This window comes from Cibotium barometz, chromosome 26, assembly GCF_041138505.1.
Source record: "Cibotium barometz isolate CiBa-2024 chromosome 26, ASM4113850v1, whole genome shotgun sequence".
In the NCBI taxonomy this organism is placed as follows: Eukaryota; Viridiplantae; Streptophyta; class Polypodiopsida; order Cyatheales; family Cibotiaceae; genus Cibotium; species Cibotium barometz.
Genome location: NC_141071.1, coordinates 50,220,440 through 50,508,797, shown reverse-complemented (window position 1 = coordinate 50,508,797; position 288,358 = coordinate 50,220,440).

Here is a 288,358-nt window from a genome sequence, read left to right as displayed (position 1 = left end):
ATAATTTTTATAAAAATTTTGCCATAGCTCCGCTGCTATGACTGATAAATCTCAATTTTTCTAAGGGATAAAGCTTATCATTAAGGAAATAATTAAAATGATCTCTAATTGGATCATTAATCCATAATGGATTGAATCATCAATATACATAAACGAAAAGCTAGATAAAAAGCCATTAATTTGGCCTCAAGCATAGCTTAATCTTGGATTAAGGAAAAGCTTTATGAAAAGCTTCATTTGGATTGAGAATGGGTCATGAGTATGACCATTTCTTGAGTGAGAGAGAGAAATTACATAAAAACCATTAGAATTTAAACATAAATGGAAATTTATGTAATTCTTTACTATCATTAATCAATTAACTTCAATAGCATTCATCAAATTATGTAACTCTTCACTACTATTCACCAATTAACTTCAATAGCATTTAGAAACCATACCAATTAAGCTTCTCAAGCTTGAGAGGGGTTGAGAAGAGAGAAACATTGAGAAATTATAGAAAAGATCAATATTCACTAATTACCTTACAAATTGCTTGATTCTTTGTTTACGGTAGAGGCCCCCAACTAATCAATTGGTTAAGTATGTTGATGGAGCCACCAATGGGGATTGAAGAAAGAGGGAAGCTCCAAAAACTAGCGAATTATTAATGAATTCACAGTTCTTGGCTTAGGTGGAGTAGAGTAACGATGCATAAATACTATATATTTTTTTTCAACAAGGGAGGCTTCTATTTATAGAAAAAATTGAGCTCCTAACCAAACAAACTGATTCTAGAATTTTCCAACTCAGTTTGGTCAATTTTTGACCATTTTTAGGTCAGTTGAGCTAACTTTTTGTAACTAGACTTGAATTAGGAGAGAGGAGAGATGAAAAATCTCAATTTTTATGAGTTTAAAACTCATTCAAGCATGTGAAATATGCACCTCCTTTAAAGAACTCCCCTTCCTTACATATGTGTCAAAATGGAATCATTGTACCCAAAATATCTCATATTTTTAATATTGCTCATAGTTTTTTACTAATAAACCTTGTACATTTTCAACTCTTCATCTTACGTGAAATATGAACCTCCTTTAAAGAACTCCCCTTCCTTACATATGTGTCAAAATGGAATCATTATACCCAAAACTATCCAAAAATATTGAAAATCTGAATATTCTCTCTCTAGAGTATTTTCTCTCTCTAGGTTAAAATAGTTAGAAACAAGTCTTTTATATTTCTGAAGAGGGATTGATTACAGGGGAAGATGCTGGACATTTTGAGAGGCTGGGGAGGAATCTTACATTCTCCCCCACTTGAAAAATGCGAGATGCCCTCATCTCGCAAACAGGGGGTAATTTCGCAAGATGCACAAGTATGAGACTGAGAGAAAATTTTTAATTAAGATTAACCACCAAGAAAAGTCTCAAAGAGAGTAAGGGTCAAGACAAGAACAAGATTTAAACTTTGTTTATTCTTGAAGCATATACAGTAAAGATAGAAGAACTCTTTACACTTCCATAAGCCCGTCCATCATATGATCACAAAAGCAGCACTCACAAGCTGCGCACGTATAAGGTAACTCATCTATGGGAATAATTCTATTGGTTATTGCCGCACCTATCTCAGTGGTATGAGGTGATCTAACAAAAGGACCTCTGAGAGGCAAGCCAAAAACGGGGTAAAGGCATATCTTCTGATGAGGAAGAAAACATGCCAGTAAGAAGACCCGCTCAGAAAACCCAAGATGTCTTGATCTCATGACGCAGTAGTATTGGGGACCCAAACCCAAGGCTTCAATAACCATGGCCAAGCGGACATTGTTACGAAAGTGCTGCTGACCCCAAGGTGTTACCCTAGTTATGTCTTGATAGGTCCGCCATTTGGTCTGAGCTACAGACGTTCCCAAGTGAGGAAAAAGTGAGCGCTCATACTGTTCTATAAAATCCTTCTTCACAGACTCACTTACGTCTTGAAGGTGAGAAATCATCATAGATAAAACTAATTCCTATTGCCAAGCCATGAAGGAGATTAAGAAGAAGGGAGATCGATGGAAGTAAGATTACTATGAGCGATAAGTAAAAGTTACGACTTATATAAAGGAAGGAGTTAGCGTAACCTAGAAGCCAACGGTATCTTGCCACTGAAGTTTTACGGTCTTTCCATGATTTGGGTTTGGCACAAATTTCTATAGAAGGCATTAAGAACTTTGAAATGAGGAGATAAAAGAAGTTCATAGGCTAAGTCACTTACTTTCTTTGGTCCACAATATCTGGGGGATAACTACTTATACTCCCCTAGAGATAAATCAAATGAAGACTATAACTGCTTCTTTGAATTCTCTAACTGTCCTTTTTTTATCTGTATATTGTCTCTGTCGATCCTGGGCAACGTTTATATCTTTATGAATTGCCTGCATCTGTTGCTCTAAGTCGCCAAGCATTTGACTGGTCATCTCGACCCTAATCAATGGGTCGGCGGACCTAGTTAATGGAGTTAAGCAATCTTGTCCGAGACGGACCCTGATTAGATTGGTATGAAGGAATTGGTCTCTGAATTTGGGTTCTAGACTTCCCTGTGCCCTTTCCATGGTAGGAGTCGGGCAGTCTTTTAACTGATGGTCAAAACCTTGGCATCCAAAACACTGGTTCTCACTTCTGAACTCATCCTTCTGAATCTTTAAAACAGGTGGGCTCCTGAGAAGGTATTCTGGGGATAAAGTGTCTTCCCTTTTTAAACAGAATCTTTCCTTTATTTAGAGAGGGAATAATTATAAGATCAGAAAAGGAGATTCTTACTCCTGTATACCTCGAAGGCTGGGAGAGAATTTCTTACATTCTACCCCACTTAAAAAGTGCGAGATGTCCTTATCTCGCAAAGTAGAGGGCAACTCTTTTTCTTAAGATCCAATTTATTCTGGGGTTCCTTATATTCTGGTCAACCCAACAGAATACGGGGATAATAGAACTCATCATAACAATTCTTTCAATCATATCATTCATATCTTTAACACGATAATGGTCCATTAGACCGAAAAATTTTATTATGAACATTTTCCCACGGAAATTTCAGACAAGTAAGTTCTCAATTTATTATTTCTTAACTTGAGGGTGGTTGCAAGATCAGGGTGCCCAGTTTTGTCCACTCAGGCACCCTGTAAACAGTAAAAAAATAGGCATTTGTTTACCTTTAGTGGCTAATCTCTCCTAGTAAATGAAGGAATTTCGTTTAAGGTTCTTTTGTTGGAACATCATATTCAAAGTTGGAAATATAGTTGCATAATTTGATTAAGCATTAGATAGTCAAAAGTCCTCATTTTCTTAGGTACAAAGTCAATGTATACACCCTGTCCCAAATTTGAACTGATTCCATAAAATGCTAATATCTTTTACATATAAACTCATATGAGATTCCCACTTTGTACCTTAGACCTTCACATAATATGGAGCTTAACTTGATTTTTTGAGAAATTTTTAAGATATTTGTCTATTTTCTTTAAATATTTCAAGGTCTTTAAAGTGTTATAATATACGCCACTTTTTGTACCCACAATAGTTACCACTTAAAATCCTCAATCTTGTAGATCAAAAGAGTGGGTAGATACTAAGACATTAGTAGAATGTGGTGGTTAGTAAAAATTACAAATCTAATGGTTGGATTTTTAATGATCTCTTTTTTAAAATTCTTCCAGACTATCAGAAGGCCTGCAAATATTAATAATCTAATTAGTAAAATTACATTTTTGATGTGAATCATCTAAAACCTATAGGGACTAGTGTACTTGTAATGGTGCATCTATGGAAAAATAAATTGGATCACTCTAAGTATGGAAAGATCATTTGTTTATCATTTCATCATATTTTTGATTAATTTTGATTAATTAGACTAATTTATATTAATTTAAGTTATATTGGTTAATTTAAGGGCAAGCGTATTTTACATTATTTGCTTGATCTCATTTTAAGTACCTTGCCTCCCAAAATTTGCTCTCCAAGCATTGTCCCAATCCAGCATAAACTGGATAAAACTGGACACCCTGATCTTGCAACAACCCTTGATCTAACGAGTCAAGTGTTAACAGTAGTAATTTGATAGCACAATCCACTAATCTCATAGTGATTTGGTGAAATCATTTATCATCACAGGGACTCGTCCCAATCATCCATATTGTGGTTTCGCTCAGTTTATTACATTTCAATCCATTATCAGGGATCATCATTTTTCAATCAGAATCCAAATCAACTCATCAGTTCTCAAACAGAACTAAAAAATCATATCAACCACATTTGAAATCATCATCTGGATAGCATTAATGCTTATAATTTTAAGTCTTGGATTTACTCGTATATACTGCCGGTAAAGAGCTGCAGTTATACCCTCCGTATATACGGATAGTCATGATACTCGAAACTATAAGGTAAATACCATCATGTCTAGGCCTCAAGCAAGTCAGGGTTCCAAACAATTGCGGTACTTCCAATTGAAGACCCAATTACTAATTTACGAATTTCAATTTGAATTAACAATTTGTATGAATTATATCACACAATTACAACCTTTTTGTGCGTCTTGATAACTTTTGACATAATTGGCTCCTCAGTTGATCTTATGGAGATCTATGACATAAGTCTGATAAGCAGATTTTTCTTTATCCGATCGTCCGTAAACAATCACTTAAATAAAAAAAACATTTGTATATTTATATACAAGTTGCAATAAGTACATAGAGTGGCTCGGCTCCAAAATTCAAAATCTCCACGAGAGACGCATAAGACGACGGTACTGGGCCATAGTCATGCCCTGTTACATAATTTCTCTAATTGCGAAGGGAGCTATTATTTTCTCCTTAGGGATAAATCGACTAAAGAGTCTATAAACTCGGCAAGCAAGTCTGAAATTTTGAGGCGTTGAATGATATAGAATGACACCACGCGTCATTTTCAGCTTTATCAAAATCATGGCCAATGAGAGGTTCTGCCTCAGCATTGCATGCCGGTTGCAAGAGGCGTGGATATATAGCCCTGCAACCCACTTATGCTGTTGTCTCTCCACTAGGTTAGGAAAATATAATTCCTCGAAATGGCGTGCGAGTCTTGCTCCGCTTGTTCGTGTTGAAGCGGAAAAGATGAGATGCTCGAAGGCAAATGCAATCATATCTTGAGACTGGGTGAGGTCGGGAATACCAGATAAATGGGGAACTTCCATCTATAAAAAATAATTTCTTTGATTAAAATTTCTTCATTAAAGAAGCTTACGGAATGACAATACATTATGAAAATGCTGTTTCTGAATTCTTATTACTAATTTTAGATAAGAATTTAATTATCTTTATTAGCTTTCAATTTCGCTCTGATACCAACTGTGAGATCCCTGTTCCCACCACGCAACGGATTCGAGGTACTAGCAGTGAAAGTAGCACATCGGGCACGGGGCAAGGGTCTCACACTCGGGGCCTCGCCCACGGATATCCAGAAAAGAGACTAATCCGTCGGTTTATCCAAAACCGAAACCGGAAAAACTTCCTTTACCCGGAAAGCACGGGCGATTCCACCAGGATAACTCTTTACTCTAACGTAGTCAAGATCATTACTGATCAAACTGATCCGACTGCACCTCTAACGGTACTTGGTCAGATCAAGGAAGAAACTTGCACTTGGATCATTGGGATCAACGCTTTTTTTCCCATCAAGAGGCACAGCCGTTGATTCCTATCCATAGAACAATTACTATCCACGATTTATTTCATCTATCGTAATAACAGAAATTGAGTCTCGATTTACGGATCCATCAGTCCAGCCTAACCCCATCCAGTCCCATGGGTTAGCCAACCGCCCAACTGCCCAACCACTGTAGTGATGGGATCCAATTAAGAATTTGGTTAGGTTTTGTCCCGGGTACCAAGGAAAAGAGTTCCAAGGCCCCGTAGCCAGAAGTTCATGCAAACATAAAACTAGTCACACCACTTACACACCCAATATGAAATTGCCTTTTTCTTAGCATCAGCTAACTTTAAAAAAATCCTTTAATGAAACCATTATGTCACTGATGACAATCCTCAGTCTCTGGTTGAATCCTTATTTCTAGTCATTCATTCATCGGTATACTTATGGCCTCATTGGCAACCAGAACGCTCACCACCTGTTCACTCAGGGGCCTTTTCCATAGTTCCTAGCTCATAGTAACCGGCAATATATTCATATAATAGAATGGAATCTCCGTGGAAGATCAGCAAGATCAACCCACAGATCCATATAAAAGAGCCATGGGCTCATCCGTTGAGGACCAGCAAGGTCAATAAACCAGATCCATGCTCGGTTTCAGAAAACAACTCTTACTCCTTGTTCCAATATCTTCCACGACGCACGTGTGGGTATCTTCGGCGACCCAGAGCCCGAGCACCGTATGGTCAGCACCCTCTAGGATCCTTCGCAGGTGACCTAGCGCTTCACTCATAGGCCGCTTCCTTGGTCCCTAATCCATCGTACCGGAAGCTCACCATTTAAATCGAACCAAGGCTGGTCAAGACCTCGGCCGACCTTGCTACGCGAGACGTCCTCCATTGACTCTCCGTCAGGAGTTGCAACTTTATCAGTTAGGTCTCCTTGACCTTAATCCACAAGACGGTCAAAATGCTTCCCCAGCATTCTTGACATAAAACATTCATTTACAAACAGTTCACAAAATACAGTTTCTATATCGAACTCTCGTCTTTCCATTTTATCCTCCTTAGTCCACATTACTTATTCCACATCCCATTCATATGTATTCATCATCATCCATTCACTCATATCGACGACACATTATTTCTCATACACATTCACATTCATTATTCTACATACACATCCATGCATACACATCCATGCATACATCCATTTTCACATCCTCATTCATACATCCACTTCCACATACATACATCCACATCCGTATCTACATCCATACATCCACATCCACATCTACATTCATGTCCATACATCCACATCCACATCCACATCCACATTCACATTCATACATACACATCCACATCCACATTCACATTCATACATACATATTTGTATCTACATCCATACATCCATATTACATCCATTCTCGCCCTACACATTCCATATACATCTTATCATATCCTATCACATCTTATCACATCTCATACACCTCATATACATCTTATCATATCCTATCACGTCTCATACACATCTTATCACATTTCATATCGTTTTATAGAATACAAGAGAATTCTAATATTTGATATAAGATTTCTCTACATTTTTATTTATGCATAAATTCCATTTAAGGAGACTGACACTTTCGAATTAAAAATCAATCTTTTATGCATCTTCCTATGCATAATTTCATTTTAAATGAAAATAACACTTTTGAATTAAAATTCAATCTTTTATGCATCTTCCTATGCATAAATTTAATTTGGATGAGAATTGACATTTTTGAATTAAAAATCCATTTTTTATGCATCTATTTGAATTAAAAATCCATCTTTTATGCATCTTCCTATGCATAAATTCAATTTGGATGAGAATAACGCTTGTGAATTGAAATCTTATTCTTTTATGCATCTTCCTATGCATAAATTCAATTTAGATGAGAATGACACTTTGAATTAAAAATCAAACTTTTATGCATCTTCTTATGCATAAATTCAATTTGGTAGGAATTACACTTTCAGAATAAAAGAATTTCTCTTATGCATCTAAGTTATGCATAAAATACATTTATGATGAAAATCACACTTTTAGTATAAAAAGAATATCTTTTATGCATACCTCTATGCATGAAATCCAATATGATAAAAGTAACACTCTTACAATAAAATAATCAACTTTTATGCATACCTCTATGCATGAAATTAAATTATGATAAAAGTCACACTTTTATAATAAAATAATCAACTTTTATGCATACCTTTATGCATGAAATTCAAATATGATAAAAGTAACACTTTTGATATAAAAATTTATTCTTTATGCATACTTCTATGCTGGAAAATAAAAATGATAAAAATAACACTTTTGATATAAAAACTTATCCTTTATGCATACTTCTATGCATGAAAATAAAAATTGATAAAAGTAACACTTTTGATCTAAAAATTTATCCTTTATGCATACTTCTATGCATACTTCTATGCATGAAAATAAAATGATAAAAGTAACACTTTTGATATAAAAATTTATCCATTATGCATACTTCTATGCATGAAAATAAAAATGGTAAAAGTAATACTTTTGATATAAAAATTTATCCATTATGCATACTTCTATGCATGAAAGTAAAAACGATAAAAGTAACACTTTTGATATAAAAATTTATCCATTATGCATACTTCTATGCATGAAAATAAAAATGGTAAAAATAACACTTTTGATATAAAAACTTATCCTTTATGCATAATATAAAAAATCAATTTCTCCATGATTATAATGAAATTCTTTCAATTAATCTAGGATGATAATTCCTAGAATATGGTAGGAAGTCCTCTTTTTATACTTTGAATGAAATTATTTTATGTATAATTTTTATAAAAATTTTGCCATAGCTCTGCTGCTATGACTGATAAATCTCAATTTTTCTAAGGGATAAAGCTTATCATTAAGGAAATAATTAAAATGATCTCTAATTGGATCATTAATCCATAATGGATTGAATCATCAATATACATAAACGAAAAGCTAGATAAAAACCATTAATTTGGCCTCAAGCATAGCTTAATCTTGGATTAAGGAAAAGCTTTATGAAAAGCTTCATTTGGATTGAGAATGGGTCATGAGTATGACCATTTCTTGAGTGAGAGAGAGAAATTACATAAAAACCATTAGAATTTAAACATAAATGGAAATTTATGTAATTCTTTACTATCATTAATCAATTAACTTCAATAGCATTCATCAAATTATGTAACTCTTCACTACTATTCACCAATTAACTTCAATAGCATTTAGAAACCATACCAATTAAGCTTCTCAAGCTTGAGAGGGGTTGAGAAGAGAGAAACATTGAGAAATTATAGAAAAGATCAATATTCACTAATTACCTTACAAATTGCTTGATTCTTTGTTCACGGTAGAGGCCCCCAACCAATCAATTGGTTAAGTATGTTGATGGAGCCACCAATGGGGATTGAAGAAAGAGGGAAGCTCCAAAAACTAGCGAATTATTAATGAATTCACAGTTCTTGGCTTAGGTGGAGTAGAGTAACGATGCATAAACACTATATATTTTTTTTCAACAAGGGAGGCTTCTATTTATAGAAAAAATTGAGCTCCTAACCAAACAAACTGATTCTAGAATTTTCCAACTCATTTTGGTCAATTTTTGACCATTTTTAGGTCAGTTGAGCTAACTTTTTGTAACTAGACTTGAATTAGGAGAGAGGAGAGATGAAATATCTCAATTTTTATGAGTTTAAAACTCATTCAAGCATGTGAAATATGCACCTCCTTTAAAGAACTCCCCTTCCTTACATATGTGTCAAAATGGAATCATTGTACCCAAAATATCTCATATTTTTAATATTGCTCATAGTTTTTTACTAATAAACCTTGTACATTTTCAACTCTTCATCTTATGTGAAATATGCACCTCCTTTAAAGAACTCCCCTTCCTTACATATGTGTCAAAATGGAATCATTATACCCAAAACTATCCAAAAATATTAAAATCTGAATATTCTCTCTCTAGAATATTTTCTCTCTCTAGGTTAAAACAGTTAGAAACAAGTCTTTTATATTTCTGAAGAGGGATTGATTACAGGGGAAGATGCTGGACATTTTGAGAGGCTGGGGAGGAATCTTACATTCTCCCCCACTTGAAAAATGCGAGATGCCCTCATCTCGCAAACAGGGGGTAATTTCACAAGATGCACAAGTATGAGACTGAGAGAAAATTTTTAATTAAGATTAACCACCAAGAAAAGTCTCAAAGAGAGTAAGGGTCAAGACAAGAACAAGATTTAAACTTTATTCATTCTTGAAGCATATACAGTAAAGATAGAAGAACTCTTTACACTTCCATAAGCCCGTCCATCATATGATCACAAAAGCAGCACTCACAATCTGCGCACGTATAAGGTAACTCATCTATGGGAATAATTCTGTTGGTTATTGCCGCACCTATCTCAGTGGTATGAGGTGACCTAACAAAAGGACCTCTGAGAGGCAAGCCAAAAATGGGGTAAAGGCATATCTTCTGATGAGGAAGAAAACACGCCAGTAAGAAGACCCACTCAGAAAACCCAAGATGTCTTGATCTCATGACGCAGTAGTATTGGGGACCCAAACCCAAGGCTTCAATAACCATGGCCAAGCGGACATTGTTACGAAAGTGCTGCTTAACCCAAAGTGTTACCCTAGTTATGTCTTGATAGGTCCGCCATTTGGTCTGAGCTACAGACGTTCCCAAGTGAGGAAAAAGTGAGCACTCATACTGTTCTATAAAATCCTTCTTCACAGACTCACTTGCATCTTGAAGGTGAGAAATCATCATGGACAAAACTAATTCCTATTGCCAAGCCATGAAGGAGATTAAGAAGAAGGGAGATCGATGGAAGTAAGATTACTGTGAGCGATAAGTAAAAGTTACGACTTATATAAAGGAAGGAGTTAGCGTAACCTAGAAGCCAACGGTATCTTGCCACTGAAGTTTTACGGTCTTTCCATGATTTGGGTTTGGCAAAAATTTCTATAGAAGGCATTAAGAACTTTGAGATGAGGAGATAAAAGAAGTTCATAGGCTAAGTCACTTACTTTCTTTGGTCCACAATATCTGGGGGATAACTACTTATACTCCCCTAGAGATAAAGAAATTCTTTTGGTCCGTATTCAAATGAAGACTATAACTGCTTCTTTGAATTCTCTAACTGTCCTTTTTTTATCTGTATATTGTCTCTGTCGATCCTGGGCAGCGTTTATATCTTTATGAATTGCCTGCATCTGTTGCTCTAAGTCGCCAAGCATTTGACTGGTCATCTCGACCCTAATCAATGGGTCGGCGGACCTAGTTAATGGAGTTAAGCAATCTTGTCCGAGACGGACCCTGATTAGATTTGTATGAAGGAATTGGTCTCTGAATTTGGGTTCTAGACTTCCCTGTGCCCTTTCCATGGTAGGAGTCGGGTAGTCTTTTAACTGATGGTCAAAACCTTGGCATCCAAAACACTGGTTCTCACTTCTGAACTCATCGTTCTGAATCTTTAAAACAGGTGGGCTCCTGAGAAGGTATTTTGGGGATAAAGTGTCTTCCCTTTTTAAACAGAATCTTTCTTTTATTTAGAGAGTGAATAATTATAAGATCAGAAAAGGAGATTCTTACTCCTGTATACCTCGAAGGCTGGGGGAAAATTTCTTACATTCTACCCCACTTCAAAAGTGCGAGATGTCCTTATCTCGCAAAGTAGAGGGCAACTCTTTTTCTTAAGATCCAATTTATTCTGGGGTTCCTTATATTCTGGTCAACCCAACAGAATACGGGGATAATAGAACTCATCATAACAATTCTTTCAATCATATCATTCATATCTTTAACACGATAATGGTCCATTAGACCAAAAATTTTCATTATGAACATTTCCCCACGGAAATTTCAGACAAGTAAGTTCTCAATTTATTATTTCTTAACTTGATCTAACGAGTCAAGTGTTAACAGTAGTAATTTGATAGCACAATCCACTAATCTCATAGTGATTTGCTGAAATCATTTATCATCATAGGGACTCGTCCCAATCATCCATATTGTGGTTTCGCTCAGTTTATTACATTTCAATCCATTATCAGGGATCATGATTTTTCAATCAGAATCCAAATCAACTCATCAGTTCTCAAACAGAATTAAAAAATCATATCAACCACATTTGAAATCATCATCTGGATAGCATTAATGCTTATAATTTTAAGTCTTGGATTTACTCGTATATACTGCCGGTAAAGAACTGCAGTTATACCCTCGGTATATACGGATAGTCATGATACTCGAAACTATAAGGTAAATACCATCATGTCTAGGCCTCAAGCAAGTCAGGGTTCCATACAATTGCGGTACTTCCAATTGAAGACCCAATTACTAATTTACGAATTTCAATTTGAATTAACAATTTGTATGAATTATATCACACAATTACAACCTTTTTGTGCGTCTTGATAACTTTTGACATAATTGGCTCCTCAGTTGATCTTATGGAGATCTATGACATAAGTCTGATAAACAGATTTTTCTTTATCCGATCGTCCGTAAACAATCACTTTAAAAAAAAAAACATTTGTATATTTATATACAAGTTGCAATAAGTACATAGAGTGGCTCGGCTCCAAAATTCAAAATCTCCACGAGAGACGCATAAGACGACGGTACTGGGCCATAGTCATGCCCTGTTACATAATTTCTCTAATTGCGAAGGGAGCTATTATTTTCTCCTTAGGGATAAATTGACTAAAGAGTCTATAAACTCGGCAAGCAAGTCTGAAATTTTGAGGCGTTGAATGATATAGAATGACACCACGCGTCATTTTCAGCTTTATCAAAATCATGGCCAATGAGAGGTTCTGCCTCAGCATTGCATGCCGGTTGCAAGAGGCGTGGATATATAGCCCTGCAACCCACTTATGCTGTTGTCTCTCCACTAGGTTAGGAAAATATAATTCCTCGAAATGGCGTGCAAGTCTTGCTCGGCTTGTTCGTGTTGAAGCGGAAAAGATGAGATGCTCGAAGGCAAATGCAATCATATCTTGAGACTGGGTGAGGTCGAGAATACCAGATAAATGGGGAACTTCCATCTATAAAAAATAATTTCTTTGATTAAAGTTTCTTCATTAAAGAAGCTTACGGAATGACAATACATTATGAAAATGCTGTTTTTGAATTCTTATTACTAATTTTAGATAAGAATTTAATTATCTTTATTAGCTTTCAATTTCGCTCTGATACCAACTGTGAGATCCGTGTTCCCACCACGCAACGGATTCGGGGTACTAGCAGCGGAAGTAGCACATTGGGCGCGGGGCAGGGGTCTCACACTCGGGGCCTCGCCCACAGATATCCAGACAAGAGACTAATCCGTCGGTTTATCCAAAACCAAAACCGGAAAAACTTCCTTTACCCGGAAAGCACGGGCGATTCCACCAGGATAACTCTTTACTCTAACGTAGTCAAGATCATTACTGATCAAACTGATCCGACTGCACCTCTAACGGTACTTGGTCAGATCAAGGAAGAAACTTGCACTTGGATCATTGTTGGGATCAACGCTTTTTTCCCCATCAAGAGGCACAGCCGTTGATTCCTATCCATAGAACAATTACTATCCGGGATTTTTGTTCACGGTAGAGGCCCCCAACCAATCAATTGGTTAAGTATGTTGATGGAGCCACCAATGGGGATTGAAGAAAGAGGGAAGCTCCAAAAACTAGCGAATTATTAATGAATTCACAGTTCTTGGCTTAGGTGGAGTAGAGTAACGATGCATAAACACTATATTTTTTTTTCAACAAGGGAGGCTTCTATTTATAGAAAAAATTGAGCTCCTAACCAAACAAACTGATTCTAGAATTTTCCAACTCATTTTGGTCAATTTTTGACCATTTTTAGGTCAGTTGAGCTAACTTTTTGTAACTAGACTTGAATTAGGAGAGAGGAGAGATGAAAAATCTCAATTTTTATGAGTTTAAAACTCATTCAAGCATGTGAAATATGCACCTCCTTTAAAGAACTCCCCTTCCTTACATATGTGTCAAAATGGAATCATTGTACCCAAAATATCTCATATTTTTAATATTGCTCATAGTTTTTTACTAATAAACCTTGTACATTTTCAACTCTTCATCTTATGTGAAATATGCACCTTCTTTAAAGAACTCCCCTTCCTTACATATGTGTCAAAATGGAATCATTATACCCAAAATATCTCATATTTTTAATATTGCTCATAGTTTTTTTACTAGTAAACCTTGTACATTTTCAACTCTTCATCTTATGTGAGCATTTACTCATTTTTGGGTATCTTCTTTTTCAAATTGGATTTATCTCCTCCCTACACATGGATTGATGCTATTGGCCCATAGGAACCTTAATTGGACCATAATCCAAAAATTTCTGAAAATCTAGACCCTTAGGCTAAGGTCCTTTATACCCATTTCCAATTAATTCCAATTGCACATTGGAAAGTTCTTTTTGAATTTCTGTTTCAGGGGAACTTATTTTAATAAGATGAGATAATTTTCTATCCAAAAATATTAAAAATCTGAATATTCTCTCTCTAGAATATTTTCTCTCTCTAGGTTAAAATAGTTAGAAACAAGTCTTTTATATTTCTGAAGAGGGATTGATTACAGGGGAAGATGCTGGACATTTTGAGAGGCTGGGGAGGAATCTTACAATGCACATGGCCCTCTCCCTCTCTCTATCATGTACAAACACTCTCAATGTTGAAACTATCTCTCTCTCTCACACACACATGCACACACAAATACACACCCTCTCTCTCTCTCTCTCTCTCTCTCTCTCTCTCACACACACACACACACACACACATGCACACACACCCTCTCTCTTCTTACACTCTCCCAAACATAGAAGAACTCTCTCTCTTTCTCTCTCTCTCTCACACACACACGCGCGTATGCACACATACACACTCTCTCTCTCTCTCTCTCTCTCTCTCTCTCTCTCTCTCACGCATACATACACATATGTAAATATATAGTATATACAATATTATGTTTTAGATACATATACCTATACAATAGACACATATACTTATACATATATACATGTATTTAAAAATATAAATATAAATATCGACATAATTTAATTAATTTTGATTAAATTTTAATGTGCGAAGATGGATGATAAGTTGTTGTCACTTTTAAATATATAGATAGATATATCATACACACATCGAAACACACACACACACACACACACACACACACATATATATATATATATATGTATATACATATACATACATACATACATACATGTCTGTATGGATAAATGTATAAATGTAAATAAAAACACACATACATGTATACACACATATAAATATATCTTTTCTATTTAATTTATATTTATATTTAAATTTTATTAAAAGCTACTTTTTATTCTCTATCTCTCGCTCTATTTCTCTCTCTCTTCACCCTCTCCCCCCTCGTTATCTCTCTCTCTCTCTCTCTCTCTCTCTCTCTCTCTCTCTCTCCAGGTCTGCCTCATCTCACTCTCTCTCAAGCACATTCAACACATAGATGTAGATGTACGCACATACTCTCTCTCTCTCTCTCTCTCTCTCTCTCTCACACACACACACACACACACACACACCGCATATACACTAATGCAAATGCACACTCTCTCCTCCCACACAAACTCTCTCCTACGTAGAAATTCTCTAGCTCTCTCTCTCTCTCTCTCTCTCTCACCAACACACACACACACATGTACACACTGCACATACACTAATGCAAATGCACACTCTCTCCTCCCACACAAACTATCTCGTACATAGAAATTCTCTCTCTCTCTCTCTCTCTCTCTCTCTCTCTCTCACACACACACACACACACACACGCTTAAATAGATTTACAAACATATATATAATTTTAATTAATTAAATTTTAATGGTAGGGATGAGTGGTGAGGTGTGCTTACTGTCAAATAAATGCATTTTACATGTAATGTCTCTCTCTCTCTCTCTCTCTCTCTCTCTCTCTTACACACAAACACACATACACATACACACACTCTCAAATGTCAAAACTCTCTCTCTCTCTCTATCTCTCTCTCTCTCTTACACACAAACACACACACACACACACACATACACACATGCACATGTACTAACGATGCAAACACACACACTTTACCCCCCACACTCTCACACATAGACTTCCATGTCTCTATCTCTCTGTGTGTTTCTCTCTCTCTCTCTCTCTCTCCCCTCCACACACACACACACACACACACACACACACACACGTTATCTCTCTTCTCACACACACTCTCCCACATATAGAAACTCTCTCTCTCTCTCTCTTACATACATTCATGCACACACACAAACACACTTCTTTCTCATGCACATGTGCACTCTCTCTCTCTCTCTCTCTCTCTCTCTCTCTTACATACATTCATGCACACACAAAAACACACTTCTTCCTCATGCACATGTGCACACACACACACACACTCTCTCTCTCTCTCTCACACACACACACACACACACACACCCACATGTAAATATATATTATCTATAATATTATGTTTTATTATATTTAGAGACGTATACCTATATATACATGTGTTTATTGTTTCGATCAATGATTTGAAGATATGGATCAACATTTTCAAAGAATTGGGAATAGATGGCATGATGGCATTAAAGACATGAGGAAAGGGTTGAGTGGTCTGAGGCAAGATATGGGCAAAGATAACAAAGTTCACAATGTACCAATGGTGTCTCAAGTTTTGGGACCATAACCTATTGAGCATTTCATTGGAACTTCCAATGCTAATGTAACACACTCACCTCAAGCTATTCCACATCAACATGAAAAAAGTCAAGGGCCTTTGCTTGGGAAGGACAATTTTCCTCCTTCTAGGATGTACCAAGGTAGAACAAGTATAACCGGGATATAGATGCAACAAGGTGGTTATGGGATGTCTATACAATCAAGTGTAACAAATGTGCCAAACATGCATATGCACCAATTGAGTGCCAATATGCCAAATACACCAATGCATGGTTTGTCTCCAATGCAAGGGAGAAGTTTGGAAAAGGGAAAAGGTATTACATTAGGTGAACCACCTCTACATTACAATTGGAATGCCTCTACAAGATTGTATGATCTTTATTCCAATGACTTGGGTGGCTACATTATCAATGATTCAGGTCATCATTTCAATGGTTTGGGACCCCATCATATTAGGCCACATCAATTTAATTAAATGGGTGCTCTTTATCCTAGGCCATATGACCGTCTCACCAAGGATAATAATGAGGAGTTCAAGGGTATAAAGGATAATATTACTTTCATTAAGTTCAAAGGGGAAGACTCATCAAATGATTAATTTGAAGAATGGATTGACAGGATGGAGCTTTACTTTGAGTTTAGCCCTTTTAGTGATAGGGCCAAGGTGTTTTTCGTTACCTTACATGTGGATTATGCTCATGCATGGTGGAGACACTTAAATGCACATGGTTATGAAATCACTACTTGGGGAGGATTTCAAACGTGAGATGAGAAGGACATTCATTGAAGCCCTCAATCAATCAAAGATGACAGAAAAATGGAATAACCTTACTTAAACAAGCGATGTCAAAGACTATATGCACAAGTTCATGCAGATTTCACTTCATTTGGAGGGTTTGAGTGCGGGTTACAAATTGAAGAAGTTCATCAAAAGGTTACAAAATAGCATAAGGGTTTATGTGTAATCTCAAAGACCCGACACCATCAAGGAGGCTATGCTTTTAGCCAAGATCTATGAAGAAAAGTATGCAAAGAAAGCAAATAGGACTTAATTTGGTACTTCAAATGTGGGAAAACCTTCAAGTGGTGTCACTCCTTATTCTGCGCCTCCACAATTCTGAATTGTTTATCGAAAAGGTGGTAGATAAAATTTCATATTTGGTACCTCTTTTTCTAAGTCTTCTAACATTGATGGAGGGAAGAAATTTAATGCAAAGGAGGTTAATAAGAGCAAGGTGATTGGTGAAGATTGTATCAATGACTTGAATAGCAAGGGTTTGTGCTTCAAGTGTGTAGAAAAATGGGGTAAAGATCATTGGAAAGTGTGCAAAGCTAAGAAAATGAATCTTAGCATGATCCTCACCAAGTCTTGCAAAGATGGGGCAAAAGAGAAAGCGGAAGACTATGAAGAGTTCTTTGAAGATGCCAATGATGCAAATGAAGTTGAAGATGAGGGAGAGTTCTCTTTCAATCTTGGTGGTTCAAAGAAGGGAAATCTGAATTATGATGATGAATGTTTCCTATTTATGTTTGCTCATGATGACAAAGACCTTGTGGCTACTTTGTGCAATTTGTTTAGCGATGCCTATGCCGGATGCAAGGGTGCACGTGCATTGAGACTCAAGGCATGCATTAATGGAAGAGTAGCACATGTTTTGGTTGATAGTGTGAGTACACATAGCTTTGTCAATAAGAGATCTGTGTGCAGTCTCAAATTGCATCCCATAGCTTTACCTTTGTGGCATGAAGGTCAAGTGGCTAATGAGACAAAAATGGATTACAAATTGGTTGCAAGAATGTGGACTTGCTTCTTTACAAGTGGTTATGCTGCAAAGCTGATTTACTTGTCTTGGATATGGTTCCCATTGACATCTTATTGGGTTGTGATTGGTTGGCAACTCTTGGGTTATTCCACATGAATTTACAGCAAGAGTATATGAGTTTCATACATGGAAATGATGAGGTTACATTGACCAGAGCTCAGTTACTCATGTGCAAATTATCAAGATGATCAATGCAACATAACTCAAGAGGAAGCTCAAGAATATGGGATGCATATATGTTTTACAACTTTGCAAGGAACAAAGCAATAAGGAAAAAGAGGAAGTTATGCATAAAGATATGAAGAAATTGTTAAGGAGGATGAATATGTGTTTCATATACCAAAGTTTTTTGTGCCAAAATGGGAGGTTGATCATGGGATGGAGCATGAGATGCACACTAAGCATGTTAATAAACCATCCTTTAGATTGTCAAAAGTGGAGAAGGATGAAGTGGCAAAGCAAGTGTAAGAGCTTATGGAGATGGGACGGGTTACTCATAGCCATTCACCTTCTACATCACCTGTACTCTTGGTCAAGAATAAGGACGGCACTTTTTGCATGTGTTTGGACTATAGGGACTTGAATAAGTTTACAATCAAGAATAAATTCCCTATTTCAAGGATTGATGACTTGCTTGATGAGTTGAAGTGTGCATGTTTCTTTTCCAAGATTGATTTGAGATCAATTGAGAATCAAAGAAGGTGATGAGTACAAGGTAGCATTTCAGACCGAGAGCGGTCTTTACCACTATTTGGTTATGCTATTTGGGTTATGCAATGCACAGGCCATATTTTAAGTCCTAATGAATAAAGTGCTTGGACCCTTTCTTTATAAATGGATGCTCGTATTCTTTGATGATATTTTGATATATAGCAAGGGGGAGAAGGAGCACTTGATGCATGTAAGGGATGTTTTGGATGCCTTAAGAGAGCTAACAACTTGTATGAAAAGGAGAGTAAGTGTACATTTATGGCACAAAATGTTGAGTACCTTGGACACATAATGAGCAAGGAAGGCATTATGGTGGATCCCAAGAAGGTGGAATGTGTTAAGAATTAGCCCACACCTACAAATTCCACTCAATTGAGGGGATTATTAGCCTTATCATCATTTTATAGGAGGTTCATTAAGCGGTATGCTCATATTAATGCTCCTCTTACCTACAAGCTTAAGAAAGAGGCTTTATTTTGGGATGCCATAGCTGATAGGAACTTTCAAGAGCTCAAGGGAATGCTCACATCAGCCCCTATACTTGTATGCCTGGACTTCACAAAGCCATTTATGGTTCAAGCCAATGCATGTGGAAGAGGCATTGGGGCTGTTTTGTTTCAATATCATGGAGTACTTGCAAGCCAAAAGCTTGATGAGAAAGAGATGTTTATTCATTTCTATGATCAAGGATGTTGGCAGTACTTCATGCAATAAAGAAGTGGCATCATTACTTGTATGTGAGTCCCTTCTTTGTGAAGAGTAATCATAGAGTACTTAAATATTTTCTATCTCTACCTACACTCTCTCAAGCAAAGAAGATTGGTGGCTACATTACAAAATTATGATTTCAAAATCTCTTACATAAAAGGAAAAGAGAATGTTGTGGTGGATGCATTGTCACATATGTGGGAATGTACATTCAGAGCAATTTCAAAGGTACATAAAGATTAGATTTTGGGTATCCAAGAGGAGTACCTATTGGATTAGGACCGCACCATTGTGGCCAAATTTACAGCAAGCGTCCCATGATTATTTGCTACATTTTAAGCTTTGTACTGGGGATGCAATACTAAGAAACCCTATGTATCACATGCGTTCAAGGGGTATTTAAAAAACCCCTTATATCTGTAAATTTTTCATGAATAAAATGACCCCTTTTTCTTGATGGATGTATAGGTTTTTTTTTCATTGATTAAAAAATCCCTTTTGTAAATGGATTTATGTAAATTTACCTTAAAGTTTTGAATTAAAAAATCCATTTGAACTCATGTGCTATACGCACCTATTTTTAGGTGAACCCCCCGAGGTATGTATACCACCATAGGCCATAATTGGGGCCTAACTTTGATGATCACTTGATAATGAGAAATTACTCTTTCTTTTCTTAAACCTTTGTTAATCCTTTGGCTAATATTTGTCAATCCTTGTTAATATATATTCTTAGGCTAATTTAGATTAATGACTAGTTACTTTCTTTCAAAATTCATATTATAATTTACTTTAGTTTTAATAAAATATTATATTTTTGAATATTTATGAAATAATATTATGCTAGAATATACTATACTAATGATAATTTATTATTTTATATATTTTAAGTGCTAGATGTATATTTCTAGGTTATACATATTTTAAGGTAATATTATATTATAAATAATCCCTCAAAAGATGAACCTAAGTAATAGTCAACAATAACGCATCACCTTAATTGTTGATCAAGTTTTGTTATGGTATAGTTTGTGTTTTAATTATGATATAGTTTTTGCTCAAAATGTAAGGCAAAGATCATTAAAAAGGGAGGGTGGTTTCCCTACATGTAATAGAATGTAGAGAATAATGGAAAAGAGGGAAGCTTTCCCTACACTCACACAACAAAAGAAATCAATGGAAAAGGGGGTGGATATCCTTGGTTATTTCCTAGCACACCCCTATAAACACTTCTTGTTGGATAGCCCATATCGCTTAGTGGGGTGATAAAACAAATTGTTTTCTGTTAAAAAATAAACTTAATTTTTTGATATACCATTTTATGGACTTATTGACATAAATTTAACATGTAAGGATGCTTGATTACATTTTCTATGGTTTATATATACAAGCTAAGTTTTTTTTAGACTTACTTGTCATGTGGATGAAAAATCTATACACCCAAACTTGACCCCACTGACCCATGGTTTTATTTCCAATGTTTTAAAAAGTAGCTTCTCGTGATTGACATTTATTTCTCCTAAATAATTAATGAAGTATATTTGTTTACTAGTTCTTTGGTATTAAAAGTTTTAATGAATCCTCAACCAACTTTCTTGATCAAAATAAAAACTTATCACTCTTTCTTGTTGTATAAGAGGTTAAGTGTACTTAGATTATATAAGTACTTCAAATTATCTTTCATTATTATGGATGATTTAGTGTTTTGCCAAAGGTGCTATTGCTCCATAGAAGCACCTTAAAAGTTGCAATAAAATGTTCTTGATGCACTTAGCTTGATATTTCTCAATATAAACAATGAAGTCATGTGTCTAAATTTGTTCAATTATGATTACTAATTGAGTTTTTAAGAAATATTCTCTCAAATGGTGCTACTTTAAAACTACTTCTCTAACCATTTACACTTCATGACTACATCTCTTACTATTTAAAACTACTCCTCTTACCATTTACACTTATAGCTAATATAATAATTTTAAAAAACGAAAAATGATATGCTAGCTCTCCTTCTTCTTTATACATTATATCACCTAGATATTTAAAAGTTTGAATAGAAAAAGCTTAGGTACAACCTTTGAATCCTAATAATCTCATTTAAATAAGACTAAGAAGAAGTTGACAATAGCATTCTTTGATGGAGAACTCTTAGAAGCTTAAAAGAAGAAGCTTGCCTTAAAAACCAAGTGCTCAATGCATTCCTTTTTTTTCCCCTAACTGACCTTAGGACCAAGATCCTTAAGTAGTTACTATGTTTTCACCGCCTCTAGGCACTTAATTATGGGCCCATAAGGGATGCCACTGAGGAAGCACCAGCAGGGGGTTTTGAACCTAGGACCACTTGGTAAACACCTTCACTTGAGATATCACCTCATTGGCATGCTCAATGTATTCTCAGCTATTCATCTTGAAGACTATGTCGAGTAACTATCTCCATAGGTTTACAATCTTCAAGATTAAACATTTTCAATAGCTTCTGTATATATTTAGACTGCATCATGTTGAGAAAACGTGGTGCTTAACATGGTGCTTATGCTAGATCAAGATGAGTGGAGGAGAGAGACCCAAAAATACAAGAACAAATCTTGTTTATTAAGTTGCTTATGCGTACAACTTGGCCTTTACACACTACATAATGCCTTCTAACTTTGCCTTTAAATAGGTGAGCTAGTGGACCATAAGTCCATTCACACACACACCCTTTTCCTACCCTTTAACATGACCTTAGTCTTTTAATACCCCCCTCAATACCAACTATGAAAGAATTGGAATAGGTGGTATTGGATATAGGTTGCCTTTATAACATTAGGCGTACAAGGTTAGGAATATAGGTGTTGCTACATTGAGATTTAAAACAAGTGCTCAGTGGAGTTAGAGGCTGATACAAAGTTAGCCTCTGACTCTTTGTTAGGACATTTAGAAGTGATATGTCCCGTTTGTTTACACTTGTTACATTTCATCTTATTGGGATATTTGATCCAACAATTATTTGCCAAATGACCCACCTTTTTGCAATGGACACACCTTACTTTGATCACTTGATGTGACAAAGCTTGTTGCGAAATACGATGAAGTTGTTGCACTTGAAGATTCAGCTCCTCCCTTTGGCCTCTTTTCTTCATCAAGACAAGATTGAATGACTCCTTCAAGGGTGGAATTAGGTATGTTCTTCAGGGTGGTGACTAAGGTGGGGTACATCTTCTTGACTGCTTTTAACAAAAGAGCCACTGCATCATCTTCATCCATTCTTGCATTCATTGATGGAAGTTGAGCCATAAGGCCCTTCAAATGAGAGGTAAAGGCTCCAATGCCGTCTCCCTCTTTGAGCTCCAAGCTGAAAAATTCAATTTTAAGTGAGATCTTGGAATTCTTACCAGAGCTCCATATAGAGCTTGTCAAGCTCATCCCATTTCTCCTTTGTAGTCGGAAGCTGGTCCACATGATGAATAAGAGTCTCATCAAGATGATGGAGCATGATGATGGCTTGTACCCTCTCATCATCTTCAATATCTGTAGCCTTAGTTCGATCAATAACCTTAGTGCTGGAAATGAATGGCCAAAAACCTTCGGACATCATCTTATACTTGACAAGAACTTGCCAAGTGTGGAAGCCCTCTCCTGAGAACTTCTTAATTTGGATGTTTTCCTTTGACATTGGGTATTGAAGGGAGACTACAAATGGGCTGATTTATGAAGAAAACCAAAAAAAATTGTGATGTTTTTGGCTTAAGTAGAAAGAGAATTTCTTATAAGAGTGCAACAACCCTTAATCAAGCCAAGGATGTTGTATAAAAGGAGATTAAGTTGATGAAGCTTATGGTTTAGCACTTAGGGTGTGTGCCCAGCCACAAATTTTGATGGAGATGAGGTTCATTAGTGTCAAAGAAACACTTTCTTTGGTGATTACGATCACCATTAGTGTTTAACAATACTATTAGTGCTTAAGAGCACATTTTTTAGTGTCAAATGACACTTGCATTGGTGATTAGATGCACCATTAGTGTTTAAGAACACTCTTAGTGCTTAGAAGCACTCAGTAATGTCAAGAGGCTCCCTTTTGCTGATGGCTACACCCACCAATGGTGTTTAGCAACACCTTTAGTGCTTATAAGCACACTTTGGAACCTGTACACTTTGATGAAGCTTGATGAGTGACAATGAGGCTTATGAACACCTCATGGTGTATGCCTACCACTTTAGAAGATCTAGAGCAAAAGCACTTTCAAGGAGCACTTAAGTGATTAAGATCAATTAAACAAGGATTAGTGTATAAAAAATACTATTTTGAAGCTTTTACCATGGCTTCCTCATAGAGTTGCCATGGCTTCCTCATAGGGCTGCCTTGGTTTTGTGGCTCTTGCGCACGCTTCAGGACACCATTAGGGCTGAAACTTAAGAGAGTAAGCCCTTGGGTCATGGGCTTTAAAAGCCCTAAGCTCACATTGCCCCCTAATCACCTATAGATGGCGAATGGGTTGTGTACGCCATCAGCGCTATAGAAAAACGTGCGCCAGCTTGGCTCCTTAGAGCTCAATGCCGCAGCCTCCTGAGGGTAAACCTAGAAATTGATGGTACGAATCTGAGCGCCCAGAGGTCCTCTTGAACTTCCTAGTTGAAAGCACGCCAAGATACGGCCTCCTGGAAGGCCTCCACTGGCTGGGGGTTCACCTCCACAAAAAGTGAGATGTAGGATAACCTAGTCTACCCCACAAAAAGTGTGACCTAATCTACCCAAGCTCTAGATACCATGTTGAGAAAACGTGGTGCTTATGCTAGATCAAGATGAGTGGACCCAAAAATACAAGAACAAATCTTGTTTATTACGTTGCTTATGCATACAACTTGGCCTTTACACACTACATAATGCCTTCTAGCTTTGCCTTTAAATAGGTGAGCTAGTGGACCATAAGTCCATTCACACACACACCCTTCTCCTACCCTTTTACATGACCTTAGTCTTTTAATACATCATAATAATGCCATCATTATAGTGCATAAATTGAGTCCTCAAATAGTAATGCAAGGGCCCCAAATCTGACATCTCAAATGATGACTGCAAATCAGCCTTAAAGGCTGAAATTTGATCTATATCGGGTCCTGTGAGCAGCATGTCATCAACGTATACAAGGATGACCAAAAATGTGTCCTTACTCCTCTTCATATAGAGGGTACTCTGTTGGAGTGTTGCAAAAATCATTTGCACAACCAAGTATGCATGAATCTTCTCATACCATGCTCTAGGAGCCTGCTTAAGGCCATAAAGAGCCTTTTTCAACCAACATACTTTAGAATCTTCTCCTTTCACAGCAAAACTAGGAGGCTGTGATACCTGCACCTCCTCATGTAAATCACCATTCAAGAATGCAGTCTTAATGTCCAATTGATGTAGATTCCACCCATGGTGTGTTGCTAAAGCAATGAGACAACTAATGGTAGTCATACGAGATGTGGGTGCAAAGGTCTCATCATTATCAATGCCCTTTTGCTGGGCATACCCCTTTGCAACAAGTTTGGCCTTGTAGCAATTAATGCTACCATTTGCTTTGCGTTTTAACTTATAAATCCACTTAGTACTAATGGCCTTCTTTCCATGAGGTAGATATGTCAAATACCAGGTGTCATTCTTGAGTATAGAGTTATTCTCATCTTGTATAGCATGCATCCAATGATCATCATAGAGTTATTCTCATCCAATGATCATTCTTGAGTATAGAGTTATTCTCATCTTGTATAGCATGCATCCAATGATCATCATCCTGTGCTTCCTCAAAGAAAACAGTTTCCTCCTCATTACATAAAGTAGAAATGATAACATGATCCACATGAGAATAATTTTCATGAAGAGAACCTGCATGTGTTTTACTAAGTAAAGGAGCTGCCAACTTGCTATCCCTCAATGTCTGCACAAGCCATTTTAGCATACACCTAGATTCTTCTATGGCTACTCTCTCATCCACTACATCCTCAATAATTCCCTCATCAAAAGGCTGATTTGCAGGTTGATTTTGCACCTACAAAGGCTGAATTTTAGCACTTAGTTGAGCATTCAATTGCTCTACATATGGCTCCCTCCATTAAACAAAGGTAGGAGCTAATCAAACATGTCCTGTGAGCATGTATTCTATTGTTTTTTTCATGAAAGCATGGGCTAACCTGAGTTTTCAACAAAAACATCTCTACTTACCAAAATCTACTTTGAGGCTGGATGGTAGAGTCTATATCCCTTCCTTTCTGAACTGTATCCCACAAATATGCATTTAACTGCCTTATCATCAAGTTTACTGCATTGTTGCTCAGGCATAAGAGCATAAGCAAGACACCCAAAAACACACAAATGAGCCACAAAAGGCTTCCTTCCATGCAAAGCTTCATAAGGAGTTTTAGACTGCAAGGACTTGGTAAGGCATTTTTTCAACACATAGTTTGCGCACATAGTTGCCTCCTCTAACCAAAAACCATGAGGTAAATCTGGGGCTTTCACCATACATCGTGCCATCTCCATGAGAGGTCTGTTCTTCCTCTCAGCCACACCATTTTGTTGAGGTGTGTATGGCACTGTACATTGATGCCATATACCATTTTCGGTCATATATGCATGAAATTCCTTGGACGTATACTCCCCTCCTTGATCTAAATGAAGGGTGCCAACTTTACATTCACATGCATTTTCAGCCATGGACAACACATAAAAACCTCTGGGTTCTTCTTTAATGGATAGACCCAGCTATATCTGGAGTAATCATCAATAAAAGTGATGAAGTAGATATATCCCCCAATAGATGGTGTCCTCATAGGACCACATACATCACTATTTATAAGCTATAACTTCTTAATAGCTCTCATAGATCCATCCTTTAGAAATGATTCTTGATGCATTTTACCAAGAATACACCCCTCACATACATGTCTAGCTCAAAACACCCAAATCGCATCGCGAATTCGAGAAATGTTGTATATTTTATATATAGCACACTAGAGTATATGCCTTCTTCTCCTAAGAGGGTATCTCAATCAGAGAGAAAAACAGGGTCGTGAGGAGGGAGGCAAACTACTAGATCAAGTGTCAAGGAAGCTAGCTCTAATACCAATTGTTGGAATTAGTGTTAGGGTTGAACCAATGCACACAGACAATATAGAGAAGCTTGAGACCACACAAACTCACTAGATTAGTATAAACAAATGTGTGCCAGATACAAAAGATAAGTACACACCCCAAAATAAGTAGATAAGAGAGTCTACATACACACGGAGGAAAAAACCTCCTAGTGAGGGAAAAAGTGCCTTGGCGGTCCTAAGTGTGTTCACACATATCACTACCATATAATGCTACATTCAGCTTGAACTTCCAAAAATAATAATTGGAATTGTTTATATTTTCATTAACACCAAATGGTGGTGAGCACACCCTTGAACAAGACGCTATTTATCTTGCTGTTATCTTAATTAGAAAAGAAACTTTGTATCATGTCAAATCCTAAAACCATGTACGAGGATATTAGTACACTATATGCAAGAAAAATTCAAAAGAATTAGAATCTTTTTACATCATAAGATGAAACTCAAATTGCATAATAATAGAGATGGATAATAACATTGATGTTATTTAATAGATATCTATTTTCCCCTCACCTATTTAGTCATTATGCGTGAGGTACAAGTTGATTTAGTATGCCATTTTCCACATCCATAGGCCAATAATGCTAGACTCGAACAATTACCATATCTTGAGGGCCTATCATAAGCCTAGTTGGAAAAGGCTGTAGTGTCTAAGGGAAAATTCTATCAACCTCATGAATGGGAAATTATCGGGATAATGTTCCACACAACCATACAACCTATTTGGCAATGTGACAAATCTAGGTAGTCTATGTCAAAGAGAAAATTCTATCAACCTCATGAATGGGAAATTATCGGGATAATGGTCCACACAAACATGCAACCTATTTGGCAATGTGACGAATCTAGGTAGTCTATCTCTACACTTTCTAGCATCTTTGATTACCATCTCAGTGAGATACAAGAATACAAGTGATTAAAACTAAGAGGAGGCATCTTTGATTACCATCTCAGTGGGATACAAGGATACAAGTGATTAAAACTAAGAGGAGGCATGCAACCTTAGGCTTAATGCAGCTTGTATGCATTAAGAGGAGGCATGCAACCTTAGGCTTAATGCAGCTTGTATGCATAAAAAGGAGTGTGGTGTGAATGAGAATCAACCCCAAACTAGTTCAAAAGTAGGAGGTGGATCTTGATTAAGCATAATTATGGATCCAAATTAGTATTCTCAGCCTATGTAAGAGGCACCCATCTAGTGCAATTCATGAGTGTTCACCTCATATCATTACCTTGTTGTTTTTTGCTAATCTTATGCTAATTATCATTAGTACTATGTTATGCTAAAACCATGAGTTTAATCCATTTCTACACTCCATAGCTTGCAACCCATGTTGGAGTTTTTTCACAAGAAATGAGAGCCTCAACCATTCCCTCATCAATCTAAAGCATCTAATCATCTCTATCAGTTATTTTCAACTACGTCCAAATTCCCTATAGTTCTCTCACTCCCTTACTCACCTAATCCTTCAAGAATGGCTCTTGTGTAGGTCCAAATATTTTGGGAATAAAGTGCCTAACCATAATACTATGGGTGCATTAGTAGATCTCCTACTTCATGGAGTAGGGGAAGGCCATGGGGAGGTCTTTCCTTGAGGAAAATGGAGAGCTAGTTCCAACTAGCAACCCGTTTGTCTCTAAGTAGCAGCTAACCATAGCCTTTTCCAACCATCATGGTCGTGGGGAGGATGTTGAGAAAACGTGGTTCTCATGCTAGATCAAGTGTGTGGAGGAGAGGGACTCACAAAATACAAGAAAACTATCTTGCTTATTAAGTTGTTTATGAATACAACTAGGCCTTGCTCAATACAAAATGCCTCCTAGCTCCACCTTTAAATAGGTGAGCTAGTGGACCTTAAGTCCATTCACACTCACACCCTTCTCTTCCCCTTCTACATAACCTTAGTCTCTTAATACCCCCCCTCAACACCAACTATGAAAGAATGGAATAGGTGGTATTGGACATAGGATGCCTTTATAACATTAGGCGTACAAGGTTTAAAATATAGGTAGAGTTATCTAGGATTTACAACCATGTTCCTAGAGCCTTAGAGGCTAATACAATGATGCCATCTAAGTCTTTATTTGTTGTCGATGAAGATGTACACCATGATGGTGCACCCCACTCTTTGTGCTTGCTTGACTTCTTGTAGTTGACATGCTTTAGACATACATGCCATTGCTTCCACATGCTTTCCACTTTGACCATTCTCACACAATGATCAAAAAAAGGCTGCCACCCTTGGTTAAGTGGTTTGCTTATAGATGTTCCTTCAACATGTTTGATGCGTCCTTTAATACCATACCTCCTCCATGGGCAATGAGGTAGATTTATATGGGAAAGGGAAAGGGAGGGTCTTACCACTTGCCTTATGGATTGGTCAAGGGTAGTGTCTACTCCATAATTACACCTTTTGGTTACATGATACCCATTAGGGTTTGAAGGTACAAGCTTAATGAAAGTGAGCAAGTGGTTGAGGTAAATGGTCAAACCAATAAGGTACATCATCCTTGGCTCAAGAAGGAGAGGGCATGGCTCATAATGTTGCTAATTCCTCTTACAAAGACAATGCCAAGAGATGTTTAAAATCATGACAAACAACAAGGTAGAGCACTTAGTGATGCTATGCGCAACCTTACAAGTCATCTTAGACGATGAAAATGTTGAATATACAGCAGAATAACATGCCTTGGGCTTGGAAAATGAGAGCATATGGCTTATGACATGCCTATGCCTCTTACAAACAAGAGCCTCAAGGGTGATACATATAAACATTGAAGATGAACACTTAGTGTACATGTGCCAAACTTAAAAACCACTCAAAATAAGGAGTTTTATGATGAAAAACCAAAAATCTTCAACCTCTTTGGCTAATGGGATGAAGACAACGGTTCATGGTTGCACCATTTCTCCTTGGAAGAAACGGGTTGACGACGATGAAGACTTGTAATGTGGCACTTATGGTGTGTGTCCGGCCTCCAATGTTGATGAAGAAGAGCCTCCTTAGTGTTAAAGACCTCCTCCTTTGATGGTTAAGACCACATTAGTGTTAAGCAACACTTTGTTTGGTGATTAAGATCACCATTAGTGTTCAGTACTTCCATATGAAGACCCAATTATCAATTTAAGAATTTCATTCTGAATATCAATTTGGATGAGTTTCATCACACAATTCCAGCCTTTTACTGCTACATAAATTTATGACATTTTTGGCTTCTCGGTTGATCCACTTTAGCCAAATTGCTCTGATACCAACTATGAGATCCCTGTCCCCACCGCGCAACGAATTCAGGGGTGCTATGTAAGAAAGCATTATGGGCCCAAGGCCATGGACAACTAGTAAGTAGGTGTGAACTCTTGGGTGGAGTATAAATACCAATGTAAATGGAATTATGGCTCATTCATGATAATGTTATCTGTTCCAAGAATCAATGGTGAGCTTCTCCCGTGAGATGCTAAGTGGTGACTCCTTCATGAGCCACTCCCTTGGTGAGGGACTAACCCACCCCTGTTACTTTCTTTCATTGGTATAAGAGCATGGCTTTTGATCCATGATTTTTAATTTTTCTTTTCTTCTTCTCATTTCGTGAAATTTCTGCTTCATTTGATTCATGGGGGAAGGGGATATGGCTAAGGTAGAGTTTGTGGTTCAAATCTGAGCACATGGACCTATTTTTTTTGAATGAGTGGACCAAATTGGGAAAAATTTCTAATCTTGATTAGCAGTTGTTAATCAAAAACGTTTTTTTGTTTGGGAGCTTTCTTGCAAACCCTAGCCATGGAATCTCAACATGAGCAAAGGGCATTGAGTCTCTCATGTATCTAGCAATGTTTTATGAAGTATTTCACCTATTTTCCATGAGCAATGGGGCTCCCAATGTGGCTGAAAATCACTACCAAAGCTGCCCACGTTTTTCACCAAAGTGACCCTAATCTTCATCTCCTTCAACAAATTCAAGCATTAAGGCTTCCCGGGTGACATTGGTGAGTTGCTTCATCTCACTTCCTTACAATTTTGAAGCATTCTTTCAAGCTATGGAGTGAATTAGGGTTTTATTACACATAAAACCCTAATTTTCAGAAATTGGACTTTAATCATGGCCATTCATGCAGCTCTTTATGCATTATGAATGCTTGAATGCTACACATAGCCATTCAATGCTATGCCTTGCATATTGGCATAAGTGAGCATAGCTTTTGGCACATTTGGGGGATTGAATAAAATGTTTTGGGTTGGAAGCCCACTTTTTGGTGACACCGTTTTCCATTGCCGGTTGCACGTTTTTTGTCATAACTCTCTCATACGAACTCCGTTTTTGGAGTTCTAGTACTCAAAACGACCGGCTCGTCGTCCTCTTCGAGACGAGCTATAGGTCTTGAGGTGCAGGATTCAGCAAGTGCTCTCTGTTTTCACTTTTGTACTGGATTTTCTAGTCCCGAGCAGGAACTCGCGCCCAGAACACGACCCGAGATCACCGCTCCGTGACACTTGGATGTTGTTGATGTATGTGGAAATGTATTGACATTGCCATGAGTGGATGTGATGAAGGAAGCACTATGAACCATGTATTATGATATGAATGAGCATGAGTCATGCTATAAATCAATTGTAAGTCAACTCTACTCATTCATTTGAGCTTGTAACTCACGATTTTATGCCTAGAATCTAGAATGAAGTAAGGGTACCTTGGCATTTGGAGGTGAGGCCAAGGGGAGAATGTCTTGAATCTTCCTTGCCGTTAGTGCCGGGTAACGCGGTAAGGAAGAGGATTAGGTACGTGGTGATAAAGAAATGGCCTCAACCTTGGGTGAGAAGTGCTTGGCCGGGAGATCGACAAGCATCGACGTGCTTCATCGACCACTTCATTCGACTTGAGCAAACAAGCAAATCCTCTACATCGACTTCTCATGCAAAAGGACAAAATTGATGCCATAAGGTCACATGCTCAGATGGAAAAATGATTGAGGATTGATTTGCTTACAGTGGTCAAATGCATAAGGATTTTAATACTTGAATGAGATGCTTTGATTTGATTGAGATTTGGTGCAAAAAGAGGGGAGACCATGGCAAAATTTTTGTAAAATTTGCCTACTTGCAGCCAGGACAAATCCTTGAATTTCTAGGGTTTTTGAAAATCTTTTCAAATCTGTCCTGAAAGCTCTTCAATCTACCCGAAAACCTCTTTCAAACAAGCTAAAGATCACTCAAATCGGAGTAGTATTGAACGGTCAAAGTTAAGAGTTGACTTTCAGCTAGAATAGTTGACTGGTCAAAGGCTGATGACTTTTTCAAATCTGTTTTTGGGGATCCTTACTCGTCTCGTCAAGAGCTTCGCATCGATATAAAGATCACCCAAATCGGATAAGAATTGAGCGGTTAACATCAAGAGTTGACTTTCAGTCGGTACAGTTGACTGGTCCAAGGCTGTTGACTTTTTCAGATCTGTTTTTGGCAATTCTTATTCGTCTCGTCAAGAGCTTCGCATCGATATAAAGATCACCCAAATCGGATACCGTTTGAATAGAGAAAAAAAAATCAAGTAAGTGGTCTTTGCAAGGAGGGATCAATTACGCACATGGAAATGACTAGAGGAGGTCAAAACAAGGGAGCCCGGAATGAAAATGATCAAAGACAACCGGAAGCAATGATGGCAACGAGTTCATCAATGAGGAATGAAGAAAGTTCAACCATAAAAGCACCATCTCCAAATGAATCTCAGCCAGTGGTGGAAATGCCTCAATCTTTGGGAACTACTCCGCTAATAGTGGACATGATGTTAATGGCTATGGAGAGTATGTTTCAAAGGATTGAAAATAACCAAACAAATTGGCAACAACAATTTGGTGAACACCTCATGGAACGGTTCGACAAGCGACACCACTACCTGGATGACGTGATGCAAAGAGGGTTAAAAGACTTGGAGAAAGCCATTAGTGCATTGGCTCCTCTCAAGCTCAACCAAGAAGCCGATATGAATGCAATGGATGGTGTACATTATGATGCCAAACATGATGGAAAGCCTTCTATGCCAGAAGAGAACAAAGTAAGACAAATGATGCCACCTCAAATGATGCCACATTCTTCTTACATGGACAAGGGCAAGAGACCTATGGGTGATGCTTCTTATGAGAGATCCAATGCCAGTATTCCAAGAACTTCATCCTTTATGCAAGATGCAAGAAGAGGGTATGAACAGAAGGGATTTAAAGATGCAGGTGATTGGCAATTGGAAGATGAGCAAATGCATAGACACTTGGGTGAAGGAAGAGGATTTGATGATCCAAGAGCACGGTAGAGGTGTTCAAGAATGCATGGTGATTTTGACAATGCTGTGAAGGACAAAATCATATTTAATAAGTTCAAAGGAGAATCAAATTCTATCGAAGACTTTGAAGAGTGGGCAAACAAGATGGATCTCTACTTCGAAATCAGCCCAAGGAGCGAGATTGCCAAAGTCTACTTCGCCTCACTTCATCTTGAAGGTTTTGCTCACACTTGGTGGAGGAGGAAGCAATCTCATGGTTATGTCATCACTACTTGGGAAGAATTCAAGAATGACATGGCAGAAGAGTTTACTTCTCGCATGCAAAGGGACAATCACATTGTGGAATGGGACAAGCTAGAGCAAATCACTACCGTGAAGGAATATTCTCATAAGTTTCTAAAGCTTCTATTATACTTGGACGACTTTGATGAGCATTATCTTGTTGTCAAGTATATAAGGGGCTTGAAAGCTCCTATTGGTGGTGATGTCAAGTCTCATGAACCCGCCACTTTGAAGAAGGCAATGATGCTTGCAGAAATTCATGAAGAGAAGTACTTGACAAAGTGGGCTAGCAAAGGGAATATCAAAGGGGAAGTGATCACAAGGACTGACATGGGTTCTCATGCAAACACAAGACCTAATCTTCCAAGATTTCCTACTGTGTATGGTAGAGGGTCTAATAGACTTCCATTTAAACCACCATTTATGTCCAACAAAGCTACATACAATGAGTCCAAGCCAGCAAATGGGGGTTCAAAAAGCAAGGTTATCAAGGAGGACCGTTTGCATGAAATGAGGCTCAAAGGTCTATGTTTCAAATGTGGAGAAAAATGGAACAAGGATCACTTCAAAGTATGCAAATCCAAGGATATGTCCATAAGCTACATTATCACTGAGGACAATGCTAATCATGAGGAGGAGGAATTCCTTGAATGCAATGATGCCTTAGGATGGGGAGATCCTCATGAGGGTGGAGGTTCTCATGATGATGGTTTTGATGAAGAAAATCCCGAGTTTCCTTTTGATCCGGGTGGGAAACTAAAGTTTGCTCATGACAAAATGGATGATGGGATGCCTCTATGCGTGTGGAATGAAAACAATAGTGCACATACTACCTTGTGTACAATCTCTCATGATGCTTATGCGGGAAGTAAGGGTGCCAACACATTGAGATTGAAGATCAAGGTGAATGGGAGAACAGCATATGCACTCATTGATACTGGAAGCACGCATAGTTTTGTCAATAAAAGGTCTTTGAACACTCTCAAAATGCAACCAACTTCTTTACCAAACAAGCACATGGTGCAAGTGGCCAATGGTGATTCAATGGGTTGCAATATGAAGTGTCAAAGTATAGAATTGGAGTTGTCCAAGAGCTACTCTTGCAAAGTTGATCTTTTGGTGATTGAGTTGGGACCAATTGACATAGTACTTGGATGTGATTGGCTGTCCACTTTGAACTCTTTTACCATGAGCTTATAGAAAAGTTTCATGAGTTTTGTGCATCATGGAGGGGTTATTACATTGAATGGAATGCAAGGGTCCAAGCTCTTCATGATCAATGCTACTCAAATGAAGAAAGAGTTCAAGAAAGAGGGCTATGTTTATGTACTACAGCTTTGCAAAGAGGAAGATAATAGCAAAAAGGATTGCATCGAAAATGTGGACATGGTTAAGCTACTCAAGGATTATGAAGATGTGTTTACCATGCCAAAATCAATGCCGCCAAAGAGGAGTGTTGATCACGCTATTGATTTGGAACCAAATGCCAAACCAATCAACAAGCCTCCCTATCGTTTGTCAAAGGTTGAAAAGGAAGAGGTGGCAAAGCAAGTCAAAGAACTCATTGACATGGGATGGGTTGAACCAAGTCAATCTCCTTTTGCTTCTCCGGTGCTACTTGTGAAGAAAAAGGATGGTACTTTCCGCATGTGCATTGATTACCGTGATTTGAATAAGATCACCATCAAAAATCGTTTTCCAATACCAAGGGTGGATGATCTTTTGGATGAGTTGAAGGGTGCCACATGCTTTTCAAAGATTGATTTGCGTTCCGGATACCATCAAATAAGGGTGAAAAGTGGTGATGAGTTCAAAACAGCATTTCGTACAGAAAGGGGTCTTTACCAATTCATGGTTATGCCGTTTGGATTATGCAATGCACCGGCAACTTTTCAAGCATTGATGAACAAAGTGCTTCAACCTTTCCTCTACAAGTTTGTATTGGTCTTTTTCGACGACATACTTATCTATAGCAAACATGAGGAAGTGCATTTGAAGCACGTGAAAGAGGTTTTGGAGGTCTTGAGGCAAAACAAGTTGTATGTTAAGGAGACAAAATGTACCTTCATGGCACATGAGGTGGAATATTTGGGTCACATTGTGAGCAAGGATGGCATTTGTGTGGATTCAAAGAAAGTGGAATGTATTAGGAATTGGCTGGTTCCTTCAAACACTACTCAATTGAGGGGATTTTTGGGGTTATCTTCATTCTATAGGCGCTTTATTGCCCACTATGCAGAAATTGCAGCCCCAATGACAAATTGAAGAAGAAAACCTTCTTTTGGGATGCCATTTCCAACAAAAGCTTTGAAGATATGAAGAAGATGCTCACATCAGCACCTATTTTGGTATGTCCAGACTTCACCAAACCTTTCACAATAAGGGCGGATGCAAGTGGAAGAGGGATTGGTGCGGTACTTTACCAAGACCATGGAGTCATTGCTTATGAAAGTAGAAAGCTGAATGACAAAGAAAGAGAACTCCATGTGTATGAGCAAGAGATGATTGCTATACTCCATGCTATCAAGAAATGGCACCATTACTTATATGGGAGTCATTTTTATGTGAGAAGTGATCATAGGGTGCTGAAGTATTTCCTCACACAACCCAATTTGTCTCCTAAGCAAAGAAGGTGGGTAGCAACACTACAAAACTATGATTTTGAAATCACATACACAAAGGGCAAAGAAAATGTGGTTGCCGATTCCTTGTCTTGTATGTGGGCTTGCTCATTGTATGCTATTTCCGAGGTGCATAAAGATTGGATCATGGAGATACAAGAAGAGTACTTGTTTGATGAAGAAACCTCACAAATAGTGCAGAAATTACAGCAAGGTGTATGTGAAGAGTTACCCCATTATGAGCTGAAAAATGGTCTCCTCTACTACAAAGGAAAAGTCTACTTGGTTCCTACTTCATCATTTATCAAGAAGATCATGGAAGAGATGCATTGTACTCCTATGGTGGCTGGTCATTTGGGTGTCTACAAAACCTTTGATGCAATAAGGAAAAGTTTCTTTTGGAAGGGGATGTGGAAGAGCATTCATGCTTATGTAAGTGGGTGCCGGTCATGTCAATTGAACAAGGATCCTACACATAAACCGGGAGGTTTGCTTCAGCCATTGCCCATTCCCGAAGGCAAATGGAGTCATATATCAATGGATTTCATTACTAACCTTCCGCGCACAAAGAAAGGGTGGGACAGCTTGTATGTTGTGGTGGATAGATTGACCAAAGTGGCCCATTTCATTCCTTCCAAGGTCACATATTCAGCCCAAAATGTTGCCAAGCAATTTGTTGATGGGGTTTTCAAGTTGCATGGTATGCCATCACAAATTGTGAGTGATCGCGATGTCAAATTCATGAGCACTTTTTGGAGAACATTGTTTGAATATATGGGAACCAAGCTTACTCCAAGCACCGCCTATCATCCCGAAACCGATGGTCAAACAGAAAGAGTAAACAAATGGGTGGAAACATATCTACGCCACTATTGTCATGATACTCAAAGCACATGGGATGATTGGTTACCTTTGGCTGAGTTTGCTTACAACTCAACATATCATGTGAGCATTGGCATGTCACCCTTTGAGGCTTTATATGGTTACAAGGTCAATTTGCCTATGTTGGTGGGTACATATGAGACTTCTATCCATAATGCCAAGGAGGAAGCTGAAAGGATGCAAGCTTTGTTGCAACAATGCAAAAGTAATTTGAAGGTTGCACAAGAGAAAATGAGACAATATGCCAATGTTCATCGAAGACCATTGGAATTCAAACTGGGAGATTGGGTTCTTTTGAGAATACCAAAGTCAAGATATGCGTCTTTGAAGGGAAGCACCAACACCAAACTAGCTCATCGCTATTATGGTCCTTATCAAGTGATACGAAGAGTTGGGGAGGTTGCATATCAACTCTTACTTCCATCTACAACAAAGATTCATGATGTGTTTCATGTCTCTCACTTGAAAGGATATGTGGGTATGATCGATCAAATGGTTGATTAGTTACCTCCAATGAATGAAGAGGGAATGATTGAATACATTCCAGAAGCTATCTTGGGTACAAGGAAAAAGTACTTTGCACTCGTACCTTGGTGGAGTATCTTGTTCAATGGAAAGGTTTACCTAAGGAAGAAGCTTCATGGCAACCTATTTCAGCATTGGAGGGATATGAAGCATTGATAGAGCAATATAGGTTGGTGTAAATTCAGCCACATGGAACATTCTTCTCCGAATTTGGGGTATTCATTTGAGGTTTCGAGGACGAAACCATTGGGGAAGGGATGGTTTGTAAGAAAGCATTATGGGCCCAAGGCCATGGACAACTAGTAAGTAGGTGTGAACTCTTGGGTGGAGTATAAATACCAATGTAAATGGGATTATGGCTCATTCATGATAATGTTATCTGTTCCAAGAATCAATGGTGAGCTTCTCCCGTGAGATGCTAAGTGGTGACTCCTTCATGAGCCACTCCCTTGGTGAGGGACTAACCCACCCCTGTTACTTTCTTTCATACTAGCAGCAGAAGTAGCACTTCTTGCACGGGGCAAGGTCCCACACTAGGGACCTTGTCCATGGATATCCGGACAAAAGACTAATGCATCGGTTCTTCCAAAACCGAACCCGGAAAAACTTCCCTTGCCCGAAATGCACAGGCGATTCCTCCAGGATAACTTTTCTCTAATGTAGTCAAAAGCCTTAACTAACTGAATTGATCTGACCGAACCCGTAAGTCTCATAGTCAGATCAGGGAAAAGATTGCACTTGGATCATAGAGACCAACGCTTTTTTCCTCTCATTTAGAGGCACAGCCGTTGATTCTTTTCCATAGAACAATTTTTGTCCGGGATTTACTTTATCTATCGTACCATAACAGAATTAAGTCTCAATTTAGGGATCCATCAGTCCAGCCTAACCCCATCCAGTCCCGTGGGTTAGTCAACCGCCCAACCATTGTAGTGATGGGATCCAATTAAGAATTTGGTTAGGTTTTGTCCCGGGTACCAGGGGGAAAAGAGTTCCCAGGCCCCCTAGCCGGATATTCATGCAAACTTAAAACTAGTCACACCACTTACACACCCAATATGAAATTACCTCAACATCATCTATCTTTAAAAACAATCATTTAATGAAACCATTGTCTCACTAATCATAATCCTCAAAATCTCCGGTTGAATCCTTATTTCCAATCATTCCTTCATCGGTGTATCTATGGCATCATTGGTAACCAGAACGCTCACCACCTGACCAGTTAGGGGCCTTTTCGATAGTTCCTAGCTCATAGTAACCCGCAATATATTCACATATCAAAATGGAATCTCCGTTGAAGATCAGCAAGATCAACCAACGGATCCATATAAAAGAGCCATGGACTCATCCGTTGAGGACCATCAAGGTCAATCAACCAGATCCTAGCCCGAATTCAGAAAACAACTCTTACTCCTTGTTCCAATATCTTCCACGACGCACGTTTGGGTATCGTCGGCAACCCAGAGCCCGAGCACCGTATGGTCAGCACCCTCTAGGATCCTTCGCAGGTGACCTAGCGCTTCACTCATAGGCCGCTTCCTTGGTCCCTCATCCACCGTACCGGAAGCTCACCATTTAAATCGAACCGAGGCTGGTCAAGACTTCGGCCGACCTTGCTACGCGAGACGTCCTCCGTTGACTCTCCGTTAGCTGTTGCAATTTTATCAGCTAGGTCTCCACGACCTTAATCACAAGACAGTCAAAATGCTTCCCAGCAGTCTTGACATAAAACAGTCATTTAAAAACAGGCCATAAATACAATTTCTATAAACGAACTCTCGTCTTTCCACATTAATCTAAATTACTTAATCCACATTAATTTCATATAAATTCTCATTCTCATTCAATCGCATTCAATCACATCATTTTTCATCTCATCACTTCTTTCCTCAAATATCCTCATCAGATCCACTCGCATTTACCCATATCCACATCTCATCACATCATCCATTCTCATGCCATAACATTCATTCACATCCCGATTCACATGACATCACACCCATTCACATCCCATATCATTCATTCACATCTCGATTCACATGATATCACATCCATTCACATCCCATATCATTCATTCACATCCTGATTCACATGACATCACATCCATTTACATCCCATATCATTCATTCACATCGTGATTCACATGACATCACTTCCATTCACATCCCATATCATTCATTCACATCTTGATTCACATGACATCACTTTCATTCACATCCCATATCATTCATTCACATCCCGATTCACATGACATCGCATCCATTCACATCCCATATTATTTATTCACATCTGGATTCACATGACATCACATCCATTCACATCCCATATCATTCATTCACATCCCGATTCACATGACATCACTTTCATTCACATCCCATATCATTCATTCACATCCTGATTCACATGACATCACTTCCATTCACATCCCATATCATTCAGTCGCATCCTGATTCACATGAAATGACATCCATTTACATCCCATATCATTTATTCGCATCCCGACTCACATGAAATCACATCCATTCACATCCCATATCATTCATTCACATCCTGATTCACATGACATCAATTCCATTCACATCCCATATCAGTTATTCACATCCCGATTTACATGACATCACATCCATCCACATCCCATATCATTCATTCACATCCCGATTCACATGACATCACTTTCATTCACATTCCATATCATTCATTCACATCATGATTCACATGACATCACATCCATTCACATCCCATATCATCCATTCACATCCCATATAATTCATTCACAGCCTGATTCACATGACATCAATTCCATTCACATCCCATATCATTTATTCACATCCCGATTCACATGACATGACATCCATCCACATCCCATATCATTCATTCACATCCCGATTCACATGACATCACTTCCATTCACATCCCATGTCATTAATTCACATCATGATTCACATGACATCACTTCCATTCACATCCCATATCGTTCATTCACATCTCGATTCACATGACATCACATCCATTCACATCTATCCATTTTACATCACATCACCTCCATCCATTCACATCCATCACATCACATTCAATTCATATCCATCACATTCACATCCACATATATTCTTTCACATACATCCACATATTATTTTGAAGGGTCTCAACTTAGTTTCAAATTTGGCAGGGGTTTTGAGACTATTTTTCTAAATTGGTCACACCTTCTTTCCTTAAAAGAGTTTGGTCTTGGTCATAGTCTGATTCAAGGTTCGAGTCTGATAAGATTTTTCCTAAACTAGCTTCCTCGAAAAAGTTGGATAATCCAGTTACTATTTTACCGAATTTCTTTCTTTGAAAACTCACTTAACTGATTTCTAAATTAATTACGAATTCCAATAAGGAATAAATTTATCATTTATCTGAATATTTCAATCTCAATAGATCTCCTGAATTTTCTTTTTTGAATCCAGGTGAATATAAAACGATAGAAATTTCTTTTTTTTAAATAATAAACCCTTTATGCATAAAATGAAAATTAATGAGAATAACACTTTTGAAATAAAAATAAATTCCTTTGTGCATCTTTCTATGCATAAAATCAAAATGAATGAGAATAACACTTTTGAAATAATAAAAAATTCCTTTAGTCATTTTCTATGCATAAAATCAAAATTAACGAGAATAACTCTTTTCAAATAAAATAAATTCTTTTATGCATCTTTCTATGCATAAAATCCAAATTAATGAGAATAACACTTTTAAAATAAAATAAATACCTTTATGCATCTTTCTATGCATAAAATAAAAATTAATGAGAATAACACTTTTTTTTTAAAAAATCCTTTATACATCTTTCTATGCTGCATAAAATCAAAATTAATGAGAATAACACCTTTGAAATAAAAATAAATTCCTTTATGCATCTTTCTATGCATAAAATCAAAATTAATAAGAATAACTCTTTTGAAATAAAATAAATTCCTTTATGCATCTTTCTATGCATACAATCAAAATTAATGAGAATTACACTTTTGAAATAAAAATAAATTCCTTTATGCTTCTTTCTATGCATAAAATCAAAATTAATGAGAATAACATTTTGAAATGAAAATAAATTCCTGTAATGAGAATAACACTTTTGAAATAAAAATAAATTTCTTTATGCATCTTTCTATGCATAAAATAAAAATTAATGAGAATATTTCTTTTGAAAAAAAATAAATTCCTTTATGCATCTTTCTATGCTTAAAAACAAAATTAATGAGAATAACACTTTTGAAATAAAAATAAATTCCTTTATGCATCTTACTATGCATAAAATCAAAATTAATGACGATAATAACTCTTTTGAAATAAAATAAATTCCTTTATGCATCTTTCTATGCACAGAATCAAAATTAATGAGAATAACACTTTTGAAATAAAAATAAATTCGTTTTTGCATCTCTCTATGCATAAAATCAAAATTTATGAGAATAACACTTTTGAAATAAAAATAAATTGCTTTATGCATGTTTCTATGCATAAAATCAAAATTAATGAGAATAACTCTTTTGAAATAAAATAAATTACTTTATGCATCTTTCTATGCATAAAATCAAAATTAATGAGAATAACACTTTGAAAGAAAAATAAATTCCTTTATGCATCTTTCTTTGCATAAAATCAAAATTAATGAGAATAAATCTTTTGAAATAAAAATAAATTCCTTTATGCATCTTTCTTTGCATAAAATTAAAATTAATGAGAATAAAAATTTTGAAATAAAAATAAATTCCTTTATGCATCTTTCTATGCATAAAATGAAAATTAATGAGAATAACACTTTTGAAATAAAAATAAATTCCTTTATGCATCTTTCTATGCATAAAATCAAAATTAATGAGAATAACTATTTTGAAATAAAAAAATTTCTTTATGCATAAAATCAAAATTAATGAGAATAACACATTTGAAATAAAAATAAATTCTTTTATGCATCTTTCTATGCATAAAATCAAAATTAATGAGAATAACTCTATTGAAATAAAAATGATTTTCTTTATACATCTTTCTATGCATAAAATCAAAATTAATGAGAATAAAACTTTTGAAATAAAAATAAATTCCTTTATGCATCTTTCTATGCATAAAATCAAAATTAATGAGAATAACTCTTTTGAATTATCATAAAAACAAACTTTATTTTCCACAAAATTCTAGAAAATTTTGCCATAACCTCCTTTGTATGGCTGACCATTTCTCAATTTTAACATTCAATTTATGACTTGAATTAATCCAATTTGAATTCTAAAATCTCTAATCTACTCCATTTTTTAAAAATCAAGAGAGTAAACAATGAAAAGAGTTTAATCAATCTTTTAATTAAACGTTCTAGGATTAAGAAGGACTAAACTGTAAAGAAGAGAAGGGGGTGGCCTTTCCATCAAGACATAGCATGAGATTTTAATTCAAACATTTACAAAGCATAAAATTTAAGGAAACCATAGATTTAAAATTCACAATAAGTAAGAATTAAGCTTACATGGAACTTGTAAGCTTTCCTTTGGCTTGAGGGATTGAGGGTTCTAATCTTGTTTGCAACAAGAGTGGCCACCAGTTCTTTTGGAGAGGATTTAGTTAAAAACAATTGAATTATCAAGTGAATTCAATGTATTTGAATTATCAAGTGAATTCAATGTATTTGACTCTTGGGAGGAGTAGAGTAACAGTGCATAAACACTATTAACCTTTTAAAAAGGGCGAGGCTTCTATTTATAGGAAAAAATGAGCCTCTAACCAAGAAAGCTGATTCTAGAATTTTCCAAATCAGTTTGGTCAATTTTTGACTATTTTTGGGTTAGTTTAGCTCACTTTTTGTTGAAACAGGAGAGAGGAGAGATGAAAATATCTCATTATTTGTGAGTTTAAAACTCATCCACACATGTGAAATAGGCGCCTCCTTCTTGAGGGGAGATCCCCACACGGAGATGTCAAAAATGCATCATTTCTTCTAAATATCTCTTCCTTTTTAACTAATAACCTTGTCCTTAGTCAACTCTTCATCTTATGTGAGTATTTAGTCATTTTTGGGGGATTTTCTTTTATTCTTCAATTTATATTCTCCCTACATTTGGATTGATCTTATTGGTCCATAGGAACCTCAATCCAAAAATTTTAGAAAATCTGGACCCTCAGGCTAAGGTCCTTTTAACCTATTTTCAATTTATTCCAATTGCACACTGGAAAGTTCTTTTCGAATTTCTGTTTCAAATTAAATCATTTTAATAAGAAGGGATATTTTTCCATCCAAAGATATCTTAGAAACTAACCTCTCTCTAGAGCATTTTATCTCTCTAGGCCAAAACAGATAGAAACAAGATTTGTTATTATTCTGAAAAGGGGATTGATTAGAGGGGGAGAAACTGGACATCTTGAGGGGCTGGGGGAGGAATCTTACAAACTGCTTTTCCAACCACCTTGGACTCTTTGGCTCCCCTTACCTCTAGACTGGACCCTTTCACCTATATATGATTGCTGCTCTGCGAATCATTGAACTCTTGTTGTCCAAAAGTTTGGTTTCCTTGTCGGCCCCACCACCTTGTCCTCGACCAAGACCTCTACCTCTACCTCTGCCTCTACTTGAATTAAAGTAGAAGTCCTATTTTAATGTGTCCTTGCTTTGTGAAGAAGAGTCATCACCTCTACAGACTTTTCTTCTATGATAATCATAGACACCAAGTCCCAAAAGTTGGGAATATTATGGAGGTCTTGAATGGCTTGTACTCTTTTGCTAAGCCCATTCATTGATAAACCCAATGAAAGATCCCTGTCCCCATCGCACAACGAATTCAGGGGTGCTAGCAGAGCGGAAGTAGCACTTCTTGCGTGGGGCAGGGTCCCTCACTTGGGGCCTCGCCCCCACGGATATCCGGACAAGACACTAATCCCTCGGTTCTTCCAAAACCAAACTCGGAAAAGCTTCCCTTGCCCAGAAAGCACGGGCAATTCCTCCAGGATAATTTTACTCTAACGTAGTCAAAAGCCTTAACTAACTGAACTAATCTGACCAAACCCGTAAGTCCCAGAGTGAGATCAAGGAAAAGATTGCACTTGGATCATAGAGACCAACACTTTTCTCCTCATTAAGAGGCACAACCATTGATTCTTTTCCATAGAACAATTTTTATCCGAGATTTACTTCATCTATCGTACCATAACAGAATTGAGTCTCATTTTAGGGACCCATCAGTCCAACCTAACCCCATCTAGTCCCGTGGGTTAGCCAACCTAACCCCATCTAGTCCCGTGGGTTAGCCAACCGCCCAACCACTATAGTGATGGGATTCATTTTAGGTTTTGTCCCGAGTACTAGGGAAAAGAGTTCCCAGGCCCCCTAGCAGGATATTCCTAGCCCCCTAGCTGGATATTCATGCAAACTTAAAACTAGTCACACCACTTACACATCCAATAGGAAATTGCCTTTTTCACAAAATCAGCTGTCTTTAAAACAATCATTTAATGAAACCATAGTGTCACTGATCATAATCCTCCAAAATATCCGGTTGAATCCTAATTTCTAATTCTTCCTTCATCATTACCAGAACGCTCACCACCTCTCCACTCTCAGGGGCATCATTGGCAACTAGAACGCTCACCACTTCTCCACCAGGGGCCTTTTTGATAGTTCCTAGCTCATAGTAACTGGCAATATTTTCACTTATAAAAATCAAAATGGAATCTCCGTTGAAGATCAGCAAGATCAACCAACAGATCCATATAAAAGAGCCATGGACTCATCCGTTGAGGACCAACAAGGTCAATCAACTAGATCCATGCTCGAATTCAAAAAACAACTCTTACTCCTTGTTCCAATATCTTCTGCGACGCACGTGTGGGTATCTTCGGTGACCCAAAGCTCGAGCACCGTATGGTCAGCACCCTCTAGGATCCTTTGCAGGTCACCTAGCGCTTCACTCATAGGCCGCTTCCTTGGTCCCTCATCCACTGTATCGGAAGCTCACCATTTAAATCAAACCGAGGCTGGTCAAGACCTCGGCGGACTTGCTACACGAGACGTCCTCCATTGACTCTCCATCAGCTATTGTAACTTTATCAGATTAGGTCTCCACGACCTCATTCACAAGATGGTCAAAATGCTTCCCCAACATTCTTGACATAAACCAGTCATTTAAAAACATGTCATAAATACAATTTCTATAACAAACTCTCGTATCTCCATATTGTTCCACATCAATCCTCATTTATTTCATATGTTTTCCCATTCTCATCACATCATTTTCCATCTCATCACATCTTTTCTCATTTATCCACATCAGTTCTCATCTACTCGCATCTACCCATATCCACATCTCATCACATCATATTCGTTCACATCACACATCACATCTATCTCCATTTACATCACATCACATTAATTCCTATCCATCACATTCTTTTGTTTATATCCACCACATACATTCTCATAACCATCCCATCACATACATTATATCCATATTATATCACATCACTTCTATCCACATCATATCTCATTCATCCACATCCATCCAATCGTTCACATATACAACTACTCACATCTATTCATACATTCATATCTATCACTTCACATCCACATATATTCATGTTACATCACATCTCTTCACACACATCACATTCTTTCACATACACATCTATATCGTTTCTTTCACATACATCCACATCCATTCTTTCACATACTCATTCACATCCATTATTCATATACACATTCACATCTATTCTTTACATACACATCCATATCCATTCTTCACATACACATTCACATCCATTCTTTCACATACTCATTCACATCCATTCTTCACATACACATTCACATCCATTCTTCACATACACATCCATATCCATTCTTCACATACACATTCATATCCATTATCATTACATACATTCACTCACATTCCATATCATTCATTTACATCTTGATTCACATGACATCACATCTCAACCATTCATTCACATTTATCTGATTCACATCACATCTCATCACATCTATTCACCTCACATCTCATTGTTGAAAGAACGATAGAGGGGGAGGAGACACACACATAGGAGCAAACCCTAATGTATATTGCAAACCCTAACCATAGAGAGAAGCCATCTCCACTCTCACACAAAGCATAATGCCATAATCCCTAATACACACAACACACTATAAGTTGTGTCCACACTCATCTAACCCTAGCTAATGTCCACACACTATGACCAGCTGGACACGCGGTCATTTATGTCTCACACATGTTCCTACCTAACATGCCAGCACATAGCATAGCTGGCTCACACTGACAACGAGCGTGAATCTCAACAGCCCCTCTAAAGCTCATGATGTACTACCGATGAAGATGTAGATGAGCTTGGGATATCAAGACTCTCAACACTCCCCCTCAAGCTCATCCCATGTACTCCCAACATAGTCCGGAAGTACTCAAACTTCTCCCTGCTAAGTGGCTTTGTAAAGATGTCTGCCACTTGCTCATCAGTCTTCACATACTGAAGATCAACTGTACCATCCAACACCTTCTCTTTGACAAAGTGATAATGGACCTCTATGTGTTTGGTCCTCGCATGAAATACTGGATTCTTGGCCAACTGTATACTGCTCATGTTGTCACAATGAATGACAACTTTGCCATCAATAGGCTCACCCAAATCTGCCAAGAGACCCTTTAACCGTACTGCCTCACAAGTAGCAATGGCTGCACCTCTGTACTAGATAAAGCAACTGTAGGTTACTTTTTGCTACTCCAACTCACCACGGCACTTCCAAGTGTAAAAGCATATCCACTAGTAGATCTCCTGTCATATGAGCTACCTGCCCAATCAGCATCTGTGTAGCCATGTATGTCCAAGCTTTTACCACTCTCATAAAGTAGACCATAATGTGCAGTGGTCTTCACATATCTCATGATGCGTCTCACTGCATCCAAATGAGGCTTTCTGGGGCTCTGCATAAACTGGCTGACTAGCCCCACAGCATAACTCAAATCCGGGCGTGTGATAGTCATGTATATTAGACTACCAACCATCTTCCTGTACATAGATGGATCATCAAGCTCCTCGCCATAATCAAACCGCAACTTCACATTTTGCTCCAAAGGTGTACTCATAGGCTTACACCCTGTCATGCCATATTTTGCCAACATATCCAATGCATATTGGCGCTGTACTAACCATATACCTGCATGATCTTTGATCACTTCTATGCCAAGAAAGTATCTCAACTCACCAAGGTCTTTCATGTCAAATTGCCCACTCAAATCTTTCTTGACATGCATCACATCTGCACCATGATCACCTGTGATAATCAAGTCATCCACATAGATGACTAGTAAAACAATCCCATGATGTGTCTTCTTCACATAGAGTGAAGAATCTGTTGTAGAAATCTGAAAACCAAGTGAGATAAGATATCTGCTCATCTTATCACTCCAAGCACGAGGTGCTTGCTTCAGACCATACAATGCCTTTTTCAATCTGCATACGTGAGTGGGATATCTAGGGTGTACATACCCTTCTGGCTGTGCCATATACACTTCCTCTTGTAGATCTCCATTTAAAAATGCATTTTTGACATCCATCTGATGCATTTCCCAGCCATTAGCTGCAGCCATAGCAATGACTGCTCTCACTGTGCCCATCTTAGCCACTGGACTAAAGGTTTCATCATAGTCCAAACCTTGGGTCTGTGCATAACCCTTTGCTACCAATCTTGCTTTATGTCTCTCAATAGAACCATCAGATTTGCACTTCACTTTGTAAACCCATTTACATCCAATAACATTCTTGTCCTTTGGTAATGTAACCAAGTCCCATGTATCATTATGGACCAATGCGTCCATCTCAACATCCATTGCTTTCTCCCATACATGCTCTCCAATAGCCTCTGTAGGTTCCACATGCTTCACCATAGATGTCATATATGCATAATGCATAGCAAAATCTCGATATGTCAATTTGTCAACTAGATATCTGACTCTCTGGGATCTCCGCAATGCATGCGGGTCACTCTGTACACCTGTAACTCTAGCATGTGGTGGCACATATCTTTCTTGCCTAGCACCAGGTGTGCGTAAAACAGGTATGCCAAGCTCCTCATCCAAACTCTCTGAACTCGATGACTCATAACCTGTGATTCCAATTCCTTCGACTTTCTTCTTTCCTTTATCCATAGCACTACTCCCAGTGCTCACACTCTCATGCCTCAAACGTCCTGACCATGGACGTACACTGCTACTCTCAGCTTCTGCTGGCCCAGACATAGAAGTAGAACTAGAACTTGCTTGTGGCAAGTTTACAGACACAGCTGCCTCAAGTGACTCAATGACACCCTCATCTTTTGCTTTGTACCAACTAGCAAGCTCATCAAGCACCACATCGCGTGAGATGACCACTTGTCTAGTTTGTGGATTATAACATTTGTATGCCTTTCGATCCTATGCATATCCAACAAATACACATTTCTCTGCCTTAGGATCCAACTTCCTTCTTCTTTCATCAGGCACATGTACATAAGCTATGCATCCAAAAACTTTGAGGTGTCCAATGTCTGGCCTATAACCTGTAAGCCGCATCTCTGGCGTGCTTCCATGAATGGCTGCTGCTGTAGGTGTTTTGTGTAGTATATACTGTAGTAGCACATGCTTCCGCCCAATAATAATCTGGCATTCCCTTTTCATTGAACATTGCCCTTGCCACTTCACATATGACTCTATTCTTTCTCTCAGCCACACCATTCTGCTGAGGTGTTTTGTTTAGTATATACTGTAGTAGCACATGCTTCCGCCCAATAATAATCTGGCATTCCCTTTTCATTGAGCATTGCCCTTGCCACTTCACATATGACTCTATTCTTTCTCTCAGCCACACCATTCTGCTGAGGTGTATACCTGCAAGTCAATTGTCTTCTTATTCCATGCTTCCTCAAGAAATGCTCAAAAGCCTTTGAGGTGTATTCACCACCTCCATCTGTCCTCAAACATTTAATCCAACAGCCATATTGCTTTTCTGCAAAAGCTTTGAAATCCATGAACTTTTTCAATACTTCACTCTTCTCTTTGAGAAAGTATATCCATGTCATCCTGCTGAAATCATCTATGAATGTCACATAGTATAGACTGCCTTTGATAGATGGGTTTTGTGCAGGACCCCATACATCACTATGTACGATCTCAAGTGGCCTGCTACTCATATTTCCTTCTCTAGGAAACCTTAACCTTGCCTGCTTTCCAAACTGACAGGCTTCACAAACATGCATATGTCCATCATATTTAAATCTAGGCAATCCACTGACAATGCCTCTTGTTTGCATGTTCTTTAATCTCTGTATATTGACATGTCCAATCCTCTTATGCCACATATCAATGTCCTGTACCACATTTTTACTTTTGGAGAACATGGCTGATTTTAGCTCAGGAATTCCAGCATCCAGCTTAAACAATCTGCCTTCTTTCTTGCCTTTAGCAATGACTCTACATCCATGTTTGAAATCTTCAACGAAGCATCCATGCTCGTTGAAACGAACCTGTAATCCCTGTTCCACCATTTGACCAACTGAGGCCAAGCTCTTTGTGATAGAAGGCACGTACAATACATCTGACATAGACTTTGTTTAACCATTGTGCATAACCAATGGTACACTTCCAACATGTGTAATGACATGCTGGGTATCATCACCTGTCTCCACATAGCCTTTTACATCCATATGCTTCATATGCTCAAACCATTCTCCATGACATGTCATATGGTTTGATGCCCCTGAGTCCATATACCATGTGTCATCATTCTGAGCATTTGTCATCATTGAACCCACAACATGTTTCATGGCAAACAAATGATTTGCAGTGCCATCATTACTGCTTGATGCATAGTTTCCACCATGTTGTGCATAATTTCCACCATAATGATCACCACGTTGTGCTCTACCCCCTCTCAAATCATTCTGTTTGCGGAAACAATCTCTCGCCATATGACCATATTTGCCACAATAATGGCATTCCACATCTTGCATAGAATTTTGTTGGCCTTGCCAACGTCCTCTACCACGGGGGTTACCTCTGTCTCGCTGAGGTGCATATCCACGACCACCTCTGGCACCATATGAAGGCTGAAAATTCTATTGTGGTGACTTGTCCTGCCATCCATGACCATTACCACCACGTCCTCGTGATGCAAATCTCCCCCTGCCTCTAAAGCCTCTCTGCGAGTAGAAAGCCTGATTTTTGCCATTATCATCATGGCTAGTAGATGCATCCAGAAATGAATCACTGAGTTTGATTTCCTCAACCAGGAAGAGTGAAACCAACTCATCAAAGTCTGGTAAACCTATACTCCTCACTGAGATAGATGTATCAAAAGATTTGTATTCATTGCCAAGACCACGTAAGGTAATATCCACCAAATCATCATCAGGCATGGGGGCATTTATTGTGGCCAATGCATCTGCAAACTTCTTGATTTCGTGCACATAATCATGTATGCTTCTTTTATTCCTTTTCACATTATGTATCTGCTGTCGCAATTGAGACTTGCGAGCACTCGTATCTGTATCAAACATCTTAACCAAAGTATCCCATGCATCTTTGGGATTCTCAGCATCCTGTATGTGTATGAGCATAGCATCAGAAATACATATAGACAGATAATGCAGCACTTTGAATGCTCTCTGTGACCATTGCTTATGAGCAATAAGCTGCTGCTGTGTAGGTTGTCGAGGTAGCTCAGGCTCTGGCTCAGCACCTGTAATGAGATTCCAAAATCCTTTTCCTTTCAAGAAACTTTTTATCCTGTACTTCCATGCCTAAAAGTTCTTCCTATCCAGCTTTTCACCAACAATCTGAACTGGGTTATCCGACATGTTTGCTCAATGCAAAACACCTTCCGCACAATTCCAAATCTATAAATGAGCCTTACTCAGCTCAACCACACTCCAATGAATGTTCCAGATACTCCAAGGTAGCCAACAATCTTCAAATTTGATGTAGAAAATCAACCTGTATGCATCCGAGATGAACTGACTCGCGCATTCCGAGATACCCTATTTTGATGCGCTTCCACGGCTCGAAATCACAATGTAGTGGTGCAATCAAGTATGGACAACTTGCATTGACACCTAAAAAACCTCAATGTAGAGTATCAACACCATCTGACATGTGTACATATCAATTTTTGAAAACCCCTTTCTCTGTTTTGGGAAAAACCAGAAAAACCAAAAAAAAAACCAGTAGTAAAATGGCTCTAATTTCTTCAATATTTGTCCAAATTGAGCAACCATGCATTCATTAGCTTAGCAATAGTGTCCATCAACTCCATGTAAGAGGAATTTGTCCAATTGTGTAAGACCAAAGATTAATTGCTCAATTAAAAATGCTCTGTTTCTCTGCAACCAGTGGGGACAGCCTGTTTAATCAGCTCATTCCCAGCTCAATTAGGCATAATTCATCAAACCAACCATGTAGCCCTCTTCTCAACTATGTGTAGCAACCAATTGCTAAAGCAATTGTGAAATATACCAAGCAACCAATGAGTAATTGATCTCCTCGCTTCAAAATTGTCAAAACTCTACCCTGTTTCTCTGTTCTGGCTATGCCGCCTGTTGTAGGGGCCTTTGGGAGTGGTTGTAATGCTAAATGATGAGGTAATCAAGTCCCCAACACTCCTAGGTATGTGTGCAATCCATCAATGCTTGGATTTTTGCCAAAAATATGCTCCAAATGCATCAAATCTTCACCTCCTTTTCTCTGTTTTGTGAGAGCTCAAAAAACCAGTAATTTCACTCATTCAAATGCATGTAACTTGCTCCAAAATTATCACCATACATCAGTGTTTCCAAGCTTTAATGGAAAGCTTCCAAAAACTAGAATTTCTCTTTGCTTTGATTTGCTTTGTTTTTGCCTGTATCACAGCAATCCGCTCAAGGATGTTTAGAAGACCTTACCCGGTAGGCCAAGCTCTCAGATCTGATAAGAATCGGTGTGCTCCAAGCTTCACAGCTTCAATGGCAAGCTTCACAGCTTCTCTTCACAGCTTCTTCTCCCTCTTCTCTCACTCACTCATAAACCCTAATAAACAGCACAAGGCTCTGATACCATGTTGAAAGAACGGTAGAGGGGGAGGAGACACACACACAAGAGCAAACCCTAATGTATATTGCAAACCCTAACCATAGAGGGAAGCCATCTCCACTCTCACACAAAGCATAATGCCATAATCCCTAATACACACAACACACTATAAGTTGTGTCCACACTCATCTAACCCTAGCTAATGTCCACTGTAAGAAAGCATTATGGGCCCAAGGCCATGGACAACTAGTAAGTAGGTGTGAACTCTTGGGTGGAGTATAAATACCAATGTAAATGGGATTATGGCTCATTCATGATAATGTTATTTGTTCCAAGAATCAATGGTGAGCTTCTCCCGTGAGATGCTAAGTGGTGACTCCTTCATGAGCCACTCCCTTGGTGAGGGACTAACCCACCCCTGTTACTTTCTTTCATTGGTATCAGAGCCTTGCTTAGATCCTTGATGTGAGTAAGTTTTTTTTCTTCTCTTCAATTTCTGAAAATTCATTTCTAAGGTTTCATGGAGAAAATGGAAGAAAATGGCCAAAAATGGGGGGAAATGGCCATGGAAATAGGTTTCTGGACCAAATTTTGGGCACGGGACCAAATTTTTTGAAAAGTTTGGACCAAATTTGGGAGAAATGGCTAATCGTGATTAGGAATCTTAAGCCAAAAACGTTTTTGCTACTGTGGAGATTTCCTGCAACCCTAGCCATGGAAACCTCAACCAAACCTCAAGCAAATGAGTCATAAGCAAGGTATGAGCACTTCATATGATTGTTTTGCTTCAAAACGTGGCGATTTTGGCAATTTTCAGGCGCAGCCTAACGGCGAAACTGCGCCGTTTTCATGCTGAAAATGGAGATGGCTTGCTTGCCTACCCTTCCATGGAGCATAAACTAAGCTTTCCTCATGTTTTGGCAACCTTTTCATGTCCCTTTCATGAGCAAATGTGAACTTCTTCATGGCTGCAAATCAGTGCTAAAGTGGCCACGTTTTTCATCAAAGTGAAGCATTCCTCAACAATTTTCAGCCATTGAAGCTCAAGGGATGCCATTGAAATGAAGCATTTGGCTTGATGGTTTACATGCCAATGATGCTTGTCTACATGCCAATGATGCTTGTTTATGCATTATTGCTTGCATTTGTGCAATGGATTGCTTCCACATGAGCTTTGGACAAACATTGGACCATATTTTTGGAGATTCTCTCTCACTTTGATGCATTTGGTATGCTATTCATGGATTATGAAGCTTACACAATGCTTTTGGGAGCCATTCATGCTTGCCTTTATGCTATATTGATGCCTTGAATCATTTACATAGCCATTCAATGCTATGACTTGCATTTTGGCATGAGGAAGCATTGCTCTTGGGTCAATTTTGGGGGATTGAACTCATATTTCACAAGTGGCAATGTGTTGTTGGATGTGTTGTTGGATGTTGTTGATGATGGGATTGTAATGGAGCTATAAAAGGGCATGGTCATGATGCCATTATGATTTGTAAAATGATAAAAGCATGAGTCATGCTTACACATGTAAGTGATCTTACCCTCATCCCATTTGTGAATTCCAATCACATACACTCACCATTGCATTCACTTTCATTTCCTAGTGAATCTAGCAATGTGTGAGGGTACCTTGGCATGGGTTGGAGAGGCCAAGGGGAGCATGTCATGAATCTACCATGCCGTGATTGCCTTGGAAAAGCGGTATGGTGGAGGATTAGGTACATTGGTGGTGAAGACATGGCCTCAACCTTCACCTTGGTGGAGGAAAACTTGGTGAAGGGGTGAGAAGTGCTTGGCCGGGAGATCGGCAAGCATCAACGCGCTTCATCGACATCAAAGCCATACTTGAGCCAAAGCAAAGCAAAGCAAAGCAACAAACCTCTACATCGACTCAAGTTGCATCATGACAAAGGGGTGATGCCATATGGATTTGCATGCAAAAATGCTTTGTGGTTGATGCCTTGCAATGGTCAAAATGCTTTGTGGATTGATACCTTGCAATGGTCAAGTGGTTAATGATGATACAAATGCATGGGTAGATTGAGATTTGCAAGCAAAAGCGGGGAAGTTATGGCAAAATTTTTGCAAAAACTTGCCTAGTTGTAGTCAGGGCAGAACCCTAAATTTTAGGGTTTACAAAGATTATTCCAAATCTGTCCTTGATGATTCTTAATCTACACATCAAGACCTTTCTAACAAGCCGAAGATCTCTGAAATCGGAGAAGTTTGGAGCGGTCAAAGTCAAAGTTTGACTTTCAGTCGGGACAGTTGACTGGTCAAAGGTAGTTGACTTTTTCAAATCTATTTTTGGGGATCCTTATTAGTCTCATCGAGAGCTTTCCAACGATATAAAGATCATCAAAATCCGATATCGTTTGGATAGTGAACTAAAAGTTGGGCCTCTATCGCAAACCCTAAAACAGAGAGTACTTGCACACCAGATTTTTCTTGCCCCAGGCATTCAGCTCCAAGATCTTATCATTACGGATCTATCGAGCTAAAGAGAAGCAAAATCGGACTTGTCTCCAAAGAGTTTTGGCATATTTGGTGATTTGGTCACATTTTGGAGCAAAACAGTGAGCTAGTTTGCAAGTGGGACCAAATTTCATGCATGGAAATGACTAGAGGGGGACAAAACAAAGGAGTTCGGAGTGAGCAAGATGCTAAGCAACCCGAACCATTAATGGCTAGTGGATCTTCTACAAGAGTTGGGGAGAATTCGACTACAAATGACACTAGTGATTCACAGCCATTGGAGACTTCTCAACCCATGGTGGGGACTACTCCGGTCACGATGGACATGATGCTTAAAGCCATGGAGAGTATGTTCCAACGGGTTGAAGGTAACCTAGCTAGTCGGCAACAACAGTTTGGTGAGCAACTCATGGAACGCTTTGACAAGCGCCAACACTATCTTGGTGATATGATGCAGACGGGATTTAGAGACTTGGGTAATGCTATCAGTGGGTTGGCTTCTTCCAAGTCTAATCAAGAAGTGGATGACAATGTAATGGATAGTGCACACCATGAGTTCCGACATGAAAGATTGCCGCCTATGCATGAGGTAAACCATGGGAGACAGATGATGTCACACTCTTCTCAAGTGGATAAAGGAAAAAGGCCTATGGGTGATGCTTATCATGAGAAGCCAAATGCCAATGTTCCAAAAGCTACGTCCTTTATGCAGGATGCCAGAAGAAGTTATGAGCACAGAGGGCTAAAGGATGCATGTGATTGGGATTGGGAAGATGAGCAAATGCAAAGACACTTGGGTGAAGGAAGAGGATTTGATGATCCTAGAACACGGCAAAGAGGGCCAAGAATGCAGAATGACATGGATAAGACCGTGAAGGACAAAATCACATTCACAAAGTTCAAGGGAGAGTCAAACTCTATCGAAGACTTTGAAGAATGGGCAAACAAAATGGACCTCTACTTCGAGATCAGCCCGAGAAGTGAAATGTCAAAGGTTTACTTTGCTTCATTGCATTTGGAAGGCTTTGCTCATACTTGGTGGAGAAGGAAGCAATCACATGGTTATGTTATTTCTACTTGGGAAGCATTCAAGAATGACATGGCAGAGGAGTTTACTTCTCGAATGCAAAGGGATAACCACATTGTAGAATGGGACAAGATTGAACAAGTCACAACGGTGAAGGCCTATTCTCAAAAGTTTCTAAAACTTCTATTATACTTGGATGATTTTGATGAGCATTATCTAGTCGTCAAGTATATAAGGGGTTTGAAGACTCCTATTGGTGGTGATGTCAAAGCTCAAGAGCCCGCAACTTTGAAGAAAGCAATGATGCTTGCAGAAATTCATGAGGAAAAATATATGTCAAAGTGGGCTAACAAAGGCAACACCAAGGGAGAAGTGGTTACAAGAACGGATTTGAGTTCTCATGCAAATGCAAATGCAAGGCCTAACCTTCCAAGGTTTCCTACCGTGTATGGTAGAGGGTCTAATAGACTTCCATTTAAACCACCATTTATGTCCAACAAAGCTACATACAATGAGTCCAAGCCAGCAAATGGGGGTTCAAAAAGCAAGGTTATCAAGGAGGACCGTTTGCATGAAATGAGGCTCAAAGGTCTATGTTTCAAATGTGGAGAAAAATGGAACAAGGATCACTTCAAAGTATGCAAATCCAAGGATATGTCCATAAGCTACATTATCACTGAGGACAATGCTAATCATGAGGAGGAGGAATTCCTTGAATGCAATGATGCCTTAGGATGGGGAGATCCTCATGAGGGTGGAGGTTTTCATGATGATGGTTTTGATGAAGAAAATCCCAAGTTTCCTTTTGATCCGGGTGGGAAACTAAAGTTTGCTCATGACAAAATGGATGATGGGATGCCTCTATGCGTGTGGGATGAAGACAATAGTGCACATACTACCTTGTGTACAATCTCTCATGATGCTTATGCGGGAAGTAAGGGTGCCAACACATTGAGATTGAAGATCAAGGTGAATGGGAGAACAACATATGCACTCATTGATACTGGAAGCACGCATAGTTTTGTCAATAAAAGGTCTTTGAACACTCTCAAAATGCAACCAACTTCTTTACCAAACAAGCACATGGTGCAAGTGGCCAATGGTGATTCAATGAGTTGCAATATGAAGTGTCAAAGTACAGAATTGGAGTTGTCTAAGAACTACTCTTGCAAAGTTGATCTTTTGGTGATTGAGTTGGGACCAATTGACATAGTACTTGGATGTGATTGGCTGTCTACTTTGAACTCTTTTACCATGAACTTACAGAAAAGTTTCATGAGTTTTGTGCATCATGGAAGGGTTATTACATTGAATGGAATGCAAGGGTCCAAGCTCTTCATGATCAATGCTACTCAAATGAAGAAAGAGTTCAAGAAAGAGGGCTATGTTTATGTACTACAGCTTTGCAAAGAGGAAGATAATAGCAAAAAGGATTGCATCGAAAATGTGGACATGGTTAAGCTACTCAAGGATTATGAAGATGTGTTTACCATGCCAAAATCAATGCCGCCAAAGAGGAGTGTTGATCATGCTATTGATTTGGAACCAAATGCCAAACCAATCAACAAACCTCCCTATCGTTTGTCAAAGGTTGAAAAGGAAGAGGTGGCAAAGCAAGTCAAAGAACTCATTGACATGGGATGGGTTGAACCAAGTCAATCTCCTTTTGCTTCTCCGGTGCTACTTGTGAAGAAAAAGGATGGTACTTTTCGCATGTGCATTGATTACCGTGATTTGAATAAGATCACCATCAAAAATCGATTTCCAATACCAAGGGTGGATGATCTTTTGGATGAGTTGAAGGGTGCCACATGCTTTTCAAAGATTGATTTGCGTTCCGGATACCATCAAATAAGGATGAAAAGTGGTGATGAGTTCAAAACAGCATTTCGTACAGAAAGGGGTCTTTACCAATTCATGGTTATGCCGTTTGGATTATGCAATGCACCGGCAACTTTTCAAGCATTGATGAACAAAGTGCTTCAACCTTTCCTCTACAAGTTTGTATTGGTCTTTTTCGACGACATACTTATCTATAGCAAAGATGAGGAAGTGCATTTGAAGCACGTGAAAGAGGTTTTGGAGGTCTTGAGGCAAAACAAGTTGTATGTTAAGGAGACAAAATGTACCTTCATGGCACATGAGGTGGAATATTTGGGTCACATTGTGAGCAAGGATGGCATTTGTGTGGATCCAAAGAAAGTGGAATGTATTAGGAATTGGCCGGTTCCTTCAAACACTACTCAATTGAGGGGATTTTTGGGGTTATCTTCATTCTATAGGCGCTTTATTGCCCACTATGCAGAAATTGCAGCCCCAATGACGGATAAATTGAAGAAGGAAACCTTCTTTTGGGATGCCATTGCCAACAAAAGCTTTGAAGATATGAAGAAGATGCTCACATCAGCACCTATTTTGGTATGTCCAGACTTCACCAAACCTTTTACAATAAGGGCGGATGCAAGTGGAAGAGGGATTGGTGCGGTACTTTACCAAGACCATGGAGTCATTGCTTATGAAAGTAGAAAGCTGAATGACAAAGAAAGAGAACTCCATGTGTATGAGCAAGAGATGATTGCTATACTCCATGCTATCAAGAAATGGCACCATTACTTATATGGGAGTCATTTTTATGTGAGAAGTGATCATAGGGTGCTGAAGTATTTCCTCACACAACCCAATTTGTCTCCTAAGCAAAGAAGGTGGGTAGCAACACTACAAAACTATGATTTTGAAATCACGTACACAAAGGGCAAAGAAAATGTGGTTGCCGATTCCTTGTCTCGTATGTGGGCCTGCTCATTGTATGCTATTTCTGAGGTGCATAAAGATTGGATCATGGAGATACAAGAAGAGTACTTGTTTGATGAAGAAACCTCACAAATAGTGCAGAAATTACAGCAAGGTGTATGTGAAGAGTTACCCCATTATGAGCTGAAAAATGGTCTCCTCTACTACAAAGGAAAAGTCTACTTGGTTCCTACTTCATCATTTATCAAGAAGATCATGGAAGAGATGCATTGTACTCCTATGGCTGGTCATTTGGGTGTCTACAAAACCTTTGATGCAATAAGGAAAAGTTTCTTTTGGAAGGGGATGTGGAAGAGCATTCATGCTTATGTAAGTGGGTGTCGGTCATGTCAATTGAACAAGGATCCTACACATAAACCGGGAGGTTTGCTTCAGCCATTGCCCATTCCCGAAGGCAAATGGAGTCATATATCAATGGATTTCATTACTAACCTTCTGCGCACAAAGAAAGGGTGGGACAGCTTGTATGTTGTGGTGGATAGATTGACCAAAGTGGCCCATTTCATTCCTTCCAAGGTCACATATTCAGCCCAAAATGTTGCCAAGCAATTTGTTGATGGGGTTTTCAAGTTGCATGGTATGCCGTCACAAATTGTGAGTGATCGCGATGTCAAATTCATGAGCACCTTTTGGAGAACATTGTTTGAATATATGGGAACCCAGCTTACTCCAAGCACCGCCTATCATCCCGAAACCGATGGTCAAACAGAAAGAGTAAACAAATGGGTGGAAACATATCTACGCCACTATTGTCATGATACTCAAAGCACATGGGATGATTGGTTACCTTTGGCTGAGTTTGCTTACAACTCAACATATCATGTGAGCATTGGCATGTCACCCTTTGAGGCTTTATATGGTTACAAGGTCAATTTGCCTATGTTGGTGGGTACATATGAGACTTCTAACCATAATGCCAAGGAGGAAGCTGAAAGGATGCAAGCTTTGTTGCAACAATGCAAAAGTAATTTGAAGGTTGCACAAGAGAAAATGAGACAATATGCCAATGTTCATCGAAGACCATTGGAATTCAAACTGGGAGATTGGGTTCTTTTGAGAATACCAAAGTCAAGATATGCGTCTTTGAAGGGAAGCACAAACACCAAACTAGCTCATCGCTATTATGGTCCTTATCAAGTGATACGAAGAGTTGGGGAGGTTGCATATCAACTCTTACTTCCATCTACAACAAAGATTCATGATGTGTTTCATGTCTCTCACTTGAAAGGATATGTGGGTATGATCGATCAAATGGTTGATGAGTTACCTCCAATGAATGAAGAGGGAATGATTGAATACATTCCAGAAGCTATCTTGGGTACAAGGAAAAAGGTACTTCGCACTCGTACCTTGGTGGAGTATCTTGTTCAATGGAAGGGTTTACCTAAGGAAGAAGCTTCATGGCAACCTATTTCAGCATTGGAGGGATATGAAGCATTGATAGAGCAATATGGGTTGGTGTAAATTCAGCCACATGGAACATTCTTCTCCGAATTTGGGGTATTCATTTGAGGTTTCGAGGACGAAACCATTGGGGAAGGGATGGTTTGTAAGAAAGCATTATGGGCCCAAGGCCATGGACAACTAGTAAGTAGGTGTGAACTCTTGGGTGGAGTATAAATACCAATGTAAATGGGATTATGGCTCATTCATGATAATGTTATTTGTTCCAAGAATCAATGGTGAGCTTCTCCCGTGAGATGCTAAGTGGTGACTCCTTCATGAGCCACTCCCTTGGTGAGGGACTAACCCACCCCTGTTACTTTCTTTCATCCACACACTATGACCAGCTGAACACGTGGTCATTTATGTCTCACACATGTTCCTACCTAACATGCCAGCACATAGCATAGCTGGCTCACACTGACATCGAGCTTGAATCTCAACACTCATCACATCTATTCACATCACATCCATCCATCCATCCATTCACATCTATTTGATTCACATGACATCTATTCACCTGACATCTCATCACCTCTATTCACATCACATCCTTCCATCCATTCATTCACATCTATCTGATCACCTCACATCTCATGACATCTATTCACCTCACATCTCATCACCACTATTCACATCACATCCATCCATCCATTCATTCACATCCATCTGATTCACATCACATCTTATCACATCTATTTACCTCACATCTCATCACCTCTATTCACATCAAAGCACCCATCCATCCATTCACATCTATCTGATTCGCATCACATCTATTCACCTCACATTCTCATCACCTCTATTCACATCACATCCATCCATCCATTCATTCACATCACATCTCATCACATCTATTCACCTCACATTCTCATCACCTTTATTCATATCGCATCCATCCATCCATTCATTCACATCCATCTGATTCACATCACATCTATTTACCTCACATCTCATCACCTCTATTCACATCACATCCATCCATCCATTCATTCACATCTATCTGATTCACATTACATCTCATCACATCTATTCATAGAATTTAAGAGAATTCTAATTTTGATTTAAAAATGCTTTATGCATCTATGTATGCATAAAAATCAATTTTAATGGGAATAATGCTTTTGAAATAAAAATAATTTCTTTATGCATCTTTCTATGCATAAAAATCAATTTTAATGAGAATAACACTTTTGAAATAAAAATATTTCCTTTATGCATCTTTCTATGCATAAAAATCAATTTTAATGAGAATAACACTTTTGAAATAGAAAAAAAGATATTTTGCATCTTTCCATGCATAAAAATCAATTTTAATGGGAATAACGCTTTTGAAATAAAAATAATTCCTTTATGCATCTTTCTATGCATAAAAATCAATTTTAATGAGAATAACACTTTTGAAATAAAAATATTTCCTTTATGCATCTTTCTATGCATAAAAATTAATTTTAATGAGAGTAACACCTTTGAAATAAAATAATTACTTTTTGCATCTTTCTATGCATAAAAATCAATTTTAATGAGAGTAACACCTTTGAAATAAAAATAATTCCTTTATGCATCTTTCTATGCATAAAAATAAATTTTAATGAGAATAACACTTTTGAAAAAAATTTAATTTCTTTATGCATCTTTCTATGCATAAAAATAAATTTTAATAATTAATATCAGTGATATCCATGCATATTCATAGGTGAATATGTACATGGAGTCTTTTAGATGCAAAAATGGTGGGAATTACTCTTTTTGAATAACATGAAAACAAACTTTATTTTCCACAAAATTGTGGAAAATTTTGCCATAACCTCCTTTGTATGGCTGACCATTTCTCATTTTTATCATTCTTTAATTTACTTAAATTAACCCAAATTAGATTCATAGATCTCTAATCTACATAATTTTCTAAATTCAAGAGAGTAAAAAAATAAGAAGAGTTTAATTAATCCTTTAGTTAATCTTTCTAGGATTAAGAAAGGCTGGAATGTAAAGAAGAGAAGGGGTGGCCTTTTCATCAAGGCATAGCATTTGAATTTAATTCAATTTACTGCAAAACATAAAAATCAAGAAAACCATAGATTTAAAATTAAACAAGTAAGAAAATTAACTTACATAGAGCTTGTAAGCTCTCCTTTGGCTTGAGGGATTGAGGGTTCTACTCTTGTTTGAAGCAAGAGTGGCCACCAATTTACTTTGGAGAGGATTAGGCCAAAAACAATTGAATTATAAAAAAATTCAATGTAAATGGCTCAGGACAGGAGGAGCAGAGTAACAGTGCATAAACACCATTAATCTTTTACAAAGGGGGAGGCTTCTATTTATAGGAAAAAGTGAGCCTCTAACCAAGAAAACTGATTCTAGAATTTTCCAGATCAGTTTGGTCAATTTTTGACCATTTTTGGGTCAGTTTAGCTTACTTTTTGGATCTAGTTGAAACACAAGAGAGGAGAGATGAAAATATCTCATTATTTTTGAGTTAAAACTCCTCAGCACATGTGAGATAGGCACCTCCTTCATGAGGGGTGATAGGCACCTCCTTCCTGAGGTGTCAAAAATGCATCATTTCCTCTAAATATCTCTTAATTTTTAACTAATAAACCTTGTACTCAGTCAACTCTTCATCTTATGTGAGCATTTACTCATTTTTGGGGGTTTTTCTTTTATTCTTCAATTTATCTCCTCCCTACATTTGGATTAATCTTATTGGTCCATATGAACCTTAATTGGACCATTATACAAAAATTTCTGAAAATCTGGACCCTTAGGCTAAGGTCCTTTTTACCTATTTTTAATTAATTCTAATTGCACATTGGAAAGTTCTTTTTGAATTTTTGTTTCAAGGGAAACCATTTTAGACACTAGGAGGATTTTTATATCCAAAAACATCTCAATTTTAAATTACCTCCCTCTAGACATTTTCTCTCTCCAGCCCAAAATAGGGTAAAAGAGGATCTTTCTTTTATTTCAGAGAGGGGAATAATTATAAGATCAGAAGGGGAGGTTCTTATACCTGCACACCTCAAAAGCTGGAGGGAGGAATCTTACATCCTACCCCACTTAAAAAACGCGAGATGTCCTCATCTCGCAAATTAGAGGATAACTCTCTCCCTTAAGATCCAACTAATTCTAGGGTTCCTTATAGTCTGGTGAACCCAACAGAATCCTGGGAAAAAGATCCCTTATATAGAACTCATCATTAGATAACAATTCTTTCAGATCATATCATTCATATCTTTAACACAATAATGGTCCATTAGAACAAAATTTCCATCTGAACAGTCCTCCATGGGAATTTTGAATTATACAGATTTTTATTTTGACATCCCTTAACTTGATCCAGTGGGTCAAGTGTTAATAGTAGCAATCTGTCAACACAATCCACTAATCTCATAGTGATTTGCTGAAGTTATTATCGTCATTCCACTTACGAACATCATCATAGGGACTCATCCCATTCATCCTCATTGTGGTTTTGCTCAGCTTATCGCTTTTTAACCAAAACTCAAGAATCATCATTTTTCAATCAGAATCCAAATCAACTCATCAGTTATATCAACCAGAGTTTTTAAAATCATATCAACCACATTCGAATTCATCATTTGGATAGCATTTTTTTAATAATTTCAAGTCTTAGATTTACTCGTATATACTGCCAGTAAAGAGCTGCAGTTATATACTGCCAGTAAAGAGCTGCAGTTATACCCTCGGTATATATGGGTAGTCACGGTCCTTGGAATTATAAGGTAAATACCATCATGTCTAGGCCTCAAGCAAGTCAGAGATTCCATGCAATTGTGGTACTTCCATCTGAAGACCCAATTACTAATTTATGAATTTCAGTTTGAATATCAATTTGTACGAATTTCATCACACAATTACAACCTTTTACTGCTACTTCATAAATTTTTGACATTTTTGGCTTCTCGATTGATCCACATTAGACAATTTACTCTGATACCAGTTGAAAGATCCCTGTCCCCACCGCGCAACAAATTCAGGGGTGCTAACAGCGGAAGAAGCACTTCTTGCGTGGGGCGAGGTCCCTCACTCGGGGCCTCGTCCACACGGATATCCAGACAAGAGACTAATCCCTCGATTCTTCCAAAACTGAACCTGGAAAAACTTCCCTCATCCAAAAAGCATGGGCGATTCCTCCAGAATAATTTTACTCTAATGTAGTCAAAAGCCTTAACTAACTGAACTGATCTAACCGAACCCATATGTCTCATAGTCAGATCAAGGAAAAGATTGCACTTGGATCATAGAGACCAACGCTTTTTTCCTCATTGAGAGGCACAACCATTGAATCTTTTCCATAGAACAATTTTTATCCCCGGGATTTACTTCATCTATTGTACCATAACGTAATTGACTCTCATTTTAGGGACCCATCAATCCAGCCTAACCCCATCAGAGTCCCATGGGGATTAGCCAACTGCCCAACCACTGTAGTGATGGGAGCCATTTAAGAATTTGGTTAGGTTTTGTCCCGAGTACCAGGGAAAAGAGTTCCCAGGCCTCCTAGCCCGATATTCATGCAAACTTAAACCTAGTCACACCACTTACACACCCAATATGAAATTGCCTTTTTCATAGAATGAACTGTCTTTAAAACAATCATTTAATGAAACAATAGTGTCACTGATCATAATCCTCCAAAATATCCAGTTGAATCCTAATTTCCAATTTTTCCTTCATCGGTGTACTTATGACATCATTGGCAACAACCAAAACGCTCACCACCTGTCTACTCAGGGGCCTTTTTGATAGTTCCTAGCTCATAGTAACCGGCAATATTTTCACTTCTAAAAATCAAAATGGAATCTTCGTTGAAGATCAGCAAGATCAACCAACAGATCCATATAAAAGAGCCATGGACTCCATTAAGGACTAACAAGGTCAATCAACTAGATCCATGCCCGAATTCAGAAAATAACTCTTACTCCTTGTTCCAATATCTTTCCCAATGCACGTGTGGGTATCTTCAGCGACCCAAAGCCCGAGCACCATATGGTCAGCACCGTCTAGGATCCTTCGCAGGAGGTCACCTAACACTTCACTCATAAGTCGCTTCCTTGGTCCCTCATCCACCATACCAGAAGCTCACCATTTAAATCGAACCGAGGTTGGTCAAGACCTCGGCGGACCTTGCTACGCGGGACATCCTCCATTGACTCTCCGTTAGCTGTTGCAACTTTATCAGATTAGGTCTCCACAACCTCATTCACAAGATGATCAAAATGCTTCCCCAGCATTCTTGACATAAAACAGTCATTTAAAAACATGTCATAAATACAATTTCTATAACAAACTCTCGTCTTTCCAGATAGTTCCACATCAATCCTCATTTATTTCATATGTATTCCCATTCTCATCACATCATTTTCCATCTCATCACATCTTTTCTCATTTATTTGCATCAGATCTCATCCACTCGCATCTACTCATATCCACATCTCATCACATCATATTCGTTCACATCACACATCACATCTATCTCCAATTACATCACATCACATTCATTCATATCCATCACATTCATTTATTCATATCCACCACATACATTCTCATAACCATCCCATCACATATATTCTATCCACATCATATCACATCACTTCTATCCACATCATATCTCATTCATACACATTATATCTCATTCATACACATCTCACTTCTATCCACATCATATCACATCACTTCTATCCACATCATATCTCATTCATACACATCATATCTCATTCATACACATCTCACTTCTATCCACATCATATCTCATTCATACACATCATATCTCATTTATACACATCTCACTTCTATCCACATCATATCTCATTCATACACATCTCATCTCATTCATCCTCATCTATCCAATCGTTCACATGTACGACTACTCACATCTATCCATACATTCATATCTGTCACTTCACATCCACATATATTCATGTCACATCACATCTCTTTACATCACATCACATTCTTTCACATACACATCTATATCCATTCTTTCACATACATCCACATCCATTCTTTCACATACTCATTCACATCCATTCTTCACATACACATTCACATCCATTCTTTCACATACTCATTTCACATCCATTCTTCACATACACATTCACAACCATTCTTCACATACACATCCATATTCATTCTTCACATACACATTCACATCCATTATCATCACGTACATTCTCTCACATCCCATATCATTTATTTACATCATCCTGATTCACATGACATCACATCTCATCCATTCATTCACATTTATCTGAATCACATCACAGCTCATCACATCTTTTCACCTCACATCTCATCACCTCTATTCACATCACATCCATCCATCCATTCATTCACATCTATTTGATTCACATCACATCTCATCACATCCATTCACCTCACATCTCATCACCTCTATTCACATCACATCCATCCATCCATTCATTCACATATATCTGATTCACATCACATCTCATCACATCTATTCACCTCACATCTCATCACCTCTATTCTTATAACATCCATCCATCCATTCATTCACATCTAACTGATTCACATCTATTCACCTCACATCTCATCACATCCATCCATCCATTCATTCACATCCATCTAATTCACATCACATCTCATCACGTCTATTTACCTCACATCTCATCACCTCTATTCACATCACATCCATCCATCCATTCATGCACATCTATCTGATTCACCTCACATCTCATCACATCTATTCACCTTACATTCTCATCACCGCTATTCATATCACATCCATTCATCCGTTCATTCACATCACATCTCATCGCATCTATTCACCTCACATTCTCATCACCTCTATTCACATCACATCCATCCATTTATTCATTCACATCCATCTGATTCACATCACATCTCATCACATCTATTTAGCTCACATCTCATCGCCTCCATTCACATCACATCCGTCCATCCATTCATTCACATCTATGTGATTCACATAACATCCCATCGCATCTATTCATAAAATTTAAATATAGAATTTAAGAGAATTCTAATTTTGATATAAAAATGCTTTATGCATCTATGTATGCATAAAAATCAATTTTAATGGGAATAACACTTTTGAAATAAAAACAATTCCTTTATGCATCTCTCTATGCATAAAAATCAATTTTAATGAGAATAACACTTTTGAAATAAAAATAGTTCCTTTATGCATCTTTCTATGCATAAAAATCTATTTTAATGAGAATAACACTTTTGAAATAAAAATAGTTCCTTTATGCATGTTTCTATGCATAAAAATTTAATTTTAATGAGAATAACACTTTTGAAATAAAAATAGTTCCTTTATGCATGTTTCTATGCATAAAAATCAATTTTAATGAGAATAACACTTTTGAAATAAAAATAGTTCCTTTATGCATCTTTCTATGCATAAAAATCAATTTTAATAATTAATATCAGTGATATCCATGCATATTCATAGGTGAATATGTACATGGAGTAATCAGAATATTTCTTTTAGATGCAAAAATGGTGGGAATTAGTCTTTTGGAATAACATAAAAATAAACTTTCTTTTCCACAAAATTTTAGAAAAATTTTCCATAACCTCCTTTTTATGGCTGACCATTTCTCATTTTTATCATTCTTTAATTGACTTAAACTAACCCAAATTAGATTCATACAACTCTAATCTACACAATTTTCTAAATTCAAGAGAGTAAAAAATACGAAGAGTTTAATTAATCCTTTAGTTAATCTTTCTAGGGCTGGAATGTAAAGAAGAGAAGGGGGTGGCCTTTTCATCAAGGCATAGCATTTGAATTTAATTTAATTTACTAAAAAACATAAAAATCAAGAAACCCATAGATTTAAAATTAAACAAGTAAGAAAAATAACTTACATAGAGCTTGTAAGCTCTCCTTTGGCTTGAGGGATTGAGGGTTCTACTCTTGTTTGAAGCAAGAGTGGCCACCAATTCACTTTGGAGAAGATTAGGCCAAAAACAATTGAATTATTAAAAATTCAATGTAAATGGCTTAGGACAGGAGTAGAGTAACAGTGCATAAACACCATTAAGCTTTTATAAAGGGGGAGGCTTCTATTTATAGGAAAAAGTGAGCCTCTAACCAAGCAAACTTATTCTAGAATTTTCTAGATCAGTTTGGTCAATTTCAACCATTTTTTGGTCAGTTTAGCTTACTTTTTGGATCTAGTTGAAACAGGAGAGAGGAGAGATGAAAATATCTCATTATTTTTTAGTTTAAAACTCCTCCACACATGTGAAATAGGTGCCTCCTTCACGAGGGGAGATCCCCACACTAAGGTGTCAAAAATGCATCATTTTCTCTAAATATCTCTTAATTTTTAACTAATAAACATGGTACTCAGTCAACTCTTCATCTTATGTGAGCATTTACTCATTTTTTGGGGTTTTTCTTTTATTCTTCAATTTATCTTCTCCCTACATTTGGATTAATCTTATTGGTCCATACGAACCTTAATTGGATCATAATCCAAATTTTTTTGAAAATTTGGACCCTTAGGCTAAGGTCCTTTTTACCTATTTTTAATTAATTCCAATTACACATTGGAAATTTCTTTTTGAATTTTTGTTTCAGGGGAAACCATTTTAGACACTAGGAGGATTTTTATATCCAAAAACATCTCAATTTTAAATTACCTCCCTCTAGACATTTTCTCTCTCCAGCCCAAAACAGGATAAAACAGGATCTTTCTTTTATTTCAGAGAGGGGAATAATTATAAGATCAGAAGGGGAGGTTCTTATACTTGCACACCTCAAAAGCTGGAGGGAGGAATCTTACATCCTACCCCACTAAAAATACGCAAGATGTCTCATCTCGCAAATTAGAGGACAACTCTTTCCCTTAAGATCTAACTGATTCTGGGGTTCCTTATAGTCTAGTGAACCCAACAGCATCCGGGGAAAAAGATCCCTTATATAGAACTCATCATTAGATAACAATTCTTTCAGATCATATCATTCATATCTTTAACACAATAATGGTCCATTAGACCGAAATTTCCATCTGAACAGTCCTCCATGGGAATTTTCAATTATATAGATTTTTATCTTGACATCCTTTAACTTGATCCACTAGGTCAAGTGTTAACAATAGCAATCTGTCGCACAATCCACTAATCTCATAGTGATTTGCTGAAGTTATTATCTTCATTCCAGTTACGAACATCATCACAGGGACTCGTCCCATTCATCATCATTGTGGTTTTGCTCAGGTTATCGCTTTTCAACCAAAACTCAGGAATCATTATTTTTCAATCAAAATCCAAATCAACTCATCAATTTTCAACCAGAGTTTTTAAAATCATATCAACCACATTCGAATTCATCATCTGGATAGCATTTTTTCTTATAATTTCAAGTCTTAGATTTACTCGTATATACTGCCAGTAAAGAGCTGCAGTTATAACCTCGGTATATACGGGTAGTCCACGGTCCTTGGAATTATAAGGTAAATACCATCATGTCTAGACCTCAAGCAAGTAAGGGATTCCATGCAATTGCGGTACTTCCATCTGAAGACCCAAATACTGATTTATGAATTTTAGTCTGAATATCAATTTGTATGAATTTCATCACATAATTACAACCTTTTACTTCTACTTCATAAATTTTTGACATTTTTGGCTTTCAATTGATCCACATTAGCCAATTTACTCTAATACTAGTCGAAAGATCCTTATCCCCATCACAAAACAAATTCAGGGGTGCTAGTAGCAAAAGTAGCACTTCTTGCGTGGGGCAAGGTCCCTCACTCGGGGCCTCGCCCAACGGATATCCGAACAAGAGACTAATCCCTGAGTTCTTCTAAAACAGAACCCGAAAAAACTTCCCTCGTCCGGAAAGCACGGGAGATTCCTCCAGGATAATTTTACTCCAACGTAGTCAAAAGCCTTAACTAACTGAACTGATCTGACTGAACCCATAAGTCTCATAGTTAGATCAAGAAAAAGATTGCACTTGGATTATAGAGACCAACGCTTTTTTCCTCATTGAGAGAGGCCCCCTAGCCAGATATTCATGCAAACTTAAAACTAGTCACACCACTTACACACCCAATATGAAATTGCCTTTTTCAGAGAATCAGCTGTCTTTAAAACAATCATTTAATGAAACCATAGTGTCACTGATCATAATCCTCCAAAATATCCGGTTGAATCCTAATTTCCAATTTTTCCTTCATTGGTGTACCTATGACATCATTGGCAAACCAGAACGCTCACCACCTGTCCACTCAGGGGCCTTTTCGATAGTTCCTAGCTCATAGTAACTGGCAATATTTTCACTTATAAAAATCAAAATGGAATCTCCATTGAAGATCAGCAAGATCAACAAACAGATCCATATAAAAGAGCCATGGACTCATCCATTGAGAACCAGCAAGGTCAATCAACCAGATCCGTGCCTGAATTCAGAAAACAACTCTTACTCCTTGTTCCAATATCTTCCTCGATGCACGTGTGGGTATCTTTGGTGACACAGAGCTCAAGCACCGTATGGTCAGCACCCTCTAGGATCCTTCATCACAGGTCACCTAGCGCTTCACTCATAGGCCGCTTCCTTGGTCCCTCATCCACTGTATCGAAAGCTCACAATTGGTCACAACATCGGCCGACCTTGCTATGCAAGACGTCCTCCATTGACTCTCCGTTAGCTGTTGCAACTTTATCAGATTAGGTCTCCAAGGGAGCAAGCCCAAACTTTTTGCGGAAAGCTTCGAACTTCTCACGAGGAAGCGCCTTTGTGAAAAGATTGTCCTGTGTTGGCACATAGGCCAAGCTGATCTCTCCTCCTGAGAGTCTCTCCCTGACATAGTGATAATGCACCTCAATGTGCTTTGTGCGAGCATGAAAAACTGGGTTTCTCGCAACTGCCAATGCGCTCTGACTGTCAGTGAAGATAGAGGTGGCAGACTCCTGTCCAACACCCAAGTCAGCCACCATAAGCCATCTGAGCCACACACACTCAACCGTAGCTGTGAAAGCTGCCCTGTACTCAGCTTCACAACTAGAAGTGGCCACAGTAGGTTGCTCAACCAAGATATGCATGAGCTACCGAGCATGAAACAAAAACCACTTGTGGACACTCTTGTGTCATAGCAACCAGCCCAATCTGAGTTTGAAAAAGCATGTTAATCTGGCGGCAATGATCCCCCCTTGGGATACATTAGGAAGTGAATGGGGTCTTCTTGGGCCCTTTAATTTGCCCCAACCTAATCAAGGTGATTAAGGAATAGCCAAATGGGGGGTTGCCATGTGGACTGAAATGTTGGGTTTTTAAGAGAGGTATAAGAGTGGTCAAAGGGTGCACTTTTTTTCCCAAAAAGGGGGGGAGGGGGAGGGGGAAATTTTACAATTTTCGGACCTCCATAACTTCTACATACAAGCTCCGATTTGAGCGGAGATTATAGATCCGTGATCTACGCGCTAGATTTTAAATTCCATTTTCTCCCCAAAATTCAAATTCGAATAAAGTAGCCGTTTTGAAGCTTCTAATTAGAAAACGTTTCTTCTTAAGAGAAAAGGTTTGACTCCCTTAAACTGCCAAATAAAAGGGCCCAAGAAGCCTTCCATTGAGGTCCTAATGAAACAACCCAAGATGTATGGTGCCACTCAAGTAGCGAAAGATGCGTTTAACTGCCTTCCAATGCTGAGACCCTGGGCTATGCATAAACCTGCTCACTTGTGAGACTGCAAACTGAATGTCCGGCCTCGTAATGCATACATAAATGAGGCAACCAACAGCTGTCTGATAGAGTGTGACATCAAAGTGATCTCCAGCATCATGAAGACTCAACTTCAAACCTGTCTCCATTGGAGTAGCAATAGGCTTGCAGTCTTCAAGGCCAAATCTCCACAGCAATGTCTCAATATACTTTGTCTGACACAAAGCAATACCTCCATCACACTGCTTAAATTGTATCCCCAAATAATGATGCAAATGCCCCAAATCTGACATCTCAAAAGAGGCATTCAAATCAGCCTTAAAATCAGCAATGTGACTCTCATTTGGTCTTGTGAGCAGCATGTCATCGACATAGAGAGCAATGATTAGATGTACACCATCCACACGTTCAACATACAAAGTGCCTTCTGTTGGACTATTCTGAAACCCATGTGCAGTCAAATATGCATGTATCTTTTCATACCAAGCTCGTGGAGCTTGCTTAAACCATATAAAGCCTTTTTCAACCTGCACACTTTGTTTTCCTGCCCTCTTTGAACAAAACCACGAGGCTGTAATACATACACCTCCTCATGCAAATCTCCATTCAAGAACGCAGTCTTTATGTCCACCTGATGTACATTCAAACCATTATGAGCTGCCAATGCACAAATGCTACGAATGGTAGTCATACGACAAGTGGGAGCAAAGGTCTCATCAAAATCAATGCCCTTTTCTTGAGCATAACCCTTTGCAACAAGTCTAGCCTTATAGCGATCAACACTGCCATCTCGCTTTCGTTTCAACTTAAAAACCCACTTACATCCAATGGCCATTTTACCAATAGGCAAATCACACAAAGACCATGTACCATTCTTCATTATAGCATCATATTCACTTTGCATTGCAGCCAACCAATTTTTTGAATTTTGTGCCTCATCAAATGAGAGAGGTTCTTCCTCTTCACACATACTAGACACAGCCAAAGCATAACAATCTGATGCATAAGAGGCATGCTGAAAACCTGAACGAGTACGACTAGATATAGGTGCATCAATTTTACTATCACGCAAGGTTTGCACCAGCCATTTAGGCATACCTCTAGCCTGCTCATTTTCAGCCCTATCCTCAAAAATTACATCCTGTAAATCTGCATCAAAAATAGGCTGATCTATGATGTCGTTTGAAATCTGCATAGGCTGAATATTTGCCTCATTAGGACTTACATTTGAATTCCCACCTGTAAATAGAGGCAACAATGTATCAAATACATCCCGTGAGCTCACACATGTCTCTTTGGTACATGATAACAAAGGCTGCACAGCATCTTCCACAAAAACAGCATCTCGACTAATCAAGATACGCTTTGATTGCGGATGATACAATCTGTAACCCTTGCTCTCAGCACTGTAACCAACAAAAATGTATTCGATAGCCTTATCATCCAATTTTCTGCGTTGTTGCACAGGCACTAAAGCATAGGCCAAGCAACCAAAGACACGCAAGTGACCAATAGAAGGCTTCCTTACTTGCCGAACTTTGTATGGAGTAATAGACTGCAAGGCCTTAGTGGGACACCTGTTGAGTACATATGCAGCACACATGACAGCCTCAAGCCAAAACGCATGTGGCAAAGCTTGGCTCTTGACCATACATCATGCCATCTCCATAAGTGACCTGTTTTTCCTCTCAGCAACACCATTTTGCTGAGGGGTATACGGCACTGTACCTTGGTGTTTTATCCCACGACTAGTCAGAAATGCATCAAACTCTTTAGACAAGTACTCCCCCCCTCGATCAGAACGGAGGGTGCCCACAGTACAATTGGATACATTTTCAACCATAAGAAAAAACTGTTTGAAGCACAAAAACACTTCGGACTTTGCCTTCAGTGGATATACCCATGCATGCCTTGAGTAATCATCAATGAAAGTCACGAAGTACAAGTGTTTACCAAATGACGGAGTTTGCATAGGCCCACATACATCACTATGTACAAGTTGCAATTTGCGAGTGGCCCGCACAGAACCATCCTTTGGAAACGCAGAACGCTGCATTTTGCCCAAAATACAGCCTTCACAAACATGTTTCAATGGTGCCTCAAGAGGGGGCAATGAAGCAACCATATCAAATTTTTGCAAAACGCAGCAAACTAGCAAAGTTTAGATGACCAAAACGAGCATGCCATAGTTTTGCATCTGAAACTGCCTTTTCATCAGAAACTGCATTTGCTGAATCTTCCACACACTTGTCATAAGAATTGAGCCTATAGAGCCCACGAAATAAGGTGCCAGATACAATAATCGTATCACCAGAAGTCAAATCATGAATAGTACATCTGTCATCCACAAATTTGACTACAAGTCCAAGTCTAGCAAGCGCAGAGACAGACAATAGTTCTTCTTTATCCCTGGCACATACAAAGCATCTGAAAGTGTGAAAGCGCTGCCATTTGCAGCAATAAGCATTATTTTACCAATGCCCTTCACACTGGGTAAGAAGCATTATTGGCACATGTGACAGTATTCCCATTAGGGGGACAGCCTCAAGACAAGTGAACATATCACGATGCGAGGTAATGTACTTTGTAGCACCACTGTCAAAATACCATACATTAGAGTCAACAAAAACTGCCAAACATGCAACATGTACAGATGGGTCATACTGGCAATACACACTAAACGCCCATTCTGTATCCTGCACAACATTTGCAGAATCTGCATTTGTAGAAGCATCCGCTATTGTGGCTGCATTTGACTCTTTCTTCTTTGCCTCTTTAGCCTTTAGCTTAGGGCAATTCTTAATGACATGATCATTTGCCTTACAATAGTTGCACCTGGTCTTTTTCTTACCTTTATCAAGAGCCTTCTCAGACTTATTATTGCTACCTGTGGAAGGAGAAGAAGTTGCAGACCTACTAATAGGAGAAGAAACAGTGGAAGGGGCTGCCTTACCACTTCTTCTCTACTGCTGGCTAGCAATAAATGCTTGATCAACTGCACGCTGCCTAACCCTGTTTTGCCTGGACTGCGCTTCTTGCAAGAGCTTGTTGACTAAAGTATCATACTTGACAGCATCAAGTCTGTCCTCATTAAGAAGTCTCCACGTGGAAGCAAAAGTCTGATATGTCTCAGGTAAAGCATCAAGAACAGTCTGCACAAGAGAATGATCAGGAATAATCTCACCTGCAGATATCAACTGTTCTTTGAGATCTTTAATCTCAGCAAGAAAAACATTCATGTCATCATCTTCTTGCATAATCTTCAATTCTAGCTCTTTACGCAGGTAAGCGATTTTTACCTCGTTACGACCTGCATACAAACCAGCTAGAATATCCCAAGCCTGTTTTGCTGTTTTAGCTGAACGAATATGTGGGGTGATGTTACGTTTGACAGAAAGTGCAATCAAGGCATGAGCCTGCGCATCTTTACCATCCCAACGAGCTTGTTCAGTTGTGGGTAAAACAGCAGCAGCAACAGTAGAGCTGCTGTAAGATCCCTGTTCCCACCGAGCAACAGATTCGGGATACTAGCAGCGAAAGTAGCACTTCTCGCGCGGGAAAGGGGTCCCACATTCGGGGCCTCACCCACGGATATATGGATAAGAGACTAATCCGTCGGTTGTTCCAAAACCGAACCCGAAAAAACTTCCTTTACCGAAAAGCACGGACGATTCCACCAGGATAACTTTTTACTCTAACGTAGTCAAGATCATTTCTGATCGAGTTGATCCAATTACATCTATAAGATACTTGGTCAGATCAAGGAAGAACTTGCACTTGGATCATTGGGATCAACGCTTTTTTCCCCATTCAAGAGGCACAGCCGTTGATTCCTATCCATAGAACAGTTACTGTCCGGGATTTATTTTATCTATCGTAAAAACAAAAGTTTGAGTCTCGATTTACGGATCCATCAGTCCAGCCTAACCCCATCCAGTCCCATGGGTTAGCCAACCGCCCAACCACTGTAGTGATGGGATCCAATTAAGAATTTGGTTAGGTTTTGTCCCGGGTACCAAGGAAAAGAGTTTCAAGGCCCCCTAGCCGGATGTTCATGCAAAATAAAACTAGTCACACCACTCACACACCCAATATGAAATTGCCTTTTCACAGATTCAACCAGTTTAAAACAATCCTTTAATAAAACCATAGTATCACTGATGACCATCTTCCAATTTATCCAGTTGATTCTTAATTTTCCCATCATTCCTTCATCAGAGTATCTATGGCATCATTGGCAACTAGGACGCTCACCACCTGTCCACTCAGGGGCCGTTTCCTAATCCCTAGCCCATAATACTCGGCAATATAATCACTTATCAAGATGGACTCTCGTTGAAGATCAGCAAGATCAACCAACAGATCCATATAAAGAGCCATGGACTCATCCATTGAAGACCAGCAAGGTCAATCAACCAGATCCATGCTCGATTTCAGAAAACAACTCCAACTCTGTTCCAATATCTTCCTCGACGCACGCGTGGGTATCCCAGGCGACCCAGAGCCCGAGCACCGTATGGTCAGCACCCTCCAAGATCCTTCGCAGGTGACCTAGCGCTTCACTCATAGGCCGCTTCCTTGGCCCCTCATCCACCGTACCGGAAGCTCACCATTTTAATCGCACCGAGGCTGGTCAAGACCTCGGCCGACCTTGCTACGCGAGACGTCCTTCATTGACTCTCCGTCAGCAGTTGCAACTTTATCAGTTAGGTCCACGACCTTAATCACAAGACGGTCAAAATGCTCCCCCAGCATTCTTGACATAAAACAGTCATTTACAAACAGCATTTACAAACAGTTTACAATACAATTTCTATTTTAACTTTCATTTTTCCACATTATCCCTCATCAATCTACATTACTTATTCCATATTCCATTTATATGTATACTCATCCCATCACATCATTTTCCATCTCATCACTTCAGATTCCTTCATATCACATATCATATATTCACATCCATACATCCACATCTACATCCATACATCTATTTTCACATCCACATCTACATGCACATTCATGCATCCACATCCATACATCCACATCTACATGCACATTCACATCCATACATCCACATCTATATGCGTACATTCACATCTACATGCATACATCCACATCTCTATGCATACATCCACATCCACATTCACATTCACCTCCATACATCTACATCTACATGCATACATCCACCTCCACATTCACATCCACATCTATACATCTACATCTACATGCATACATCCACCTCCACATCTACATCTACATGCATACATCCACCTCCACATCCACATCTACATCTATACATCTACATCTACATGCATACATCCACATCTCCATTCACATCTACATCTATACATCTACATCTACATGCATCCATCCACCTCCACATCCACATCTACATCTACATGCATACATCCACATCTCCATTCACATCTACATCTATACATCTACATCTACATGCATCCATCCACATCTCCATTTACATCCTCATCTATACATCTACTTCTACATGCATACATCCACATCTCCATGCATACATCCACCTCCACATTCACACTCACATCCATACATCTACATCTACATGCAAACATCCACATCTCCATGCCTAATAAAATTCTTTTAATTAATCTAGGATGATAGTTCCTAGAATATGGTAGGAAGTCCTCTTTTTATGCTTTGAATGAAATTATTTTATGCGTAATTTCTATAAAAATTTTGCCATAGCTCCGCTACTATGACTGATAAGTCTCAATTTTTTCTAAGGGATAAATAAGGCTTATCATTAAGGAAATAATTGGAATGGTCTCTAATTGGATCATCAATCCATAATGGATTGAATCATCGATATACATAAACTAAAAGTATAGAAAAAAGCCATTAATTTGATCTTAAGCATAGCTTAATCTTGGATTAAGAAAAAGCCTTATGAAAAGCTTCATTTGGATTGAAAAGGGTCATGAGTATGACCATTTCTTAAGTGAGAGAGAGACAAACCATTAGAATTAAATATAAATAGAATTTTATGTAATTCTTTACTATCATTAATTAATTAACTTCAATAGCATTTCAAAAACCATATCAATTAAGCTTCTCAAGCTTGAGAGGGGTTGAGAAGAGAGAATCATTGAGAAATTATAGAAAAGATCAAATTTCACTATACTTATCTTATAATTTGCTTGATTCTTTGATCACGGTAGAGACCCCTAACCAATCAATTAGTTTAGTATGTTGATGGAGCCACCAATGGGGATTTAATTGCACATTGGAAAATTCTTTCTGAATTTCTGTTTCAGGGGGATTCATTTTAATAAGGTAAGATATTTTTCTATCCAAAAATATTCAAAATCTGAATATTCTCTCTCTAGAATATTTTCTCTCTCTAGGTTAAAATAGCCATAAACAAGATCTCTTATATTTCAGAAAAGGAATTGATTACAGAGGAATATGATAGACATCAAAAAGGGGTTGGGGGAGGAATCTTACATTCTACCCCACTTAAAAAATGCGAGATGTCCTCATCTCGCAAACTGGGATAATTTCGCAAGATGCACGAATATGAGACTTAGAGAAAATTTTTAATCAAGATTAACCACCAAGAAAAGTCTTAAAGAAAGCAAGATAAGAACAAGATTTAAACTTTATTCATTATCGAAACTTATACAGTAAAGGTAGAAGAACTCTTTACACTTCCATAAGCCCGTCCATCATATGGTCACAAAAGCAGCACTCACAAGCTGCACAAGTATAGGGTAACTCATCTATGGGAATGATCCTGCTGGTTATTGCCGCACCTATCTCAGTGGTATGGGTGATCTAACAAAAGGACCTCTGAGAGGCAAGCCAAAAACGGGATAAAGGCATATCTTCTCATGAGGAAGAAAACACGCCAGTAAGAAGACCCGCTCAAAAAACCCAAGATGCCTTGATCTCATGACGCAGTAGTATCGGGGACCCAACCCAAAGCTTCAATATCCATGGCCAAGCGGACATTGTTACGAAAGTGCTGCTGACCCTAGGGTGTTACCCTAGTTATGTTTTGATAGGTCCGCCATTTGGTCTGCGCTACAGAAGTTCCTAGGTGAGGAAAAAGTGAGCGCTCATACTGTTCTATAAAGTATTTCTTCACAGACTCTCTTGTGTCTTGAAGGTGAGAAATCATCAGGGATAAAACTAATTCCTGTTGCCAAGCCATGAAGGAGATTAAGAAAGAAAGGAGATTGATGGGAGTAAGATTACTGTGAGCGACAAGTAAAAGTTACGACTTATATAAAGGAAGGAGCTAGCGTAACCTAGAAGCCAACGGTAACTTGCCACTGAAGTTTTACCGTCTTTCCATGATTTGCGTTTGACACATTTTTCTATAGAAGGCATTAAGAATTTTGAGATGAGGAGATAAAAGAAGCTTGTAGGCTAAGTCACCTACTTTCATTGAATTCAGATATAAGGGTCACAATATCTGGGGGATAACTTCTTATAGTCCCCAAGAGATAAAGAACTTCTTTTGGGCCGTACTCGAATGAAAACCAAAACCTTGGTATCCAAAACACCGATTCTCACTTCTGAACTCATTGTTCTAAATCCTTAAAACAGGTGGGACTCCTGAGAAGTATTCTAGGAAAAGGGTCTTCCTTTTTTAAACAGAACTTTCTTTTATTTTAGAGAGGGAAGAATTATAAGATCAGAAAGGGAGATTCTTACTCATGTATACCTCGAAGGCTGGGGAGGAATCTTACATTCTACCCCACTTAAAAAGTGGGAGATGTCCTTATCTCGCAAGGTAGAGGACAGCTCTTTTTCTTAAGATCCAATTTTATTCTGGGGTTCCTTATATTCTGGTCAACCCAACAGAACACTGGGATGAATATCCCTTATATAGAACTCATCATTAAATAACAATTCATTCAGATCATGTCATTCATATCTTTAACATGATAATGGTCCATTAGACCAAAAAGTTTCCTTCGGAACATTCCTCCACGGAAATTTCAGTCAAGCAAGTTCTCAATTTGACATCCCTTAACTTGATCTACCGGTCAAGTATTAACAGTAGCAATCTAACAGCACAACCCACTAATCTCATAGTGATTTGCTGACTTCATTATCATCATTCTAGTTATGAATATCATCACAAGGACTCGTCCCATTCCCCCTCATTGTGGTTTCATTATATTTCAACTAATTTTTAAAAATCATCATTTTTCAATCAGAATCCAAATCAATTCATCCATTCTCAAACAGAATTAAAAATCATATCAATCACATTCGAAATCATCATCTAGATAGCATTAACGCTTATAATTTCAAGTCTTAGATTTACTCGTATATACTGTCAGTAAAGAGCTGTAGTATACTCTCGGTATATACGGGTAGTCACGGCCCTTGGAATTATAAGGTAAATACTATCATGTCTAGGCCTCAAGCAAGTCAGGGATTCTATATAATTGCGGTACTTCCATCTGAAGAACCAATTACCAATTTATGAATTTCAGTTTGAATATCAAATTGTATGAATTATATCACACAATTATAACCTTTTTGTGTTTCTTGATAAATTTTGACATATTTGTCTTCTCAGTTGATCTTTATTAACCAAATGCTCTGATACCAACTGTAAGATCCCTGTTCCCACCGAGCAACAGATTCGGGATACTAGCAGCGGAAGTAGCACTTCTCGCGCGGGACAGGGGTCCCACATTCGGGGCCTCACCCACGGATATCCGGATAAGAGACTAATCCATCGGTTGTTCCAAAACCGAACCCGAAAAAACTTCCTTTACCGGAAAGCACAGGCGATTCCACCAGGATAACTTTTTACTCTAACGTAGTTAAGATCATTTCTGATCGAGTTGATCCAATTACATCTATAAGATACATGGTCAGATCAAGGAAGAACTTGCACTTGGATCATTGGGATCAACGCTTTTTTCCCCATTCAAGAGGCACAGCCGTTGATTCCTATCCATAGAACAGTTACTGTCCGGGATTTATTTTATCTATCATAAAAACAAAAGTTTGAGTCTCGATTTACGGATCCATCAGTCCAGCCTAACCCTATCCAGTCCCATGGGTTAGCCAACCGCCCAACCACTGTAGTGATGGGATCCAATTAAGAATTTGGTTAGGTTTTGTCCCGGGTAACAAGGAAAAGAGTTCCAAGGCCCCCTAGCCAGATGTTCATGCAAAATAAAACTAGTCACACCACTCACACACCCAATATGAAATTGCCTTTTCACAGATTCAACCAGTTTAAAACAATCCTTTAATAAAACCATAGTATCACTGATCACCATCTTCCAATTTATCCAGTTGATTCTTAATTTTCCCATCATTCCTTCATCAGAGTATCTATGGCATCATTGGCAACTAGGACGCTCACCACCTGTCCACTCAGGGGCCGTTTCCTAATCCCTAGCCCATAATACTCGGCAATATAATCACTTATCAAGATGGACTCTCGTTGAAGATCAGCAAGATCAACCAACAGATCCATATAAAGAGCCATGGACTCATCCATTGAAGACCAGCAAGGTCAATCAACCAGATCCATGCTCGATTTCAGAAAACAACTCCAACTCTGTTCCAATATCTTCCTCGACGCACACGTGGGTATCCTAGGCGACCCAGAGCCCGAGCACCGTATGGTCAGCACCCTCCAAGATCCTTCGCAGGTGACCTAGCGTTTCACTCATAGGCCGCTTCCTTGGCCCCTCATCCACCGTACCGGAAGCTCACCATTTTAATCGCACCGAGGCTGGTCAAGACCTCGGCCGACCTTGCTACGCGAGACGTCCTTCATTGACTCTCCGTCAGCAGTTGCAACTTTATCAGTTAGGTCCACGACCTTAATCACAAGACGGTCAAAATGCTCCCCCAGCATTCTTGACATAAAACAGTCATTTACAAACAGCATTTACAAACAGTTTACAATACAATTTCTATTTTAACTTTCATTTTTCCACATTATCCCTCATCAATCTACATTACTTATTCCATATTCCATTTATATGTATACTCATCCCATCACATCATTTTCCATCTCATCACTTCAGATTCCTTCATATCACATATCATATATTCACATCCATACATCCACATCTACATCCATACATCTATTTTCACATCCACATCTACATGCACATTCATGCATCCACATCCATACATCCACATCTATATGCGTACATTCACATCTACATGCATACATCCACATCTCTATGCATACATCCACATCCACATTCACATTCACCTCCATACATCTACATCTACATGCATACATCCACCTCCACATTCACATCCACATCTATACATCTACATCTACATGCATACATCCACCTCCACATCTACATCTACATGCATACATCCACCTCCACATCCACATCTACATCTACATGCATACATCCACATCTCCATTCACATCTACATCTATACATCTACATCTACATGCATCCATCCACCTCCACATCCACATCTACATCTACATGCATACATCCACATCTCCATTCACATCTACATCTATACATCTACATCTACATGCATCCATCCACATCTCCATTTACATCCTCATCTATACATCTACTTCTACATGCATACATCCACATCTCCATGCATACATCCACCTCCACATTCACACTCACATCCATACATCTACATCTACATGCAAACATCCACATCTCCATGCCTAATAAAATTCTTTTAATTAATCTAGGATGATAGTTCCTAGAATATGGTAGGAAGTCCTCTTTTTATGCTTTGAATGAAATTATTTTATGCGTAATTTCTATAAAAATTTTGCCATAGCTCCGCTACTATGACTGATAAGTCTCAATTTTTTCTAAGGGATAAGGCTTATCATTAAGGAAATAATTAGAATGGTCTCTAATTGGATCATCAATCCATAATGGATTGAATCATCGATATACATAAACTAAAAGTATAGAAAAAAGCCATTAATTTGACCTTAAGCATAGCTTAATCTTGGATTAAGGAAAAGCCTTATGAAAAGCTTCATTTGGATTGAAAAGTGTCATGAGTATGACCATTTCTTAAGTGAGAGAGAGACAAACCATTAGAATTAAATATAAATAGAATTTTATGTAATTCTTTACTATCATTAATTAATTAACTTCAATAGCATTTCAAAAACCATATCAATTAAGCTTCTCAAGCTTGAGAGGGGTTGAGAAGAGAGAATCATTGAGAAATTATAGAAAAGATCAAATTTCACTATACTTATCTTATAATTTGCTTGATTCTTTGATCACGGTAGAGGCCCCTAACCAATCAATTAGTTTAGTATGTTGATGGAGCCACCAATGGGGATTTAAGAAAGAGAGAAGTGTCAAAAACTAGTGAATTATTAAAGAATTCATAGTTCTTGGCTTAGGTGGAGTAGAGTAACAATGCATAAGACACTATATCTTTTTCAACAAGGGAAGGCTTCTATTTATAGAAAAATTTGAGCTCCTAACCAAACAAACTGATTCTAGAATTTTCCAAGTCAGTTTGGTTGAATTTGGACTAGATTTGGACCTAGTTTGGTTACTTTTTGATTCGATTTGGTTCCATTTTGATTTGGTTTGGTTTGGTTTGGTTTGGTTTGGTTCAAGAGATATGAGAGATAAAAATATCACATTATTTTTGAGTTTAAAACTCATTCAAGCATGTGAAATATGCACCTCCTTTAAAGAATTCCCCTTCCTTACATATGTGTCGAAATTTTATTGCTCATAATTTTTTACTAATAAACCTTGTACATTTTCAACTCTTCATCTTGTGTGAAATATGCACCTTCCTTAAAGAACTCCCCTTCCTTACATATGTGTCAAAATTTTACTGCTCATAGTTTTTTACTAATAAACCTTGTACATTTTCAACTCTTCATCTTATGTGAAATATGCACCTTCTTTAAAGAACTCCCCTTCCTTACATATGTGTCAAAATTTTATTGCTCATAGTTTTTTACTAATAAACCTTGTACATTTTCAACTCTTCATCTTATGTGAGCATTTACTCATTTTTGGGTAACTTCTTTTACAAATTGGATTTATCTCCTCCCTACACATGGATTGATGCTATTGGCCCATAGGAACCTTAATTGGACCATAATCCAAAAATTTCTGAAAATCTAGACCCTTAGACTAAGGTTCTTTATACCTATTTCCAATTAATTCCAATTGCACATTGGAAAATTCTTTCTGAATTTCTGTTTCAGGGGGATTCATTTTAATAAGGTAAGATATTTTTCTATCCAAAAATATTCAAAATCTGAATATTCTCTCTCTAGAATATTTTCTCTCTCTAGGTTAAAATAGCCATAAACAAGATCTCTTATATTTCAGAAAAGGAATTGATTACAGGGGAATATGCTAGACATCAAAAAGGGGTTGGGGGAGGAATCTTACATTCTACCCCACTTAAAAAATGCGAGATGTCCTCATCTCGCAAACTGGGATAATTTCGCAAGATGCACGAATATGAGACTTAGAGAAAATTTTTAATCAAGATTAACCACCAAGAAAAGTCTTAAAGAAAGCAAGATAAGAACAAGATTTAAACTTTATTCATTCTCGGAACTTATACAGTAAAGGTAGAAGAACTCTTTACACTTCCATAAGCTCGTTCATCATATGGTCACAAAAGCAGCACTCACAAGCTGCACAAGTATAGGGTAACTCATCTATGGGAATGATCATGCTGGTTATTGCCGCACCTATCTCAGTGGTATGGGTGATCTAACAAAAGGACCTCTGAGAGGCAAGCCAAAAACGGGATAAAGGCATATCTTCTCATGAGGAAGAAAACACGCCAGTAAGAAGACCCGCTCAAAAAACCCAAGATGCCTTGATCTCATGACGCAGTAGTATCGGGGACCCAACCCAAAGCTTCAATATCCATGGCCAAGCGGACATTGTTACGAAAGTGCTGCTGACCCCAGGGTGTTACCCTAGTTATGTTTTGATAGGTCCGCCATTTGGTCTGCGCTACAGAAGTTCCTAGGTGAGGAAAAAGTGAGCGCTCATACTGTTCTATAAAGTATTTCTTCACAGACTCTCTTGTGTCTTGAAGGTGAGAAATCATCAGGGATAAAACTAATTCCTGTTGCCAAGCCATGAAGGAGATTAAGAAAGAAAGGAGATTGATGGGAGTAAGATTACTGTGAGCGACAAGTAAAAGTTACGACTTATATAAAGGAAGGAGCTAGCATAACCTAGAAGCCAACGGTAACTTGCCACTGAAGTTTTACCGTCTTTCCATGATTTGCGTTTGACACATTTTTCTATAGAAGGCATTAAGAATTTTGAGATGAGGAGATAAAAGAAGCTTGTAGGCTAAGTCACCTACTTTCATTGAATTCAGATATAAGGGTCACAATATCTGGGGGATAACTTCTTATAGTCCCCAAGAGATAAAGAACTTCTTTTGGGCCGTACTCGAATGAAAACCAAAACCTTGGTATCCAAAACACCGATTCTCACTTCTGAACTCATTGTTCTAAATCCTTAAAACAGGTGGGAATCCTGAGAAGTATTCTAGGAAAAGGGTCTTCCTTTTTTAAACAGAACTTTCTTTTATTTTAGAGAGGGAAGAATTATAAGATCAGAAAGGGAGATTCTTACTCATGTATACCTCGAAGGCTGGGGAGGAATCTTACATTCTACCCCACTTAAAAAGTGCGAGATGTCCTTATCTCGCAAGGTAGAGGACAGCTCTTTTTCTTAAGATCCAATTTTATTCTGGGGTTCCTTATATTCTGGTCAACCCAACAGAACACTGGGATAAATATCCCTTATATAGAACTCATCATTAAATAACAATTCATTCAGATCATGTCATTCATATCTTTAACATGATAATGGTCCATTAGACCAAAAAGTTTCCTTCGGAACATTCCTCCACGGAAATTTCAGTCAAGCAAGTTCTCAATTTGACATCCCTTAACTTGATCTACCGGTCAAGTATTAACAGTAGCAATCTAACAGCACAACCCACTAATCTCATAGTGATTTGCTGACTTCATTATCATCATTCTAGTTATGAATATCATCACAGGGACTCGTCCCATTCCCCCTCATTGTGGTTTCATTATATTTCAACTAATTTTTAAAAATCATCATTTTTCAATCAGAATCCAAATCAATTCATCCATTCTCAAACAGAATTAAAAATCATATCAATCACATTCGAAATCATCATCTAGATAGCATTAACGCTTATAATTTCAAGTCTTAGATTTACTCGTATATACTATCAGTAAAGAGCTGTAGTATACTCTCGGTATATACGGGTAGTCACGGCCCTTGGAATTATAAGGTAAATACTATCATGTCTAGGCCTCAAGCAAGTCAGGGATTCTATATAATTGCGGTACTTCCATCTGAAGAACCAATTACCAATTTATGAATTTCAGTTTGAATATCAAATTGTATGAATTATATCACACAATTATAACCTTTTTGTGTTTCTTGATAAATTTTGACATATTTGTCTTCTCAGTTGATCTTTATTAACCAAATGCTCTGATACCAACTATAAGATCCCTGTTCCCACCGAGCAATAGATTCGGGATACTAGCAGTGGAAGTAGCACTTCTCGCGCGGGACAGGGGTCCCACATTCGGGGCCTCACCCACGGATATCCGGATAAGAGACTAATCCATCGGTTGTTCCAAAACCGAACCCGAAAAAACTTCCTTTACCGGAAAGCACAGGCGATTCCACCAGGATAACTTTTTACTCTAACGTAGTCAAGATCATTTCTGATCGAGTTGATCCAATTACATCTATAAGATACTTGGTCAGATCAAGGAAGAACTTGCACTTGGATCATTGGGATAAACGCTTTTTTTCCCATTCAAGAGGCACAGCCGTTGATTCCTATCCATAGAACAGTTACTGTCCGGGATTTATTTTATCTATCATAAAAACAAAAGTTTGAGTCTCGATTTACGGATCCATCAGTCCAGCCTAACCCCATCCAGTCCCATGGGTTAGCCAACCGCCCAACCACTGTAGTGATGGGATCCAATTAAGAATTTGGTTAGGTTTTGTCCCGGGTACCAAGGAAAAGAGTTCCAAGGCCCCCTAGCCAGATGTTCATGCAAAATAAAACTAGTCACACCACTCACACACCCAATATGAAATTGCCTTTTCACAAATTCAACCAGTTTAAAACAATCCTTTAATAAAACTATAGTATCACTGATCACCATCTTCCAATTTATCCAGTTGATTCTTAATTTTCCCATCATTCCTTCATCAGAGTATCTATGGCATCATTGGCAACTAGGACGCTCACCACCTGTCCACTCAGGGGCCGTTTCCTAATCCCTAGCCCATAATACTCAGCAATATAATCACTTATCAAGATGGTCTCTCGTTGAAGATCAGCAAGATCAACCAACAGATCCATATAAAGAGCCATGCACTCATCCATTGAAGACCAGCAAGGTCAATCAACCAGATCCATGCTCGATTTCAGAAAACAACTCCAACTCTGTTCCAATATCTTCCTCGACGCATGCGTGGGTATCCTAGGCGACCCAGAGCCCGAGCACCATATGGTCAGCACCCTCTAGGATCCTTCGCAGGTGACCTAGCGCTTCACTCATAGGCCGCTTCCTTGGCCCCTCATCCACCGTACCGGAAGCTCACCATTTTAATCGCACCGAGGCTGGTCAAGACCTCGGCCGACCTTGCTACGCGAGACGTCCTTCATTGACTCTCCGTCAGCAGTTGCAACTTTATCAGTTAGGTCCACGACCTTAATCACAAGACGGTCAAAATGCTCCCCCAGCATTCTTGACATAAAACAGTCATTTACAAACAGCATTTACAAACAGTTTACAATACAATTTCTATTTTAACTTTCATTTTTCCACATTATCCCTCATCAATCTACATTACTTATTCCATATTCCATTTATATGTATACTCATCCCATCACATCATTTTCCATCTCATCACTTCAGATTCCTTCACATCACATATCATATATTCACATCCATACATCCACATCTACATCCATACATCTATTTTCACATCCACATCTGCATGCACATTCATGCATCCACATCCATACATCCACATCTACATGCACATTCACATCCATACATTCACATCTACATGCATACATCCACATCTCTATGCATACATCCACATCCACATTCACATTCACCTCCATACATCTACATCTACATGCATACATCCACCTCCACATTCACATCCACATCTATACATCTACATCTACATGCATACATCCACCTCCACATCTACATCTACATGCATACATCCACCTCCACATCCACATCTACATCTATACATCTACATCTACATGCATACATCCACATCTCCATTCACATCTACATCTATACATCTACATCTACATGCATCCATCCACCTCCACATCCACATCTACATCTACATGCATACATCCACATCTCCATTCACATCTACATCTATACATCTACATCTACATGCATCCATCCACATCTCCATTTACATCCTCATCTATACATCTACTTCTACATGCATACATCCACATCTCCATGCATACATCCACCTCCACATTCACATCCACATCTATACATCTACATCTACATGCATACATCCACCTCCACATCTACATCTACATGCATACATCCACCTCCACATCCACATCTACATCTATACATCTACATCTACATGCATACATCCACCTCCACATCTACATCCACATCTACATCTACATGCATACATCCACCTCCACATCCACATCTACATCTACATGCATACATCCACATCTCCATTCAGATCTACATCTATACATCTACATCTACATGCATCCATCCACCTCCACATCCCCAACTACATCTATACATCTACATCTACATGCATACATCCACATCTCCATTCACATCTACATCTATACATCTACATCTACATGCATCCATCCACATCTCCATTTACATCCTCATCTATACATCTACTTCTACATGTATACATCCACATCTCCATGCATACATCCACCTCCACATTCACACTCACATCCATACATCTACATCTACATGCAAACATCCACATCTCCATGCGTAATAAAATTCTTTTAATTAATCTAGGATGATAGTTCCTAGAATATGGTAGGAAGTCCTCTTTTTATGCTTTGAATGAAATTATTTTATGCGTAATTTCTATAAAAATTTTGCCATAGCTCCGCTACTATGACTGATAAGTCTCAATTTTTTCTAAGGGATAAGGCTTATCATTAAGGAAATAATTAGAATGGTCTCTAATTGGATCATCAATCCATAATGGATTGAATCATCGATATACATAAACTAAAAGTATAGAAAAAAGGCATTAATTTGGCCTTAAGCATAGCTTAATCTTGGATTAAGGAAAAGCCTTATGAAAAGCTTCATTTGGATTGAAAAGGGTCATGAGTATGATCATTTCTTAAGTGAGAGAGAGACAAACCATTAGAATTAAATATAAATAGAATTTTATGTAATTCTTTACTATCATTAATTAATTAACTTCAATAGCATTTCAAAAACCATATCAATTAAGCTTCTCAAGCTTGAGAGGGGTTGAGAAGAGAGAATCATTGAGAAATTATAGAAAAGATCAAATTTCACTATACTTATCTTATAATTTGCTTGATTCTTTGATCACGGTAGAGGCCCCCAACCAATCAATTAGTTTAGTATGTTGATGGAGCCACCAATGGGGATTTAAGAAAGAGAGAAGTGTCAAAAACTAGTGAATTATTAAAGAATTCATAGTTCTTGGCTTAGGTGGAGTAGAGTAACAATGCATAAGACACTATATCTTTTTCAACAAGGGAAGGCTTCTATTTATAGAAAAATTTGAGCTCCTAACCAAACAAACTGACTCTAGAATTTTCCAAGTCAGTTTGGTTGAATTTGAACTAGATTTGGACCTAGTTTGGTTACTTTTTGATTCGATTTGGTTCCATTTTGATTTGGTTTGGTTCAAGAGATATGAGAGATAAAAATATCACATTATTTTTGAGTTTAAAACTCATTCAAGCATGTGAAATATGCACCTCCTTTAAAGAATTCCCCTTCCTTACATATGTGTCGAAATTTTATTGCTCATAGTTTTTTACTAATAAACCTTGTACATTTTCAACTCTTCATCTTATGTGAAATATACACCTTCTTTAAAGAACTCCCCTTTCTTACATATGTGTCAAAATTTTATTGCTCATAGTTTTTTACTAATAAACCTTGTACATTTTCAACTCTTCATCTTATGTGAAATATGCACCTTCTTTAAAGAACTCCCCTTCCTTACATATGTGTCAAAATTTTATTGCTTATAGTTTTTTACTAATAAACCTTGTACATTTTCAACTCTTCATCTTATGTGAGCATTTACTCATTTTTGGGTAACTTCTTTTACAAATTGGATTTATCTCCTCCCTACACATGGATTGATGCTATTGGCCCATAGGAACCTTAATTGGACCATAATCCAAAAATTTCTGAAAATCTAGACCCTTAGACTAAGATTCTTTATACCTATTTCCAATTAATTCCAATTGCACATTGGAAAATTCTTTCTGAATTTGTGTTTCAGGGGGATTCATTTTAATAAGGTAAGATATTTTTCTATCCAAAAATATTCAAAATCTGAATATTCTCTCTCTAGAATATTTTCTCTCTCTAGGTTAAAATAGCCATAAACAAGATCTCTTATATTTCAGAAAAGGAATTGATTACAGGGGAATATGCTAGACATCAAAAAGGGGTTGGGGGAGGAATCTTACAGCTGCTAGAACCTGCAACATCCTTAACAGATCCTACATCCACAGAACTTGGACGTACATCCATACCCTGCACAATGTTCCACACTCCTTTTGCAACCAAAACATGCTGCATTATGTATGCCCAAAGTGGGTAGTTACTGTCTCCATCCAATTTGTCATCAACATGTGAAATACATCATAACTGTTATCAGCCATGTCCACTGACTGAAACTGATGCAAAAGCTACCTGTAATGAAGCAAAGACTGAACAGAAAACAACTCGTGCTATGTAGCACGGTCCACAATAGAGTATGTATGCCTGTTTTGCAGAAAACTGCACTGTCAAAATTTCTGCAGAAAATGACGAAAACACCTGTGCAGAACTTGAAATGCAAAAACGGAGCCCAAAACGACCTCAGATATACGATTTCTGAGAACGCAAAGGCCTACGGGCTTATTTGCAGAGTATAGGGACCTAGAAGCACTCATGAAAGCTCACCTCAATCGAAGAACGTGAGTCGGAGGGTGCTGGCGGCGTAGCCCTGGGAGCCGATGCCTGCTCTGATACGAATTGTTGGAATTAGGGTTGGAGGAAAGCACACAAAGCTTGGAGAAGAAGGAGCAAGAATGCACACAACACAAAGTATTAGATTGTGTCAATGTACAAAAGATAAGTTAGCCCTAGTAGGATGGGCGTATATACAAGCCGGGGGAAAAAACCTCCTAAAGAGGGAAAAAGTGCCCCGACGGTCCTTACACACATCACTGCCTATATATATATGGCAACACAACCGAGGGACAGATGTTGAAGTGCAAATTGGAGCCAATTACAACAGAAGATTCGTAAGAAAAGAAGTAGAGGAAAATCTAGAAAACATTTGGAATGGAAACTAGTAAGGGAAAGTCAGGAAAAGGAGAGAAGCAAACCAGGAGGAAAGAATATGCAAAGGCCAAGATGGGCCCACTAGCAAGGAGAAAAGTAGCAATTCCATGAAGGAATATGACTTATGTGAGGATCTTGAAAGATGAAATTGAATATCACTCTAGATAAAATGCTAAACCTACACACAAAGGCTGTTGCAGTCCATAGTACCAACCATAGTACCAAATAAAAAACTGGCATAGGAACCAAAAAACCTAGTGGCGGTAGAATGAAGAAATGTGGAAACAGTTTAGGACTAGGACACGTATGTTCAAAAAGTGATCATGAAGATCAAAGGATAAATAGTGAAAAGGGTTATTCTGCATGGAGGATCAAGAGTGAACATCATATTAGATAGCCTGGCCAAAAAGCTGGGTATCACTAATTTGTAGCCAGACTCATTCTGGAACCAATAGGAAAACCACCTTATGGATGGAAATGGAGTCAAGGGGGAAGGAGAAAGTTAATAGAGCCGAAGTAAACTATTTTTAAGGATAAATCCATTGCCCCAAAGCAAACTGAGCTGCATGCCTTTGCAAACAAGAATAGCTATTCATATAATGGAGAGAGTGAGAAAGAAGTTACTAGATGCTAAGCCCATCAAAGTGTAGTTCCATTGGGTAGATGAGAAGACTGGGCTAGGGCATGCATGGGTGAGAAACAGGAAAAGGGCTTACGAGCCCATGTATTCTTTGGATAAGCATATACAATTCATCTCACGGGGCTTTGCCATGGATGGGGAACCTAAAAGAAGGGGGGTGGATAAGGCCCTAAATGTAAGAAGTGCAAAACTCACATGTAGAGGTGATCCAGATGCAAAATTTTGTTTACTCAAGAAGAAAGCAGTTCTAGTTACACAGGAATAAGGCCAATTGAACGATTGCAGTTTCCTTCAAGAAGGAAATGCCATCAAGACTTGGGATTCTTCAAGAGCAATGACCGTCAACTACTGTGGGCTTTGATGCGCTAGTGTAGCATCCACCATGATCACCAGGCATTGGCAGCCATCCAACCATGGGCCATCGCGCCCAAGCATATCCATTGGGCAACAACTCTGGAATGGAATCTTCTTTCTTGTATAATAACAACCTTGTGATTGTTCTTGCCAATAGGTAGTAACTGGGCAGATGTAAAGAAAGTAAGGGGAACTATTTAGATATATGGGAGAAAGAAGAGAGAAGAGAGTAGAGAGTGTCACCTGTGGGTGCGATTGCGTTGTACTTGGTACTAGGCCTTCACTCTGATGATACAGTGATTGTTGGTGTAATTCTCCATCCTTTATACTGTGCAATTATATTTGATTTCTAAGTTGTGTTAGTACTTGTTGGTGTAGTTCTCCATCCTCTATACTGTGCAGTTCTATTTGATTTCTAGGTTGTGTTAGTGCTTTCTATCTAGATATATCTTCTAACTAGAATCTAGGTCCAATATCATTCATGTTCGGATGTGACTCCTATCTGGAAACAGAATCAAGAGCCACGTCAAGAATCTATTCACATGCACGAGCTAGCCTCTGTGATATTGCAACTAACTCCCTTAGCTCTCGGGGGGCTCACTTAAAAATATGTAAGTGTATCACATGAGTTCATCAAGAGGGATTTATATTAATCCAAAGAAGTTACATAATTACAATTATAGGAGGGAGTTTTTAAACCAATTTTGGCAAGAAACCATAAATTTATGAAGAAAAAGGGGGTCACTTTATTCACAAAAGTATGTAAATGTAAGGGGTTTTCTAAATACTCCTTGAATACACCTGATATATAGGAGTTTTTGGTAGTGCACCCCCCGAGCCTTAGCTTAGGAAGATTAGTGGTGCAATGCACTAGTGTTGGCTTATCGTGTTGGGCACAGTTGAGTAGGTGGTTTGGAACCATGTAAGTGCCGGGTCTCGACCAAAAACCGACAACAATATCAACAATACATGTGCAAACATTGTCTACACTCCTAAAATGCAATGTTTCATTGCAATAACCACATTTTGACTAGAGACACTTCTCAACCCGAACTTCCCAAAACTGTCATGATGAAAATACCTTGCACAACGGATGAGATAGGGACTAAAACGATTTTGGCTCTAAATATGTAGTATAAAGTACTGTATACCACACATGCACCTCCAAGCCTACAAAGACCACTCCTTAGTCAGAGATGTGTTACTCTTGGAGCTATCGAGGGGGGAGTTATACCTAAACCAAGAAGGGGAAGAGACGATGATGCTCTTTGTTAACCCATGGCGGACATGGCGACGTACTATATTTTACGTCATTAATTTAAATATTCTGAGTCATGGGCCGGGCTTGTCGGCACCATATGTTAAGGATGAAGGGATTGGGTGATCGCCGATGAGAGGCGCACCTTGGATATCAGTAGGATAAGGGTTAGGGTCGGCCGGCCATGTATGGGCGCCCAAGTGTGAACGGCCAAGTCACCTATATGAGTCAAATGTAACCCTAAAATCCTCATTCTCATGTGTTGTGAATACAAGAGTGCTCTTGCCTTATCTCCTTGATTTCCTTCTCGTGCGTGTGTGAGAGAGAGAGAGAGAGTGAGAGAGCGATCGAGCGCACTGTGTAGCGGCACGGCGGCGGCGGCGAGGCGGTAGAGCGGCGACGGCGGCTCCTCCTTCACGGCTGCGACGCGGAAATCCTTCAAGGCGGCGGTTAAGCGGTGAGTGACACACCTTTTGCATTCTGTTTTGAGCTTCCTTCCCTGGTTGTATGCTTGCAGCCATTCGTGGCTCGCATACGGTGTCCGGCAAGTCCCCAGCTACGACCTGTGCGGCAAAAGCGCACATTTTTGGCGCCGCTGCCGGGGAGTTGCCCTGCACCAAGCTCCAGTTTGCAGCTCGGCTGCTGCGTGAAGTTTAATCTACACTGTAGGAAAGCGACTGTGTGTTTGTTGTTAAGGCGTTTCTGTGTTGCATTTCTGTTTCTTTTGTTATATTTTCGCTCCGCGTGTGGGCGTGCGTTCTGTTATCTGGTTTCTGCGTGTGAGAGGGATTTCTGAATCCCCAGATCTGTGCTGTGTGTGCGAACTGCGCCGCGGCCAAGGCTGAACCCTAAGGAAACCATAGAAAACTTATCTCACAAAAAAAACAGAAAATAGAAAATAAAAAAATTATAAAAAAGAAAAAAGAAAAAATTAAATTTTATTTTCAAAGAAAGAACCGAACGTGTGGAGAGGAAAGATTTTCTAATTGGAGAAAAAAATTTTGAAAAGAAAGAACCCCAATTGACCCACGACCCCGGCCTCGGTCTCGGTCTCGATCTTTTGATATATATATATAGGAGAGTGAGCCTCCATAGCTTTCTTTCAAGTGAGAGCTTATGGGAAGTTGTGCCCTATATGTAGCCCACTCCCCAAGGAGTAAAGTGAGTATGTGGGATAAAGTCCTCACCCTTTCCTCCACAAGCAAATAGGCTTTTGCCCCTTCCCCCCAAGGGAAACGGACTGTTTTGAGGACTACAGGAGCTCTAGATAGGCGAACACGGTGCTGTAAAGCACACTAGGATCCTTTGAACGATACGCTCGTTTCGAGCTATCATACGCCCTAGTCCAAGTTCGACTGTAAGTAAGGGGGTCAAAAACGGGTTAAAAACAATACAAAAACAAGTAAAAACGGGGTGCGAAACACCTAAGAAACCACTTGTGTGAGTTTCAAGGGTAGTTACAACGCACGTAGGGTACCCACGTCACATGCATCTACGTTCTGGTCGGGTGCTAGAGCCTGAACCACTAGAAAGTGTTTCAGTTTACGCAGGCTCACACCATCCCTCCACGTTGGCATCTTGGCCTTCGGCTGGAACCCAAGGGAGTGCAACAACCCAAGATCCACGAATAGTGGATAGTGACTCATCTTCTGACTCAGAAGCCATGGAAGGACACCCTACCAAGAACCCTGAGGAGACAAGCCAAAACATGCCAGTGTGGGCCCCACAACCTGGATCTAGCATGTTTAGTCGTCTAATAGAGACTTTTAGTAGAGCTACACGCTCTGAACATGCGACAAGCGAAGTAAATGAAGAAGGAGGGGTAGTGGATTCGCCATTCACATCTTATGTAGACCCTACCCTCCCAAAGAGTGTCCATGTGGATATTCTACCCACTTCGTTTAATGAGGGCCCTACTGAGCTACCACCTTCCGATACTCTTCCTAAAGTAGAGGTCCCTAGAAGCCAATCCATAAGAAGTGACATTGCGTCCACTTCAAGAGAACCGTTTGGCACACCAAGTCTAGATGGGATATTTCTCAATGAAAATTGGGAATATGATCTACACACAGAGACTCTAACGGACCTATACACGGGTTACACATACCATGTAGGTTGGTTAGAAGTCCTACGATCTACATCTAGCGCCACTAATCTAGAGGAGCAACAGCAAATGATATGTGATGTTATTCATAGAATTATCCAAATTGAGAGGCAAAATAGGGGAGTGGACCTAGTTTCCACTGGCCCTATGAGGTTTTTGGATACGGGCAAGGCCAAACAACCAACCCTATCACAATTGGAGACTCCCTCGGTGAGTCCCATAGACCCTTCATATGTTGTTTCGCCTGGAGTCTCAATGCAGGTTGAGCCCACGAGTAGTAACTTTAGCTTTCCAACCTTGGCTCAACTTTCCATTAGGGAATCCGCAATGCCTACCCCAATGATGAGCATAGCTGAAAGTGCACCTGTTACCGCTGTAGTTAGTACAACACCACTACCTAGTGGAACAGTACCTACAACAGTGCATGGTAGTGCCTATCGGCCTTATGTACCTATTGCTACTCATGCTCATGTAGCTCCTACGCCTCTTAGTAGGCCAATGGCGTATGCTCCACGACCGCCTTATCACCACCCTTATCCAAGAGGAGCTAGGCCTAGCCACATATCATATCCTACGTCATTTGCCAACCTACTCAGACCAATGCCAACTCCTATCAACCAGGCTATCCCGGAAGTGCCTCCACCAGCTATGCCTGCTCACCTAGGTGATCTCGCAGCATTTGCTCAGACGATCGGACGATCCATTGCAGAAAACATGCGGGGTATGCCTGAGAGAGAACCTAGAAGCAAGGCAGTACAAGTGGCTAAGCTCACTCAAAACTTCAGTGGTAACGAGGATGTTAGGAAGCACATTGAAGTCTTTGAACACGTGTGTGATTCCTTGGAAGAGCACAATGAGCTGCACAAGTGTAAAGCCTTAGGCTTAACCTTGAGTGGGAAGGCCGGAGATGTAAGATTCCTCCCCCAAACCCCCTTTTGATGTCTAGTATCTTCTTCTATAATCAATCCCTCTTCAGAAATATAAAAGACTTGTTTCTAACTGTTTTAACCTAGAGAGAGAAAATATTCTAGAGAGAGAATATTCAGATTTTTAATATTTTTGGTTAGAAAATTATCTCATCTTATTAAAATAAGTTCCCCTGAAACAGAAATTCAAAAAGAACTTTCCAATGTGTAATTGGAATTAATTGGAAATGTGTATAAAGGACCTTAGTCTAAGGGTCTAGATTTTCAGAAATTTTTGGATTATGGTCCAATTAAGGTTCCTATGGGCCAATAGCATCAATCCATGTGTAGGGAGGAGATAAATCCAATTTGTAAAAGAAGATACCCAAAAATGAGTAAATGCTCACATAAGATGAAGAGTTGAAAATGTAGAAGGTTTATTAGTAAAAAAATTATGAGCAATATTAAAAGTATGACATATGTAAGGAAGGGGAGTTCTTTAAAGGAGGTGCATATTTCACATAAGATGAAGAGTTGAAAATGTACAAGGTTTATTAGTAAAAAATTATGAGCAATATTAAAAGTATGACATATGTAAGGAAGGGGAGTTCTTTAAAGGAGGTGCATATTTCACATAAGATGAAGAGTTGAAAATGTACAAGGTTTATTAGTAAAAAACTATGAGCAATATTAAAAATATGACATATGTAAGGAAGGGGAGTTCTTTAAAGGAGGTGCATATTTCACATGCTTGAATGAGTTTTAAACTCATAAAAATTGAGATATTTCATCTCTCCTCTCTCCTCATTCAAGTCTAGTTCCAAAAAATTAGCTTAACTGACCTAAAAATGGTCAAAAATTGACCAAACTGATTTGGAAAATTCTAGAATCAGTTTGTTTGGTTAGGAGCTCAATTTTTTCTATAAATAGAAGCCTCCCCCTTGTTGAAAAATATATAGTGTTTATGCATCGTTACTCTACTCCACCTAAGCCAAGAACTGTGAATTCATTTAATAATTCACTAGTTTTTGTTGCTTCCCTCTTTCTTCAATCTCCATTAGTGGCTCCATCAACATACTTAACCAATTGATTGGTTGGGGGCCTCTACCGTGAACAAAGAATCAAGCAATTTGTAAGGTAATTAGTGAATATTGCTCTTTTCTATAATTTCTCAATGTTTCTCTCTTCTCAACCCCTCTCAAGCTTGAGAAGCTTAATTGGTATGGTTTTTTAAATGCTATTGAAGTTAATTGGTGAATAGTAGTGAAGAGTTACATAATTTAATAAATGCTATTGAAGTTAATTTCCATTTATGTTTAAATTCTAATGGTTTTTATGTAATTTCTCTCTCTCACTCAAGAAATGGTCATACTCATGACCCATTCTCAATCCAAAAGAAGCTTTTCATAAAGCTTTTCCTTAATCCAAGATTAAGCTATGCTTGAGGCCAAATTAATGGTTTTTTTTTTCTATGCTTTTAGTTTATGCATATTGATGATTCAATCCATTATGGATTAATGATCCAATTAGAGATCATTTTAATTATTTCCTTAATGATAAGCTTTATCCCGTAGAAAAATTGAGATTTATCAGTCATAGCAGCGGAGCTATGGCAAAATTTTTATAAAAATTATGCATAAAATAATTTCATTCAAAGCATAAAAAGAGGACTTCCTACCATATTCTAGGAATTATCATCCTAGACTAATTGAAAGAATTTCATTATAATCATGGAGAAATTGAATTTTTATATTATGCATAAAGAATAAGTTTTTATATCAAAAGTGTTACTTTTATCATTTTATTTACTTGCATAGAAGTATGCATAATGGATAAATTTTTATATCAAAAGTGTTACTTTTATCATTTTTATTTACATGCATAGAAGTATGCATAATGGATAAATTTTTATATCAAAAGTGTTACTTTTATCATTTTTATTTACATGCATAGAAGTATGCATAATGGATAAATTTTTATATCAAAAGTGTTACTTTTATCATTTTTATTTTCATGCATAGAAGTATGCATAATGGATAAATTTTTATATCAAAAGTGTTACTTTTATCATTTTTATTTTCATGCATAGAAGTATGCATAATGGATAAATTTTTATATCAAAAGTGTTACTTTTAGCATAATTGAATTTCATGCATAGAGGTATGCATAAGAGATGAATATTTTATTATAAAAGTGTTACTTTTACAATAATTAAAATTCATGCATAGAGGTATGCATAAGAGATGAATATTTTATTATAAAAGTGTTACTTTTAGCATAATTGAATTTCATGCATAGAGGTATGCATAAGAGATGATTATTTTATTATAAAAGTGTTACTTTTAGCATAATTAAATTTCATGCATAGAAGTATGCATAAAAGATATGGGAAGTGATAAGATATGATAAGATGCATATAAGATGAGTTAAGATGTGATAAGATGTGTATGGGATGAGATAAGAAGTGTATGAGATGAAATAAGATGTATATGGGTTGTGATAGGGTGAGAATGGATGTGATATAAAAGATTAGATATGAAGGCATATGGGGTTATATGAATGGGAATGTGAAAATGGATGTATGTGATGTATGCATGTGAAAATGGATGTATGCATGAAGATGTATATGCATAGATGTGAATGTGGATGTAGACGTGGTTGTATAGAAGTGAATGTGGAATGTGGATATGGATGTATGTATGTATGTGGATGTAGATGTGGATGTATAGATGTGAATGGGAATATAGATGTGGATATAGATGTGAATGTGAATGTAGATGTGGATGTATGTGAATGTGGATGTAGATGTGGTTGTATAGATGTGAACGTGGAACGTGGATGTGGATGTATGTATGTATGTGGATGTAGATGTGTATGTATAGATGTGAATGGGAATGTGGATGTGGATATATGTGAATGTGGATGTAGATGTGGATGTATAGATGTGAATGTGGAATGTGGATGTGGATGTATGTATGTACATGGATGTAGATGTGGATGTATAGATGTGAATGTGGAATGTGGATGTGGATGTATGTATGTATGTGGATGTAGATGTGGATGTATAGATGTGAATGGGAATGTGGATGTGGATGTATGTATGTATGTGGATATGGATGTATGAATGAGGACGTGATAGTGGATGTATGCATGAGGATGTGGATGTATGAATGAGGACGTGATAGTGGATGTATGCATGTGGATGTAGATGTGGATGTATAGATGTGAATGGGAATGTGGATGTGGATGTATGTATGTATGTGGATATGGATGTATGAATGAGGACGTGATAGTGGATGTATGCATGTGGATGTGGATGTATGAATGAGGACGTGATAGTGGATGTATGCATGTGGATGTGGATGTATGGATGTGGATATGGATGTGTATGTATGAATGTGGATATGGGATGTGGATGTATAAATGAGGATGTGAAAATGGAGGTAAGCATGTAGATGTGGATGTATGGATGTGAATGTGGATGTGGATGTGGATGTATGGATGTGAATATATGATATGTGATGTGAAGGAATATGAAGTGAAGAGATGGAAAATGATGTGATTGGATGAGTACACATATAAATGGAATGAGGAATAAGTAATGTGGATTATATGAGGGATAATGTGGAAAAATTAGAGTTAATATAGAAATTGTATTTGTAAACTGTTTGTAAATGCTGTTTGTAAATGGCTGTTTTATGTCAAGAATGCTGGGAAAGCATTTTGACCGTCTTGTGATTAAGGTCGTGGAGACCTAACTGATAAAGTTGCAACTGCTGACGGAGAGTCAATGGAGGACGTCTCGCGTAGCAAGGTCGACCGAGGTCTTGACCAGCCTCGGTTCGATTAAAATGGTGAGCTTCCGGTACGGTGGATGAGGGACCAAGGAAGCGGCCTATGAGTGAAGCACTAGGTCACCTGCGAAGGATCCTAGAGGGTGCTGACCATACGGTGCTCGGGCTCTGGGTCGCCTAGGATACCCACGCGTGCGTCGAGGAAGATATTGGAACAAGGAGTAAGAGTTGTTTTGTGAAACCGGGCATGGATCTGGTTGATTGACCTTGCTGGTCTTCAATGGATGAGTCCATGGCTCTTTATATGGATTTGTTGGTTGATCTTGCTGATCTTCAACGAGAGTCCATCTTGATTTTTATAAGTGATTATATTGCCGAGTATTATGGGCTAGGAACTATTGAAAAGGCCCCTGTGTGGACAGGTGGTGAGCGTTCTAGTTGCCAATGATGCCATAGATACTCTGATGAAGGAATGATGGAAAATTATGAATCAACTGGATAAATTAGAAGATTGTGATCAGTGGTACTATGGTTTCATTAAAGGATTGTTTTAAAGTTAGCTGATGCTAAGAAAAAGGCAATTTTCATATTGGGTGTGTAAGTGGTGTGGCTAGTTTTATGTTTGCATGAACTTCCGGCTAGGGGGCCTTGGAACTCTTTTCCTTGGTACCCGGGACAAAACCTAACCAAATTCCAAATTGGATCCCATCACTACAGTGGTTGGGCGGTTGGCTAACCCATGGGATCGGATGGGGTTAGGCTGGACTGATGGATCCGTAAATCTAGATTTAATTTCTATTATAACGATAGATGAAGTAAATCCCGGATAGAAATTGTTCTATGGATAGGAATCAACGGCTGTGCCTCTTGATGGGGAAAAAAGCGTTGATCCCAATGATCCAAGTGCAAGTTTCTTCCTTGATTTGACCAAGTACCGTTCAAGGTGCAGTCAGATCAGTTGATCTGTAATGATCTTGACTGCGTTAGAGTAAAGAGTTATCCTGGTGGAATCGCCCATGCTTTCCGGGTAAGGGAAGTTTTTTCGGGTTCGGTTTTGGAAAAACCGACGGATTAGTCTCTTGTCCGGATATCCGTGGACGAGGCCCCGAGTGTGGGTCCCTGCCCCGCGCATGAAGTGCTACTTCCGCTGCTAGTACCCCGAATCTGTTGCACGGTGGGAACAGGGATCTCACATGAGATTGGTATCGAACCTTAAGGGTTGAAGAGCGCACTCACTACCCCACTCTCAAGAGATTGTTCTTGAAAGAATACATACGCGAGGGTGTGCTTTGGGGGGGTAGCATCTCAACTCCAAAAAGCTGAACGCGAGGAAGGGGAGTCAGTGAGAGACTTTATAAGTCGATTGAAGCATCTAAATTCTCGCTGCACTCCCGATGAACGCTTCAATAACAACCAACTCCTCGATAGATTCATCCGAGGATTGCGCCACGAGGACATTTACAATGGCCTAGTCATTAGAGGTCTTACAACGTGGGAAGCAGTCACTGCCAATGCAATCCAATTAGAAGACAACTTGATGATTGCAGGTAAAAAGGTGTCTTCAGAAACAAAATCCGTTAGTTCGCAAGTATCTGGGCATGAGCCAATGACGGTAAAACCTATTGCCAAGGAGCCCAAGATATCTGAAATGTCTGTGACCGACCTTACTAAGGCTCTCCAAGAATACTTTAGGGGTAATCGAGCTCCTCAGAATAGCCATATGTACCCAAGGAGAGAGCAACAATGGTGTTCGGTGTGCTTAGGACCACATAGCACGAGTGAATGTCCCACATTCAGAGTCAAATTCAATGGGAATTGCAATGCATGTGGTAAGTATGGCCATCAATCTAAAGATTGCCTAACACTTAAGCGAATGTTGGCAAACCAGGCACCACTAGCTTGGTCAAACACACCTCAAGTACCCGCGCTAATGCCTGCACAACCTATCGAGCAACCGTCACAGCACATAGTTCCAAGGAATCCGAATGTAGTCCAGTCTGTGCCGTTACCACCGCCAGTGCTAGGACCACAACCTCCACATCCAAGGATTACCCCTGTAAACCAGATGGGTTGTGAGTCACATAGTGCATGTGGGGATTATGAAGAGGAGATAGACCCCACTGTTCCATACGGGATTGATACGTTTGAAATGATTCCCCAGTACTACATGGAGAATCATTTCGGGCAAGTTAAGCCTGTATATCAAGCGGCTGCTCTCACCACAAGGGGGCAAAACCTTAATGCCTTGGCGAGGAGACCACCTCTTCAATGCTACGATTGTGGTGGACCGCATCGTGTAGCAGAGTGCCCTAATAGGCTACAGAAGATCTCTACTCAGATGCAACCAAATCAAGCGAGCACATCGGGAATGCCGGTGCTTACATGTAATCGTTGTGGCATAGATCATTTGATCGCTCAATGTCCACATAATCCTAATGCACCCAAGATTACGCCATTGAATTTGGTTGAGGTCACCAACCAAGCACAAAGAACCACACCCGTTGTACCCGCGAATGTAGTTACACGGTCAATGCTTCAAAATCAAAACTACATTCTTGAAGAGAGGGATACTGCATCAATCGCTCAGGCAAAGAAAAAGAAAACACGGCGAAAGAGATCGCTTAATGCCACGAGCTCCAAGCCCAGTTCAAAGACTAACATAGGGACGGGAGACGACCCCGTGTATATGAATGATCCTGAAGATGATTCCGATTCAATAGAAACCATGGGGACCAAAGCCACTACCTTAAGGGAGGAACCCACTCGGGAGCTCAATGACGGAGAATCAAGCGAGTACATAAATAAGGGGAAACAGAAGGAAACTTCCTCGGCCCCACAACCAAGTCAGTTAATGCCCTCTCGACCACCCAAACTGACTGAGACTCCCCAAGACAAGCCACGTGGGCCAAAAACCCTTAAGAAAAAGCTTGGAACTTACCCAAACCCAGTTGAGGAGATTGAACAAGTGCAACACTTAAGGGGTTTGGTGGAAGAAACACAAAGAGAACTGGAGCCAAACCCGAGAAAAATCAAAATTCCAGACACAGTGTTTCCTACGCAAGTTCAACCTCACAGGAACCATAGACCGTTAGCGATACCTAGTATCATTCGGGAAGAAAGTGAGGATAGGACATCAGGAAGTGGGCAAACACCCTTTTTGCTTGAAAGAATGTTTCGTGAGGGAATGCCTGACCCCATCAAAGAGGAAGTGATTCCATCTTCACCAGTCCCTAGTCAAGGAGCGATATCTCGAAAAGTACCATTGAATGTGTCCAAGCTAATGGATTTCATGTCCTCCGAAATCAGAACCACGATTATATCCAAATTATACGGAGATCCTGAGCTATTCTTAGCTCTTCGGGCATTTCTCAATGGAGAACTAAAGGCGGGGTTACCACAATTTGCAAATATGGATAGACCCGACACGCTTCAAGATGAAGGGGAACATTGGGATCTACAACCCAACTTAGATGAAGATTCGGTCGTTGAAATACCTGTGAACAAGTTGGGTCAGTACTTTGAAGGGGACGAATCTAATGCCACCCTCCCCATTACTACCAAGGGATTAACTCTAAAGGGAATCCTTGATGGTGGTGCTGGAGTGAGCATTGTGACTAAAAACTGTTGGGAATCCATGGGAAGACCTCACCTCGAAGTCACAAACATAGTGGTTAAGATGGCAAACGGAACCATAGCTAAACCTATTGGAATGTTAAGGGACCTTAAGATCAAGGTCCTGGGATACAAGGTAAAACATACCTTCATTGTAATGGATTTCTCCAAGCATCCTATGTCATATCAAATGATCTTAGGACGTCCTTTCATGAGGGAAGCACAAATGGTGCATGACTGGTCGAAAAACCATGTTTATCTACAATTCCAGGACTCTGTCATTCGAGTTGATCTTGAAAATGGTCGTGCACATCCTTTAGGAAGCAAGGTTATCATCGATAATCGATCGGATACTACTATTCACTCTGCCCCATTAAGGTATTGCTATACATGCAAAAAAGAGACTGATGATGGAAAAGATTCTTCTTATATGGATGTCCTACCGGGTATGACTGAGTCGGATAACGTGGATTGGGTAAACCTAGCGGCAACCATAGACACATGGGGAAATAGAGGCACAAGTTGGGTAACACCTGAGGGGCAAGATATGCCACTGTTAGTGCCAATAAACATGATAGGTGTTATGCACTTGACTCCTGCTGATGGCGAGAAAGTGGCAAACTCCACTGACACTGAAAGTAGCGATGGCTCTGACCAATGCAACTCTGAGTATGAATCTCAAGAAGAAACTGACCCTGAGCCTGATGGGGAAAATGAATCAAATATTCACCCAAATGTGGAAGCAAGGTGCTCAAGGCCTAGGACAGCGGCCTCCTGCAGTTCATCCGAAAGTGAAGATCGACCAAGTGAGTCCGAATCTGATAGAAACAAAAATCAAAAACTTGGTAAGAAGAAAACGAGACATAAGCGCCAATGCTATCGAGCTAATGTACGAACTGCAATAAATAAGGAGAGATCCACTGCAGAATGGCTTAGTTATGTAGGAGCCATTGATGCTCATCGGAAGATAGCGGATAATTGGGGACAATACCTCCAAAGTGTCATGTGGTGTATTCCGCAACCTCATGACGTCGCCCAATTAGAAATCGAAGAGAAGCCAAAACTAAGTCGTACTGCAAGAAGGCGGCAAAACCAAGAGTTGGCTCAACAACAAAAGGAGGCAGAATTAAAAGAAAAAAACCGGGCACAACAAGAACCAGTGGACTTACACCCCACACCCGAGCATTTCAAATCATTCACCACAGGGGAACGTAAAGTAGTCTACACAAAAGCCCAACGAACGCCTACCAATGGGAGTAGCGGTGTCTACGATGGCCCTGCGGTAGTCAAGGAGATAGACTTAGCAGATCCGGGTGAGGAGTCTAAACCAGTTTTTATTGCTCAAGACCTCACCAAGGCGGAAGAAGCTGCACTTACGAAGCTTCTTAAAGAATTCAAGGACATATTTGCTTGGACATATCATGATATGAAGGGTGTTCCACCCTCGGTGGTGCAACACACGATTCCAATGATTAGCACTGCTAAACCAGTCCAGCAACGTCCCTACCCAATGAATCCTAAGTACGCAAAGATTGTACAAGAGGAAATTGAAAAGCTGGTAAAATGTGGATTCATATATCCTATTGAGCACTCAGAATGGGTTTCTCCGATAGTCATCGTGCCAAAGAAGAATGGGAAACTCAGAGTGTGCGTTGATCTCAAAAAGGTTAATGCAGCCACCAGAAGGGATCATTACCCCTTGCCATATTCTGAACATGTGCTTGAAAGAGTGGCAGGCAAGGAGGCATATAGCTTTTTAGATGGGTACTCGGGTTACAATCAGATCACAATTGCAGTCGAGGACCAAGCTAAAACAGCATTTATCACGGAGTTTGGAGTGTTTGCCTTTCGCGTCATGGCTTTTGGCTTGACCAATGCACCTGCAACATTCCAACGATTGATAAACACGGCCTTTAAGGAATATCTAAGGGACTTCTGTGAAGCTTTCTTAGATGATCTTTGTGTTCATTCCTCTTGGGACGAGCACTTGATGTGTTTACGAAAGATATTTGAAAGGTGTAGATTATATCGCATCTCCTTGAATCCTTTCAAATGCCAATTTTGGGTTAAACACGGAGTTATCTTAGGACATATAGTGTCCAAAAATGGGATTTCCACTGACGAGAGTAAAATCAAGGTCATTCTGGAATTACCCCCACCCACCAACTACAAGGGAGTCCAACGCTTTATGGGCCACTTTGGTTATTATCGAAGGTTTATTCTCTTCTTCGCCGAGATAGCTCGACCATTGTATAAGCTTCTCATCGAGTTTATTTGGACCGAAGAATGTGACCGTGCCTATGAGCTATTAAAGAAGGCCTTGGCGAGTGCTCCAATCTTGAGAATGCCTAACTGGGATTTACTCTTCCATGTGCATATTGATGCATCAAACTTTGCTATTGGGTGTGTGTTAACTCAACCTGGAGAACATAAGCTAGACTACCCCATTAGCTTTGCCAGTCGCCAGTTGAACGATGCTGAGATGAACTACACCACTACGGAGCGAGAAGGGTTGGCAATGATATATGCAGTAAGGAAATTTCGTTATTACCTCCTTGCCACCAAGTTTGTTTTCTATGTGGATCATCAAGCATTGTTGTATGTGGTAAACAAACCATGCTCCACAGGAAGAATCACACGATGGCTATTGATTCTTCTTGAGTTTGATTTCACTGTTGTTGTGAGACCTGGCAAAAAACATATTATGGCTGATCATTTGTCTCGCATATAATGGTGAAGCTCCTACGGGAGTTGATGACGACTTACCTGACACTTCCCTGTTCATGGTGGAGACAATGCCTGAATGGAGTGAGAAAATTGTTAACTTTTTGGTTAATGGCTTTCCACCCAAGGAGCTTCGTAAAGATCTAGCTCGGAAGCTGATCAAAGAATGCGAACCCTATTGCCTGATAGCCGGGACTCTTTATAAAAGAGGAAAGGATGACGTTCTTAGGCGTTGTGCCCGAGAGGATGAGTATCTATACATCTTGCAAGAGGCACATATGGGCGTAGCCGGTGGTCACTTCTCAGGAGACTTAACTGCGCGAAAGATCTTACAATCAGGGTATTGGTGGCCCACTATGTTCCAAGATGCATCACTCTTTGTGAAGGGTTGCGATGAATGCCAACGATACAAGAAACCCCAACGGAAAGATCAGATGCCCCTACATCCAATCAAAGTAAACCAACCATTTGAAAAGTGGGGTTTAGACTTTGTAGGTCCGATTAGCCCAGCGGCCCGAAACACACAATCTCGCTATATTATTGTGGCCACTGACTATATGACCAAATGGGCTGAAGCGAAAGCGACACGTAAGGCAGATGCGAGGACAACAGCCAAGTTCCTCTTTGAAAATATAATCACACGCTTTGGTTGTCCTTTTGAACTTGTGAGCGACAATGGTACGCATTTTATAAATGAAGTGATTAAGGAGCTCACAACAAATTTCATGATATCCCATCATAAATCTACTCCTTATTATCCGCAAGCGAATGGCCAAGCCGAGAGTACAAACAAGACATTAATCTCTGTTTTGACAAAGACAGTTGAAGCTCATCGCACGGATTGGGATCTAAAGCTCACGACAGCTTTATGGGCCTATCGTACTGCGTACAAAGTGGCTATTAATTGCACACCATTCAAAATGGTATATGGCCAAGAAGCAGTCATGCCGTGGGAATTTGTCATTCCTAGTCTTCGTGTTGCTACTCAAGAGGGTTGGGATGGTAATCCCTTAGCAGAGCGTCTGTATATCCTTGAGCGGCTAAACGAAGAAAGACAATTGGCTGTGTACAATGCCCTTGTGGAGAAGGATAGAAGGAAAAAATGGTTTGATCGCCACCTAAAGGACAAGGACATCAAGGTTGGGGATAAAGTCCTGATGTATGGAGTGCGAAACGAAAAGAAGAAGCACAAATATGCTGGTAAGGGACCGTATAGAGTATGTGAAATTACACCGCAGGGTACCATCAGAGTGGAGACTCTCGACGGAGTTGAAACCATTGGATTCCTTAATGGGAGTAAATTCAAAAGATACTATGACCCCCTGAGCCAAGAGGAGTTACATGCAATCCATCAAAAGAAGGCAGCTAAAGAACAGGTTGAGCTTAAAAAGATACAAGCAAGAGTCGAAGCCAAAGAACGTCAACAGCGTGCTAGGAGACAACGAGAAGCCAACTTGGGAATTACACAAGTATTTTTCGAGGAAGCAGAGGAGGATGCATTGGAATCTGACCCACCTCTAAGATACCCAATTGAGTTACAGAGTCCTTACGGGGAGGTGCTGTATAATGCATTATTGGATACAGGAGCTCAACACAATTTGCTATCATATGGCGTGTGGTGTCAACTGGGAAAACCACCTTTATCCAAGAGTTCTATCCAAGTTCAAGGAATCAACAAGAAAAAAACCCCTGTATCAGGAATTCTGCACACTTTGGTTGCTTATGACAAGGGAACCATAATTCAAAGCTTTTTGGTTATGCCTGCTGGAACCATGGAAGGGACTGTAATCTTAGGGCGCAAATGGATGATGGCCACCAAGTGCAATATTGATTGGGCAACTAGACAAGTCACAACGCAAGAACCAACACTAGGTCTGACCGCTCAAAATCCCACACCTAAGTCATTCACTCAAATATTAGATAACAAAAAATCACAAAGTCGAGTGGCAAAACCATCTTCGATTGTTGGCCACCCCTCTAACGCTTCAACGCCAAGAGTGGAAACAGGCAAGGTGGTCCCTAAAGCTTCGCTTACTATGCCAAAGAGTATATACAAATGGGTCCCCAAAGCTTCGTTAACAGCTACTTCCCCTGCTCAATCTCGTTCAGCCACCAAGAAGCCTCGTAAAAGGAAAGTAGCTACCCACCCGAGAAAGGGCAATGTAACATCGCGATGGATCCCTAAAAAATTATTAGTAGCCCAAGGGTACTACGAGGGGAATGACCAGATTTGGGTCCCTAAACATAAGGTGAATCCCTCTACATCATCTGTAAAACCTTGCAAACCAATTGTTGCCACCCCAATGACAATTCAAGACCGTGGTAAGGGAAAGGTAACAGAGTGCTCCGCACCACTTCCAGAGTTAGTTTGGATTCCCAAACGATATCGATCATTACCACCTAGCTCAGGAAGGGGGGAGCCACATGAAGCTTCTAGCTCCTCATGCTAGGCACACGCTGATATAGAAGTTTCTACATGCTCTACACCTACTCTTGCCAACACCCAACAAAAAACCGATGAGTCTACGTCTCCCCTTGTAATAGTATCGTCGGAAACCATTTCCTCCATTCGTCAATGGGAGCGTACACTACCATCTTTGCAATTGGATGTGGCCACAAGGGTCATAAAAAGCTATCTGCCCACATCACAACCTATGACCCGCTGGACAAATTGGTTCCAAGAGGCTGCAACATCATTGCAAATAATATGATCTACCCAAGGAAAGGGGGAGCATGTACTCACGCTCGACATTCTAATGCTTCCTCCTTAACCTTCTCCCCTGACCATGTAATTGCCAAATTCAAGGGGATGTATATATATAGCTTCATACATTTTAAAAAAAAAAAACAAAGAAAAGAAAAACAAAAAATAGTAAAAAGAGCAAGAGCACAAAAACAAGAGAAATATCCGTATACAATCAAGAACTAGATTGACCTATCTCACAAACCTATTGATGCTATATCTATGTTTGCAGATATGGCAGATGCACGATCATCATACACTTCATCCACTCCCGCCTTTGGTGAGAGGTATCATCTGTACCTTTCTCAGATATTCCACATGTGCTATCCTGTAATTGAAACTGAATGGGATCATATAGATGTACTAGCCAGAGAGGAAAATGTTGAGGAATTAGAATGGCTAATTTGCCTATTGACCATGACTGACCCCTACTCCGTAGAGGACATATCCCCGATAGCCCAATGCTTTCCTTTCCCACAAGATGACTATCCTCGCATGGTTACATTCTTGATGAGTCTATGTGGATGGGAAAATGAAAAGGAAATATCTGACAATAATGAATGGACGGATGAAACTCATGGCACTACTGAGGTTGATTTTATTTATTTGGATGATGCGGATAGAGGCTTAGCCTTAGGGCTAGAGCCCGGACTCTACAACATCCTCTTACCGTATCCTCAGTAGTAGTGTGGTGACTGGTAGGTAGGTTAGTGTTTTCAAGTTTTTTCTAGTTTAGATTCCTTAAACGAGTCTTGAAATTTTCACACTGATGTGCCTCTCGAGGTATAGTGCTTGTTAGTTGATTGTACAGGTTAAAAAGTTTGAGGTGGGTTCGCTTCCAAGTCCTGAGAGACTGCCGCAACGTTCATCAAAATATATCTACATCAAATTGCGAGCATTTCTCTTATCGAATCAAGGAGATCTCCAATATACAGGTGTAATTCTTCCATACCCACTCTCTTTCATTTTTTCTGTTCAATTAATTGCATGAACTATAATGCATGACCACATGAAAATTGTCAATGTACTACTTAGTTTTGAAGTTGCTTGACGTGCTAGTGTAAACCATTAATGAGCTTAACCTTATTGGATATATATTCCTGAGAGTGCATGACGTCTTTAGTTAACCTTGGAATACGATTGTCTTAGGTCTAGGATCAAACCATCTTAATGTTTGACACCTGGCTGTGTGTGTGTTGACCTCTAGGACATAGCTTTTACCCCTTGTCGAAAGGATGTAAGAACACATTTTAGATCAGGAGCGAAGATCAAAAGAAATTTAAAATTTAAAAAAAAAAAGCCTACAATAAATGGCAATGCAAGTATATGATGTGCTTTAATGTTGGCCTATCGCCTTATTGATACTTGGTAGGCGAGGAGTATTCTACTCCAGACCGATGCCTTGGTTGGTAGGGGGTAGCCTTGCCTAAAGTGAGCTAATAGATTCCTGGATAATGCCTTGTGTTAAACATGGTACCAGGATTGATGTTAGTTTTGCCTTAGGAAGGTCGCCATTGTGTATAAAAATTGTCATGTGCAAAAAAAATAAAGGCAAAAGGCTCCTGTAACTCTGATGTTTCTTGTGTCCCTAGGCTCGTGGTAACTACTTGTTCTTAGAGTAGACACAGTATGGTCATTTGTTTATTTATTAAGCTTGGTTATTTCCTTGACTTAAGCCAGTTATAAACCTTGATTAACCTTTGACACCTTGCTAACTCTTGATTTACTTTCAATAATTTTAAACTCTTGTTACTTTGCTACACTAGCTCATTCATGTGACCCTTAAACTAAGTTCTCATAGCAACATCCATTGTGGTCTAACATGCTTGAATTTATACACTTTATATCTTTTGAATTCCAGCATACTTTCACTCTTTTCCCTGTTTTGCAGACGGTCAACCACAACAACCCTATCGAGCTTACCATACCATAGCTTCCGAGGACGGAATCTACATCAGGAAGGGGGGCATGTTAACCCATGGCGGACATGGCGACGTACTATATTTTACGTCATTAATTTAAATATTCTGAGTCATGGGCTGGGCTTGTCGGCACCATATGTTAAGGATGAAGGGATTGGGTGATCGCCGATGAGAGGCGCACCTTGGATATCAGTAGGATAAGGGTTAGGGTCGGTCGGCCATGTATGGGCGCCCAAGTGTGAACGGCCAAGTCACCTATATGAGTCAAATGTAACCCTAAAATCCTCATTCTCATGTGTTGTGAATACAAGAGTGCTCTTGCCTTATCTCCTTGATTTCCTTCTCGTGCGTGTGTGAGAGAGAGAGAGAGAGAGTGAGAGAGCGATCGAGCGCACTGTGTAGCGCCACGGCGGCGAGGCGGTAGAGCGGCGACAGCGGCTCCTCCTTCACGGCTGCGACGCGGGAATCCTTCAAGGCGGCGGTTAAGCGGTGAGTGACACACCTTTTGCATTCTGTTTTGAGCTTCCTTCCCTGGTTGTATGCTTGCAGCCATTCGTGGCTCGCATACGGTGTCCGGCAAGTCCCCAGCTACGACCTGTGCGGCAAAAGCGCACACTCTTACCCATATACCACTTCCTTTCTTGCTTGTTCTTGTCTCCTTAGCTCTCACATGAACTAGAGATATAGCAACATAAAGAGAATGTGGGGGAGAGGGAGATCTTGAGTTCCTTGCAAGAAAACACACACAAGAGAGTGCAAGACACAAGAGAGAGATGGATGGCAAAACATTAGGACCTCAATGGAGTCTTCTTGGGCCCTTTTATTTGGTAGTTTAAGGGAGTCAAACCTTTTCTCTTAAGAAGAAACGTTTTCTAATTTGAAGCTTCAAAACGGCTACTTTATTCGAATTTGAATTTTGGGGGGAAAATGGAATTTAAAATCTAGCGAATAAAACCATATCATGTAACATATCTATGGAAAGCTCTTGATGCGTAGATCACGGATCTGTAATCTCCGCTCAAATCGGAGCTTGTATATAGAAGTTATAGAGGTCCGAAAATTGTAAAATTGCCCCCCCCCTTTTTGGGGAGAAAAGTGCACCCTTTGACCACTCTTACACCTCTCTTACAAACCCATGGTTTTTGCTTACATGGCGGGCTCCTATTTGTCAAAAAGTTAAACGTTTCCATAATCTCATGGCAAATTAAAGGGCCCAAAAAGACTCCATTGAGTTCCTTATGTTTTCTTCTATTTTATTCTCTTCTCTACAACCATATAACTAAAAGATTAGAGTGCATATATAAAGAGAAGGTACTCTCCTACAATAACATACCATGGTCAATCCATAGTGGGAACCCGATCATTTGCACCATTCTTGATGCAAAAACCTCCACTTGAAATTCAATGAGCTTCAAAATCTTCAAATGGTTGAAAATCTTCAACTCCAATCTCCATGAGCAACTTCATGAACTCTCTCTAATGTAATCTTAATGATAATAGTGTGTAATTTTCTCACAAGAAAATGTTCAAAATATAACATATGCTTAATCAAATGCACTCTCATAAAAGCTACTATACATAGATATCCACCACCATATAACATATGCTTAATCAAACGAACTCTCATAAAAACTACTATACATAGATATCCACCATAATCAACAGTCCATTCTAGCTCTGGTACACCATGTTGAAAATCCTAATATGGGATCAATCATGGTTTTGTGCAACATAGATTAAGCATAAACTATGGTGGGTTAAACCATACCAAGAACTCCATCACTAGAGAGAGAGAGAGAGAGAGAGAGAGAGTAGCACACTCAACACACAATCTCTATTGCATATGTTGTTTCATAAAATGAAAGGCTTCTAATATAGATAGCCATTGAACCAATCTCCTTTACACATCATTAAGGGGGAGAACAATTGTGTGGGTGCATGTGTCAAATGCATCATCAAATATTACAAGCTCCATCGAAACATTGAGTGCTTTCAAGATGCAAAAGGTAGAGTGGATTAGTTTAATAATGCATATTTGACCACTAGTGCTACCTCTTTCTTCCCTCAGCACAAGATGCTGGGATTGTCAGGAGTTTCTTTTAGTGTATTGACAATAGTGACATTGATGGTGCTTCTCTAGTCTGCTATCTGATAGTGGATGGCACACTTAAGCTACAACACATCCTATGATGCTCACACCATCTTCACACACGGTGCAATTCATGATTTTGTGGGCCTTACATACTAACATATATACATACATACATACTTTCTTACTTACTTAAATATAAAAAACAATCCTTTAAAGATAAAAAATGTATATATCGATCTGTAAAGTTCCAAACCATGAAAATCTCGATTACAAAGTCTTTTGATCCACATCATACTTATTGATATAATTATATATATACATATATCTACCAAAATTCATACACCTCATACATATACATATACATACATACATACAAGAGCTACCTATGCAGCACTAACATATATACATACATTACATACATACTTTCTTACTTACTTAAATATATAACACAATCTTTTAAAGATCAAAAATGTATATATTGATCTTTAAACTTCCAAACCATGACAATCTCGATTACAAAAGTCTTTTGATCCACAAATTATAGCATTCTTCTACATGTCATCCCGACCTTATGAGAAATCTCCCAGACATGCTTTGGCTATCTCCATGTCATTCTCTATCTCCATATAGTGCCTTTTTAACTCTTGGCATGCACGTCCCAAGCCTCCACATCCCGCAAAAATGTCCAAGACACCATCTCCTTCACTTGAGAAGGTCTCCACTAGCCACCTACAATGAAATACAATCATAAACGTGCATCTAAGTATTTTGAAAAAGTAGCTATGAAAATGAACATAATGAAAATTTTCTCACCTAAAGAACATAGGAGATCTTTTTGCACCACCTCGAATGTAGCGCTCCAAGACCATCATGCGTTGGAATGGATGCTTCTTATTCTTCTCAAAATTGAAATTTCGTTGAGCATTGAATAACTTCTTTAAAACATTTTGCCCAGCCTCACGATCAATAATAGGGACATGGCAATTTACTCGATAGAACATACTAAGCGCCAATATATCTACCTACCATAACGAGAAAACATTATGTTTGGATATCCATACCACATAACATGTATACACAAAGGGAAATATTTGAGAGATTATGACTTACCCGTTCTCTATTGTCATACAAATAACTTGATTCCACATGAACAGACATTGTTCGATGCATGACCAATCCAACTTTCTTTCCCATGGAATATATTTTAGGAAGTTGATCCATTAGACTCAAACACACAAACCAACCCTCATCAGCCATAAACAAACCAACAAAACTGAGTGTGGCACGTATCAATGATGAAGAAACTTGATTCCATGAGGGACACCCATCTGTACCTACATCAACAACCTGTAAACCTGTAGGAAAGTCAGCCCATACGAGGCGAGCCACTGTATCTGAGGGAGCACCTCTATGAGATAGAGCCTTGGGAATCTTCATCAAGAATTCTTCCACACTACATAAAAGATTTATGATGTTTGGTTTTGGTAAGTATAACTTGGAAAACTAATTATATGGTGAAATTATTATTTTTACTTATCTGAGCCCTCTGAAAGAGTGTGGATGTCTACCAGCAATATGTGTGAAAAACATCTCTCACCTGCAAACAAGACAAAAAATGAGATGCATTTCGAAAGCACACACTTCTCAAAATAAATTTGCGATGGAAAGTACTCTTACTAGTCATTTCCATGATGTCACGTTGTCCTGACACCTCCCCCTCTTGAAGATGCTCTGGAGGGTCTCTCTCTTGATCTTCATTTGTGGGGTCTCCCTCTTGAACATCATGCATAATATCAAGACATCTCTTTGTTCGCCTCTCACGTTGCACTTGAGATGATGTAGATGTATGCTCTTGGTGTAATTGTGGCACTCGTGACAGTGGTGTGGATGGTTTTGGGGCCACGCACGAGGATCCAACTACTGGAGACTGGGTCAAGATTGTTGGCTGCGGGGAAGGTATTCTAGAGTCTTCTTGAGTTGGGGGCTCTCTTTCAAGCTCAGATTGGCAATTCTTAAATTCTTCAAGAAACAGATCAAGATAATTTAGTAAAAAGGTAAAAATCCCCATACATTTTTGTACATATATATGTATGTAGATGTATATGTATCTATGTATATGTATATATACATGTATGTGTATGTGTATATGCATATGTATATGTATATGTATGTAGGTATGTATCTTTGTATATGTATGTGTATGTATATGTATGTAGGTATATGTATCTATTTATATGTATATGTATGTAGGTATGTATATATCAAAACTTAACAACGTTTCTTTAAAATTTGATATGCCAAACCTTAAATGTAACATGAACTATGTATGTACGTATGTATGTACAAATTTGTAAAAAAATTAGACAGCATCTCCTTTGCATTTGCTAAAATATCCCAAAATAAACTTCAAAACTTAACAATGTTTCTTTAAAATCTAACATGCCAAATCTTAAATGTAACATGAACTTTGTATGTATGTAGGAATTTAGTATATAATTTAGTGTATGTATGTGGGTATGTATTTATGTATGCATATGTATATATACATATGCATATACATATGTATTTGTATATGTATATATCTGTATGTATATGTATCTAATATGTATATGCATATGGATAGTTTACATATGTATAGGTAGGAAGGTTTACATAAACATATACATATACATTTACATGCATATAATTCAGTAGAAAGCAAAAAAGTACCTTTTTCTAGGATCTCCTCACTTGGAGGCACATGATTTAGAGGATAGTCCAACCACCAAGGACATCTCTTAAATTCCCAATCAGAAACCCCTCTCTCAACCCATTCCTTCAGGTACATTGTTTCTGAGGAATTTGGATCTACCCATTCTTTGATTGCTTCCGTCTCTTCGTCCATTAGACCTTGGCCAATGAGTAGCTGCACCCACCTACATATCCAAAATAAAACAAACAGCACTAAAATATTTTTTTAAATGCGTATATGTATTTTCTACAAAAATGTAATGGCATTAGAAGATATATACCTGTAGACAACCCTCTTTGCGACATTCTCCACCTCAGGTTGCTTCTGGCCTTCCTTCACTTTTCCAATCTTTGCCCACACCTCATGGAAGGCCCATGGTATGTGTTTTGATCGCTCCTCTTGCACCCCCATTGCATAAATGGTGGGACATAGATAACATCATCATATACCAATAAACCCTCCAAAATAGAGTCCGCCTCCTATTAGCTCTTCCCAATACAACTCTTTCTTCATATGCAGCAACGTCTTTTTGTTATCCCCAAACATCTCTCAAATTACCTTGTCCTTTTCCCTCCCGGTCATAAGCATTTGAAGCAATTCCGTCTTCCTATTTCAGCATCATACCAAAACCATAAGAGATTAGATGTTAAGGTTAGTTTATGTTAAGGGAGGTTTATTGACATGTCACATACCTTTGAGTTGAAATCCGAGATATGGCGACTGTGTAGAGCTCAGAGCAACCAATCCCTTCTTAGACCAATCATAGTTATATACGAGTTGAAAGAATGCATCACCATTGGATGGGTTTGCAATTATGAGCATCTTGTATGCTCTATCTCGAAATGTTTGCTCTACACCATGTCTGGCTTTCTCACATTTTGTCTCATATTCTTGCAACCCTCTATCAATGCATGATATAGCTTGCTTCACCGCATTTATGTATAACGAAAAGGACTCATTATCACTCACATGATTAAAAAAACATTGATAATCCGTTTATTAATAAAATATGGGAAATGCAAACACTACCTTCCACACAAGCTGTGCCAAGATTGTAGCGGGAGCATTGTACCATTGCTCTTCTCGTCGCTCCAAACTAAGCTCCATTAAAGCCCACCTCCTTACGTCTTCACCAAGGTATTCCAATATGGATGATTTGTCAGCCATTCCAAATCGTTGAAACATGAAGATCTCATGTGACAATGTGGGTGTAACACTAGTGCGCACCAATCTATTGTAAAGAGTCACAATGAGCCAAGAACTTAACAATGACTTCACAATGTCCGTAATTAAGTAGAGAGAGATCACTTTCTCATTTTGAGATCGTAAAGCCAATAGCAATTCTCCTTCTTGCTTCTTGTCCACAACCAAAAATTGACATTTGACCCGGACATGGAGTGAGGGGCTTTGAGACCAAGCTAGAGAAAACAAAATAAAGATATTACAATATATTACTTTTAATGTTGCACAAAACCACTCTATAGCATTCAAAAGAACATACCTGCATGCACTCGAGACATCCATGCCTTCACACGATGATTGCCATCCCAAACAACTTCTTACCACTTAGATCCTCCCACTCAGTTCCTCTGATTTCATCCTCAAATCTATCATGTTGTACCACCCAGTTTGGTCCCCATTCTTGCAAGTCTATTTGTGTGACCGCGAAATACATAGAGCTTCCAGGACGTGTAAGTGAAACTAAAAAAGGAGGAGATGCTTTGACATAACCATGGCAGTCAAAGGAATCACGAAACACCTCAAGTTAGCTAGAAACTGTACGGATGGCTTCATTTGGAATCAGCCTGCATAAAGGGACCAATGGGGTAGAGGAATTGCGTTGCACAAAAAACTTAGTGAATACATCACCAAGCAATCCCAATTCAATAGATTTTCCAAGAAGCCTTCTATGGGTCTCCCCTTGACCAGTACTACTAGATTCAGGAATCTCCGTGTGAGTTGGAGGAGGTGAGCTCATTTCATTCTCTAACACAAGCGCTTCTTCCTCATGAACAAGAGAATTATGCGCTTCTGTTTCCTCTCTAACAGGAGATACATGTGAGGACACAGGTGTCCGGGATTGAGCTTCCTCGCTACTAAGAGTCAAACAAACACGCCCAAATCTAAGTGAGTATCCCCTGTTGTCTGTAAGACACACACACCAAGCCCAAGTAAGCATATCTAAAACATTAAAACACAATCTCAGAAGAATCTTGGCTATTCACATCATATACCTTTCTTAGTCTTTGCCTGTTGTTTTCCTGCTTTTCTTGGAGCCATCTCTCTCTCTTTTGCCCTAAATATGAGTAGCAAAAAGTTTGAGCTGAATGACATATAGAGATGATCAACCTCACACATAAACCCTACTTCATGTCCATAGGAAAATATCAACCTCACACACAAACTGTCTAAGAAAACATTCAGGATGGTGAAAGCTCTAGAGGCTAGCACACAACTTCAAAGAGTAGATCAGTAAGCTCACAAGGCCGGATACCAAAACCAAGATCAGGCCGTAACTATAGGCCCTATTAAAAGAAAGGTACCTCTATGAAAGAAACATTCACCCATCATCAACTTGAGGATTATGATCACAATCATGCCCATTCGTAGCTTGTAAGGCGTCTCTCTTCATGTAATCTTCCCACGACTAGGTGTAGCATGCAATATCAAAAGAACGCAGCAAAATCTACAGCCTTTGAAGTCCCTTGTAGCTAATCTAGGGAAGACAATGACGAAAAACGGCAACTAAACAATGGGGCTCAACTTATTTACTAATAGTAAATAAGTAAAACTAGCTAATTATACTCTTATTTACTATTAGTAAATAAGTAAAAGTAGCTAACAAATAAACTATATGAAACAAATAAACTAACTATATGTGCAGGGTTAAATGACTTAATCAAATAAGGCCATGAGTAAGGGGTTTAGAGGTGCAGCTACGAACCCCGTGGATCATCCACAAGGGGGGGGAGAAGGTAGGACATCAATTTGGCAAGAAGAAGCCATTAACTCCTTGGGGATATGTTGCACTTGGGAAGAGAAGTCGGAAGAGTAAAAAATATACTTCGTCGACGGAAGAGTCATTGATAAATAAGGATATTAAGTAGGAGGGTAATTGGCCACGACATGTTCTTTTGTAGCCAATCATTTAATATGAGAAATTGAAAATCTTAATGTACGGAGAGAAAAGAAGTTAGTAATAACCCGGTCTCGTGCCTCTGCAATAGTCTCTAGCATGATTGGTCATACCATTGCTGTTCACAATGGACGGGAGCATCTACCAATTTATGTAACTGATCGTATGGTGGGTCACAAACTCGAAATTTATATCCACTCGAAATTTTTGGGAACACGCCAAAAGTGATAAAGGGTCTCGTCGATGATTAGGAAAACGAAAATAAATCAAAAGTAGGAGCGTATCACAATTAGTTCTTTTCGCGACTGCAAACGCTAGTACTAATCTTGGATTAAGTAAATCCCCTCCACCTCCTCCATCTTCTCCATTGGATGCCGCCAAATCTAACAAATCGGGCCTTCATCGCACCCCTTGCTCCCATTGGAGAGGCTGGAGCAAGGAGCGCAATGCATGCTCGCTTCGCCTCCACCTCCTCCATCTTCTCCACGGGCTCCGCCTCCACCTCCTCCATCTTCTCCACTGGATGCGCCTAACATCAATTACTCCATCGCCGAATTTAGACATATTGGGTGGAGACCATCGCACCCCTTGCTCCCATGCTCGAGCCTCTCCAGTCCCCCGGCAAAGCTGGGGGATGGTCTAGCGTAGACCATCCCTCGGCTCTACCGGGGGACTGGAGAGGCTCCACCTCCTCCATCTCCTTCACTGGCTGCGCCTCCATCTCCTCCATTGCATGTGCCTCCATCTCCTTCACTGGCTGCGCCTCCATCTCCTCCACTGCATGCGCCTCCATCTCCTCCATCTCCTTCACTGGCTGCGCCTCCATCTCCTCCACTGCATGTGCCTAAACTTCATCGCCTCCACCTCCTCCACCGGCTCCGCCTCCACCTCCTCCATCTCCTCCCATGCTCCAGCCTCTCCAATCCCCCGGTAGAGCCGGGGGATGGTCTGCGTTAGCGCAGACCATCCCCTGGCTCTGCCGGGGGACTGGAGAGGCTCCACCTCCTCCATCTCCTTCACTGGCTGTGCCTCCATCTCCTCCACTACATGCGCCTCCATCTCCTTCACTGGCTGCACCTCCACCGGCTCCATCTCCTCCATCTCCTCCATCTCCTCCACTGCATGTGCCTAAACTTCACCGCCTCCACCGACTCCGCCTCCACCTCCTCCATCTCATTAGGGGAAGGTTGAGGTCTATGGGGGCCCTTTAAGCTGCCATGAGATTAAGGAGATGATTAGTGTGAAGGCCAATAGGAAAAATACATGTGTACAAAAACGTTGGGTTGATTAAGACCCTAAATCTTGTGGTCAAAGGTGGAATCTTAACTTTTTCAGATCTGCCAGCAAAGAAAATCTTCAATATCTTTTTTTAAAATATTTTTTTAAAGGAAAAGTTTCAAAAAGTTACCCTCCCTCACTTCCCTCTTCCCTCCAAAAGTAGGGGCGTGTTTCTCTCTCCTCCCTTTTAGACTAACCCACTTTCCCCATCTACCACTCACTACACCCTCACTTGCAGCCCTATCTTCATCCCCAACTTGAGGAAAGCTCTTTGCTACCACCTACTCAGAGAAAGCTCTGTTATCAGCCTCTTTCTCTCTCTAGAGGAAGCTCTGTTATCAGACTCTATCTCTAGGTCTCTCTCTCTCTCTCTGTGCAAGCAGGCACCTAATGCAATCTCTCATTAGCTTTCTTTTGAGGAAAGCTCTTTGCTACCAGCTACTCAGAGGAAGCTTTGTTATCAGCCCTTCTCTCTCTCTCTAGAGGAAGCTCTGTTATCAGACTCTCTCTCTCTCTCTCTCTCTCTCTCTCTCTCTCTCTCTCTCTCTCTGCATGCAGGCACCTAATGCAATCTCTCATTGCTTTCTTTTGAAGGTTTAGCTTTCTGTGTGTGTGTGCATGTGTGTGTGTGTGTGTGTGTGTATTGTGTGTGTGTGTGTGTATGGATTTGCAGCAAACTTCTTTGAAGCTTTAGCTAGCTCTCTCTCTCTCTCTCTCTGAGCAGGTATTTGCTTTTTTGCCATATTCTTAACATTCACTTTCTTTTCATTTGGGCCATCTATGGCTCTTCAGTGTGTACGCAGGCCATCATCCACTATCGAGTCCATGGCTATTTCCACAGTACAGGATGATGAAGGTTATTGGATTCCTACCGTTTTTAAGCGGTTCATGTGGATAACAATGCAGCCCAGTTTGAGGGGTGCACACAAGGTTCCTCGAAGGCACATGGCTTCCACAAGCCATCACTGGAAAGGAAGGATCTTAGAATTCAAAGTTTGCAACAAGGATGGAAAGCGGCTTGCAAAGGTGCAACATGTTTACACCTCAAGCCAAATACATCTTGAAGATGAGAACTCACCACGGTTCCCAACTAACTGTAAGTTTCAGTACTTGTTTAATGTTTCTTTGCTTTGGAGAAATGCTTGCATGAAGACTATGTGAATATCAAGAACTCCAATGTATTCTATTGTATGCAAATGTTTTCCCTTCAACATGTGTGGAATGGCAGCCTCTAGAATGTGTTACAGGGACCTTCGAAGCATGTCATGTTGATCTAGGTAGGCTTATGTATGCTGGGGAAACAAGTTCCGAACTTGCAAATAGAGGAGTATTTTTCATTGCTGCAACATATGTTGTGCCACAGAGGGGAAGGTTTGGAGCACTTGAGCCAATTTCTCCTCCTGCACTAAATAGCCTGGAATGGCCCATTCCAGACCCCACTACAATGGAGAGCTTTCAGCGCAGGATTTTCCATGACATTCAGTCAAGCCTAAAGGCCGCATATGGATCCCACAGGATAAGTGTATCTCTTTTCATGCCTTTACATGTGTTTATTGCTATTTTCAAAGCAGGCAAGTTCCATCGCACCCCAACAATGTGGATAAGCAAAGATGGGGCCTTTGAAGCTCTAGATACATTTCTAAAAGGCGATTGGACCACCAAGGTGGCAGAACATAAGGGCGATGTAATAAAGTGCTCAGCGGTAATGTCAATGGTAAGATGCAGGTATCAGATAGGCAAGCAAAATCTAACTATGGTGTACCCTATTAGAAGGTGGAAATGCTCGCATAGTGAATGGGAGGCTTTGGACTCTGATCTCTATGCTAGGGAGGAGGTAGAACTTCATATTGAAGTTCACCCAGGAGAGGAGCATACAGTGGTAGTTAATGATGATTGGAATTTTGCTCAGTTGAGAGATCGTATTGTCATGTCCTTTAATGTAAGGAACCAATTCAAGTTTGTTGTTTCTAATCGACCCATGCGTCAAAGGTCAGAGAAACATACACTCTGTGTGTCATTGGAGCCCCCTAGGGTCCTTAGCTTGAAAGACTGTTAAGTTGCAGACTTAGGTAACATTTTGAGTGATTTTGGGCGATAATTTGTAGCGGTGTACTTTTGAATACAAAATTATTGATTGCACCATAGTCCCAATGTCCTCTGTATTTCACTGCAATTTGGATTTTAATTTTGTTAATTTTAAAATTTTTAAGTATGTTCTATAAATTTATTAAACTTTATAGTGGAATGCTTTATAAGAATAGGTTTTGCTCTATAAAGCTCATTTCATTCTTAAGATCTTGCAGTTTCTATTTCCCTTCAATATCCCGCCATGGCTTCAAGCTCTAACTCGCTACGCGCAAAACTTGAGAAAATTGGGCTCTCAGCAGGTGCAGGTGAGAACATCGCCATTTTTGAGGGGGTGATCGATATGCAAAAAACTATAGACCTTCATGCAGAGGCTTTTCAAGAGCAGGTCCAGTACATGAATGATGTAGTGGCACAATATGTCGTGCAATTGCCTGAATCCACCACTAAATGGGTTCTAGTGGACTTAATCAGGCATCTGTACCATGGTGACAAGTCGTTCCGATTCAGGCTCAACCGATTTTTGAAAGGGCTTACATCTAGCAATTATAGGGTCGAAGATGATGACACCGTTTATGAATTGTAGGTTGGTAATGTAGGCACCACCTTCCTTTCATGGGATATGACGTTAGCACTGTTTCTGCAAGAAGCCAGGGATACAAAAAAAAGAAGGGAAAGGCAGTGAAAAAGGAAGTAGCTCTTGTGAAGGAATCCAACGGCGAGGTGGAAGAGGTTTTCTCAGAAGAAGCTGAAGCGTCCATGGCCTTGGTGCTTCTCCAACAAGGATCAACTGAGGATGAAGAGCCTCATCGTGACCTCGAAGGGGATGAAATTGTGGAAGAGATCCCTGAGTTGGATGTAACCACTTTGAATCCCATCATCATGGATAACAAGGAATTTCTTTTCCTTGATGACATTTGTAAATCCTTGGGGTTAAGGGAGGATGAGGCCTTAAGCATATTAGCAATTGGGTCTGGTTTCTGCAAAGAAGACACACTTGAGCAACAGACTGCAGGTGTACAGATTGATTTTGATGACCATGATCTTACCAAAGCGCTAGCATTCCAAGGTTATGATACAGAACGTACAATTGAGGAAACTGTTTCCAATGCTCTTGTTGCTATAGAAAATGTAGCAGCAGAGTATGAAAGTGTCCCTCAAGAAGCATTTCAACCACATAAGCGCTTGCATGTAGATACATCAGTTGAGCAGCGTGGAAGCAGTATAGACATATGCAACCCACGCATTAGCCAATGTGATGATGACATTGAGGTGGGGTTAAATCAAAGTTGTGCCTTCATATTTATAAGTGAGTTATTACTAACACCTGATTTTTTTCTCTTGTAGAAAGCTTATATTTTTGACAAGTTTGCTGCACGTGGAGGTGGAGTTCGTGTGCAATCCGATGGACGAGACACCTCCCTGATTCATTACCTTCCTAGCCTCTCTCCATCATTTATTCGAGTAATCCATTTAGAGTACTCTGAGGAGGCACAAGCAGAGCTCATTAAGTGTAAAGCTCTAAGTGGGGTTCTCACCGAAGATGGGCTAGCAAATAATGCAAACAAATGTATACTTATTAGCAGGGAGGCAGCCATGTACACATTTGCAGGCAACTACACCGGCCACGTGCTAAGCCACTGCGCCACTTCAATCTCCAAAGGTGTAACCAATCCTGTTATTATAGCTAATAGCCTAGGTGAGAAAACCACACAGAGTGACGAAGCTAAAGAAGCTCTCAGAAATCTTCTCAGGAACTTGTAATTTTCTTTCTACGAAATCAATACAAAATGTATACTTTTTTAATTGTAATGTTTCTAAGAAGTCTGAACCATTTCTCTTGTTTATTTGTTGTGTCAGCACTGTGCCCTCTAAACTTTTGGCAGGCATGTGAATGTGTAGGAAATTTCATTGATAATGATCAAATATTTGTTCTTTGAATGTCACTTAACATCCAGCTGAAATCTGGCAGTACAAAATCTGAACAATTTTTAAAAAATCAGAATTTTTTATGTTTTTTGATATTTGTAAGCATGTTTTTCATCAAAAAAGTGCACATAATGCTGGATAGAGTCAAAAAATTAAAAAAAAAGGGCTGTGCGCTACGGCGCGAATTTCAGCCTTTCAAATTGCAGGCCAGGCTTAAATTCGCGCCGTAGCGCACAGCCCTTTTTTTGATCATTTTTTCACACAAAAATGCATTGTGTGCACTTTATTTTGATGATTACTCTGCCTAGAAACATAAAAAAAAAGAAAACTGTTGCTTTTTTAAAAAATGTTCTATCTAATGCTAGACTTCACCAGGTGATTTTGAGCCCCAAATAACTTTTTTTTTTGTCCCTGAGCTTTTCTAAGGCCTTATTGAGCTTTAAGCCTTTTTTTTCGGACCGAAAATAAATTCAATATAATTTTGTTTCTGCACTATGTAAGGATCCTCTGTTCAATGCCAACAACAATGCCATGTATAACAAGATAATGTTTCACAATCACCTTATCAATAATATAAATTTTGTTCCTGTTTAACTAAGGCTCTTAATACATGATCAACAGTTTCTCTCATTCAAACAACAGTACAAGAAATGAAATGTCTGCTTTTATAACAGTTGAAACAAATGAATACGTTGGTTAACGAGTCATTGACAATATCTTATAGATTCAAAAAAATGTATTACAATGTCGAGATTACAAAAGGCACAAAGCCTTGCCGCCTAAAAGCTTAATCCTATCCTATAAAGCCTTCCTTATGGAGCGCTTTATCCTGACGTAAACGTAGTGCAAGTGCCATGTCAACAGGCTTTAGGGTCACCCTTTTGGCGTGAGCATGGCACAGCACCGAATCTTGAAACAGAGAGACCAAAATTATTTCTGACGCCTCTTGGAGGGCCTCCCCCAGTGCCGTACTCTGTACCCGAGTGACCCTGTCACTGTACTTGTCGATGACTTCTTTTACAACTCTTGCAAAGGGGGCCTTCGCCATGATGGGGTCTGTGCTCTTTTGGTACTTTCTGATTTCTCGGAGAGCCACGGTCCCTGGTTTCCATCTTCTCTTCTTGTTGGCTACAGGGGGTGGTGGTGGATGCGACCTCTCTTCCCATGGTTGTCTATCATTTCTAAATTTTTTTCGCCTTTCTTGCTCGGCTGTTTAGTCTTCTCTTACTTGCTTCCGCCTTCTTCTTTTCTTGTTCTTGTTTTAATCTGCGTGCTTCTTGAATTCTTTGTTCCCATCTTTCCCTCTCCCTTTGCACCTCCTGCTCCAGTCTTTCCCTCTCCCTTTGCTCCTCCTGCTCCAGTCTTTCCCTCTCCCTTTGCTCCTCTACTTGTCGTCGATCCTCCTCTTCCATCTCCACCTCTTGCTGCCTGTTTGCACGTTCCTTCTTTCTCTTGACACGAATCTTTATTCTTTGTTTTTTAGGTGGAGACGGGGGCTGACGCCTCTCAAGTTCCTCATGTAGTGTTTGTGCTAAGAGCCTATCCTGCTCTTTACGATGGCTTATTTCCTCTGCTTCATAGAAGTCAGTAGCCTGTTGAAACTGCTCTTGCTCAATACACAGAAGTGCTTCCTGGTCTTCCTCAAATGCGACCCTTAGCTCCTCTTGTAGCTGCTCAGGGAATAGGGCTTGCTGTTGCTCTCTTCTTCTATGCTCCTCCTCATCAATCTGGCGTTTTTGCTCTTCCAGCACACGCTCCTGCTGCTCAGCCTCTGAGAGAGGTCGGGGGAATGGTGTACGCGTGGCTCTAAATGAGCCGGTGTCTCCAGGCTGCTTGGAGACATCCTCAATATTGTCCAGTCTTGAGAACACATCCGGCTGTACATCTTCCTGTCGGGTCTCTACCTCTCTGTCCATGCTTGTATGCTTCTTTTTGATACGCTTTTGCACTTGTTGAAATGCCTGTGCCGCGGCTACTGCGTGTATTAAGTTGTGTGCACCAGACGGTACGTTTGGGTTCTCAGTTTTGCGTGCAGTGTGCTTAGTTCTAGCCATCCATTGACTTACACGAGTGAATGAACGTGAAAATGTAATTTTAAAACTCACTTTCACAGGTTTATATAGTTTTTGAAAAAAAACTTATTAATAAAAAAAATCTCGACATTAATAAAAAAGCTCTAACTTAAAAAAGGCTATAATTTTCTAATATGGAACCCATTTTCGACCCATACGCCTCCGCGCAGCGAACCACTCACGCATCCCATGCACGGCACTTGATGCTCGCCATGCAATTGCTCGTTGCAGATTGACATTTTTTACAACCCTTCGTAGTAATGACACCTGCCCTTTTGGTTTTTGTCGGTGTCGACCTTCCAAACTGCGATAAAACCAATTAAACATCTCATGCAAGGCATTACTTTTTTCCTTACCACCTCCACCATGTCGCGTGTTCGTAAAGTATGCTGCCTTAGCTTGATAATGAGAGCGCTCCATTCCTTGGGTGCTCCAAATTGCCATTGGACCATATTCGTCGAGAAAAAACTGTGCGTGGGCAAATATAATGTGCTGCAACAAAGATCATATCAGAATTTTACTATTTGGCGATTAATATCAGTAAATAGATAGAAAGGTAAATACCATATAGTGGGTGATATGTGTTTCTCCCCATGCATCAACCATTTGCTGAGTAAATGTATGTATTGCAGTCTTCAAGTTTGCAATCTCCTCAGCAACAAGTGGAGCCTTTTCTAGCAATTGAATCATTTTGTCAAGTGACTCCCACAGCCTTTCCCGCTTGAGACCAAGCTCTGCATTATTCCCACGATAAGTGGTGCATTCACAAATGGCCTTCCATAATTCATATTTTGTGTGACTATTGTACCCCTCGTAATTTGAGAGAAGGTGTCTTGCTTTGGACCCACCCATGCATATTTTGTTTGGATTATCCTGACCCGGTCCTGACTTTTTAGTATCCTTAGTCAACTTTACAGCACCACCATGAAGCCCCACACTTGAAAGGACATCTTCCAGCTTACTGATGCATTCGTTGCGAAGATGTTCAAGCTCCATATTCCATGCATAATTGATATGTAACTTCAGTAATTTGTCCATTATGCGTAACCTAGCATGAAGCGTGCAAATATGAACACGGGAAAGTGGAATCTCTAATATAGGGCTCCATGAGATATCTTCTTGATCACGATTAGGCGGACAATTGGTATTACAATTCATGATGCCATTAACCCACTGCATAGGTTTCTTTGGATCTTTGTTTTGCGTTGCGCTCATTGAAGTTGGTTGTACATTTTTCTTGCCCTTTGCATGAGATTTGGTCGTCTTGGTGGCTGCAACCTTGCCTGAAGCTTTGCCGCGATCAATATACTCTGATTTTGAATGGCAGCAATAAATACATGGAAAAAAAGTATTTGCTCCTAGCTTGCATCCCAGCATACACTTCAATGTCTTTAAATCACCTGCCATGTGCCACTCAACTGTAAATGTTCCTACATCTTCCACATGCAAAGTTTCTCCTTTTGATTGCAATGATATGACATTTGGGATGCCAGTTCGGGTAAGGTACCATCGCAATGTATCATTCGTCTCCTGTGGAAGCTCAAATGCTGCCAACCACCATATATTCTTTTCTGATTGCACTCCATAGTAATCTTTTCCCTGAGATTGACTTCCCTTGTTGGAATTTGAGGCTTGTGCACTACAGTCAAGAAGATTATCATCCTGTTCCAGATTTCCTTTGATAGCCCTGTTCATAAGTGTTAGGCTGACTCTTTCTAATTTTCGTCCTTTTACAATTTGACACTCATCAAGCTTTAACACAAACACAGCCTGACCTTGGCACTCCTCAATGCTTAGACCATAATAAGAAATCATAGCTCTTTGAAGGGTCCTTAAATCAATAAAGACATTGTTGTACTTGTTGTATTCAAATACCTTTGTAGTACATACAGGCAGAGCATCCTCCACATGACGGTAGCCACCTAACATGGTCGAAATTTCTGAGTTTGCACTTTTTCTTGCCATGGTTACACTGTATGGAGTTGGTAGCATGGGTCGAAGAAAACCTTTAGCACGATGACCTAGTGTAAACACCCTGTAGATGGCTTCATATCCCTTCCTACTGACACCAGCACTATCACATGCATCTATAATCTGTATGGGGCTTACCATATTTTGCAGCTCTCTAGAAATTTTGTTTCGGATTTGCTTAGATATTTTGCATGTGGGATCTTCTAGCAGCTTATATATGTCTGATAACTTAACAACATGTTTCAATATGCCTGCTCTACATTCCTCAGCACCACCTTCATATCCCATCATATCCCCAGCAATATCTCTACATGGAACATAAATACAAAATAACATCAATATGTTTCACAAAACAGAAAGGCCTGCAAAACAATGGCAAGAATAGAAGTTACCTTGTTGCTCGTACACGTCATTTTCTTGCTCCACTTAGGATTGCCAAGGTTTCTAGGGACTGACGCTTTCTTTTCCGTTGTCGAAAGCCTACTGGAAGCTTCTTCAGGCTTGCAAGGTGTCGTTGCTTGTTTTGTGCATCCTGTTTGGCTGCATTCACCTTGTCCCGTTCAATATCAAAGGCCTGCTTAAGCAAAAAGTTGTTCTTCTGGAGCTCCTGATTCTGAGTTTTCAAGTTGTTCACCACTTCTTCAAGCCTATCAATGTCCTTCTTGTGTTGCTTCTGCAACTCAAGCCATAAGCCTCGAAAATGCAGTCTTGAATGCGATTCCTGAGCTGCAACAAAAGAAAGCCTCCTACAATAGCCAAATAGACCATTAGCTCCATCACCTACATAACTAAGAAATGTAGTGATATTAACAAAATGAGGTCGAGCATTGGTGAGCGGGTCAATAGGGTATATGAATCCATTCGTCCAGAGGTCAATACATTTTCGCCCTTGTGATCGAAGAGTACCCAATGGCACATCGGTCACACCACTTGATTTTGTGCTGCGGATTGTAGCATACTCAGCAGCCAAATCTACATGTAACCTGAACTTTGGTGCTCTGTTAGATATATCTTCAAGTGGCATTTTCTTTAGGGTTAGGCAATGCTGAAAAGAGCTTCTTGTAGAACACAATGCAAGAGTGAGGATAGGGTATTCTGAGGAGAGTGCAATGAAGTTTTGCTGTAAAAAATATTAGAAGGTCATAGATCTTCTGATTAGGTAATAGGAGAAAGGACAAGGAAGATGGCAAGAGGCATAGAAAATGGTAGATTGAGGTTTTGCAGCATAATGCAGTAGAGAGAGAGAGAGATGTAGATTGCAGACAGAAGTAGGGGATATGTATGGTAAACAATGCAAGAATGGAAAATGGTAAGCTTTGAAGCTATGGAGGTTGACAGAGGGATTTTCTGCACTTCAATGGGGGAAAGACATGAGAGAGAGAGAGAGAGAGAGAGAGAGAGAGAGAGAGAGAGAGAGAGCAGAAAATGATAAAAAGATGAGGCATGGAGGATGAGAGAGTGTGAGATATCTGCATTTGGAAGTGCAGAGGTTATGGAAGCTTACTAATCAGAGATGCAGAGCCATGGCACACCCAAATGTGAGAAAGGGGAAGAGAAAGAGAGTGGTAGAGAAACGAGGGCGTCTTAGAGAGATAATGTAGAGAGAGAAAGTGGGGGGACCTAAACGTGGAGGGAAGAGAGGAGGGAAGGCTTTTCAGCCATTTTGAATTTGGGGAAACCAAAAAGTTACCCCCATTTTAGCTCAAGCAAATATATATTTGAAAAAATAGAAATTCAAATAATGATTGCATAAAGATCCCCTTGTCAGGCCTAGTCAAAGTATGCTTCGAGTCCTTAAGAAAAAGTACTTAAAAACATAATATGGCAGCTTAAAGGGCCACCATAGACCTCAACCTTCCCCTAATGCCTCCACTGGCTGTGCCTCCACCATCTCCTCACCTCTGTCGACACCCAAACTAGGTTGCCGCCGGCGCTAACAAAAACAACTGCACAGAGTAAAGAAATGAAAAAGAAAAATACCTCTTTTCCTCCTACATGCGTTCGCCTGCTTGTTGCTGTGTTGAGAGTATCCACAACGTCTTTTCCTTCAAGTACCCTAAAATATGTGTCCCACATATGTGTGTGTGGCCTAAATTATATATAGCGTAAATATAGATATATACACACACATATATATGGCTAAAAATGAATTAAGCTATATGAACACACACACATATATATATATACACACACACACAATTTCAATAATATAAATAATAGACAAGTTTAAAAAAAGTATGCCACACATATTGAACCATTGAAAAACAATTTCAATAACTTAAATAATAGAAACGTTTTAAAAAAGTGTGCCACATATTGAACCATTGAAAAATGTGTGTGTGTGTGTGTGTGTGTGTGTGTGTGTGAGAGAGAGAGAGAGAGAGAGAGAGAGAGAGAGAGAGAGAATATGTGTGTGTGTGTGTGTGTGTGTGTGTGAGAGAGAGAGAGAGAGAGAGAGAGAGAATATGTGATTTACAAAAAAGATAAAACTCATGCTCTTTTAAAACTTTTTTAAACATTTAGGCTCAAAAGAGAGAGAGAATATAGTTTAGGCTATGTATATATGTACATATATATATATATTGATGTATATATATATATTTTAGTCTAGGTATTTATTAGGTTACACACCACACACACACATATTAAGGTATATGTATTTTAATAAATGTGTGTGGTGTGTGTGTGTGTAGCCTAATACATATATAGTCTATTAGATATATAGATCCTAAAATAGATAAAAGGCTAGTCTCTTTGTAAATACACACACACACACACACACTAAAATACATATATCCTAATAGATTCTTAGCCTAAAATATATACAATATAATATATAAATATAGACATGTGTGTGTGTGTGTATTTACAAAGAGACAAGCCTTTTATAAAAATAATACTTAGAACCAATAAATGTACATATTTGAGTATTTTTTTATATATTTGTAGATACATATATATTTGTATATTTTTTATAAATTTTTTTTGGTCGTGACCATTCTCAATAGTGATTTCTCCACCTTGTTTTATCATTTCAACTGCCTTCATTCTCAATAGTGATTGCTCCACCTATTCCTTCGTTTTTATATTTTCATTTCACATTTTTGTCTCTCCTGTCCTTTCTGCATCTTCGTATTGTCTTCCCTATGGAGCAAACTGTCACCTTTGAGTGGGAGCTTGATGGCTGCTCTGCAGCAAAAAATCTCAAACTTTAATACTTCAGACCACGCTTGTCAGTCATGGATATCTACAAGGGTTTCTGCCTTCATCACATGCCCTTTCTGGAGTGAAATCTACTAGGACCGATGGAAGCCTACAGGAAATCATCGCTCATTATGATATGGAGGGCAATAAAAACTACCTCGTAGATATTACTCGAAGTAAAACATATATGCTACAATGTAGTCCTCTCTGTGCTGCTGATAGTCTTGATTCTAGTGCTAATGACATTGCCCAAGATGTCCGACATTTGGAGACTTCAGTGGATAAAGAATTAGGGACACAAAACACCCATGTTCATATCTCGAGCTCCTCCTTTGAGAGTGACTTGAATGGCTCAACAACTGTTTTGCAACCAGGTGAAGGCACAAGCAATCCAAAAGGTTCAAAGCACAAGATCTCTGAAGATGAATGTATTGCTTCGGAGAGTATACTTTCAGTTCTTCGTAAGAAGGAGCAACCTTCTCTCCTACGTTCATTGTTGGAAAAAGTTACTCGAGTCATCCAAGTCCAGGAGGTGCCAGGACATTCTGATGGTGATTCCATCCTAGAGTTTCCACCAACATATGGCAAAATAGGAAATATGGATGGAATGGAGCAAAAATATGATGGTCACCTATGGACATGTCCAGTAACATCAAACATGTCTGTAAGCTGTACCGTGCGTATTAGCTATTGTGTTGGTACTTTGGAGTGCCATAGGCTCAGCTGTCCTTTTTACTTGAACAATAAAAGGTATAACAACACCTTCTTTCATGGACATCTCACAAAAAAGATTGCAGTTGGACTTCTGACAGAGGATGAGAAAACTAAAATAGTTTGTCACTTTTGTCGCAAAATTGCACACTGTGTGCAAGTGTGTAGATGTATTGTGTATTACGTAATGCCTCGTGACACAACTATTACAAGAATGATGCTCCACACTGGGCTGCATGAACATCCAGTTCAGCCAGGAACTTTAAGGTCAATGTTGGAGCACGTGAAAATGTTTGTTTCTCAAGTGTTGAAAGCCCAGAGAAGTGCAGGTCCTCAAAAAATACAAATGGATATTGTGAAGGATATGCTGTTTTCCTCCATGATGAATCAAAATGATGAGCTACCTACAAGTATTGGGGATCATGAGCTCTGTAATTTTTTAGAGGAGTTGAGGTGAGTATTCATTCCGTAACTTAATTATATTTGGATGTATTTTTCTACATTCGGTCCTCTCTTTATTGTTGTGAAATTATTTTTTTAGGTTTAGACGCATTGTAGCCGAGGAGAAAAGAAAATTGATGACGGCAAGAGAGGGCTTTGATAGCATCCTTCTTATATAGAGAAGATCTCACTATTCATTTATACAAGGTAGCCGTTTCCTAGTCAAGGTGGCCCTCATGACAAATGTTATGTCTTTAAGATGTCTTTGCAAGGACCAGCATCAGGCGGCGTGGGACTTGGTGAATCGCATGCGGTGTGATAGTGGAGGTGACTTGTCAAAGTCTTGGGTTTTGTTTGATCACACTCATCAAGCTTTTGGTTGGTCAACAATGGCTTGTCATGTTTACGACCCAAGGTGAGACTACGTACTTCAATTTTTTCCTTTCTTTCATTTACCTTGATTTACCTTGAATGATAGCTGATTGAAAAAAATTTTCTCCAAAATCCTATAGTGTTCAAGAGCTGTTGACAATTGCCACATGCGAAATGAAGGAGGAGGATACAAAAAGCCAAGTACTATTTTGGGAAATGCTGAATAGCACAATGGAGCAATGTAGTTATGCACCCGCACACTTCTATGGGTTTATGGCTGATGAAGCAGGGTCCAATTCGTGTGTAGTTAGGACCGTTTTCAATGGGAGTCCGCACAACATCATGGAGGACAGGGAGCGAACGTGCTTATTCCATTGGAAACAAAGTTTGATGAAGCATGCTAAACAATGCGTGAAGGCAGAAAGTCAACAACACCATATTGACTTGTGTGAAGAATGGAGATTGGCAACCAATAAGGAGTTAGCTTTCTTAAAAAGTAAAGAGATTCGTGATGAGTGGTGGAGAAATGGACATGTTCGTGAGGGAAAACTATCAGTGATGGATACGTGGATGAGTTGGTGGGAAGTATGAATAGCACATTGGGGCAACCTCATGTCAAGGGTGAGAAATTTTATGGAGAAATGATATGTTGTATGGATGTATTTGCATTGGAGTCAATTTTTTGAATTCATGTATGAAACCTCTTGTGTGTAGGTGGTCTTAAGCTCGGTGGATTTAGCACAAACCCCTCGAACAAACTTATCTGAAAGTGTACATGGGAGTTGGCTTGCTAGTGAAGGATACAAGGAAAAGGTTAGCTTGTATGATGCGTGCATTTCAAATATGGCAAACGCTTTACTACAAAGTGCAAAGCAATATGCATATCAGATGGGAAAGCACAAAGGTGAGGGACCAAAGCTTGAGCAAGTTGCTGGACAGGGTGGCAGCAAGGTCAAGACCGACACCACCACAAGTGGCTCGCATGGTCCATGAAACAGTAGCTAATACTCCTATGTATGAGGAATCAAGGCCTCTACATGGAGATAAGGAGACTATTCAACGGAAGAGGGTGAGGACAACGGAAGTAGACCAATGCTCACATCGTCCAGGTTATGTCATGCAGAGCAGACATCGTCAGAACCGGGGAACATCAAGAAGAGTAAGTTTTGGAGATAGATCTAGAACAAACAGTGTAGCAAGTCACGCTTCAAGGGGAGGACCAAAAAGTCCAATGATTGGAGGAAACAAAGATGTCGGACATGAAGAGCCTAAATAACATTATGGCACAATGAGCGGAGGACAAATGCATGTAAAGAAAGAGGCCGTTAGACGCACAATGTTGGCCATTAGACGAACCCCATTGAACTCAAAAGTCAAATGTTTGGGAGGTATTGATGGAAGACTTAAGTGCAACTCATACATACAGGGAAGCTCTATTGGAGTTGTTGCCCCTAGCTTCTACTCAGAGCGATGACATCCTGGTCCGGGAGGGCCAAAGGCTCAAATGATGTGGTTTTGTCCTTCAGATGTTTCACACACATGGCATGTAGATCCAAACATAATATACAAGCCATCATACCTAGATATGTGGAAAGTGGATGTTGGGACCAACATAACCAGCCAAGAGGTAGAGAAATTAGTAAAGGCAGGGTTCAAGTTAGATGTTACTCATGAAGAACCTTTTGTGTCAGGGGTGGGAGAAACGTCCACACAAGCAGCGGGCAACAAAGAAAGTGACAAGAGGCCACATGATGCTACACAGAATACAAAGAGATCAACCAAGTGGAGGCATTGGATTTCCAAAGAAGTAGAAAAGAGGATTGGTAGTGCAGAGGCCATGACAGCGCGACAGTCCTTAATGAGAGTGCAATGCAGCCGTCCCCCTACTCTATTTTTCATTTGGCATATGAGAGTGGAGAGGCCTATTTTATACACATCAAGGTACAACCTTGGTGTACATGTCCTGATTTCATGCAAAGAGAATCTAGAGGAAAGTCTTACGTTGCATGTAAGCATATCTATTTTGTCTTCTTGCGAGTTTTGGGATTACATAAGAATGAGGATATGGTAATGCATCAACCGACACTATCACGAGAGGAAGTGGACAATACACTATCATGTCCTCGAAGCAAGGATGTTTGTGCCTATACTTAAGCTTTAATCAAGCCTCTCATGTTTGTGCCTACTTAAGCTTGCCTACTTAAGCTTGTAAGGAAATGTGAAGTCAATCTTTTTGTAAGAAAATTTGAACCAATATTATTTTTGTCTTGCTTTGGGATGGAGTATACTGTCACGTACTCTAAAGTCTTATTGTAGGTAGCTTGCGACGCTATGGTAAAGGAGTTGTACCAACCATATATCTTCTTGTAAGGAAATGTGAACTCAATCTTTTTGTAAGAAAATATGAGCCAGGTATACTTGTTTTTACTTGTGTTGAAATAAACATTGGAAGAAAGGTACATAGATAGGGGTATGTTTGTGCCTATATTTAAGTTTCTTGGACATAAAATGTGTGTTTATATGTAGGAAGGTAGGTATGTAGGTATGTATGTATGCATGCATGTATATGTTTGGGAGTATGCATGCATGTATGTATGTATTGTACAAATGTGTGTATATATGTATGTATATATGTAGGAAGGTAGGTAGGTAGGTGTGTTTGAGAATATACATGTATATATGTATGTATGTATGTGAATGTATTTATTTCTCTTTCATAAATACTTACTATATAAAATCTCACCAAAATGTATCATTTTTCTTACATGCTCGCATAAAACTATCTTATCTCCAAAAAGCTCGCTAAATAAAGCTCACAAAAAAATCAAACCCCATAAAAAGGTATTGTGCATGTGACATTTAATATTATTTTGAACATTTTCTATGCATCTCCAAGATGGTTGTTCATCCCTCCACGTCTTTTTATTCGTCTGCTACTAGCCCCATGCCTTCAAAGGTTTTTTCCTTCTCTACCCAATCTTCTTCTCCCTACAGTCACCACACCAATCATGGATTTTTCACCTACTAAAGATGAGTGGGCATAAGAGATCTACAAAAGCCACATGGAGATCATCACAATGGGAGCTATTTTTTCTCTATTTTTGTGCAACTAGGCTGGGTCGGATCTCTTACTTACCCCACACAAACCACTTTTTGACCTTCGGCTCCACCATAGATCAAGTATATCTACCCCTCCAATTGTGACCACCTCTTCTCCACAGCTAGATTTTTCGCTTTCTTCATAGTAAAGCAGGATCTTGCAATGGACCCATAAGAAAAAGGTTTCCCAATTTTGCAATAAAATATTGAGGGATGCTAATAGCCCCCAAACGTGATTTGGGGGCATGGAATACAAATGAGGGCCAAAATTTGTGTTTGGGGGCTATCACCTATCACCTTATTGATAGTAAGGTGATAGCCCCCAAATGCAATTTTGAGCCCTCATTTCCATTCCATGCCCCCAAGGTGATACTCTAGATTTCTTTGATAGGGAGGATGGGGCTCAAAAGAAAAGTTTACCTTAGTGGTGAAGTTCTCCAGGATTAGAAATCTCCAAGTAGATTTTCTTCTTTCTTATGTACCTTAAGTTGAAAGTGCATTGTTAATTTATAGATATGGAAACAAGAAAATCTTTCAAAAGATCTCTCAATCTCTAAGGAATTGAACTTCAAGAAGGTATAAACCAACACTTATGTCAGTGAATTTTATTACCTAATACACAATGCATTTCCTTGTCTAGATAAAAATTTGAGTGATATGCTATTGTTGATGTTCAATAATCAATTGGATTATACAAAGATAATTGGTCAGTACAATGATTTTCCAGAGGAATATCTTCATGTTTTCAAGAACAGGAAGGATATGCATTGAAGATAGAGGCTATGTGCATATCACATATATCTATATGGTAAAGAAGGGAGAGATAAATATGGTAAATAAGAAGTATGATATTGTTTCAGAGACAATCAAAGAAAAATGTGGCATTCATCCAAGGAGGTCTAGGCTTTTAGAATAAAACCTTGCTTTTGAATTTTCTTTTTAGTACTAGCAAATGGATTATGAAGAGGAGTAGGAATCTAGAGCTGAAGTCCCCTCACATCTTCCAAAAGATATTGATGATATAGAAGGAATTCAATCATGAAGAAGAAGAGAAGGAGGTTGTTTCAGAGACACTGAAGATGACTGAGGACATTAGGGAAAATTTGGACTCACTTTTGGGCCTTTTAAGCTCTTTGAGATTTTAGGGAATATTCCATAAGGACCAATGAGTGTGAGGCTTCTGTTACGGAACTTTTGAGGTTACTTTTTGATGGGGAGGCCATAACTTGAGCATAAAAACTCCAAATTTGTTGGAGGTTGGTGCGTTAGAATCCTCTCATCAAGATCTTTCCAATGATATGTTACATGATATAGTTTTGAGGTACTATGGATAGAGTTATCCTCCACGATCCCCCTTTTCATAATAGAATGATGACTTGGCATTTCTTAGAGGGCCCAAAAATGAGTCCACATTTTCCCTAATGCATTGGGTCATTGGATATTCAAAGTTCCAATCATGTCATTTCTTTTCTTCCATATTTCAAGATTGAAGATTTAGAGTATGTTCTTCTCAGTGATATACAAAAAATCTTCAACTTAAGAGAATATTATGAACTTGCTAAGTTATGTACTCTAGACTCTGAGTTCGTTTTGATGAAGATGATCCCTTCATTCCACTGGAAGATAATTCCAATCCATAGGCATCTCTTGCACTCTATTTTGATAAGGCTGTCAAGTTTGAAGAGACAGAAGAGATGGATGATGCAACATTTCACCAAGTCTAACGATAATTCAGATTTGAGCAACTTGGCAAAAGCAAGGAAAAGAAGGAAGATAAAACTTATAATAGCATCAACTTGTGGAATAAAAAACAATTACAATTAGATGAAAATATGCAAGTAATGCTTTTGTATTGATATTGTTATTGGAATGTTATTTTCTTGTGAATTTTTATTTTCATAAATTATTTTTTTCGTTTTAGTTACTTGTTGAAGAGGATGACTTCTTGCTTAGAGCTGCTAAAAAAAGAGAAAGAGGACATGTAAGAGATGCAGTTTTATTTAATTCCATTAGCAAATTGTTAGCTGCTAGAAAGCTTTTGGTCTATCACAAGCTGTTAAAAGCAATGATGGGGAAGCTGCTATTATTTTATTAAAAATATTCTCTTATCCTTGGAGGAAGTGTAATCCCTAATAACTATGACAAAGTAATTCTTATCGAGAAAATAAGTTCTCTGAATATTTTTTGCTACTATCGAGGTAAGAAATGCTCAAGGGTAGCATACTATCTCACCTATTCTACCTATGCACTTGCAAATGGCATAAGAAATCCTTTAGAGCTTGATGATTTTGGCAAGAACAATTTGATAAGATTTAAGGAGGTAGCTCGGAAGCAAGAGACCTTGTAAATTGAAGGCAAAGAATCAAAGAAAACCCAAGAAGAGCCCGCAGTTGAAAGTTAAGGAACAATTTTGTTGAAAAAACATGAACACCAACAAAAATAGCAAGGAAGGATCCTCCTCAATAGATTATGGGAAGAGATATAAAAAAATACCATAATTGCATATTATAGCTGTAGAGACATCACCAAAAATGTTGTGGTTTTTTATATATACAAAATATGTCTTTATAGACTCAAAAGGGTACTTTATATTCGGATTTATTATACTTTCTACTCTTTATCTAACTTCTCACTATGCACCAAACATAAGGGATCCCATCACTTGGCATCGACTCTTTTATATCAAGTATAGAATTTGTTCCCTTCATAGCTGCTCACAACACACTATTGCTATGTAGTTATGTTTGCTACATGCACTTCACTTCTTACCTTTTCTCTACTTGTGTGCATGGTTGTATTCCCCTTGGTGTTAATGTGAAGCATTGCTTGAGCTTGGAAACCCCACAGCTTTGTGCTATCATGTAGGCCAAGCTTGTTTGCCAAGCAAACTATGGTTTAGTTTGCTTTGCCTATGGTGTGGCTTCCTTCTCGTGGGTTATTCTTCTGCAACACTCGTGGCAAGTTTAAGTGTGATTTTATCCTTTTGCTATGCGTGGTTGCTTGCATTTTTGGTTAAGATCTTCAATTTGTAGCTACGACAATAGCAATGATTGTAAATAGAGGTCTAGACTTGTTGCCAATTAAGCTAATAAGTCACCTAAGAAAAGGCTTCTAATTCAAATATTGACACACAAATAAGAATATGTCATTAGACCCTTTCTAAGAGCTATCCCTAAACATTGCTAATGATTCAAGGCCCTAATGTAAGCTAGGAGAGCTAGACCTAAGATTTGATACCAAGTTGAGAAATAGGGATCAAGCTCTCATATTGACAATCAACTTCCTAATGAGGTGCTAATCCTACTCAACAACCAACACAATTAACATAACTAATCTAAGTTGGATGATACCTAAGTGAACTCATGAGGATGATGAGTATGCATAATAGACTTAAGAACAATTAGGTTATAAGATTAATAATTGAACTCATAAAGAGGCTTGAGATGTGTGAAAGTGATATGATTTCATTGTTTGAAATGTCCCCCTTTTATATGAGGAGGTACACCCTTGGGATGGAATAATCCTCTTTGGTCATGTGGCTACATGCTATGCTTTTCTCTTGCTAAGCTACTTATTCTTACTCCCTACCTCTTCCTTGTGCTTAATGACACCACATTTCTCAACAAAGGAATACTTATAGCATTAACTATGAGGATAATTTTAGTTCAATTTCTAGGATGGCAATGAAGTAACCTTTTTTTATGATTTAGTGATATACCAGGAGCTTGGACAATTATTAGACCCTAAGAAGTCATGATGGATTGAGGAAAGCACCTAGAGCATGGTCAGATAAGATAGGAGAGTATATTATCAACTATTAAATTAATATATTTACAACAAACATTTCACTTTATATGTAAAAGATACACAAGGGTATTATGGTCGTAGTTATCTATGTTGACTTGATTGTCTAGGGATAGTGATGTTGACATTAATGAGGTGAAGAAGCTCCTCAAAAAGAAGTTTGAAATGAAAGATTTGGGTGATTTGGGATACTTCCTAGGGTATAGAGGTGATTAGAGCATGTGATAGGATTTTCCTTTTATAGAGGCAGTATTCTTTGGACTTGTTATCCAAGTATGGAATGGTAGGTTGCAAAGCTAATCTCAATGCCATTGGATGATAACACAAAACTAGAGGCAAATAGATAATCTCTTTTTAGAATACCATACTATGTATAGGTGCATTATAGGAAGTTTTATTTACATGACTAGCTAGAATTGATCTAAGATGTTAGATTAGTGAGATAGTTTATGCAGGCCTCGATGAAGCCACATTTAGATTTGGCTAGGAGGATACACAGGTACATAAAGTCCATAGTACACCATGGACTTTTAGAGTTTTCTATGAGGTTTGACTATAGGTATAGGTATAGGTACATGGGTATATATATTGGGCTAGTTGTGTATATATATGGGTATATATATTGGGCTAGTTGTGTATATATATGGGTATAGGTATAGGTACACGTATAGGTATAGGTATAGGTACATGGGTATATATGTATATACACTGGGCTAGTAGTGTATATATATGTAGGTATAGGTACAAGTACATGGCTATATATGTATATATATTGGGCTAGTAGTGTCAGACATATGATCTACCACTAGTGGTTTATGTTTTATTTTAAAAGTGATACTGTTATTTGGAACAAAACAACAATTTCTTTGTTGATTATAGAGGTTGAGTATAGGGATGTTGCTATGGTAGCATGTGACAAAGAAGAAACAAAGTATGTTCCTCTAAGTGTGGCCATTAAATAGACTATAGAATGGGGACTATAAATGCTGAGTATAGGGGTGTTGCTATGTTAGCATTTGACAAAGAAGAAACAAAATTATGAATGGAGACAATACAGAATGAGTACAAGGGTGCTGATATGGTAGCATGTGAGAAAGAAGAAACAATAAGTATATTCCTCCAAGTGTGGTCATTTATGATACTATAGAATGGATCGACCATAACATACCTTTGTACATTGAGATTTGTTCCAAAATAGCTAGTCTAAGTCATGTAACACTCTTCCTACTAACAAGGTTACAAAAATCACAAGGAGAAAGAGCAATCAATCACAGCTCATTGCCATAGCCATCTCATTAGACATTGATGAAAGTATGTGCATTTACCTTTGAAGGAGTCCACTAGTATGTCTAGCCACATGAGGCATCTAGTGACAATGTGCATTTACCTTTGAAGGAGTCCACTAGTATGTCTAGCCCACATGAGGCATGTAGTGACAATGTGAGTCCATAGTCAAGAAGATTGAGACATGAGGTGAGTAATGAGAATGGTGCATTAGATAAACATAAGAAGAAAGTTTAAGGCATCGGTATGGGAATTCAGGTTATGACTCATCTAGTTAAGAAAGTCTTGATGATGATTTGGGAATCCCACTGATTAATAAGAACTCCATGTGTAAGGAATGACACATATGGAGGCAAGGTCATAGAATCCAAGAGGATACCACAACATCGACATCAACATGACCAACAAAGGAGCTACCAACCCACTACCCTAACCAAAATTCATATGGTGTAAAAGCCACCAATCAGTAGGCCAAAACTCATTTGAAATGTTGTAACACTCAACCACCAGAGAGTAGCCAAAGTAGCACTATGAAAGAGTAAAAATCAACCCAACCATCTTTAAAATAGCCTCTAAACTAGAGAGTAGCCAAGCCAAAATATCCTCTACGTTACCCAACCAAGTTAAAAATAAGGGGGGGTGATGACATGCTGTAAACCTCGCATCCGACCACCTTATAGTAGCCTAAAAATATGGCACCAAGGAGGGGTGTTGAGAAATGTGGTGCCATTGAGCACAAGGAAGAGATAGGGAGAGAGAATAAGTAGCCAAGCAATAGAAAATCATAGCATGTAGCCACATGATCAAAGGGGATTATCCCACATTGATGTACAAGCCCAAGAGTGTACCTCCTCATATAAAAGGGGGCCATTTCAAGCAATGAAATCATATCACTTGCACACATGTCAAGCCTTTTTATGATTACTAGTCTTAATCTTGTAACCTAATTGTGATTAAGTCTATTACACATACTCATCATCATGAGTTCACTTAGATATCATCCACCTTTGATTAGTTATTTTAATTATGTTATCATTATAATAGGATTAGCATCTCATTAGAAAATTTATTGTTAATAGGAGAGCTCGATCTCTATTTTGCAACACCCTTGGCTACCAACCGTGTCTTGTAAGTGCTCATATACCCATCATTAGGTCATATAAATGGCTACATCATTACCATCCTAGTAAACTGGACTAAAAGTCTCCTTATGGTTAATGCTATAAGTATCCCTTGGCTACCAATCTGGTCTTGTACATGCTCATATACCCATTTTAATTATTCTTTACTTTGTAAACCCACTTACTACATCCACCCACTTACATCCAATTACCTTCTTCTCCTTATGCTATAAGTATCCCTTGGCTACCAATATGGTCTTGTACATGCTCATATACCCATTTGAATTTTTCTTTACTTTGTAAACCTACTTACATCCAATCACCTTCTTCTCCTTAGGCTATAAGTATCCCTTGGCTACCAATCCGGTCTTCTACATGCTCATATACCCATTTGAATTTTTCTTTACTTTGTAAACCCACTTACTGTATCCACCCACTTACATCATTAATCCTTTGGAGAGCAAACAATCTCCCACTTGCACTAGGCCAAGAAATTCTCTCTCTGGACTTTAGTTTTTCCTCCAAAAAAATCATTTGATTGGTTTCTGAAATTCCAAGTAATATCTTTGATATTTAAGATTTGTAAGTAAAAAATAAAATATGTAGTTAGAATGGAGTTATTAACCTTATTTTTTCCTTCGCAATTAAAAAAAAATTCATTTCCTAAAATTTCTCCCCACTTTCTCAATACCCAATCAAAAGCATGCTTGTCAGTGATTCCAACACCAGCAAGAACCTCTAAATGCCTAAATATAGTGCCTCCTTTTTATTACTTCACTTCTCCAACAAGAACTATTAAAAGAAGAGTCCTTAGTCAAATATGAGCCTCTCTCAAAATCCTTTCTTTATTAATTAGAAATAATAAAGAATCATCAGCAAAAAGTTTAGCTAGAATCTGTTCACCATTCTCTAGTTTAATCCCTATGATCAGTCCTTTATAGCTGTAGCCTCCTCTAGAGTTAAGATGAAGGGATGAGTGATAAAGGAAAGCAATAAGGGGACAAGGGGGTAGCCTTGCCTCATAGAAATAATAAAGAGTAATCAGCAAAATGTTTAGCCAAAATCTATTTACCATTCTCCAGTTTAATCCTTGTGATCCGTCCTTTAGCACAACCTCCTCCATAGCTAAGATGAAGGGATGAGTGATAATGGAAAACACTAAGGGGGCAAGGGGGAAACCTTGCCTCACAAACCTCCTCAATGATGAAAAGCTACCTACTACTCTAGTATTGAAAAGTAGCATGGATTCAGCCCCCTAGAGAAAGATGTAATACTATATTAGAGATACAAGGACCAAAACCCAAAGCTTGCATGGATTAAACAATGAAAGACTAGTTGACCCTATCATAAACTTTGTCCATGTCCAATTGAAGCATGATGCACTTCTGAGCAGAATGTCAGCATAATCAATAGCCCTTCGGATTGTAATGATGTTATAAAAAATGGATATCCCTTTAATGAAACCATGTTGATGGTGTGGAGAGATAATCCTATTATTAAGCACAGGGGCAATCTGTTAGCAATCACTTTTGCAACCACTTTGTACACCACATTAAACATTGTTATAGGTCTCCAATGTTTGGGCTGTGTACAAACATGTAGTTTAGGAATATGTTTGACTAACCCCATTTTGATTCCCCCTTCAACATTGTTGGATGTGAAAGCAGATGCTCTGCATACACTCAGAGACAAAACACACACACCAGCTCAGAGAGCAACAAAGACGATAGCGATAGCTAGAATGTACTCAATTAGATAATGAATATGTGGAGTACAACATACTAGTATCCCTTAGAGGGCTCACGTAGCTGCTAACACACTAAGGGTGTGTTCTCATAGGGGAAAAACCCATGTCCCAACATAGGGTAAAAAGTGCCCATGTGTCAGCTCTATTTACACCTAAACTTATTAGAGGAAAAATGCTAACAAACCCCTCTGAAGCGAATGGCATGGAAACAGTCAAGGAATTTTCATGATGAGGATCAATGCTCTTGTCATACATGTTAAGCATGTAAAGGCCATTGCACAATGTACTAGACAAGAGAAGCGCATCTGAATCAATTGTGTCTCATGAATGGAATAGCAAGATCTGAAAACTAGGTCTTCAATCCAGCTTTAACTAGTGCTGAGAAATGAGATTTCTACGGATTCCAGCTATGTACAAGGTGTCAGCAGCAAAAGAGTGCAAGGATCCATAGAGCATGAAGTCAATTCCACATTGCCAATGCTTTGATAGCATAGGATACATTATTAGCACACAATGAATGGTGTCTTTTCCTCTTAAAATGACGACATAAAAATTATATGAAGCTATGAATTATGTGATGTTGTATTCGATAAATTGTGTTGAAATTGTTATCTTCATGAATTATGAATATTTAGTAAATTGCATTGAAGATGTTATCTTTAGAATTTAAGATTTTTTTTGGCTTCAACGCCAACTCCGTTCCGTGCTTGTGTACCGTGCGGCGTCGTTAGCAAAAGCCCGGGAATGGCCCAAGGTATCCCTCATACCTTTGGGAGAATAAGGATCGCCGATTGAGGTGAGAGATTATGAGGCTGCCTAGTTCTGAGGGCCCAGGCTAGTGCGGTAAATAAGCCCACCCTAGTGCGCAGACATCCCTCTGAGGGGCGGGAGGATCGAGCGATGGAGCCTGAGAGGGCGATAGGCCAACTTGAGTCCTCGCCACAGCGGACGATGAGGTGTATGGTCCCGTAGGGTTTTGCCCAGCATGTAGAGGCTGGAAGGCCGAATTCTAGATCATCGGCAGAATAAGAATAAGAGAGCCGGTTTGGCTTGTATGGAAATGGATTCATGTATAAACTTTTTATATAATTACATCTTGTCTTTGGTATGATTGTATTGTGTAAGAAGGCTGTTTTAACGAACCTTGTGAAGAAGGGCCTTAATTAAGAAATATGTTTATTTATGTCATACAGTGTGGTAGTATTAATTAGAAAACAAATTGATGCGTGAGTAGGGTGGAAAGTGGGAGGATGGAATTGTAAGATCCCAGTTCCCACCGAGCAACAGATTCGGGATACAGGCAGCGAAAGTAGCACTTCTCGTGCGGGACAGGGGTCCCACATTCGGAGCCTCACCCACGGATATCCGGATAAGAAACTAATCCGTCGGTTGTTCCAAAACCGAACCCGGAAAAAACTTCCTTTACCGGAAAGCACGGGTGATTCCACCAGGATAACTTTTTACTCTAACATAGTCAAGATCATTTCTGATCGAGCTGATCCAATTACATCTATAAGATACTTGGTCAGATCAAGGGGGAAACTTGCACTTGGATCATTGGGATCAACGCTTTTTTCCCCATTCAAGAGGCACAGCCGTTGATTCCTATCCATAGAACAATTACTGTCCGGGATTTATTTTATCTATCGTACAAACAAAAGCTTGAGTCTCGATTTACGGATCCATCAGTCCAGCCTAACCCCATCCAGTCCCATGGGTTAGCCAACCGCCCAACCACTGTAGTGATGGGATCCAATTAAGAATTTGGTTAGGTTTTGTCCCGGGTACCAAGGAAAAGAGTTCCAAGGCCCCCTAGCCGGATGTTCATGCAAAAATAAAACTAGTCACACCACTCACACACCCAATATGAAATTGCCTTTTCACAGATTCAACCAGTTTAAAACAATCCTTTAATAAAACCATAGTATCACTGATCACCATCTTCCAATTTATCCAGTTGATTCTTAATTTTTCCATCATTCCTTCATCAGAGTATCTATGGCATCATTGGCAACTAGGACGCTCACCACCTGTCCACATAGGGGCCGTTTCCTAATCCCTAGCCCATAATACTCGGCAATATAATCACTTATCAAGATGGACATCTCGTTGAAGATCAGCAAGATCAACCAACAGATCCATATAAAGAGCCATGGACTCATCCATTGAAGACCAGCAAGGTCAATCAACCAGATCCATGCCCGATTTCAGAAAACAACTCCAACTCTGTTCCAATATCTTTCTCGACGCACGCGTGGGTATCCTAGGCGACCCAGAGCCCGAGCACCGTATGGTCAGCACCCTCTAGGATCCTTCGCGCAGGTGACCTAGCGCTTCACTCATAGGCCGCTTCCTTGGCCCCTCATCCACCGTACCAGAAGCTCACCATTTTAATCGCACCGAGGCTGGTCAAGACCTCGGCCGACCTTGCTACGCGAGACATCCTTCATTGACTCTCCGTCAGCAGTTGCAACTTTTTTCAGTTAGGTCTCCACGACCTTAATCACAAGATGGTCACAATGCTTTCCCAGCAATCTTCACATAAAACAGTCATTTACAAACAGCATTTACAAACAGTCACAAAATACAGTTTCTATATTAACTCTCATTTTTCCACATTATCCCTCATCAATCCACATTGCTTATTCCACATTCCAGTTATATGTGTACTCATCCCATCACATCATTTTCCATCTCATCACTTCAGATTCCTTCACATCACACATCATATATTCACATCCATACATATATCTACATCCACATCCACATTCACATCCATACATCCACATCTACATCCATACATCTATTTTCACATCCACATCTACATGCACATTCATGCATCCACATCCATACATCCACATCTACATGCACATTCACATCCATACATCCACATCTATATGCGTACATTCACATCTACATGCATACATCCACATCTCTATGCATACATCCACATCCACATTCACATTCTCCTCCATACATCTACATCTACATGCATACATCCACCTCTACATTCACATCCACATCTATACATCTACATCTACATGCATACATCCATATCTCCATTCCCATCTACATCTATACATCTACATCTACATGCATCCAGCCACCTCCACCTCCACATCTACATCTATACATCTACTTCTACATGCATACATCCATATCTCCATTCCCATCTACATCTATACATCTACATCTACATGCATCCATCCACCTCCACATCCACATCTACATCTATACATCTACATCTACATGTATACATCCACATCTCCATTCACATCTACATCTATACATCTACATCTACATGTATACATCCATATCTCCATTCTCATCTACATCTATACATCTACATCTACATGCATACATCCATATCTGCATTCCCATCTACATCTATATATCTACATCTACATGCATCCATCCACCTCCACATCCACATCTACATCTATACATCTACATCTACATGTATACATCCACATCTCCATTCACATCTACATCTATACATCTACATCTACATGTATCCATCCACATCTCCATTTACATCCTCATCTACACATTTATTTCTACATGCATACATCCATATCTCCATTTCCCTCTACATCTATACATCTACATCTACATGCATCCATCCACCTCCACATCCACATCTACATCTATACATCTACATCTACATGTATACATCCACATCTCCATTCACATCTACATCTATACATCTACATCTACATGCATCCATCCACATCTCCATTTACATCCTCATCTACACATCTATTTCTACATGCATACATCCACATCTCCATGCATACATCAACCTCCACATTCACACTCACATCCATACCTCTACATCTACATGCAAACATCCATATCTCCATGCATAATAATATTCTTTTAATTAATCTAGAATATGGTAGGAAGTCCTCTTTTTAAGCTTTGAATGAAATTATTTTATGCGTAATTTCTATAAAAAATTTTGCCATACCTCCGCTACTATTGACTGATAAACCTCAATATTTTTCTAAGGGATAAGGCTTATCATTAAGGAAATAATTAGAATGGTCTCTAATTGGATCATCAATCCATAATGGTCTCTAATTGGATCCTTAAGAAAATAATTAGAATGGTCTCTAATTGGATCATCAATCCATAAATGGATTGAATCATCAATATACATAAACTAAAAGTATAGAAAAAAACCATTAATTTGGCCTCAAGCATAGCTTAATCTTGGATTAAGGAAAAGCCTTATGAAAAGCTTCATTTGGATTGAAAAGGGTCATGAGTATGACCATTTCTTAAGTGAGAGAGAGAGAAAAACCATTAGAATTAAATATAAATAGAATTTTATGTAATTCTTTACTATCATTACTTAATTAACTTCAATAGCATTTCAAAAACCATACCAATTAAGCTTCTCAAGCTTGAGAGGAGTTGAGAAGAGAGAATCATTGAGAAATTATAGAAAGATCAAAATTCACTATACTTATCTTATAATTTGCTTGATTCTTTGTTCACGGTAGAGGCCCCCAACCAATCAATTGGTTAAGTATGTTGATGGAGCCACCAATGGGGATTGAAGAAAGAGAGAAGTGTCAAAAACTAATGAATTATTAAAGAATTCATAGTTCTTGGCTTAGGTGGAGTAGAGTAACAATGCATAAGACACTATATATTTTTCAACAAGGGGGAGGCTTCTATTTATAGGAAAAATTGAGCTCCTAACCAAACAAACTGACTCTAGAATTTTCTAAATCTGTTTGGTCAATTTTTGACCATTTTTAGGTCAGTTAAGCTAACTTTTTGGAACTAGACTTGAATGAGGAGAGAGGAGAGATGAAATATCTCAATTTTTATGAGTTTAAAACTCATTCAAGCATGTGAAAAATGCACCTCCTTTAAAGAACTCCCCTTCCTTACATATGTGTCATAATGGAATCATTTTAATATTGCTCATAGTTTTTTACTAATAAACCTTGTACATTTTCAACTCTTCATCTTATGTGAAATATGCACCTCCTTTAAAGAACTCCCCTTCCTTACATATGTGTCATAATGGAATCATTTTAATATTGCTCATAGTTTTTTACTAATAAACCTTGTACATTTTCAACTCTTCATCTTATGTGAGCATTTACTCATTTTTGGATACCCAAAATATCTCATATTTTTAATATTGCTCATAGTTTTTTACTAATAAACCTTGTACATTTTCAACTCTTCATCCTATGTGAAATATGCACCTCCTTTAAAGAACTCCCCTTCCTTACATATGTGTCATAATGGAGTTATTTTAATATCGCTCATAGTTTTTTTACTAATAAACCTTGTACATTTTCAACTCTTCATCTTATGTGAGCATTTACTCATTTTTGGATACCCAAAATATCTCATATTTTTAATATTGCTCATAGTTTTTTACTAATAAACCTTGTACATTTTCAACTCTTCATCTTATGTGAGCATTTACTCATTTTTGGATACCCAAAATATCTCATATTTTTAATATTGCTCATAGTTTTTTACTAATAAACCTTGTACATTTTCAACTCTTCATCTTATGTGAAATATGCACCTCCTTTAAAGAACTCCCCTTCCTTACATATGTGTCATAATGGAATCATTTTAATATTGCTCATAGTTTTTTTACTAATAAACCTTGTAAATTTTCAACTCTTCATCTTATGTGAGCATTTACTCATTTTTGGATACCCAAAATATCTCATATTTTTAATATTGCTCGTAGTTTTTTACTAATAAACCTTGTACATTTTCAACTCTTCATCTTATGTGAGCATTTACTCATTTTTGGATACCCAAAATATCTCATATTTTTAATATTGCTCATAGTTTTTTACTAATAAACCTTGTACATTTTCAACTCTTCATCCTATGTGAGCATTTACTCATTTTTGGATACCCAAAATATCTCATATTTTTAATATTGCTCATAATTTTTTACTAATAAACCTTGTACATTTTCAACTCTTCATCTTATGTGAGCATTTACTCATTTTTGGGTATCTTCTTTTACAAATTGGATTTATCTCCTCCCTACACATGGATTGATGCTATTGGCCCATAGGAACCTTAATTGGACCATAATCCAAAAATTTCTGAAAATCTAGACCCTTAGGCTAAGGTCCTTTATACCCATTTCCAATTAGTTTCAATTGCACATTGGAAAGTTCTTTTTGAATTTCTGTTTCAGGGGAACTTATTTTAATGAGATGAGATAATTTTCTATCCAAAAATATTAAAAATTTAAATATTCTCTCTCTAGAATATTTTCTCTCTCTAGGTTAAAACAGTTAGAAACAAGTCTTTTATATTTCTGAAGAGGGATTGATTACAAGGGAAGATGCTGGACATTTTGAGAGGCTGGGGAGGAATCTTACATTCTCTCCCACTTGAAAAACGCGAGATGCCCTCATCTCGCAAACTGGGGGTAATTTCGCAAGATGCACGAATTATGAGACTTAGAGAAAAATTTAAATCAGAATTAACCACCAAGAAAAGTCTCAAAGAGAGCAATATTCAAGATAAGAACAAGATTTAAACTTTATTCATTCTCAAACTTATACAGTAAAGATAGAAGAACTCTTTACACTTCCATAAGCCCGTCCATCATATGATCACAAAAGCAGCACTCACAAGCTGCGCATGTGTAAGGTAACTCATCTATGGGAATAATTCTATTGGTTATTGCCGCACCTATCTCAGTGGTATGAGGTGATCTAACAAAAGGACCTCTGAGAGGTAAGCCAAAAACGGGGTAAAGGCATATTTTCTCATGAGGAAGAAAACACGCCAGTAAGAAGACCCGCTCAGAAAACCCAAGATGTCTTGATCTCATGACGCAGTAGTATCGGGGACCCAAACCTAAGGCTTCAATAACCATGGCCAAGCGGACATTGTTACGAAAGTGCTGCTGACCCCAGGGTGTTACCCTAGTTATGTCTTGATAGGTCCGCCATTTGGTCTGAGCTACAGAAGTTCCTAGGTGAGGAAAAAGTGAGCGCTCATACTGTTCTATAAAATCTTTCTTCACAGACTCACTTGCGTCTTGAAGGTGAGAAATCATCATGGATAAAACTAATTCCTATTGCCAAGCCATGAAGGAGATTAAGAAGAAGGGAGATCGATGGAAGTAAGATTACTGTGAGCGACAGGTAAAAGTTACGACTTATATAAAGGAAGGAGCTAGCGTAACTTAGAAGCCAATGGTATCTTGTCATTGAAGTTTTACCGTCTTTCCATGATTTGGGTTTGGCATATATTTCTATGAAATACATTAAGAACTTTGAGATGAGGAGGTAAATGAAGCTTGTAGGCTAAGTCACCTACTTTCATTGAATTCAGATATAAGGCTCACAATATCTGGGGGATAAGTTCTTATACTCCCCAAGAGATAAAGAACTTCTTTTGGGCCGTACTCGAATGAAAACCAAAACCTTGGTATCCAAAACACCGATTTTCACTTCTGAACTCATTGTTCTGAATCCTTAAAACAGCGTGACTCCTGAGAAGTATTCCAGGGAAAGGGTCTTCCTTTTTTTAAACAGAAACTTTCTTTTATTTTAGAGAGGGAATAACTATAAGATCAGAAAGGAAGATTCTTACTCCTGTATACCTCGAAGGTTGGGGAGGAATCTTACATTCTACCCCACTTAAAAAGTGCGAGATGTCCTCATCTCGCCAAGTAGAGGACAACTCTTTTTCTTAAGATCTGATTTTATTCTGGGGTTCCTTATATTCTGGTCAACCCAACGGAATACTAGGATAAATATCCCTTATATAGAACTCATAACAATTCATTCATGTAAGATTCCTCCCCCAACCCCTCTTTGATGTCTAGTATCTTCGAAGCCCTGTAATCAACCCTCTTCAGAAATATAAAGACCCTGTTGCTAACTATTTTAGCCTAGAGAGAGGAAAATTATTCTAGAGAGAGAATATTCAGATTTTGAATATTTTTGGATAGAAAAATATCTCTTATAATTCAGATGAGTTCCCCTGAAACAGAAATTTAAAAAGAATTTTCCAATGTGCAATTGGAATTAATTGGAAATAGGTATAAAGAACCTTAGTCTAAGGGTCTAGATTTTCAGAAATCTTTAGACTATGGTCCAATTAAGGTTCCTATGGGCCAATAGCATCAATCCATGTGTAGGGAAGAGATAAATCCAAATTTGTAAAAAGAAGATACCCAAAAATGAGTAAATGCTCACATAAGATGAAGAGTTGAAAATGTACAAGGTTTATTAGTAAAAAACTATGAGCAATATTAAAATGATTCCATTATGACACATATGTAAGGAAGGGGAATTCTTTAAAGGAGGTGCATATTTCACATAAGATGAAGAGTTGAAAATGTACAAGGTTTATTAGTAAAAAACTATGAGCAATATTAAAATGATTCCATTATGACACATATGTAAGGAAGGGGAATTCTTTAAAGGAGGTGCATATTTCACATAAGATGAAGAGTTGAAAATGTACAAGGTTTATTAGAAAAAAAAAACTATGAGCAATATTAAAATGATTCCATTATGACACATATGTAAGGAAGGGGAATTCTTTAAAGGAGGTGCATATTTCACATAAGATGAAGAGTTGAAAATGTACAAGGTTTATTAGTAAAAAACTATGAGCAATATTAAAATGATTCCATTATGACACATATGTAAGGAAGGGGAATTCTTTAAAGGAGGTGCATATTTCACATAAGATGAAGAGTTGAAAATGTACAAGGTTTATTAGAAAAAAAACTATGAGCAATATTAAAATGATTCCATTATGACACATATGTAAGGAAGGGGAGTTCTTTAAAGGAGGTGCATATTTCACATGCTTGAATGAGTTTTAAACTCATAAAAATTGAGATATTTCATCTCTCCTCTCTCCTCATTCAAGTCTAGTTCCAAAAAGTTAGCTTAACTGACCTAAAAATGGTCAAATATTGACCAAACTGATTTAGAAAATTCTAGAATCAGTTTGTTTGGTTAGGAGCTCAATTTTTCCTATAAATAGAAGCCTCCCCCTTGTTGAAAAATAGATAGTGTTTATGCACCGTTACTCTACTCCACCTAAGCCAAGAACTGTGAATTCATTTAATAATTCACTAGTTTTTGGAGCTTCCCTCTTTCTTCAATCCCCATTAGTGGCTCCATCAACATACTTAACCAATTGATTGGTTGGGGGCCTCTACCGTGAACAAAGAATCAAGCAAGTTGTAAGGTAATTAGTGAATATTGATCTTTCTATAATTTCTCAATGTTTCTCTCTTCTCAACCCCTCTCAAGCTTGAGAAGTTTAATTGGTATGGTTTTTTTTAAATGCTATTGAAGTTTGAATAGTAGTGAAGAGTTACATAATGCTATTGAAGTTAATTTTCATTTATGTTTAAATTCTAATGATTTTTATGTAATTTCTCTCTCTCACTCAAGAAATGGTCATACTCATGACCCATTCTCAATCCAAATCAAGCTTTTCATAAAGCTTTTTCTTAATCCAAGATTAAGCCATGCTTGAGGCCAAATTAATGGCTTTTTTCTATGCTTTTAGTTTATGTATAATCCATTATGGATTAATGATCCAATTAGAGATCATTTTAATTATTTCCTTAATGATAAGCTTTATCCCTTAGAAAAATTGAGATTTATCAGTCATAGCAGCGGAGCTATGGCAAAATTTTTATAAAAAAATTATGCATAAAATAATTTCATTCAAAGCATAAAAAGAGGACTTCCTACCATATTCTAGGAATTATCATCCTAGATTAATTGAAAGAATTTCATTATAATCATGGAGGAATTGAATTTTAATATCATGCATAAAGGATAAGTTTTTATATCAAAAGTGTTATTTTTACCATTTTTATTTCATGCATAGAAGTATGCATAATGGTTAAATTTTTATATCAAAAGTGTTATTTTTACCATTTTTATTTCATGCATAGAAGTATGCATAATGGTTAAATTTTTATATCAAAAGTGTTATTTTTACCGTTTTTATTTCATGCATAGAAGTATGCATAATGGTTAAATTTTTATATCAAAAGTGTTATTTTTACCGTTTTTATTTCATGCATAGAAGTATGCATAATGGTTAAATTTTTATATCAAAAGTGTTATTTTTATCAATTTTTATTTTCATGCATAGAAGTATGCATAATGGATAAATTTTTATATCAAAAGTGTTATTTTTATCAATTTTTATTTTCATGCATAGAAGTATGCATAAAGGATAAATTTTTATATCAAAAGTATTACTTTTATCATATTTGAATTTCATGCATAAAGGCATGCATAAAAGTTGATTATTTTATTATAAAAGTGTGTCTTTTATTATATTAAATTTCATGCATAGAGGTATGCATAAAGGTTGATTATTTTATTATAAAAGTGTGACTTTTATCATAATTGAATTTCATGCATAGAGGTATGCATAAAAATTGATTATTTTATTGTAAGAGTGTTACTTTTATCATATTGGATTTCATGCATAGAGGTATGCATAAAAGATATTCTTTTTATACTAAAAGTGTGATTTTCCTCATAAATGGATTTTATGCATAACTTAGATGCATAAGAGAAATTCTTTTATTCTAAAAGTGTAATTCCTACCAAATTGAATTTATGCATAAGAAGATGCATAAAAGAATTATTTTAAATTCGAAAGTGTTAGTCTCCTTAAATGGAATTTATGCATAAATAAATGTGTAGAGAAATCTTATACCAAATATAAGAATTCTCTTAAAAAGGATATGAAATGTGATAAGATGTGATAAGAGATGTATGAGATGTGATAAGATTTGATAAGATGCGTATGGAAAGTGATAGGATGTGATGAAAGGTGTATGAGATGTAAAAAGATGTGATAAGATGTGTATGAGATGTGATAGAATGTGTTAAGATGAGTTAGGATGTGTTAAGATGTATATGGGACGTGTTAGAACGAGAATGGATGTAATATGGTTGTGTGAATGTGGATGTGAATGTGGATGTAGATGTGGATGTATAGATGTGAATGGGAATGTTGATGTGGATGTATATATGTATGTGGATGTAGATGTGGATGTATAGATGTGAATGGGAATGTGGATGTGGATGTAGATATGGATGTATAGATGTGAATGGGAATGTTGATGTGGATGTATATATGTATGTGGATGTAGATGTGGATGTATAGATGTGAATGGGAATGTGGATGTGGATGTATGTGAATGTGGATGTAGATATGGATGTATAGATGTGAATGGGAATGTGGATGTGGATGTATGTGAATGTGGATGTAGATGTGAATGGGAATGAGGATGTAGATGTGGATGTATAGATGTGAATGGGAATGTGGATGTGGATGTATGGATGTGGATATGGATGTGTATGTATGAATGTGGTTATGGGATGTGGATGTATAAATGAGGATGTGAAAATGGATGTATGCATGTAAATGTGGATGTATGGATGTGAATGTGAAAGTGTATGTGAGTTAATGTGTCGTCGATATGAGGAAATGGATGAGAATGAGTACACATTGAATGGAATGTGGAATAAGTAATGTGGACTAAGGAGGGATAATGTGGAAAGACGAGAGTTCGATTTAGAAACTGTATTTTGTGACTGTTTGTAAATGACTGTTTTATGTCAAGAATGCTGGGGAAGCATTTTGACCGTCTTGTGGATTAAGGTCATGAAGACCTAACTGTTAAAGTTGCAACTGCTGACGGAGAGTCAATGGAGGACGTCTCGCGTAGCAAGGTCGACCGAGGTCTTGACCAGCCTCGGTTCGATTTAAATGGTGAGCTTCCGGTACGGTGGATGAGGGACCAAGGAAGCGGCCTATGAGTGAAGCGCTAGGTCACCTGCGAAGGATCCTAGAGGGTGCTGACCATACGGTGCTCGGGCTCTGGGTCGCCGAAGATACCCACACATGCGTCGTGGAAGATATTGGAACAAGGAGTAAGAGTTGTTTTCTGAAACCGGGCATGGATCTGGTTGATTGACCTTGCTGGTCCTCAACAGATGAGTCCATGGCTCTTTTATATGGATCTGTGGGTTGATCTTGCTGATCTTCCATGGAGACTCCATTCTATTATATGAATATATTGCCGGTTACTATGAGCTAGGAACCATGGAAAAGGCCCCTGAGAGAACAGGTGGTGAGCGTTTTGGTTGCCAATGATGCCATAAGTATACCGATGAAAGAATGACTGGAAATAAGGATTCAACCAGAGACTTTGAGGATTGTCATCAGTGATATAATGGTTTTATTAAAGGATTGTTTTAAAGCTAGTTGATGCTAAGAAAAAGGCAATTTCATATTGGGTGTGTAAGTGGTATGACTAGTTTTATGTTTGCATGAACTTCCGGCTAGGGGGCCTTGGAACTCTTTTCCTTGGTACCCGGGACAAAACCTAACCAAATTCCAAATTGGATCCCATCACTACAGTGGTTGGGCGGTTGGCTAACCCATGGGATCGGATGGGGTTAGGCTGGACTGATGGATCCGTAAATCGAGATTTAATTTCTATTATTACAATAGATGAAGTAAATCCCGGATAGAAATTGTTCTATGGATAGGAATCAACGGCTGTGCCTCTTGATGGGGAAAAAAGCGTTGATCCCAATGATCCAAGTGCAAGTTCTTCCTTGATTTGACCAAGTACCGTTAAAGGTGCAGTCAGATCAGTTTGATCAGTAATGATCTTGACTACGTTAGAGTAAAGAGTTATCCTGGTGGAATCGCCCGTGCTTTCCGGGTAAAGGAAGTTTTTTCGGTTTCGGTTTTGGACAAACCGACGGATTAGTCTCTTGTCCGGATATCCGTGGGCGAGGCCCCGAGTGTGGGACCCCTGTCCCGCGCGAGAAGTGCTACTTCCGCTGCTAGTAACCCGAATCCGTTGCGCGGGGGAAACAGGGATCTTACAGTTGGTATCAGAGCCAAACTGAAAGCTAATAAGGATAATTAAATTCTTATCTGAAATTGGTAATAAGAATTCAGAAACAGCATTTTCATAATGTATTTTCATTCCGTAAGCTTCTTTAATGAAGAAATTTTAATCAAAGAAATTGTTTTTATAGATGGAAGTTCCCCATTTATCTGGTATTCCCGACCTCACCCAGTCTCAAGATATGATTGCATTTGCCTTCGAGCATCTCATCTCTTCCGCTTCAACACGAACAAGCCGAGAAAGACTCGCACGCCATTTCGAGGAATTGTATTTTCCTAACCTAGTGGAGAGACAACAGCATAAGTGGTTTGCAGGGCTATATATCCACGCCTCTTATAACCGGCGTGCAATGCTGAGGAAGAACCTCTCATTGGCCATGATTTTGATAAAGCTGAAAATGACGCGTGGTGTCATTCTATATCTTTCAACGCCTCAAAATTTGAGACGTGCTTGCCGAGTTTATAGACTCCTTAGTCGATTTATCCCTAAGGAGAAAATAATAGCTCCCTTCGCAGTTAGAGAACTTATGTAACAGGGCATGACTATGGCCCAGTACCGTCGTCTTATACGTCTCTCGAAGAGATTTTGAATTTTGGAGCCGAGCCACTCTATGTAATTATTGCAACTTGTATATAAATATACAAATGTTTTTTTTACGGACGATCGGATAAAGAAAAATCTATTTATCAGACTTAAGTCATAGATCTCCAATAAGATCAACTGAGGAGCAAATTATGTCAAAAGTTTATCAAGACGCACAAAAAGGTTGTAATTGTTTGATATAATTCATACAAATTGTTAATTCAAATTGAAATTCGTAAATTAGTAATTGGGTCTTCAATTGGAAGTACCGCAATTGTATGGAACCCTGACTTGCTTGAGACCTAGACATGATGGTATTTACCTTATAGTTGCGAGTATCATGACTATCCGTATATACCGAGGGTATAACTGCAGCTCTTTACCGACAGTATATACGAGTAAATCTAAGACTTGAAATTATAAGCGTTAATGCTATCCAGATGATGATTTTGAATGTGGTTGATATGATTTTTAATTCTGTTTGGGAACTGATGAATTGATTTGGATTCTGATTGAAAAATGATGATCCTTGAAAATGGGTTGAAATGTAATAAGCTGAGCGAAACCACAATGTGGATGATTGGGACGAGTCCCTGTAATGATAAATGATGAAAATGATTCAGCAAATCACTATGAGATTAGTGGATTATGTTGTCAAATTGCTACTGTTAATACTTGAGACGGTAGATCAAGTTAAGGAATGACAAATTGAGAACTTGCTTAACTTAAATTCCGTGGAGGAATGTTCAGAAGGAAATTTTTGGTCTAATGGACCATTATCGTGTTAAAGATATGAATGATATGATTTGAATGAATTGTTATTTAATGATGAATTCTATATAAGGGATATTTATCCCCATATTCTGTTGGGTTGACCGGAATATAAGGAACCCCAGAATAAATTGGATCTTAAGCAAAAAAGTTGTCCTCTACTTGCGAGATGAGGACATCTTGCACCTTTTAAGTGGGGTAAAATGTAAGATTCCTCCCCCAGCCTTAGAGGTATACAAGAGTAAGAATCTCCCTTTCTGATCTTATAATTATTCTCTCTCTAAAATAAAAGAAAGATTCTGTTTAAAAAAGGAAGAACCTTTTTCCTGAATACTTCTCAAGAGTCCCACCTGTTTTAAGGATTCAGAACAACGAGTTCAGAAGTGAGAATCGATGTTTTGGATATCAAGGTTTTGGTCTCGAGTACGGCCCAAAAGAAGTTCTTTATCTCTTGGGAAGTATAAGAAGTTATTTCCCAGATATTGTGGACCAAAGAAAGTAGGTGATTTAGCTTACAAACTTCTTTTATCTCCTCATCTCAAAATTCTTAATGCTTTCTATAGAAAAATGTGTCAAACGCAAATCATGGAAAGACGGTAAGACTTCAGTGGCAAGTTACCGTTGGCTTCTAAGTTATGCTAGCTCCTTCCTTTATATAAGTCGTAACTTTTACTTGTCATTCACAGTAATCTTACTTCCATCGATCTTCTTTCTTTCTTAATCTCCTTCATGGCTTGGCAACAAGAATTAGTTTTATCCATGATAATTTCTCACCTTCAAGACGCAAGGGAGTCTGTGAAGAAAGATTTTATAGAGCAGTATGAGCGCTCACTTTTCCCTCACTTGGGAACTTCTGTAGCGCAGACAAAATGGCGGACCTATCAAAACATAACTAGGGTAACACCTTGGGGACAGCAGCACTTTCGTAACAATGTCCGCTTGGCCATGGTTATTGAAGCTTTGGGTTTGGGTCCCCGATACTACTGCGTCATGAGATCAAGGCATCCTGGGTTTTCTGAGCGGGTCTTCTTACTGGCGTGTTTTCTTCCTCATGAGAAGATATGCCTTTACCCTGTTTTTGGCTTGCCTCTCAGAGGTCCTTTTGTTAGAACACCTCATACCACTGAGATAGGCGCAGCAATAACCCACAGAATCATTCCCATAGATGAGTTACCTTATACTTGTGCAGCTTGTGAGGACTGCTTTTGTGACCATATGATGGACGGGCTTATGGAAGTGTAAAGAGTTCCTCTATCTTTACTGTATAAGTTCCGAGAATGAATAAAGTTTAAATCTTGTTCGTATTTTGAATCTTGCTCTCTTTAAGACTTATCTTGGTGGTTAATCTTGATTAAAATTTTTCTCTAAGTCTCATATTCGTGAATCTTGCAAAATTATCACAAGTTGCGAGATGAGAACATCTCGCGTTTTTTAAGTGGGGTAGAATGTAAGATTCCTCCCCCAACCCCTCTTTGATGTCTAGTATCTTCGAAGCCCTGTAATCAACCCTCTTCAGAAATATAAAGACCCTGTTGCTAACTATTTTAGCCTAGAGAGAGGAAAATTATTCTAGAGAGAGAATATTCAGATTTTGAATATTTTTGGATAGAAAAATATCTCTTATAATTCAGATGAGTTCCCCTGAAACAGAAATTTAAAAAGAATTTTCCAATGTGCAATTGGAATTAATTGGAAATAGGTATAAAGAACCTTAGTCTAAGGGTCTAGATTTTCAGAAATCTTTAGACTATGGTCCAATTAAGGTTCCTATGGGCCAATAGCATCAATCCATGTGTAGGGAAGAGATAAATCCAAATTTGTAAAAAGAAGATACCCAAAAATGAGTAAATGCTCACATAAGATGAAGAGTTGAAAATGTACAAGGTTTATTAGTAAAAAACTATGAGCAATATTAAAATGATTCCATTATGACACATATGTAAGGAAGGGGAATTCTTTAAAGGAGGTGCATATTTCACATAAGATGAAGAGTTGAAAATGTACAAGGTTTATTAGTAAAAAACTATGAGCAATATTAAAATGATTCCATTATGACACATATGTAAGGAAGGGGAATTCTTTAAAGGAGGTGCATATTTCACATAAGATGAAGAGTTGAAAATGTACAAGGTTTATTAGAAAAAAAAACTATGAGCAATATTAAAATGATTCCATTATGACACATATGTAAGGAAGGGGAATTCTTTAAAGGAGGTGCATATTTCACATAAGATGAAGAGTTGAAAATGTACAAGGTTTATTAGTAAAAAACTATGAGCAATATTAAAATGATTCCATTATGACACATATGTAAGGAAGGGGAATTCTTTAAAGGAGGTGCATATTTCACATAAGATGAAGAGTTGAAAATGTACAAGGTTTATTAGAAAAAAAACTATGAGCAATATTAAAATGATTCCATTATGACACATATGTAAGGAAGGGGAGTTCTTTAAAGGAGGTGCATATTTCACATGCTTGAATGAGTTTTAAACTCATAAAAATTGAGATATTTCATCTCTCCTCTCTCCTCATTCAAGTCTAGTTCCAAAAAGTTAGCTTAACTGACCTAAAAATGGTCAAATATTGACCAAACTGATTTAGAAAATTCTAGAATCAGTTTGTTTGGTTAGGAGCTCAATTTTTCCTATAAATAGAAGCCTCCCCCTTGTTGAAAAATAGATAGTGTTTATGCACCGTTACTCTACTCCACCTAAGCCAAGAACTGTGAATTCATTTAATAATTCACTAGTTTTTGGAGCTTCCCTCTTTCTTCAATCCCCATTAGTGGCTCCATCAACATACTTAACCAATTGATTGGTTGGGGGCCTCTACCGTGAACAAAGAATCAAGCAAGTTGTAAGGTAATTAGTGAATATTGATCTTTCTATAATTTCTCAATGTTTCTCTCTTCTCAACCCCTCTCAAGCTTGAGAAGTTTAATTGGTATGGTTTTTTTTAAATGCTATTGAAGTTTGAATAGTAGTGAAGAGTTACATAATGCTATTGAAGTTAATTTTCATTTATGTTTAAATTCTAATGATTTTTATGTAATTTCTCTCTCTCACTCAAGAAATGGTCATACTCATGACCCATTCTCAATCCAAATCAAGCTTTTCATAAAGCTTTTTCTTAATCCAAGATTAAGCCATGCTTGAGGCCAAATTAATGGCTTTTTTCTATGCTTTTAGTTTATGTATAATCCATTATGGATTAATGATCCAATTAGAGATCATTTTAATTATTTCCTTAATGATAAGCTTTATCCCTTAGAAAAATTGAGATTTATCAGTCATAGCAGCGGAGCTATGGCAAAATTTTTATAAAAAAATTATGCATAAAATAATTTCATTCAAAGCATAAAAAGAGGACTTCCTACCATATTCTAGGAATTATCATCCTAGATTAATTGAAAGAATTTCATTATAATCATGGAGGAATTGAATTTTAATATCATGCATAAAGGATAAGTTTTTATATCAAAAGTGTTATTTTTACCATTTTTATTTCATGCATAGAAGTATGCATAATGGTTAAATTTTTATATCAAAAGTGTTATTTTTACCATTTTTATTTCATGCATAGAAGTATGCATAATGGTTAAATTTTTATATCAAAAGTGTTATTTTTACCGTTTTTATTTCATGCATAGAAGTATGCATAATGGTTAAATTTTTATATCAAAAGTGTTATTTTTACCGTTTTTATTTCATGCATAGAAGTATGCATAATGGTTAAATTTTTATATCAAAAGTGTTATTTTTATCAATTTTTATTTTCATGCATAGAAGTATGCATAATGGATAAATTTTTATATCAAAAGTGTTATTTTTATCAATTTTTATTTTCATGCATAGAAGTATGCATAAAGGATAAATTTTTATATCAAAAGTATTACTTTTATCATATTTGAATTTCATGCATAAAGGCATGCATAAAAGTTGATTATTTTATTATAAAAGTGTGTCTTTTATTATATTAAATTTCATGCATAGAGGTATGCATAAAGGTTGATTATTTTATTATAAAAGTGTGACTTTTATCATAATTGAATTTCATGCATAGAGGTATGCATAAAAATTGATTATTTTATTGTAAGAGTGTTACTTTTATCATATTGGATTTCATGCATAGAGGTATGCATAAAAGATATTCTTTTTATACTAAAAGTGTGATTTTCCTCATAAATGGATTTTATGCATAACTTAGATGCATAAGAGAAATTCTTTTATTCTAAAAGTGTAATTCCTACCAAATTGAATTTATGCATAAGAAGATGCATAAAAGAATTATTTTAAATTCGAAAGTGTTAGTCTCCTTAAATGGAATTTATGCATAAATAAATGTGTAGAGAAATCTTATACCAAATATAAGAATTCTCTTAAAAAGGATATGAAATGTGATAAGATGTGATAAGAGATGTATGAGATGTGATAAGATTTGATAAGATGCGTATGGAAAGTGATAGGATGTGATGAAAGGTGTATGAGATGTAAAAAGATGTGATAAGATGTGTATGAGATGTGATAGAATGTGTTAAGATGAGTTAGGATGTGTTAAGATGTATATGGGACGTGTTAGAACGAGAATGGATGTAATATGGTTGTGTGAATGTGGATGTGAATGTGGATGTAGATGTGGATGTATAGATGTGAATGGGAATGTTGATGTGGATGTATATATGTATGTGGATGTAGATGTGGATGTATAGATGTGAATGGGAATGTGGATGTGGATGTAGATATGGATGTATAGATGTGAATGGGAATGTTGATGTGGATGTATATATGTATGTGGATGTAGATGTGGATGTATAGATGTGAATGGGAATGTGGATGTGGATGTATGTGAATGTGGATGTAGATATGGATGTATAGATGTGAATGGGAATGTGGATGTGGATGTATGTGAATGTGGATGTAGATGTGAATGGGAATGAGGATGTAGATGTGGATGTATAGATGTGAATGGGAATGTGGATGTGGATGTATGTATGTATGTGGAGGTAGATATGGATGTATAGATGTGAATGGGAATGTTGATGTGGATGTATATATGTATGTGGATGTAGATGTGGATGTATAGATGTGAATGGGAATGTGGATGTGGATGTATGTGAATGTGGATGTAGATATGGATGTATAGATGTGAATGGGAATGTGGATGTGGATGTATGTGAATGTGGATGTAGATGTGAATGGGAATGAGGATGTAGATGTGGATGTATAGATGTGAATGGGAATGTGGATGTGGATGTATGTATGTATGTGGATGTAGATGTGGATGTATAGATGTGAATGGGAATGTGGATGTGGATGTATGGATGTGGATATGGATGTGTATGTATGAATGTGGTTATGGGATGTGGATGTATAAATGAGGATGTGAAAATGGATGTATGCATGTAAATGTGGATGTATGGATGTGAATGTGAAAGTGTATGTGAGTTAATGTGTCGTCGATATGAGGAAATGGATGAGAATGAGTACACATTGAATGGAATGTGGAATAAGTAATGTGGACTAAGGAGGGATAATGTGGAAAGACGAGAGTTCGATTTAGAAACTGTATTTTGTGACTGTTTGTAAATGACTGTTTTATGTCAAGAATGCTGGGGAAGCATTTTGACTGTCTTGTGGATTAAGGTCATGAAGACCTAACTGTTAAAGTTGCAACTGCTGACGGAGAGTCAATGGAGGACGTCTCGCGTAGCAAGGTCGACCGAGGTCTTGACCAGCCTCGGTTCGATTTAAATGGTGAGCTTCCGGTACGGTGGATGAGGGACCAAGGAAGCGGCCTATGAGTGAAGCGCTAGGTCACCTGCGAAGGATCCTAGAGGGTGCTGACCATACGGTGCTCGGGCTCTGGGTCGCCGAAGATACCCACACATGCGTCGTGGAAGATATTGGAACAAGGAGTAAGAGTTGTTTTCTGAAACCGGGCATGGATCTGGTTGATTGACCTTGCTGGTCCTCAACAGATGAGTCCATGGCTCTTTTATATGGATCTGTGGGTTGATCTTGCTGATCTTCCATGGAGACTCCATTCTATTATATGAATATATTGCCGGTTACTATGAGCTAGGAACCATGGAAAAGGCCCCTGAGAGAACAGGTGGTGAGCGTTTTGGTTGCCAATGATGCCATAAGTATACCGATGAAAGAATGACTGGAAATAAGGATTCAACCAGAGACTTTGAGGATTGTCATCAGTGATATAATGGTTTTATTAAAGGATTGTTTTAAAGCTAGTTGATGCTAAGAAAAAGGCAATTTCATATTGGGTGTGTAAGTGGTATGACTAGTTTTATGTTTGCATGAACTTCCGGCTAGGGGGCCTTGGAACTCTTTTCCTTGGTACCCGGGACAAAACCTAACCAAATTCCAAATTGGATCCCATCACTACAGTGGTTGGGCGGTTGGCTAACCCATGGGATCGGATGGGGTTAGGCTGGACTGATGGATCCGTAAATCGAGATTTAATTTCTATTATTACGATAGATGAAGTAAATCCCAGATAGAAATTGTTCTATGGATAGGAATCAACGGCTGTGCCTCTTGATGGGGAAAAAAGCGTTGATCCCAATGATCCAAGTGCAAGTTCTTCCTTGATTTGACCAAGTACCGTTAAAGGTGCAGTCAGATCAGTTTGATCAGTAATGATCTTGACTACGTTAGAGTAAAGAGTTATCCTGGTGGAATCGCCCGTGCTTTCCGGGTAAAGGAAGTTTTTTCGGTTTCGGTTTTGGACAAACCGACGGATTAGTCTCTTGTCCGGATATCCGTGGGCGAGGCCCCGAGTGTGGGACCCCTGTCCCGCGCGAGAAGTGCTACTTCCGCTGCTAGTAACCCGAATCCGTTGCGCGGGGGAAACAGGGATCTTACAATTCAGATCATATCAGTCATATCTTTAACATGATAATGGTCCATTAAACCGAAAAACTTCCTTCTGAACATTCCTCCACGGAAATTTCAGTCAAGCAAGTTCTCAATTTGACATCCCTTAACTTGATCTACCGATCAAGTATTAACAGTAGCAATTTGACAGCACAATCCACTAATCTCATAGTGATTTGCTGAATTCATTATCATCATTCTAGTTATGAATATCATCACTGGGAGTCGTCCCATTAATCCTCATTGTGGTTTTGTTCAGATTTTTATATTTCAACTAATTTCAGAAATCATCATTTTTCAATCACAATTTTCAATCAGAATCCAAATCAATTCATCAATTCTCAAACAGAATTAAAATCATATCAATCACATTCAAAATCATCATCTAGATAGCATTAACACTTATAATTTCAAGTCTTAGATTTACTCGTATATACTGTCAGTAAAGAGCTGCAGTATACTCTCCGTATATACGGGTAGTCACGGCCCTTGGAATTATAAGGTAAATACCATCATGTCTAGGCCTCAAGCAAGTCAGGGTTCTATATAATTGCGGTACTTCCATTTGAAGACCCAATTACCAATTTACGAGTTTCAGTTTGAATATCAAATTGTATGACTTATATCACACAATTACAACCTTTTTGTGTTTCTTGATAAATTTTTGACATATTTGTCTTCTCAGTTGATCCAAATGCTCTGATACCAACTGTAAGATCCCAGTTCCCACCGAGCAACAGATTCGGGATACAGGCAGCGGAAGTAGTACTTCTCGCGCGGGACAGGGGTCCCACATTCGGAGCCTCACCCACGGATATCCGGATAAGAAACTAATCCGTCGGTTGTTCCAAAACCGAACCCGGAAAAAACTTCCTTTACCGGAAAGCACGGGTGATTCCACCAGGATAACTTTTTACTCTAACGTAGTCAAGATCATTTCTGATCGAGCTGATCCAATTACATCTATAAGATACTTGGTCAGATCAAGGGAGAAACTTGCACTTGGATCATTGGGATCAACGCTTTTTTCCCCATTCAAGAGGCACAGCCGTTGATTCCTATCCATAGAACAATTACTGTCCGGGATTTATTTTATCTATCGTAAAAATAAAAGTTTGAGTCTCGATTTACGGATCCATCAGTCCAGCCTAACCCCATCGAGTCCCATGGGTTAGCCAACCGCCCAACCACTGTAGTGATGGGATCCAATTAAGAATTTGGTTAGGTTTTGTCCCGGGTACCAAGGAAAAGAGTTCCAAGGCCCCCTAGCCGGATGTTCATGCAAAAATAAAACTAGTCACACCACTCACACACCCAATATGAAATTGCCTTTTCACAGATTCAACCAGTTTAAAACAATCCTTTAATAAAGCCATAGTATCACTGATCACCATCTTCCAATTTATCCAGTTGATTCTTAATTTTTCCATCATTCCTTCATCAGAGTATCTATGGCATCATTGGCAACTAGGATGCTCACCACCTGTCCACACAGGGGCCGTTTCCTAATCCCTAGCCCATAATACTCGGCAATATAATCACTTATCAAGATGGACATCTCGTTGAAGATCAGCAAGATCAACCAATAGATCCATATAAAGAGCCATGGACTCATCCATTGAAGACCAGCAAGGTCAATCAACCAGATCCATGCCCGATTTCAGAAAACAACTCCAACTCTGTTCCAATATCTTCCTCGACGCACGCGTGGGTATCCTAGGCGACCCAGAGCCCGAGCACCGTATGGTCAGCACCCTCTAGGATCCTTCACAGGTGACCTAGCGCTTCACTCATAGGCCGCTTCCTTGGCCCCTCATCCACCGTACCGGAAGCTCACCATTTTAATCGCACGGAGGCTGGTCAAGACCTCGGCCGACCTTGCTACGCGAGACGTCCGTCATTGACTCTCCGTCAGCAGTTGTAACTTTTTTCAGTTAGGTCTCCATGACCTTAATCACAAGATGGTCACAATGCTTTCCCAGCAATCTTGACATAAAACAGTCATTTACAAACAGCATTTACAAATAGTCACAAAATACAGTTTCTATATTAACTCTCATTTTTCCACATTATCCCTCATATCAATCCACATTGCTTATTCCACATTCCAGTTATATGTGTACTCATCCCATCACATCATTTTCCATCTCATCACTTCAGATTCCTTGACATCACACATCATATATTCACATCCATACATATATCCACATCCACATCCACATTCACATCCATACATCCACATCTACATCCATACATCTATTTTCACATCCACATCTACATGCACATTCATGCATCCACATCCATACATCCACATCTACATGCACATTCACATCCATACATCCACATCTATATGCGTACATTCACATCTACATGCATACATCCACATCTCTATGCATACATCCACATCCACATTCACATTCTCCTCCATACATCTACATCTACATGCATACATCCACCTCTACATTCACATCCACATCTATACATCTACATCTACATGCATACATCCATATCTCCATTCACATCTATATCTATACATCTACATCTACATGTATACATCCACATCTCCATTCTCATCTACATCTATACATCTACATCTACATGCATACATCCATATCTGCATTCCCATCTACATCTATACATCTACATCTACATGCATCCATCCACCTCCACATCCACATCTACATCTATACATCTACATCTACATGTATACATCCACATCTCCATTCACATCTACATCTATACATCTACATCTACATGCATCCATCCACATCTCCATTTACATCCTCATCTACACATCTATTTCTACATGCATACATCCATATCTCCATTCCCCTCTACATCTACATGCATCCATCCACCTCCACATCCACATCTACATCTATACATCTACATCTACATGTATACATCCACATCTCCATTCACATCTACATCTATACATCTACATCTACATGCATCCATCCACATCTCCATTTACATTCTCATCTACACATCTATTTCTACATGCATACATCCATATCTCCATGCATACATCCACCTCCACATTCACACTCACATCCATACCTCTACATCTACATGCAAACATCCATATCTCCATGCATAATAATATTCTTTTAATTAATCTAGAATATGGTAGGAAGTCCTCTTTTTAAGCTTTGAATGAAATTATTTTAGGCGTAATTTCTATAAAAAATTTTGCCATAGCTCCACTACTATGACTGATAAATCTCAATTTTTTTCTAAGGGATAAGGCTTATCATTAAGGAAATAATTAGAATGGTCTCTAATTGGATCATCAATCCATAATAGTCTCTAATTGGATCCTTAAGAAAATAATTAGAATGGTCTCTAATTGGATCATCAATCCATAATGGATTGAATCATCAATATACATAAACTAAAAGTATAGAAAAAAACCATTAATTTGGGCTCAAGCATAACTTAATCTTGGATTAAGGAAAAGCCTTATGAAAAGCTTCATTTGGATTGAAAAGGGTCATGAGTATGACCATTTCGTAAGTGAGAGAGAGAGAAAAACCATTAGAATAAAATATAAATAGAATTTTATGTAATTCTTTACTATCATTACTTAATTAACTTCAATAGCATTTCAAAAACCATACCAATTAAGCTTCTCAAGCTTGAGAGGGGTTGAGAAGAGAGAATCATTGAGAAATTATAGAAAGATCAAAATTCACTATACTTATCTTATAATTTGCTTGATTCTTTGTTCACGGTAGAGGCCCCCAACCAATCAATTGGTTAAGTATGTTGATGGAGCCACCAATGGGGATTGAAGAAAGAGAGAAGTGTCAAAAACTAATGAATTATTAAAGAATTCATAGTTCTTGGCTTAGGTGGAGTAGAGTAACAATGCATAAGACACTATATATTTTTCAACAAGGGGGGGGGCTTCTATTTATAGGAAAATATCTCAACTTTTATGAGTTTAAAACTCATTCAAGCATGTGAAATATGCACCTCCTTTAAAGAACTCCCCTTCCTTACATATGTGTCATAATGGAATCATTTTAATATTGCTCATAGTTTTTTACTAATAAACCTTGTACATTTTCAACTCTTCATCTTATGTGAAATATGCACCTCCTTTAAAGAACTCCCCTTCCTTACATATGTGTCATAATGAAATCATTTTAATATTGCTCATAGTTTTTTACTAATAAACCTTGTACATTTTCAACTCTTCATCTTATGTGAGCATTTACTCATTTTTGGATACCCAAAATATCTCATATTTTTAATATTGCTCATAGTTTTTTACTAATAAACCTTGTACATTTTCAACCCTTCATCTTATGTGAAATATGCACCTCCTTTAAAGAACTCCCCTTCCTTACATATGTGTCATAATGGAATCATTTTAATATTGCTCCTAGTGTTTTTACTAATAAACCTTGTACATTTTCAACTCTTTATCTTATGTGAGCATTTACTCATTTTTGGATACCCAAAATATCTCATATTTTTAATATTGCTCATAGTTTTTTACTAATAAACCTTGTACATTTTCAACTCTTCATCTTATGTGAGCGTTTACTCATTTTTGGATACCCAAAATATCTCATATTTTTAATATTGCTCATAGTTTTTTACTAATAAACCTTGTACATTTTCAACTCTTCATCTTATGTGAGCATTTACTCATTTTTGGATACCCAAAATATCTCATATTTTTAATATTGCTCATAGTTTTTTACTAATAAACCTTGTACATTTTCAACTCTTCATCTTATGTGAAATATGCACCTCCTTTAAAGAACTCCCCTTCCTTATATATGTGTCATAATGGAATCATTTTAATATTGCTCATAGTTTTTTTACTAATAAACCTTGTACATTTTCAACTCTTCATCTTATGTGAGCATTTACTCATTTTTGGATACCCAAAATATCTCATATTTTTAATATTGCTCATAGTTTTTTACTAATAAACCTTGTACATTTTCAACTCTTCATCTTATGTGAAATATGCACCTCCTTTAAAGAACTCCCCTTCCTTACATATGTGTCATAATGGAATCATTTTAATATTGCTCATAGTTTTTTTACTAATAAACCTTGTACATTTTCAACTCTTCATCTTATGTGAGCATTTACTCATTTTTGGATACCCAAAATATCTCATATTTTTAATATTGCTCATAGTTTTTTACTAATAAACCTTGTACATTTTCAACTCTTCATCTTATGTGAAATATGCACCTCCTTTAAAGAACTCCCCTTCCTTACATATGTGTCATAATGGAATCATTTTAATATTGCTCATAGTTTTTTTACTAATAAACCTTGTAAATTTTCAACTCTTCATCTTATGTGAGCATTTACTCATTTTTGGATACCCAAAATATCTCATATTTTTAATATTGCTCATAGTTTTTTACTAATAAACCTTGTACATTTTCAACTCTTCATCTTATGTGAGCATTGGATACCCAAAATATCTCATATTTTTAATATTGCTCATAGTTTTTTACTAATAAACCTTGTACATTTTCAACTCTTCATCCTATGTGAGCATTTACTCATTTTTGGATACCCAAAATATCTCATATTTTTAATATTGCTCATAGTTTTTTACTAATAAACCTTGTACATTTTCAACTCTTCATCTTATGTGAGCATTTACTCATTTTTGGGTATCTTCTTTTACAAATTGGATTTATCTCCTCCCTACACATGGATTGATGCTATTGGCCCATAGGAACCTTAATTGGACCATAATCCAAAAATTTCTGAAAATCTAGACCCTTAGGCTAAGGTCCTTTATACCCATTTCCAATTAGTTCCATTTGCACATTGGAAAGTTCTTTTTGAATTTCTGTTTCAGGGGAACTTATTTTAATGAGATGAGATAATTTTCTATCCAAAAATATTAAAATTTGAATATTCTCTCTCTAGGTTATTTTCTCTCTCTAGGTTAAAACAGTTAGAAACAAGTCTTTTATATTTCTGAAGAGGGATTGATTACAGGGGAAGATGCTGGACATTTTGAGAGGCTGGGGAGGAATCTTACAGGAATGCCTTGACGGCACCATCCTACGGACGGGTGGACCCGATTAGTCGGGTAGCTTTCCAACAAATTAAGTGAAAGCCCTACGTTAGATAGTTAGGTTCTTGGGCAACTCTATTCTAGAAGACTAGGCCAGCGGCTGTGCCTTGCATAAAGATGAGGAAAAAAGCGTTGTCTCTAGAAATCAAGTCTAGTAGTTGCCCAATTTTTGATCAATTGCCCTATGGGTGATTTGATGTTTAGAAGATCACGCTCCCCCTGCGGGATAGAGCTAGGTCATACCTATAAATCGTATCCTTGAATCTCTACAGGTTCAAGGTGTCGATGAATAGGAAATTTTTCCCAAGATAAGACTTAGCGGACTATCTTAAGTGTTTCTCCCATTTCTAAAGGGAGGAACCTTACAATTGGTATCAGAGAAAGTTTGGCTCCTAGGAATTGTAGTTTAAGGACTGTTTTGTAATAAATGTTTTACCTAACGTAATGCTAATTAGTAAAGACATCCTACTAAAACAAATAAGTTAAATTGATGTTTGAATGATTGTAGGAAGAGGAAGATGCCTACTCCAAATTTCTAGTTTTCCAATGCATCTTCGAGACTGCTAGTCGCTCCTCGAATTTCGAGTTCTGCGACACCATGGTGCAGATATTAGAGAAGATATCCCTCCCTCATTTCTCTTGTATTCAAAGAGGATGGGGTAGAGATTTCTGGAGTCGTGGGCCGAGATACTTCTTCATCCGAGCAGATCAGATTGGGAACCTCACCACCGACCTTAAGCGGATTCGTTGGATTGAGAAGCTGAAGATGATCCACTTATTTTGGTTCGTCGGTACCCCCAAGGCCGACACCTCAGTGACTATAGATGGGGTTCGCATACCTCAGGATCGTTGGGTGTATGACAAAGTGATGCAGGTCTTACCTGCTGATAGAGTAGCGGTGTTGGGATCTACCCCAATCCAGAGTTTACCACCCTTACCATCAGTTTTTAGAGTCTTAGAAACTACAGCGGAACCCCCATATTTCACCTATGTGGACCGCTCTACCCTTATGTCATAGTCAAGCCTAGGAATTCCCCTTGATGTCAAATAAGACTAATTATATTAGTCTCAGATCTTTGTAATAAAACTTGTCCTTGTAAATATTTGGAAATAAAATAATTTCAATGTTTTACTTTCCAAAAATTAAGCGTTGTGCAAATATGAATCTTGTAATCTTAAAATTGTTTTTATAATGGTGGCCAGGACGACCACCCTCCACTTCCCAATGCGCTTTACACCGATACCCAGGAGAAGAAGCTCCTGCTCAAGCAAATGCAACCTCCCTCCTTTAAAGGAGAAGGTTCAAAGGTTGAGAAGGATGCTAAAGTCTGGATTGAGGCGATGGACGATTATTTCTCTGCTGCCGGTACTGGAGTAGCAAATCAGTCTATGCTCGCACGGTTCCGCCTCATTGGAGATGCTAAACTCTAGTGGAAACAGTGGTGCCGTGACAAGGAAGTCACCGAACATTCTCAAACGTGGGAAGACATCAAGCAGGCAGTGAAGGAAAGATATCTTCCTCCATCCCATGAATCCATAAAGATGAATGAGTTTTTTAGTCTTAGACAGTGCAGCTTAACTCTTGAGGATTACTATTCCAAATTTATTACCCTCCGGACTACTTTCCAGCTATGACTACTTCCCAGCAAGTGGCTCGTTTCTGCCAAGGGCTAAATGAACCCCTAGATTCCCGCCTTGAAGCAATAAGGCCAAGCACATTACAGGATGCTCTCATACGAGCAAAGCCCCTTGTGAAAGAAATGAAGGCTAACAAACCGAAGAATCAAAAGAGATCTTACCCTGAGGCAAACCTTAGAGATCAACCCTACAAGAAACCTCAACAGAACTTTCCCTACTACAACAGAGGGCGACAAGGCAACTCTTTTGCTCCCCGCTCGTATGCTGCTTCTTCCAGAGAAGGCCCTCTGTGTTTTGAGTGCAATGAGCCGGGACACTTTAGAGCCAACTGTCCAAAGATGGCAACATCATTTCCCCAAAGTAACAGAGGAAATCAAGGCCGTGGAACCCCTACCCACCAAGGTGCAAGAGGCAGTGGCCGTTGCAGAGGCCGCAGAGGAGCAGTTGCTAGAATTGCCTGTGTTATAAGTGAAGAACCGACCTTGGAAACGGCTGAAGAAGAGCGCGCCACCGTCCATGCGGCAGTAGAACAGCAAGGTCCGAACAAACAATTTGGTGTAATCCAAACCCCCGCCACTCATCACGGTAAGCCATTTCAGCTTTTGATTGATTGTGGCAGTACCCATTCATTCCTTTCTCCTAGATGCTTGCAAAAATTAAACTTGAGTCAAAAAACAGCTAGAAAAATGATTGTAGAGTTAGCCAGTGGGAAAGAAGTAGTATCTCGCCACTCTATAGGAAACCTTGATTTTGAGCTGGGTAATGAGCAAACTCATGTCACTTTAGAGTCTTGCCACTAGGAATTTATGATGGAATCCTTGGGATGGATTGGTTAATTGCAAAAAAAGCTAGCATTCATTGTAACCAGGGGAGTATCACTTTTGAAAATGAGCATGGCCAAGTAATATCTGTTAAGGGGATCACAGGAAAACCTAAGTCTAGGGTAGTCAAGGCAAAACATCTTCTCAAGGGAACACGTAAGGGTCAGCAAGTTTTCTTAGTCAAACTCAACAAAGTCATTGAACCTAGTATGGAGACAAAACCCTCTTGGCTCCAAGAATTCTCTAACATCTTCCCTCACGAGCTTACAGGGTTATCGCCTCCTCGAGAAGTCGACCATGAAATCGAGGTGATCCCTGGAGCTCAACCCGTCTCAAAAACTCATAAAATGTCCCTTCCTGAAGCCATTGAACTTAAGGAGCAACTTTCCCAACTCATTGAACAAGGATTTGTACGCCCCAGTAGCTCTCCTTGGGGAGCACCTCTTCTTTTCCAAAAAAGAAGGACGGCACTCTCCGCCTCTGCATAGATTATCGAGGGCTCAATCAAGTCACTGTCAAGAATAAGTATCCTATCCCTTGCATCGATGAACTTCTTGACAGGCTTCATGGGGCCAAAGTCTTCTCAAAAATAGATTTGAGGTCTGGTTACTATCAGATCAAAGTCAAGGAAGCAGATATACCCAAAACTGCCTTCAATACCCGTTATGGCCACTATGAGTTTACTGTAATGTCATTCAGGTTAACCAATGCTCCTGCAACCTTCAACCGCCTAATGCAAGATATATTCCGTCCTTACCTGGATGAATTTGTGCTTGTTTTCTTTGATGACATCTTAATCTACTCCAAATCAATGGAAGAGCATGAGGAGCATGTGCGTAGAGTTCTGCAATTGCTGCGCAGACACAAACTCTATGCCAAGAAGAGCAAATGTACCTTCTTTACTCATCAAATTGAGTATCTTGGATTCATCGTCTCCAAAGATGGCATCTCAGTAGACCCTACCAAGGTCAAGGATATTCTAGAATGGCCACCCCCTAAATCAGTTCGTGAAATTCGTGGGTTCTTGGGAATCACGGGTTGGTATAGGATTTTTATCAAAGATTATGCCTTGGTAACTGCACCCTTGACAGATCTTCTTAAGAAGGATTGCAAAATAGTGTGGCTGCCAATCCATCAAAACAGCTTTGATCAGCTGAAAGTCATTATTACTTCTGCCCCAATCTTAAAGCTTCCTGATTTCTCCAAGGAATTTGAAGTGGTTACCGATGCTAGTAGTCTAGCACTTGGTGGTGTCTTAGGCCAAGAAGGAAGACCAGTCGCTTATACTTCCCGCAAGCTGAAGCAATATGAAGCAAACTATGCCACCCATGATTTGGAGCTCTTAGCAGTTGTTCATTGCCTCAAATTATGGAGACATTATCTCTTGGGAGGCAAATTCCAGCTTGTAACTGACCACAAAAGTCTAAAGTGGATCTTCACCCAGCCTAACCTCAACATGCGGCAAAGGAGATGGATTGAAATTCTACAAGAATATGATTTCGACATCAAATTCCGCCCTGGGAAAGATAATGTGGTAGCAGATGCACTTAGTCGCAAATCTTTCTTGAATGCAGTTTCAATGCCAAATAATCCCATACTGGTCAAAGTAGAAGAAGTCTCATCTCATGATCCAGATTATCAGAGGATGAAAAAATTAGTAGAAGAAGGGGGACATTCAGAGAAAGAGAAGAATCTAATCAAGGGATACTCCACTCATGAAGGAAGCCTCTACTTCAATCACAGGCTATGTATCCCTAAGGATCCTGCTTTAAAGAAACTAATCCTCCATGAAGCTCATGATAGCCCTGCTGCAGGACACCCAGGTTATGCAAAAACTTTAAATGCTGTAAGAAGGAGCTTTCATTGGGCAGGCTTGAAAAATGATGTGCTTCAGTACTTGAAGCAATGTCTCTCATGCCAAAGGATCAAAGCTGAAAGGGTCAAGATGCCCGGAAAACTTCAACCATTAGATATTCCCCAAATGAAGTGGGAGTGCATTAGTATGGATTTTATCACAAGTCTCCCCACTGTTCAAGGAGGATATGACTCCATTCTAGTAGTAGTGGACTTACTTACCAAAGTAGCTCACCTTATACCAGCAAAGAAGACCTTCAAAGCTTCTGATGTTGCTCGAATATTCATCAAGGAAGTCCTCAAACTTCATGGTCTCCCAAAAAGGATAGTAAGTGATCGGGATTCTGACTTCACCTCAAAATTCTGGCAGTCTTTATTTCAAGCTCTGGGAACTCAACTTTGCTTTAGCACAGCTTATCATCCAGAGACCGATGGCCAGACTGAGAGAGTCAATCAAGTAATTGAAGACATTCTCAGAGCATATTGTGGACGGGAACCAAGAAGGTGGATTCAATACCTTCCTCTGGTAGAATTTGCCTACAATACATCTTATCATCAAAGCATAGCAATGTCACCATTCAAGGCACTCTATGGGCAAGAATGCCTGTCTCCTCTAAATTTCTCCGATCCAACCATAAGAGTTGAGGCATCCAGGAAAATGCTCGAAGAAATGGAGGAACAAACCAAGGCTATCCAAAAGGATATTAAAGCTGCCCAAGATCGACAAAAGCATTATGCTGATAACAAGAGGTCTGAAAGGATCTTCAAGGAAGGAGACAAAGTTCTTCTACGAGTGCGACCCAAACGAAGTTCTCTATCACTTGGGAAATATAAGAAGCTCAGCCCTAGGTATTGTGGTCCTTATACAGTTATCAAGTGTCTAGGTAAAAGTGCCTATAAACTCCAACTCCCAGCCCATATCAAAGTCCATAATGTATTTCATGTAAGTTTGTTAAAACCATATGTCCCCAGTCTCGATCATATTCTTGATGATGAACAAGTTGTAATCCCTACTCAAGGAGTCCTTGAATTACAGCCCAGTAGCATCATAGATTCTAGGGAAAGGCAACTCCGAAATAGAACTCTTGTAGAACATCTAGTTCAGTGGAAAGATTACCCTGAAGAGGATGCAACTTGGGAAGATGAAGCTACACTCTTAAAGGATTATCCCCAATTCATGACGAGATGAGGACATCTCAATTTCTTTAAGGGGGGAAGGATGTAACGTACCCATCTTCACACTAATAAAGAAATGTCCATGTAATTATGAGTTTTTATGGTATAAATATCAATGATTTTATTATTTGAGTCATTTCTACTTAGAATCTTCAAATTCTGAGCCCAAATTTGGAATCTGCGCGCGATTTTACCCTAATATAGGATTTTACAGCATCCAAAACGGACACCGGATCAAGCCTATACACTAATTTCAATCATTTTAGTTAAAAAACGGCGACCTTTAAACCTTAATAAATGCACGACCGCACGTCCGATTGACGAACGGTCTGAACCCCTGCGACCAGGAGAACCTCCCGGACAAAAAAAAATTTCGCCCTCCGGGGGCGGGGTCCGGCATGCAAATCGAGGTGCCCCAAATTTGGGTGTCCCGTCCCAAAATTTGGTCCGTACACACTTACTAGGGTGCCCGTACAATGGCCGCCCAATAACCAAAGGACGGTCGCCCACTGTATGGTCCACGCGTATCCTTAGGTGGACACCCACCAAGGTACATGCGTACCACTCCTTTCCCAGACAACCGACACTGTACCTTTCCCCTAGACCCATGCAGGCCACTGTTCCATAGCCTTTGAAGGTACACCGTCCTTTCGTCCTTGCTTTGCGCAGCGCCCGTACCCTCACCCCTCAGCTATATAAACCCCCGGGGTGCTCCTCAGTCGGCACGCATTTCTGTGTAGCGTATGCCCTGTTGTGCCACCGTCCGTACCGTCGTCCGTCCCTGTGTAGCGTACTTGCTGCAAGTACAGCCGCCCTTGCAGCCACCCCTCTCACACCCCCTCATTTGGCTCTTTTCAGATAAGCCAATTTTCCTCCATCCTCCTCTTGCTATGGGCCAGTGTCCTTAACTCTTCTCCCCCCCCCCCCCCCCCCCCCGGTGTGAATAGACTTACAGAGAGGCTTGCAGCAACCCCTCCCAGCCCTCTCCACGTTTTTGCCTTTGCCCTTAAGGACATCTCAACAATTCCCCCCCATTTGCGTAGACTTTAGTAAGGGTTTTTTGACTCAAGCGAGGGTTCGTGCGCCATATTCTTTTGCTCATACGGTGAGCAAACGAGCTTGGAATTCAGATCCGACTGAAGCGTTTCGATCGCAGCAACGAGCTCTACAAGGCGACGCCTAAGATGGCCTCATCTCGGAGACGACAAAATATTGCCTCAAGAGGAGCACGTAACAACGAGATGGGGGAAGATGCGCCCAATGCGGCTCCAGTCCTCCCTTTTCAAGCCCCTCAAGGAAACGGTGGCCAAGTTAGCTTGGTTAATTTTCAAAAGAAGAGATTTTTCCTTAAATTAGTGTTAATGAATGGTGTCTTTTCCTCTTAAAATGATGACATAAAAATTATATGAAGCTATGAATTATGTGATGTTGTATTCGATAAATTGTGTTGAAATTGTTATCTTCATGAATTATGAATATTTAGTAAATTGCATTGAAGATGTTATCTTTAGAATTCAAGATTTTTTTTGGCTTCAACGCTAACTCCGTTCCGTGCTTGTGTAGCCGGGCGGCGTCGTTAGCAAAGCCCGGGAATGGCCCAAGGTATCCCTCATACCTTTGGGAGAATAAGGATCGCCGATTGAGGCGAGAGATTATGAGGCTGCCTAGTTCTGAGGGCCCAGGCTAGTGCGGTAAATAAGCCCACCCTAGTGCGCAGACATCCCTCTGAGGGGCGGGAGGATCGAGCGATGGAGCCTGAGAGGGCGACAGGCCGGCTTGAGTCCTCACCAGCGGCGGCCGACGATGAGGTGTATGGTCCCGTAGGGTTTTGCCCAGCATGTAGAGGCTGGAAGGCCGAATTCTAGATCATCGGCAGAATAAGAATAAGAGAGCCGGTTTGGCTTGTATGGAAATGGATTCATGTATAAACTTCTTATATAATTACATCTTGTCTTTGGTATGATTGTATTGTGTAAGAAGGCTGTTTTAACGAACCTTGTGAAGAAGGGCCTTAATTAAGGAATATGTTTATTTATGTCATACAGTGTGGTAGTATTAATTAGAAAACAAATTGATGCGTGAGTAGGGTGGAAAGTGGGAGGATGGAATGCCCTGACGGCACCATCCTACGGACGGGTGGACCCGATTAGTCGGGTAGCTTTCCAACAGATTAAGTGAAAGCCCTACGTTAGATAGTTAGGTTCTTGGGCAACTCTATTCTAGAAGACTAGGCCAGCGGCTGTGCCTTGCATAAAGATGAGGAAAAAAGCGTTGTCTCTAGAAATCAAGTCTAGTAGTTGCCCAATTTTTGATCAATTGCCCTATGGGTGATTTGATGTTTAGAAGATCACGCTCCCCCTGCGGGATAGAGCTAGGTCATACCTATAAATCGTATCCTTGAATCTCTACAGGGTCAAGGTGTCGATGAATAGGAAATTTTTCCCAAGATAAGACTTAGCGGACTATCTTAAGTGTTTCTCCCATTTTTAAAGGGAGGAACCTTACAAATAATTACATCTCTTGTTCTTCTTGGCTGGCTCCTCTTTGGGCTTAGGGATATCTAACTGGGTCAAAAATGCATCCATAGATTCTCCCTCTATCAGATGCTCCAAGTCAAGCATTTTCCAAAGATAGGTAACTTGGGCTTCATTAACGAATCCAATATAGAGAGGCAAGGACATCCCATGCACTCTACCAGAGGAACATGATTGGATGAGAGGAATAACTTGCCATTTGTAGGAGAGATCAATAAGTGCATATGCCTGTGCATCTTTGGCATCATATCTGAGTTATTCCAGTGTAGGAGGAACAGGTACAAGTTGTACACTCCACTAGAACCAGATTGACTGGTTCTAATAGCAGATCTAGAGGACATGTTGATAGCAGTGCGAGCCCAATAGGCCAAGTGTTAACACACCAAATTCATATACCCACACATTCTTTGCCACCACTAGAATGTGACACATCTTATATATCCACATGGGATAGGTGGTTCCATCCAACTTGTCCTCAACAGCACACAACATGTTGAAAAATTCATTGGTATTCTTGGACATATTACATAGAAAAGGAATTAAGATTCCTCCCTCCAGCTTTTGAGGTGTAAAGGTGTAAGAACCTCCCCTTATGTTCTTGTACTTATTCCCCTCTCTAGAAAAAAAAGAAAGATCTCGTTTTACCCTAGAGAGAAAAAAATGTCTACAGAGAGATAATCCAAAATTGAGATATCTTTGGATATAAAAATCCTCCTAGTGTCTAAAATGGTTTTCCTTAAAATAGAAGTTCAAAATGAACTTTCCAATGTGCATTAGGAATCAATTAAAAATGATATAAGGGACCTTAGCCTAAGGGTCTAGATTTTCAGAAATTTTTGGATTATGGTCCAATTAAGGTTCCTATGGGGGCCAATAGGATTAATCCAAGTGTTAGGATGAGATAAATCCAAAGAATTAAAAAAATACCTAAAAATGAGTAAATTCTCACATAAGATGAAGAGTTGACTGAGTACAAGGTTTATTAGTTAAAAATTAAGAGATATTACTAAAAACATGAGATATTTTGGAGAAATGATGAATTTTTGACCCCTTGGTATAAGCAAGGGGGGACCTTTGAGGTAGGCACCTCCTTCACATGTGTGGGAAGGTTTTTTAATTCAAAAAAATTGTGATATTTTTATCTCTCCTCTCTCCTAGATCAAATTGGATCAAAAAGGGAGCCAAACTGGTTTAAATCTTGTCCAAATTCAGTCAAACTGAAGCTGGAAAATTTTAGAACCTAGTTGGACTTGGTTAGTGGCCTCCCTCACCTATAAATAGACCCTTAGTCTTTTGTATAAAAAAATATGTGAGCTATATCATGCTAGTATTATATTAAAATAATCATATTTTCTATTATCCCTTAAAAATCCTCTACTTTTGGAGAGATCGGAGCTTCTCTCTCTCTTCAACAACTCTTGCAGCTTTCTTCTCAACTCACTAAACTAATTGATTGGTTGGGGGCTTCACTTCTAGATAAAGAAGCAAGCCAAACCTAGAGGTAAGAAGGAATTTCATGGTTTTTGTTAATATTCTCAAATGATTTTACTTCGCAACCTCTCAAGCTTGAGAAGTTTCTAATTAGTTATTTTTAATGCAAATTAAGCTTTCTCAAAGAACTTTAATGATTAATCATAAAAAGTTAATCTTTATGCTTATTTTTAATGCTTTTTATGTATATCTCTCTCTCCCAAAAGAATAGTTATTTAACAAAAGAATGCTTCTTATTGATGAGTTCTTATTTCAAAACCAAACTCTAAGCTTGTTAAGCTAGAGGATAAGAAAATAGTATTTTTATGCTTTTATGATAACAAAAAAATGGTAAATTCTTTTCGCTTATTATAAGTAGTTAAAAAAACTACTTTAATTGATTCTAAATGTGAAAGAGATAATCCTATCATTTTGGGAAAAGAGGAATAATAGAAATAGCTTAATCTAGTAGATTACTCATAATTAAGCTTATGATTATGGCTAAATTTATGATTTAATTTCATAATTTAGATTTAAGTTTAGGAATAGATCTTCTATCATAATTGTATTGCAATGTCTTATTCTTTTTTAGAAAAATTGAAAATTATCAGTAATAGCAACGAAGCTATGGCAAACTTTTTAGAAAATAATACATATCTTTTTTTTATGCATAATGCTAAAAGAGGACTTCCTACCATATTCTACGATTGGACATCCTATGCAAAAAGAATGATTTTCATCATATTCATGAGAATTTTTTTTATAATTATGCTTAATTAATTAATTAAGAGAAAAGAGTAATTTTTGGTAAATTTAATTTTATGCAAAAAGAGGAATTCCCATGAATTTGAGAATAAGGTAATTAAATGGAAAAAGATGATTTGTTGGTAAATTTATTTTTATGCAAAAAGAGGAATCCCCATGATATTTGAGAATCAAGTAATTAAATGAAAAAAGAGTAATTTTTGGTAAATTTATTTTTATGCAAAAAGAGGAATTGCCATGATATTTGAGAATCAAGTAATTTAAATAGAAAAAGAGAAACTTTTGGTCAAATTATTTTTATGCAAAAAGAGGAACTCCCATGATATCTGAGAATCAAGTAATTAAATGGAAAAGAGGAATTTTTGGTAAATTTATTTTTATGCAAAAAGAGGAATTCCTATGATATTTGAGAATCAAGTAATTAAATGGAAAAAGAGGAATTTTTGGTAAATTTATTTCATGCAAAAAGAGGAATTCCCATGATAATTGAGATCCAAGAAATTAAATGGTAAAAGAGGAATGTGCGATCCCTGTTCCCACCGCGCAACGGATTCGGGGTACTAGCAGCGGAAGTAGCACTTCTTGCGTGTAAGATCCCTGTTCCCACCGAGCAACGGATTCAGGGTACTGGCAGCAGAAGTAGCGCTTCTCGCGCGGGACAGGGGTCCCACACTCGGGGCCTCGCCCACGGATATCCGGATAAGAGACTAATCCGTCGGTTATTCCAAAACCGAACCCGGAAAAACTTCCTTTACCGGAAGGCACGGGCGATTCCACCAGGATAACTTTTTACTCTAACGTAGTCAAGATCATTTCTGATCGAGATGATCCAATTACATCTATAAGATACTTAGTCAGTTCAAGGAAGAAACTTGCACTTGGATCATTGGGATCAACGCTTTTTTTCCCATTCAAGAGGCACAGCCGTTGATTCCTATCCATAGAACAGTTACTGTCCGGGATTTATTTTTTTTTTCTATCGTAAAAACAAAAGTTTGAGTCTCGATTTACAGATCCATCAGTCCAGCCTAACCCCATCCAATCCCATGGGTTAGCCAACCGCCCAACCACTGTAGTGATGGGATCCAATTAAAAATTTGGTTAGGTTTTGTCCCGGGTGCCAAGGAAAAGAGTTCCAAGGCCCCCTAGCCGGATGTTCATGCAAAATAAAACTAGTCACACCACTCACACACCCAATATGAAATTGCCTTTTTCAACCAGATTCAACCAGTTTAAAACAATCCTTTAATAAAACCATAGTATCATTGATCACCATCTTCTAATTTATCCAATTGATTCTTAATTTCCCATCATTCCTTCATCAGAGTATCTATGGCATCATTGGCAACTAGAACGCTCAGGAGCCGTTTCGATAGTTCCTAGCCCATAATACTTGGCAATATAATCACTTAACATGATGGACTCTCGTTGAAGATCAGCAAGATCAACCAACAGATCCATATAAGGAGCCATGGACTCATCCATTGAAGACCAGCAAGGTCAATCAACCAGATCCATGCTCGATTTCAGAAAACAACTCCAACTCTATTCCAATATCTTCCTCGACGCACGCGTGGGTATCCTAGGCGACCCAGAGCCCGAGCACCGTATGGTCAGCACCCTCTAGGATCCTTCGCAGGTAACCTAGCGCTTCACGCATAGGCCGCTTCCTTGGCCCCTCATCCACCGTACCGGAAGCTCACCATTTTAATCGCACCGAGGCTGGTCAAGACCTCGGCCGACCTTGCTACGCGAGACGTCCTTCATTGACTCCCCGTCAGCAGTTGCAACTTTCTCATCACGACCTTAATCACAAGACGGTCAAAATGCTCCCCCCAGCATTCTTGACATAAAACAATCATTTACAGACAGCATTTACAAACAGCATTTACAAACAGTTTACAATACAATTTCTATTTTAACTTTCATTTTTCCACATTATCCCTCCTCAATCTACATTACTTATTTCATATTCCATTTATATGTATACTCATCCCATCACATCATTTCCATCTCATCACTTCAGATTCCCTCACATCACAATCGTATATTCACATCCATACATCCACAACTATATGCGTACATTCACATCTACATGCATACATCTACATCCCTATGCATACATCCACATCCACATTCACATTCACCTCCATACGTCTACATCTACATGCATACATCCACCTCCATGTTCACATCCACATCTATACATCTACATCTACATGCATACATCCACCTCTACATCCACATCTACATCTATACACCTACATCTATATGCATATATCCACATCTCCATTCACATCTACATCTACATGTATACATCCACATCTCCATTCCCATCTACGTCTATACATCTACATCTACATGTATACATCCACATCTCTATTCACATCTACATCTATACATCTACATCTACATGTATACATCCACATCTCCATTCTCATCTACATCTATACATCTACATCTATATGCATCTATCCACATCTCCATTTACATCCTCATCTACACATCTATTTCTACATGCATACATCCACGTCCCATGCAGACATCCACCTCCACATTCACACTCACATCCATACATCTACATCTACATGCAACATCTACATCTCCATGCATAATAAAATTCTTTTAATTAATCTAGGATGATAGTTCCTAGAATATGGTAGGAATTCCTCTTTTTATACTTTGAAGGAATTTATTTTATGCGTAATTTCTATAAAAATTTTGCCATAGCTCCGCTACTATGACTGATAAATCTCAATTTTTTTCTAAGGGATAAAGCTCATTATTAAAGAAATAATTAGAATGGTCTCTAATTGGATCATCAATCCATAATGATCTCTAATTGGATCATTAAGAAAACAATTAGAATGGTCTCTAATTGGGTCATCAATCCATAATGGATTTAATCATCAATGTGCATAAACTAAAAGCATAGCAAAAAGCCATTAATTTGGCCTCAAGCATAGCTTAATCTTGGATTAAGGAAAGGCTTTATGAAAAGCTTCATTTGGATTGAGAATGGTTCATGAGTATGACCATTTCTTGAGTGAGAGAGAGAAATTACATAAAAACCATTAGAATTTAAACATAAATGGAAATTAACTTCTATAGCATTTATTAAATTATGTAACTCTTCACTACTATTCACCAATTAACTTCAATAGCATTTAAAAAACCATACCAATTAAACTTCTCAAGCTTGAGAGGGGTTGAGAAGAGAGAATCATTGAGAAATTATAGAAAGATCAAAATTCAATATACTTACCTTATAATTTGCTTGATTCTTTATTCACGGTAGAGGCCCCCAACCAATCAATTGGTTTAGTATGTTGATGGAGCCACCAATGGGGATTGAAGAAAGAGAGAAGTATCAAAAACTAGTGAATTATTAAAGAATTCACAACTCTTGGCTTAGGTAGAGTAGAGTAACAAGCATAAGACTCTATCTAATTTGGCTTAGGTGGAGTAGAGTAACAAAGCATAAGACTCTATCTAATTTGGCTTAGATGGAGTAGAGTAACAAAGTATAAGACACTATATATTTTGGCTTAGGAGGAGTAGAGTAACAAAGCATAAGACACTATCTAATTTGGCTTAGGTGGAGTAGAGTAACAAGCATAAGAGACTATATATTTTGGCTTAGGTGGAGTAGAGTAACAAAGCATAATAGACTATATATTTTGGCTTAGGTGGAGTAGAGTAACAAAGCATAAGAGACTATCTAATTTGGCTTAGGCGGAGTAGAGTAACAAAGCATAATACACTATATTTTTTTCAACAAGGGGAGGCTTCTATTTATAGGAAAATTTGAGCTCCTAACCAAACAAACTGATTCTAGAATTTTCCAAGTCAGTTTGGTTGAATTTGGACTAGATTTGGACCTAGTTTGGTTACTTTTTGATTCGGTTTGGTTCCATTTTGATTTGGTTTGGTTCAAGAGAGATGAGAGATAAAAATATCACATTATTTTTGAGTTTAAAACTCATTCAAGCATGTGAAATATGCACCTCCTTTAAAGAATTCCCCTTCCTTACATATGTGTCAAAATTTTATTGCTCATAGTTTTTTACTAATAAACCTTGTACATTTTCAACTCTTCATCTTATGTGAAATATGCACCTCCTTTAAAGAACTCCTCTTCCTTACATATGTGTCATAGTTTTTTTACTAATAAACCTTGTACATTTTCAACTCTTCATCTTATGTGAAATATGCACCTCCTTTAAAGAACTCCCCTTCCTTACATAGGTGTTTATTTACTAATAAACCTTGTACATTTTCAACTCTTCATCTTATGTGAAATATGCACCTCCTTTAAAGAACTCCCCTTCCTTACATATGTGTTTATTTACTAATAAACCTTGTACATTTTCAACTCTTCATCTTATGTGAGCATTTACTCATTTTTGGATACCCAAAATATCTCATATTTTTAATATTGCTCATAGTTTTTTTACTAATAAATCTTGTACATTTTCAACTCTTCATCTTATGTGAGCATTTACTCATTTTTGGGTATCTTCTTTTACAAATTGGATTTATCTCCTCCCTACACATGGATTGATGCTATTGGCCCATAGGAACCTTAATTGGACCATAATCTAAAAATTTCTGAAAATCTAGACCCTTAGACTAAGGTTCTTTATACCTATTTCCAATTAATTCCAATTGCACATTGGAAAATTCTTTTTGAATTTCTGCTTCAGGGGAACTTATTTTAATAAGATGAGTTATTTTTCTATCAAAAAATATTCATAATCTGAATATTCTCTCTCTAGAATAATTTTCTCTCTCTAGGCTAAAACAGTTAGAAGCAAGGTCTTTATATTTCTGAAGAGGGATTGATTACAGGGGAAGATACTGGACATCAAAAAGGGGGTTGGGGGAGGAATCTTACATTCTACCCCACTTAAAAAACGCGAGATGTCCTCATCTCGCAACTTGGAATAATTTCGCAAGATGCACGAATATGAGACTTAGAGAAAAATTTTAATCACGATTAACCACCAAGAAAAGTCTTAAAGAGAGCAAGATTCAAAATAAGAACAAGATTTAAACTTTATTCATTCTCGGAACTTATACAGTAAAGATAGAGAAACTCTTTACACTTCCATAAGCCCGTCCATCATATGGTCACAAAAGCAGTCCTCACAAGCTGCACAAGTATAGGGTAACTCATCTATGGGAATGATTCTGCTGGTTATTGCCGCACCCATCTCAGTGGTATGAGGTGATCTAACAAAAGGACCTCTGAGAGGCAAGCCAAAAACGGGGTAAAGGCATATCTTCTCATGAGGAAGAAAACATGCCAGTAAGAAGACCCGCTCAGAAAACCCAAGATGCCTTGATCTCATGACACAGTAGTATCGGGGACCCAAACCCAAAGCTTCAATAACCATGGCCAAGCGGACATTGTTACGAAAGTGCTGCTGACCCCAGGGTGTTACCCTAGTTATGTTTTGATAGGTCCGCCATTTGGTCTGCGCTACAGAAGTTCCTAGGTGAGGAAAAAGTGAGCGCTCATACTGTTCTATAAAGTCTTTCTTCACAGACTCTCTTGCGTCTTGAAGGTGAGAAATCATCAGGGATAAAACTAATTCCTGTTGCCAAGCCATGAAGGAGATTAAGAAAGAAAGGAGATTGATGGGAGTAAGATTACTGTGAGCGACAAGTAAAAGTTACGACTTATATAAAGGAAGGAGCTAGCGTAACCTAGAAGCCAACGGTAACTTGCCATTGAAGTTTTACCGTCTTTCCATGATTTGAGTTTGACACATTTTTCTATAGAAGGCATTAAGAATTTTTGAGATGAGGAGATAAAAGAAACTTGTAGGCTAAGTCACCTTCTTTCATTGAATTTAGATATAAGGTCACAATATCTGGGGGATAACTTCTTATACTCCCCAAGAGATAAAGAACTTCTTTTGGGCCGTACTTGAATGAAAACCAAAACCTTGGTATCCAAAACACCGATTCTCACTTCTGAACTCATTGTTCTAAATCCTTAAAACAGGTGGGACTCCTGAGAAGTATTCTAGGGAAGGGTCTTCTTTTTTTTTTTTTAACAGAAACTTTCTTTTAATTTAGAGAGGGAATAATTATAAGATCAGAAAGGGAGATTCTTACTCCAGTATACCTCGAAGGTTGGGGAGGAATCTTACATTCTACCCCACTTAAAAAGTGCGAGATGTCCTCATCTCGCAAGGTAGAGGACAGCTCTTTTTCTTAAGATCCAATTTTATTCTGGGTTCCTTATATTCTGGTCAACCCAACAGAACACTGGGATAAATATCCCTTATATAGAACTCATTATTAAATAACAATTCATTCAGATCATATCATTCATATCTTTAACATGATAAAGGTCCATTAGACCGAAAAGTTTCCTTCGGAACATTCCTTCCCACGGAAATTTCAGTCAAGCAAGTTCTCAATTTGACATCTCTTAACTTGATCTACCGGTCAAGTATTAACAATAGCAATCTGACAGCACAATCCACTAATCTCATAGTGATTTGCTGAATTCGTTATCATCATTCTAGTTATGAATATCATCACAGGGACTCGTCCCATTCCCCCTCATTGTGGTTTCATTATAATTCAACTAATTTTTAAAAATCAACATTTTTTTTTTCAATCAGCATTTTCAATCAGCATTTTCAATCAGAATCCAAATCAATTCATCAATTCTCAAACAGAATTAAAAATCATATCAATCACATTCGAAATCATCATCTGGATAGCATTAACGCTTATAATTTCAAGTCTTAGATTTACTCGTATATACTGTCAGTAAAGAGCTGCAGTATACTCTCGGTATATACGGGTAGTCACGGCCCTTGGAATTATAAGGTAAATACCATCATGTCTAAGCCTCAAGCAAGTCAGGGTTCTATATAATTGCGAAACTTCCATTTGAAGACCCAATTACCAAATTACAACTTTCAGTTTGAATATCAAATTGTATGAATTTTATCACACAATTATAACCTTTTTGTGTTTCTTGATTAATTTTTGACATATTTGTCTTCTCAGTTGATCTTTATTAACCAAAGGCTCTGATACCAACTGTAAGATCCCTGTTCCCACCGAGCAACGGATTCAGGGTACTGGCAGCAGAAGTAGCGCTTCTCGCGCGGGACAGGGGTCCCACACTCGGGGCCTCGCCCACGGATATCCGGATAAGAGACTAATCCGTCGGTTATTCCAAAACCGAACCCGGAAAAACTTCCTTTATCGGAAGGCACGGGCGATTCCACCAGGATAACTTTTTACTCTAACGTAGTCAAGATCATTTCTGATCGAGATGATCCAATTACATCTATAAGATACTTAGTCAGTTCAAGGAAGAAACTTGCACTTGGATCATTGGGATCAACGCTTTTTTCCCCATTCAAGAGGCACAGCCGTTGATTCCTATCCATAGAACAGTTACTGTCCGGGATTTATTTTTTTTTTCTATCGTAAAAACAAAAGTTTGAGTCTCGATTTACAGATCCATCAGTCCAGCCTAACCCCATCCAATCCCATGGGTTAGCCAACCGCCCAACCACTGTAGTGATGGGATCCAATTAAAAATTTGGTTAGGTTTTGTCCCGGGTGCCAAGGAAAAGAGTTCCAAGGCCCCCTAGCCGGATGTTCATGCAAAATAAAACTAGTCACACCACTCACACACCCAATATGAAATTGCCTTTTTCAACCAGATTCAACCAGTTTAAAACAATCCTTTAATAAAACCATAGTATCATTGATCACCATCTTCCAATTTATCCAATTGATTCTTAATTTCCCATCATTCCTTCATCAGAGTATCTATGGCATCATTGGCAACTAGAACGCTCAGGAGCCGTTTCGATAGTTCCTAGCCCATAATACTTGGCAATATAATCACTTAACATGATGGACTCTCGTTGAAGATCAGCAAGATCAACCAACAGATCCATATAAGGAGCCATGGACTCATCCATTGAAGACCAGCAAGGTCAATCAACCAGATCCATGCTCGATTTCAGAAAACAACTCCAACTCTATTCCAATATCTTCCTCGACGCACGCGTGGGTATCCTAGGCGACCCAGAGCCCGAGCACCGTATGGTCAGCACCCTCTAGGATCCTTCGCAGGTAACCTAGCGCTTCACGCATAGGCCGCTTCCTTGGCCCCTCATCCACCGTACCGGAAGCTCACCATTTTAATCGCACCGAGGCTGGTCAAGACCTCGGCCGACCTTGCTACGCGAGACGTCCTTCATTGACTCCCCGTCAGCAGTTGCAACTTTCTCATCACGACCTTAATCACAAGACGGTCAAAATGCTCCCCCCAGCATTCTTGACATAAAACAATCATTTACAGACAGCATTTACAAACAGCATTTACAAACAGTTTACAATACAATTTCTATTTTAACTTTCATTTTTCCACATTATCCCTCCTCAATCTACATTACTTATTTCATATTCCATTTATATGTATACTCATCCCATCACATCATTTCCATCTCATCACTTCAGATTCCCTCACATCACAATCGTATATTCACATCCATACATCCACAACTATATGCGTACATTCACATCTACATGCATACATCTACATCCCTATGCATACATCCACATCCACATTCACATTCACCTCCATACGTCTACATCTACATGCATACATCCACCTCCATGTTCACATCCACATCTATACATCTACATCTACATGCATACATCCACCTCTACATCCACATCTACATCTATACACCTACATCTATATGCATATATCCACATCTCCATTCACATCTACATCTACATGTATACATCCACATCTCCATTCCCATCTACGTCTATACATCTACATCTACATGTATACATCCACATCTCTATTCACATCTACATCTATACATCTACATCTACATGTATACATCCACATCTCCATTCTCATCTACATCTATACATCTACATCTATATGCATCTATCCACATCTCCATTTACATCCTCATCTACACATCTATTTCTACATGCATACATCCACGTCCCATGCAGACATCCACCTCCACATTCACACTCACATCCATACATCTACATCTACATGCAACATCTACATCTCCATGCATAATAAAATTCTTTTAATTAATCTAGGATGATAGTTCCTAGAATATGGTAGGAATTCCTCTTTTTATACTTTGAAGGAATTTATTTTATGCGTAATTTCTATAAAAATTTTGCCATAGCTCCGCTACTATGACTGATAAATCTCAATTTTTTTCTAAGGGATAAAGCTCATTATTAAAGAAATAATTAGAATGGTCTCTAATTGGATCATCAATCCATAATGATCTCTAATTGGATCATTAAGAAAACAATTAGAATGGTCTCTAATTGGGTCATCAATCCATAATGGATTTAATCATCAATGTGCATAAACTAAAAGCATAGCAAAAAGCCATTAATTTGGCCTCAAGCATAGCTTAATCTTGGATTAAGGAAAGGCTTTATGAAAAGCTTCATTTGGATTGAGAATGGTTCATGAGTATGACCATTTCTTGAGTGAGAGAGAGAAATTACATAAAAACCATTAGAATTTAAACATAAATGGAAATTAACTTCTATAGCATTTATTAAATTATGTAACTCTTCACTACTATTCACCAATTAACTTCAATAGCATTTAAAAAACCATACCAATTAAACTTCTCAAGCTTGAGAGGGGTTGAGAAGAGAGAATCATTGAGAAATTATAGAAAGATCAAAATTCAATATACTTACCTTATAATTTGCTTGATTCTTTATTCACGGTAGAGGCCCCCAACCAATCAATTGGTTTAGTATGTTGATGGAGCCACCAATGGGGATTGAAGAAAGAGAGAAGTATCAAAAACTAGTGAATTATTAAAGAATTCACAACTCTTGGCTTAGGTAGAGTAGAGTAACAAGCATAAGACTCTATCTAATTTGGCTTAGGTGGAGTAGAGTAACAAAGCATAAGACTCTATCTAATTTGGCTTAGATGGAGTAGAGTAACAAAGTATAAGACACTATATATTTTGGCTTAGGAGGAGTAGAGTAACAAAGCATAAGACACTATCTAATTTGGCTTAGGTGGAGTAGAGTAACAAGCATAAGAGACTATATATTTTGGCTTAGGTGGAGTAGAGTAACAAAGCATAATAGACTATATATTTTGGCTTAGGTGGAGTAGAGTAACAAAGCATAAGAGACTATCTAATTTGGCTTAGGCGGAGTAGAGTAACAAAGCATAATACACTATATTTTTTTCAACAAGGGGAGGCTTCTATTTATAGGAAAATTTGAGCTCCTAACCAAACAAACTGATTCTAGAATTTTCCAAGTCAGTTTGGTTGAATTTGGACTAGATTTGGACCTAGTTTGGTTACTTTTTGATTCGGTTTGGTTCCATTTTGATTTGGTTTGGTTCAAGAGAGATGAGAGATAAAAATATCACATTATTTTTGAGTTTAAAACTCATTCAAGCATGTGAAATATGCACCTCCTTTAAAGAATTCCCCTTCCTTACATATGTGTCAAAATTTTATTGCTCATAGTTTTTTACTAATAAACCTTGTACATTTTCAACTCTTCATCTTATGTGAAATATGCACCTCCTTTAAAGAACTCCTCTTCCTTACATATGTGTCATAGTTTTTTTACTAATAAACCTTGTACATTTTCAACTCTTCATCTTATGTGAAATATGCACCTCCTTTAAAGAACTCCCCTTCCTTACATAGGTGTTTATTTACTAATAAACCTTGTACATTTTCAACTCTTCATCTTATGTGAAATATGCACCTCCTTTAAAGAACTCCCCTTCCTTACATATGTGTTTATTTACTAATAAACCTTGTACATTTTCAACTCTTCATCTTATGTGAGCATTTACTCATTTTTGGATACCCAAAATATCTCATATTTTTAATATTGCTCATAGTTTTTTTACTAATAAATCTTGTACATTTTCAACTCTTCATCTTATGTGAGCATTTACTCATTTTTGGGTATCTTCTTTTACAAATTGGATTTATCTCCTCCCTACACATGGATTGATGCTATTGGCCCATAGGAACCTTAATTGGACCATAATCTAAAAATTTCTGAAAATCTAGACCCTTAGACTAAGGTTCTTTATACCTATTTCCAATTAATTCCAATTGCACATTGGAAAATTCTTTTTGAATTTCTGCTTCAGGGGAACTTATTTTAATAAGATGAGTTATTTTTCTATCAAAAAATATTCATAATCTGAATATTCTCTCTCTAGAATAATTTTCTCTCTCTAGGCTAAAACAGTTAGAAGCAAGGTCTTTATATTTCTGAAGAGGGATTGATTACAGGGGAAGATACTGGACATCAAAAAGGGGGTTGGGGGAGGAATCTTACATTCTACCCCACTTAAAAAACGCGAGATGTCCTCATCTCGCAACTTGGAATAATTTCGCAAGATGCACGAATATGAGACTTAGAGAAAAATTTTAATCACGATTAACCACCAAGAAAAGTCTTAAAGAGAGCAAGATTCAAAATAAGAACAAGATTTAAACTTTATTCATTCTCGGAACTTATACAGTAAAGATAGAGAAACTCTTTACACTTCCATAAGCCCGTCCATCATATGGTCACAAAAGCAGTCCTCACAAGCTGCACAAGTATAGGGTAACTCATCTATGGGAATGATTCTGCTGGTTATTGCCGCACCCATCTCAGTGGTATGAGGTGATCTAACAAAAGGACCTCTGAGAGGCAAGCCAAAAACGGGGTAAAGGCATATCTTCTCATGAGGAAGAAAACATGCCAGTAAGAAGACCCGCTCAGAAAACCCAAGATGCCTTGATCTCATGACACAGTAGTATCGGGGACCCAAACCCAAAGCTTCAATAACCATGGCCAAGCGGACATTGTTACGAAAGTGCTGCTGACCCCAGGGTGTTACCCTAGTTATGTTTTGATAGGTCCGCCATTTGGTCTGCGCTACAGAAGTTCCTAGGTGAGGAAAAAGTGAGCGCTCATACTGTTCTATAAAGTCTTTCTTCACAGACTCTCTTGCGTCTTGAAGGTGAGAAATCATCAGGGATAAAACTAATTCCTGTTGCCAAGCCATGAAGGAGATTAAGAAAGAAAGGAGATTGATGGGAGTAAGATTACTGTGAGCGACAAGTAAAAGTTACGACTTATATAAAGGAAGGAGCTAGCGTAACCTAGAAGCCAACGGTAACTTGCCATTGAAGTTTTACCGTCTTTCCATGATTTGAGTTTGACACATTTTTCTATAGAAGGCATTAAGAATTTTTGAGATGAGGAGATAAAAGAAACTTGTAGGCTAAGTCACCTTCTTTCATTGAATTTAGATATAAGGTCACAATATCTGGGGGATAACTTCTTATACTCCCCAAGAGATAAAGAACTTCTTTTGGGCCGTACTTGAATGAAAACCAAAACCTTGGTATCCAAAACACCGATTCTCACTTCTGAACTCATTGTTCTAAATCCTTAAAACAGGTGGGACTCCTGAGAAGTATTCTAGGGAAGGGTCTTCTTTTTTTTTTTTTAACAGAAACTTTCTTTTAATTTAGAGAGGGAATAATTATAAGATCAGAAAGGGAGATTCTTACTCCAGTATACCTCGAAGGTTGGGGAGGAATCTTACATTCTACCCCACTTAAAAAGTGCGAGATGTCCTCATCTCGCAAGGTAGAGGACAGCTCTTTTTCTTAAGATCCAATTTTATTCTGGGTTCCTTATATTCTGGTCAACCCAACAGAACACTGGGATAAATATCCCTTATATAGAACTCATTATTAAATAACAATTCATTCAGATCATATCATTCATATCTTTAACATGATAAAGGTCCATTAGACCGAAAAGTTTCCTTCGGAACATTCCTTCCCACGGAAATTTCAGTCAAGCAAGTTCTCAATTTGACATCTCTTAACTTGATCTACCGGTCAAGTATTAACAATAGCAATCTGACAGCACAATCCACTAATCTCATAGTGATTTGCTGAATTCGTTATCATCATTCTAGTTATGAATATCATCACAGGGACTCGTCCCATTCCCCCTCATTGTGGTTTCATTATAATTCAACTAATTTTTAAAAATCAACATTTTTTTTTTCAATCAGCATTTTCAATCAGCATTTTCAATCAGAATCCAAATCAATTCATCAATTCTCAAACAGAATTAAAAATCATATCAATCACATTCGAAATCATCATCTGGATAGCATTAACGCTTATAATTTCAAGTCTTAGATTTACTCGTATATACTGTCAGTAAAGAGCTGCAGTATACTCTCGGTATATACGGGTAGTCACGGCCCTTGGAATTATAAGGTAAATACCATCATGTCTAAGCCTCAAGCAAGTCAGGGTTCTATATAATTGCGAAACTTCCATTTGAAGACCCAATTACCAAATTACAACTTTCAGTTTGAATATCAAATTGTATGAATTTTATCACACAATTATAACCTTTTTGTGTTTCTTGATTAATTTTTGACATATTTGTCTTCTCAGTTGATCTTTATTAACCAAAGGCTCTGATACCAACTGTAAGATCCCTGTTCCCACCGAGCAACGGATTCAGGGTACTGGCAGCAGAAGTAGCGCTTCTCGCGCGGGACAGGGGTCCCACACTCGGGGCCTCGCCCACGGATATCCGGATAAGAGACTAATCCGTCGGTTATTCCAAAACCGAACCCGGAAAAACTTCCTTTATCGGAAGGCACGGGCGATTCCACCAGGATAACTTTTTACTCTAACGTAGTCAAGATCATTTCTGATCGAGATGATCCAATTACATCTATAAGATACTTAGTCAGTTCAAGGAAGAAACTTGCACTTGGATCATTGGGATCAACGCTTTTTTCCCCATTCAAGAGGCACAGCCGTTGATTCCTATCCATAGAACAGTTACTGTCCGGGATTTATTTTTTTTTTCTATCGTAAAAACAAAAGTTTGAGTCTCGATTTACAGATCCATCAGTCCAGCCTAACCCCATCCAATCCCATGGGTTAGCCAACCGCCCAACCACTGTAGTGATGGGATCCAATTAAAAATTTGGTTAGGTTTTGTCCCGGGTGCCAAGGAAAAGAGTTCCAAGGCCCCCTAGCCGGATGTTCATGCAAAATAAAACTAGTCACACCACTCACACACCCAATATGAAATTGCCTTTTTCAACCAGATTCAACCAGTTTAAAACAATCCTTTAATAAAACCATAGTATCATTGATCACCATCTTCCAATTTATCCAATTGATTCTTAATTTCCCATCATTCCTTCATCAGAGTATCTATGGCATCATTGGCAACTAGAACGCTCAGGAGCCGTTTCGATAGTTCCTAGCCCATAATACTTGGCAATATAATCACTTAACATGATGGACTCTCGTTGAAGATCAGCAAGATCAACCAACAGATCCATATAAGGAGCCATGGACTCATCCATTGAAGACCAGCAAGGTCAATCAACCAGATCCATGCTCGATTTCAGAAAACAACTCCAACTCTATTCCAATATCTTCCTCGACGCACGCGTGGGTATCCTAGGCGACCCAGAGCCCGAGCACCGTATGGTCAGCACCCTCTAGGATCCTTCGCAGGTAACCTAGCGCTTCACGCATAGGCCGCTTCCTTGGCCCCTCATCCACCGTACCGGAAGCTCACCATTTTAATCGCACCGAGGCTGGTCAAGACCTCGGCCGACCTTGCTACGCGAGACGTCCTTCATTGACTCCCCGTCAGCAGTTGCAACTTTCTCATCACGACCTTAATCACAAGACGGTCAAAATGCTCCCCCCAGCATTCTTGACATAAAACAATCATTTACAGACAGCATTTACAAACAGCATTTACAAACAGTTTACAATACAATTTCTATTTTAACTTTCATTTTTCCACATTATCCCTCCTCAATCTACATTACTTATTTCATATTCCATTTATATGTATACTCATCCCATCACATCATTTCCATCTCATCACTTCAGATTCCCTCACATCACAATCGTATATTCACATCCATACATCCACAACTATATGCGTACATTCACATCTACATGCATACATCTACATCCCTATGCATACATCCACATCCACATTCACATTCACCTCCATACGTCTACATCTACATGCATACATCCACCTCCATGTTCACATCCACATCTATACATCTACATCTACATGCATACATCCACCTCTACATCCACATCTACATCTATACACCTACATCTATATGCATATATCCACATCTCCATTCACATCTACATCTACATGTATACATCCACATCTCCATTCCCATCTACGTCTATACATCTACATCTACATGTATACATCCACATCTCTATTCACATCTACATCTATACATCTACATCTACATGTATACATCCACATCTCCATTCTCATCTACATCTATACATCTACATCTATATGCATCTATCCACATCTCCATTTACATCCTCATCTACACATCTATTTCTACATGCATACATCCACGTCCCATGCAGACATCCACCTCCACATTCACACTCACATCCATACATCTACATCTACATGCAACATCTACATCTCCATGCATAATAAAATTCTTTTAATTAATCTAGGATGATAGTTCCTAGAATATGGTAGGAATTCCTCTTTTTATACTTTGAAGGAATTTATTTTATGCGTAATTTCTATAAAAATTTTGCCATAGCTCCGCTACTATGACTGATAAATCTCAATTTTTTTCTAAGGGATAAAGCTCATTATTAAAGAAATAATTAGAATGGTCTCTAATTGGATCATCAATCCATAATGATCTCTAATTGGATCATTAAGAAAACAATTAGAATGGTCTCTAATTGGGTCATCAATCCATAATGGATTTAATCATCAATGTGCATAAACTAAAAGCATAGCAAAAAGCCATTAATTTGGCCTCAAGCATAGCTTAATCTTGGATTAAGGAAAGGCTTTATGAAAAGCTTCATTTGGATTGAGAATGGTTCATGAGTATGACCATTTCTTGAGTGAGAGAGAGAAATTACATAAAAACCATTAGAATTTAAACATAAATGGAAATTAACTTCTATAGCATTTATTAAATTATGTAACTCTTCACTACTATTCACCAATTAACTTCAATAGCATTTAAAAAACCATACCAATTAAACTTCTCAAGCTTGAGAGGGGTTGAGAAGAGAGAATCATTGAGAAATTATAGAAAGATCAAAATTCAATATACTTACCTTATAATTTGCTTGATTCTTTATTCACGGTAGAGGCCCCCAACCAATCAATTGGTTTAGTATGTTGATGGAGCCACCAATGGGGATTGAAGAAAGAGAGAAGTATCAAAAACTAGTGAATTATTAAAGAATTCACAACTCTTGGCTTAGGTAGAGTAGAGTAACAAGCATAAGACTCTATCTAATTTGGCTTAGGTGGAGTAGAGTAACAAAGCATAAGACTCTATCTAATTTGGCTTAGATGGAGTAGAGTAACAAAGTATAAGACACTATATATTTTGGCTTAGGAGGAGTAGAGTAACAAAGCATAAGACACTATCTAATTTGGCTTAGGTGGAGTAGAGTAACAAGCATAAGAGACTATATATTTTGGCTTAGGTGGAGTAGAGTAACAAAGCATAATAGACTATATATTTTGGCTTAGGTGGAGTAGAGTAACAAAGCATAAGAGACTATCTAATTTGGCTTAGGCGGAGTAGAGTAACAAAGCATAATACACTATATTTTTTTCAACAAGGGGAGGCTTCTATTTATAGGAAAATTTGAGCTCCTAACCAAACAAACTGATTCTAGAATTTTCCAAGTCAGTTTGGTTGAATTTGGACTAGATTTGGACCTAGTTTGGTTACTTTTTGATTCGGTTTGGTTCCATTTTGATTTGGTTTGGTTCAAGAGAGATGAGAGATAAAAATATCACATTATTTTTGAGTTTAAAACTCATTCAAGCATGTGAAATATGCACCTCCTTTAAAGAATTCCCCTTCCTTACATATGTGTCAAAATTTTATTGCTCATAGTTTTTTACTAATAAACCTTGTACATTTTCAACTCTTCATCTTATGTGAAATATGCACCTCCTTTAAAGAACTCCTCTTCCTTACATATGTGTCATAGTTTTTTTACTAATAAACCTTGTACATTTTCAACTCTTCATCTTATGTGAAATATGCACCTCCTTTAAAGAACTCCCCTTCCTTACATAGGTGTTTATTTACTAATAAACCTTGTACATTTTCAACTCTTCATCTTATGTGAAATATGCACCTCCTTTAAAGAACTCCCCTTCCTTACATATGTGTTTATTTACTAATAAACCTTGTACATTTTCAACTCTTCATCTTATGTGAGCATTTACTCATTTTTGGATACCCAAAATATCTCATATTTTTAATATTGCTCATAGTTTTTTTACTAATAAATCTTGTACATTTTCAACTCTTCATCTTATGTGAGCATTTACTCATTTTTGGGTATCTTCTTTTACAAATTGGATTTATCTCCTCCCTACACATGGATTGATGCTATTGGCCCATAGGAACCTTAATTGGACCATAATCTAAAAATTTCTGAAAATCTAGACCCTTAGACTAAGGTTCTTTATACCTATTTCCAATTAATTCCAATTGCACATTGGAAAATTCTTTTTGAATTTCTGCTTCAGGGGAACTTATTTTAATAAGATGAGTTATTTTTCTATCAAAAAATATTCATAATCTGAATATTCTCTCTCTAGAATAATTTTCTCTCTCTAGGCTAAAACAGTTAGAAGCAAGGTCTTTATATTTCTGAAGAGGGATTGATTACAGGGGAAGATACTGGACATCAAAAAGGGGGTTGGGGGAGGAATCTTACATTCTACCCCACTTAAAAAACGCGAGATGTCCTCATCTCGCAACTTGGAATAATTTCGCAAGATGCACGAATATGAGACTTAGAGAAAAATTTTAATCACGATTAACCACCAAGAAAAGTCTTAAAGAGAGCAAGATTCAAAATAAGAACAAGATTTAAACTTTATTCATTCTCGGAACTTATACAGTAAAGATAGAGAAACTCTTTACACTTCCATAAGCCCGTCCATCATATGGTCACAAAAGCAGTCCTCACAAGCTGCACAAGTATAGGGTAACTCATCTATGGGAATGATTCTGCTGGTTATTGCCGCACCCATCTCAGTGGTATGAGGTGATCTAACAAAAGGACCTCTGAGAGGCAAGCCAAAAACGGGGTAAAGGCATATCTTCTCATGAGGAAGAAAACATGCCAGTAAGAAGACCCGCTCAGAAAACCCAAGATGCCTTGATCTCATGACACAGTAGTATCGGGGACCCAAACCCAAAGCTTCAATAACCATGGCCAAGCGGACATTGTTACGAAAGTGCTGCTGACCCCAGGGTGTTACCCTAGTTATGTTTTGATAGGTCCGCCATTTGGTCTGCGCTACAGAAGTTCCTAGGTGAGGAAAAAGTGAGCGCTCATACTGTTCTATAAAGTCTTTCTTCACAGACTCTCTTGCGTCTTGAAGGTGAGAAATCATCAGGGATAAAACTAATTCCTGTTGCCAAGCCATGAAGGAGATTAAGAAAGAAAGGAGATTGATGGGAGTAAGATTACTGTGAGCGACAAGTAAAAGTTACGACTTATATAAAGGAAGGAGCTAGCGTAACCTAGAAGCCAACGGTAACTTGCCATTGAAGTTTTACCGTCTTTCCATGATTTGAGTTTGACACATTTTTCTATAGAAGGCATTAAGAATTTTTGAGATGAGGAGATAAAAGAAACTTGTAGGCTAAGTCACCTTCTTTCATTGAATTTAGATATAAGGTCACAATATCTGGGGGATAACTTCTTATACTCCCCAAGAGATAAAGAACTTCTTTTGGGCCGTACTTGAATGAAAACCAAAACCTTGGTATCCAAAACACCGATTCTCACTTCTGAACTCATTGTTCTAAATCCTTAAAACAGGTGGGACTCCTGAGAAGTATTCTAGGGAAGGGTCTTCTTTTTTTTTTTTTAACAGAAACTTTCTTTTAATTTAGAGAGGGAATAATTATAAGATCAGAAAGGGAGATTCTTACTCCAGTATACCTCGAAGGTTGGGGAGGAATCTTACATTCTACCCCACTTAAAAAGTGCGAGATGTCCTCATCTCGCAAGGTAGAGGACAGCTCTTTTTCTTAAGATCCAATTTTATTCTGGGTTCCTTATATTCTGGTCAACCCAACAGAACACTGGGATAAATATCCCTTATATAGAACTCATTATTAAATAACAATTCATTCAGATCATATCATTCATATCTTTAACATGATAAAGGTCCATTAGACCGAAAAGTTTCCTTCGGAACATTCCTTCCCACGGAAATTTCAGTCAAGCAAGTTCTCAATTTGACATCTCTTAACTTGATCTACCGGTCAAGTATTAACAATAGCAATCTGACAGCACAATCTACTAATCTCATAGTGATTTGCTGAATTCGTTATCATCATTCTAGTTATGAATATCATCACAGGGACTCGTCCCATTCCCCCTCATTGTGGTTTCATTATAATTCAACTAATTTTTAAAAATCAACATTTTTTTTTTCAATCAGCATTTTCAATCAGAATCCAAATCAATTCATCAATTCTCAAACAGAATTAAAAATCATATCAATCACATTCGAAATCATCATCTGGATAGCATTAACGCTTATAATTTCAAGTCTTAGATTTACTCGTATATACTGTCAGTAAAGAGCTGCAGTATACTCTCGGTATATACGGGTAGTCACGGCCCTTGGAATTATAAGGTAAATACCATCATGTCTAAGCCTCAAGCAAGTCAGGGTTCTATATAATTGCGAAACTTCCATTTGAAGACCCAATTACCAAATTACAACTTTCAGTTTGAATATCAAATTGTATGAATTTTATCACACAATTATAACCTTTTTGTGTTTCTTGATTAATTTTTGACATATTTGTCTTCTCAGTTGATCTTTATTAACCAAAGGCTCTGATACCAACTGTAAGATCCCTGTTCCCACCGAGCAACGGATTCAGGGTACTGGCAGCAGAAGTAGCGCTTCTCGCGCGGGACAGGGGTCCCACACTCGGGGCCTCGCCCACGGATATCCGGATAAGAGACTAATCCGTCGGTTATTCCAAAACCGAACCCGGAAAAACTTCCTTTACCGGAAGGCACGGGCGATTCCACCAGGATAACTTTTTACTCTAACGTAGTCAAGATCATTTCTGATCGAGATGATCCAATTACATCTATAAGATACTTAGTCAGTTCAAGGAAGAAACTTGCACTTGGATCATTGGGATCAACGCTTTTTTCCCCATTCAAGAGGCACAGCCGTTGATTCCTATCCATAGAACAGTTACTGTCCGGGATTTATTTTTTTTTTCTATCGTAAAAACAAAAGTTTGAGTCTCGATTTACAGATCCATCAGTCCAGCCTAACCCCATCCAATCCCATGGGTTAGCCAACCGCCCAACCACTGTAGTGATGGGATCCAATTAAAAATTTGGTTAGGTTTTGTCCCGGGTGCCAAGGAAAAGAGTTCCAAGGCCCCCTAGCCGGATGTTCATGCAAAATAAAACTAGTCACACCACTCACACACCCAATATGAAATTGCCTTTTTCAACCAGATTCAACCAGTTTAAAACAATCCTTTAATAAAACCATAGTATCATTGATCACCATCTTCCAATTTATCCAATTGATTCTTAATTTCCCATCATTCCTTCATCAGAGTATCTATGGCATCATTGGCAACTAGAACGCTCAGGAGCCGTTTCGATAGTTCCTAGCCCATAATACTTGGCAATATAATCACTTAACATGATGGACTCTCGTTGAAGATCAGCAAGATCAACCAACAGATCCATATAAGGAGCCATGGACTCATCCATTGAAGACCAGCAAGGTTAATCAACCAGATCCATGCTCGATTTCAGAAAACAACTCCAACTCTATTCCAATATCTTCCTCGACGCACGCGTGGGTATCCTAGGCGACCCAGAGCCCGAGCACCGTATGGTCAGCACCCTCTAGGATCCTTCGCAGGTAACCTAGCGCTTCACGCATAGGCCGCTTCCTTGGCCCCTCATCCACCGTACCGGAAGCTCACCATTTTAATCGCACCGAGGCTGGTCAAGACCTCGGCCGACCTTGCTACGCGAGACGTCCTTCATTGACTCCCCGTCAGCAGTTGCAACTTTCTCATCACGACCTTAATCACAAGACGGTCAAAATGCTCCCCCCAGCATTCTTGACATAAAACAATCATTTACAGACAGCATTTACAAACAGCATTTACAAACAGTTTACAATACAATTTCTATTTTAACTTTCATTTTTCCACATTATCCCTCCTCAATCTACATTACTTATTTCATATTCCATTTATATGTATACTCATCCCATCACATCATTTCCATCTCATCACTTCAGATTCCCTCACATCACAATCGTATATTCACATCCATACATCCACAACTATATGCGTACATTCACATCTACATGCATACATCTACATCCCTATGCATACATCCACATCCACATTCACATTCACCTCCATACGTCTACATCTACATGCATACATCCACCTCCATGTTCACATCCACATCTATACATCTACATCTACATGCATACATCCACCTCTACATCCACATCTACATCTATACACCTACATCTATATGCATATATCCACATCTCCATTCACATCTACATCTACATGTATACATCCACATCTCCATTCCCATCTACGTCTATACATCTACATCTACATGTATACATCCACATCTCTATTCACATCTACATCTATACATCTACATCTACATGTATACATCCACATCTCCATTCTCATCTACATCTATACATCTACATCTATATGCATCTATCCACATCTCCATTTACATCCTCATCTACACATCTATTTCTACATGCATACATCCACGTCCCATGCAGACATCCACCTCCACATTCACACTCACATCCATACATCTACATCTACATGCAACATCTACATCTCCATGCATAATAAAATTCTTTTAATTAATCTAGGATGATAGTTCCTAGAATATGGTAGGAATTCCTCTTTTTATACTTTGAAGGAATTTATTTTATGCGTAATTTCTATAAAAATTTTGCCATAGCTCCGCTACTATGACTGATAAATCTCAATTTTTTTCTAAGGGATAAAGCTCATTATTAAAGAAATAATTAGAATGGTCTCTAATTGGATCATCAATCCATAATGATCTCTAATTGGATCATTAAGAAAACAATTAGAATGGTCTCTAATTGGGTCATCAATCCATAATGGATTTAATCATCAATGTGCATAAACTAAAAGCATAGCAAAAAGCCATTAATTTGGCCTCAAGCATAGCTTAATCTTGGATTAAGGAAAGGCTTTATGAAAAGCTTCATTTGGATTGAGAATGGTTCATGAGTATGACCATTTCTTGAGTGAGAGAGAGAAATTACATAAAAACCATTAGAATTTAAACATAAATGGAAATTAACTTCTATAGCATTTATTAAATTATGTAACTCTTCACTACTATTCACCAATTAACTTCAATAGCATTTAAAAAACCATACCAATTAAACTTCTCAAGCTTGAGAGGGGTTGAGAAGAGAGAATCATTGAGAAATTATAGAAAGATCAAAATTCAATATACTTACCTTATAATTTGCTTGATTCTTTATTCACGGTAGAGGCCCCCAACCAATCAATTGGTTTAGTATGTTGATGGAGCCACCAATGGGGATTGAAGAAAGAGAGAAGTATCAAAAACTAGTGAATTATTAAAGAATTCACAACTCTTGGCTTAGGTAGAGTAGAGTAACAAGCATAAGACTCTATCTAATTTGGCTTAGGTGGAGTAGAGTAACAAAGCATAAGACTCTATCTAATTTGGCTTAGATGGAGTAGAGTAACAAAGTATAAGACACTATATATTTTGGCTTAGGAGGAGTAGAGTAACAAAGCATAAGACACTATCTAATTTGGCTTAGGTGGAGTAGAGTAACAAGCATAAGAGACTATATATTTTGGCTTAGGTGGAGTAGAGTAACAAAGCATAATAGACTATATATTTTGGCTTAGGTGGAGTAGAGTAACAAAGCATAAGAGACTATCTAATTTGGCTTAGGCGGAGTAGAGTAACAAAGCATAATACACTATATTTTTTTCAACAAGGGGAGGCTTCTATTTATAGGAAAATTTGAGCTCCTAACCAAACAAACTGATTCTAGAATTTTCCAAGTCAGTTTGGTTGAATTTGGACTAGATTTGGACCTAGTTTGGTTACTTTTTGATTCGGTTTGGTTCCATTTTGATTTGGTTTGGTTCAAGAGAGATGAGAGATAAAAATATCACATTATTTTTGAGTTTAAAACTCATTCAAGCATGTGAAATATGCACCTCCTTTAAAGAATTCCCCTTCCTTACATATGTGTCAAAATTTTATTGCTCATAGTTTTTTACTAATAAACCTTGTACATTTTCAACTCTTCATCTTATGTGAAATATGCACCTCCTTTAAAGAACTCCTCTTCCTTACATATGTGTCATAGTTTTTTTACTAATAAACCTTGTACATTTTCAACTCTTCATCTTATGTGAAATATGCACCTCCTTTAAAGAACTCCCCTTCCTTACATAGGTGTTTATTTACTAATAAACCTTGTACATTTTCAACTCTTCATCTTATGTGAAATATGCACCTCCTTTAAAGAACTCCCCTTCCTTACATATGTGTTTATTTACTAATAAACCTTGTACATTTTCAACTCTTCATCTTATGTGAGCATTTACTCATTTTTGGATACCCAAAATATCTCATATTTTTAATATTGCTCATAGTTTTTTTACTAATAAATCTTGTACATTTTCAACTCTTCATCTTATGTGAGCATTTACTCATTTTTGGGTATCTTCTTTTACAAATTGGATTTATCTCCTCCCTACACATGGATTGATGCTATTGGCCCATAGGAACCTTAATTGGACCATAATCTAAAAATTTCTGAAAATCTAGACCCTTAGACTAAGGTTCTTTATACCTATTTCCAATTAATTCCAATTGCACATTGGAAAATTCTTTTTGAATTTCTGCTTCAGGGGAACTTATTTTAATAAGATGAGTTATTTTTCTATCAAAAAATATTCATAATCTGAATATTCTCTCTCTAGAATAATTTTCTCTCTCTAGGCTAAAACAGTTAGAAGCAAGGTCTTTATATTTCTGAAGAGGGATTGATTACAGGGGAAGATACTAGACATCAAAAAGGGGGTTGGGGGAGGAATCTTACATTGCGCGGGGGCGCGGGGCAGAGTCCCACACTTGGGGCCTCGTCCACGCATATCCGGACAAGAGACTAATCCGTCGGTTTTCCCAAAACCGAACCCAGAAAAACTTCCTTTATCCAGAAAGCACGGGCGATTCCACCAGGATAACTTTTTACTCTAACGTAGTCAAGACCATTACTGATCAAACTGATCCGACTGCACCTATAAAGGTACTCGATCAGATCAAGGAAGAAACTTGCACTTGGATCATTGGGATCAACGCTTTTTTTCCCATCAAGAGACACAGCCGTTGATTCCTATCCATAGAACAATTACTATCCGAGATTTACTTCATCTATCGTAATAACAGAAATTGAGTCTCGATTTACGGATCCATCAGTGCAGCCTAACCCCATCCAGTCCCATGGGTTAGCCAACCTCCCAACCACTATAGTGATGGGTTCTAATTAGGAATTTGGTTAGGTTTTATCCCGGGTACCAGGGAAAAGAGTTCCCAGGCCCCCTAACCGGAAGTTCATGCAAACATAAACTAGTCACACCACTTAAACATCCAATATGAAATTGCCTTTTTCTGAGCGTCAGCTAACTTTAAAACAATCCTTTAATGAAATCATTATGTCACTGATAACAATCCTCTAAATCTTTGGTTGAATCCATATTACCAATCATTCATTCATCGGTGTACTTATGGCATTATGTCACTGATAACAATCCTCTAATGAAACCATTATGTCACTGATAACAATCCTCTAAATCTTTGGTTGAATCCATATTACCAATCATTCATTCATCGGTGTACTTATGGCATCATTGGCAACCAGAACGCTCACCTCCTGTTCACTCAGGGGCCTTTTCAATAGTTCCTAGCTCATAATACCCGACAAATCAAGATGGAATCCTCGTTGAAGATCAGCAAGATCAATCAACAGATCCATATAAGAGAGCCATAGACTCATCCGTTGAGGACCAGCAAGGTCAATCAACCAGATCCATTCCCGGTTTCAGAAAACAACTCTTACTCCTTGTTCCAATATCTTCCACGATGCACGTGTGGGTATCTTTGGTGACCCAGAGCCCGAGCACCGTATGGTCAGCACCCTCTAGGATCCTTCGCAGGTAACCTAGCACTTCATAGGCCGCTTCCTTGGTCCCTCATCCACCCCGTACCGGAAGCTCACCATTTAAATCGAACTGAGGCTGGTCAAGACCTCGGTCGACCTTGCTACGGGAGACGTCCTCCATTGACTCTTCGTCAACCGTTGCAACTTTATCAGTTAGGTCTCCATGACCTTAATCCATAAGACGGTCAAAATGCTTCCCCAGCATTCTTGACATAAAACAGTCATTTACAAACAGTCAACAAAATACAGTTTCTATATCGAACTTCTCGTCTTTCCACATTATCCCTCCTCAGTCCACATTCCATTCATATATGTACTCATTCTCATCCATTCACTCATATCGACGACACATTATTTCTCATATACATTCACATTCATTATTCTACATATATATCCATGTTCGTACATCCACATCATACGTCCAATCCCATATCCGCATTCATACATACACATCCATATCCAGATACATACATCCACATCCACATCCACATTCCCATCCATACATCCACATCTACATGTTTACATCCATTTTCACATCCTCATTCATATATCCATATTCACATACATGCATCCACATTCGTATCTACATCCAAACATACATATCCACATCCACATTCACATTCATACATACACATCTACATGCATCAACATTAAATAACCCTCGAAAATATTAAATTCTCGAGAAAAAGAATTATCATGATTTTTTTCTAATTTTTCCATTCACATCCACACATCCACATTCACATTCATACATCCACATCCACATTCACATTTATACATCCACATCCATATTCACATTCATACATCCACATCTAAATTCACATTCATACATCCATTTCGACATTTCCATTCATATAACCACATACACCTTCACATCTATTCTTTTACATCGCATCCATTCTCGCCCTATCACAACCTATATACATCTTATCCCATCACATACACTTCTTACCTCATCCCATACACATCTTATCACATCTTAACTCATCTTATCACATCTCATACACCTCTTATCACATCCTATCACATCTCATACACTCTTATCACATCCTTTCACATCTCATACACCTCTTATCATATCTTATCACTTCCCATACGCATCTTATCACATCTTATCACATCTCATACACCTCTTATCACATCCTATCATATCTCATACACATCTTATCACATCCTATCACATCTCATACACCTCTTATCACATCTTATCACTTCCCATACGCATCTTATCACATCTCATACACCTCTTATCACATCCTATCACTTCCCATACGCATCTTATCACATCTTAATATCTATTTATAGAATACAAGAGAATTCTTATATTTGATATAAGATTTCTTTACGCATCTATTTATGCATAAATTCCATTTTAAAGAGAATAACACTTTCGAAATAAAAATCAATCTTTTATGCATCTTCCTATGCATAAATTCATTTTAAATGAGAATGTCACTTTTGAATCAATCTTTTATGCATCTTCCTATGCATAAATTCAATTTAGTAAGAATTACACTTTTAGAATAAAAGAATTTCTCTTATGCATCTAATATATGCATAAAATTCATTTAGGATAAAAATTACACTTTTAGTATAAAAATATCTTTTATGCATACCTCTATGTATGAAATCCAATTATAATAAAAGTAACATTTTTACAATAAAATAATCATCTTTTATGCATACCTCTATGCATAAATTTCAAATGTGATAAAAGTAACACTTTTACAATAAAATAATCATTTTTTAAATATTTTTACAATAAAATAATCTTTTTTTTTCATACCTCTATGCATGAAATTCAATATGATAAAAGTAATATTTTTACAATAAAATAACCATTTTTTAACATTTTTACAATAAAATATTTTTTTTTCATACCTCTATGCATGAAATTCAATATGATAAAAGTAACATTTTTACAATAAAATAATCATTTTTTTTGTAAACATTTTTATAATAAAATAATCATTTTTTTAATGCATACCTCTATGCATGAAATTCAAATATGATAAAAGTAACACTTTTATAATAAAATATTCATCTTTTATGCATACCTCTATGCATGAAATTCAATTATGCTAAAAGTAACAGTTTTATAATAAAATATTCATCTACTGTCAGGCGTTTTTCTGAGAGGTGTTTTGGGCTTGTGTACATATGAATGCATGGTGTGAATAAAGGCTTTGCCCTGGAATGCCTTGGCAGATGTACAGGGTGGACGGTTTTGCTGTAGGCTTGTGCAGGCCTATCCGAAACGTGGTCCGCGGAGGTGGTATCAACTGTTCGGCAATTTTGTTTGTGTACGCGTCCCTTTAAATGAATGGGCACTGGCAGGTTGTATTTGAAGGTGTGGAAGCATGGACAATTTATGGTGAAAGGACGTATGCAAGAGCATGGTGTGAAAAGCATTGGGATGGCCATCTTCTAGGCCTTACAAAAAATAAAAATGATAACAACATGGCTAACTTATTGAAAAGCCACTTGGCCGCTTGTTCAATGGCCAGCGCTGCTGCCAGCACGAAGCTGTGGAAGGTTGGCAAAGATGCCTTGAGAGAAGAAGCCGCTTTGTGGAGCCGGAGGGCTTCCCTTGTGAAGTGCAGCCTTCGAAGAGGTGGTGAGTACGCAAGCGCTGGTAGCGAAGGCAGCCGCCGCCGCTAGCGCATGAAGGGCTAGCATGGCTAGCAGCACGCAGGCGCTGTGGCGAAGGGGAGCCGCTTCAAAGGTAGAGAGTCTACGAGATAGCTGGCGCAGCCACCCACAGGCGCAACTGAGAGTGCAGCTAGAACCGCAGGGGCTACCTTTGCTTCGGCTAGGTGAAGACGACGGTGGCTGGGTTTTGAAGCGCTAGCTGGTGTGAAGCGTAGCCGCCGTCGCAGACACAAGGTCTCTCTGACCAGCGTGGGAGAGCTAGCGAAGCGAAGGCAAGGCGACGGGCTGTTGAGAGGCCGCAGCTGGATGCAACTAGGAAAAAGGCGCAGAACAGCTCGCGCAGCTGCTGGCAACATCGAGGGAAGCCGCCTTTGAAGTGGGTAGCGCAAGAAGGTGCCGACTGTGGAAACAAAGGCATGTGCTGAAGACCCGAAGCTGATCGTGGTGGCTGGCACATGAGCATGCAAGGTTGATGAGCAGAGAAGCTGTGGCGGCTGCAGAGGAGGTCGCCTAGGAGACAGAGGTCTGGGGACAAGCGAAGAGCAGGGGGGCTGGATGTGAGACAAGCTTGACGTGGAAGAGGTTAGGAGACAGAGGTGTTGCTGCTTGGCTGGTGGGGCAGAGAAACTGCCCAGAGGATCAGCAGAGAGAGAGAGAGAGAGAGAGAGAGAGAGAGAGAGAGAGAGATGTTGAAGTAGCTGCTGCTGGGGTGACACACACAGAAGTGATGGGCTGCAGAGAGAGTTGAGGATTAGCTGGTGGGGCACCCTCTGAAGAGAGAGAAGTGGCCGGGTTCTTTCTGGTGTGGTTGGCACAGCTTGCAGGCAAGAGGTTCGCGGCGATTGGAAAAGCCGACTGTGGGCAGAGATAGTGGATCATGTGCCAATTGAGGATGTGGTGTATCCTTGGCAGTGTGACAAGTCAGAGTGTTGATGTGTTTGTGGTTGCAAAGACTTGGTCGTCAGACGCAAGGTCGTAATTCCTGAGGTGGTGTGGCCGTGGTGGAATTCCCTTGGCAGTAAATCCAAGCCTGAGCCTCAGTGTTTGTATGGTTGTGTGAGTAAGGCTTCTGTGTCAGGAGAAGCTTGTATGAAGTCTTTATTGGGAATATAATTACTGGGTGTTTGCTTTGTCTATGGTGCCCCTGTTTTGTGCTGTCTTTATGGTGTGGGTGGTGTGGTGAACTAAGAGAAGTGTTCCAGCCGACGGCTGGTGGTGCCCCCATTCGTGTTGTTATTCAAAGTTTGGGAGGTGAAGGGCTATAGAGGCCGTGGTCTTTTTTTTCTTTTTTTCACCTCACATGCTTTCTCGTGCCCCCACTGAGGAGAGCTCTGGTGTTGTTCTTTGCCTAGAAGGGTGTATGTCCCACTGAGAAGAGCTCTGGGATTGTTACAGGTTTGTCATGATGTGGTCTTATCCAGAATTTCATGTGGCAGGAAGGATGAAGATGTGTGTGACTTTTTGGAGCAAATGGAGTTGGCATGCATTAGCAACCATGTTACAGATGAAGAGCAGGTTTTGAGGTTGATAAAGATTTTCTTGAAGGGAGATGCCCGAAGCTGGCTTAAAGATTTTGAAGTACAAGATGCGGCATATGAGCTACATGGTGTTTTGACCTTAGACAGGTTGAAAGAAGGTCTTTTGGAGTGTTTTCAGCAAGCGGAGGATTCTAGTGTGCTTTGGCAGGAGTTAAGCATCTCGAAGCAGGTCCATGGGCAATCACTGTGGATGATTTTATGAAGGTATTTACATGTTTGTGGGGTAAGTGGTGTATGACATTGAAGCAGGAAGTTCCTCCTATGTTTCTGAAGAAGAGCTTGTTTATTGATGGTTTGCTACCCCATTTGAAGGTCAGGGTTGAGTTGAAGAATCCCAAGTCATTTGATGATGCAGTTAGGGTTGCTAGGGAAAAGGAAGGCAAGATTTTGAAGCAGATGGAGATGGGTATTTATCCGTTTGAAGGTGTTGTGTCTGCAAGGGATATGCATGTAAATTTGGTTGAGGTGGATAAGAGTCCTATGCAAAGTTTGATTAGACAGGAACCTCAGAGGCCTATACAGGTACAAAGGGGGATGTTTTATATGCCTTCTGATTTTTTTCCAAAGTTTTTGAAGCAGGTGAAGGTGGATGAGAAGCAAGTGAAGAAGCAAAGTGAAGATCTGTGTTGGATGCATGATATGGATGTAGCTAAGGTCCCTATTGATGATGCGATTGAAGCTAAGGTTGTGCAAGATGAAAAGCAGGATGAGGAATCTGGGTCAAGGTTTGAGACTTTTGCAGATAAGGAGTTGCCAGTGGATTCTTCTTTGGATGGGAATATCATGGCTATACATGACAGTGATTTGGAATGCTCTATTGAAGATCATTTGCATTCGGATTTGGATGATATGCATGCACATGGAAGCAAAGAGGATGATTCCTTGGGATTGGCTGATGATAAGAAGGAAGAAGAGCTGGATACAGGATGCTTTGAAGATGATTCTTTGCTAGATTCTACGAGGGAGGAGGATGGGGTAGAGACTTGTGGTGAAATGAAGATGGTTTGCAATGCGGATGTGAAGAGCATGGAGGAAGATCCTATTGTTATGGATTTTCTTGGAAAGCTTGATGGTGGTATGGTACCTGCGATGATGAATGGTATGGATGTTTTTCCATTTGATGCATTATGTACTGAGTCGTCTTTGGACGATGATACTAGGGGGGTTGGCAACACTCAACAAGGTATGCATGTAGATTTGGCTGATGAAGAGCATTGTGATGTGAGTATTGTGCTTGAGGATGATATGTGGGAAGTTGCTAGCCTTAATGAACAGGAGACAGAGATGGACATGGATGCAAATATGGTTGAGAGTGTAACTAAGGCTTCTTTGTGTGTTGGTGAGATGCTAAGGGCAAAGTCCATGGATGGCAAGGGTTCTGAACCAGTTGAGTTGGAAGTGCTTGTGGACACTACTGTTGGAAAGGATCTTGATTTTTGTGTGCTGAAAGGTCAAAATGTTGGAACCTGGCCTTCACTGGTATTGATGAATGGGATGCTAAATGCTACAATGCCACAGGTTTTGAAGATGAGGAGGTTTGTTGTGGGTGAAGTGGACGTGGATGATTTTGTGGCTATGGTTGATGTTTGGTATGCAGTGATGCAGCCATTATGTTTCACAGATACTGGGAAATGGGATGGTCAGTTATAGCTATTTCCTTTTGATCCTGGTGGATAGCTATTGGACTTTATCTTTTGCTACTGAGCATGAATGCTCTAGCAGATGGGGGGGTTGGCAAAGTATGTCAGGCGTTTTTCTGAGAGGTGTTCTGGGCTTGTGTACATATGAATGCATGGTGTGAATAAAGGCTTTGCCCTAGAATGCCTTGGCAAATGTACAGGGTGGACGGTTTTGCTGTAGGCTTGTGTAGGCCTGTCCGGAACGTGGTCCACTGGGAGGTGGGATCAGCTGTTCGGCAGCTTTGTTTGTGTACGCATCCCTTTAAATGAATGGGCACTGGCAGGTTGTATTTGAAGGTGTGGAAGCATGGACAATTTATGGTGAAAGGACGTATGAAAGAGCATGGTGTGAAAAGCATTGGGATGGCCATCTTCTAGGCCTTACAAAAAATAAAAATGATAACAACGTGGCTAACTTATTGAAAAGCCACTTGGCCGCTTGTTCAATGGCCAGTGCTGCTGCCAGCACGAAGCTGTGGAAGGTTGGCAAAGACGCCTTGAGAGAAGAAGCCGCTTTGTGGAGCCGGAGGGCTTCCCTTGTGAAGTGCAGCCTTCAAAGAGGCGGTGAGTATGCAAGCGCGCTGGTACCGAAGGCAGTCGCCCCGCTGGCACATGAAGGGCTAGCGTGGCTAGCAACTCGCAGGCACTGTGGCGAAGGGGAGCCGCTTCGAAGGTAGAGAGTCGCCTACGAGACAGCTGGCGCGCAGCCACAGGCGCAACTGAGAGCGCAGCTGGAAGCGCAGAGGCTACCTTTTCTTGGGCTAGGTGAAGACGGCGGTGGCTGAGTTTTGAAGCGCTAGCTGGTGTGAAGCGCAGCCCCACAGACACAAGGCCTCTCTGACCAACGTGGGAGAGCTAGCGAAGCGAAGGCAAGGCGACGGGCTGCTGAGAGGCCGTAGCTGGATGCAACTAGGAAAAAGGCGCAGAACAGCTGGCGCAGCTGCTGGCAACATCGAGGGAAGCCGCCTTTGAAGTGGGTAGCGCAAGAAGGTGCCGACTGTGGAAACAAAGGAAGGTGCCGAAGACCGGAAGCTGATCGTGGGGCTGGCACGTGAGCGTGCGGGGGTGATGAGTAGAGAAGCTGTGGCTGCTGCAGAGGAGGTCGCCTAGGAGACAGAGGTGTGGACAAGCGAAGAGCAGGGGCTGGATGTGAGACAAGCTTGACGTGGAAGAGGTTAGGAGACAGAGGTGTTACTGCTTGGCTGGTGGGGCCGATAGCATTGCAGAGAAGCTGCCTGTGGGGGCAGAGGATTAGCACAGAGAGGGAGAGAGAGAGAGGTGTTGAAGTAGCTGCTGGGGCTGCTGGGGCGACACACACAGAAGTGATGGGCTATAGAGAGAGTTGAGGGTTAGCTGGTGGGGCGCCCTCTGAAAAGAGAGAGAAGTGGCCGGGTTCTTTCTGGTGTGGTTGGCACAGCTTGCAGGCGAGAGGTTCGCGGCGATTGGAAAAGCCGACTGTGGGCAGAGGCAATGGATCATGTGCCGATTGAGGATATGGTGTATCCTTGGCAGTGAAAGGTCAGAGTGTTGATGTGTTTGTGGTTGCAAAGGCTTGGTTGTCAGACGCAAGGTCGTAATTCCTGAGGTGGTGTGGCCGTGGTGGAATTCCCTTGGCAGTAAATCCAAGCCTGTGAGCCTGAGTGTTTGTATGGTTGTGTGAGTGAGTAAGGCTTCTATGTCGGGAGAAGCTTGTATGAAGTGTTTATTGGGAATATAATTGCTGGGTGTTTGCTTTGTCTATGGTGCCCCTATTTTGTGCTGTCTTTATGGTGTGGGTGCTGTGGTGAACTGAGAGAAGTGTTCCAGCTGGTGGCTGGTGGTGCCCCCGTTCGTGTTGTGATTCAAGGTTTGGGAGGTGAAGGGCTATAGAGGCCGTGGTCTTTTTTTTCTTTTTTTCACCTCACACATACCTCTATGCATGAAATTCAATTATGTTAAAAGTAACACTTTTATAATAAAATATTCATCTTTTATGCATGCCTCTATGCATGAAATTCAATTATGCTAAAAGTAACACTTTTATAATAAAATATTCATCTTTTATGCATACCTCTATGCATGAAATTCAATTATGCTAAAAGTAACACTTTTATGATAAAATATTCATCTTTTATGCATACCTCTATGCATGAAATTCAATTATGCTAAAAGTAACACTTTTATGATAAAATATTCATCTTTTATGCATACCTCTATGCATGAAGTTCAATTATGCTAAAAAGTTACACTTTTACAATAAAATATTCATCTTTTATGCATACCTCTATGCATGAAATTCAATTATGCTAAAAGTAACACTTTTACAATAAAATATTCATCTTTTATGCATACCTCTATGCATGAAATTCAATTATGCTAAAAGTAACACTTTTATAATAAAATAATCATTATAAAAACTTGGCATTAATCAATTAACCATTCACCTAGGATAGAGAATGGTTGGTTTTGTTAGAAAAGAGAAGGAAATACCTTTTTGTAATGAGGTATAACATTTTTAGAGAAGACATAAAGCATAAAAACCATTTAAAGCCATAAAAATCATAAAATAAGTGAAAAGAAGAATCACCAACTTACTAATGACTTTGAAAGCTTTCCTTTGGCTTGATGGTTTGAGGGTTCAACTCTTGTTTGAACAAGAGTGGCCAACCAATCTTTGGAAGAGGGAAATGTCAAAAACTAGTGAATTATTAATAAATTCATAGTTTTTGGCTTGGGTGGAGTAGAGTAACAATGCATTAAACACTATTATTTTTCAACAAAGGGGAGGCTTCTATTTATAGGAAAAATTGAGCTCCTAACCAAACAAACTGATTCTAGAATTTTCTAAATCAGTTTGGTCAATTTTTGACCATTTTTAGGTCAGTTAAGCTAACTTTTTGGAACTAGACTTGAATTAGGAGATAGGAAATATTACATTATTTATGAGTTTAAAACTCATTCAAGCATGTGAGGTAAGTGCCTCATTGAAGGCTCTCCCCCTTCCTTACATATGTGTCAAAATGGAATCATTATACCCAAAATATCTCATATTTTTAATATTGCTCATAGTTTCTTACTAATAAACCTTGTACATATTCAACTCTTCATCTTATGTGAGCATTTAAGGGACTCCCCTTCCTTACATATGTGTCAAAATGGAATCATTATACCCAAAATATCTCATATTTTTAATATCACTCATAGTTTCTTACTAATAAACCTTGTACATATTCAACTCTTCATCTTATGTGAGCATTTACTCATTTTTGGGTATCTTCTTTTACAAAATTAGATTTATCTCCTCCCCACACATGGATTGATCTTATTGGCCCAAAGGAACCTTAATTGGACCATAATCCAAAAATCTAGACCCTTAGGCTAAGGTCCTTTATACCCATTTCCAATTTATTCCAATTGCACATTGGAAAGTTCTTTTTGAATTTCTGCTTCAGGGAAATTCATTTTAATAATATGAGAAATTTTTCTATCTAAAAATATTCAAAATCTAAATATTCTCTCTCTAGAATATTTTCTCTCTCTAGGTTAAAACACTTAGAAATAAGATCTTTTATATTTCCGAAGAGGGGATTGATTACAGGGAAAGATGCTGGATATCTTGAGAGGCTGGGAAGGAATCTTACAAGGAATTTTTGGCATAATTCAAATTATGAGTATTTATCAAAAGTGGAATTTTGAGCATTATTAAATTTATTGGGAAATATGGGTAGAATTGATTTTTGTAAATCCCATGAATCGTTTACTCAAAAAATAGAAAATATATTTCACTTTAGAAATTTGAGAAAGAATATGAAAATATCCATCGAGAAAAAGTACCTTTAACTAGGCCAAGCAATTGGCAGAAACTTAGGAAAGTCCCATCGGTATTGAAAGTAGAAAACCGTACTAAAAGTGATGTGATAAGATGTGAATATGATGTGAGGAGATGTAAATGGATGTGGATGTGAATGTGATAAGGTATGCATGTGGTATGATAAGATGTGAATGTGATGTGAGGATATGTGAGTGGATGTGATGTGATGTGAATATGATATGATGAGATATATGTTGAAAATACAAGTGAATAGGGTGTGTGCGGGAACAAGCCCTTGGTTAGAGGCTGTAAAAGAGAAGATGTAAATGTGAAAGAATCTGTGAAAAGGTGAGGAGAATCTACTGGGAGAGAATAAAGGGTAGCATGAGAAGATTTAGGAAGTGTGGAGATATTCTGGGAAGTGTGGAGTTATTCAGGGAGATATTATGGGAAAAGAGAAGAGGTGGAGAGAATCAGGGAAAAGAGGTGGAGTGAATCATGGAGAAATCAGTGGGATTTGATGCTTGATGTAAACTCTATAAATTGAGGCATAGCCCTAATGAGAATTTGCTGGTTTTTGAGTATCCATGCCTACATTAATCTATTTGCTAATTATTCACTAATTACGTCTTAATTATTTGCTAATCACTTTGTTAATCATGTTGATTCTAGTGTATGATCCACCATAGCTCATCATTTTGCTCAAATTTCAACATGGTATCAGAGCCATGCTAATTTGTGAGCCAATTATCTTGCTAATTATTTTGCTAATTAGGATTAGTAGAAAATTATAATTTTTCCTCTTTTTTCAATTAGCCTCTGTACCCCCAGCCAGTGGAGGAGCTCCCTCTCCTTGCACACTCAACCATTGCCCAAACCCTTCTAGTCCAAGATAGCTAACCCATAGGAGCTCCAGCCCATCAAATCAGAAGCGCAAACCGCCCACGCAAGCTCCCGATTTTTGTTGATTAAAAAGCTACGTTTTTCTGTAGTAAATCAATGATTTCTACTTCATCAAATCAAATGGGTCTAATTCCTCTTATCCCCGGGGGTTTTCAAGCATGCTCTACAAGCTGGTGAAGACAGAATTCAGTTTCATCAAGTCTACAGTGAGATCCAAGCTCTTCATCAAATCTGCAGGTGACTTTGGTAAAACAGAGATTAAGCTTTCAATATTTGGTCCAATCTTGTGTTTCTTGGCTTAATCCTCTACTATACTCATTGCTATTGATTCCTTTGAAAGAATTTGAGCTCATTTGAAGTCTAAGGCACCAGATCTGGGCTCCCGCATAGTCTGTTTTTTGCACACAAAACAGAGCATTAATTTGCTAATCAGTGATTAATCAATGCTAATCACTATATTTTGGTGCAATTGAGGGTTCAAATTAACCATTAGGTATCTGATACAGATCCCTATAACTTCATATTGCAATTCGGAGTTGGTTTGATACTCCAACCATCCCGTATTACCCTTGATTTAATGTAATTTCTGGGAAAATTGTGCTGATAAATTTGTGAAAATCATCATTTTGCATTTAACCCTTGGTTAATGCTTGTAAATCTCACTCAAATACAAGATTATTCACAGCCAGAGTTGCATTTGGAATGTGCATGAGAATGAATGCTATACGCATTATGTATTGGGCACATTGCATCATTGTAAAAATAGGAACAGACACTGCCCTTGTCCAGAATAAGGCAAGAGATAAGACCTCCCGCATAAATTTGGGTTCGCATTGCATAATGATACAAAATAAACATAAAAAGCCCAAAGGAACTGTCAGTAAAACATTGAAACATGTTGCTCACATGGAGCAAAATGACCTGACGGACAAGCTCATGGCCCCAGCCATGAAAGAAGAAGAATATCTCTTCCCAAGAAGAGGATCCACACCAAGAAGAAGCTGCCTATGAGTGAAGCACTAGGTGACCTGCGAAGGAACCTAGAGGGTGCTGACCATTAAGGTGCTCAGGCTCGGGGTCACCGAAGATACCCATGCGTGCGTCGAGGAAGAAAATGGAATAAGGTGTTAGAGTTGTTTTTTGAACTAGGGCATGGATCTGGTTGATTGTCCTTGTTGCTAGTCCTCAACAGATGAGTCCATGGCTCTTTATATGGATCTATTGGTGGTTGATCTTGCTGATCTTCAATGGAGAGTCCATTTGGATTTTCTTATGTGATTATATTGCTGGGTACTATGAGCTAGGAACTATTGAAAAGGCCCCTGAGTGAATAGGTGGTGAGCGTTCTGGTTGCTGCCATAGTACACCAATGAAGGAATGATTGGAAATTAGAATTTAAGCTGGATATTTTGGTGGAGGATTATGATCAGTGATACTATGGTTTCATTAAAAGATTGTTGTAGAGACAGCTGAATCTATGAAACAGGCAATTTCATATTGGGTGTGTAAGTGGTGTGACTATCTTGAAGTTTGCTTGAAGCACCGGCTAGAGGGCCTGGGAACTCTTTTCCCTATTACCTAGGAGAAAACATAACCAAATTTCTAAATGGATCCTATCACTACAGTGGTTGGGCAGTTGGTTAACCCATGGGATTGGATGGGGTTAGGCTGGACTAATGGATCCCTAAAATGAGACTCAATTTTGTTAAGTTACGATAGTTGATGTATCTTGGGTTTGCTTGAAGCGTCGGCTAGAGGGCCTGGGAACTCTTTTCCCTAGTACCCAGGAGAAAACATAACCAAATTTCTAAATGGATCCTATCACTACAGTGGTTGGGCGGTTGGCTAACCCATGGGATTGGATGGGGCTAGGCTGCACTGATGGATCCCTAAAATGAGACTCAATTCTGTTAAGTTATGATAGTTGAAGTAAATCCCGGATAACCCTTGTTCTATGGAAAAGAATCAACGACTGTGCCTCTTGATGAGGAAAAAAGCGTTGGACTCTATGATCCAAGTGCAAGTATTTTCCTTAATCTAACCATGTGACTTACGGGTTCGGTCAGATCAGTTTGGTTAGTTAAGGCTCTTGACTACCTTAGAATAAAAATATCCCTAGGAATCGCCTATGTATGCTGGGCGAGGGAAGTTTTTCCGGATTTGGTATTCCGGATTTGGTATTGGAAGAACTGAGCGATTAGTCTCTTGTCCAGATATCCATGGGCGAGGCCCCGAGTGAGAGGTTCTGCCCTGCATAAGAAGTGCTATTTCCGCTACTAGTACCCCCGAAATTCGTTGCACGGAGCGGGCAAGGATCTTTCAGCTGGTATTAGAGTGAATTGGTTAAAGTGGAACAACCGAGAAGCCAGAAAGTCAAAAATGTATGAAGTACCATTAAGAGATTGTAATTGTGAAATGAAATTCATACAAATTGATATTCAGAATGAAGATTCATGAATTGAAAATTGGGTCTTCAGATGGAAGTACCGTAATTATTTGGAATCCCTGACTTGCTTGAGGCCTAGATATGATGGTATTTACCTTATAACTCCAAGGACCGTGACTACCCGTATATACTGTGGGTATATCTGTAGCTCTTTACTGACAATATATATGAGTAAATTTAAGACCTTGAAGTTATAAGCAAAAATGCTATCCAGAGGATGAATTCGAATGCAGTTTGATATGATTTTAGAATTCTGGTTGAGAATTAATGAGTTGATTTGGATTTTGATTGAAAGATGATGATTCCTGAATTCTGGTTGAAGGAAGATAATTTGAACAAAGCCACAATGAGGATGAATGGGACGAATCCTAGTGGATGATGTTAGTAACTGGAATGACGATTATGACTTCAGCAAATCACTATGAGATTAGTGGATTGTGCTTACAGATTGTTGCTGTTAACCTTTGACCCAGTGAATCTAATTAAGGGATGATAAATTGAGAACTTGCATAACTAAAATTCTCGTGGAGGATTGTTCAGATGAAATTTTTGATATGATGGACCATTATTGTGTTAAGGATATGAATGATATGTTCTAAATGAATTGTTCTCTGATAATGAGTTCTGTCTGTTCCTCTTGTAGAAAGCATCTTTATCCCAGGATTTTGTGTGGGTTGACCAGATTATAAGGAACCCCAGAATTCAATCGGATCTAAAGTGAGAATTGAATTATAAAGTGATCTTTTCACCTCAGCGTCTTAGTTAGTTTGGGAAAAAGAGACTTAACAAGAATTTTCGTATTGATAGGATCATGGATCGAGGTTGTCGTGGTAGGAATGTTAATCCCTAACTCGATGAGGAAGGGCTCTCGGATGTTCATAAAACGCTTCATAGATTGCAGCTTGGACATTTCAAGGGTGAAGGGGAAAACTTGGGCGAGGCTGTGGAGAAGTGGATCGAAGCAATGGAAGAATACTTCGATGTCACCGGGTACAATGAGAAGAGTAAAATGACTTTTGCAAGATTGCAGATAGTAGAAACAGCTAGAGTGGCATGGAGAAACCACTATGAGATGAACCATCTGGATTGGAACACCCAAACATGGAATGATCTCAAGATTTACCTAAGGAAGAGATTCTGTCCTCCCAGCGTTTTGGAAACCAAGATGAACGAATTCTTAGAATTAACCCAGGGGAGCAAAACTATAGAAGTGTATCACCAAGCATTCGCTCTCCTCCTCAAGTACTCGCCACCGCTGGATGAAGAACAACTGATGGCTAGGTTCATTCGGGGAGAGGACTAAACTAACCTTTGAATGTCCTAGAGTGAAGAATGCCAAGCTAGTTTCCATGGCCGAAGCAGTGCAGATGGCGAAGGATTTCGCCAAGGCCTTTAATGTCAAGGTCTCGCCAAGCTAGCACCATCGTCTTTCAAAAGATTTCTAGCTTTGGAAGGTGATTCCAACTTCCCACCGACTAAGAGAAAACAAGGTCAATCTCAGGATATGGGAAGTTCTAGAATGGAAGAAAGGTCTGTTTCCCGAAACTCAATCCCCTGGAATTCAACTTCAAAAGTTTCACCCTTGAACAAAGAAGTGTGAACAAAGAAGTGAAATGCTATAGCTGTCAAGGATTTGGACGTCGCAGTATGGATTGCCCAACTCCTTTTGGATTAAGGTTTGCAGGGCAGGGAAGTCAGGGACCAAGATTCCAGACTCCAACTCCTTCCTTCCAGAGTAATCAGGTTCCTTTTCGTCAAAATCAGGGAAATCCCAGAGGTAGACCCTCTAACCAACCCTTAGTTTCAATCCAAAGTAATGCAAGACCTCCGTCTCTCAGAATAGGGGAAGTCAAAGGGAGATGTTCCCAAGTCGGCCGTCCACTTCCAAGATAGTAATGCTGGAAGTGATTGAAGAGGAAGAAGATGAAAGAGATTATACTCCACCTGCGAGATGAGGACATCTCACATTTTTTAAGTGGGGTAGGATGTAAGATGCCTCCCTCCAGCTTTTGAGTTGTAAAGGTGTAAGAACCTCCCCTTCTGTTCTTGTAATTATTCCCCTCTCTGAAAAAAAAGAAAGATCTTGTTTTACCCTAGAGAGAAAAAAATGTCTAGAGAGAGATAATCCAAAATTGAGATATCTTTGGATATAAAAATCCTCCTAGTGTCTAACATGGTTTCCCTTGAAATAGAAGTTCAAAATGAACTTTCCAATGTGCATTAGGAATCAATTAAAAATGATATAAGGGACCTTAGCCTAAGGGTCTAGATTTTTAAAAATTTCTAGATTATGGTCCAATTAAGGTTCCTATGGCCCAATAGGATTAATCCAAGTGTTGGGATGAGATAAATCCAAAGAATAAAAGAAAATACTAAAAATGAGTAAATGCTCACATAAGATGAAGAGTTGACTAAGTACAAGGTTTATTAATTAAAAATAAAGAGATATTACTAAACAAATGAGATATTTTGGAGAAATGATAAATTTTTGACACCTTGGTAAGGAAGGGGGGACCTTTGAGCTAGGCGCCTCCTTCACATGTGTGTGAAGGTTTTCTAATTCAAAAAAATTGTGATATTTTTATCTCTCCTCTCTCTTGGATCAAACTGGATCAAAAAGGGAGCCAAACTGGTCCAAATCTTGTCCAAATTGAGTCAAACTGAACCTGGAAAACTCTAGAACCTAGTTGGACTTGGCTAGTAGCCTCCCTTGCCTATAAATAGACCCTTAGTCTTTTGTAAAAAAATATGTGAGCTATACCATGCCAGTATTACATTCAAATAATCATATTTTCTATTATCCCTTAAAAATCCTCTACTTTTGGAGAGATTGGAGCTTCTCTCTCTCTTCAACAGCTCTTGCAACTTTCTTCTCAACTCACTAAACCAATTGATTGGTTGGGGGCTTCACTTGTAGATAAAGAAGCAAGACAAACCTAGAGGTAAGAAGGAATTTCATGGTTTTGTTAATATTCTCAAATGATTTTACTTCTCAACCCCTCTCAAGCTTGAGAAGTTTTTAACTAGTTTTTTTTAATGCAAATCAAGCTTTCTCAAAGAACTTTAATGAGTAATAACAAAAAAAGTTAATCTTTATGTTATTTGGAATGCTTTTTATGTATATCTCTCTTCCCCAAAAGAATAGTCATTCCTATGGCTAACTCTTTATCAAAAGAATGCTTCTCATTGATAAATTCTTATTTCAAAACCAAACTCTAAGCTTATTAAGCTAGAGGATAAGAAAATAGTATTTTTATGCTTTTATGATAGCAAAATAATGATAAATTCTTTTAGATTATTATAAGAAGTTAAAAAGACTACTTTAATTGATTCTAAATGTGAAAGAGATAATGTTATCATTTTGGAAAAAGAGGAATAATAGAAATAGCTTAATCTCATAGATTACTCATAATTAAGTTTATGATTATGGCTAAATTTATGATTTAATTTCATAATTTAGATTTAAGTTTAAGAATAGATCTTCTATCATAAGTGTATTGCAATGTCTTATTCTTTTTTAGAAAAATTAAAAATTATCAGTAATAGCAACAACGAAGCTATGGTGAAATTTTTAGAAAATAATACATATCTTATTTTTATGCATAATGCTAGAAGAGGACTTCCTACCATATTTCAGGATTGGACATCCTATGCAAAAAGAATGATTTTCATCATATTTATGAGAAATAATTTTTTTAAAATTATGCTTAATTAAATCATTAAGAGAAAAGAGTAATTTTTGGTAAATTTATTTTTATGCGAGGAATTCCCATGATATTTGAGAATAAGGTAATTAAATGGAAAAAGAGATTTTTTTGGTAAATTTATTTTTATGCAAAAAGAGGAATTCCCATGGCTTTTGAGAATCAAGTAATTAAATGGAAAAAGAGTAATTTTTGGTCAAATTATTTTTATGCAAAAAGAGGAATCCCCATGATATTTGAGAATCAAATAATTAAATGGAAAAAGAGGAATTTTTGGTCAAATTATTTTTATGCAAAAAGAGGAATTCCCATGATGTTTGAGAATCAAGTAATTAAATGGAAAAAGAGGAATTTTTGGTAAATTTTTTTTATGCAAAAAGAGGAATTCCCATGATATTTGAGAATCAAATAATGGAAAAAGAGAAATTTTTGGTAAATTTATTTTATGCAAAAAGAGGAATTCCCATGATAATTGAGATCCAATAAATTAAATGGTAAAAGAGGAATTTTTGGCATAATTCAAATTATGAGTATTTATCAAAAGTGGAATTTTGAGCATTATTAAATTTATTGGGATATATGGGTAGAATTGATTTTTGTAAATCCCATGAATCTTTTACTCAAAAAAAAGAAGAATATTGAATATATTTCACTTGAGAAATTTCAGAAAGAATAAAAAAAATATCCATCGAGAAAAAGTACCTTTAACTAGGCCAAGTAATTGGCAGAAACTTAGAAAAGTCCCATCGATATCGAAAGTAGAAAACCGTACTAAAAGTGATGTGATAAGATGTGAATATGATGTGAGGAGATGTAAATGGATGTGGATGAGAATGTGATAAGATGTGAATGTGATGTGATAAGATGTGAATATGATGTGAGTGGATGTGATGTGATGTGAATATGATATGATGAGATATAAATGGATGTGAATATGCGATGAGATGTGAATGGATGTGAATATGATATGATGAGATATAAATGGATGTGAATATGATATGATGAGATATAAATGGATGTGAATATAATATGATGAGACGTGAATGGATGAGATGTGATGTGAACGGATGAGATGTGATGTGATGTCGATCCGGGTAGATGTGAATGGACGAGATGTGATGTGAATTGATGTGATGTGATGTGGATCGAGGTAGATGTGAATGAATGAGATGTGATGTGAATGGATGTGATGTGATGTGGATCAGGGTGGATGTGAATGGATGAGATGTGATGTGATGTGATGTGGATATGGATAGATGTGAATGGATGAGATGTGATGAGGATGGATGTGACGTGATGTGATTAGGATGGATGTGATGTGATGAGGATGGATGTGACGTGATGTGATTAGGATCTGAATAGATGTGAATGGATGAGATGTGATGAGGATGGATGTGACGTGATGTGATTAGGATGGATGTGATGTGATGAGGATGGATGTGACATGATGTGATTAGGATCTGAATAGATGTAATTGGATGTGATGAGATGTGATGTGGATGAATGTGATGTGATGTGATGTGGATAGATGTGATGAGATGTAATATGGTATGATTGAATTAGAATGGATGAAGGAAGATGGGAATAGATATGACTGGATGTGGAATAAGCAAAGTGAAGTGATGTGGAACAATGTGGAAAGATGAGAGTTTGTTAGAAACTGTATTTATGACCTGTTTTTAAATGACTGTTTTATGTCAAGAGTGCTAGGAAAACATTTTTTACCATCTTGTGAATGAGGTCATGGTGACCTACATAATAAAGTTGCAACAGCCGACGGAGAGTCAATGGAGGACGTCTCGTGTAGCAAGGTCGGCCGAGGTCTTGACAAGCCTCAGTTGGATTTAAATGTTGAGCTTCCAGTACGGTGGATGAGGGACCAAGGAAGCGGCCTATGAGTGAAGTGCTAGGTGACTTGCGAAGGAACCTAGAGGGTGCTGACCATACGGTGCTTAGGCTCTGGGTTGCCGAAGATACCCACGCGTGCATCGAGGAAGAAAATGGAACAAGGTGTTAGAGTTATTTTCTGAACTCAGGCATGGATCTGGTTGATTGTCCTTGCTAGTCCTCAACGGATGAGTCCATGGCTCTTTTATATGGATCTGTTGGTTGATCTTACTGATCTTCAATGGAGAGTCCATCTAGATTTTCTTATGTGATTATATTGCTGGGTACTATGAGCTATGAACTATTGAAAAGGCCCCTGAGTGAATAGGTGGTGAGCGTTCTGGTTGCCAATCATGCCATAGGTACACCGATGAAGGAATGATTGGAAATTAGAATTCAAGCTGGATATTTTGGAGGATTATGATCCGTGATACTATGGTTTCATTAAAAGATTGTTTTAAAGATAGATGAACTTGTGAAACAAGCTATTTCATATTGGGTGTGTAAGTGGTGTGACTCTCTTGAAATTTGCTTGAAGTGCCGGCTAGGGGGCCTGGGAACTCTTTTCCCTGGTACCCGAGACAAAACATAACGACATTTCTAAATGGATCCTATCACTACAGTGGTTGGGCGGTTGGCTAACCCATGGGATTGGGATGGGGTAGGCTGGACTAATGAATCTCTAAAATGAGACTCAATTCTGTTAAGTTACGATAGTTGAAGTAAGTCCCAGATAACCCTTGTTCTATGGAAAAGAATCAACGACTGTGCCTCTTGATGAGGAAAAAAGCATTGGACTCTATGATCCAAGTGCAAGTCTTTTCCTTGATCTGACCATGTGACTTACGGGTTCGGTCGGATCAGTTTGGTTAGTTAAGGCTCTTGACTACGTTAGAATAAAAATATCCGGAGGAATCACCTATGTTTGCTGGGCAAGGGAAGTTTTTTCAGATTTGGTTTTGGAAGAACCGAGGGATTAGTCTCTTGTTTGGATATCCGTGGGTGAGGCCCCGAGTGAGAGGTTCTGCCCTGTGCAAGAAGTGCTATTGTGATGCTAGTACCCCCGGAATTCATTGCACGAAGGGGGCAGGGATCTTTCATGGAAGAACTAGATCTGGATGAGGAGGAGTACTTGCGCCAAAAGGTGGATTTGGTGAGTCTGTTTGAAGTATATGTGGAATCCATCTTGGATAAATATTGGCCAAAAGCAAAGTCGGAGGAAGAATCGGAAGGGCAACAGGCTGACCTAGACAGTAGTAGTGAGGATCACTCGAGCGAAGCAAATACTTCAAATATCCACAGAGGTATTGCAGAGCAGAGGAAGCTTTCAAGCGGGAATTGTAGAAGTCCCTAAGGGTGAAAGAAGATGAATTAGTGGACATGAATCTCAACACAAGAGAGGAACCGAAGGTGGTCTGGGTTAGTGCCTATTTGGATGAGAAGTTTTGACTGCAATTATAGGAACTCTTGACTTCCTTTGCTTATGAATTTGCCTAGAATTATAGGGATCTGAGGGGGATTGATCCTCAATTTTACCACCAGCACTAAATTAATCTCAAGGAGGATGCTGTTTCGGTCCACCAGCAACGTTATCGGATGAATCCGAACTATGCCAAGCTGGTGAAGGAAGATTTGGATATAAGCTACTTCACGTCGGATTTATTTATCCACTTGATCGAGCAACTTGGTTGTCACCCATAGGAATTATTCCTAAGAAGAATCAAAAGCTGCAGGTGTGTGTGGATTAATGTAAGCTGAATGTGGCAGATCCGTTTCCTTTGCCCTTTACGGATGCAGTATTGGATGCAGTGGTGGGACATGAGATGTATTCCTTCCTAAATGGATTCAGTGGATATAACCAGGTCTGGATGGCACCAGAAGATTAGGAAAAGACAGCCTTTATCATCACTGAGTGGGGGGTTTTTGCTTCTAATGTAATGACATTTGATCTGAAAAATGCCCCGGCCACTTTTTAGAGAATGGTAGAGGAGATTTTTTAAGAGTACCTGACTTCATTCATGAGGACCTTTTTGGATGATTTTAGTGTATTGGGATAGAAGTGTTTTCATCTTCACCATTTACTGTTGTGCCTAACAAAGTGCCAGGAAGCTTGATTGTGCCTGAATCTAGATAAATGTGCATTCGCGGGGGCACCGGGATGCTGCTTGGGCACATTGTGTCAAAAGAAGGCATTGCAGTGGATCCAGATAAAGTGGGAATTATTCGGAAGGTGGGTATTCCGACTAATAGCAAGCAATTAAGCTAATTTCTAGGGTAGGTAGGGTGGCATAGTCAGACGCTCCATTATCTAGCGGATGTGGATGTGCCCCTCAATGAGCAAATTAACAGGGTACCAATGATATGGTCAGATTAGTGTGACCTAGCTTTTCGACGACTGAAGTTGATGTTGGTAGCAGCTCTGGTGTTCTAGCTGCCTAACTAGGACCTCTCTTTTCACGTGTTTGTGGATGCCTCGGATGTGTCCATCGGGAGTGTGCTGATGTAGCAAGAGGAGCCTAGGTGATTTTGACCAGTGTACTATGCTAGTCGAAGATTATCCAAGGTAGAATAGAATTACTCTGACATTATCTGTTAAGCAACTGGTTTACCTTCCATGCGGATCACTCCACCCTGATGTACTTGGTTAATAAGCCTAATTTTACGGGGAAGCTGGCCATGTGGATGCTTATTTTGTAGGAATTTGAGTTTACAGTAATCCATATGCCAAGATCAACCCATGCAGTGGTGGCAGATTATCTGTCCCGGCTTGAAAGTGGGGAATGTTCCAGATGATTTCTTGGATGCAGATCTCTTCGAATTGGAGGCTGTCATTCCGGATGTGCCACAAACTTGGTATGATGAGATGCTATAGTTTGTCCAAACAAGCTTGCAGGGGAACCATTTGAACTGGGACTGGTGAAAGCGATTGGCACTTCGTAGTCAGAGTTTCTAGATTATAGCAGGACAACTGTACCATCGGCGGGGGTTGGACCAGCTACTCCGACGGTGTGTGCCACCGCCATGAACAAGAAGCGGTGTGCTATAGTAGGAAGCACATCAGGGTATCAGTGGTGGTCACTTTGCCAGAGATGTCATTGGATGAAAGATCTTCCAAGCTGGATTATGGTGGCTGACGTTGGTCACGGACACTTATAGATTTGCAAAGCAATGTGATATTTGTGAAAGGTTGGGGCAACTGACTGAGAGGTATCAAATGCCACATAACCTGGTGTTATCTCTGTAGCCCTTCATGAAGTGGGGATTGAATTTCGTGGCACCGTTTAAGCCACCAGTTAGATGGACAGGGAATCGGTACATTTTGGTGGCAACAAATTACTGCACAAAGTGGGTGGAGGCTTGGGCATTAAAGGATAATTCTGCTCAATCGGTGGCAAAATTTTTGTATGAGATGATCATAACCCGTTTTGGCTATCCAGTGGAACTCATCAGTGACCATGGTGGACATTTCCTAAATGTGGTAATTTAGGAGCTGGTGAATCGGCATCTGATCCACAAGAAATCTACTATTTATTACCTGCACGCCAATGGTCAAGCAGAGTCTAGTAATAAGGTGCTGCAGAAGATCTTAAAGAAGTTGGTCAACGAGAATCGAACTGATTGGGATAAGAAGCTCTATTCGGCACTATGGGCTTTTAGGACGGCTTACAAGGTGGCAACTGGATTAACGCCGTTCAAACTGGTATATGGGGTGGAGGCCATTGTTCCAATGGAGTTTCTCGTTTCTGAGTTTCACAATTGCAGTATAACGGAGAAGTTGGGACTAAAGGAGTCCTTGGCTCATCGAATGGAGCATGTAAGATCCCTGTTCCCACCGAGCAACGGATTCGGGGTACTGGCAGCGGAAGTAGCGCTTCTCGCGCGGGACAGGGGTCCCACACTCGGGGCCTCGCCCACCCACGGATATCTGGATAAGAGACTAATCCGTCGGTTGTTCCAAAACCGAACCCGGAAAAACTTCCTTTACCGGAAAGCACGTGCGATTCCACCAGGATAACTTTTTACTCTAACGTAGTCAAGATCATTTCTGATCGAGATGATCCAATTACATCTATAAGATACTTGGTCAGTTCAAGGAAGAAACTTGCACTTGGATCATTGGGATCAACGCTTTTTTCCCCATTCAAGAGGCACAGCCGTTGATTCCTATCCATAGAACAGTTATTGTCCGAGATTTATTTTTTTCTATCGTAAAAACAAAAGTTTGAGTCTCGATTTACGGATCCATCACTCTAGCCTAATCATCCGATCCCATGGGTTAGCCAACCGCCCAACCACTGTAGTGATGGGATCCAATTAAGAATTTGGTTAGGTTTTGTCCCGGGTACCAAGGAAAAGAGCTCCAAGGCCCCCTAGCCGGATGTTCATGCAAAATAAAACTAGTCACACCACTCACACACCCAATATGAAATTGCCTTTTCACAGATTCAACTAGTTTAAAACAATCCTTTAATAAAACCATAGTATCACTGATCACAATCTTCCAATTTATCCGGTTGATTCTTAAATTTTCCCATCATTCCTTCATCATAGTATCTATGGCATCATTGGCAACTAGGACGCTCACCACCCACACACAGGGGCAATTTCCTAATCCCTAGCCCATAATACTCGACAATATAATCTCTTATCAAGATGGACTCTCGTTGAAGATCAGCAAGATCAACCAGCAGATCCATATAAAGAGCCATGGACTCATCCATTGAAGACCAGCAAGGTCAATCAACCAGATCCATGCCCGATTTCAGAAAACAACTCCTACTCTTATTCCAATATCTTCCTCGACGCACGCGTGAGTATCCTGGGTGACCCAGAGCCCGAGCACCGTATGGTCAGCACCCTCTAGGATCCTTCGCAGGTGACCTAGCGCTTCACTCATAGGCCGCTTCCTTGGCCCCTCATCCACCGTACCGGAAGCTCACCATTTTAATCACACCGAGGCTGGTCAAGACCTCGGCCAACCTTGCTACGCGAGACGTCCTTCATTGACTCTCCGTCTCAGCAGTTGCAACTTTATCAGTTAGGTCTCCATGACCTTAATCACAAGATGGTCAAAATGCTCCCCTAGCATTCTTGACATAAAACAGTCATTTACAAACAGCATTTACAAACAGTTTACAATACAGTTTCTATTTTAACTTTCATTTTTCCACATTATCCCTCATCAATCCACATTACTTATTCCATATTCCATTTATATGTATACTCATCCCATCACATCATTTTCCATCTCATCACTTCAGATTTCTTCACATCACATATCATATATTCACATCCATACATATATCCACATCCACATCCACATTCACATCCATACATCCACATCTACATCCATACATCTATTTTCACATCCACATCTACATGCACATTCATGCATCCACATCTACATGCACATTCACATCCATACATCCACATCTATATGTGTACATTCACATCTACATGCATACATCCACATCTCTATGCATACATCCACATCCACATTCATATTCACCTCCATACATCTACATCTACATGCATACATCCACCTCCACATTCACATCCACATCTATACATCTAAATCTACATTCATACATCCACCTCCACATCCACATCCACATCTACATCTACATGCATACATCCACCTCCACATCCACATCCACATCTATACATCTACATCTACATGCATACATCCACATCTCCATTCACATCTACATCTATACATCTACATCTACATGCATCCATCCACATCTCCACTTACATCCTCATCTATACATCTACTTCTACATGCATACATCCACATCTCCATGCATACATCCACCTCCACATTCACATCCACATCTATACATCTACATCTACATGCATACATCCACATCTCCATTCACATCTACATCTATACATCTACATCTTCATCTATACATTCACATCTACATCTATACATTCACATCTACATCTTTGCATCTACATCTACATGCATCCATCCACATCTCCATTTACATCCTCATCTATACATCTACTTCTACATGCATACATCCACATCTCCATGCATACATCCACCTCCACATTCACACTCACATCCATACATCTACATCTACATGCAAACATCCACATCTCCATGCATAATAAAATTCTTTTAATTAATCTAGGATGATAGCTCCTAGAATATGGTAGGAAGTCCTCTTTTTATGCTTTGAATGAAATTATTTTATGCGTAATTTCTATAAAAATTTTGCCATAGCTCCGCTACTATGACTGATAAATCTCAATTTTTTCTAAGGGATAAAGTTTATCATTAAGGAAATAATTAGAATGGTCTCTAATTGGATCATCAATCCATAATGGATTGAATCGTCAATATACATAAACTAAAAGCATAGAAAAAAGCCATTAATTTGGCCTCAAGCATAACTTAATCTTGGATTAAGGAAAAGCCTTATGAAAAGCTTCATTTGGATTGAAAAGGGTCATGAGTATGACCATTTCTTAAGTGAGAGAGAGAAAAACCATTAGAATTAAATATAAATAGAATTTTATGTAATTCTTTACTATCATTAATTAATTAACTTCAATAGCATTTCAAAAACCATACCAATTAAGCTTCTCAAGCTTGAGAGGGGTTGAGAAGAGAGAATCATTGAGAAATTATAGAAAAGATCAAAATTCACTATACTTACCTTATAATTTGCTTGATTCTTTATTCACGGTAGAGGCTCCCAACCAATCAATTGGTTTAGTATGTTGATGGAGCCACCAATGGGAATTGAAGAAAGAGAGAAGTGTCAAAAACTAGTGAATTATTAAAGAATTCATAGTTCTTAATATCTGGGGGATAACTTCTTATACTCCCTAAGAGATAAAGAACTTCTTTTGGGCCATACTCGAATGAAAACCAAAACCTTGGTATCCAAAACACCGATTCTCACTTCTGAACTCATTGTTCTAAATCCTTAAAACAGGTGGGACTCCTGAGAAGTATTCTAGGGAAAGGGTCTTCCTTTTTTAAACAGAAACTTTCTTTTATTTTAGAGAGGGAATAATTATAAGATCAGAAAGGGAGATTCTTACTCCTGTATACCTCGAAGGCTGGGGAGGAATCTTACATTCTACCCCACTTAAAAAACACGAGATGTCCTCATCTCGCAAGGTAGAGGACAGCTCTTTTTCTTAAGATCCAATTTTATTCTGGGGTTCCTTATATTCTGGTCAACCCAACAGAACACTGGGATAAATATCCCTTATATAGAACTCATCATTAAATAACAATTCATTCAGATCATATCATTCATATCTTTAACATGATAATGGTCCATTAGACCGAAAAGTTTCCTTCGGAACATTCCTCCACGGAAATTTCAGTCAAGCAAGTTCTCAATTTGACATCCCTTAACTTGATCTACCGGTCAAGTATTAATAGTAGCAATCTGACAGCACAACCCACTAATCTCATAGTGATTTGCTGAATTCATTATCATCATTCTAGTTATGAATATCATCACAGGGACTCGTCCCATTCATCCTCATTGTGGTTTCGCTCAGCTGATTACATTTCAACTAAATTTCAGAATTCATCATTTTCCAATCAGAATCCAAATCAATTTCATCAGTTCTCAAACAGAATTAAAAATCATATCAACCACATTCGAATTCATCATCTGGATAGCATTAACGCTTATAATTTCAAGTCTTAGCTTTACTTGTATATACTGTCAGTAAAGAGCTGCAGTATACTCTCGGTATATACGGGTAGTCACGGCCCTTGGAATTATAAGGTAAATACCATCATATCTAGGCCTCAAGCAAGTCAGGGATTCTATATAATTGCGGTACTTCCATCTGAAGACCCAATTACCAAATTACGAATTTTAGTTTGAATATCAAATTGTATGACTTATATCATGCAATTACAACCTTTTTGTGTTTCTTGATAAATTTTTGACATATTTGTCTTCTCAGTTGATCTTTATTAACCAAATGCTCTGATACCAACTGTGAGATCCCTGTTCCCATCGAGCAACGGATTCGGGGTACTGGTAGCGGAAGTAGCGCTTCTCGCGTGGGACAGGGGTCCCACACTCGGGGCCTCGCCCACGGATATCCGGATAAGAGACTAATCCGTCGGTTGTTCCAAAACCGAACCCGGAAAAACTTTCTTTACCGGAAAGCACGGGCGATTCCACCAGGATAACTTTTTGCTCTAACGTAGTCAAGATCATTTCTGATCGAGATGATCCAATTACATCTATAAGATACTTGGTCAGTTCAAGGAAGAAACTTGCACTTGGATCATTGGGATCAACGCTTTTTTCCCCATTCAAGAGGCACAGCCGTTGATTCCTATCCATAGAACAGTTACTGTCCGGGATTTATTTTTTTCTATCGTAAAAACAAAAGTTTGAGTCTCGATTTACGGATCCATCAGTCCAGCCTAATCCCATCCGATCCCATGGGTTAGCCAACCGCTGTAGTGATGGGATCCAATTAAGAATTTAGTTAGGTTTTGTCCCGGGTACCAAGGAAAAGAGCTCCAAGGCCCCCTAGCCGGATGTTCATGCAAAATAAAACTAGTCACACCACTCACACACCCAATATGAAATTGCCTTTTCACAGATTCAACCAGTTTAAAACAATCCTTTAATAAAACCATAGTATCACTGATCACAATCTTCCAATTTATCCGGTTGATTCTTAAATTTTTCCATCATTCCTTCATCAGAGTATCTATGGCATCATTGGCAACTAGGACGCTCACCACCTGTCCACACACAGGGGCCGTTTCCTTATCCCTAGCCCATAATACTCGACAATATAATCTCTTATCAAGATGGACTCTCGTTGAAGATTAGCAAGATCAACCAACAGATCCATATAAAGAGCCATGGACTCATCCATTGAAGACCAGCAAGGTCAATCAACCAGATCCATGCCCGATTTCAGAAAACAACTCCTACTCTTGTTCCAATATCTTCCTCGACGCACGCGTGGGTATCCTGGGCGACCCAGAGCCCGAGCACCGTATGGTCAGCACCCTCTAGGATCCTTCGCAGGTGACCTAGCGCTTCACTCATAGGCCGCTTCCTTGGCCCCTCATCCACCGTACCGGAAGCTCGCCATTTTAATCGCACCGAGGCTGGTCAAGACCTCGGCCGACCTTGCTATGCGAGACGTCCTTCATTGACTCTCCGTCAGCAGTTGCAACTTTATCAGTTAGGTCTCCACGACCTTAATCACAAGATGGTCAAAATGCTCCCCCAACATTCATGACATAAAACAGTCATTTACAAACAGCATTTACAAACAGTTTACAATACAGTTTCTATTTTAACTTTCATTTTTCCACATTATCCCTCATCAATCCACATTACTTATTCCATATTCCATTTATATGTATACTCATCCCATCACATCATTTTCCATCTCATCACTTCAGATTTATTCACATCACATATCATATATTCACATCCATACATATATCCACATCCACATCCACATTCACATCCATACATCCACATCTACATCCATAGTACATCTATTTTCACATCCACATCTACATGCACATTCATGCATCCACATCCATACATCCACATCTACATGCACATTCACATCCATACATCCACATCTATATGTGTAAATTCACATCTACATGCATACATCCACATCTCTATGCATACATCCACATCCACATTCACATTCACCTCCATACATCTACATCTACATGCATACATCCACCTCCACATTCACATCCACATCTATACATCTACATCTACATGCATACATCCACCTCCACCTCCACCTCCACATCTACATCTACATGCATACATCCACCTCCACATCCACATCCACATCCACATCTATACATCTACATCTACATGCATACATCCACATCTCCATTCACATCTACATCTATACATCTACATCTACATGCATCCATCCACATCTCCACTTACATCCTCATCTATACATCTACTTCTACATGCATACATCCACATCTCCATTTATACATCCACCTCCACATTCACATCCACATCTATACATCTACATCTACATGCATACATCCACATCTCCATTCACATCTACATCTATACATCTACATACATCCACATCTCCATGCATACATCCACCTCCACATTCACATCCACATCTATACATCTACATCTACATGCATACATCCACATCTCCATTCACATCTACATCTATACATCTACATCTTCATCTATACATTCACATCTACATCTATACATTCACATCTACATCTTTGCATCTACATCTACATGCATCCATCCACATCTCCATTTACATCCTCATCTATACATCTACTTCTACATGCATACATCCACATCTCCATGCATACATCCACCTCCACAATCACACTCACATCCATACATCTACATCTACATGCAAACATCCACATCTCCATGCATAATAAAATTCTTTTAATTAATCTAGGATGATAGCTCCTAGAATATGGTAGGAAGTCCTCTTTTTATGCTTTGAATGAAATTATTTTATGCGTAATTTCTATAAAAAATTTGCCATAGCTCCGCTACTATGACTGATAAATCTCAATTTTTTCTAAGGGATAAAGTTTATCATTAAGGAAATAATTAGAATGGTCTCTAATTGGATCATCAATCCATAATGGATTGAATCGTCAATATACATAAACTAAAAGCATAGAAAAAAGCCATTAATTTGGCCTCAAGCACCACTCCACCCTGATGTACTTGGTTAATAAGCCTAATTTTACGGGGAAGCTGGCCAGGTGGATGCTTATTTTGTAGGAATTTGAGTTTACAGTAATCCATATGCCAAGATCAACCCATGCAGTGGTGGCAGATTATCTGTCCCGGCTTGAAAGTGGGGAATGTTCCAGATGATTTCTTCGATGCAGATCTCTTCGAATTGGAGGCTCTCATTCCGGATGTGCCACAAACTTGGTATGATGAGATGCTATAGTTTGTCCAAACAAGCTTGCAGGGGAACCATTTGAACTGGGATTGGTGAAAGCGATTGGCACTTCGTAGTCAGAGTTTCTAGATTATAGCAGGACAACTGTACCATCGGGGGTTGGACCAGCTACTCCGACGGTGTGTGCCACCGCCATGAACAAGAAGCGGTGTGCTATAGTAGGAAGCACATCAGGGTATCAGTGGTGGTCACTTTGCCAGAGATGTCATTGGATGAAAGATCTTCCAAGCTGGATTATGGTGGCTGACGTTGGTCACGGACACTTATAGATTTGCAAAGCAATGTGATATTTGTGAAAGGTTGGGGCAACTGACTGAGAGGTATCAAATGCCACATAACCTGGTGTTATCTCTGTAGCCCTTCATGAAGTGGGGATTGAATTTCGTGGCACCGTTTAAGCCACCAGTTAGATGGACAGGGAATCGGTACATTTTGGTGGCAACAAATTACTGCACAAAGTGGGTGGAGGCTTGGGCATTAAAGGATAATTCTGCTCAATCGGTGGCAAAATTTTTGTATGAGATGATCATAACCCGTTTTGGCTATCCAGTGGAACTCATCAGTGACCATGGTGGACATTTCCTAAATGTGGTAATTTAGGAGCTGGTGACTCGGCATCTGATCCACAAGAAATCTACTATTTATTACCTGCACGCCAATGGTCAAGCAGAGTCTAGTAATAAGGTGCTGCAGAAGATCTTAAAGAAGTTGGTCAACGAGAATCGAACTGATTGGGATAAGAAGCTCTATTCGGCACTATGGGCTTTTAGGACGGCTTACAAGGTGGCAACCGGATTAACGCCGTTCAAACTGGTATATGGGGTGGAGGCCATTGTTCCAATGGAGTTTCTCGTTTCTGAGTTTCACAATTGCAGTATAACGGAGAAGTTGGGACTAAAGGAGTCCTTGGCTCATCGAATGTTCCCACCGAGCAACGGATTCGGGGTACTGGCAGCGGAAGTAGCGCTTCTCGCACGGGACAGGGGTCCCACACTCGGGGCCTCGCCCACGGATATCCGGATAAGAGACTAATCCGTCGGTTGTTCCAAAACCGAACCCGAAAAAACTTCCTTTACCGGAAAGCACGTGCGATTCCACCAGGATAACTTTTTACTCTAACGTAGTCAAGATCATTTCTGATCGAGATGATCCAATTACATCTATAAGATACTTGGTCAGTTCAATGAAGAAACTTGCACTTGGATCATTGGGATCAACGCTTTTTTCCCCATTCAAGAGGCACAGCCGTTGATTCCTATCCATAGAACAGTTATTGTCCGGGATTTATTTTTTTCTATCGTAAAAACAAAAGTTTGAGTCTCGATTTACGGATCCATCACTCTAGCCTAATCATCCAATCCCATGGGTTAGCCAACCGCCCAACCACTGTAGTGATGGGATCCAATTAAGAATTTGGTTAGGTTTTGTCTCGGGTACCAAGGAAAAGAGCTCCAAGGCCCCCTAGCCGATGTTCATGCAAAATAAAACTAGTCACACCACTCACACACCCAATATGAAATTGCCTTTTCACAGATTCAACTAGTTTAAAACAATCCTTTAATAAAACCATAGTATCACTGATCACAATCTTCCAATTTATCCGGTTGATTCTTAAATTTTCCCATCATTCCTTCATCATAGTATCTATGGCATCATTGGCAACTAGGACGCTCACCACCTGTCCACACACAGGGGCCATTTCCTAATCCCTAGCCCATAATACTCGACAATATAATCTCTTATCAAGATGGACTCTCGTTGAAGATCAACAAGATCAACCAACAGATCCATATAAAGAGCCATGGACTCATCCATTGAAGACCAGCAAGGTCAATCAGCCAGATCCATGCCCGATTTCAGAAAACAACTCCTACTCTTGTTCCAATATCTTCCTCGACGCACGCGTGGGTATCCTGGGCGACCCAGAGCCCGAGCACCGTATGGTCAGCACCCTCTAGGATCCTTCGCAGGTGACCTAGCGCTTCACTCATAGGCCGCTTCCTTGGCCCCTCATCCACCGTACCGGAAGCTCACCATTTTAATCACACCGAGGCTGGTCAAGACCTCGGCCGACCTTGCTACGCGAGACGTCCTTCATTGATTCTCCGTCTCAGCAGTTGCAACTTTATCAGTTAGGTCTCCATGACCTTAATCACAAGATGGTCAAAATGCTCCCCCAGCATTCTTGACATAAAACAGTCATTTACAAACAGCATTTACAAACAGTTTACAATACAGTTTCTATTTTAACTTTCATTTTTCCACATTATCCCTCATCAATCCACATTACTTATTCCATATTCCATTTATCTGTATACTCATCCCATCACATCATTTTCCATCTCATCACTTCAGATTTCTTCACATCACATATCATATATTCACATCCATACATATATCCACATCCACATCCACATTCACATCCATACATCCACATCTACATCCATACATCTATTTTCACATCCACATCTACATGCACATTCATGCATCCACAACCATACATCCACATCTACATGCACATTCACATCCATACATCCACATCTATATGTGTACATTCACATCTACATGCATACATCCACATCTCTATACATACATCCACATCCACATTCATATTCACCTCCATACATCTACATCTACATGCATACATCCACCTCCACATTCACATCCACATCTATACATCTAAATCTACATTCATACATCCACCTCCACATCCACATCCACATCTACATCTACATGCATACATCCACCTCCACATCCACATCCACATCTATACATCTACATCTACATGCATACATCCACATCTCCATTCACATCTACATCTATACATCTACATCTACATGCATCCATCCACATCTCCACTTACATCCTCATCTATACATCTACTTCTACATGCATACATCCACATCTCCATGCATTCATCCACCTCCACATTCACATCCACATCTATACATCTACATCTACATGCATACATCCACATCTCCATTCACATCTACATCTATACATCTACATCTTCATCTATACATTCACATCTACATCTATACATTCACATCTACATCTTTGCATCTACATCTACATGCATCCATCCACATCTCCATTTACATCCTCATCTATACATCTACTTCTACATGCATACATCCACATCTCCATGCATACATCCACCTCCACATTCACATTCACACTCACATCCATACATCTACATCTACATGTAAACATCCACATCTCCATGCATAATAAAATTCTTTTAATTAATCTAGGATGATAGCTCCTAGAATATGGTAGGAAGTCCTCTTTTTATGCTTTGAATGAAATTATTTTATGCGTAATTTCTATAAAAATTTTGCCATAGCTCCGCTACTATGACTGATAAATCTCAATTTTTTCTAAGGGATAAAGTTTATCATTAAGGAAATAATTAGAATGATCTCTAATTGGATCATCAATCCATAATGGATTGAATCATCAATATACATAAACTAAAAGCATAGAAAAAAGCCATTAAGTTAGCCTCAAGCATAACTTAATCTTGGATTAAGGAAAAGCCCTATGAAAAGCTTCATTTGGATTGAAAAGGGTCATGAGTATGACCATTTCTTAAGTGAGAGAGAGAAAAACCATTAGAATTAAATATAAATAGAATTTTATGTAATTCTTTACTATCATTAATTAATTAACTTCAATAGCATTTCAAAAACCATACCAATTAAGCTTCTCAAGCTTGAGAGGGGTTGAGAAGAGAGAATCATTGAGAAATTATAGAAAAGATCAAAATTCACTATACTTACCTTATAATTTGCTTGATTCTTTATTCACGGTAGAGGCCCCCAACCAATCAATTGGTTTAGTATGTTGATGGAGCCACCAATGGGAATTGAAGAAAGAGAGAAGTATCAAAAACTAGTGAATTATTAAAGAATTCATAGTTCTTGGCTTAGGTGGAGTAGAGTAACAATGCATAAGACACTATATATTTTTTTTCAACAAGGGGAGGCTTCTATTTATAGGAAAAATTGAGCTCCTAACCAAACAAACTGATTCTAGCGTTTTCCAACTCAGTTTGGTCAATTTTTGACCATTTTTAGGTCAGTTGAGCTAACTTTTTGTAACTAGACTTAAATTAGGAGAGAGGAGAGATAAAATATCTCAATTTTTATGAGTTTAAAACTCATTCAAGCATGTGAAATATGCACCTTACTAATAAAACTTGTACATTTTCAACTCTTCATCTTATGTGAAATATGCACCTCCTTTAAAGAACTCCTCTTCCTTACATATGTGTCATAGTTTTTTTTACTAATAAACCTTGTACATTTTCAACTCTTCATCTTATGTGAAATATGCACCTCCTTTAAAGAACTCCTCTTCCTTACATATGTGTCATAGTTTTTTTTTTACTAATAAACCTTGTACATTTTCAACTCTTCATCTTATGTGAGCATTTACTCATTTTTGGGTATCTTCTTTTACAAAATTGGATTTATCTCCTCCCTACACATGGATTGATGCTATTGGCCCATAGGAACCTTAATTGGACCATAATCCAAAAATTTCTGAAAATCTAGACCCTTAGGCTAAGGTCCTTTATACACATTTCCAATTAATTCCAATTACACATTGAAAAATTCTTTTTGAATTTCTGTTTCAGGGGAATTCATCTTAATTATAAGAGATATTTTTCTATCCAAAAATATTCAAAATCTAAATATTCTCTCTCTAGAATATTTTCTCTCTCTAGGTTAAAATAGTTAGAAACAAGGTCTTTATATTTCTGAAGAGGGATTGATTACAGGGGAAGATACTAGACATCAAAAAGGGGTGGGGGAGGAATCTTACAGAGCAGCTGGGGGAAGAGCGGTTTGGCAGTTCCTATGTGTCCAATGCGGTACAAGCACGGAGGAAGAAGTGGGTGGATCATAACTCTAAGTTCTGAATATTCCAAAAAAAGGATCTAGTTTTGCTGTTTAATTCCAGTCTTGGTCATCACCCTGAAAAGCTGAAGCTCCGCAAGGCGGGACCGTACTAGATTGTGGATAAATTCTATGATGGTACTTTTTTATTAGGCACTCTGCAGGAGGATGAATTCGAAATGGAGATAGCCGTCTCGCTGTGCCCAATACCTGACAAGATGCTTTGAAGGTGGAGATATAGTGGCTAGCTGAGAGCAGATGGAGCAACTTCACGAGGAAGTTCGTCGACCCGCTGAAGAGTCGAAATGCTGTGTTAGAGATTCAGGTTGGGGAATTGAAGCAACAGATGGGAGATATTTTAGAAGACTTATCTTGTACAAAGAAGAAGATGGAGTATGCATCTGAAGAGCATCTCAGGATGTTGAAGACAATTAAAGTGCAAACCATGGACGCCCAATCTTGGGCCAAGTTTCTGGAAGCCCAGGTGAAAGGGTATGTAGATCCTTCAGAAGAGTACCTGGATTCTGGACGTAGAAACTTTAGAGGATCTATCAGATACAATGACAACGGAATTGGCTGCCTTGTGGGAGGAGCACATGGAATGGCTATGACTTCTGCTGGAGTTCAAGTGTCAGAAGCCGGCGCTGAATCTGTGAGATCCCACTGCCCCCTCTGTGCACCGGATTCCCAAATGGCAGCAGCCATTGAGGTCTATGGGGGCCCTTTAAAGTACCATATTATGTTTTTAAGTACTTTTGCTTAAGGACTCTAAGCATACTTTGACTAGGCCTGACAAGGGGATCTTTATGCAATCATTATTTGAATTTCTATTTTTTCAAATATATATTTGCTTGAGCTAAAATGGGGGTAACTTTTTGGTTTCCCCAAATTCAAAATGGCTGAAAAGCCTTCCCTCCACGTTTAGGTCCCCCCCCACTTTCTCTCTCTACATTCTCTCTCTAAGACGCCCTCGTTTCTCTACCACTCTCTTTCTCTTCCCCTTTCTCACATTTGGGTGTGCCATGGCTCTGCATCTCTGATTAGTAAGCTTCCATAACCTCTGCACTTCCAAATGCAGATATCTCACACTCTCTCATCCTCCATGCCTCATCTTTTTATCATTTTCTGCTCTCTCTCTCTCTCTCTCTCTCATGTCTTTCCCCCATTGAAGTGCAGAAAATCCCTCTGTCAACCTCCATAGCTTCAAAGCTTACCATTTTCCATTCTTGCATTGTTTACCATACATATCCCCTACTTCTGTCTGCAATCTACATCTCTCTCTCTCTCTCTCTCTACTGCATTATGCTGCAAAACCTCAATCTACCATTTTCTATGCCTCTTGCCATCTTCCTTGTCCTTTCTCCTATTACCTAATCAGAAGATCTATGACCTTCTAATATTTTTTACAGCAAAACTTCATTGCACTCTCCTCAGAATACCCTATCCTCACTCTTGCATTGTGTTCTACAAGAAGCTCTTTTCAGCATTGCCTAACCCTAAAGAAAATGCCACTTGAAGATATATCTAACAGAGCACCAAAGTTCAGGTTACATGTAGATTTGACTGCTGAGTATGCTACAATCCGCAGCACAAAATCAAGTGGTGTGACCGATGTGCCATTGATCACAAGGGCGAAAATGTATTGACCTCTGGACGAATGGATTCATATACCCTATTGACCCGCTCACCAATGCTCCACCTCATTTTGTTAATATCACTACATTTCTTAGTTATGTAGGTGATGGAGCTAATGGTCTATTTGGCTATTGTAGGAGGCTTTCTTTTGTTGCAGCTCAGGAATCGCATTCAAGACTGCATTTCCGAGGCTTATGGCTTGAGTTGCAGAAGCAACACAAGAAGGACATTGATAGGCTTGAAGAAGTGGTGAACAACTTGAAAACTCAGAATCAGGAGCTCCAGAAGAACAACTTTTTGCTTAAGCAGGCCTTTGATATTGAACGGGACAAGGTGAATGCAGCCAAACAGGATGCACGAAACAAGCAACGACACCTTGCAAGCCCTGAAGAAGCTTCCAGTAGGCTTTTGACAACGGAAAAGAAAGCGTCAGTCCCTAGAAACCTTGGCAATCCTAAGTGGAGCAAGAAAACGACGTGTACGAGCAAAAAGGTAACTTCTATTCTTGCCATTGTTTTGCAGGCCTTTCTGTTTTGTGAAACATATTGATGTTATTTTGTATTTATGTTCCATGTAGAGATATTGCTGGGGATATGATGGGATATGAAGGTGGTGCTGAGGAATGTAGAGCAGGCATATTGAAACATGTTGTTAAGTTATCAGACATATATAAGCTGCTAGAAGATCCCACATGCAAAATATCTAAGCAAATCCGAAACAGAATTTCTGGAGAGCTGCAAAATATGGTAAGCCCCATACAGATTATGGATGCATGTGATAGTGCTGGTGTCAGTAGGAAGGGATATGAAGCCATCTACAGGGTGTTTACACTAGGTCATCGTGCTAAAGGTTTTCTTCGACCCATGCTACCAACTCCATACAGTGTAACCATGGCAAGAAAAAGTGCAAACTCAGAAATTGCGACCATGTTAGGTGGCTACCGTCATGTGGAGGATGCTCTGCCTGTATGTACTACAAAGGTATTTGAATACAACAAGTACAACAATGTCTTAATTGATTTAAGGACCCTTCAAAGAGCTATGATTTCTTATTATGGTCTAAGCATTGAGGAGTGCCAAGGTCAGGCTGTGTTTGTGTTAAAGCTTGATGAGTGTCAAATTGTAAAAGGACGAAAATTAGAAAGAGTCAGCCTAACACTTATGAACAGGGATATCAAAGGAAATCTGGAACAGGATGATAATCTTCTTGACTGTAGTGCACAAGCCTCAAATTCCAACAAGGGAAGTTAATCTCAGGGAAAAGATTACTATGGAGTGCAATCAGAAAAGAATATATGGTGGTTGGCAGCATTTGAGCTTCCACAGGAGACGAATGATACATTGCGATGGTACCTTACCCGAACAGGCATCCCAAATGTCATATCATTGCAATCAAAAGGAGAAACTTTGCATGTGGAAGATGTAGGAACATTTACAGTTGAGTGGCACATGGCAGGTGATTTAAAGACATTGAAGTGTATGCTGGGATGCAAGCTAGGAGCAAATACTTTTTTTCCATGTATTTATTGCTGCCATTCAAAATCAGAGTATATTGATCGCGGCAAAGCTTCAGGCAAGGTTGCAGCCACCAAGATGACCAAATCTCATGCAAAGGGCAAGAAAAATGTACAACCAACTTCAATGAGTGCAACGCAAAACAAAGATCCAAAGAAACCTATGCAGTGGGTTAATGGCATCATGAATTGTAATACCAATTGTCCGCCTAATCGTGATCAAGAAGATATCTCATGGAGCCCTATATTAGAGATTCCACTTTCCCGTGTTCATATTTGCACGCTTCATGCTAGGTTACGCATAATGGACAAATTACTGAAGTTACATATCAATTATGCATGGAATATGGAGCCTGAACATCTTCACAACGAATGCATCAGTAAGCTGGAAGATGTCCTTTCAAGTGTGGGGCTTCATGGTGGTGCTGTAAAGTTGACTAAGGATACTAAAAAGTCAGGACCGGGTCAAGATAATCCAAACAAAATATGCATGGGTGGGTCCAAAGCAAGACACCTTCTCTCAAATTACGAGGGGTACAATAGTCACACAAAATATGAATTATGGAAGGCCATTTGTGAATGCACCACTTATCGTGGGAATAATGCAGAGCTTGGTCTCAAGCGGGCAAGGCTGTGGGAGTCACTTGACAAAATGATTCAATTGCTAGAAAAGGCTCCACTTGTTGCTGAGGAGATTGCAAACTTGAAGACTGCAATACATACATTTACTCAGCAAATGGTTGATGCATGGGGAGAAACACATATCACCCACTATATGGTATTTACCTTTCTATCTATTTACTGATATTACTCGCCAAATAGTAAAATTCTGATATGATCTTTGTTGCAGCACATTATATTTGCCCACGCACAGTTTTTTCTCAACGAATATGGTCCAATGGCAATTTGGAGCACCCAAGGAATGGAGCGCTCTCATTATCAAGCTAAGGCAGCATACTTTAAGAACACGCGACATGGTGGAGGTGGTAAGGAAAAAAGTAATGCCTTGCATGAGATGTTTAATTGGTTTTATCGCAGTTTGGGAGGTCGACGCCGACAGAAACCAAAAGGGCAGGTGTCATTACTACGAAGGGTTGTAAAAAATGTCAATCTGCAACGAGCAATTGCATGGCGAGCATCAAGTGCCGTGCATGGGATGCGTGAGTGGTTCGCTGCGCGGAGGCGTATGGGTCGAAAATGGGTTCCATATTAGAAAATTGTAGCCTTTTTTAAGTTAGAGCTTTTTTATTAATGTCGAGATTTTTTTTATTAATAAGTTTTTTTTCAAAAACTATATAAACCTGTGAAAGTGAGTTTTAAAATTACATTTTCACATTCATTCACTCGTGTAAGTCAATGGATGGCTAGAACTAAGCACACTGCACGCAAAACTGAGAACCCAAACGTACCGTCTGGTGCACACAACTTAATACACGCAGTAGCCGCGGCACAGGCATTTCAACAAGTGCAAAAACGTATCAAAAAGAAGCATACAAGCATGGACAGAGAGGTAGAGACCCGACAGGAAGATGTACAGCCGGATGTGTTCTTAGGACTGGACAATATTGAGGATGTCTCCAAGCAGCCTGGAGACACCGGCTCATTTAGAGCCACGCGTACACCATTCCCTCGACCTCTCTCAGAGGCTGAGCAGCAGGAGCGTGTGCTGGAAGAGTAACAACGCCAGATTGATGAGGAGGAGCATAGAAGAAGAGAGCAACAGCAAGCCCTATTCCCTCAGCAGCTACAAGAGGAGCTAAGGGTCGCATTTGAGGAAGACCAGGAAGCACTTCTGTGTATTGAGCAAGAGCAGTTTCAACAGGCTGCTGACTTCTATGAAGCAGAGGAAATAAGCCATCGTGAAGAGCAGGATAGGCTCTTAGCACAAACACTACATGAGGAACTTGAGAGGCGTCAGCCCCCGTCTCCACCTAAAAAACAAAGAATAAAGATTCGTGTCAAGAGAAAGAAGGAACGTGCAAACAGGCAGCAAGAGGTGGAGATGGAAGAGGAGGATCGACAACAAGTAGAGGAGCAAAGGGAGAGGGAAAGACTGGAGCAGGAGGAGCAAAGGGAGAGGGAAAGACTGGAGCAGGAGGTGCAAAGGGAGAGGGAAAGACGGGAACAAAGAATTCAAGAAGCACGCAGATTAAAACAAGAACAAGAAAAGAAGAAGGCAGAAGCAAGTAAGAGAAGACTAAATCTAGATCCAGCCGAGCAAGAAAGGCGAAAAAAATTTAGAAATGATAGACAACCATGGGAAGAGAGGTCGCATCCACCACTACCCCCTGTAGCCAACAAGAAGAGAAGATGGAAACCAGGGACCGTGGCTCTGCGAGAAATCAGAAAGTACCAAAAGAGCACAGACCCCATCATGGCGAAGGCCCCCTTTGCAAGAGTTGTAAAAGAAGTCATCGACAAGTACAGTGAGACAGGGTCACTTGGGTACATAGTACGGCACTGGAGGCCCTCCAAGAGGCGTCAGAAACAATTTTGGTCTCTCTGTTTCAAGATTCGGTGCTGTGCCATGCTCACGCCAAAAGAGTGACCCTAAAGCCTGTTGACATGGCACTTGCACTATGTTTACGTCAAGATAAAGCGCTCCATAAGGAAGGCTTTATAGGATAGGATTAAGCTTTTAGGCGGCGGCCTTTGTGCCTTTTGTAATCTCGACATTGTAATACATTTTTTTGAATCTATAAAATATTGTCAATGACTCGTTAACCAACGTATTCATTTGTTTCAACTGTTATAAAAGCAGACATTTCATTTCTTGTACTGTTGTTTGAATGAGAGAAACTGTTGATCATGTATTAAGAGCCTTAGTTAAACAGGAACAAAATTTATATTATTGATAAGGTGATTGTGAAACATTATCTTGTTATATGTGGCATTGTTGTTGGCATTGAACAGAGGATCCTTACATAGTGCAGAAACAAAATTATATTGAATTTATTTTCGGTCCGAAAAAAAAGGCTTAAATCTCAATAAGGCCTTAGAAAAGCTCAGGGACAAAAAAAAAAGTTATTTGGGGCTCAAAATCACCTGGTGAAGTCTGGCATTAGATAGAACATTTTTTAAAAAAGCAACAGTTTTCTTTTTCTTTTATGTTTCTAGGCAGAGTAATCATCAAAATAAAGTGCACACAATGCATTTTTGTGTGAAAAAATGATCAAAAAAAGGGCTGTGCGCTGCGGCGCGAATTTAAGCCTGGCCTGCAATTTGAAAGGCTGAAATTCGCGCCGTAGCGCACAGCCTTTTTTTTTTAAATTTTTTGACTCTATCCAGCATTATGTGCACTTTTTTGATGAAAAATATGCTTACAAATATCAAAAAACATAAAAAATTTCTGATTTTTTAAAAATTGTTCAGATTTTGTACTGCCAGATTTCAGCTGGATGTTAAGTGACATTCAAAGAACAAATATTTGATCATTATCAATGAAATTTCCTACACATTCACATGCCTGCCAAAAGTTTAGAGGGCACAGTGCTGACACAACAAATAAACAAGAGAAATGGTTCAGACTTCTTAGAAACATTACAATTAAAAAAGTATACATTTTGTATTGATTTTGTAGAAAGAAAATTACAAGTTCCTGAGAAGATTTCTGAGAGCTTCTTTAGCTTCGTCACTCTGTGTGGTTTTCTCACCTAGGCTATTAGCTATAATAATAGGATTGGTTACACCTTTGGAGATTGAAGTGGCACAGTGGCTTAGCACGTGGCCGGTGTAGTTGCCTGCAAATGTGTACATGGCTGCCTCCCTGCTAATAAGTATACATTTGTTTGCATTATTTGCTAGCCCATCTTCGGTGAGAACCCCACTTAGAGCTTTACACTTGATGAGCTCTGCTTGTGCCTCCTCAGAGTACTCTAAATGGATTACTCGAATAAATTATGGAGAGAGGCTAGGAAGGTAATGAATCAGGGAGGTGTCTCGTCCATCGGATTGCACACGAAATCCACCTCCACGTGCAGCAAACTTGTCAAAAATATAAGCTTTCTACAAGAGAAAAAAATCAGGTGTTAGTAATAACTCACATATAAATATGAAGGCACAACTTTGATTTAACCCCACCTCAATGTCATCATCACATTGGCTAATGCGTGGGTTGCATATGTCTATACTACTTCCACGCTGCTCAACTGATGTATCTACATGCAAGCGCTTATGTGGTTGAAATGCTTCTTGAGGGAAACTTTCATACTCTGCTGCTACATTTTCTATAGCAACAAGAGCATTGGAAACAGTTTCCTCAATTGTACGTTCTGTATCATAACCTTGGAATGCTAGCGCTTTGGTAAGATCATGGTCATCAAAATCAATCTGTACACCTGCAGTCTGTTGCTCAAGTGTGTCTTCTTTGAAGAAACCAGACCCAATTGCTAATATGCTTAAGGCCTCATCCTCCCTTAATCCCAAGGATTTACAAATGTCATCAAGGAAAAGAAATTCCTTGTTATCCATGATGATGGGATTCAAAGTGGTTACATCCAACTCAGGGATCTCTTCCACAATTTCATCCCCTTCGAGGTCACAATGAGGCTCTTCATCCTTAGTTGACCCTTGTTGGAGAAGCACCAAGGCCATGGACGCTTCAGCTTCTTCTGAGAAAACCTCTTCCACCTCGCCTTTGGATTCCTTCACAAGAGCTACTTCCTTTTTCACTGCCTTTCCCTTCTTTTTTTCTGTATCCCTGGCTTCTTGCAGAAACAGTGCTAACATCATATCCCATGAAAGGAAGGTGGTGCCTACATTACCAACTTGCAATTCATAAACGGTGTCATCATCTTCGACCCTATAATTGCTAGATGTAAGCCCTTTCAAAAATCGGTTGAGCCTGAATCGGAACGACTTGTCACCATGGTACAGATGCCTGATTAAGTCCACTGGAACCCATTTAGTGGTGGATTCAGGCAATTGCACGACATATTGTGCCACTACATCATTCATGTACTGGACCTGCTCTTGAAAAGCCTCTGCATGAAGGTCTATAGTTTTTTGCATATCGATCACCCCCTCAAAAATGGCGATGTTCTCACCTGCACCTGCTGAGAGCCCAATTTTCTCAAGTTTTGCGCATAGCGAGTTAGAGCTTGAAGCCATGGCGGGATATTGAAGGGAAATAGAAACTGCAAGATCTTAAGAATGAAATGAGCTTTATAGAGCAAAACCTATTCTTATAAAGCATTCCACTATAAAGTTTAATAAATTTATAGAACATACTTAAAAGTTTTAAAATTAACAAAATTAAAATCCAAATTGCAGTGAAATACAAGGAAAATTTGGACTATGGTGCAATCAATAATTTTGTATTCAAAAGTACACCGCTACAAATTATCGCCCAAAATCACTCAAAATGTTACCTAAGTCTGCAACTTAACAGTCTTTCAAGCTAAGGACCCTAGGGGGCTCCAATGACACACAGAGTGTATGTTTCTCTGACCTTTGACGCATGGGTCGATTAGAAACAACAAACTTGAATTGGTTCCTTACATTAAAGGACATGACAATACGATCTCTCAACTGAGCAAAATTCCAATCATCATTAACTACCACTGTATGCTCCTCTCCTGGGTGAACTTCAATATGAAGTTCTACCTCCTCCCTAGCATAGAGATCAGAGTCCAAAGCCTCCCATTCACCATGCGAGCATTTCCACCTTCTAATAGGGTACACCATAGTTAGATTTTGCTTGCCTATCTGATACTTGCATCTTACCATTGACATTACCGCTGAGCACTTTATTACATCGCCCTTATGTTCTGCCACCTTGGTGGTCCAATCGCCTTTTAGAAATGTATCTAGGCTTCAAAGGCCCCATCTTTGCTTATCCACATTGTTGGGGTGCGATGGAACTTGCCTGCTTTGAAAATAGCAATAAACACATGTAAAGGCATGAAAAGAGATACACTTATCCTGTGGGATCCATATGCAGCCTTTAGGCTTGACTGAATGTCATGGAAAATCCTGCGCTGAAAGCTCTCCATTGTAGTGGGGTCTGGAATGGGCCATTCTGGGCTATTTAGTGGAGGAGGAGAAATTGGCTCAAGTGCTCCAAACCTTCCCCTCTGTGGCACAACATATGTTGCAGCAATGAAAAATACTCCTCTATTTGCAAGTTCGGAACTTGTTTCCCCAGCATACATAAGCCTACCTATATCAACATGACATGCTTCGAAGGTCCCTGTAAAACATTCTAGAGGCTGCCATTCTAGAAGGGAAAACATCTGCATACAATAGAATACATTGGAGTTCTTGATATTCACATAGTCTTCATGCAAGCATTTCTCCAAAGCAAAGAAACATTAAACAAGTACTGAAACTTACAGTTAGTTGGGAATCGTGGTGAGTTCTCATCTTCAAGATGTATTTGGCTTGAGGTGTAAACATGTTGCACCTTTGCAAGTCGCTTTCCATCCTTGTTGCAAACTTTGAATTCTAAGATCCTTCCTTTCCAGTGATGGCTTGTGGAAGCCATGTGCCTTCGAGGAACCTTGTGTGCACCCCTCAAACTGGGCTGCATTGTTATCCACATGAACCGCTTAAAAACGGTAGGAATCCAATAACCTTCATCATCCTGTACTGTGGAAATAGCCATGGACTCGATAGTGGATGATGGCCTGCGTACACACTCAAGAGCCATAGATGGCCCAAATGAAAAGAAAGTGAATGTTAAGAATATGGCAAAAAAGCAAATACCTGCTCAGAGAGAGAGAGAGAGAGAGCTAGCTAAAGCTTCAAAGAAGTTTGCTGCAAATCCATACACACACACACACAATACACACACACACACACACACACATGCGCACACACACAGAAAGCTAAACCTTCAAAAGAAAGCAAATGAGAGATTGCATTAGGTGCCTGCATGCAGAGAGAGAGAGAGAGAGAGAGAGAGAGAGAGAGAGTCTGATAATAGAGCTTCCTCTAGAGAGAGAGAGAAGGGCTGATAACAGAGCTTCCTCTGAGTAGCTGGTAGCAAAGAGCTTTCCTCAAAAGAAAGCTAATGAGAGATTGCATTAGGTGCCTGCTTGCACACAGAGAGAGAGAGACCTAGAGATAGAGTCTGATAACAAAGCTTCCTCTAGAGAGAGAAAGAGGCTGATAACAGAGCTTTCTCTGAGTAGGTGGTAGCAAAGAGCTTTCCTCAAGTTGGGGATGAAGATAGGGCTGCAAGTGAAGTGAGTGGTAGATGGGGAAAGTGGGTTAGTCTAAAAGGGAGGAGAGAGAAACACGCCCCTACTTTTGGAGGGAAGAGGGAAGTGAGGGGGGGTAACTTTTTGAAACTTTTCCTTTAAAAAAATATTTAAAAAAAAGATATTGAAGATTTTCTTTGCTGGCAGATCTGAAAAAGGTAAGATTCCACCTTTGACCACAAGATTTAGGGTCTTAATCAACCCAACGTTTTTGTACACATGTATTTTTCCTATTGGCCTTCACACTAATCATCTCCTTAATCTCATGGCAGCTTAAAGGGCCCCCATAGACCTCAACCTTCCCCTAATGGGAAGTAGCTTCCTTTTGTGCGGGGAAGGGTTTCTCACTCGTCGGGGCCTCGCCCTCGAATGTCCAGGCACGAGACTAAGTTGGTGGTCATTCCGAAAACCGAAACTAGGAAAATTTTCCCTGCCGCTCGAAAAACGGGGACGATTCTATCATTTTTATTTTCTTAACGAATTTCTCTAAAACGAGGTCAAGATACTGAACTAACCTTCATCTGATTAAATCAAATAGAAGGGAAACTATTACAGACTTAACTTGAAGGAATCAACACTTTTTTCCTAATTGAATCAGGCACACAGCTGTTGATCTAATCATCATAGAAGTCTTCAGGCTTTTAATTAACTACTCGAGTTCTAAGCGTATTTCTATTGATCAATTTTATTATTAAAACTCTACTGATTCCAGCCTAACCCCATCCGGCCTATGGGTTAGCCACCGCCCAACCACTGGAATTGGTAGAACCAGACAAGTACTCACCCACCCATAATTGAATGCCTTTCTTAGCTTTTGCTTTAGAATATAGATACGCACATACTCCTCTTTAAGCTTTAACTTTTAAAACAATCCATTGACAAAAAATTATTGGTTATAGATGTCATAACTCAAAATTTTCATTCAATCTTTGTTTCTCACAAAAAACAGTATCACTCTGGACTCTTCGTTGAGACCAGCAGGTCAGCAACAACGAGATCCACTAATAGATTACAATAATTTTCTCGTCATCATACATATACATATCTTCCACGACATACGCATGGGTGTCCTAAGCACCGCGAGCCTGTGCATCGCCTCGTCAGAACCCTCCAGGATCCCCCTTAGGTGTCTTGGCAGTGCACTCAAGGACTGCTTCGTCGGCCCTCGCCCATCGTACCAGAAGCACACTATTTTTTACCATACCCAAGCTGGTCAAGACCTGGGCAGGTTTTTGCTGCGTGAGCCATCCTTTGAATAACTCCCGCCAGTTGTTGCAACCGAACTTCCCTTAGAAAATACAAAATGCTCCCTCTAGCATTCTAGCATAAGACAGTCCTTTAAGAAAATAGGGTTTCTATGCAAGTTTTCAGTTTTGATTTTCTTTTGAAATACAATGAGTATATCTTAATTCCGTATCCCAAGACTTCTAGATCACAGGTCTGGATTCCCAAGCAGAATTCCTCGAATTCTGTAATCTTGATCCTCAGATCAAAATCAAAGGTCTTTCATTCAGATCATATCATTCATATCTTTAACATGATAATGGTCCATTAGACCGAAAAGTTTCCTTCAGAACATTCCTCCATGGAAATTTCAGTCAAGCAAGTTCTCAATTTGACATCCCTTAACTTGATCTACCGGTCAAGTATTAACACTAGCAATCTGACAGCACAACCCACTAATCTCATAGTGATTTGCTGAATTCATTATCATCATTCTAGTTATGAATATCATCACAGGGACTCGTCCCATTCCCCCTCATTGTGGTTTCATTATATTCCAACTAATTTTTAAAAATCATCATTTTTCAATCAGAATCCAAATCAATTCATCAATTCTCAAACAGAATTAAAAATCATATCAATCACATTCGAAATCATCATCTGGATAGCATTAACGCTTATAATTTCAAGTCTTAGATTTACTCGTATATACTATCAGTAAAGAGCTGCAGTTATACTCTCGGTATATACGGTAGTCACGGCCCTTGGAATTATAAGGTAAATACCATCATGTCTAGGCCTCAAGCAAGTCGGGGATTCTATATAATTGCGGTACTTCCATTTGAAGACCCAATTACCAAATTACGAGTTTCAGTTTGAATATCAAATTGTATGAATTATATCACACAATTATAACCTTTTTGTCTTTCTTGATAAATTTTTGACATATTTGTCTTCTCAGTTGATCTTTATTAACCAAATGCTCTGATACCAACTGTAAGATCCCTGTTCCCATCGAGCAACAGATTCGGGATACTAGCAGCGGAAGTAGCACTTCTCGCGCGGGATAGGGGTCCCACATTCGGGGGGGCCTCACCCACGGATATCCGGATAAGAGACTAATCCGTCGGTTGTTCCAAAACCAAACCCAGAAAAACTTCCTTTACCGGAAAGCACGGGCGATTCCACCAGGATAACTTTTTACTCTAACGTAGTCAAGATCATTTCTGATCGAGCTGAGCCAATTACATCTATAAGATACTTGGTCAGATCAAGGAAGAAACTTGCACTTGGATCATTTGGGATCAACGCTTTTTTCCCCATTCAAGAGGCACAGCCGTTGATTCCTATCCATAGAACAGTTATTGTCCGGGATTTATTTTATCTATCGTAAAAACAAAAGTTTGAGTCTCGATTTACGGATCCATCAGTCCAGCCTAACCCCATCCGATCCCATGCTTTAGCCAACCGCCCAACCACTATAGTGATGGGATCCGATTAAGAATTTGGTTAGGTTTTGTCCCGGGTACCAAGGAAAAGAGTTCCAAGGCCCCCTAGCCGGATGTTCATGCAAAAATAAAACTAGTCACACCACTCACACACCCAATATGAAATTGCCTTTTCACAGATTCAACCAGTTTAAAACAATCCTTTAATAAAACCATAGTATCACTGATCACCATCTTCCAGTTTATCCAGTTGATTCTTAATTTTCCCATCATTCCTTCATCAGAGTATCTATGGCATCATTGGCAACTAGGACGCTCACCACCTGTCCACTCAGGGGCCGTTTCCTAATTCCTAGCCCATAATACTCGGCAATATAATCACTTATCAAGATGGACTCTCGTTGAAGATCAGCAAGATCAATCAACAGATCCATATAAAGAGCCATGGACTCATCCATTGAAGACCAGCAAGGTCAATCAACCAGATCCATGCCCGATTTCAGAAAACAACTCCTACTCTTGTTCCAATATCTTCCTCGACGCACGCGTGGGTATCCTAGGTGAGCCCGAGCACCGTATGGTCAGCACCCTCTAGGATCCTTCGCAGGTGACCTAGCACTTCACTCATAGGCCGCTTCCTTGGCCCCTCATCCACTGTACCGGAAGCTCACCATTTTAATCGCACCGAGGCTGGTCAAGACCTCGGCTGACCTTGCTACGCGAGACGTCCTTCATTGACTCTCCGTCAGCAGTTGCAACTTTATCATCACGACCTCAAGACGGCCAAAATGCTTCCCCAGCATTCTTGACATAAAACAATCATTTACAAACAGCATTTACAAACAGTTTACAATACAGTTTCTATTTTAACTTTCATTTTTCCACATTATCCCTCATCAATCCACATTACTTATTCCATATTCCATTTATATGTATACTCATCCCATCACATCATTTTCCATCTCATCACTTCAGATTCCTTCACATCACATATCATATATTCACATCCATACATATATCCACATCCACATCCACATTCTCATCCATCCATCCACATCTACATCCATACATCTATTTTCACATCCATATCTACATGCACATTCATGCATCCACATCCATACATCCACATCTACATGCACATTCACATCCATACATCCACATCTATATGCGTATATTCACATCTACATGCATACATCCACATCTCTATGCATACATCCACATCCACATTCACATTCACCTCCATACATCTACATCTACATGCATACATCCACCTCCACATTCACATCCACATCTATACATCTACATCTACGTGCATACATCCACCTCCACATCCACATCCACATCTACATCTACATGCATACATCCACCTCCACATCCACATCCACATCTATACATCTACATCTACATGCATACATCCACCTCCACATCCACTTCTACATCTATACATCTACATCTACATGCATACATCCACATCTCCATTCACATCTACATCTATACATCTACATCTACATGCATACATCCACCTCCACATCCACATCCACATCTATACATCTATATCTACATGCATACATCCACCTCCACATCCACATCCACATCTACATCTACATGCATACATCCACCTCCACATCCACATCCACATCTATACATCTACATCTACATGCATACATCCACCTCCACATTCACATCCACATCTATACATCTACATCTACGTGCATACATCCACCTCCACATCCACATCCACATCTACATCTACATGCATACATCCACCTCCACATCCACATCCACATCTATACATCTACATCTACATGCATACATCCACCTCCACATCCACATCCACATCTATACATCTACATCTACATGCATACATCCACATCTCCATTCACATCTACATCTATACATCTACATCTACATGCATACATCCACCTCCACATCCACATCCACATCTATACATCTATATCTACATGCATACATCCACCTCCACATCCACATCCACATCTACATCTACATGCATACATCCACCTCCACATCCACATCCACATCTATACATCTACATCTACATGCATACATCCACCTCCACTTCCACATCCACATCTATACATCTACATCTACATGCATAAATCCACATCTCCATTCACATCTACATCTATACATCTACATCTACATGCATACATCCACCTCCACATCCACATCCACATCTATACATCTATATCTACATGCATACATCCACTTCTCCATTCACATCCACATCCACATCTATACATCTACATCTACATGCATCCATCCACATCTCCATTTACATCCTCGTCTATACATCTACTTCTACATGCATACATCCACATCTCCATGCATACATCCACCTCCACATTCACACTCACATCCATACATCTACATCTACATGCAAACATCCACATCTCCATGCATAATAAAATTCTTTTAATTAATCTAGGATGATAGTTCCTAGAACATGGTAGGAAATCCTCTTTTCATGCTTTGAATGAAATTATTTTATGTGTATATTTTTATAAAATTTTGCCATAGCTCCGCTACTATAACTAATAAATCTCAATTATTTTAAAAGATAGGTTATCTTTAAGGGAATGATTAGAATGATCCCTAATTGGATCATTAACCCTTAATGGATTAAATAAAAAATTAATCATAAACTAAAAGCATAGATAAAAAAACTATTAATTTATTCTCAAGCATAGATTAATCTTGGATTAAGAAAAAGCTTTATGAAAAGCTTCATTTGGATTGAGAATGGGTCGAGTATGACCATTTCTTAAGTGAGAGAGAGAAAAAACCATTAGCATTAAACATAAATGAAAATTTATATAATTCTTTACTATCATTAATTAATTAACTTCAATAGCATTTCATAAACCATACCAATTTAGCTTCTCAAGCTTGAGAGGGGTTGAGAAGAGAGAATCATTGAGAAATTATAGAAAAGATCAAAATTCACTATACTTATCTTATAATTTGCTTGATTCTTTGTTCACGGTAGAGGCCCCCAACCAATCAATTGGTTTAGTATGTTGATGGAGCCACCAATGGGGATTTAAGAAAGAGAGAAGTGTCAAAAACTAGTGAATTATTAAAGAATTCATAGTTCTTGGCTTAAGTGGAGTAGAGTAACAATGCATAAGACACTATATTTTTTTCAACAAGGGGAGGCTTCTATTTATAGGAAAAATTGAGCTCCTAACCAAACAAGCTGATTCTAGAATTTTCCAAGTCAGTTTGGTTGAATTTGGACTAGATTTGGACTTAGTTTGGTTACTTTTTGATTCGGTTTGGTTCCATTTTGATTTGGTTTGGTTCAAGAGAGATGAGAGATAAAAATATCACATTATTTTTGAGTTTAAAACTCATTCAAGCATGTGAAATATGTACCTCCTTTAAAGAACTCCCCTTCCTTACATATGTGTCAAAATTTTATTGCTCCTAGTTTTTTTACTAATAAACCTTGTACATTTTCAACTCTTCATCTTATGTGAAATATGCACCTTCTTTAAAGAACTCCCCTTCCTTACATATGTGTCAAAATTTTATTGCTCATAGTTTTTTACTAATAAACCTTGTACATTTTCAACTCTTCATCTTATGTGAAATATGCACCTTCTTTAAAGAACTCCCCTTCCTTACATATGTGTCAAAATTTTATTGCTCATAGTTTTTTACTAATAAACCTTGTACATTTTCAACTCTTTATCTTATGTGAGCATTTACTCATTTTTGGGTATCTTCTTTCACAAATTGGATTTATCTCCTCCCTACACATGGATTGATGCTATTGGCCCATAGGAACCTTAATTGGACCATAATCCAAAAATTTCTAAAAATCTAGACTAAGGTTCTTTATACCTATTTCCAATTAATTCCAATTGCACATTGGAAAATTCTTTTTGAATTTCTGTTTTAGGAGAACTTATTTTAATAAGATGAGTTATTTTTCTATCCAAAAATATTCATAATCTGAATATTCTCTCTCTAGAATAATTTTCTCTCTCTAGGTTAAAACAGCCACAAACAAGATCTCTTATATTTCAGAAAAGGAATTGATTACAGGGGAATATGCTAGGTATCAAAAAGGGGGGTTGGGGGAGGAATCTTACATGACTCATTAAAAAGGCAGCTCTTTATTGTGGGCAGGAAAACTCTATAAGAAAGGAAAGGACAGAATTGTAAGATGTTGTATCTACAAAGACAAGTATGTCTTCCTTTTAGAATAGTTACACTCCACCTATGCTGGATATTACTTCACAGTAGACATCACTTCTCACAAAGTCCTCATGGGGTTAGCAGGGCTATGGTGGCCCACCTTGATGGCCGACATAGCAGAATATGTCAAACACTAGAATCCCATACTTTAAGGATAGTATACCCCTGAACCCTGTCATTTCCTTACATCCATTTGAAAAATGGGGCATTGATTTCATAAGAGCCACTAGTACAAATACACTTAAGCTCGATACATCGTAACGCCACAGACTATTTCATCAAAGATAGGCCCCCCCGCAAGGCTGATGCAAGATCCACTACGAAGTTCCTTTATGAATCAATGATCACTCACTTTGGATGCCCTCTTGAGATCGTGAGTGACAATGGCACACACTTTGTTAATCAAGTGATACAATTCTTGTTACAAGAATTCCTAGTCACCCACAGAAAATCTTCCCCATACTATCCCCAAGCCAATGGCCAAACCAAGAGCACAAATAAAGCCCATTGCGCCATCCTGACCAAAACAGTTGAGGCTAGTCGCAACAATGATTGGGAATAGAAATTGCCCGCTTCACTTTGGGCATATCGCATATCCTACAGGACAACCACAAATGTAATATTGTTCAATTTAACCTATGGTACTGAAGAGGTCATGCCTATGGAGTTCCTCGTACCCAGCTTAAGAATTGTAGTAAAGGAAAAACTCACACGAAATGTCCTCAGTTGTCGCCTGTTCGAGCTAGAAAATCTCAACAAAACATGCCTCCTTGCTGTATACAACATGATTGTAGAAAAAATGAGGCATAAATAGTGGTTTGACGACCAACTCAAAGACAAACAAATGAACAAGGGTGACATGGTCCTCCTCTATAGCACAAAAAACCATAAAAAGAAACTTAAATTGAGGGTCTTAAAAGAAACCCTTCCTAGTCATTGAGATAACCCCGCAAGGCATAGTGCACATAGAAATGCTTGATGACTTCAAGATGGTGGGATACTTCAATGGTAGGAAACTAAAATTCTACCATAGCCCACTCACTAAAACAACACTAAGGGCCATTCATGCCAAAAAACAACAAAAAAGGCAGCATGAAGAGATGAAAGAAACAACCAATGAGAAGCCAAAGAGAGGTAAGCAAAACTTTGGGGCAAAAATATCATGGTCAATATGGCCCAAGTAGTAGACCTCAAAGAAGAAGACTGGGAAGTGAAACCTACTCGGTTGTGGTGGTTAGGAATGATCAGCTCGACAAGTTTCACCTAAAAATTGGCTCTTGATAGGTGAGATAGTCAAAACCTAATGTCCTATGACACATGGCTCTCCCTCAAGAAGCCCTCATTAAAGAACACCTCAGGAAGCCCTCATTAAAGAAGACCCCAGCCACCACGGTCACCATAGTGGCCTCACAATTGGTTCAATGTTTAGGCACAATCGCAACTGTGTTCCACATTGGCAATAACCCCTTGGAAGGGAAGTTTTATATGATGTGTGCAGGAACCATGAGTGAAGAATTTATTCTAGGGCGCAGATGAATGGGACACACCCATTGCCAAATTGATTGGGACACAAGGATTGCCACCCAAGTTACTATCCTAATGATAGATGAAAAACCCGTGCCCTCTGATAATCCACCCCAAGTTGATAACCCCACTCCTCTAACCGCTATCACTCCACTCTCCGACCAATATAGAACCATACCTCTTTAAGAAGAGGCCTCTCCCTCATGTGAATACCCAATTGCCTCGCACACCCTCAACAACACCCACCAACTCTATGTTAAATTTGCAGCAATGTGATGAGCTATGGTGGATCAAATGCTAGAATCAACATCATTAACAAAGAGATTAGATGATAATTAAGATGTGATTAGTGAGTAATTAATTGATAGCTTAATGTAGGCATGGATAATAAAAAACCAGCAAATTCTCATTAGACCAATGCCTCAATTTATAGAGTTTACATCCAAGCATCCAATCCCACTGATTTCTCCTTGATTCACTCCACCTCTTTTGCTTGATTCTCTCCACCTCTCCCAGTATATCTCCACACCTCCTAAATCTCCTCATGCTACCCTTTATTCTCTCCCAATAGATACTTCTCACCTTTTCACAGGTTCTCTCACATTTACAGATTCTCTTTTACAACCTCTTGCTAAGGGCTTGTTCCTGTACACACCCTATTCACTTGTATATTTCAACACTCTACAGGTGCCCAAACTTGCTTCAAAAATGCCACCACACTGGTACTAACCCCGTTCACAATACTAACCCCACCAACAAGCCTAACCCACCCCATGAACACCTTTGGCCTTCAGAGGAACATAAGGCAAGAACTATCACCCCTGGGTATCCAAGAAGCTCCTCATCATAGCCCAAGGATATTATGAAGGTGCTACAACCCCACTTTCTCCCTCCATGGAAGCCTCCATACTTCCAATGGAGCTACCAACCTTGCCACCAAAACCAAATTAGAGTTGGCCTTTCACTCTTGCATCTCCAACCCCAGTAGCTCCCTCCATGGAAGCCTCCACACTTCCAATGGAGCTACCACACCTCCATGGAAGCCTCCACACTTCCAATGGAGCTCCCAACCTTGCCACCAAAACCAAATTAGAGCCGCCAAAATCAAATTAGAGCCACCTTTTCACTCTAGCAAACTGGGCAAGGAGTCAGTGCAAAACCTACAATGGTGTGCTGAGCCAACCCTAATGAAGGTTAACTCCTCGATGTGACACCGCTAGGGGCTCACTCCACCTCGTGTCACTCAAATGGAGCTTCCACAAGCTAGGTAGAGAGATAAGAGCTCTACCTCTACTCCTTGCCTTTGTGTATACAAGAGGGATCTTGGGAAAGAGACAAGAAGAGGCGGGAGAGAAGACAAGGCAAGAATGATCTCCTACATGCACACACCACCATCAAGCAAGCATACATCAACCAATACAAGCCTACCACCATAGCCACAAATGAGAGAGAGAGAGAGAGAGAGAAAAACTCAATTGTGATCATGGGATTGTCCCTTTTCATATTTCATAATTCACTTATATATATGAGCTCTTTTTTTACAATGGCCAGCCACCTATTTACAATTGGGGACCCAAAACTAACTTCTTAGCTCTATGTACATCTAGGGTCCTTTCTATGACTGGCATTACACAAGTCGTAAGCTTGATCATCCCATATATCTTTTTCATTAAGCGCTTAGCGCGGTTACATAACAATGGATTACAAGAAGCGTAACCATGCTTGAAAAATGATGTTAACCAGTGTGGTTCACAAAAAGTTCCCAAGAAAGTAGAACTCATAGAACTTTTCAAAAACTAAATATTGCCTACTCTAAAAAAAATGCTACAAACATCATGGAAGATGAACCTCTAAATCAAAAGTTTAAACTTAATTAAAAACTTAAAGAGTGATTATTACCATTAAATTTACAGCAATGTGATGAACTATGGTGGATCAAATGCAAGAATCAACAAAATTAGCAAGTGATTAGATGATGATTAAGATGAGATTAGTAAGCAATTAATCTAATAGGATAATTTAGGCATGGATACTCAAAAACCAGCAATTTCTCATTAGACCAATGCCTCAATTTATAGGTTTTACATCCACAAGATGCCAAGCATCTAATCCCACTGATTTCTCCTTGATTTGTGCCACCTCCCCTACATCTGGGGGCACCTTTTCCTAGAATCTTTCCACACCCCTATATTCACTAATTCTACCCTTGATTCTCTCATCAGTAGATTTCTCTCATCTTTTCACTTCTACTACCCACTTAATTACAGACTCCCTTTTACAGTCTCTTGCTAAGAGCTTGTTCTCGCACACACCCATTCACTTGCGTATTTCAACACCTCCCCTCAAGTGAATAACTCTAGCACACCTAGACCCTATACCAAGTTTCCCTCTTACTTGATAGCCCGCGAACCAGTGCCTCAAGTCCCTAACTCATAGTCCTTGACACTCTCTCTCTATGTGTCCAAGGCTACTATTACAAGTGCCTGTGACCTTGACTAAAGTGCTCACACATACATCTACTAGATGGCCTACATCATCAGTGAATTTGTCAGAGGTGGTTTTACTCTATTGGGGCAAGTTACATTGGGTTGTGGGGTTTCTCTCTCTTTCTCTCTCAGAAAATATGTCCTGACTCCTCTTCCTTATTAGGAGTCTCCATGAAGTTTGCCAATGTCGATCCTTCTTCATTTGGTTTGTTGTAGTACAGTTTTGGAAGTGAAGGTCCTTCCTCCTCCCCTACCTCTTTCTCGTCCTCGTCCTCATCGTGCAAGGCCTCCTTGAGTGTAGAGTACTTTCTCCTCTCTAGTTGTTGTTGGGTCTAACCCTTTCTTCTCTTACTCTAGTAGAGCTCCTTCGATCTCATGCAACTTCAAATCTGGTACATTCTTTAAGGTTGCCACACTGTTCTCATACTCTCCCTTGTCCACAATCTCTACAAGCACTACTAGTGCCTTGTTATCTTCTACCTTCTTCCCAATGGCTGCCAGTTATTGCTTAATGCGTTTGTATTTGTTGAAGTGTGTGGTTAGAGGTTCACTTTCCTTCATGTCAAGTTTGTAGAATTGCATTAGCACATTTATCTTTGAATTTTTTGCTTGAGTGCCAAATAATTTGTAAAGTTCATCCCGTGCATCTTTAGCTTGCTGTATCCCTGCAATGTGGTGAATGATTTCATCATTTAAGCTAAGTGCAATGAGCCCTAATTCTTTCTCATTCGTGCTCTTTCACTCATCCTTCCCATGCTCCTCTGGACATTCATCTCTTCTCCCTCAACTAGCCCCCACAGATTCTTCCTCATCAGCAAATACATGGTCTTCCTCATCAGCAAATACATGGTCTTTGTTTGCTATGTATGGAATTTCTCTTCATTAAATTTAGTTATTTCTTGTGCACTGCTCATGATGATGTGAAGGGGGTCTTACCTCTTCATCCAATTCAAGATTGAATGGTAGTGTCTACTCTTTTACAACTCGAACCTGACGTTTAATGATGATTACTGTAAGATTCCTCCTTCCAACTTTTGCGGTGTAAAGGAGTAAGAACCTCCCCTTCTGTTCTTGAAATTATTCCCCTCTCTAAAATAGAAGAAAGATCTTGTTTTACCCTGTTTTGGCCTAGAGAGAGAAAATGTGTAGAAAGAGGTAATCTAAAATTAAAATATTTTTGGATATAAAAATCCTTCTAGTGTCAAATGGTTTCCTCTGAAACAAAAATTTAAAAAGAACTTTCCAATGTGCATTTGGAATTAATTGAAAATGTGCATAAAGGATCTTAGCCTAAGGGTCAAGATTTTCAGAAATTTCTGGATTATGGTCCAATTAAGTTTCCTATGGACCAATAAGATTAATCCAAGTGTGGGGAGGAGATAAATCCAAAGAATAAAAGAAAATACCCAAAAATGAGTAAATGCTCACATAAGAGGCAGAGTTGACTAAGTACAAGGTTTATTAACTATGAGATATTACTAAAAAAATAAGATATTTTGGAGGAATGATGAATTTTTCACACTTTGGTAAGGAAGGGGAGACCTTTAAGGTAGGTGAATATTTCACACATGTGGATGAGTTTTTAATTCAAAACAATTGTGATATTTTTATCTCTCCTCGATCAAACCAAATCAAAAAGGGAGCTAAACTAATCCAAATCTTGTCCAAATTCAGCCAAACTCAAGCTAGAAAATTCTAGAACTTAGTTGAACTCAGTTAGTGGTCTCCCTCACCTATAAATAGACCCTCATTCTTTTGTATTCTCATCTTTGAGCTATACCATGCCAGTATTACATTAAAATACTCATATTTTCTATTATCCCTTAAAAATCCTCTACATTTAGAGAGAGTGGAGCTTCTCTCTCTCTTCAACCTTCCTTGGAGCTTTCCTCTCAACACACTAACCAATTGATTGGCTGGGGGCTTCTTCTAAGATAGAGAAGCAAGCAAAATCAAGAGGTAAGGTGTAATTTGATGGTTTTTCTCTACTATTCTCAATGTTTTCACTTCTCAACCCCTCTCAAGCTTGAGAAGTTTCTAAATTAAGTGTTTATAATGAAAATCAAGCTTTTCTTAAGAGTTGTAATATGAACAATTAAGAAAAGTTTACATTTATGCTTAATTAGGATGCTTTTAATGTTTACCTCTCTCAACCCAAAAGAATGGTCATTCCTATGACCAATTCTCTATTCAAATGATGCTTCTCATTGATAAATTATCAATTCACAAATCAAACTCTAGGCTTGTGAACCTAGAGGTTAAGAAAGTGGCTTTTTATAAATTTATGCTTCTAAAATTATGATAATCTTATGATTTAAATCCATAAATTGGATTTAAGTTTAGAAGATAGTTGTATATTTAAATTTACTATCATAATTGTATATTTTTATTAAAATTCAAAGATGAATTTTAGACAAATTTATTTTACGCATAAGAAATATGTAAATGATAAAAAATGAATTCCCATGACATTTGAAACTCAGTCATTTAAATAGTAAAAGTGGAATTCTTGGCATATTGAGTTAATGGATATTTTTATTAAATAAAAGAGGAATTTTAGATAAATTTATTTTATGATAAAAGAGGAAATCTTATGACATTTGAATGTAATCATTTAAGCACAAAAAAGGAATTTCCATGAAAATTGAGATCCAAGAAATTAACTGAGAAAAAGAGGAATTTTTAGCATAATTCAAATTATGAGTATTTATCAAAAGTAGAATTTTGAGCATTATTGGAAAATATGGGCAGAATTGATTTTTGTAAATCTTATGAATTCTTTTATTCAAAAGAAGAATATTGAATATAATTCATTTGAGAAATTGATAAAGAATAGGGAAATAGCTGTCGAGAAAAAGAACCTTCATCTAGGCCAAACAATTGGCAGAAATTTAGAAAAAGTCCCATTATCGGTATCGAAGTAGGAAAAGCTACTAAATGAGAATAAGATGTGAATGGGATGTGATAGGATGAGAACGGATGTGATAAGATGTGAATGGGATGTGAGAGGATGAGAACGGATGTCATAAGATGTGAATGAGATGCGATAGGATGGGAATGGATGTGATAAGATGTAAATGGGATGCGTTAGGATGTGAGTGGATGTGAATGGGATGTGATAGGATGTGGTATGATGTAAATGAATGTGGATGAGATGTGAAGTAAATGGATAAGGATGTGTATATGAAAGAATATGATGTAAATGAATGTGGATGTGAATGATGAGATGAGAATGAGACGTGAGGTTATGTGAAAGGATGAGATGTAAAGTAAATGGATGTGGATGTGTATGTGAAAGAATGTGATGTAAATGAATGTGGATGTGAATGATGAGATGAGAATGAGACGTGAGGTTATGTGAAAGGATGAAATGTAAAGTAAATGGATGTGGATGTGTATGTGAAAGAATGTGATGTAAATTAATGTGGATGTGAATGATGAGATGAGAATGAGATGTGAGGTTATGTAAAAGGATGAGATGTAAAGTAAATGGATGTGGATGTGTATGTGAAAGAATGTGATGTAAATTAATGTGGATGTGAATGATGAGATGAGAATGAGATGTGAGGTTATGTGAAAGGATGTGATGTGATGTAAATGGATGTGGATGTGGATGTGGATGTGATAAGATGTAATGTGATGTAAATGGATGTGAATGGATGTGATGTGATGTAAAGGGATGTAGGTGTGATGTGATGTAAAGGGATGTGGATGTGAATGTGATGAGATGTGAAGTGATAGGTGCGAATGTGAATGAATGGATGGATGTGAATAGTCGTGCATGTGAGTGGCTGGATGTGAATAGTCGTGCATGTGAGTGGCTGGATGGATGCAGATGAATGAGATGGGATGTGTATGAATGAGATATGATGTGGATAGATGTGGATGTGATGTAATGCGGATAGAATGTATGTGATGGGATGGTGCTGAGAATGAATATGATAGATATGAATGGATGTGATGTGATGGATGTGATATAAATGAATGTGATGAACGTGAATGGATGTGATGTGATGGATGTGAATGGATGTGATGTGATGCAATGTGATGTGAATCGGGATAGATGTGAATGGATGAGATGTGATGTGAAATGGATGTGATGTGATGTGATGTGAATCGGGATAGATGTGAGTGAATGAGATGTGATGTGAAATGGATGTGATGTGATGTGATGTGATGTGAATCGGGATAGATGTGAGTGAATGAGATGTGATGTGAAATGGATGTGATGTGATGTGATGTGAATCAGGATAGATGTGATGTGAAATGGATGTGATGTGATGTGGATCGGGGTAGATATGAATGGATGAGATGTGAATGAATGTAATGTGATGAGATGTGGACATGGGTAGATGCAAATGGATGAGATGTGATAAGGATAAATGTGGATAGATGTGATGAGATGGAATATGATGTGATTGGATAAGAATGGATGAAGGACGATGGGAATACATATGATTGGACGTGCATTGAGAAATGTAGATTGAGGTGAAATAATGTGGAAAGACGAGAGTTCGTTATAGAAACTATATTTATGACCTGTTTTTAAATGATTGTTTTATGTCAAGAATGCTGAGGAAGCATTTTGACCATCTTGTGAATGAGGTCGTGGAGACCTAAGTGATAAAGTTGCAACAGCTGACCGAGAGTCAATGAAGGATGTCTCGCGTAGCAAAAGTCGGCCGAGGTCTTGGCCAGTCTCGATTCGATTTAAATGGTGAGCTTCCGGTATGGTGGATGAGGGACCAAGGAAGCGGCCTATGAGTGAAGCGCTAGGTGACCTGCGAAGGATCCTAGAGGGTGCTGACCATACGATGCTCGGGCTCTGGGTCACCAAAGATACCCATGCGTGCGTCGAGGAAGAAAATGGAACAAGGTGTTAGAGTTGTTTTCTGAACTCGGGCGTGGATCTGGTTGATTGACCTTGCTGGTCCTCAACGGATGAGTCCATGGCTCTTTTATATCGATCTGTTGGTTGATCTTGTTGATCTTCAACACCAGAGAGTCCATCTAGATTTTTCTAAGTGAATATATTTTCGAGTACTATGAGCTAGGAACTATTGAAAAGGCCCGTGAGTGGAGAGGTGGTGAGCGTTCTAGTTGCAAATGATGCCATATGTACATCAATGAAGGAATGATTGTGGAAATTAGAATTCAACCAGATATTTTGGAGGATTATGATCAGTGATACTATGGTTTCATTAAAAGTTTGTTTTAAAGACAGTTGAATGTGTGAAAAAGGCAATTTCATATTGGGTGTGTAAGTGGTGTGACTATCTTGAAGTTTGCTTGAAGTTTGCTTGAAGCGTCGGCTAGGGGGCCTGGGAACTCTTTTCCCTGGTAACCCGAGACAAAACATATCCAAATTCCTAAATGGATCCCATCCCTACAGTGGTTGGGCGGTTGGTTGACCTATGGGATTGGATGGGGTTAGGCTAGACTGATGGATTCCTAAAATGAGACTCAATTCTGTTATGGTACGATAGATGAAGTAAATCCCGGATAGTCCTTGTTCTATGGAAAAGAATCAACGACTGTGCCTCTCGATGAGGAAAAAAGCATTGGTCTCTATGATCCAAGTGCAAGTCTTTTCCTTGATCTGACCATGTGACTTATGGGTTTGGTCGGATCAATTCGGTTAGTTAAGGCTCTTGACTACATTAGAATAAAAATATCCTGGAGGAATCGCCCGTGCTTTGTGGGCGAGAGAAGTTTTTCGGGATCGGTTTTGGAAGAACCGAGGGATTAGTCTCTTGTCCGAATATCCGTGGTGGGGGGCAAGGCCCCGAGTGAGAGGCTCTGCCCTATGCAAGAAGTGCGACTTCCGCTGCTAGCACCCCCAAATTTGTTGCGCAGAGGGGGCATGGATCTTTCAGTTGGTATCAGAGTGAATTGGCTAAAGTGGATCAACCGAGAAGCAAGAAATGTCAAGAATTTATGAAGTACTAGTAAAAGATTGTAAAAATAAAATTGATATTCAAAATAAAAATTCATAAATTGGTAATTGGGTCTTCAGATGGAAGTACCACAATTGTATGCAACCCCTCACTTGCTTGAGGCCTAGATATGATGGTATTTACCTTATAATTCCAAGGACCGTGACTACTCGTATATACTGTGGGTATAACTGCAGCTCTTTACTGACAATATATATGAGTAACTCTAAGACCTCGAAATTATAAGCAAAAATGTTATCCAAATGATGAATTCAAATGCTGGTTGATATGATTTTAAAATTCTGGTTGAGAATTGATGAGTTGATTTGGATTCTGATTGAAAGATGATGATTCTTGAATTCTAGTTGAAAGAAGAATAAGTTGAACAAAACCACAATGAGGATGAATGGGACGAATCCCAGTAACGATGTTAATAACTGGAATGGAAATAACAACTTCAACAAATCACTATGAGATTAGTGGATTGTGCTGATAGATTGCTGCTGTTAACACTTGACCCAGTGGATCAAGTTAAGGGATGACAAATAAAAAACCTGTATAATTGAAATTCCCATGGAGGAATGTTCAGATAGAACTTCCGATTTGATGAACCATTATTGTGTTAAGGATATGAATGATATGTTCTGAATGATTTGTTATCTGATAAAGAGTTCTATATGTTCTTCTTGTAGAAGGGATCTTTATCCCAGATTCTATGGGGGCTGACCAAACTATAAGGGACCCCAGGAATAATTAGATCTCAAGTCGAATTAGAATTTTAAATAAAGTGGTCTTTTCACCCGAGCGTCCTGGTTAATATGGAAAAAAGGGACTTAACAAGAATTTTTATCATGGATCAAGATATCCAAGGGGTAGCTTTCGCGCAGGGTATTCTCAGGGAATACTTGGGTGATTTTGTTCTCGTCTTCTTCGATGATATTCTGATATACTCTAAGAATACGGCAGATCATGAGGGTCATATGTGTAAATTATTTGTAAAGATGAGTAAATATACCTTGTCCATAGATTGCATCGATAGTATCTAAGGTTCGAGATACCCCTGATACCGTTCAAATCCAAACTGCCGTAGATTGTCCAGAACCTAAGTCAGTGAAAGAAGTCAGATATTTCTTAGGATTAACTGGGTGGTATCAAATCTTTATACCCAGCTATGCTCAAATGGTATCCCCTTTGACTAACCTTCTCACAAGAACAATGTTCCATTTCAGTGGACTACTTCATGTCAAAGTGTTTTTGTTAAATTGAAGGCTGCCTCAATAACCGAACTCGAAGAAGAAGATGAAAGAGATTGACTTCTAGCGCGAGATGAGGACATCTCGCGTTTTTAAAGTGGGGTAGGATGTAATATTACTCCTTCCATCTTTGAGGTGTAAAGGAGTAAGAACCTACCCTTCTGTTCTTGAAATTATTCCCCTCTCTAAAATAGAAGAAAGATCTTGTTTTACCCTGTTTTGACCTAGAGAGAGAAAATGTCTAGAGAGATCTAATTCAAAATTGAGATATTTTTGGCTATAAAAATCCTCGTAGTGTCAAATGGTTTCCCCTGAAACAGAAATTGAAAAAGAACTTTCCAATGTGCATTTGGAATCAATTGAAAATGTGTATAAAGGACCTTAGCCTAAGTGTAAGATTCCTCCCCAGCCTCTCAAGATGTCCAGCATCTTTCCATGTAATCAAATTCCTCTTCAGAAATATAAAAGATCTTATTTCTAACTGTTTTAGCCTAGAGAGAGAAAATTATTCTAGAGAGAGAATATTCAGATTATGAATATTTTTGGATAGAAAAATAACTCATCTATTAAAATAAGTTCCCCTGAAACAGAAATTCAAAAAGAATTTTCCAATGTACAATTGGAATTAATTGGAAATAGGTATAAAGGACCTTAGCCTAAGGGTCTAGATTTTTAAAAATTTTAGATTATGGTCCAATTAAGGTTCCTATGGGCCAATTGGATCAATCCATGCGTAGGGAGGAGATAAATCCAATTTTGTAAAAGAAGATACCCAAAAATGAGTAAATGCTCACATAAGATGAAGAGTTGACTATGTACAAGGTTTATTAGTAAGAAACTATGAGCAATATTAAAAATATGAGATATTTTGGATATAATGATCCCATTTTGACACATATGTAAGGAAGGGGAGTTCTTTAAAGGAGGTGCATATTTCACATAAGATGAAGAGTTGAAAATGTACAAGGTTTATTAGTAAAAAACTATGAGCAATATTAAAAATATGAGATATTTTGGGTATCCAAAAATGAGTAAATGCTCACACAAGATGAAGAGTTGAAAATGTACAAGGTTTATTAGTAAAAAACTATGAGCAATATTAAAAATATGAGATATTTTGGGTATAATGGTTCCATTTTGACACATATGTAAGGAAGGGGAATTCTTTAAAGGAGGTGCATATTTCACATGCTTGAATGAGTTTTAAACTCATAAAAATTGAGATATTTCATCTCTCCTCTCTCCTCATTCAAGTCTAGTTCCAAAAAGTTAGCCTAACTGACCTAAAAATGGTCAAAAATTGACCAAACTGATTTAGAAAATTCTAGAATCAGTTTGTTTGGTTAGGAGCTCAATTTTTCCTATAAATAGAAGCCTCCCCCTTGTTGAAAAAATATATAGTGTTTATGCATTGTTACTCTACTCCACCTAAGCCAAGAACTATGAATTCATTAATAATTCATTAGTTTTTGGCACTTCCCTCTTTCTTCAATCCCCATTGGTGGCTCCATCAACATACTAAACCAATTGATTGGTTGGGGGCCTCTACCGTGAACAAAGAATCAAGTAATTTGTAAGGTAAATGGTGAATTTTGATTCTTTTCTATAATTTCTCAATGTTTCTCTCTTCTCAACCCCTCTCAAGCTTGAGAAGCTTAATTGGAATGGTTTTTTGAATGCTATTGAAGTTAATTGATGAATGGTAGTGAAGAGTTACATAATTTGATGAATGCTATTGAAGTAAATTGATTAATGATAGTTAAGAATTACATAAATTTCCATTTATGCTTAATTCTAATGGTTTTTATGTAATTTCTCTCTCTCACTCTCAAGAAATGGTCATACTCATGACCCATTCTCAATCCAAATGAAGCTTTTCATAAAGCTTTTCCTTAATCCAAGATTAATCTATGCTTGAGGCCAAAATTAATGGTTTTTTTTCTATGCTTTTAGCTTATGTATTCTATGATTATTTTTAATTCAATACATTATGGATTAATGATCCAATTAGGGATCATTCTATTTATTTCCTTAATGATAAGCTTTATCCCTTAGAAAATTTGAGATTTATCAGTCATAGCAGCGGAGCTATGGCAAAATTTTTATAAAAATTATGCATAAAATAATTTCATTCAAAGCATGAAAAGAGGACTTCCTACCATATTCTAGGAATTATCATCCTAGATTAATTGAAAGATATTCATTGTAATCATAGAGAAATTGATTTTTATATTATGCAAAATTGATTTTCATGCATAGAAGTATGCATAAAGGATAATTTTTTTATATCAAAAGTGTTACTTTTATCATTTTTAATTTTCATGCATAGAAGTATGCATAAAGGATAATTTTTTTATATCAAAAGTGTTACTTTTATCATTTTTAATTTTCATGCATAGAAGTATGCATAAAGGATAATTTTTTTATATCAAAAGTGTTACTTTTATCATTTTTAATTTTCATGCATAGAAGTATGCATAAAGGATAATTTTTTAATATCAAAAGTGTTACTTTTATCATTTTTAATTTTCATGCATAGAAGTATGCATAAAGGATAATTTTTTTATATCAAAAGTGTTACTTTTATCATTTTTATTTTTCATGCATAGAAGTATGCATAAAGGATAATTTTATATCAAAAGTGTTACTTTTATCATTTTTAATTTTCATGCATAGAAGTATGCATAAAGGATAATGTTTTTATATCAAAAGTGTTACTTTTATCATTTTTAATTTTCATGCATAGAAGTATGCATAAAGGATAATTTTTTTAATATCAAAAGTGTTACTTTTCTCATTTTTAATTTTCATGCATAGAAGTATGCATAAAGGATAATCTTTTTTATATCAAAAGTGTTACTTTTATCATTTTTAATTTTCATGCATAGAAGTATGCATAAAGGATAATTTTTTTATATTAAAAGTGTTACTTTTATCATTTTTAATTTTCATGGATAGAAGTATGCATAAAGGATAATTTTTTTTATATCAAAGTGTTACTTTTATCATTTTTAATTTTCATGCATAGAAGTATGCATAAAGGATAATGTTTTTATATCAAAAGTGTTATTTTTATCATTTTTAATTTTCATGTATAGAAGTATGCATAAAGGATAATTTTTTTATATCAAAAGTGTTACTTTTATCATTTTTAATTTTCATGCATAGAAGTATGCATAAAGGATAATTTTTTTATATCAAAAGTGTTACTTTTATCATTTTTAATTTTCATGCATAGAAGTATGCATAAAGGATAATGTTTTTATATCAAAAGTGTTACTTTTATCATTTTTAATTTTCATGCATAGAAGTATGCATAAAGGATAATGTTTTTATATTAAAAGTGTTACTTTTATCATTTTTAATTTTCATGCATAGAAGTATGCATAAAGGATAATTTTTTTAATATCAAAAGTGTTACTTTTATCATTTTTTAATTTTCATGCATAGAAGTATGCATAAAGGATAATTTTTATTATAAAAGTGTTACTTTTATCATATTTGATTTTAATGCATAGAAGTTTGCATAAAAGATAAATTTTTATTATAAAAGTGTTACTTTTATCATATTTGATTTTAATGCATAGAAGTATGCATAAAAGATAAATTTTAATCGGAGATCGACGTAAATTGAATATTCCTCAAGAAATCCATGTTTTTGAAATCAGTAAATAAATATTCATTGATAGAAATTTAAGAAAAAAAAAAGAGAAATTGAGATAGTACCTTCGAGAAAGGTAATTTTAGGACCTAAACTCTGACTCAGACTATTGACCAAGACCTAATTCCTTTGTCAGTTTCAATCAATGACGATGTACCAGTTCAGGAAAAATGTACCCAAATCGCCCACCCAATCTGAAACTAAGTTAAGATTTGTGATTTTGATCTAAGGATCAAGTTAACAGAATTCGAGGAATTCTGTTTAGAATTGAGAACTGGATCTAGAAGTAATGAGATACGGATTTAAGATATACTCATAGTATTCAAACAAAATCAAAACTGTAAACTTGCATAGAAACCCTGCCTTCTTAAAAGACTGTCTTACGCCAGAATGCTGGAGGGAGCATTTGGCATATATGTTTATCTAAGGGAAGTTCGGTTGCAACAGCTGGCGGGGAGTGTTCGAGGGACAGCTCACGCGACAAGGCTTGTCGAGGTCTTGACCAGCCTCGGTATGGTTAAAATGGTGCGCTTCCGGTACGATGGACGAGGGCCGACGAAGCGGTCCCTGAGTGAAGTGCCAGGACACCTAAGGAGGATCCTGGAGGGTTCTGACCAGGCGATGCACGGGCTCGCGGTGCCGAGGACATCCATGCGTATGTCGAGGAAGATATTATATGATGGACCTATGTTTTTTGTAATCTATCACTGGATCTCGTTGTTGACTTGCTGGTCTCAACGGAGAGTCTAGAGTGATACTGTTTTGTTGAGAAACAAAGACTCAATGAGAAATTTTGAAGTATGACATGTATAAACCATAAATTGTTTATCAAGGATTGTTTTTATTAAAGTTTAATAAAGAGGAGTGTGTGCGTATCTGTTTTCTTAAAGCTAAAGTTAAGATTTAAGGCATTTCAATTATGGGTGGGTGAGTACTTGTTCAGTTCCACCGATTCCAGTGGTAGGGTGGTGGCTAACCCATGGGCCGGATGGGGTTAGGCTGGAATCAGTGGAGTTTTAATAATCAAACTGAAAAATATTAGAATTACGCTAAGATTCGAATAGTTAGACAATTCCCTGATAAATTTTTCAAATAAGTGGATCAACAGCTGTGCCTGACCTTGATCAGGAAAAAAGCGTTGAATTTACTAAAATGATCAAATTATATTAGTGATAGGTTCCTTCTATCTGATTTATTCAGTTGAAGGATAGCGTAGAATTGTTCACGTTAGAAAAAATTTTATTAAAAAAAATTTCATAAAGGTGGAATCGTCCCTGCTTTCCGAGCATGGGAATTTTTCCTGGTTTCGTTTTTTTTGAGTGACCACCAGCTTAGTCTCGTGCCCGGACATTCAAGGGCGAGGCCCCGAGTGAGAAACCCTGCCTCGCGCGGAGGGACAGAGGGATCTTACAGTTGGTATCAGAGCAAAATTAAAAGCTAATAAAGATAATTAAATTCTTATCTGAAATTGGTAAAAAGAATTCAGAAACAGCATTTTCATAATGTATTTTCATTCCGTAAGCTTCTTTAATGAAGAAATTTTAATCAAAGAAATTATTTTTATAGATGGAAGTTCCCCATTTATCTGGTATTCCCGACCTCACCCAGTCTCAAGATATGATTGCATTTGCCTTCGAGCATCTCATCTCTTCTGCTTCAACTCGAATAAGCCGAACAAGACTCGCATGCCATTTCGAGGATTTATATTTTCCTAACCCAGCGGAGAGAATTCAGCATAAGTGGTTTGCAGGGCAATATGTCCACGCCTCTTGCGATCGCCGTGCAATGCTGTGGGAGAACCTCTCATTGACTATGATCTTGTTAAAGCTGAAAATCGTACGTGGCGTCATTTTATATCATTCAACGCCTCGGAATTTCAGGCTTGCATGCCAAGTCTACAGACTTCTTAGTTGTTTTATTCCTAAATGGAATATAATAGCTCCCTTGTCAATAAGTGGACGTTTGTATCAGGGCATGGCTATGGCCCAATACCGTCGTCATATACGTTTCCCGAGGAGATTTTGAATTCTAGAGCCGAGCTGATCTATGTACATAATGTAACTTCCCCCACCAGAGTACTTTCCCAGGAACCTCACCACTTCCAAAAAATCAAAAGGATGAGCTCAAAACTGAAAACCGATGTTTTGGATGCCAGGGTTTTGGTCACCAGTTAAAAGACTGCCCGACTCCTGCCATGTCAAGGGGACAGGGAAGTCAAGAACCCCGAATTCAGAGACCAACCCCTTCATTCCAGTCTAATCAGGGTCCGTCTCGCCCTAGCCAGGGAAACCCGAGAAGAATTCCAGCCCAGCCATCTGCCTCTATCCAGAGTAATCTCATAACTCCTTCCAAGAATTGGAACAACAAAAGAGAAAGAGTTCTACCTCAGACTGCAGCAGCCAGAGCAGTCACAATTTCAGATGTAGTAGAAGAGGAAAAAGGGCAGATCTATGCTGCAATTGAAAATCAAGGGCCTAACCAGCAGTTCTCCGTCATCCATACTCCAGCAGAGTATCAGGGTAAGCCTTTTAAGCTTTTGATTGATTCAGGCAGTTCTCATTCATTCATTTCCCCTGGATGCTTGCGTAAGCTAGTCTTAGAACAGAAATCAGGGAAACCTATGCAAGTTGAATTGGCCAGTGGGGAAGACTCTTTTCACTCACCATGAGACAGATCTTGTCCAGTTCAATCTAGATGGTAATGTAACCGACTGTCAGTTCAAAGTCTTACCTCTAGGAGTTTTTGACGGAATCCTTGGAATGGATTGGCTCCACAAATATCAAGCTGACATACACTGTCACAATGGAACCATTTCCTTCCATGACCTTCACGGGAACAAAGTCCATGGAACTGGAGTTTCCGGATCCCCAGACCTTCAGTTAGTAAAAGCTTCCAGGTTACTGAAAGGACTTAGGAAGAAGCAACACATTTATGTTGTCAAAATGAACTGAGTAGACTCAAAGCTTAAAGCTAAAGAACCAGAATGGTGAAGTGAATTTGATGATCTATTCCCAGCAGAGCTAACTGAAATGCCTCCAATTCGAGAAATAGATCATGTGATTGAATTGACCCCCGGAGCTCAACCAGTAGCCCTACGCTCTTACAAAATGCCAGTTCCTGAAGCCATCGAACTCAAGGAACAACTTAGGCAGCTATTAGAACAAGGGTTTGTAAGACCCAGTGTTTCACCTTGGGGTGCGCCAGTTCTCTTTCAGAAAAAGAAAGATGGAACGCTTAGACTCTGTGTGGACTACAGAGGTCTAAATCAGCTGACAGTTAAGAATAAATATCCTATCCCAAGGATTGATGAGCTTTTGGACATGCTAAATGGAGCCCAGATCTTCACAAAAATAGATCTCAAATCCGGGTATTACCAGATCAGGATCAATGATCCAGATATACCAAAAACAGCCATCAATACTCGCTATGGACATTATGAATTTACTGTCATGCCATTCGGATTAACTAATGCCCCAGCTACATTCAATCGCCTAATGCAGGACATCCTCAAAGAATACTTGGATGATTTTGTTCTAGTTTTCTTTGATGACATTCTGATTTACTCAAGAAATGCAGCCGACCATGAGACTCATGTCCGAAAAGTCTTGAGATTCTAAGGAAGCATCAACTCTTTGCCAAAAAGAGCAAATGCACTTTCTCTGCCGACCACGTTGAATACTTGGGCTTTCTGGTATCCAAAGATGGAATTTCTCCAGATTTCGCAAAAATCCAAGCTGTCATAGATTGGCCTGAACCAAAGACAGTGAAAGAAGTCAGAGGATTCTTGGGATTGACTGGTTGGTAAAGAATTTTTATACCAAAGTATGCTCTCATAGCTTCCCCCTGACTAACCTTCTCAAAAAGAATATCCCATTTCAATGGTCTGCCAAGTGCCAAAGTGCTTTTGATAAGCTGAAGACCGCCTTGGTAACCAGTCCCGTTCTGAAACTGCCAGATTTCTCTCTACCCTTTGAGGTAGTAACTGATGCAAGTGGTTTTGCCCTGGGAGGTGCACTCATGCAGGAAGGTCATGCAGTGGCCTATGAATCCCGAAAGCTCAGAACACATGAGAGGAATTATGCTGTCCACGACTTGGAATTGCTTTCTGTAGTCTATGCCTTAAAGTTGTGGAGACATTACCTACTGGGTAAAAGATTTACTTTGATGACAGATCATCAGAGCTTAAAGTGGATCTTTACTCAGAAGGACCTCAACATGCGCCAAAGAAGGTGGATGCAGACCTTGCAAGAATTTGATTTTGAAATCAAGTACCGCCCAGGCAAAGAGAATGTGGTAGCAGATGCTCTCAGCAGAAAAACCTCCTTGCTTGCAATTACTGTAATATTAAATCCTTTGATTACTCAAGGAAGTGAGAAGATCATGCAAGATAGATTCTTTGGCCCTATTGCTACCCTACTTATGCAGGAAAGCGAAACTCCACAGGAGTTAAAGAGAGTTCAAGGGTACAGCCTGGATGATGGCATTATGTATTATAACCGCAGGTTATACATTCCCAATGATGAGGGAACCAAGGACCAAATTCTGAATGAAGCCCATGACAGCCGTATTGCAGGACATCCAGGTTTCATCAAGACCTACATGTCCGTAAAGAAAAGTTTCTTTTGGCCTGGTTTGAAAAAGGATGTGCTGAATCATGTACGTCAATGTCTGACATGCCAAAAAGTCAAAGCTGAGAGAGTAAAAATGCCTGGGAAGTTACATCCATTGGACGTCCTCCAGATGAAGTGGGAATGTATCAGTATGGACTTCATTACTGGATTACCTTCAGTGCAATCAGGTTACAACTCCATCTTCGTGGTAGTCGACAGACTAACCAAAGTTGCCCATTTGATTCCAGTAAAAGAAACCTACACTGCAGTGGATGTGGCCAGAGTGTTCCTCAAAGAAATCTTCAGATTGCATGGCCTACCGAGGAGAATAATAAGTGACCGAGATCCCAAATTTACTTCAAGGTTTTGGACTGCATTTTTTGAAGCAGTGGGAACTTTCTTGGATCTCAGCACAGCTTATCACCCTGAGACCGATGGTCAAACTGAAAGGGTAAACCAAGTAATTGAAGATATACTTCAGACATGCTGTGGTGGCAGGGAACCCAAGAAGTGGCTAAGCTATCTGCATCTAGTCGAGTTTGCCTACAATGCTTCTTATCACCGAAGTATCGGGATGAGCCCTTTTAAAGCTTTGTATAGACAAGATTGCTTAACTCCATTAACTTGGTCTGACCCATTGATTAAGGTCGAGATGTCCAGACAGATGCTTGACAACATGGAGCAACAGATGTAGTCAATTCGTAAAGATATTAAAGCTGCCCAGGATAGATAGAAGCAATATGCGGATAAGAAGAGGACAAATAGAGAATTCAAAGAAGTAGATATGGTCTTCATTCGAGTACGGCCCCCCCAAAAGAAGTTCCTTATCTCTTGGGAAGTACAAGAAGTTATCACCCAGATATTGTGGGCCATATCTGATTACAAAGAAAGTAGGTGACTTAGCCTACGAGCTTCTTCTGCCTCCTCATCTCAAAATTCATAATGTATTTCATGTAAGCCTTCTAAAGGAATATGTGCCAAACCCAAATCATATGCTTGATGATGAAATCCTAACCTCTTCAACCCAAGGACAAATGGAACTCCAACCTGAAGAAATTCTCGATGTTCGAGAAAAGCTTCTCAGGAACAGAATTCTCAGAGAATTATTAGTAAAATGGAAGTTCTATCCTTTTGAAGATGCCACCTGGGAGAATGAAGCCGATCTGTTTCGGGATTATCCCCAGTTTGTGAGATGAGGACATCTCGCGTTTTTCAAGTGGGAGAGAATGTAAGATTCCTCCCCAGCCTCTCAAGATGTCCAGCATCTTCCCGTGTAATCAAATCCCTCTTCAGAAATATAAAAGATCTTATTTCTAACTATTTTAGCCTAGAGAGAGAAAATTATTCTAGAGAGAGAATATTCAGATTATGAATATTTTTGGATAAAAAAATAACTCATCTTATTAAAATAAGTTCCCCTGAAACAGAAATTCAAAAAGAATTTTCCAATGTACAATTGGAATTAATTGGAAATAGGTATAAAGAACCTTAGCCTAAGGGTCTAGATTTTTAAAAATTTTAGATTATGGTCCAATTAAGGTTCCTATGGGCCAATTGGATCAATCCATGCGTAGGGAGGAGATAAATCCAATTTTGTAAAAGAAGATACCCAAAAATGAGTAAATGCTCACATAAGATGAAGAGTTGACTATGTACAAGGTTTATTAGTAAGAAACTATGAGCAATATTAAAAATATGAGATATTTTGGATATAATGATCCCATTTTGACACATATGTAAGGAAGGGGAGTTCTTTAAAGGAGGTGCATATTTCACATAAGATAAAGAGTTGAAAATGTACAAGGTTTATTAGTAAAAAACTATGAGCAATATTAAAAATATGAGATATTTTGGGTATCCAAAAATGAGTAAATGCTCACACAAGATGAAGAGTTGAAAATGTACAAGGTTTATTAGTAAAAAACTATGAGCAATATAAAAAATATGAGATATTTTGGGTATAATGATTCTATTTTGACACATATGTAAGGAAGGGAAATTCTTTAAAGGAGGTGCATATTTCACATGCTTGAATGAGTTTTAAACTCATAAAAATTGAGATATTTCATCTCTCCTCTCTCCTCATTCAAGTCTAGTTCCAAAAAGTTAGCCTAACTGACCTAAAAATGGTCAAAAATTGACCAAACTGATTTAGAAAATTCTAGAATCAGTTTGTTTGGTTAGGAGCTCAATTTTTCCTATAAATAGAAGCCTCCCCCTTGTTGAAAAAATATATAGTGTTTATGCATTGTTACTCTACTCCACCTAAGCCAAGAACTATGAATTCATTAATAATTCATTAGTTTTTGGCACTTCCCTCTTTCTTCAATCCCCATTGGTGGCTCCATCAACATACTAAACCAATTGATTGGTTGGGGGCCTCTACTGTGAACAAAGAATCAAGTAATTTGTAAGGTAAATGGTGAATTTTGATTCTTTTCTATAATTTCTCAATGTTTCTCTCTTCTCAACCCCTCTCAAGCTTGAGAAGCTTAATTGGAATGGTTAATTGAATGCTATTGAAGTTAATTGATGAATGGTAGTGAAGAGTTACATAATTTGATGAATGCTATTGAAGTAAATTGATTAATGATAGTTAAGAATTACATAAATTTCCATTTATGCTTAATTCTAATGGTTTTTATGTAATTTCTCTCTCTCACTCTCAAGAAATGGTCATACTCATGACCCATTCTCAATCCAAATGAAGCTTTTCATAAAGCTTTTTCTTAATCCAAGATTAATCTATGCTTGAGGCCAAAATTAATGATTTTCTATGCTTTTAGCTTATGTATTCTATGATTATTTTTAATTCAATACATTATGGATTAATGATCCAATTAGGTATCATTCTATTTATTTCCTTAATGATAAGCTTTATCCCTTAGAAAATTTGAGATTTATTAGTCATAGCAGAGCGGAGCTATGGCAAAATTTTTATAAAAAATTATGCATAAAATAATTTCATTCAAAGCATGAAAAGAGGACTTCCTACCATATTCTAGGAATTATCATCCTAGATTAATTGAAAGATATTCATTGTAATCATAGAGAAATTGATTTTTATATTATGCATAATTGATTTTCATGCATAGAAGTATGCATAAAGGATAATTTTTTTATATCAAAAGTGTTACTTTTATCATTTTTAATTTTCATGCATAGAAGTATGCATAAAGGATAATTTTTTATATCAAAAGTGTTACTTTTATCATTTTTAATTTTCATGCATAGAAGTATGCATAAAGGATAATTTTTTTATATCAAAAGTGTTACTTTATCATTTTTAATTTTCATGCATAGAAGTATGCATAAAGGATAATCTTTTTATATCAAAAGTGTTACTTTTATCATTTTTAATTTTCATGCATAGAAGTATGCATAAAGGAAAACTTTTTAATATCAAAAGTGGTACTTTTATCATTTTTAATTTTCATGCATAGAAGTATGCATAAAGGATAATTTCTTTATAACAAAGTGTTATTTTTATCATTTTTAATTTTCATGCATAGAAGTATGCATAAAGGATAATTTTTTTATATCAAAAGTGTTACTTTATCATTTTTAGTTTTCATGCATAGAAGTATGCATAAAGGATAATTTTTTTATATCAAAAGTGTTACTTTTATCATTTTTAATTTTCAAGCATAGAAGTATGCATAAAGGATAATTGTTTTATATCAAAAGTGTTACTTTTATCATTTTTAATTTTCATGCATAGAAGTATGCATAAAGGATAATTTTTTTATATCAAAAGTGTTACTTTTATCATTTTTAATTTTCATGCATAGAAGTATGCGTAAAGGATAATTTTTTTTATATCAAAAGTGTTACTTTTATCATTTTTAATTTTCATGCATAGAAGTATGCATAAAGGATAATTTTTTTATATTAAAAGTGTTACTTTTATCATTTTTAATTTTCATGCATAGAAGTATGCATAAAGGATAATTTTTTTTATATCAAAGTGTTACTTTTATCATTTTTAATTTTCATGCATAGAAGTATGCATAAAGGATAATTTTTTTATATCAAAAGTGTTACTTTTATCATTTTTAATTTTCATGCATAAAGGATAATTTTTTTATATCAAAAGTGTTACTTTTATCATTTTTAATTTTCATGCATAGAAGTATGCCTAAAGGATAATTGTTTTATATCAAAAGTGTTACTTTTATCATTTTTAATTTTCATACATAGAAGTATGCATAAAGGATAATTTTTTTATATCAAAAGTGTTACTTTTATCATTTTTAATTTTCATGCATAGAAGTATGCATAAAGGATAATTTTTTTATATTAAAAGTGTTACTTTTATCATTTTTAATTTTCATGCATAGAAGTATGCATAAAGGATAATTTTTTTTTATATCAAAAGTGTTACTTTTATCATTTTTAATTTTCATGCATAGAAGTATGCATAAAGGATAATTTTTATTATAAAAGTGTTACTTTTATCATAATTGATTTTAATGCATAGAAGTATGCATAAAAGATAAATTTTTATTATAAAAGTGTTACTTTTATCATATTTGATTTTAATGCATAGAAGTATGCATAAAGATAAATTTTAATCGGAGATCGACGTAAATTGAATATTCCTCAAGAAATCCATGTTTTTGAAATCAGTAAATAAATATTCATTGAAAGAAATTTAAGAAAAAAAAAAAGAGAAATTGAGATAGTACCTTCGAGAAAGGTAATTTTAGGACCTAAACTCTGACTCAGACTATTGACCAAGACCTAATTCCTTCGTCAGTTTCAATCAATGACGATGTACCAGTTCAGGAAAAATGTACCCAAATCGCCCACCCAATCTGAAACTAAGTTAAGATTTGTGATTTTGATCCAAGGATCAAGTTAACAGAATTCGAGGAATTCTGTTTAGAATTGAGAACTGGATCTAGAAGTAATGAGATACGGATTTAAGATATACTCATGGTATTCAAACAAAATCAAAACTATAAACTTGCATAGAAACCCTGCCTTCTTAAAAGACTGTCTTACGCCAGAATGCTGGAGGGAGCATTTGGCATATATGTTTATCTAAGGGAAGTTCGGTTGCAACAGCTGGCGGGGAGTGTTCGAGGGACAGCTCACGCGGCAAGGCTTGCCGAGGTCTTGACCAGCCTCGGTATGGTTAAAATGGTGCGCTTTCGGTACGATGGACGAGGGCCGACGAAGCGGTCCCTGAGTGAAGTGCCAGGACACCTAAGGAGGATCCTGGAGGGTTCTGACCAGGCGATGCACGGGCTCGCGGTGCCGAGGACATCCATGCGTATGTTGAGGAAGATATTATATGATGGACCTATGTTTTTTGTAATCTATCACTCGATCTCGTTGTTGACTCGCTGGTCTCAACGGAGAGTCTAGAGTGATACTGTTTTGTTGAGAAACAAAGACTCAATGAGAAATTTTGAAGTATGACATGTATAAACCGTAAATTGTTTATCAAGGATTGTTTTTATTAAAGTTTAATAAAGAGGAGTGTGTGCGTATCTGTTTTCTAAAGCTAAAGTTAAGAAAGGCATTTCAATTATGGGTGGGTGAGTACTTGTTCGGTTCCACCGATTCCAGTGATAGGGTGGTGGCTAACCCATGGGCCGGATGGGGTTAGGCTGGAATCAGTGGAGTTTTAATAATCAAACTGAAAAATATTAGAATTACGCTAAGATTCGAATAGTTAGACAATTCCCTGATAAATTTTTCAAATAAGTGGATCAACGGCTGTGCCTGACCTTGATCACAAAAAAAGCGTTGAATTTACTAAAATGATCAAATTATATTAGTGATAGTTTCCTTCTATCTGATTTATTCAGTTGAAGGATAGCGTAGAATTGTTCACGTTAGAAAAAATTTTATTAAAAAAAATTCATAAAGGTGGAATCGTCCCTGCTTTCCGAGCATGGGAATTTTTCCTGGTTTCGTTTTTTTGGAGTGACCACCAGCTTAGTCTCGTACCCGGACATTCAAGGGCGAGGTCCCGAGTGAGAAACCCTGCCTCGCGCGGAGGGGCAGAGGGATCTTACACTCAGGGTCAAGATTTTCGTTTCTGGATTATGGTCCAATTAAGGTTCCTATGGACTAATAAGATTAATCCAAGTGTGGGGAGAAGATAAATCCAAAGAATAAAAGAAAATACCCAAAAATGAGTAAATGCTCACATAAGATGAAGAGTTGACTAAGTACAAGGTTTATTAATTAAAAACTAAGAGATATTACTAAAAAAATGAGATATTTTGGAGGAATGATGAATTTTTGACACCTTGGTAAGGGGATAACTTTAAGATAGGTGCATATTTCAGACCTGTGGATGAGTTTTTAATTCAAAAAAATTGTGATATTTTTTATCTCTCCTGGATCAAACCAAATAAAAAAGGGAGCTAAACTAGTCCAAATCTTGTCCAGATTCGGCCAAACTGAAGCTGGAAAATTCTAGAACTTAGTTGGACTCAGTTAGTTGGACTCCCTCACCTATAAATGTACCCTCATTCTTTTGTATTCTCATCTTTGAGCTATACCATGCCAGTATTACATTAAAATAATTTTCTATTATCCCTTAAAAATCCTCTACTTTTGGAGAGAGTGGAGCTTGAAGTTCTCTCTCTCTTCAACTATCCTTGGAGCTTTCCTCTTAATACACTAACTAATTGATTAGTTGGGGGCTTCTTCTAAGATAGAGAAGCAAGCAAAATCAAGAGGTAAGGTGTAATTTCATGGTTTTTCTCTACTATTCTCAATGTTTTCACTTCTCAACCCCTCTCAAGCTTGAGAAGTTTCTAAATTAAGTATAATGTAAATCAAGCTTTTCTTAAGAGTTGTAATGAATAATTAAGAAAAGTTTACATTTATACTTAATTAGGATGCTTTTTATGTTTATCTCTCTCTCCCTAAAAGAATGGTCATTCATATGACCAATTCTCTATTCAAATGATGCTTCTCATTGATAAATTCTCAATTCACAAATCAAACTCTAGGCTTGTGAACCTAGAGGTTAAGAAAGTGGCTTTATATACTTTCATGCTTCTAAAATTATGATAATCTTATGATTTAAATCCATAAATTGGATTTAAGTTTAGAAGATAGTTCTACTATCATAATTGTATTACTAAGTTTATTCTTTTCAAAAATATTGAAAATTATTAGTAATAGCAGCGAAGCTATGGTAAATTTTTTAAGAAATTGATACATAATTCATTCTTATATGCATAACGTGAAAAGAGGACTTCCTACCATATTCTAGGATTGGTCATCCTATGCTAAAAGAATGGTTTTCATCATCACATTAAATGGACAACTAATTTTTAAGTTTTATGCATAATTAAATAATTAAGAAAAGAGAAAATTATGGTAATTTGATTTAAATGATAAAAGAGGAATTCCCATGACATTTTTTGATTGAATTCCAAATGTACAAAGTGATGCAACGCCGGGCAAGCTAGAGCACCCACATCTTCTAGGAGTTGCATTGTGGCTCCATGGAAAGACCCAATGACACATGATTCCACAAGGTTAAGATAAGAACTTAACTTGAAGAGAAAGTAAATTTGGTTACAAGAGACTTGATAGTCTTCGTACTTTACCTTTACCCTTCCTTTTTGTAGTGGGGGTTAGATTCTATTATTCTTATAATCTTGTAAACTAGCACATGAATTATAGTTAACCAGCTAGCATAAAGCATGAATCTCATAAGGACAAAAACCTATGGAGCTTTGTATAGAAAGGGATGGATCCTCTCTTTCTCATTATTTTGGCATACTAGCTTTATTTTGTATTCTTTATCCATATCTAACTTACTAAGATTGTTTACAGGTTGGAGGTTGGACAATGAGTTATGGAAACATCACATATACCACTATAAGAGGAGGAAGGGCACATGTTCTAATGACAAACTCAACCAACTCAAGGTTTACTCTTATTCATTATCTGTGGCGATAACACATTACTCCAAAGCCTCTAGTATCATACATTTTATGCCACATAATATTTATGCATGTAATCCAGAATTCAAATTATTTTTTATGAATTTTAATAATAATAAACACTTATTAACTCTCTGTCTCTCTCTCACCCTACACACACACACATTCCTTATTGTTAATAAAAATAATATACATGGATAAAAATGGGGATATTGTGTTGCACAATCTTAGTGGGCTAGTACAACCTTCATGTCATGGTAAGTCCATGCAAAGAAATTCTTATTTTCCTTGATTAGAGCATTGAGTTCATCTTCTTGACTTTGGGTGAGGTCTTTATTTATAAAACTAGTTTAGGTTCTTCCGAAGGTTCAATCAACTCTACTTCTTTTACTTCAGACAGGCCATCATTATCAACTCTACTTCTTTTACTTCAGACAGGCCATCATTAGACTCCTCCTACCTCACTTTGTTGGTTTTTGTGTGGCGTTATGAAATACTAACTTACGATCCCCAATTGTAAAAGATTTATAACGTTCCAATGCAAGGTGTAAGTTAGTGTTGACTCATGATCTTCTTCAACTGCTTTTGCTTCCTTCTGCTTTTGGGCCACCGCTGTGTTTTCTTTCATGTACCTGAACAACTAAGATTTGGTTTCTCTCAATGATATCCATTTTAGCTATTAAGTCAGTGGGGGAAGAGGGTGGAGTCAAGTGCACCAACATAATACTATAGCCATTGAAGGACAGTAGTTGTGAGACCCTTGCCGCCTCCGTGCACGAAATCTGGGGAGCTAGTATAGCAGAAGTAGCAACCTCTCATGCAAGGCAGAATTTCCCACTCGGGGCCTCGCCCACGAATGTCCGGACAAGAGACTAATCCGGTGGTTCCTCCGAAACTGAGACTGGAAAAACTTCCCTTGCCCAGAAAACTTGTTGCGATTCCACCAGGAAAAATCTTCTAATGAAAATTTTATCTAACGGGTCAAGGCTTAACTATCCTTTCTATTCTGACCAAACCCGTAGGTCACATGGCCAGATCAAGGAAGGGACTTGCACTTGGTTCATAGAAATCATCGCTTTTTTTCCCCTTAAGCGAGGCACAGCCGTTGATTCTTTCCCATAGAACAAGAATCTTCTTGGGACTTACTCTAACTAGTGTAACTTGAACGTATCTAAATTTATTGTAGGAATCCACCGATCCAGCCTACCCCAACTGGCCCATGGGTTCGACCCATGGGTTAGCCAACCGCCCATAACCACTATATTGGTGGGATCCCTCTTTATAAAAATTAGGTTGTGTTTGTCCCGGTGAGTACCAGGGAAAAGAGTTTCTAGGCCCCCTAGCCGGCACTCAAGCAAAATACAAAATAGACACACCACTTACACACCTAATATGAAATTACCTTTTTCATAGATTCAGCTGTTGCTGCTGTCTTTAAAATAGAATTGGAATGAAGCCATAATGTTTCCATCATAATCCTCAAAATTCTAGTCTAATGTTTTACAATCAAAATGTCATCCAGACTCTCCGTTGAAGACCAGCTAGTCAACCAACGAGATCCAATTTTGAGTTCTACTTCACATAGATAATTCCTTGCCAGTCCATCCATATCTTCCTCGACATACGCATGGG